The 276,280-nt window shown below is 39.6% G+C and overlaps 32 protein-coding genes, 1 long non-coding RNA gene and 3 other non-coding genes across 58 annotated transcripts; 20 read left to right on the top strand and 16 right to left on the bottom strand.

Annotated features, from left to right (window-relative positions):
• Window positions 1–11,521: 11,521 nt before the first annotated feature.
• LOC103993121 (RNA polymerase II C-terminal domain phosphatase-like 3) lies at window positions 11,522–14,034 on the top strand. The gene is made up of 9 exons (XM_009413074.2): window positions 11,522–11,545; window positions 11,627–11,974; window positions 12,170–12,547; window positions 12,670–12,816; window positions 12,900–13,177; window positions 13,283–13,394; window positions 13,482–13,739; window positions 13,814–13,860; window positions 13,941–14,034. Exons 1-9 carry the CDS (start codon window positions 11,522–11,524, stop codon window positions 14,032–14,034), a joined length of 1,686 nt encoding a protein of 561 aa, XP_009411349.2.
• A 2,958-nt stretch (window positions 14,035–16,992) lies between these two features.
• On the bottom strand, window positions 16,993–23,488 carry LOC103993073 (protein OBERON 2). Its single transcript, XM_009413009.3, has 5 exons — window positions 23,353–23,488; window positions 22,505–22,907; window positions 21,059–21,621; window positions 20,877–20,943; window positions 16,993–17,713 (listed from the first exon to the last, which is right to left on the bottom strand). Exons 2-5 carry the CDS (start codon window positions 22,866–22,868, stop codon window positions 17,211–17,213), a joined length of 1,497 nt encoding a protein of 498 aa, XP_009411284.2. The 5' UTR covers window positions 22,869–22,907; window positions 23,353–23,488; the 3' UTR covers window positions 16,993–17,210.
• A 15,371-nt stretch (window positions 23,489–38,859) lies between these two features.
• On the top strand, window positions 38,860–47,088 carry LOC135618000 (E3 ubiquitin ligase PQT3-like). 2 transcript variants are annotated; one of them, XM_065118892.1, is made up of 16 exons: window positions 38,860–39,806; window positions 40,089–40,188; window positions 40,394–40,475; window positions 40,618–40,784; window positions 40,964–41,043; window positions 41,295–41,360; window positions 41,457–41,613; window positions 41,698–41,846; window positions 42,045–42,209; window positions 42,289–42,402; window positions 42,499–42,585; window positions 42,948–42,989; window positions 43,137–43,389; window positions 43,662–43,790; window positions 45,533–45,614; window positions 46,331–47,088. In XM_065118892.1, the coding sequence occupies exons 1-16, from the start codon at window positions 39,641–39,643 to the stop codon at window positions 46,949–46,951; spliced, it is 2,460 nt and encodes an 819-aa protein (XP_064974964.1). In that variant the 5' UTR covers window positions 38,860–39,640; the 3' UTR covers window positions 46,952–47,088. The 2 variants fall into 2 exon arrangements, with proteins under 2 accessions (XP_064974964.1, XP_064974963.1); XM_065118891.1 differs by having other exon boundaries at window positions 42,289–42,585.
• Window positions 47,089–51,356: 4,268 nt separating this feature from the next.
• Window positions 51,357–52,683, top strand: LOC103993075 (late embryogenesis abundant protein D-34). Its single transcript, XM_009413013.3, has 3 exons — window positions 51,357–51,851; window positions 51,934–52,239; window positions 52,327–52,683. The coding sequence occupies exons 1-3, from the start codon at window positions 51,516–51,518 to the stop codon at window positions 52,483–52,485; spliced, it is 801 nt and encodes a 266-aa protein (XP_009411288.2). The 5' UTR covers window positions 51,357–51,515; the 3' UTR covers window positions 52,486–52,683.
• Window positions 52,684–54,830: 2,147 nt separating this feature from the next.
• On the bottom strand, window positions 54,831–57,766 carry LOC135617999 (probable serine/threonine-protein kinase PBL16). Its single transcript, XM_065118890.1, has 6 exons — window positions 57,421–57,766; window positions 56,664–56,965; window positions 56,430–56,565; window positions 55,763–55,899; window positions 55,427–55,550; window positions 54,831–55,275 (listed from the first exon to the last, which is right to left on the bottom strand). The coding sequence occupies exons 1-6, from the start codon at window positions 57,482–57,484 to the stop codon at window positions 54,965–54,967; spliced, it is 1,074 nt and encodes a 357-aa protein (XP_064974962.1). The 5' UTR covers window positions 57,485–57,766; the 3' UTR covers window positions 54,831–54,964.
• Window positions 57,767–59,327: 1,561 nt separating this feature from the next.
• Window positions 59,328–63,730, top strand: LOC103993077 (YTH domain-containing protein ECT2). 2 transcript variants are annotated; one of them, XM_009413017.3, is made up of 9 exons: window positions 59,328–59,503; window positions 59,980–60,056; window positions 60,163–60,316; window positions 60,560–60,633; window positions 61,112–61,651; window positions 61,891–62,433; window positions 62,521–62,733; window positions 62,813–62,956; window positions 63,051–63,730. In XM_009413017.3, the coding sequence occupies exons 1-9, from the start codon at window positions 59,476–59,478 to the stop codon at window positions 63,288–63,290; spliced, it is 2,013 nt and encodes a 670-aa protein (XP_009411292.2). In that variant the 5' UTR covers window positions 59,328–59,475; the 3' UTR covers window positions 63,291–63,730. The 2 variants fall into 2 exon arrangements, with proteins under 2 accessions (XP_009411292.2, XP_064974960.1); XM_065118888.1 differs by lacking the exon at window positions 61,112–61,651 and having other exon boundaries at window positions 59,329–59,503.
• Window positions 63,731–66,229: 2,499 nt separating this feature from the next.
• On the bottom strand, window positions 66,230–71,242 carry LOC103993078 (BTB/POZ and MATH domain-containing protein 4). 2 transcript variants are annotated; one of them, XM_018828835.2, is made up of 5 exons: window positions 70,679–71,242; window positions 69,439–69,784; window positions 69,041–69,317; window positions 66,465–66,631; window positions 66,230–66,312 (listed from the first exon to the last, which is right to left on the bottom strand). In XM_018828835.2, the coding sequence occupies exons 1-5, from the start codon at window positions 71,059–71,061 to the stop codon at window positions 66,304–66,306; spliced, it is 1,182 nt and encodes a 393-aa protein (XP_018684380.2). In that variant the 5' UTR covers window positions 71,062–71,242; the 3' UTR covers window positions 66,230–66,303. The 2 variants fall into 2 exon arrangements, with proteins under 2 accessions (XP_018684380.2, XP_009411294.2); XM_009413019.3 differs by having other exon boundaries at window positions 66,230–66,631.
• Window positions 71,243–72,309: 1,067 nt separating this feature from the next.
• On the bottom strand, window positions 72,310–82,449 carry LOC135617997 (protein RRP6-like 2). 2 transcript variants are annotated; one of them, XM_065118886.1, is made up of 14 exons: window positions 81,600–82,449; window positions 79,431–79,586; window positions 77,323–77,481; window positions 77,142–77,225; window positions 76,499–76,578; window positions 76,310–76,360; window positions 76,083–76,182; window positions 75,746–75,828; window positions 75,596–75,641; window positions 75,058–75,145; window positions 74,801–74,970; window positions 74,325–74,705; window positions 74,142–74,258; window positions 72,310–73,103 (listed from the first exon to the last, which is right to left on the bottom strand). In XM_065118886.1, the coding sequence occupies exons 1-14, from the start codon at window positions 82,284–82,286 to the stop codon at window positions 72,447–72,449; spliced, it is 2,859 nt and encodes a 952-aa protein (XP_064974958.1). In that variant the 5' UTR covers window positions 82,287–82,449; the 3' UTR covers window positions 72,310–72,446. The 2 variants fall into 2 exon arrangements, with proteins under 2 accessions (XP_064974958.1, XP_064974959.1); XM_065118887.1 differs by having other exon boundaries at window positions 74,142–74,231.
• Window positions 82,450–83,705: 1,256 nt separating this feature from the next.
• On the top strand, window positions 83,706–93,718 carry LOC103993080 (RNA polymerase II C-terminal domain phosphatase-like 4). Its single transcript, XM_009413025.3, has 9 exons — window positions 83,706–83,840; window positions 83,973–84,151; window positions 84,663–84,748; window positions 87,100–87,227; window positions 88,399–88,579; window positions 88,989–89,278; window positions 92,417–92,605; window positions 92,691–92,726; window positions 93,175–93,718. Exons 2-9 carry the CDS (start codon window positions 83,997–83,999, stop codon window positions 93,490–93,492), a joined length of 1,383 nt encoding a protein of 460 aa, XP_009411300.2. The 5' UTR covers window positions 83,706–83,840; window positions 83,973–83,996; the 3' UTR covers window positions 93,493–93,718.
• A 1,767-nt stretch (window positions 93,719–95,485) lies between these two features.
• LOC135617996 (uncharacterized) lies at window positions 95,486–105,517 on the bottom strand. Of its 2 annotated transcripts, none has more exons than XM_065118884.1 (14): window positions 105,105–105,517; window positions 104,799–104,977; window positions 104,591–104,682; window positions 103,658–104,498; window positions 103,479–103,546; window positions 103,326–103,396; window positions 100,545–100,644; window positions 99,224–99,309; window positions 98,598–98,680; window positions 98,310–98,440; window positions 98,123–98,224; window positions 97,277–97,570; window positions 97,051–97,173; window positions 95,486–96,111 (listed from the first exon to the last, which is right to left on the bottom strand). In XM_065118884.1, the coding sequence occupies exons 2-14, from the start codon at window positions 104,800–104,802 to the stop codon at window positions 95,722–95,724; spliced, it is 2,385 nt and encodes a 794-aa protein (XP_064974956.1). In that variant the 5' UTR covers window positions 104,803–104,977; window positions 105,105–105,517; the 3' UTR covers window positions 95,486–95,721. The 2 variants fall into 2 exon arrangements, with proteins under 2 accessions (XP_064974956.1, XP_064974957.1); XM_065118885.1 differs by having other exon boundaries at window positions 105,430–105,504.
• Window positions 105,518–105,826: 309 nt separating this feature from the next.
• Window positions 105,827–106,669, bottom strand: LOC103993082 (uncharacterized). The gene is made up of 2 exons (XR_010488319.1): window positions 106,529–106,669; window positions 105,827–106,281 (listed from the first exon to the last, which is right to left on the bottom strand). It is a non-coding gene; the product is annotated as an uncharacterized LOC103993082 (transcript).
• Window positions 106,670–107,705: 1,036 nt separating this feature from the next.
• On the bottom strand, window positions 107,706–108,962 carry LOC103993083 (inactive protein RESTRICTED TEV MOVEMENT 2). The gene is made up of 2 exons (XM_009413028.3): window positions 108,595–108,962; window positions 107,706–108,487 (listed from the first exon to the last, which is right to left on the bottom strand). The coding sequence occupies exons 1-2, from the start codon at window positions 108,704–108,706 to the stop codon at window positions 107,796–107,798; spliced, it is 804 nt and encodes a 267-aa protein (XP_009411303.2). The 5' UTR covers window positions 108,707–108,962; the 3' UTR covers window positions 107,706–107,795.
• A 2,992-nt stretch (window positions 108,963–111,954) lies between these two features.
• Window positions 111,955–122,500, top strand: LOC135617995 (helicase sen1-like). 4 transcript variants are annotated; one of them, XM_065118881.1, is made up of 8 exons: window positions 111,955–112,056; window positions 113,851–115,348; window positions 116,313–116,501; window positions 118,220–118,315; window positions 118,494–118,659; window positions 119,266–119,401; window positions 119,488–121,254; window positions 121,345–122,500. In XM_065118881.1, exons 2-8 carry the CDS (start codon window positions 113,965–113,967, stop codon window positions 121,756–121,758), a joined length of 4,152 nt encoding a protein of 1,383 aa, XP_064974953.1. In that variant the 5' UTR covers window positions 111,955–112,056; window positions 113,851–113,964; the 3' UTR covers window positions 121,759–122,500. The 4 variants fall into 4 exon arrangements, with proteins under 4 accessions (XP_064974953.1, XP_064974954.1, XP_064974951.1 ...); XM_065118882.1 differs by having other exon boundaries at window positions 116,310–116,501; window positions 119,269–119,401; XM_065118879.1 differs by having other exon boundaries at window positions 116,310–116,501.
• A 5,181-nt stretch (window positions 122,501–127,681) lies between these two features.
• Window positions 127,682–132,911, top strand: LOC103993085 (sucrose-phosphatase 1). Of its 2 annotated transcripts, none has more exons than XM_009413034.3 (9): window positions 127,682–127,868; window positions 128,766–128,830; window positions 128,917–129,216; window positions 129,348–129,449; window positions 129,572–129,766; window positions 129,866–130,153; window positions 130,334–130,520; window positions 132,421–132,467; window positions 132,554–132,911. In XM_009413034.3, exons 2-9 carry the CDS (start codon window positions 128,771–128,773, stop codon window positions 132,644–132,646), a joined length of 1,272 nt encoding a protein of 423 aa, XP_009411309.3. In that variant the 5' UTR covers window positions 127,682–127,868; window positions 128,766–128,770; the 3' UTR covers window positions 132,647–132,911. The 2 variants fall into 2 exon arrangements, with proteins under 2 accessions (XP_009411309.3, XP_009411308.3); XM_009413033.3 differs by having other exon boundaries at window positions 132,546–132,911.
• A 293-nt stretch (window positions 132,912–133,204) lies between these two features.
• LOC135618091 (U4 spliceosomal RNA) lies at window positions 133,205–133,361 on the top strand. The gene has a single exon (XR_010488915.1). It is a non-coding gene; the product is annotated as a U4 spliceosomal RNA (small nuclear RNA).
• A 4,132-nt stretch (window positions 133,362–137,493) lies between these two features.
• On the bottom strand, window positions 137,494–142,918 carry LOC103993086 (sialyltransferase-like protein 5). 2 transcript variants are annotated; one of them, XM_009413035.3, is made up of 11 exons: window positions 142,660–142,916; window positions 142,492–142,568; window positions 141,771–141,857; window positions 141,572–141,649; window positions 141,403–141,494; window positions 141,114–141,315; window positions 140,374–140,464; window positions 138,992–139,050; window positions 138,727–138,875; window positions 138,241–138,322; window positions 137,494–138,156 (listed from the first exon to the last, which is right to left on the bottom strand). In XM_009413035.3, exons 1-11 carry the CDS (start codon window positions 142,775–142,777, stop codon window positions 137,782–137,784), a joined length of 1,410 nt encoding a protein of 469 aa, XP_009411310.3. In that variant the 5' UTR covers window positions 142,778–142,916; the 3' UTR covers window positions 137,494–137,781. The 2 variants fall into 2 exon arrangements, with proteins under 2 accessions (XP_009411310.3, XP_064974950.1); XM_065118878.1 differs by lacking the exons at window positions 141,572–141,649; window positions 141,771–141,857 and having other exon boundaries at window positions 142,660–142,918.
• Window positions 142,919–143,706: 788 nt separating this feature from the next.
• LOC103993087 (uncharacterized) lies at window positions 143,707–151,401 on the bottom strand. Of its 6 annotated transcripts, XM_065118876.1 has the most exons (12): window positions 151,264–151,336; window positions 151,085–151,120; window positions 148,493–148,734; window positions 147,780–147,907; window positions 147,054–147,162; window positions 146,924–146,963; window positions 146,478–146,567; window positions 146,276–146,375; window positions 145,800–145,930; window positions 145,298–145,400; window positions 144,487–144,953; window positions 143,707–144,274 (listed from the first exon to the last, which is right to left on the bottom strand). In XM_065118876.1, exons 3-12 carry the CDS (start codon window positions 148,629–148,631, stop codon window positions 144,025–144,027), a joined length of 1,557 nt encoding a protein of 518 aa, XP_064974948.1. In that variant the 5' UTR covers window positions 148,632–148,734; window positions 151,085–151,120; window positions 151,264–151,336; the 3' UTR covers window positions 143,707–144,024. The 6 variants fall into 6 exon arrangements, with proteins under 6 accessions (XP_064974948.1, XP_009411311.2, XP_018684696.2 ...); XM_009413036.3 differs by lacking the exon at window positions 151,085–151,120 and having other exon boundaries at window positions 148,493–148,754; window positions 151,264–151,401; XM_018829151.2 differs by lacking the exon at window positions 151,085–151,120 and having other exon boundaries at window positions 151,264–151,401.
• A 2,516-nt stretch (window positions 151,402–153,917) lies between these two features.
• Window positions 153,918–157,788, top strand: LOC135617994 (lysine histidine transporter-like 8). The gene is made up of 5 exons (XM_065118873.1): window positions 153,918–154,423; window positions 155,290–155,423; window positions 156,274–156,701; window positions 156,873–157,004; window positions 157,159–157,788. The coding sequence occupies exons 1-5, from the start codon at window positions 153,960–153,962 to the stop codon at window positions 157,642–157,644; spliced, it is 1,644 nt and encodes a 547-aa protein (XP_064974945.1). The 5' UTR covers window positions 153,918–153,959; the 3' UTR covers window positions 157,645–157,788.
• Window positions 157,789–159,431: 1,643 nt separating this feature from the next.
• Window positions 159,432–165,681, top strand: LOC103993089 (serine hydroxymethyltransferase, mitochondrial). The gene is made up of 16 exons (XM_009413040.3): window positions 159,432–159,590; window positions 159,691–159,738; window positions 159,861–159,947; window positions 160,054–160,175; window positions 160,326–160,402; window positions 161,062–161,186; window positions 162,033–162,125; window positions 162,458–162,550; window positions 162,661–162,858; window positions 162,977–163,081; window positions 164,009–164,074; window positions 164,300–164,377; window positions 164,690–164,801; window positions 164,885–164,995; window positions 165,126–165,304; window positions 165,496–165,681. Exons 1-15 carry the CDS (start codon window positions 159,507–159,509, stop codon window positions 165,275–165,277), a joined length of 1,551 nt encoding a protein of 516 aa, XP_009411315.2. The 5' UTR covers window positions 159,432–159,506; the 3' UTR covers window positions 165,278–165,304; window positions 165,496–165,681.
• A 1,078-nt stretch (window positions 165,682–166,759) lies between these two features.
• LOC103993122 (uncharacterized) lies at window positions 166,760–168,341 on the top strand. The gene is made up of 5 exons (XM_018828556.2): window positions 166,760–167,197; window positions 167,258–167,335; window positions 167,431–167,521; window positions 167,614–167,747; window positions 167,837–168,341. Exons 1-5 carry the CDS (start codon window positions 166,847–166,849, stop codon window positions 168,110–168,112), a joined length of 930 nt encoding a protein of 309 aa, XP_018684101.2. The 5' UTR covers window positions 166,760–166,846; the 3' UTR covers window positions 168,113–168,341.
• LOC103993123 (probable CoA ligase CCL6) lies at window positions 168,248–174,652 on the bottom strand. The gene is made up of 19 exons (XM_018828557.2): window positions 174,376–174,652; window positions 174,056–174,119; window positions 173,777–173,866; window positions 173,594–173,650; window positions 172,905–172,953; window positions 172,424–172,500; window positions 171,469–171,505; window positions 171,288–171,382; window positions 170,587–170,751; window positions 170,352–170,462; window positions 170,183–170,270; window positions 170,030–170,096; window positions 169,864–169,939; window positions 169,663–169,780; window positions 169,291–169,536; window positions 169,074–169,213; window positions 168,801–168,983; window positions 168,598–168,717; window positions 168,248–168,506 (listed from the first exon to the last, which is right to left on the bottom strand). The coding sequence occupies exons 1-19, from the start codon at window positions 174,519–174,521 to the stop codon at window positions 168,465–168,467; spliced, it is 1,971 nt and encodes a 656-aa protein (XP_018684102.2). The 5' UTR covers window positions 174,522–174,652; the 3' UTR covers window positions 168,248–168,464.
• A 1,776-nt stretch (window positions 174,653–176,428) lies between these two features.
• On the bottom strand, window positions 176,429–180,041 carry LOC135617992 (APO protein 2, chloroplastic-like). Its single transcript, XM_065118872.1, has 4 exons — window positions 179,884–180,041; window positions 179,241–179,313; window positions 177,715–178,035; window positions 176,429–177,422 (listed from the first exon to the last, which is right to left on the bottom strand). The coding sequence occupies exons 1-4, from the start codon at window positions 180,014–180,016 to the stop codon at window positions 176,594–176,596; spliced, it is 1,356 nt and encodes a 451-aa protein (XP_064974944.1). The 5' UTR covers window positions 180,017–180,041; the 3' UTR covers window positions 176,429–176,593.
• Window positions 180,042–180,516: 475 nt separating this feature from the next.
• LOC135616432 (uncharacterized) lies at window positions 180,517–181,080 on the top strand. The gene is made up of 2 exons (XM_065115627.1): window positions 180,517–180,655; window positions 180,734–181,080. The coding sequence occupies exons 1-2, from the start codon at window positions 180,517–180,519 to the stop codon at window positions 181,078–181,080; spliced, it is 486 nt and encodes a 161-aa protein (XP_064971699.1).
• Window positions 181,081–181,959: 879 nt separating this feature from the next.
• LOC135616280 (pterocarpan synthase 1-like) lies at window positions 181,960–183,331 on the bottom strand. 2 transcript variants are annotated; one of them, XM_065115482.1, is made up of 2 exons: window positions 182,998–183,331; window positions 181,960–182,897 (listed from the first exon to the last, which is right to left on the bottom strand). In XM_065115482.1, the coding sequence occupies exon 2, from the start codon at window positions 182,776–182,778 to the stop codon at window positions 182,206–182,208; it is 573 nt and encodes a 190-aa protein (XP_064971554.1). In that variant the 5' UTR covers window positions 182,779–182,897; window positions 182,998–183,331; the 3' UTR covers window positions 181,960–182,205. The 2 variants fall into 2 exon arrangements, with proteins under 2 accessions (XP_064971554.1, XP_064971556.1); XM_065115484.1 differs by having other exon boundaries at window positions 183,074–183,331.
• A 513-nt stretch (window positions 183,332–183,844) lies between these two features.
• Window positions 183,845–184,773, top strand: LOC103993094 (uncharacterized). Its single transcript, XM_009413044.3, has one exon. It carries the CDS (start codon window positions 184,042–184,044, stop codon window positions 184,537–184,539), a length of 498 nt encoding a protein of 165 aa, XP_009411319.2. The 5' UTR covers window positions 183,845–184,041; the 3' UTR covers window positions 184,540–184,773.
• A 1,998-nt stretch (window positions 184,774–186,771) lies between these two features.
• On the bottom strand, window positions 186,772–192,936 carry LOC135581013 (uncharacterized). Of its 4 annotated transcripts, none has more exons than XM_065118869.1 (15): window positions 192,233–192,936; window positions 191,264–191,353; window positions 190,329–191,177; window positions 190,108–190,193; window positions 189,934–190,021; window positions 189,636–189,705; window positions 189,310–189,390; window positions 188,998–189,114; window positions 188,613–188,915; window positions 188,093–188,499; window positions 187,848–187,947; window positions 187,709–187,768; window positions 187,529–187,615; window positions 187,253–187,381; window positions 186,772–187,157 (listed from the first exon to the last, which is right to left on the bottom strand). In XM_065118869.1, exons 6-15 carry the CDS (start codon window positions 189,636–189,638, stop codon window positions 186,843–186,845), a joined length of 1,602 nt encoding a protein of 533 aa, XP_064974941.1. In that variant the 5' UTR covers window positions 189,639–189,705; window positions 189,934–190,021; window positions 190,108–190,193; window positions 190,329–191,177; window positions 191,264–191,353; window positions 192,233–192,936; the 3' UTR covers window positions 186,772–186,842. The 4 variants fall into 4 exon arrangements, with proteins under 4 accessions (XP_064974941.1, XP_064974940.1, XP_064974942.1 ...); XM_065118868.1 differs by having other exon boundaries at window positions 189,943–190,021; XM_065118870.1 differs by lacking the exons at window positions 190,108–190,193; window positions 190,329–191,177; window positions 191,264–191,353; window positions 192,233–192,936 and having other exon boundaries at window positions 189,636–189,739; window positions 189,934–189,963.
• A 141-nt stretch (window positions 192,937–193,077) lies between these two features.
• LOC135585665 (BEL1-like homeodomain protein 4) lies at window positions 193,078–197,409 on the bottom strand. Its single transcript, XM_065118866.1, has 5 exons — window positions 197,107–197,409; window positions 195,734–196,931; window positions 194,774–195,159; window positions 194,226–194,286; window positions 193,078–193,713 (listed from the first exon to the last, which is right to left on the bottom strand). The coding sequence occupies exons 2-5, from the start codon at window positions 196,871–196,873 to the stop codon at window positions 193,216–193,218; spliced, it is 2,085 nt and encodes a 694-aa protein (XP_064974938.1). The 5' UTR covers window positions 196,874–196,931; window positions 197,107–197,409; the 3' UTR covers window positions 193,078–193,215.
• Window positions 197,410–204,239: 6,830 nt separating this feature from the next.
• On the bottom strand, window positions 204,240–204,311 carry TRNAD-GUC (transfer RNA aspartic acid (anticodon GUC)). Its single transcript has one exon. It is a non-coding gene; the product is annotated as a tRNA-Asp (tRNA).
• Window positions 204,312–204,748: 437 nt separating this feature from the next.
• Window positions 204,749–205,630, top strand: LOC135616431 (pathogenesis-related protein 5-like). The gene is made up of 2 exons (XM_065115626.1): window positions 204,749–204,794; window positions 205,170–205,630. The coding sequence occupies exons 1-2, from the start codon at window positions 204,749–204,751 to the stop codon at window positions 205,628–205,630; spliced, it is 507 nt and encodes a 168-aa protein (XP_064971698.1).
• A 3,895-nt stretch (window positions 205,631–209,525) lies between these two features.
• Window positions 209,526–214,919, top strand: LOC103993097 (kinesin-like protein KIN-7L). Its single transcript, XM_009413049.3, has 15 exons — window positions 209,526–209,761; window positions 209,848–209,937; window positions 210,003–210,121; window positions 210,220–210,333; window positions 210,414–210,495; window positions 210,575–210,642; window positions 210,729–210,806; window positions 210,883–211,025; window positions 211,417–211,519; window positions 211,603–211,683; window positions 212,053–212,121; window positions 212,202–212,261; window positions 212,376–212,528; window positions 212,614–212,892; window positions 214,295–214,919. The coding sequence occupies exons 1-15, from the start codon at window positions 209,629–209,631 to the stop codon at window positions 214,688–214,690; spliced, it is 1,968 nt and encodes a 655-aa protein (XP_009411324.2). The 5' UTR covers window positions 209,526–209,628; the 3' UTR covers window positions 214,691–214,919.
• A 2,105-nt stretch (window positions 214,920–217,024) lies between these two features.
• Window positions 217,025–220,642, bottom strand: LOC103993098 (growth-regulating factor 6). 2 transcript variants are annotated; one of them, XM_009413050.3, is made up of 4 exons: window positions 220,091–220,642; window positions 219,201–219,425; window positions 218,401–218,737; window positions 217,025–218,113 (listed from the first exon to the last, which is right to left on the bottom strand). In XM_009413050.3, exons 1-4 carry the CDS (start codon window positions 220,503–220,505, stop codon window positions 217,267–217,269), a joined length of 1,824 nt encoding a protein of 607 aa, XP_009411325.2. In that variant the 5' UTR covers window positions 220,506–220,642; the 3' UTR covers window positions 217,025–217,266. The 2 variants fall into 2 exon arrangements, with proteins under 2 accessions (XP_009411325.2, XP_018685004.2); XM_018829459.2 differs by lacking the exon at window positions 220,091–220,642 and adding an exon at window positions 219,609–220,027.
• Window positions 220,643–228,969: 8,327 nt separating this feature from the next.
• Window positions 228,970–232,926, top strand: LOC108953385 (uncharacterized). The gene is made up of 5 exons (XR_001979049.2): window positions 228,970–229,124; window positions 229,234–229,993; window positions 230,127–230,315; window positions 231,647–231,884; window positions 231,955–232,926. It is a non-coding gene; the product is annotated as an uncharacterized LOC108953385 (long non-coding RNA).
• Window positions 232,927–239,047: 6,121 nt separating this feature from the next.
• Window positions 239,048–242,836, top strand: LOC135617990 (AP2-like ethylene-responsive transcription factor ANT). The gene is made up of 9 exons (XM_065118865.1): window positions 239,048–240,038; window positions 240,159–240,798; window positions 240,885–240,967; window positions 241,108–241,116; window positions 241,205–241,293; window positions 241,357–241,430; window positions 241,531–241,581; window positions 241,666–241,742; window positions 241,876–242,836. The coding sequence occupies exons 1-9, from the start codon at window positions 239,729–239,731 to the stop codon at window positions 242,520–242,522; spliced, it is 1,980 nt and encodes a 659-aa protein (XP_064974937.1). The 5' UTR covers window positions 239,048–239,728; the 3' UTR covers window positions 242,523–242,836.
• A 4,943-nt stretch (window positions 242,837–247,779) lies between these two features.
• Window positions 247,780–249,303, top strand: LOC103993100 (receptor-like protein 44). Its single transcript, XM_009413052.3, has one exon. It carries the CDS (start codon window positions 248,219–248,221, stop codon window positions 249,074–249,076), a length of 858 nt encoding a protein of 285 aa, XP_009411327.2. The 5' UTR covers window positions 247,780–248,218; the 3' UTR covers window positions 249,077–249,303.
• Window positions 249,304–250,461: 1,158 nt separating this feature from the next.
• Window positions 250,462–258,802, top strand: LOC103993101 (DEAD-box ATP-dependent RNA helicase 16). Of its 2 annotated transcripts, XM_065118864.1 has the most exons (16): window positions 250,462–250,696; window positions 250,813–250,968; window positions 251,039–251,128; window positions 251,235–251,363; window positions 251,762–251,862; window positions 252,681–252,795; window positions 253,106–253,237; window positions 253,890–253,955; window positions 254,770–254,949; window positions 255,999–256,094; window positions 256,372–256,512; window positions 257,399–257,481; window positions 257,703–257,740; window positions 257,826–258,040; window positions 258,460–258,596; window positions 258,688–258,802. In XM_065118864.1, the coding sequence occupies exons 1-15, from the start codon at window positions 250,541–250,543 to the stop codon at window positions 258,553–258,555; spliced, it is 1,794 nt and encodes a 597-aa protein (XP_064974936.1). In that variant the 5' UTR covers window positions 250,462–250,540; the 3' UTR covers window positions 258,556–258,596; window positions 258,688–258,802. The 2 variants fall into 2 exon arrangements, with proteins under 2 accessions (XP_064974936.1, XP_009411328.2); XM_009413053.3 differs by having other exon boundaries at window positions 250,463–250,696; window positions 258,460–258,802.
• A 5,799-nt stretch (window positions 258,803–264,601) lies between these two features.
• Window positions 264,602–266,191, top strand: LOC135617989 (homeobox-leucine zipper protein HAT22-like). 2 transcript variants are annotated; one of them, XM_065118862.1, is made up of 4 exons: window positions 264,602–264,658; window positions 264,757–265,201; window positions 265,315–265,394; window positions 265,753–266,191. In XM_065118862.1, the coding sequence occupies exons 2-4, from the start codon at window positions 264,809–264,811 to the stop codon at window positions 266,051–266,053; spliced, it is 774 nt and encodes a 257-aa protein (XP_064974934.1). In that variant the 5' UTR covers window positions 264,602–264,658; window positions 264,757–264,808; the 3' UTR covers window positions 266,054–266,191. The 2 variants fall into 2 exon arrangements, with proteins under 2 accessions (XP_064974934.1, XP_064974935.1); XM_065118863.1 differs by lacking the exon at window positions 264,602–264,658 and having other exon boundaries at window positions 264,779–264,971; window positions 265,056–265,201.
• The last annotated feature ends 10,089 nt before the right edge of the window (window positions 266,192–276,280 follow it).

Here is a 276,280-nt window from a genome sequence, read left to right as displayed (position 1 = left end):
GAGCTACCATTTCCTAACCTTCCTTCCGTTTCTCCTCGGTTCCAAATTCTTGCTGAGTTGAGGCCTAATTTGGTCCATATATAGGAACCAAGTATAACATAATTCTTGAAGCCGATGACTCATTTTGTGATTTGAATTCTTTGGTAGGAATCAACTTTATCTATAAGGACATTAATGAGAGACAAGTCTTATTATTATTATTATTATTTTTGAGAGAGACAACAGTCTAACGTTTATGACAAGCAACTCCTCAAGTTTAAAGCATAGCAATTCTTGGTACGACTAGTAGTCATCAATTCTCGCCAATATTTGCGCTCTCTTCACTTTTGGAATGGTAGACTTATTCTTCCATCGGTGCCTATGTAAACCAACAATAGGAAACAATGATCACGATATCCTACTAATTCTATCGCAATCGATGAACGATGCATTAACCATGCTCACAAAACATAAGAATTTATATTTTGTTTTTGTTATATTGGCCATGAACTTGGTGTTCTCAATGTAAGCGAAGCCTTTGTGATGGTGAAAGAGGTCAATGATCAATAACATACTACTCTAACGAATGATCGAAGGAGATGGAGGAGGATATCATCTTTTCATAAGTTAATAGTTTAGATGAAATAAAGGAATTCAGACAAAGCCTCGGAGATGTCACTAAATAAGTCTTATTTTTTAATCATGATTTATGATGATATATGTAACTTTTTTTTTACTATAATTTATTTATTTTTTTTTTTTATCATTTTATACTTCAAATATGACTTAATATTACCTAGCAAAAATATGTAAAGTTGATTTGTAACTAATAATATAATAAAAAATAATAAGAAATAGATATCTTTAACATAAATTTAACTTTTGCATTTAATGTTCTCGTATTTTCATGCCATCTTTTACTATTTTATGCTATTATTGTATTATCATAAACCATATCTTTTGTAAGATATGATTCCAAATAAATCTTATAGATTTTATAATTAGACTGATTAAGAAGTTCAATACCAAACCCACTAGCTCGACTATTATGATCCATAGTCGAAAAAGATTATTTTCCTCATCCCGTTCATAAATCACAACATATTGCTAATGTCATATTTGATACAAAATAGCTAGTTTAGGGAGTAATAATCGCTCGAGGGACTTTATAGTTATTTCATCGTGGTTAGTTTTGCTAAAACATCGAGTATTATTTAAACACGAAGAATCGTTCGAATGATCGAGTATTATTGTTAACATTATGTGTTGACACATGATTTAAACGTGGTTAGTTGAACTCTAGCAAGTTTAAACCACAATGCAGGGACAAATGACATGCGAAACATAAATAGTTGCACTAATTGAAGATACTACATCGACACACATGATATTACACTTAGATCATGTATAGCCAACCATTACACTTAGTCTTAGTCGAAGTGACTAAACTAAGACTGAACCCTTCAACGAGTTTTTCTTTTATCACAACGAGCGAAGACTATAATTTGACCGCCCACTATAATGTCCATAGGAATGGATCAGATACAAAATTCTTTTTCTTTTACTCCGATAAAGAAATCCTCTCTCGACCAAATCATCCACTTATTGTGATCTCCCCTCTTTTACGGGCAAAAAATGATCCAAGTCAAAACTTTCACCTCACCACATTTTGTTGACGATCTTAAGTCTATCAAGTAAATAAATAAATGAGACAAAACATTATAATTAGAAATAATCTAGCAATGAAAACAATGAGAAACCAATTGCATGGATCTTCCACCTCCGAGCCCTCCTTAGAAGGAGGGGTATGCTACTGCTTCTGACAAAAATGCATGGAAGCATCTGCTTACTTAGGCTTCTCGGGAACGGAAAATTTAGGGATCGGCAAAGAACTCGGAGCAGGAGAGTTCGAGAACGAAGGGCCTGCCCAAAACTCAGGGCGTGGGGGGTTATCGCCTGAGGTGGCTCCTTGAGGAGACGGCTGGAGGTTTACACCCTTGGTTTTGCCTCTTTGTGTCGTTGGCTTCGTGTAGGAGCCAGAGGAAGGTTTTGGTAGAATCCCAGCAGAAGAAGACTGAGAGGGACGACTGTTTGTCCCTTTAAAGCCGACGCCGTCATTCCGGGAAGCCTGTGACTTGCCTTTTTGCCATTGATTTCGATTTTGTCCCCCCATAACCGACGCCTCAAATGCCACACAGATCCAAAACTAGAGATGAGGTATCAAAACTAAAGCTCCTCCTCCTCTCCCGGCGGTCAACTGTTGGAAGCAAAATAAACCCCTACAACCAAACAGTGAGCTCAATTTTGGAACTTTCTGCCGCACACAACAACACAAGGAAGAAAGACGAGACGCAGGACTCGACTCACCGACTCTCCACAAGCAAGATGAAAAGGCCAAGAACACAGCGAAGGCCGCCAATCACACGGGATTTACTCTAGGAATGATCAAAGTTGATTAAACGAGGAGTAGAAGAGACTCGTGGTGGAGCTAAACTCTCGCTTGCTTGCTTCTCCCCCTCGAGAGGAGAAGAGGAGGAACTTGCTACTTGAACCCCGAAGGAACCGATGACGGACGTGAACTGAGACTCGAGGTGGGATTTAAAGCCTTCGACGCCAAAGAGAGAATGCATGCATTTTCGCTGTTTCAGACAGGAAAGCAGCACGAGTCATCGACGTCCGATGCGTGTGCATACTAATTTCCATGCGAGATTACGTTTCCACCGTCCACGTATACAACAAAGTTGATCATCTACCACACACGCGTAAATCAGTGGTTTTTTTCGACGCAGGATAAGAAAGCATTTTGCAGAAAGTTTATGTGAACAGGAAAATGAAATAAAAGCCATTTTCCGGGAGTAGCCAAGTTTTCTTTTTTTCCTAATATCTCGTCATTTTCAAAAGGGTCAAAGAGAATTCTTATTTTATATCCAACCTTTCATTACATACCTTTTATAAAAAAAATTTATTTTTAATTATATATATTTTTTTTTATCATAATATCGTTAGATCGAACCAATTAAATTAGTTCAGCATTAAACCAAATCAATATTTTTGATTCGGTTGAGCCAGTCGTAATCTTTTTAAATATGGTTAAGATATTTTTTATTATTGAACTACAAATACTGTAATCCTATTAAAAAAATTATCTCAATTTTAGTATATATATATATATATATTATCATGAAATATTGTATCTTTGAATTCTTCAGTAATTTTGAATAAAAATTAAGAATATTTTGGTATATTTTAAAATAAAAGATGACAAATAATTAATTATTTAACGTAAAAAAGAGGGATTCTTTTGGGAAAAAGCCAAAACTTTGGGATTTTCCCAAAAATATAGTCCAGGGAGAGTGTCTAAATTTATTGGAAGCATGAGAGCTGCTGCTTCATGATCGTAGTTATCTGTTGATCACAACTTTGGATCAGAATTTATATTTGCATTTGATGTTCTAAAACATATCCAAGACGAGCCACCATGCATTTGAGAAAGCACACTCGTTTATATCTAATGGATAGTTATTTCATTATTTAAACGTCATGTACTATGAAGGATCATCCGAACGATCGAGCATTATTGTTTGGTGTCATGTGTTGATCGAGCATCATACTAAATGCAAGGCTAACTAGGTTTCTAATCTAATGTTTAATATGTGTCGATGTGGCACTCATGTATGCATGCGCCATTTCCTCGTATCATAGGCTGGGCATCACATTTCCAAGCACATAGTGTATTGCGGCATAATATTTTTTTGATATGATTCAATGATATTGAATGGATATTTTGTGAGTAGACTTGACCACATATAATGGAGTTAAAGATACTTTTATAGATAGAGTTGGTGGTAAGATGCTTCATGGCTAATTTGGCTCAGCTGTGAAGTTGAGACACTTTATATCTAGATTTGAATAAAATTAATAAGCTTCATGAATGGAATCTGTAACGTTATGAAGTGTTAAAGTTTTATGGTCTGATTAGACCACAGCTGAGAACCCAGTGACATGGCCTGACTTCCTTAGCTCCTCCTTTTAGATGAACAATGCCCCGAAGATGTCATCCTGGTCGTCCTACACTGACACCATCCATTAAAGGATGTGCCCATCAGTCATCACCATTAATAATCTCCTAGACAAGATAAGGATCACCGTTTTACGCCACCAGCTCGTCAGAGTTAACCATCAACTGATCCTCCAACTATCTCCCCCTCTCCAAAGACATCTCGTAGCTGTTGTTTTAGTGCCTCCCGTCGATGTTCACCCTCTGTGACACTCTGAGCTACCTCTTGCTCAGTGTCATCTAACATTTGGCAAGCCTCCTCAAGCCTCTGCTCCACCTCACCAATCGCTGTCAAGCCAGCTCCAATTACAAGGCCAACATGGTGGCTCGAACCTTAGCAACTCTAGATCCCTGCTCTCGCTCTAGCTTCACAACCCGAGATAGAAGATCAACATTGGCCCGAGACAATCAACCAACCAAGGTCCCGACATCTCGCATCAAGTCAATCAGGGTCGTCACATAATGATAGTGTTACAAAAAATAAATGAGTTAGTAATGAGAATCCACAAATAGGAGGCATCGGACCTATCAAAACTTTGCTATGGGAACACAAGTCAACCAAGACCTCCGAAGGGGAGCGATACACCAGCCTAGCCAAAAGGGGGTTAAGGGACCCCCGACATTACTCCCCTGTGGCTAAGGCTTGCTCCCACAATTGTTTGTCCTCGACCAGGCCTTCCTAGTAAGTCTTCAAGGGAGCATTGAGGCTCGGGGTAAGTCGGTCAGCCATCGCATATATCATAAATGATTTTGACTAATAGGAGTACCAATCGATTAAGGAACATAGGGCAGATGATTATGATAGAGGAACTTGTGACACCTCGGTGGCAGAAGCAATTGCCCCTTCCTAGGTGGCCAAGGGGCCCTTACTCGCCTCCAGGGTATCCTCAGGGCCCCGCTCGATGGGGCCAAACCATTGGGAGAAGGGAACCTTCCTCACTACATGCTTATGCCTCACCTAAGGCCACGATAAGTCTAGAGAGAACTTTATGAGTGGCTTCGCGGTGTGCATAGCGGATGGATACAAGGAAGGCCCAATAGAAGACCTTGGGGAAAGAATGCTAGAGTATCACAGAGCAAGCTCCACCGATGGCTCTAAAATAGGCCCGAGGGATGATCCAAGAGTAGGTTTATTGGAAGGTCCCGAGAAAGGAACACCAGATCGTCCCAAAGTGACCTCTCCACTGGTGGCCCCAAGGAAGGCCCTAGAGATGATACAGGGGTAGTGGAAGGCCCCTAAGAGGGCACTCTAAGTGACTCAAGATGCATCTCCTAACGTCTCTTCCGAGGCTATAATAGTGCCAAGTCGAACTCGGACTCTGATACTACCCCCATGAAAGAAATTCACATGTCATTTGGAAGCACATGCATCTTAGGTCTGGCTCCATAAAAGCATAAGAGGGTGGCCCACTAGTCAGGCCTGTGCACAATCTTTTTTGGTTGATATTAATAATAATATTTTTTTACTTTATACTTTATGATGAATATATTATGATGTTCTTGGATATGTTTAATGGGAATTAGGTTATAATGAGATCATGATGATAAGACCAATTCATTTTTAAACACAGTTCCTAAATATTCTTAGTAATAAGTTATTCGAAAAGGACATCAAAGTAATCCGATAGATTGGTGTATTATATACCTGTCCCATATGATAGAGCCAATTGGTCTCATAATTACTCGTGTGGCGACATTAGAAATATAGTACTAACACAACCAATATGCCTTGGTCTCATCAAACAATGATTCTATAGTCCTAATTGTATATTTTGTTCTTAGACTTGGGACACTAAGCATGTCTTGTTCGGGTACTTCATTCTTTGATATCGGACTTATAGGTTTGGAAGTTTCAGATCTAACACAACTAGTTATTGGGAATGGTAGTCAACCTTAAAAAGGAAATTATGTATCAATAAAGGATCATCCACTTTTGGTATCATGAGAGAAATATCTCATGTGTTCTCACTCAAGCAAATCTCTAGTTAGGGTCAATCAAATTAAGAGAATCCAATAAAAGTAAAAGTCGGATTGAGAGAATGAGTTCTTTGGAAAAATCTGATAAGAGTGATACTCTGATGGATTTCATATAGGCCTAACAACCCCATGCCTAGTATATAATCTCTAGGATATTAGATAGATGAGGGACTATAACTACACGGTACCTAAGGGCAAATATATCCAATAAATTATATCCTTATGTACAGACTATAATATAGTGGCCTAATACGTGCTAGTCATAAGTGCCTTACAAGCCAATCACATGATTGATGATACGTGTGATATGATATACACTATTTTTGTTTATTATTATTATTATTATTATTATTATTATTATTATTATTATTATTATTATTATTATATTTTATCACTTTATATTGCTTATTGCACATATATATTGTGATACCCACGGATCTATGCAATGATAATCAGATCGTGATGAGATCACAATAATGAGACTGATTCGTATATTATATACCCATCCATATGATAGAGACAATTGATCTCATAGTTGCTCATTTGGGGACACTAGGGATATAGTGCAAGTATTGGAGAATGAGTTCACTTATTGATATGCTCACGAAATGCTAGATTATTGATTATACCTCATTGTCAAACAACGATTTCGTCGTTCTAGTGGTGTATCTGGTCCTTAGACTCGAGATATTAAGGATGTCCTATATGAGTACTTCACTCTTTGATACCAGACTTATAAGCTTGGAAGTTTCAGATCTAGTACAACTAGTCATTATGAGTGACATTCATCCTTATGAGAGCTATTGAGTATCGATAAAGAATCATATCCTCTTAGTGTCATAAGAGAAATATCTAAATGTATTCTGGCTCAAATAAATCCTTGGCCAGGGTTATTTGGATTGAGAGAGAAAGAGTTCTTCGGAAGAATCCGATTAGAGCGAGACTTGAGTAGAAATTATATGGGCCTGATAGCACCATGCTCGATATACGATCTTTGGGGTATTAGATTGATGAGGGATTATATATATACGATAACTAAGGACAAATAAGTCTAAAGGATTAGATTCCTCTGTATTATCTAGGGACTATAACATAGCGATGAGTCGAGTAAATTATTATGAAGATAATAATTCATTGAGTCAGAAGGAGTTCTGACAAATATGACTCACTACTAGCTTGATATTAAACCTAAAGGGTCATACACATATGGTAGGTTTTGCTCCTATCTTATTGGATATCCAATAATTCACGTCCAATAATCCCGTGAATTATTGGATCTTATGGATGAGATTCAATAAGAGCCGATGAGAGATTATTAGGTAAAGATTCACTAATCTAAGATGCTTGAATAGTTGGATGAAGATCCAATACCCAACAGGGCAGGATTTATTGAGGTTAATTTGACAAGGGGTCTATATAAATAGGAGAGAACCAAAAAGCCATAGGCTAGATTTTTTTGGCTACCACCACATATTCTCCTCTCCCCTTTTCCTCCTCAGCCATCAACTCCTATTTGGGGTATGTGGAGATTTGGGGAGTGATTTTAAGAAGCATCTTCATAACCCCTACCATGTGGATCACCGCTAGAGAGGAAGATAGTTGACCCCTTTCATCATTTCCCATAGATCTATAGGATATCAAGGATATACAATCTTCCTATGTAAAATACATCTCTCATACATACATGGTTTTTTATTTTACGATTTTTATACATCAATCTTCGCACAATGAAAAAATATTTTTATGAAAAATCTGAGATTTTTATTTCTGTTCTTCTTTGTCCTATATCATGTTAATGTTGAAGTAGATTAACTTTAAATTAGATTTGGGCCCTTACTAGTCCAAATTAGTGTATGGGCAATTGCATCTGTGAGAGGATGCGATGATATCTTCCAAAGTGAGTATTGGTATCACCTAAGATAATGGACACTGGATGGTGTCGTTTCAATGTTTCGACGATAGTACCGCATAAAATGATAGTGCTACTATCAAGATCCTTAATTTTGGATATTTTTTATGATTTGCTCCACATATTAGAGCACTTTGGGCTATATATATATATCCAACTTTAGGCATGGCTAATGAGCATCATTCTTGAGCTTTCAATGTCTGCGTTCTTAAATTTTTTACTGTGTTACTAAGCTCAGAATATATAAAGTTTTTTTTTTTTGAAGAATGTTGTAAAAGGTTATTGATCTTCATCTTCAAAACATGATTGATAGTAAAAGTTAATAGTCTCGGAGGAATTGAGAGTAGATATAAGTCAAGAAGACCAAACCACTATAAAATTGATCGGTCTCTATCTTTACTTATTCTCTTATTTGTGTTTATTATCTCTTTTCTTGATCGAAATTTTAAAATATCAAACACTCGGAACGAAAGACTTTTTATATTTTCGAGGAATAAGAGCCCTTCAAGATAATCGCCATGGCAACGTAGAATAATTAAAGTACAATTACTAAAATATCATCCTATTACTAATGGGGACCTACCTAACCCGAATAAACTTCAAACCCAAACACGATTAGTTAAGTCTAATCCAACTCATCCCAAACCTAAACTCATATTTAAACAAATCGATAGATTCAAGGTAGATATATCCAAAAAAAAAAAAATTGGATCCAATGTCATTATTATTTAATAATAACAATATGATCATCATTATTTAATAAAAATAATGAACTCTAACGGATACCTATTAAATATATCATTTTAAGTATCACACCTAAAAGGAATATTCTCTCATCGATGGATAAAACATCAATATTTTTTATCTGTGAATCTGAAAATCAAAACAAACTTACCAAATGCTTACCAAATCTTAGATTAAATTAAAGTAAAAATATATCAAGGACATGCAATAGGAGCCACCAAACCCAAAGTGTTCATTCATTCCTGTATGATTCGTCCACTCAAGATTAAGTAGCATATGAAACATTCGACATAATCTATCAAGCCTAAAGGTTTCCTCGTGTAATAATATATCTATCCAAGATTAAAAAAAATTTATCAGAAGTAGATTAATCAGAGCATCCCTTTTCACATGATATATCCACAAATAACAAAATAATAATAATAATTCAAACACAATGTGGTCCTCGAGCTCAAAGTGTCCCTTTGCATACTACGCGCTTAGAAGCATGAATAAGAAAAGCTCTAAGAGTCCATATTTATTTGAGAAAAATAAGTTGTTTCTAGATTCATCTTATTAAGAAATTATCCTTTTTTGGTACTTAATAATCTTTGAACGTTCTTCTTTATATTTTCTACAATTTATCCCTTTTTCTTACTTATAATATATCTGGAAACAAAATAAAAGTATTGTAGATGTTGCCAACTTGTAACTTATAAAATTTGTAAAAGATTTCTTAAAATAATAAAATTTTATTTAAATAAAAAATAAAATGGTCTAATATGATTTACTTCCTATAGGAGCTTGCCCCAAGTGTATATATATATATATATATATATATATATATATATATATATATATATATATATATATATATATATATATATATATATATATATATATATATATATATATATATATATGATTGACCTCGAAGATATAATATTTTTTTCTAGATCAAAATATTTGACACCAAAATGATGTAGAATGAGTTTAGAACATAAGAGAGAATTTTCCTTTAGAACAAAAAAGGAGAAAAAGATAACAATAAGAAGTTAGCAAGAAAAAAAACCTAAATAATTATTAGTCTCGCTCTAACTTAAGTAGATAATTCTGAAGATGAATGTCATACACCTCTATGTGTCGCATATGGATGATGCATTCAGTTATCAGAAAAATCTTATATCACTCACACATAAGATGGGAAAAAAATCAATTTATTCATATATTTTGTAATAATCTATTATCTTTCATTAGCCCCTTTCCATAGAATCAAGTTCAAGAAAAAAACAAAAAATAATAAGGAAAATGATACAAAAATATTTTGCCTTCCTTAGAAAAATAAAGTTTCCGAATACGATATAAAGAAATGGAGAGAAATAATCATGTGGCTACAAGAAAAAGGAAGTCTACCAAGTACTAAGAGGAAAATGATTTAGCAAGGGGAATATGTAAATTATCTTCTCCAAAATATAATTTATTTGATTAGCAGTTATAGATTCTTCCTTGTTAGTTTTTTTATCTATTATTTTTTCTTGTAGATGAGGCTATAAAAAGTTGTTTTAATGAAAATGTAATGGATTATCAGATAATAGATCAATAAATTGAACTCTTTTCTGATATTATATATTAAGTGGTGTATGATCATATTTATTTTTCTGGTGTTTTGAATCCAACATTCACATTCGAGACGTGCAGAAGAAAATTCCATTCAGCCAGAGTGAGTATGATAGTTATCTAATATTATTATTATTATTATTATTATTATTATTATCTTTTCTATCTCCTTTCATTGCTCTAAACTTCCTTCCTACCTGAGTCTATTGTGTGTCCTACATCAACAAGATACAAAGAGAGAGAATTTACAGGAGAGTGAGCTTAATACTACAAGAGTCGAGGTCATTAATTCATAAGTTTGAGCATATAAAGAATGTTTAGAGCAGAAGAAACAATACTACATCATTAGATCTTGCCATAAATAACTCCAAAATAGCTATAAAATAACATAATTTCTTATAGTGTCGATATCGATGACCTTGATCCGGGGTTGCTAACCATGATAAATATGCTTAGCTACGTATATGATATTGAAAATAGACTAATTTGATATCGATCCTCGATTCGAATTAGTAAAAATAATATCATGTATTTTAAATATTCATGTAAACGGGTTAAATTACTTATCCCTCGATCTATCAACCACACCACACGCGAAAGATGTTTTATTAAAAATATTATTATTTTATCTCGTATTCCCCGAAACAAAATATGAATTAGGTTTTAGTAGCTTTGAAAAAATTAAATGTATGCATTAAGATACCAAATACTTGAACCCAATGTTTACAAAGGCTTTCATGGTTTCCATTGGAACAACTTACTTATTCTCTAAGAACAACAAAACCTCGCTCTTGAGAAATTTAATGGCAAATGCTTTATTCAGATAATTCGCAAAGCAAACAGCAGTGGCAAATGCTTTTCTTTTTTTCTTTTTTTTGAAACAAAGGTGATTCTATTGATTTAACACTGTGTTACAAACTGTAAAGCAAAAGGATCTGAAGCAGTAAGCAAAAATAATAATAATAATAATAATTGAAGAGCTGAGATATCCTAAGATTAGCCAAAGAATGGCATACAGAATTTCTCACCCCATGCATATGATTGATTCTTAGGACCTTAAGAGACAGCTCCAAATAATCAAATTTTATGGCAATAGCAGCAGTTGCAAAAAGGGAGAAGCAAATGCAATTGCTTTTATCGTTTGTTCTCTTCGTATCTTCTTTCTGCTGTATGCAATTACCATATATTATGAACTAAATCCAATCCACTGTATCCGGTGCAGCTTGCTAATTCATATCGAGAAACCAGTATCCGCTCTTATGACAACCGATCGAGCAAAAGAGGTGCGTGAAATATTCCATGTATATTAGTTAAGCCATCACCGACCGAACTAGGGAAACTTGGATTCATTTTTCTTTTGGCAGATCGATGCTTTGGTTGACTCACCAGCTTCCGAGGATCACGATGAAGGGAAAGAGCAGCAGCATGTTGGAATCGTGAATGATGTTCTGACGAATTCGTCTACGGAGCCTAACATTTCTGCTGGCGATCAACTCTCTCCTGCAAAGCTTGAAGAATTAGAGAACGGAGGTATCGGATGCAATGCCTTGGATGAGGGGCCCGTGGAAGGAACCACAGCTGGTAGGAAGCGCAAGACAATGGATGAGTACGAATCTATGGACTATACCATGAGTTATACTCCCTTTAAGTCCGATGAATCTGAGCAAAATCAAGCAGGAACATCTCGGATTACTCCACAGTCAGTTTTCATGGTGAGGGTTGTAGGGAGATTCTTTATTTCTCCGAAAAGGCTGTATTTATTCGTTTTCGATGTGAGACTAAGCAATGACTCATCGAGTCGTAAACATAATCTAAAATCTATGATACCGAATTACGATTTCTACTCGAGTCATTTGTTTATCGTCGCAATCCGTATGATACACTCTTGTTTTATATATATTTTGCAGTGCTCTCGAGATGACAACGTGTGGATCGGCTTGAAACCTCGTGATCCCCGTCGTGTTCTGTTCAAGAATGTGATCGTTGCACCTGAACAAAACAAAGTAGATGGTGTCATCGCTGCAAGAGAACCACTTCTTCCCCTTGTCACTTGTAGCTCATCAATTCCTCACGGTAGCAGAATCCAAGCAAGTGGGGAAGGTGCTTCAGAATTACCCAAGCTTTGTGGTGGTATAGATCATCTACTCGTCGGGTGTAATGATCAACAGAGAGCAGCTATACATAGGGAGATAGCAAGAAGGATCATGGAACATATCAGACTGTTAGCCGCTAGGAAGCTCTCTCTCGTGCTTGATTTGGACCACACTCTCCTTAATTCAACGACGGTAAACTATAACTACTACAGAATTGGAGCTCAAAATCTTACGGTCTTTGCTAATTAGGTTAATTAATATTTATATATATAATAAGATTTCGAGCTGGTAATATTGGATATCTATCGCTTTAGTTTGTAGATGTCAATCCAGTTCACGAAAATACATTGAGGAGCAACGAAGAGCGAGACAGGAAGCTGCCGCAACGCCATCTTTTCCGCCTCCAACATCTGGGATTGTGGATTAAATTTAGACCGGGCATCTGGAATTTTCTGTGCAAGGTTTGGTTTTGATGAAACTGTCTTCTTCCCAAACTAGTAATGATTTCTGGATCGTTAATGTACTCCTTGATCTCCTCCTGTAGGCTAGCAAGCTTTACGAGTTGCATGTATGCACCAAGGGAAGCATGGCGTATGCTGCTGAGATGGCAAAGCTGCTTGACCCAACAGGATCTTTGTTCTCCGGGCGCGTCATCTCAAGGGGAGACGATGATGGTGATGCATCACCATCTGACGTTGTCGAAAGGGCTTCCAAACACAAAGATCTATCTGGGGTTTCAGGACTGGAATCCGCTGTTGTGATTATCGATGATACTCCGGGAATGTGGCCGCGTCACCAACCCAACTTGATTGTTGTAGAGAGGTATAATCGGATTTCAAATCTCGTCGTGTTGGAATCGGGATCGAATCAGTCCGGTGGTTTATGAGTTTTAAGCTTTAAAGCCTGACGATGGTCTTGCCATTGCAGATACCATTTCTTCCCCAGCAGTAAGCGCAGGTTTGGACTTCCCGGGCCTTCTCTTCTGGATATCCATCGTGACGAGAGTTCAAAAGATGGGACTCTTGCTAATGCATTGGCGGTATAAACTTGCTGGAACACCGAGTGTTGGAACTTAGGAATTCGTCTCGATTCTCCATTTTTGATGCCTTGTTCTTTCTTTGATCAGGTGATCGAACGAATTCACGACAGCTTCTTCTCGCATCACTCCATACAAGAGGCCGATGTTAGAATTCTGCTTGAAGCAGAGCAACGTAAGGTTCTAAGAGGTTGTCGCATAGTTTTCAGCCGGGTTTTCCCGGTGGGCGAAGCCAATCCGCAACAACACCCCCTCTGGAAGAAAGCACAACAGTTCGGTGCTGTCTGCACCGACCAGATCGATGAACACGTCACTCATGTCATCGCCACTGCTCTTGGGACAGTCAAGGTATGGAGACCAAATGCTCGATCGTTTAGATGTTTGCTCTGCTTCTCATATGCGAATGGATGGATCTCACGCAGGTGCAGCGGGCGCTATCTACCGGAAAATTCGTCGTTCATCCTGGCTGGTGAGAAACGAAATGCCACTTTTGGAATTTTCGTTGAACATATATATGCTTGCTTACGAATCTAATGTCTGTGTTGACAGGATAGAAGCTTCGACTCTTCTGTATCGGCGGGCCAACGAGCACAACTTTGCATTGGGAACAAAGACACCTTCAGCTCATCCTACCAAATCCTGAGACCTTTGCTAACGAACTAGAAGAACTCAGATCTGAATTGGACATCGGTTGCAAAAGAATAGAATAAGAAATGCCTTCAATCACTTCGGCTCTAAAAACCAAAAGATGCAAGTGGTAGTAAGCAGTAGATGGCCTACAAAGAAGACTCGAGACCATAAACAACTTATTTCATTTAATGGTGAGCATTGCTTGTCCGATGCAAACCAATAACATATTCCCAGGGAAGATTTGGTCCCCTTTTGTCCGATGTTCGTTATTGCTAAAAATATTCACACTATAATGCAAGAACTAAATTTATTATGTAAAAAATTAATTTTAGGATTGAGATTAAATATCGTAGATATCGATGAAAGGTGCATAGTTTTAAACATGATAATAATCAATAAGGTATCTCGGATATCGTAAAATAATACACTCATCGTTAATCTAGACTCTTCTTTTCTTTTCGTATCTTTAAGAGTCTCTCGGTCATCTCCTAAGTATAGACGGGCCTTTTTTTTTTTTGCTTAATGGATAATCTTAATCAGAATTTAATTAGAATCTTAGCATATTTTAACCATTTAATTAGGGTCATCAAATTTAATATATAATTAATTAGATAAGAAACATCTCAAGTGGTGAAGTAATAGGAAAATCAGTATTTACCTAATGTTTGATTTAGCTTCGAATAGTTTGTAAGCTACGAGTAAATGACACACTGAGGGAGATGCATTTTTATTTTATGAGAATTGATGTAAATAAAAAAAACATAAAAGAACTTGTGGATTGATCATTTTTAATAGTTGGTTGAATCCAAAAGTTCCAAATTCTACTGAATTATTTTTGTATAGTTTCACTTACCTTCGATCTTAGAAGACTCGCTGTGCGATGTCAAATGGATAAAGTGTCTTAAAAAGATTCAGATATATGCAAATATTTGGGATATTATTTTTAACCCGTTTCACACTGTTCTATGCTTTCGAGAATAATAATTATCCAAAAGATTGAATGACTAATTACATATTACCCCTCTAGTTAGTTAGCAATATAGTCCCTATAATTTAAAAAACTATATTTGTATCACTTTAGTTATCAAAGTGAAACATCTAAATCTATTTATCTTAACTACATCAGTTTTACAAATAAAAATATAAAAATAAAAGATAAAAAATAATTTTTAACATTCGATAGTAATGGACGACGACGCCACTAGCATTGATGCTGATGCAGTTGCCTAGTTATCCCCGATGATGATAAGGTATGCTCTTACTACGATGCCACCCGTCTCCACGAGGAGCGTGTTGCCGACCTCATCGCCACTCGTCTCATGCCGATCTACATTTGTATTGACGCTGATGCAATTGTCACTCGAAAACTGCATCAGCATCAACATAGATGGTGATGGCCACTCCTTATCCCCTCGCTCCTTTGCTATCACATTCTCCTAAATTCTCCGAATCTCTCTCCCATCTCGTTGTAGCTAAGGATGCCTCTGTTCACCCCCTCCCTCCCTTAGTCTGCTCTCATTTGGAACTCTCCACCACACACAAGAAGCACTCCGCCACCTACCCCAACCTATTCGAAGTCATGATCGTCGTCTACTCCAATAGCCTCCCACATGATAGCGACGATGTGGACGAGCTTTAATTAGTGCTCGACGCCGCACCATAGAGGGCGACCTCCATTACCATCCAGTTCGAGCTCTTCGACTTGTATGACTCCTACAAGGCAGCATGCCTTGCCTTGGACGCCACGGTCCACCTCCCTCAGATCGGGTCATTGTGTTTCCTCAATCGTCGGCTTGGACCAAACAATATCTAATGCATATGCGTCAACATAGTTGCAGTTCCCAAGCGATGCCACTCTGCATCTATGTTGATGCCGATGCAGATGAAGAGTGACAAAAGGGTCATTCGGTGAGAGGTAGTGTCGGAACTGATACGATAGCAATGAGAGCTCTAACAACCCCACCTTCATATCGAGGCTAAGATTTGCCCAATGGGTCAGTAGCGACGCGATCACCATCTTCACCATAGATGCCGCAACAACCACTACCATATTCACTATAGATGCAACAACAACCATCGTCATCTACGTCGATGTCGACACAATTACCGAGCGACAATTGCATCAGCATCAATGCAAATGCAAAGCGACACGGGCAGCGATGAAGTCGGTGACATGCTCCTCATAAAGATGAGTGGTGTTGCGATATGAGTGGACATTATCATCATCGAAAGCGACCAAGCAACTGTCTCGATATCGACACTAGCGACATCATCATCCACCACCAAACATTGAAATTATTTTTTTATCCTTTGTTTTTATGTTTTCATCGATACAACTAACGTAAATTGATCTAAATATTTTACTTTTATAATTATAGAAATGTTAGTGTAATTTTTTAGAATATAAAGATTGACACACTAAAGATAGCTAACTATAATTAACCCAAGATCTAATGATTTTATTATTTGCATAGATGAGTGGCAAATTGAGCCAGAAACATGCATAACACCAAATAACGAGCAGCTTCTACATAGATTAGCTTGGAAACAGACCATGAATTCACTCATATCAAGCCGGATAATAATAGGAAGCCAATGACTCGGCCAATTGGGATTTCCAACACCAGCTAGACCAGAAAATATGAAGCTGGTCTTTTAGAATAATTAGGTCTCTTACGAGCAGATTGATATGAAATTAATAGAGTATTAGTTTGGAGAGACGCAAAAATGAAGAATCTCAACCTTGTTGCACCAAAAGCATAGACAGCTCAATATCAAACATCAAGATGATGAATATAAATTTGCATGCGGCTCTTTCAAGGGACTCCTGTTACCATACCTCAGTTGTATCTAACAGTACAAAGATTTTGTAGATCATGGCAGAAGATTTATGAGACCACAGATTTTGCAATATCACATGGATCAAAAGGCAATGACATTTTGCTTGTAATGGAGTTGCAAGTCAAATTCATAGAACCAAAAGGAAAAAAGAAATCTATATTCTTTAGCATCTGAACTGGGGATCTGACAGTTTCATTGCACAAACTTTTGCATTTAACCAGGGGAAGCAAGGAACATTTACCTTTTCCAACAATGAATCTTGAATCCCCCTTGCCCCAGATAAGAAATACAAGGAAGCACAACACAAATTGATACAGTTTCCAATGAAAACATCTCCTTTACTTCAAGCTAATCATTGATGACTAGCCCATAGTGATCTCCAATAACACTTTTAGGTGTTTGCCCAAATCCACTGGCAATTTTCATCATTTCCCTCAGTTTTTCTTCCTCATGCTTTATTTGGTCCACTCGGTGCAGGACATTAGTTAGAAGAGCATCACAATCACCAGCAACGGGTGAAGGCGCAGGATTTTCAAGTTCAGCTCTTTCATAGTCAAGCTGTCGATACAAGCTGAGAAGATAATCCTTCTGAACATACAGTTTTTGTTCTGCAATCCTGTATTCCATTTCCTGCGATCTTTTCAGCTGTCGAAGAACCTGATCGATTTCACCTTCAAGCTTCACAGATACACTATTGTAGTCTGATGTTATATAGCTCTGAGCTCTGCAATCAGCTGCTTCTATTTTCTTCAAGAGTTCAACTTTGTGTCTGCAAACATCTCTAGTTTCTTCTGTTCTGGTGTCCATTGCCCCTAAAACTGCTATCTCATTTCCGTTATGATGCATATCTCCTGTGTCAAAGAAAATGATTCATCAAATTTAGGTAGATCACAGCCACAGTAAGAAGACGGGACCATATTCATTCACGCAGGCAAGATTTCCAAATCACTGTGTTCATGAGGCAGATAATGACCATAAAAAGACAAGTAATCTTTAGGGCATGATACATGTAGCAGAACATACAAGATACTGTAAGTGAAAGTTACATCCTTCCAGTAAAAACTTGAACATCTATAATCGCTATTAAAGTCTTTTTAGGTCTTACTCTACCTCTCTTCGTATCATTAAAACATAATCATTCCACCATTTAAAGTCCTCATAACCTTCACAACAATATCCATTTCTTGTTACTTATTGTATGTTTTCTTGTCCATCATGCCTATCTAGTGAGTTTAATTCAGATAATGAGCATCCATCGTCAAGTAAAAAGTATGGTGACTAAGGAAAGAAAACAATTTTCAAATTGCCAAATGTACAAGATATTAACCTTCCAAGGGATACTAATCTAGAGGATCGACGGTATCTTCGAGTGTCTAACAATTCTGTAGTTCTGGTCCTTTTTTTGCAAGATAACTAATTCATCCCGAGTCAATCCCATATAATTCAAGTTACAGTCTTTCATGGTTTACACCCAAAATCAACATGTAGGTAAACACATAAAATTTTGTTCTTTGACCAAAATGTCCATTTATATGTTTAATCTTGAACTGCATGATTATGATCAGTGATTTAAAAAGGCGCTCGGGCGCTCGCCTAGGCGCTCGGGCGAGGCGGGGCGAGGCCCGAGCACCTCACTAATCTCCCAGGCGGCGTGCTTCAAACAGGCGCTGCCTGAGCGCTCGCCCGAGCCCAGGCGCTGGGCGCTTCGGGCGAGCGCCTGGGTTAACCAAGGCGACCGAACCAGGATTTTAGGTCTGGTTCGGTCCTGGTTCGGTATCTGATGGTTAGTTGGTTTAATCGAACCAACTAAAATCAATATAAGTGAGAACCCAACCCTAACCCTCGCCGCTCCCGATCCCGATCTCGCTGCTCGCCGCTGTTGCTGCTCGCAAACGCTTCCGTTGTCGCCGCTCGCAAACGCCGCCTCTGTCGCCGCTCGCGCCTCCCGCTGCTCCTGCTCCTGTTGTCGTTGCTCACCGCTGTCGCTGCTCGCAAACGCTGCCGCTTGCACCTCCCGCTGCTCCTGCTCCCGCTACCGCTGTCGCCACTCGCAGTTGCCGCTTCCTCTTTTCTCAGTCAGCAGGCTCAGCACCCCTTTACACTTCATTTTAACAATATACATATATTGTATACTGTTAATATTATTAAGTTTATTTAAAATAATTAATTTTCAATACTATTAATAGATTAATAATATATTATTTTGATTTTAATACTGTTAATTTTTATTTATTTGAAATTATTGCTAGGTTTCTTAATATTGTTAATTTTATATCTTAGATTTTCTTAATTTAATAGCATATTTTTATTTAAAATTTTAAATAATTATATTTATTAATTATATTATATATTTTTATATTTTAGCGTCTCGCTTTGCTCGGGCGAGCGCCTCGGGCGTTTTTGGACCTTGGCGCCTTTTGACACCTAACACTTTTTAAATCATTGATTATGATGTTTATGTTAGGTTGTTATGACTTATGAGTGCTCCTTTGACAAATAGAGGCATACACTAAGGAACTGCATTAAGAAATTTATTTTAACAGCATCTAACTCAGTCTAATAATGAGACTAGCAACTAATCATGATTGATGCATTCGTGTTGCTTATCTTTACTATATCCCAACAAAAATAAGAAGTGTAATATTCCAAGAAGGTGCCAAAGAAAAAGGGTAAAGCTGCATTGTATGCTATTTACAATATAACAAAGAAGTTTCTTAAATGAATGAAATGGAGGTCATACTCAAAGAAACTTAGAACGAAACCTATAAAATGAATGTTATTCCACAGTCTACAATGCGTAAACAGCTTCATGTCTGAAAATTGAAATTAAACATCAGGCAATCCTATAGTAACAGGTTGAAACCAAACAGGCTATACAAAACATTTTTCTAAAATATCAAATCCAAATCCATAAATTAATTATGTTGCCTTCCTATGCTGCCTTTCCTGCCACTGAACTCTATTGATCGTAATATTCCTATCTCATTCTAGAATCAATTGTTTGTTTATATTGTACTCAATGTTTTCTTGTCTAGTATCAAAGATTAGAGGCTTTTTATGCTAAGAGCTGAGCCAAAAGTGGACCAATTATTCTTAATGATGGTCGAGATAACTGCTTGAATACTAGTAACTTATTTACAATCACTTAGTTTTCATACTTGAACAACAACATTTTCTACCACAATGATATGTGTTGTGCATGAACTAATGCACTAAGCATTAGAGGAAGACATTATTTTTTACAAAAAAAATGATGCAATATGCCAAACATGATCATGTCAATCCAAGTGCATATATACTGATAAAAACCATGATCTTGAATTGGACTTTCTATTTGAAGGACACTATTTCTAAGTACATAACCCTATGAAAACATATACGGGATGAAATTACTTTTTCTTCCACGCCTGGCTCCTACACACAAAATTTAAGCAAGGTGTTGGTCAATTCAATTATAAGGCTCTTTAACAGTCTGGTACAAGCAAGCATTCACATGATCATAGAACTTAAATACATCCTTATTTAGACACATCAGATTACCAAGAGGTAGATAATCTAACATCATTCCTAGCCTGCATACCTAAGCAAAGGTGATAACCTTCAAACTTCTTGAATGCTGAGTTTGACAAAAGCCGTATAGGAAATTCAATGTCAAGCTATTCTGGAGAGAATAAGCACCATAGTGCATAACTTGACTTTGTCTTTGGCAAGCTTATTAAGTTAAGAATTACCAAAAAATTCATACTTCATGAAGTGAAACAGAGCAGATGGCAGTAGGAAATAGACAAGCTATGACCTGAGCTAGCATCAATTCTTAGAAGCCAGCAATTCCGAAACTTGAGTTATGACTTCCAAGTGATTATGTTTGTTTTTTAGGTTCTGTTGATAACTCGCCATGGTATCAAGAATCACCAAAAAAGTTTAATAATAAAAATGTTAAGCTAAAATTATTATATGAGATAGCTCTAGCCATGTTAATCTAGGAAGATCAGAAAATATTGAGGAAAAACTCACCTGCAGGAAGTATTGTGATGCTATCTTCCACTTTCCAGATTTCATCAAGAGGAACTCCACGTTTAAGCTGGATTAAATATCACACGGTCATGCTGTTGCTTGAGAAGCCCTAAAACGAGAGGATGATAACTATGGAGAATACTCTTATAGTTACAAATTGATTACTAAAATATTAATAGTACCTTAGCAATGGCGAATCGAATATGATTCTGCAAATTCTTAGCTCTTTCCTGTTCAGAGCCACGCAAGATACAAAAACCCAAATTCAGAATTTTTTCCATGTCTTCCTTGGAATCAACAGATTCACAAACTTTTAAAAGCTTGGTCACATGAGGCATTAGGTCAGTTTTATTATCACATCGTCTACAGTAATATTCCACATCTAAACCAATGCTTCCTCCAACAGTCCCAGCCATGTAAGAACGAAGAGCACATTCCACATGTGCCACGTGCCCACATATGTATTGCTCATCCACGCTTGCTTCACATCTAATGAAACCATAACCTTCATATGCCCAATCAACAGTTTTGCAGCACAGGATACAACAACAGTCGTGACAGAAACCAACTTCACTGCAGCAGATATCACAATCCTTGGCTGATGAAGTGTTGGTTTTTACTTTGCCCTGTAAGCTGCACATCACATTTCCAGCTTTACAATCACCAGGCCCAATTGCCAATTCACATTTGGTTCGTTCATTGGTATCAAAACTTCTGGAATATGAGCAGGCATAGTTATCATTCTCTGTACAAAAAAAATGTAGAATAGGTTACAAGTTATTACAGATGAAACAAATGCACCAGACATATATATCTACTGAAAACGATTCTCTATGATGAGAAGAGAGAGGCATTTTAACAAACTAAATTATAATAGAAGAATCTAAGATTATATAAAACTTTTGAATCAGTTAATTGGCATTCATACTCACATTTCTTAAGCATTAGTAAGATAGTCAATGACTCTATTATCCACAACTTAATTCAATGAAGAGGCATGTACTGTTGTGCCATTTGAAGAGGTTAGCACAGACAACTGCAGATAGATAACATATTTGTTTGTTTATGTCTTGAAGATTTTCATATTTTAAAGTCCACATTTTGCTATGTTCATATTATTTTCTTGCATCAAGTTGTTACCTGTATTGACCTTGTCACCCTTAAGTTGACATTGACAAGAATAGCTTATTGGCTGGAAAAGAATGCACAAGTCCAATCTATGAGTCATATCAAGCAAAAGCTTCCTATTTTAATTTTCTTTCAAACAACAAAAATGTTTCCAGAAACATAAAGCAAAAGCAGCGTTACCAAGCATGCCCTGTGCCTTGGTTTTAAAGGCCTTGTTTATGAAAAGAAAAAACAATTGGAAAGAGGAAAACATGAAATAAACTATGTTCACAACTTGAAGAGGTTATTTACATCCATACAGCATGTGAGATAACAAAATATACTTGAAGAAATGCTTGTTAGCACATTATACAACCGAAACAAATTTAAAATTTTCATCAAGTAACAATCAGGACATATAACAGATCCAAGTTTAGTCCAGAAACAACTAAGCAAAAGTACAGGTCTCCATTCACAAAGGACAGCAAATGCATAAACTAGATGGTAAACAAAAAATAGACCTTTTTGGGGGGTGAAATCTGCACAAGGAACCCGCCAGATAAACGAAGAAAAGAATGCATTGACATCAGCGTCAGGAAATTCCTTCCGAATATATTCTTCGACTGATACCCTGCTAGGAAATCCGTTTCCATGTCTCCTACCACCAGATTTTGGACATGTGGGAGGAGCATAGAGATACCTATCGACCCAATGGCCAGAGCTAGACTTTCTGCTGCCTACCTTCCAGCGCCATCGATCTCCAGGACACGGCCAATCTTCAGGTGCATAAGGCAAACCTAAACCGGATGAACCAGCGACGACAGGCACTGCAACGAGGCGGTTTTCCTTTACAGGTGACGGATGACAATTGCTTCCATCGTCCATGAACTTTGAGTTCCCTGGTCAAACACTGAGGCCAATCACCTGCAAAGCATCGAAGGACTCATCAGATGGTCTGAGAGTGATCAAAATACATATACGTTTCTACTTCTAGAAATCTGGAACCAGGAGCTTCATTTTTATGAATTCTTTCAACATGACACCTCCATAACCCAGAGTCTAAGATAAAAGAAGGTTAAATCTTTGTCCAGTTCAGAGATAAATCTGGCTATCGGAAATCTCCGCTCATCATCGCCTCTAGGGCAAAATAAGCACCCAACCCCATGAAGTCGAAACGGTTCAAGATCCCGTCATTTGACGAAAAATCAACACGAAAGAAAACATGTTAGAAACCAAAACAAGAAATCTCACAAGATCACGGCCCCCAAGGAAGCCAACGACCAAACAAAATCAGTTCGATCTCTTTTTTTCTAAATGACAACCTAAAAATGATCAGAGAAACAGGGAGCAGGAGTATTGCCATTGATACCTTGCTAGGAAGCCGATTTCTCTTCCGGATCTACCTGAGATTGTTTCTCCTTCAGTCGAAAGAAACAGAGAGCGCGTCTTTGTGTCTCCAATCTAAAAACCGATAGTTGAATGCCCGAGAGTTTGTTCATGAGAAGGGATGCGAGCAACTTCGGCTTCCTGGAATTGGATCCTAAATTCCCAAAATACCCTCGGGACTAATGAATGGCCCACCAAAGAACGGTCGGTCGATCGCTGTTCTGAAACCCTAACCGGGTAGGATGTCCACTTACCGAGTAAAAAAATATTATATTTTTAGAAATAAAAATATGTTATATTATTGAAAAAATGTTAAATCAGATTATTTAACTAAATTCGCAACCGGATGGCACATGCCCTCACTTCGACACCCATATACATGTGATTCAAGTTAGTATATTTTGATGTCCTCATAAATCTACATCTAACACATGTAGATGGTTTACGTCTGCATACCCTAAATCCCTTGAATATCTCATGTGTCCAACACTCCTTACATGGTACGAATTAAGTTGAATATGTCTCGACACTCTCATGCATCTCCAATATCATGCACCCTCTATATGGGCGATTCACATCGATACTAATAGAAGATCATAATAGAGGTAAATACGAAATGATAATTATGTATTTCTTATATGTTCTAATCCTCGATCAATCTATAATTTAAGAATCAATCACAATAAATATATATGCATTATTTGAGCACATGATTGAGAAAACTTTTTCCCTCAAATCTATATAAATATCTATTATATCAGTAAATGAAATTATCCTCTTTCATAGTAATTTTTTCATGGTATAGAAGCTTCTCTTACCTCAAGCAATGTGTGCCCTTTCTCACTGTTCGACGATAGTAATCTGTCTCCATTAATCTGCCATAGTGATTACCTTACTAGTGGTATTCAACCGATTCTCCCAAATGCATTTTGCCAAGCAGTTTTCTTGGTGATATTCCTCACATGCCATATTACAAGAGGCAGCTATCACTATTAATCTCCTTGGTGCTAGCATATATATTTTCTTCTCCAACGTATGCGGATTCCACCCATGTATATGTGGTGTATACACTACAAAGTTAGTTATTTCACAATCCTATACTTGTGTTTCCACTTCTTCCTCGAGAGACCACCTTCCATCATCCTACTATAGGCGATTGCCCTTACTCCTGTTGTAAACAACTACTATTTCAAGAGACCACCTTCCATCAGCCACTTCCTTCTCCCACCATAGGCAACCTCTCGATTACTTCCTTCTTCCATAGGTTCCCTCCTTACATAACATCAATAAAAACGTTAATCTGGCAAGTCACTTCCTCATGTTGTAGGTAGATCTAATCCAGCCCTTACTCTACTTACAACCCTTGCTGTAGTCGATCTAGTCCTCACTTTAAGACGCCATCTGTTGGGAAATCATGGGGGGCGGCATCATATGCGCAGCGGAAGAACAAGAAAACAAAAATCCCCGATTCCCAAAAAGATGTTCGTCGTCGTGCGAAGATTGGTGTGCAAAAATCCACAAAACATAAAACTGCGTATAGAGATTATGTTACCTAGGGAGATCGTATATCCCTGTTTCCTTGCAGATCCTTAGGAGAGGGTGAAGGAGGTCAAGCGTCCTCCTCTCTAGCGGTGATCCACACAGCAGGGTTGCGACGACGCTCCTCAAAACTCCAGGCCTACTCTGAGGTGGAGAGGGAGAGGAGAATAGGAAAGGCAAGCAAAGACTAGCCTATGAGGCTGTGAATCCCTCCTATTTATAGAGATCTCGTGTCAAACCCTAATGGGTCCTTCCCTAGTGGGTATTGGATCTGCATCCAATAAGACAAGGGCTCCGTCGGATATCTCATATCCGAACCTCTACTCATCGCAATGCCTACCATATGTGTGTGACCCTCTAGGCCCAATATCGAGCTGGCCGTGAGTCATACCTGTCAAAACTCCTTCTGACTGAGTGAATTATTATCTCTATAATAATTCACTTGACTCATCGACTACGGACGTACTAGGCCACTACGCCGTAGTCCCTAGACGATACAGGGGAATCCAATCCATTGGACCTGTCTGTCCTCAGTTACCATGTACCTATAGTCCCTCATCCATCTAATATCCTAGAGACCGTATATCGAGCATGGTGCTATCAGACCCATACGGTTTCTACTCAAGTCTCGCTCTAATCGGATTCTCCCGGAGAACTCTTTCTCTCTCAACCCGAATGACCCTGGCTAGGGATTTGTCTAAGCAAGAACACATGGGATATTCCTCTCATGACGCCGAGAGTGGATGATCCTCTGTCGACACTCAATAGCCCTCGTAAGGTCGACTACCACTCCCAATGACCAGCTGTACTAGATCTGGAACAGCCAAACCTATAAGTCTGGTATCAAAGAGTGGAGCACTCATACAGGACATCCTTGGTGTCTCAAGTCTAAGGACCAGATACACCACTAGTACTACGGAATCGCTGTCTGACAATAAGGCATCATCAACCATCCAGCATTCCGTAAGCGGATCAATCAGTGAACTCATTCTCCAATGAGCACCTATACTGTATCCCTAGTGTCCCTACACGAGCAGCTATGAGACCAGCTGCATCCATCATATGGACGGGTATACAGCACACCAGTCTATCCGGTTATCACGATGTCCCTCTCGAGTAACCTATGACCGGGATTATTTAGGATATGTGTTTAAAGGTGAATCGATCTCATTATCGTGATCTCATCACGATCCGATTCCCATTGCACAAATCCAAGGACATCACAATATATATATGCATTTATGCAATAGTTATAAAGTGATATACGCCAAAATATAATAAGCAAAAAGATTCTGTATCAAGTCACACGTGCCATCACTCACGTGATTGGCTTGCTGGGCACCTATGACTAGCAATCTCCCACTTGACCTAAAGCCAATCACCTATGTGTCTGATCCCCATCAGACTCCTGTGACGCTTAAAGACAATCTGAGACAACGACTTTGTCAGTGGATCTGCAATGTTATCTTCGGATGGAACTCTTTCCACTGCTACATCTCCTCGGGTTACGATCTCTCTAATAAGCTGGAACCTCCTCAGAACACTTCTGATGAGACCCGGGTTCCTTTATTTGAGTAATCGCCCCATAGTTGTCGCAATATAAGGAAGTCGACTTCTCGCTATTCGGAACGACTCCCAAATCTGTGATGAACATCTTCACCCAGACTCCCTCCTTTGTTGCATCTGATGCAGCAATGTACTCCGCCTTTGTGGTCGAGTCAGCAGTGGTATCTTGCTTGGAACTCTTCCAGCACACTGCTCCTCCATTCAAGGTGTACGCATACCCTAAATTCGACTTGCTATCATCAACATCAGACTGAAAACTTGAGTCAGTGTAGCCTTCAACCTTAAGGCTATTACCTCCATATACTAGTAAAAGATCCTTAGTCCTTCTCAAGTACTTAAGGATACACTTTACTGCTTTCCAGTGCTCTAAGCCTGGATCCGCCTGATACCTGCTCGTGACACTCAGAGCATGCGCTATATCAGGCCTAGTACATAGCATGACATACATGATAGACCCTATTGCTGAGGCATAAGGTATCATATCCATGTTCGCCCTTTCTTCTGGAGTCTTTGGGGACATACTCGTAGAAAGCGATATCCCATGTCTCATCGGTATGAGACCTCTCTTGGAATTTTCCATGTCAAACCTTTTGACAATGGTTTCTATGTACCTGGACTGAGACAAGCCAAGCATCCTTTTGGATCTATATCTATAGATTCTAATCCCCAAGATATAGGATGCTTCCCCTAAGTCCTTCATGGAGAAGTGTCTAGATAACCAAGTCTTTACTGTGGATAGTATTCCTACGTCATTCCCAATGATGAGGATGTCATCCACATATAACACCAAAAAGGTAATAGCGCTCCCACTTACCTTCCTGTACACACAAGGCTCATCTTCGTTCTTAACGAAGTCATAAGATCTGATTGCCTCATCAAATCTTATGTTTCAACTTCGGGAAGCTTGCTTTAGTCCATAAATGGATCTAAGCAACCTACACACCTTATTTGGGCAGTTCTTGGATACGAATCCCTCAGGTTGCATCATATACACCTCCTCCTCGAGGTTCCCGTTGAGGAATGCGGTTTTCACATCCATCTGCTAGATCTCATAATCATAGTGTGCTGCAATAGCCAATAGAATTCTGATGGATTTTAGCATTGCTACGGGTGAGAAAGTTTCGTCGTAGTCAACACCTTGCCTTTGACGATACCCCTTAGCCACTAGCCTTGCTTTACAGGTCTCTACCTTTCCATCTACTCCGATCTTTTTCTTAAAGATCCACTTACAACCGATGGGTACAATACCTTCGGGCGCATCAACTAGGTTCCAAACCTTATTGGAGTACATAGAATCCATCTCAGAATTCATGGTCTTTCCACTTCCCGGAGTCTATACTCATAATAGCCTCTTCGTAGGTCTGAGAATCAATATCCTCTACATCCTCTGCTCTAATATGTCCCACATATCTCTTAGGAGGATGGGATACTCTATCAGACCTACGTAAAGTTGATACTTGTGTATTAGGTACCTGAACAGACTCGGGCTGTAGAGTGGTACTTGAGCTTGGTTCTCTAACCTCGCTCAATTCTATCATTCTCCCACTGTCTCCGTCAAGAATGTGTTCCTTCTCAAGGAACACTGCTCTCTTAGCTACAAAGACCTTTTGGTCCTCGAGATGATAGAAATAATACCCACAAGTTTCCTTGGGGTATCCCACAAATTTGCATCGCTCTGTCCTTGATTCTAACTTATCGGGGTTGTGTCTTCTAACATGGGCAGGGCAGCCCCAAATCTTAACAACCTTAAGATCATGCTTCTTCCCTTTCCATATCTCATATGGTGTAGACACTACCGACTTAGTTGGAACTCTGTTCAGAAGGTAAGCTGCGGTTTCTAGGGCATATCCCCAGAATGAGATGGGTAGGTTAGCGAAACTCATCATGGACCGTACCATATCTAATAATGTACGATTTCTCCTTTCAGAGACACCATTGAGCTGAGGTGTATAAGGAGGTGTCCATTGGGATAATATCCCATGGTCCTTGAGGAACTGAGTAAACTCTATACTTAAGTATTCACCTCTTCGATTTGATCGAAGAGTTTTGATACTCTTTCCAATCTGGTTCTCCACCTCATTCTTATACTCTCTGAATTTCTCAAAGGCCTCGGACTTGTACTTCATTAAGTACACATATCTATACCTTGAGAAATCATCAGTAAATGTAATGAAGTAGGAGTAACCTCCAATGGCATGAGTTGACATGGGTCCACATACATCACTATGTATGAGTTCCAACAACTCATTGGCTCTCTCTCCAGTTCTACTAAATGGAGATTTGGTCAGTTTTCCACGAATGCAAGGCTCACAAGTTGAATATGACACATAGTCGAATGGATCTAGATATCCATCATTTAGCAACTTTTGAATCCTTCTTTCATGGATGTGACCTAGCCTACAATGCCACAGGTATGCACTGTTCAACTCATCTCGTTTCCTTTTGGACACATTTACATTCATGATATGTGGAGTGGTGTCTAACATAAATAAACCATTATGCAATGTTCCTTTCGTGATGATCTTATCATCTATAATATCGAACAACCATTGTTCTCAAAAACAAATTTATATCCACTAACTGTTAAACATGAAATGGAGATAATATTTTTGATAATAGAAGGAACAAAATAACATGCATCTAATGCAATAAAAGCTCCACTAGGCAGATGTAGGGCGACCTCGCCAACAGCTAATACAGCAACTTTTGCTCCATTACCCATCTTGAGGCCCATCTCGCCTCTCTCTAGTCTCCTAGACCTTGTTAGAACCTGCAACGAATTGCATATATGATAAGCACTACCGGTATCCAATACCCATGTGTTATCATAAGAGTTTGACAAATGGAGACTGATCATGAATGTACCTGAAACTTCATCAAGCTTTTATTTCGCCCTTTCTGCAAGGTACTCTTTGCAGTTTCTCTTCCAATGCCCATCTTTACCACAGTGGAAGTACTGGCCTTTGTCCTTTGCTGGGTCTTTCTTAGCAACCTTTGCTTTACCTTGTTTGCCCTTGCCCTTTCCCTTCTTAAGGGACCTTTCTGCTTTCCTTTTCTTTCTGGTCTCACTAGTGTAGAGAACTGGCTTCTCTTTCTTAATAGTACTCTCTGCCTCCCTCAACATATTGAGGAGCTCTGGAAGAGTCACCTCAAGCTTGTTCATATTAAAATTCATTATGAACTGTGAAAAGGAATCTAGTAGGGACTGAAGCACAATGTCCACACACAAGTTATCCTCTAGGACCATTCCTAGACCTGTGAGTTCTCTATCCACTCAATCATCTTTAGGACATGGTTTTGAATCGGTGTCCCCTCAGTCATCCTAGCGCAAAAAAAGGCTCTTGGATATCTCATATAGTTGAGTCCTTCCCTGTTCCTCAAACAATTTGTGGACATGTAGGAGAATGGATTTGGCATCCATCTTTTCATGTTGTCTCTGTAACTCTGGAGTCATAGAGCCCAACATATAGCACTGAGCAAGAGTGGAGTCATCAATGTACTTCACGTAGCGAGCGATCTCATCCTCGCTTGCCCCTTCTTCGGGCGTAGGCATCACTGTATCAAGGACGTACACGATTTTCTCCGCTGTGAGAACAATTCTTATGGAGTCAATCCGTATAATTTGGACCAGTGAGGCGGTTGACATCAAGTATGCCACGTAAGGGATTTGAAAGCGACATTTTCTGAAAATAAAGATGTAACAGAAATGAATAACATGCAGATTTTGCAAGAAATAAACTATCAAGATATGGACTTCTATCTTAATATGCTCGCACTATTTTACTAACGAGTCACGCGACACCCTCAGCACGTGAAACGGAAGTCTCCGGTAGACTTCTAGTGGGGATCAGGATCCAATCAGCGTCTTAGTGTAACCTCGAGGGACTCGACCAATCACACTAAGCCTAAAAGGTATGCAACTCTTGTCGATCACAACTCCTTGTGATTCTCGTCCTGTTCGGCCTCCGAATCACCATGGCCTCGAGAGACTCGACCAACCATGATGCTCGGTTAAGTCAACACCTTCGTTACAAGATGAGTCTGATTTGATGATATACCCTCGAGGGACTCGACCAAGTATACCATGCCCTCAGGTCACCGGTGACATCTCTATGTCGTAAGCAAGATAGCGAATCGCGATATAGGTGAGTCTCGAGGGACTCGACCAACTCAACCTACACCGGGAATCGGTTCCTACTCATAACGATGGAAGGCCACGTGGGTCAATCTAATTGCCTCACGTTTACCGACTTAATATTATCGAGAGATGTTTCTATAATTTGGTCTCCTAATATGACATGTCACACATATACATATTTAATATATATCTACATCGCATGCAAATATATATATATATCTAGTATGTGTATAAGCAATCACATCAGATGATCATGGACCACAACCTAATATGATTAGGCCCGAGCCAATAAACCTAATCACTTACATCAAGATCTATATGTGCAACGGTGCATCTCCATGCCCTGTGATCGTCCATCTCGTCCTCGTCGGTTCCGTTGACATCTTGATGCATCTCCATGCATCACGATCGTCCGTCTCGTGGATCCCGCTATCGCATCCACGCTCTCGCTGCGCCTCCTCATGTGATTACAACTTAATCATAGGCACGCAGGCCCAACAATAAATGAGAAATATAATGGAGGTTCGTAGACCTCAATAATAATAATCACAAGTACACACATCACACGGTCCATGATCATCCGTCCACACATCATACATCACATGTATAAATAATCATCATCATGTAGGACTACTATATAATAATAAAAATAATAATCAACTAAACCTTTTAATTAATTAATATTTTTCTGAAATCAGGGACATGTAGGGAATTTCTCAATTCCTAAGGGTATTTTTGTAATTTGGAAAAAGATAGAAATTGGAATTTCTCAAATTCCGAGGGGCAAAACTGTCTTTTGCCCAGAAAACCCTAATACCCTTTCCCCTTTTCGCTATTGCCACCGCCGCCACCCTGCCGACAACGGCCTGTGCGGCGGGGCGAGGGCACTGCCCTCGCCTGCAGGTGGCACGCCCGCTGGCGGCGATGCCACTACGGGTGGGTGCCCCCTTCGGGCGCCGCTGCCTCCGTAGACGGTGCTGTACCGTCGGGCGGCCGCCCCTGTGGGGGGGTTTCGCCCGCGGGAGCAGCGGCGGCATGCGCCGCTGCCCTGCGGCGCCTCTGCCCGTGGGCTGCCAGCCCCGCCAGCAGCAAGCCTGTTACAAGCAGACCGCCGGCCGGCTGTTGCAGGCACAGCGCTTGCGAATGAGCCGGCGCTGTGCTGCCTGGCTGCGGCTGCCGCTGCAAGTGGCTGCAGGCATGCAGATCGAGGGCAGCAACTGTTGCTGCCCTTCCTCGCTTTTGCGTCAACGATTTTTACGTCAATATTCTTCCTAAACACACACACGCAGTTCAAAACTAATCATTCGCACGAACAACCTGGCTCTGATACCACTGTTGGGAAATCATGGGGGGGCGACATCATATGCGCAGCGGAAGAACAAGAAAACAAAAATCCCCGATTCCCAAAAAGATGTTCGTCGTCGTGCGAAGATTGGTGCGCAAAAATCCGCAAAACACAAAACTGCGCATAGAGATTGTGTTACCTAGGGAGATCGTATATCCCTGTTTCCTTGCAGATCCTTAGGAGAGGGTGAAGAAGGTCAAGCGTCCTCCTCTCTAGCGGTGATCCACACAGCAGGGTTACGACGACGCTCCTCAAAACTCCAGGCCTACTCTGAGGTGGAGAGGGAGAGGAGAATAGGAAAGGCAAGCAAAGACTCTAGCCTACGAGGCTGTGAATCCCTCCTATTTATAGAGATCCTATGTCAAACCCTAATGGGTCCTTCCCTAGTGGGTATTGAATCTGCATCCAATAAGACAAGGGCTCCGTCGGATATCTCATATCCGAACCTCTACTCATCGCAATGCCTACCATATGTGTGCGACCCTTTAGGCCCAATATCGAGCTGGTCGTGAGTCATACCTGTCAGAACTCCTTCTGACTGAGTGAATTATTATCTCTATAATAATTCACTTGACTCATCGACTACGGACGTACTAGGCCACTACGCCGTAGTCTCCAGACAATACAGGGGAATCCAATCCATTGGACCTGTCTGTCCTCAGTTACCATGTACCTATAGTCCTTCATCCATCTAATATCCCAGAGACTGTATATCGAGCATGGTGCTGTCAGACCCATACGGTTTCTACTCAAGTCTCGCTCTAATCGGATTCTCCCGGAGAACTCTTTCTCTCTCAACCCGAATGACCCTGGCTAGGGATTTGTCTGAGCAAGAACACATGAGATATTCCTCTCATGACGCGGAGAGTTGATGATCCTCTGTCGACACTCAATAGCCCTCGTAAGGTCGACTACCACTCCCAATGACCAGCTGCACTAGATCTGGGACAGCCAAACCTATAAGTCTGGTATCAAAGAGTGGAGCACTCATACAGAACATCCTTGGTGTCTCAAGTCTAAGGACCAGATACACCACTAAGACTACGGAATCACTGTCTGACAATAAGGCATCATCAACCATCCAGCATTCCGTAAGCGGATCAATCAGTGAACTCATTCTCAGCACCTGTACTGTATCCCTAGTGTCCCTACACGAGCAGCTATGAGACCAGCTGCATCCATCATATGGACGGGTATACAGCACACCAGTCTATCCGGTTATCACGATGTCCCTCTCGAGTAATCTATGACCGAGATTATTTAGGATATGTGTTTAAAGGTGAATCGATCTCATTATCGTGATCTCATCACAATCCGATTCCCATTGCATAAATCCAAGGACATCACAATATATATGTACATTTATGCAATAGTTATAAAGTGATATACGCCAAAATATAATAAGCAAAAAGATTCTGTATCAAGTCACATGTGTCATCACTCACGTGATTGACTTGCTGGGCACCTATGACTAGCACCATCTTCTCCCACCCTTCCCCGTACCATCTCTTCCAACCATCCAACAATCATATATTCTTCCTTCTTCACCACTAATGCTATAGTGATTATTACTTCAGGGAATAATAGTTTCTCTCATCCAATAGGACTCATCTTTATAAATGCAACAACTTTGAGCCTTTTCAAACTCTCCAAAGAAAGCAACTATGCATCTTGGATAGTTCAATTTACTAACCTTTTTTTCGGATATAATATACTAGGCTACATCGATGGATCTCTCAATTGTCCGTTCAAAAATATTTAAATACTAAAAGAGCCAACCTGAATGGTAAATCAAAATCATAAATTATGATTATGTCAAAACCGTCTTATTCTATAAATCATTCAAGCCTTAGTTATGGGCTCCATAGCACTGATAATTTTTTTATGCAATACTACAGTAGAAGCATTGTCTAAATTATAAATGCCCTTTGTCGATCGTTGTCACACTCATATATAAATCTTTTATCTACTCTAATGAAAATAACTAAAGCAAAGTCATATTATTGATTATATATATAATTTAAAAGTTATTATAGATGACTTAGCTTTATTGTGTTATACCCTAAGTAATAAAGAAGTCATTACTCATATTCTCAATGGTCTATGAAATGTATACAAGGAATTGACCATAGCAATTCGAGCATATGCCTTACTAATATTATTTGAAAAATTATATAACAAGTGGATTGGTTAAAAAATATTTCTGAAATGAAATAAGAGGAAGATTGGACCAACTATCACACCTTAATTCAATAAAAAAATATAAAAAAAGAGCAATCAAAACAACAAGAATCTCAATAAAGGACCAACAAGATGTCTCGTAGACATATGGGTAATACACAAAGTCATTATCCTCTATTACACTATTAACTCTTCAACTATGGTAGCAACTTCAATCCAAATAACTCAAGAAATAACTTTAACAATAATCACTACAACTATCATAATTCTGGCACCTTAATAATAGCAATCAACAAAAAGTCATCTATTGTGAGAAAATTAGGCATAACAAAATTTATTGATATCATCCCAAGCTTATAACTATACCCAACTAGCTTCAAACAAATATTATAACTACTTCAACCACTCATCTAAGCAATTGAATTGTTGACTTGGTGCTTCCCATTGTATCACTTCTGATTTGTAGAATTTATCTATTCACACTAACTATCGAGGTAATGAAGATATCATCATTAGTGATGGTAACAAAATCCCTATCACTCACACTTAATTACACATGAACACTTTTACACTTGATGATTTCTTGTGTGTACTTCATATCAAAAGTAATATTATTTCTGTCTCTTAATTTTATAAATAAAATAATACTTATATTGAGTTCTTCTTGACTCGTTTCTTTTAAAGGATCATAATATAAGGGCATCTTTAGTCTGAAGCCAAAATAAAGACAACATTTATAAGTGGTCATCAACTTCACAAATTACTTAGTCAATCACTCTCGCTTTAGTTGCTATGATAATCCATGTATGATATCATTATCTTAGTCATTTGTTATTCATCATTCAATAATAATTAATTTCTTATTACTTCTTTCCAACTTCCAAATCAAGTAGAATTGCTACTTAATGTGATGCCTACTTTAGTAATAGAAGTTATAAACTAACTTTTGGAATATCTTTTATATCCTATTCCAAGCCACTTAAAATTATTTATATTAATGTATGGAGTCTTACCCTAGCCACTTTCTTTAATAATTTTATATTATTTTTATAAATTATTTACTAAATATACATGGTTCTAGCCTTTTAAACATAAATATAAAGTTACCATAATCTTTACTCATTTAAGAAAAATAGTTACAAACTTCTTCTATTCTACCATTAAAATAGTTTACTCTAATAGAGGGGGGTGAATACTAAGCTCTTATTACATGGTACATAACATCTCAAGTCATCACCACAAATACCTAAACTAGATGGTTCTATTGAACGAAAGAACTAATACATAGTTGAATTAGTCTCACCCTCATACACTAAACCTCTATGTCACTAACTTTTTTAGTCATTAGCCTTTCAAACTGTGATATACTTCATTAACTATTTATTTAAATAACATAAATAATCAAATATCAGTCATCATTTAAAAGATTATTTATGTTATCTCTGATTATACTCCTACGCTTTACATAAACTAACATTAAGATTCAAGTTTTACATCTTCATTAAGTAGTCCCTTAAATATAATACTTTTCAATGTTATAATTCTCAAACTCAAAAGATCTTTTTAGTATGTTATATTGTTTTTGTTAAGTCTATCTTTCATTTCCAAAATATTATTCTATCACTAATATGAGTCACTATAACAATTATCAATCACTAGGTTTATAAAAGTACATCTCAAACCTCCTCAAGTGCACCTCTCTCCACATTAATCAGTAGTTGCCCACTAGACTTATCCTGGCTTATTACTCCAATTTAGCAACACCTCAACCCCTCTACAACTTCTCCGTCTACCTCTCCACCAACTTACTTTGCAATGTATAATGAAGCAACGCCTTCGATACCACAACTAATCTAGCCCATGTTTCCTATCCAAATTAAATTCTATAGATGACTGATCATAGTCTATAACTTGTTCAAGTTAAATTCTATAGATTGATCTAGTCCATTTTCTTATTCAGATTAAAATCCTTAATCTAGTCTAAGTTTCTTTCTATTTTATTTGATCTCTGTTATATGATGAGAAATATGTTTTGTTTAACATTAAGGAACTCATTGTGAAATATGGATCTGCTACCACATTAGTGATCCACATCACCTATCACATTGATTGTTGCCATATCAGCACTGACACTACCACATGATTGTTGCCATATCAGCCTCTCCTTATCAACCTACCATATCAACACATTCAAACTTCCATAAGAACCTTATGAACTAACTTCACTATTGAAGTGGTCGAGATAGGAATACTCTTAGTTCTAGTTTTGTAAGTGACTCTTATGACAAGAGAGACTCCTTCGAACCCTACATGAACAATTCATATTGGTATGCCTTGATGTCTTCTTATGTTTTCTACATCTAATAATTTTTATACAAGTTATTTAAGTCTGTACGCCCTAAGGCCCTCACAAATCACCTATATTTGATACCCCTATTTAGGTATTTCATGTATGTATGCCTCAATCCCCTCGTGTATTTTCTACGTCCAACATCCTATACGTGATTGATTTCTATAGGTATATCTCGATATCGTTGCTTCCTGAAGCCCTTAACACATCTCTCATGTTCAACACTCTCAATATAAGTGGTTTAAATAAACATGTCTTGATACTCTCATGTGTCTTCTATATCTGATACCCCTATAGCATCAAGTTAGCGTGTCTCAACGCACTTGTGCCTATCTTGTGTTTTGATACCCTTTACATGTCTTTCTGTTAGGATCAAGAACTCACTAAGAGGGGGGGGGGTTGAATTAGTGCAACGAAAAACTTTCGTCGGTTAAAACGACTTTCGTACGATGAAATCTGATTACGATGAAAACCATTTCAAAAAGATCTTTTAAGTTGAGAGCAAGCAGAAGTGTAGTTGATATAAAACAAAGACAGTTTGCAGTTAAGATAAAGAGCAGAAATTAAATGCAAACCAAGATTTAGAGTGGTTCGGCCAATCTTGACCTATATCCACTTTTGGCTTCCTCCTCCGACAAGATCACTGACGTCCATTAGAAACTTTACTTCAATAGACGAAGGTCAATCACCTTTTACACACCTCTTCTCCTTTTACCGGGTTTAGGAGACAACCCTTATAAGCACTCACACTCCTCTCTTACAGATTTCTAACACTTAGAGTAGAGGAGGGAAATCTAAGGAGATTGCAGCAGCGTTTCTCTACTTTTAAACTCTCTGTGCTTATGTGTTTTAACCAGAGATGAGAGGGATATTTATAGGCTTCAAGTTGATTCAAACTTGGAGCCTAAACTTTTCCATCCCAGATTCCCCGAGCTCGGGTGGTACCACCGTCTAGTGTCAATCTGAGGCTGACACTGCCCTGAGTAGTACCACTGCCTGGGGTCTAGTGCTGGGCGGTACTATCGCCCAGGCTGGCGATACCACTGCCTGGCACCCTGCTAGGGGTGGTACAACCGCCCAGACTGACGGTACCACCGCCTGACATAACCTCGAAGACTGTGCCACGACGGTGAAATTTCTTGGGGCACTGTTTGGGTGATATATACAATTAATACTATGCAATAATCAAGTTGTCCGGCATGTCATTGGTCCCTCGACGCTTCGTTCGATTCTTCGACGTATCGTCCTCTCTTGCGGCCTATTGTCCAATCAGCCAGTTGATTCCGCAACTCCGATATCCTTGACGCAATATCCGCTCTTCTTGGCCTGATGCCTGAATCCACAGCTCGAAGCCTTCTGTCGATACGTCGACTGATCCTTCGGCTCGATGTCCAATCTTTTGACATGTTTTCTCCCGACACAACATGATTCTTCCTACTTTAATTGTCTTATTCTGATCGAAGCATTCTACGTCACTCAAAACGTAGATTAAAACATAAACATAATTATCAATTGGTTTAATTATCAAAATACGAGATTCAACACTTTTAAGCTAATGCACATCAATATCGTGAAAACATAAGTCGCAAAAGGTTCAATTGATTCTTTAAATATATGTATTTTTATTATAAAAGATTAAAATATAGGAAAATAAATACTATTGCTACTCTAAAATATGTAAATAATTATATATATAAATAAAAGATGAAGTTGAATAAAAAAAAATCAAAGTACACAAAATTTGATCGTGCAGTTTGTAGTCGTGAATAAATCCAAATAGACGATTAGATATTATTTTCGTGCGTGCATGCATAAATATTGAATGAACCTATTTTAATTTTAACTATAAGATAAAATCATGGTGAAAGAAAACGAATTATGAAACTTGTGGTTTCATATTACAACAATTCGATTATTAACGTTTTAAGGTCAAGAAAAACATCGACAATCATAACATTAATCAGTATTTAAATAATACAATATTATTAATGATATAAACAAAATATTAATCATGAAAATGATAAAATTGATTACTAATTTGTATTCAACCAATCTAAAATTAAACTCGTTAATTAATAAGAAAATTTAATCGTATATTGTTAAAGAAAAAGTAAAAGAATTAATGTATGATCTCAAGGCTCACGTTGGTAGCATTTAAATGGTTTTCCTCGACCCAATTGTTCACCACCCCGATCGAGTAGATTAGCTGGGATCGTCGACGATTGGGTGGACGCGGCCCCTTGTGCGGGACCCGTCTCACGTGCCAGTTTCCACCTTTGGGGCCCCACATCAACCGGAGCACATAGAATGGTTGTCCGCCTCTCCATATAAACCCCCCAAATCCTAACGTTTAACGAGCAGTTTCCTTTTCGATCCCTTCGTAAAGAAGGAAAGGAGGAACTCTCCCTTCCCCTTTCTCCTCGCGGAGCCCCAAATTAGCCGTCCTTGAAACCCTAAATCCATCTGAAACCCTCTCGCCACCCTTATCCTACACCATATCGATCCGATTCCAGGCGTCGAAGGCACACGCCGCGATTTCTTGGCGGATTCGCCCTCATCCGTATCGACCTAGGGTTCCATCGCCGCTCGATTTGGAGGAATTCCAAATCCGGGGAGCTCGCAGCTTGGATCGTTCGGATCGGCCCTCGCTTCGTGGGGCTTTGACCTTATCGGTTCCAGGGAGCCTCCTGCCGTGGCGAGATTCTGGTGAGGCGGTAACTCCTTTGGGTGAAGAGGCTTTCGTTCATCGAGGCTTGTCCCGCTGCAGCGATCGGTGGAAATTGCGCCTCGGAGGACCCGATTTGGAGTTTTTCAAGCCGTCTTGCTGCGGATCGTTGGTTTTTGCTGCTTCAACCGATCTTTCGCCTGATCGTCCAAAGGAGTTCTTCTGCTGCTGTTTTTGATACTTTCTCGATCTCTCTTGGAGAATTGTGGTCTTGATCGAAGAACAGAGCGTGTCCCACAGCCTCAGGAAGGAATGAATCATCTGTATACAAGTTCATGATTTCTGTTGTTCTAGCTTAATACGAGGCCTGCTTTTATTCTTTTGGCCTTTAAGCAGTTTGCGACTTATTTTTAGGGCAACAGTTTTGTTGTTTGTGGTTTATCTTGCTTGAAATTGGGACAGAGAGAAGAAAAGAGAAAAAAAAATAATGGCTGTGTATTATAAGTTTAAAAGTGCCAAAGATTACGATTCTATTCCCATTGAGGGGCAATTTATATCTGTTGCCAATTTGAAAGAAAGAATTTTTGAAACCAAGCTATTTGGAAAAGGCACCGATTTCGACCTCATGATCTCTAATGCACAGACTAATGAAGGTTGGTTTTTTCTCTAGAGTAAATTATGCTGCAGTCTGGTTTACTAGCAAACCATTATTTTCATAATTGGCAATTAATAATTTACACTAGGACGAGTTATGCTTCCCTCAATTTAAGGAACATTAATGTCTAGGTGCTAAGTGTGAATGGTCTGAGGATCTATGCCCAGTTTTAGTTAATCATAAGGAATAAATTTCTCTTGGATTACTTTTCTGGGTGAATAAGGGTTGAACAAATTCTCTGGAATTTATAGACTCTCTGCTCTTCCCTTTTCGGTTTCAGAATATGTAGATGAAGGAGCTATGATACCCAAAAACACATCGGTTTTGATTCGTCGGGTTCCAGGACAGCCACGGAAGCCTATTGTCACTGAAAGAAATGAGTACTATCTCAGACCTTGAATCTTCAATATTTAATAGTCTTTTTTCTTAGTATTTACTCTGCAATGTAGCCAACAGATTGTGATTTTAGTGGCAATGTTGCAGTGACAGTAGAAACTTGCAGGTTTATCTGCATCAGACTTGACATGAAGTTTGAGTATTGCTTTGTATATAAATCTGAGATAGAAAGTATATGTTTGACTACAGGATGAAAATTGTAGAGGATAAAGTAGAGGATCTTCCACCATCTAGTAGCTTGTTGGTTGATGCTTCTTCTACTACCAAATATGTAAGCTTGACATCTGGCAGATCCATTAGGATACTTCTTTTTGACATAATACGACAACTAGTAGCTTTTATTCTGCATGGTTGATGGATTTAAAGTTTTGGCATGACAAAAATAGATAATAACACAATGTTAAATTTTGCAGCCCGAAGAATTTGAATGGGATGAATTTGGGAATGATCTATATGCCATTCCTGAAGTTAATCCTGCCCAATCGAGTAATCCTGTTATAGATACTTCTCCTGCCAACAAGGTTGATGAAGATAGCAAGATTAAGGCTTTGATCGACACGCCTGCTCTTGACTGGAATCGGTGAGGCATATTCACCAGATCTTCTATTATTATTATTATTTGCTTTTCGGTAGTTTTGTGAGAAATGAGCTGCATGCCATGGGACAGATGAGAATAAAGTTTCAGTTACATGATTACTGTCATTGAGCAATGAGTATACTATAAGTTGGTGTTTTAACTGAGTTGGATGAACTTTGCAGCCAAACACAAGATGCCTATGGTGCTGGAAGAGGTTTCGGGAGGGGGATTGGTGGCAGGATGATGGGTGGTCGTGGTTTTGGTAATTCTCTGATTATCATCTTTTTCTGCCATGAAAGAGAGTTTGGTTTGACCATTAGTTCAAGAATGCATGTATATTTGAATGAGGACGCAGACTGCCATGTACCGAACATGCTAAGAGTGTCTTTTATAACATACCGTGTTTGGTATAGAGAAGACAGTCAGTTACTCATGGCAGTTGCATCTTAAATTATAGTTTGCATAGTTAGATTATCTTGGACCTGAAATTTATTTGTTTCTGGCAAAATGCAGGGCGAGGTATGCTTGAACGTAAGACACCCCCAGCAGGCTATGTCTGTCATAGATGCAAAGTGCCTGGTACAACATATATTTGTTGTCTCGTAATTCCCTGTATTTTTCTCTTGCAATTTATTTAGGAAAAAACTAATATACCCGGTGAACGTTACTGTTTAGGCCACTTTATCCAGCATTGCCCCACAAATGGAGACCCTAACTATGACATCAAAAGGGTGAAACCTCCTACTGGAATTCCAAAATCAATGTTGATGGCGACTCCTGATGGCTCCTATGCATTGCCAAGTGGTGCAGTTGCTGTTTTGAAGCCAAACGAGTAGGTTTTTTTTTTTTTTTGTGCAGTAGTTGTTGAACAGATTATTTTGTACAACTTTCATATAATCTTTATTGTATCATATAGGGCTGCATTTGAGAAAGAAATTGAGGGGTTGCCAACCACTCGTTCCGTCAGTGATCTTCCACCAGAATTGCGTTGCCCTTTATGTAAAGAGGTGATGAAAGATGCTGTGCTAACTAGCAAGTGTTGTTTCAGGAGTTTTTGTGATAAATGTAAGTCTCACTGTTTGTGCATGTTGCTTTTTTGTGCTATAGTTATTGGTAGAGATATTACTTGGTAAATGTATTTGTTCAGTGTGTTCAATTTTTGAATTGCGGAAAACTATAAGTGATGATATAACATTGAGCTTTCATTTTTCTTTTCTTTTGCTCCTAATATGTCAGGAGTTGTTTCTTTGATTTTGCTATCAGGCATTAGAGACTACATAATTACAAAGCTGATGTGTGTGTGTGGGGCAACAAACATATTGGCGGATGACCTTCTTCCCAATAAAACACTCAGGGAAACAATAAGTCGGATTTTAGAATCAGCAACTAGTAGTACAGAAAATGCTGGAAGTATGGTACAGGTCCAAGGTATGAACACATTTTTTCCTTTGATTTATGCTCTGATTTTGTTCTTTCTATTAGTAGCTTTAACCATCATCCTTTTCAGATATGGAATCAGCTCGTCCTTTACAGCCAAAAATTCCATCTCCTACCCTTTCTGTTGCTTCCAGAGATGAACCTAAGCAGCCTACGATGGAGCAACCTTCTCATAAGAAAGAAGGTGAAGTTCCATGTGAAACCAAGGATTCAAACAATGAGATGAACTCTTTGGATAAGAAATCTGCCATAAATACTAATGTATCTGAAGCAACCCCAGAGCCTTTGAGTAAGGGACCAAAGTCACCTGAGAGTGCTCCAGTGCCTGAAGATGTCCAACAAGAAAAGCATCTTGCTGGAGACCTAGGTAAGATAGTGTGTGTTTGCAATGTCACATTCGTTTTACTGATCGGCCGTTGAGGTAGGTGGTAGAGCATCATTTTGAGAGAATAGATCAGATTTTGTGGTTTTTTTTTTCCAGTTCCAGAGGTTAATTTACTTGTGTGTGTGTGTGTGTGTGTGTTAGAAACAATATATAGGAATATGTGTTATTAGAAGATCTTCCTTTTCTTTTAAGTTATAGGTCCATAGTTCATGTATGAATACTATCTAGAGATAGGTTGGACAACAGGGGTTTGTATGAGAGAATGATATTATTTTGATTTATTGTTTTTATACTTAACCTTTTTTTCTTCTAGAATATTTTATATTAATAGTTCTTTTCTACAGGGAAGAAAAAGAAGAAGAAAAAGGCCCGTCTCCCTGGCACTGGTTTGTTCATCACCCTAGCAACTGTGGTTACTTGAGTCATAGCTTGAAATATAATGCAGTTTCAGATGATTACTTCCTGTACTAGTAGGTAAATCAAGCACCATGCTGAATTGTTTTGCCTTTCTCCTGCCTTTCTCTAAAATGCAGCTGGTGACATGCAATGGAGAGCCTACCAGGATCCTGGAGCTGAAAATTTTGGCATGCCTGTGGCTGCTTCAGGCTACAATCCATACTGGGCTGGCGGTATGCCATTGGGTGTTGATGGCTACATGGCACCTTTTGGTGGTCCAATGCCATTTATGGGATATGCACCAGGTCCTTTTGATGTTCCTTTTGGTGGGGGGATTTTTCCGCAGGATCCATTTGCTGCGCAAGGTTTTATGATGCCTGCAGTTCCAAGGTATGTCACTGATAGACAGTCAGATGCTTAACGAAACAATTACCAGCTGACTTTTGCTTTAGCTATTCTGATAAGGTTTTATGCTTTGAGTGGGTTAGACTAGGTATGATGCATGGTTTGATTTGTAAATCATTATCTGTCCATGTGCTTCTAGTTTGTTCATTTAATAGTTTATTTTCATATCTTGTTTGTTTCTACTATATCTGTTGTACTTTGCAGTTTGTTAGCAGCAGATATATATGGATTGTTGACAAAGTTAGTACCTTCTACAGGGACCTATCTGAGTTAGGGATGGGCAGTATGGGCATGAAGCAGGGGCCTCCAGGTATGAGCAGAGATGACTTCGATGCAAGAAAGGCTGATCTGAGGCGCAAGCGTGAAATGGAGCGATTTAGTCAAAGGTAATTGCATTGCCTAGTATCTGCTGTTCATTGATTGCTTACTTGTTTAACATCTGTCCACTGTGTTGTTGTGGTTAGAACCTGAGTAATTTGTGAAGGTCCTTATTTGATGAATCCATCTTGATTTTTTCCTTGATATGCTCTGATAGCTATGAATCTAGCAAAATTTTCATTTGGAACACGAATGTGCTTTTAATGTGTATGGCATATGCTCATTATTGTATGATTGTACTCATGATTTTTTATGATTTTTGTGTATTAAGTGTGAAGTCCGGAACTATAATAAAGAGGGGTTGAGTATCCTGATAGTCAAGATGAATATGGTTTATATTGGTGAGTTTTGCCAAGTAAATGACACATACACCAATACATGCAAAATATAGATTACAGCATGTAGTGGATTTCATAACAAAAATTTGGCCTTCAAGTGTAAGCAGAAGTTTATCACCATCATTAAGCATGAAGTATAGTTGATCGACTAATGTTGTTGGGTCTATGGTTCTATTCTATAGGTTGTTGGTTTATGTACAAGATGCTGATTTTGATTCATAGGTAGTGAATTTTATGATTATCTTGTTCTGTTGGTGAGGGGGCTTTTAGAGGTCTTTTTTGGGTGCTTTCCTTGGTCTGAAGTTGCCTTTTGTATATTAAGCCTGTAACGCTTAGAAATTGGTTAAATGAGTCTTAGCTTGCTTATTCCTAGCTTAAGCCTGTAACACAACTTAAATTGGTTAAATTCAACTAGGTTCCAGATATGCCTGTTCCTTAGGTATTTTGACCAACTCTTTACATTTAATAATGGAGAGAAAAGCCATTGCAATTCTGTTGCTGAGTTCTGGCCTGGGTTTATATCACTGTTGTATTTAATTAAAATTTTGTCTTTTAACCATATGATAAATCTGAGGACTGGAACATAGATGAACCAGTCAAAATGCTGATGACATGCATAATTTTGGATAGTCTTAAATTCTTTCCTATTTGCAATGAGAATCTTTTTTGTAGTTAAACTCATTCCAGTTCCTTGATAAACTTGGCATTGTCATTGGTCATCATATTGATCTTATGCTATGATACCTATAGGAGATATATTTTCTCCTTTTTGTCCTCTTGGTTCTGTTTGAGTTTCACCTATGTATTCCAATCAAGGCTGAAACTCAGGCTTGTTGGTGTCTGTTGAACTCTTGGCACATCCAAATCAACCTATTCTAATGATTGGGTGCCTTGCTTGGTGTTGAACTTGATGTTAATTGAATTCCTAATCTCATCATCCAAATCTGCTCCAATTTGTTTTACCTAATTTGGACTCTTGGCACCAAGTACCCTGTGCTCCTTTATACACATACGACTCTGGTACAAGCGTTTTGTTACTCCAATCTTTGATTCTGTCCCCAGAAAATGTCCTAATGAATGTGTCATGCCTGACATCTATTTTCAGATTAGCCAAATCTCTGTCATCTGTGCGTGCTTTGTTGTTGGGAACAAAAGTAATCATATAATGTTTAAGGTGCTGTTCTGTAAGATTCATGTTTTTAGTGTTACTGTTTTGATGTTGTGCTCCCTTTTGGCATCTTGAGCATTTTGTTATCGTGCAGTGCCCCATTATCTTTTCATGTTCCATGCGCCTGTTTTCCACGATGATGAAGATTTATCACTTTGAAATCCAGTTGCAAGATCCTGTTTGCCTATGGATCGGCTTTTGTTAGCTTTGATTGCTGAAGCTCCTGTTGAATGAACGAACGCAGGGATCGGGAGCATTCCAAGGATCGGGACTCAAGGAGGGAATCGAGCAGCGTTAATGATGCTTCTTCTATGAGACCAAAGCCCGTATGTCCTTTTTTGTTGATTCATTTGCTTGCTCGTACTTGTAGTTTCGGCTTTTATCAACGTAGCTGCATTAGATATAAAAAGATAGGCAAACAAAGAACGGCTGCACTTCATGTTGGCAAGTGGTTTTTCATGCACGTGGCCCTCTTGAAGCGAAATCTACCACGAGCGATCGGGGCTCATTTCATGGTCGATATGGTCAGGCCCATTGCCTCAGTGGTTGTATCTGCATCGTCGATCACCAGGCGGACGTAGCCCGGCCGCCCGTTAGTTATTTTCCTTGCCAGATAGCGGTATTTTTTTTTGTGATTCTTTTCATTGCCATTCAACACATTCTATGAGTTCGCCAGTAAGTCAACATCTCAGTTAATGGATAACCACAAGGGGCAACCACCGTAATGAGGATGGTGAGACTGTCATGGCCTCATTGTCGCACGCACATTGGTGGTCAAATCAGCATATGAGGGTGATGATTCTCGAGGGCCCACTTCGGTAAGGGACAAAATGGACAACTGTTCCCGATCACGTGGGACCACCCGTACATTTTGGGCAGTTGACTCGGCGATATTGATTTGACTATGTTTGATAATAATAGAGATTGTGAAGGGCCAAAGTGACTTTTGCCACGTTGGTGGCACATTTGTGATTCTTTTTGCTTGAAATGCAACCTTGTTTTCTTCTTTCTTGAAATGATTATTTTCTCCTCGTGATTGCAGAGGCCGATGTTCCAAGCGGACCGGTTGGATCGGGAACGGGACCGGTCCGAGAGGTCCGCAAGCGTGGGCCGCCATGGACCGGCCCGCGACTCCGCCCGGCACTCGCCACCACGGCCCAGAAAGAGGAAAGCCGCGGAGGACCACGACGAGGCGCCCTCCGACGCAGCCGCCGAGGCCGCCAAGGCGGAGCGGAAGCAGAAGGGCAGCGTCTTCTCCCGCATCAGCTTCCCGGACCCAGGGGAGGGGGCGAGTAAGAAGAGGAAGTCCTCGTCGTCTGAGCTCGCACCGAGGAACGGGCTGAAGGAGCCGGCGGGACGCAAGGTCGGGTCCGAGGGGCACCGCGACGAGCCCAAGGGCGGGAAGAGCTCGTCGGTGAGCGCGAGGAGGGGGAGCGGCGGGCACGATCTTGAGTCGAGCGAGGAGGAGTACCACTTCAAGCGGAGGCCTTCGTCGTCGTCGTCGAGAAGGGACGCGGCGGCGGACCGGGAGGAAGAGGCTCCCCGGACATCCAGGCGTTCTCGGGAGCGGGAGCGGGAGCGCGAGCGCGAGCGCGGGCCTCATGAACGTGGTGGTAGGGAACGTGAACGCGGCCACGAGCGTCCTCCGAGCAAGCGAAGATGAGAGAGAGACAGCAATTTCGTAGATGTTTATGTAATTAATTACCTGGGGCTTTTATATTTACAGATCTATTGTAATAAGAATTCAACTTGGAATTTGGTCTTTCCCTTTTTTTATAATTTCCACTGGTAATTATCTTATCCCTCTTTGCCACCTCCTGTTCTGATGGATGGCAGAAATTGTGGGAGGAGCTTGTCACGAAATCTATATTTCAGAAGATAAGATTTACAGGTAAATTAATTAATCTCATTTCTTTAAAAGATTCATATCAGGAAGGCAGATCATTTATTTTTAATAACAATAATAAGAAAATTATTTTTCTTCAATCAGAAGACTTTGATTAATATCTATCAAATATAGAATGATCAAAAAATATTTTCCTAGTTCGAATATTCCACCAATTGATAGTATGTACGAAGGATTGAATATAAAAGGTGAACCAAGTTATGATTATCCTATTATATTTAGGATTTCACTTGATCAACGTTCGAAAGGCTCATAACACAAGTCAATCATCAGCATCTTCCCCTAACGTCAATACCATCGATAGTTTAAACATTTTCGAGTGGAACATATCTTTCATTTGACAACATTCCGCTCAACATTAAAAAAAAGTACTTTAGTAATGAGAAAGAATTACTATATATTTATAAGAATAAATTTGTTAAGAATGTTAGTTTGGCAAGTCCCATAGTCCCACATCGGGAAAATCAGACTTGTTGTCTCGTCTTGGAACTATAAATAAGGGCCTGAGCTTTGATGTTAGACACACCACGAGAAGTACCACAGACACCACAAGAAGTACAGCAGGCATCACAAGAAAACCTGCTTATGGTTTGGAGTCTTCTTGTTTAGGAAGCTGAAGGTGTTTTATGGCCTAGGAACATTTCCTAAGGCATTTGTAAGTGTCCCTCTTTTATAGTAGTAATTTGCTCCTCTTTCTTCCGTGGATGTAGGTCAAAGTCAATTGACCGAACCACGTATATCTGGTGTTCTGGTGTTTTGTTTGTTCTTGTCGCTTTATTCTTTCCGCTTTATTATCTTGTTGTGTTGCCAAAATTATCCTTTGGTAAATATCCTGGGGCTAGCTCTAACAAACTGGTATTAGAGCCTGGTTCTGGGATCTTTTGGCAACAATGACAATATCAAAGATCGTTGTCGAGAAATTCGATAGAAATGTCAACTTCGGCATGTGGCAACTCAAGATGGAGGCCATTCTGGTTCAAGACGGAGTTGATTTGGCACTTCATGGTGCTGAGAACATTCCAGATGGTACGTCAAAAGAAGATCTTGCGGGTATGGATAAGAAGGCCCGATCCAGCATCATTCTAAATCTCTCTGATGAGGTTTTACGGGAGGTAGCTACGGAGACTACGGCTAAGAGCATGTGGGACAAACTTAAAGCCTTGTACATGAAGAGGACAGTGGAGAATCGTCTCTACTTGAAGCAGAGTCTGTATATGCTTCGGATGGTTGAAGGTACATCTATACTCTCGCATCTTGATAAGTTTGATTCTTTGGTTATGGATTTAGAGAATATAGATGCAAAAATTGATGATGAGGATAAGGCTTTGTTGCTCTTGTGTTCTCTTCCCCAATCTTTTAAGCATTTCCGTGATACTTTGATTTATGGAAAAGAAACAGTTTCGTATCAAGAAATTAAATCTGCACTGAAATCTAAGGAGCAGATAGACAAGAATATCACTGGGGAAAGTAGAGAGAATCAGGCTGAGGGTCTGGTTGTTAGGGGGAGAATGGATAAAAGAGAATTCGACAGTAGTAGATCTAAATCTAGATCTAAATCCAGACATAGAAATTTGGAATGCAGATATTGTCATAAAATGGGGCACATTAAATCTGATTGCTTTAAATTGAAAAATAAATTAAAGCAAAAGGAAAAATTTGTTGAGAAAACTATTAAATCCGCTGAAGCTAGTGTAGCATCTGATGAGAATTTTGGAAATATTTTCTTTGCTATTGATGACAGGACAAAGTCTAAAAATGAATGGATTTTAGATTCAGGTTGTTCTTATCACATGTGTCCCAATAGGGATTTGTTTTCCACATATGAATCTTGTAATGGTGGAATTGTTTTGATGGGCAATAATGCCGCATGTGATGTTGTTGGTAGAGGAACAATCCGAATTAAAATGCATGATGGTATTGTGAGGACGCTCACTAATGTTAGACATGTTCCTGATTTGAAAAAGAATCTCATCTCTTTAGGCACCCTAGAGGCCCTTGGGTGTAAATACACAGCTGAAGGTGGAGTTATGAAAGTTTCTAGAAGTGCCCTTATTGTTATGAAAGCTTGTAGGTCTGGTAGCTTGTATATTCTGCAGGGAACTACTGTCACAGGTTCAGTTGCAGTTTCGTCATCATCATTGTCTGATTCTGACATCACCAAATTATGGCATATGCGTTTGGGTCATATGAGCGAAAAAGGTTTGAGCATATTGAGCAAAAGAGGTCTACTTTGCGGACAGAGTACTGGGCCACTGGACTTTTGTGAACACTGCATTTTTGGAAAGCAGAAAAGAGTCAGCTTCAATTCACCGGCAGTTCACAAAACGAAAGGTACTCTTGACTATATTCATTCAGACCTTTGGGGTCCAGCTCAAGTTCAGTCTAAGGGTGGTGCCAGGTATATGTTGACTTTCATTGATGATTATTCCAGGAAAGTTTGGGTTTATTTTCTGAAGCATAAAAATGATGTTTTTCTAACCTTTAAACAATGGAAGGTTTTGATTGAGAAGCAAACATGTAAACAGATTAAGCGGCTTCGAACAGATAATGGCATGGAATTTTGTGAAGGTGACTTTGAAGAATTCTGCAAAAATGAAGGAATCGTTCGGCATCGCACTGTTAGGATGACACCTCAGCAAAATGGTGTGGCAGAACGTATGAATAGAACACTCTTGGAGAGAGCGAGGTGTATGATCTCAAATGCAGGGTTGACAAAAGACTTTTGGGCAGAGGCGATTAATATGGCCTGTTACGTTGTCAACCGCGTTCCTTCTGCAGCACTTAACTTTAAAACTCCAGAGGAAGTTTGGTCAGGTACTCCTGCTGATTATTCTGATTTTAAAATTTTTGGGTGCCCAGCATACATGCATGTAAATGAAGGAAAATTAGAGCCTCGGGCTAAAAAGTGTATTTTCCTTGGGTATGCTTCTGGGGTGAAAGGATACAGATTATGGTGTCCTGATCCCAAATCCCCAAAATTTATAATCAGTAGAGATGTTACTTTTGATGAATTATCTATGCTATCTTCTAAAGAGGAATCTACTAGTTGTACAAATGATAGTGCGCAGAAGCAGGTGGAGCTTGAGATTGGTAGTTCAGATTCCTTTAAGTCGAACTCTTCTACTCAAAGAATGCCAGTAGGTGGTCCCGAGCCTACTGATGCAGATGATCCAGAGGAAGAACAATATTCCATAGCCAAGGATAGACCACGGAGAGAAATTCGACCACCACAAAGATATGCAAATTTGGTTGCATATGCTTTGTCTGTTGCAGAAGAAACAAGTGAAGTTGGTGAGCCTACTTCCTATTCAGATGCAGTTTCTTGTGATAATTCCGCTAAGTGGTTGATTGCTGAGGGAAAAGTCCTTGTTCAGAAAATTCATACGAAGGACAATCCAGTTGATATGCTTATGAAGCCTCTTCCGGTTTACAAGTTCAAGCAGTGCTTGGACTTGGTTGGTGTTCATTGTTGGTGATTGCCCGTTGGGGCTTTTGTGAAGAAGGTGGAGCAAGTTTTGTTGGGACATGCCAAGGTGGAGATTTGTTAGTTTGGCAAGTCCCATAGTCCCACATCGGGAAAATCAGACTTGTTGTCTCGTCTTGGAACTATAAATAAGGGCCTGAGCTTTGATGTTAGACACACCACGAGAAGTACCACAGACACCACAAGAAGTACAGCAGGCATCACAAGAAAACCTGCTTATGGTTTGGAGTCTTCTTGTTTAGGAAGCTGAAGGTGTTTTATGACCTAGGAACATTTCCTAAGGCATTTGTAAGTGTCCCTCTTTTATAGTAGTAATTTGCTCCTCTTTCTTCCGTGGATGTAGGTCAAAGTCAATTGACCGAACCACGTATATCTGGTGTTCTGGTGTTTTGTTTGTTTTTGTCGCTTTATTCTTTCCGCTTTATTATCTTGTTGTGTTGCCAAAATTATCCTTTGGTAAATATCCTGGGGCTAGCTCTAACAAAGAATAGCAGCTCGTATCCAATCCAGCTTGTATCGGATTCGGGTTAACCCCATGTGCGATCCGACTAGGACCCGTTCGAACACCGCCGAGTTCCTGCTTCCTCGTTGATCGGCCACCGCTCGACGCGCCGAGGATGCATGCAAGGACAGGTTCGCCCACCGACATCCATTTTCCAAACCTTGCCACGTTTCATGTTACCACCATCCGTTGCCCTTCGTTCCGCCACGAGTGCGAACTCACCCGTAACGTGCCGATCTCCTGCGCTTCTCTATCTTCCTTGTCGTCCATATAATTGCGGTCGCAGCCGCCACAGGTTTCACTGATAGCGCGACCCTTCCGTACGGCAGGGAACCATGAGCCAGAACCAACCTACGAGGCCTGTTCGGGGACAGGAGCAGCCGATAAGGTACGGCGATGTGTTTGCGGTGTCGGGGAGCCTCGCCGGCGAGGCAATCTCCCCGAGGGACGCGGCCATGATGCAGTCGGCTGAGAACAGAGCGCTGGGCCAGACCCCCCAGGGCGGCGCGGCCTCTGTCATGGAATCGGCCGCCATGTGGAACGAGCAGTGTGGCCTCGTCGGCCATGAGCAGTTCAGCGATACCCCCGGCCGCCAGGGCGTGTCCGTCACCCAGACCGACGTCCCCGGCTGCCCGGGCCAACGCCTCGTGACCGAGTTCGTCGCCGGTCAGGTATGCACACAACCATACGTCACGGCTTTTGACGGATCCCTTCAGAAAATCATGCATTTTCTTCTAATCTTGGCGGCATCAGGCGGTGGGCCAGTACTTTTTCAACACGGCGGCGGGAGGTGGTGCTGACGAGGCAGGTGGCGTCGCCGTGGTAATGTGGACTGACAAGGTGTCGATCGGAGAGGCGCTAGAGGCGGCCGCAACGACGGCTGGTAACAAGCCGGTCGACGCAAGCGACGCTGCTGCGATCCAAGCTGCCGAGGCGACCGCAGCAGGCGCGAACGCCGTCACACCGGGCGGTGTTGCCGCCGCCGCGCAGGCGGCTGCTGCTGCCAACGCACTGAAGTATCGCGACGACGAGAAGACCAAGCTGGGGGACGTTGTGGCGGTAATATGATCTAACGAGACTCGGTGCGTGCACTTGGTCACCTTATCAAACTTGACGCATACGTGTTTCGCTGTGTTCTTGTGGCAGGATGCGTCGGTGTGGATGGCGATGGACAAAGAAGCAACGAGGGAGGACGCAGAGAGAGTGGTGGTGGCGGAGATGCGGAACAACCCTGAGATGCGAGCGCATCCGGGCGGGGTTGGTGCTTCGATGGTTGCAGCGGCAAGGCTCAATCAAGAACGTTGACATGCTTGCTTTCGATTGTGGCGGTGTACAAGTAGACAAGTTTCGGAAGTGCCTGTGTGATGTCTACTATCTACAGCAGCAAGTGGGCTTTGTTGGTCTGTGGTGCATCTACGAACTTTGTTTTGGTGATGTCGAATAGTTGGAAGTCTTCGACAAAGCCATTTTGCTGTTCTCTTCGATGTAATAATCCTTTTTGCTCGTGTGGTTCTTTTCTTCCTATGGCTCAAATGAAGAGCAAACAGTGTCTTCCCGTTCATGCTTGCATGCAGACGAAAATAACGGGGGAACTCTGCGTGGGCACTGTTGCGGTGTGAGACACAGCTGGGCCATGGCATTGTGGCCACCGTTGGAGACTTCGATGATCGGACGCTCTCTCTCGCTCGCTCGCTCGCGTCGTACGAAGCTCAATGTTCACTTCTCTCTCTCGCGTCGGACGAGTCTGTCGATTCTTACAACTACCGACATGTTTTGTGGTGCCTGAAGCTTAACGTAAGAATTAGACATACTCTTTAGGGTGCCCATCCAATTCATTGGTGTCATTGCATCCTTAAAGTTCAGAACTGGAGTCATGCATTCTGACGGATTTTGTATCATTTAATCTTTACTACAGCATACAAAATGTCTCTCTTGTTTTACTTTTTCACATGGTGTTGATCAGATCTCAAGTGATGAATCCATTGAAAAGGCAAAGCTTCTTGCATTAAAAGAGGGTTGCTGGAATCAGTTTTTGTGAGGCATCTGTTGTTCATCGTTTCAAGGTGTTTGTACCAACTTGACTCCATTTGACATCTGCATGAGACTTTGATGGCAAGTGGAAACATTGTTACAGGTAGAAACATCATCTGGAGCTGCTATTATTATTGTTGTAAGTTCATTTTCTTTATAATGTGTGCATAATTGAGATATAAAAGAAAAAATCACCACTTGGTAAGGGTAAAATTAATCCAAACGCATTTGCTCATCTTACAGTAGTGGATCCCTTCTAAGAGTCAGCATACTCGGTTGCTAACTGGTCTCCATCACCGTAATCAAACATATTTTTTTTTTTAGTATAAACAATGGAGATTTTTAATGAATGATGTGAGCTGTGGATCAAATTGTCAAATTCATACATCATACAGGAGATCTTTATCTGATCAATGACACACAAAATAATAATAATTCTTCTTGTACAAAGCAGAAAAGAGATGTATTTATGTATCTTCTGTCGAGCTCTTAGCTATGATCAGTCCAAGACAAGGGTCGATGGCAACCTCTATCGATCAGAACAAGACGATTTCTTCTTGCCTGCCGCGTGGTTGGAGACCCCACTCTCCGTTCCGTCAGCTATTCTTTCATCTTGTCATCTTTCTCAGGAGCAGCAGTGAAGCGATGAGATGAGACGCAACCGAGTGGCTCACAAGGAATGGCTACTTCCCACTCTCACCAGTCCATTCTTGCCTTTCGTATTAAATGAACCAAATCTTCTCACAGATTCTCGAGGTCACGGGGTGGGAGACCTCCATGGATGGTGATCCTCTGATCACAACGTGTCTCTGTGCTCCCTCTTATCTTCATCCTTCTGCCGTTCTCTTCCTGTTGTCTTGATAACAGTTATGATATGTATACGTTCACAAACTCTCTCGATAGATCGATCATCGATATATGGAATCGATCAACTCGTTCTTTCAACACGTAAAAAAATATAAGGCTAATTTTTAATTCCTTTTAAATTTCATCTTACACATGATTATTATTATTATTATTATTATTATTATTATTTATTTCTTCTTCTTTTTCTAAGAAAGGTTAAAGAAAACATTTAACATTATATTTCTCCTAATTTTCTAATAATTATCAGTCTACTTAGTTCTGTATAATTTACTAGGAATTATAATTTTATTAGAACTCTTAAAGCCAAGTGATCTAAAACATAAATCTTAATTCAACTCTTTGAACATTTTGTCCCAGAAACAACTTGAGAAAATATCATGGGAAGTGGCAAAAACTCAATACAGTCTAGAAAGTAGAAACCTTTGTATTCATCTAATAAAAAAGGACTTCATACTTTGATTACTCCCAAAGTTGTAAGCAGCTATGTCTGCTTTGTGGGTCCCGTATGGATCACAAGTTGTCTCTCGATGATTGGCCCATCTTTTTCAGCATGGAGAGAATGAATGCATCTGTATATTATTTAGTACATTAGTCTTATATTTGAGATGATTTATAAGATTAGATTAGTATACTATTAAGAATTTGAACTTAAAAAACATTTTATAACATGTGATTTTAATCTATCAAATTAATTAATTAATTATATATATATATATATATATATATATTGATATTATAATGCAACAAGCGAAGAAGAAATTGAAAGAGTTTACTGGAGGCAAACTACTACAGCCGTCAACGTAGCATCTTGTGGCCCTCCAAGAAAGAAAGCAAGCTATCATGTCTTCTTCCTAGCACTACGCACAGACCACCAATTGTGGTGGCCCTAAACAGCTCTCTGAAGAGATTCCAAGTAGTCGACGACGTCTCGCATGAATGGCCTTGCCTTGGGGTTTTGGTCGAGGCAATGGCAAGCCAGCCTCGCTACCTTCTGAACATCTCTCTGGGGGCAGTCCGCGTCCAGCTTGGGATCCACGATGTGGAGGACCTTCTTCTTATCGGCGAGCGAGGGGGTAGCCCAGTCGACCAGTGCCCGCTGCTTGACCGGGCGAGACTTGTCCAGCGATCTCTTCCCCGTGAGCAGCTCGAGCAGGACAACGCCAAAGCTGTAGACGTCACTGCTGGCCGTCAGATGACCTACACCGGAAGCAAATGTTTGGGTTAGCCTTTTTGACCATTCAAAGTCGACGCAGACTTGGCAAGTGGTTCCAAGGACTGATGCTCTCTCTCTCTCTCTCTCTCTTTCTTCTGAAACATGCAATGAAAGGCTATAAAGCTTTTCGTCTACCAGTCATCATGTACTCGGGTGCTGCGTATCCACGAGTTCCCACTATCCGTGTTGAAACGTGAGATATCTCACCCACTGGTCCATCCTTTGCAAGCCCGAAATCAGATAGCTTTGAGTTGTAGTCCTGAGCATGGTGCACGACAACTAGTTAATTATAGTAAGAAAGAAAGAGCTGTTTCTCTTTTAGAAGCAGCACAGCATCTCACGCTGCAATTACGCAGTGTCATGGACTTCAATTTAACCGAAGACGACTTCACACATGTTTGTCCATTGCTATAGTCGTCGAGAAGAGAAAGCAAAGCCATCACAAGATTTGGAGGAGTTTGATCGACTAACCTCGTCTAAGAGAATGTTTGATGTCTTGAAGTCGCGATATATGACTGGCTTTTCAGCTTCATGGAGAAAAGCAAGCCCTTTTGCTGCATCAAATGCAATCTTCATTCTGACACGCCAAGGAAGGGAGGGCACTTTTCCTGTCAAGCAGCAGCAAGCAGTACACAGCTACATCATAAGTGGAGGAACGAGCAACACGATCAGCATAACATAATCTTCTTAATGATGTTTTCCATCCATTTATTCATGAGCTATAGATTTGTTCAATCATCTTACTGAGTAATCAACACAAAGTAGACATTTCAATCAAAAGCTACATTTTGAGTATAGAGAGAGGCGTTGAGAGTATATGTCATGTCAACTTGATTTCTGAACCTGCTTTTACTTATCATTGTGACAGGCAGCTTCAAATACGAGCTTAAATGTGAGTGCATGACCAACTAAGAGTTACAGGAAAGGCATATTGGCAATACCATTTACCTACCAAGCCAAACATGCTGATCAAATCAGGAAGCAGTAAATGTGCACCGAAGAAAGAACATCATAACATTTGCAGATAATGACTCTTAGAATGATGACAATAATAATAATAAAAGGACAGATGGATCAATCAAGCAACAAATAAACCACTAGTACTGGATTAGTAGACTTCAGACAAGAAAAGAATTACTGGAGAAGAGATGGGATTCCACACTGCCCCCAGCCATGTACTCATATATCAGAACTCGGTGATCATCTTCACAGCAGTATCCAATTAATTTCACCAAATTTGGGTGAGAAAGTTGCCCGAGGAATACAACTTCAGCCTACAGGCATCATAAACTTCTCTTACAACTGGATGATGGTGTTGAACCAATCTTCAATATTACTAGCACTAGGGAGATGTATGTATAGAGTTCAGTACCAGCCATTCTCTGTGACCCTGGGAGCCGTTGGCAGCATCATGGACCTTCACAGCTACTTGAAGAGGTTGAAGCCCCTCCTCAGGATGTTCTGTGATGAATCCTCTGTACACACTGCCAAATCCCCCTACACCTAAGATATAGCTCTTTCTGAAATTTTCTGTAATGAGCTTGATTTCACTGAAAGAGAATGCCACAAGAGGATTTGCTGCTGAATCCCGTCGCAAGTCCTCGACTTCCTCTGGGTTTGATGGCAGGTTGCTGACCTCCTCCCTTTCCTCTGGACTCTGCACCTCCGGAGGGTCTAATGGAAGAACAAGTTTCAACAAGTCTTGAGCTTAGAAGAAACCGAGATTTGTAGAAACAGTTGACATGATGTTTCCTTGACAATTTCCCTTTCAAAAAGCTATATTTTAGCTAAAAAGATTGCCAAAGATCAACCCAAACACAAAGATGCAGCGATTGGAGAAGTAGAAAAGCAACACGGAACTCTGTGCTAATTCCTTTCTGACACTGAACAGTGGATAAATTGAAGTCAAGCAAGATTAAGCTTCAAAAAATACTACAACTCCTCAAGTTATGTCAGCAAGGAGCGATCCAGACTCAAAATCCTATCACTAGAAGTGCCTAATCATAAGAGGAAGAGCTTACACCGGACAGTCTTGCACGCTTCAGAGGAGGGACAAAGGAAGGAAAGAAGTGACAGAAGAATCAGAGATATCCAAGGATCATGCCTACAGAGAATCACGAAGTACTGACCTGACTTTGCGTTGGAAGACACTCTGTTGGTGGATGAGTTTCCCCGAAGAGCGCAATTTCCCATCAGTACCCGCACAACCCACAAACAACCACTCACCAAGACAGCATGCTCCCAGCAAAACGAGATATTCTTATCTGGCTAAGTACAGAGAAGAGAAGGTAAGATGAGTAATATATACCCAAAATCGATGAAGAGAGACTTAATCTACGCTTGGTTGTCATCTTGGAGCTTGGAATTAACATATTGAGGCAGGAAGACCAAGTCAAGGTAGCTTCAGCTCTATTTGTGGCTGTTCTTCGTCTCCTGAGGAAGAAAGTGATAGTATTCAAAGAATGTGTCCGATTCAAGAGAAGGAATGATATAATCCCAGTAAATTAATGATATTTCTAGTGTAACATTCTCACTGAAAGGAAAAGATAAAGAAAAGATGTAGCCCACCCACCGAAATGATAATGGTGGGACTGTGACCGCCATTTGGCTGTGTTATATTCTGCTGCCCTGCGGTGTTCATGCTGCAGAAGAGAGTCGAGCTGGCTTTTTGGCACCTTCCTCCGGGTCTCCTGCGGGACACAAGTTTCGGGATTGTGCTACAGAAACCCAGGAAAAGAAGTGTATGTCCACGGAGGTGAAACCAAGAATGGCATTGCTACTGGCACCGTGATGTAAATGATGCCTGACAAGACAAACTGGAGGTGGAATTAGATCAGTGTTCGACCACCTCAAAGCTCTGCGGCCATCTGTTTGTAACTTGAACCCCCCAAATCGGAGGAGGTGATCGATCTATCCTGTTTTTGTTCTTAAAGACAATTGACATGGGAATCCCATCCGTCACCACCTCACTCTAAAAAGGCAGTCAGTCCATCGATGAAACTAGACGACCGAAGGTTGAAGACATGTGAGGAGTGGTGAACGATCTCAATTCTAATTCAGAAGATCTTTCATGGCCTAAACCCATCTCGAAAGAGACTTGTATCAGCAATTAGCGTGAGAGTGTGTGAAACCTGGCACATCTCTCTTAGACGACGTCTTTGCCATAGGCACTTGAATGAACTCACAAAGATCATGTGAAGGAGTGAGATGGAGAATCCTTCAAACTGATTTCGCTGGCGCGTAAAAGGAAGAAAGAGCTTGAACTGGTCAGGTGATTTGGCGAGCAAGACGTGGCCAACAGACGAATGCATTGATGAGAAAGATCACAACGAGTGCCTGACCACGTCAACGAAACAGAAGCTATTGGATTCTCAGTCAAAGGCCACGATCCAATAATCATTGACTTTTATGATGAGGAATCAAACCAAAACTAGTCATTCGTTCTAGAAGAGCAGAACTAAATTGCTCTTGTCGTGTTCTCTGCAGCTTCGATGAGTAAATCGCTTCCTTGTTCTTCTGTAATCCAAATTATCTACCAGCTTAGGTCTCATCAGACGTGTCTTATTACACCCCCATTATTTGTTTTATTAAAGCGCATTTGGATTGCCATTTATGATCGATCGGTCACAAACCTGTTTAATTGGATCAGAGCAATTCAATTCGGGCTCGGCCCATTTTGGGATGATTTATTTGGGCCAACAAATCGAGCCCGGGTCAATAATTCTTCGCCCGTATTGCTAGATCGGGTCGGATCCGGACTCCGCGACACTCGACTCCTTTAATTGAATATATCTTAAATTAGATTATTAATTTTCGAAAAATAATCTCGTCAAATGCAGTCTATATATATATATATATGAATTTTTATTGCATATATTTATTTACCAGTACGTTTGCGTGACGGCACAAAAAAGCAAACCCGATATTTTTGTTTCTTTTTATAGAACAAAAAAGAAAAATAAAAAAGAACAAGAATGTCCGGTTGCTGAGGGCGAGCCGTGGAGCGATTTGAATCACCGCTTGACGATGCCCTAATTTAAACCCCCACTCCTCCTCGCCTCTTTCTCACTCCGCTTTTGGATTCCTACTGTGGCGGCTCGTCTGCTCCCCTTCTCTGCCAACCTCTCTCTCTAGATTTGGATCGAGTCCATCGAAACCTCGCTTGTAAATCGCGCTTACTATCCATGGCTGCCGTCGCCCTCGCAGCTGACCGTATCCTTCCCTGGGGGTTCGGGTTCTTGTCGCTCTTTCCGCGGCACCCCTTCGTTTTCTTGAGCTGCGATGCGTTCGAGTGCGTTCTAGTTCGCATTTGGCTGTTGGTTTTGGGGGTTCTTGGGAGCGTTTGTGCGGGGAGTGTGTGTCTGAGGCTTCTTCTTCACCTTTTTGGGTTATTGTCTCGCATATGAGCTCGTTTCTTAGTGAAATCAATAGCTGTCGTGTTCTTGCGTACTATTTTTCCTTCGAGAGAAGGCTTTGATTGTTTGATTTGTTTCTCTTCTTGTCTTCTTGTTCAAATTATTTAAATACTTTCTTTTGTGTGCTTTGTGCAGTAATCTTATTTGGGGATCAGTTCTTCGGTGATACTCAGTCATCCTGTATTTTAAGTTTTCGGTATTGTTGGAGTAATTTGTTAAGAAAGATGAGTTTTTTTTGTCGGATTAATGCTGTCCTTAATTTAGTTATGACAGAAGCTTCAGATTTATTGCAGAAGCTGTCTTTGGATTCTCCGCCAAAGACTGATAACGCTGTTGAGGTTGCCAAAGAGGTGATTTTTATTTTTCTTGCAGATGATGTTCCTTTTCTTATTGTTTTTATCTTTGTATTTTTAGGAGTAGTCACTGTTAATATTCTCACAATATCTGATTTGATAGCCTCGTGCCCTCCAAAATGGATCGAGCGATTGTGAAACGCCAAACATGCCAATTCAATCAGAGCGTTCGCTGACACCTCTTCTGCCTGACTTTGTGGATCCAAGCATGTGTTATGTACCCGGTGGTTATGCATCCCCAGCTTATTTCTATGGAGGTAGAGTGTTGTATTTAATTACTACACCATAAAAACGGTCGTATACCAGGATTTTCCACCAGTTAGCTGCTATCATTTATTTTTTGTGAGAGTTTCATCTATTGCTATTCACTTATTATCACAAAATATTATTTGATTTGTATTTTGGCTAAAATTAGTTAGATGATCTGTTTGTTTTGTATGTTAACTTGTTTTAGTAACCTTTGTTAGTATCTATCATGAGTCTGGTGTTACATTCTCCAGGTTATGATCGTGCTGTTAATAAGTGGGGTGATTACTCCAGATACACGAACAATGATGGAGTGGAGATTCTACCTGTAAGTCACACTGAAACAACACATTATTTTGATTTGTTGATGGCAATGAATAGCGTGTTAGAATGTTGCCGTTAAAGGATTGTTACTAAGATTAGGATTCAAAATTATTATTGGTCTGATCTTCCATGGATGAGCATTTTGGATCCTTGCTTTGCTAGTGTCAGGTGTTGGAATTCTTTTCTACTGACTTCCTTTTGGTACTACATAGTAGTAAATGAAGGAAAAAACGAGTACTCAGATATGCATATAACTCTTAGTACTATTACTCGAATAGAGCTTCACTAGTTAAAAGGAAGTGACTCGATTGAATGATTAATTTTTTTTCGTGCACGTATAACTCTTGATGCAATTTTTCTCTGTGTTTACCCAAATTGTTCTCGTAGTGAAATATTGTTGGTGATTAAAATTTATTGCTGTGAAATGTTTGGTTCTTCTCTATGTACATAACAATAACTAACTGCTTCATCATTCTTGGTAGGGAGTTTATGGGGACTTATATCAAGGATATGGATATGCTCCTTATAGTGCTTATCCTTCTAATGGGTCATCAGTTCCAACCATGGGGCATGATGGACAGCACTATGGCCCACAACCGTATCAGTACCCAGTTCCCTTTTTTGAGCAACCTACACCAACTAGTACAACTCAAACTCCAACTCCAACTCCACCAACTTCCCAAGGAGAAGTTTCAACCTCTGTTGCTGTTAATCAACCTTCAATTTCAATGGATACAGCTAGAGTAGACTCCAGCAAAGTTTCCAATGTCAATGCAAATAGGAATAATGGACCAGGAACTATGAGGTCAAGCCACCAGCCTTCATCACTAACCTCAGGTGATTCACATGGGAAGGGAGGTTTCCCAGGTGGTTTTCATTCTGCTGGTTATCAAGACTCTCGATTTGGTTTTGGTGGGCAACATAAACCAGCCACATCCAGCTCTCGCTCTTCCACTGTAACACATAAAGCTACTAATTTGTCTGAAAGAAATCAGAATCAACATTCCGTTCCCCACATTGTGGTATGTAATATTGTAATTGGCAGTTAATTATATCTATTTTCAAAAGTTGTCTGTTTTAGTAGCAACTGGTTGTTGGACATGTATGGTAGTGGTATTTTGGCTTTTGTATGCCTAGTATTCCTTTGGTTTTTGTTGACAGCATGTGTATCTTTTCTGGCTATCGGCAAAGATTTCTTACAGTTATTATTGTATATGTTTCCTCACATGGCATATTAACTGTTTACTTGTATGATTCTCAGGGTAAAAATGCTCCTGTTAGCAGGATGTATCCGATCAATCGATTCTATGGAGGGAATGGTCTGGGGAATGTATTTGGATATGGATTTAATGGCTATGATCATAGAATGAATGGACGGTGGGGTCCGCCTTTAGATAGTAAGTACAATCCTAGGGGCCGAGGAAATGGATTCTTTGGTTATGGCAATGAGATCCAGGACGGGTTCAGTGAGCTAAACAGAGGACCAAGAGCTGGGCGTTCTAAGAATCAGAAGGCAGCTGGCACTGCACCAGTCTTTGATTTGAAGGGTCAGAACCTTTCTTCCATTGGGAATGAGAATTCTAGTGTGACTTTGGACAGGGAACAATACAACGGAGATGACTTCCCTGATAAACACTCGGATGCAAGGTTCTTTGTCATCAAATCATACAGTGAGGATGATATTCACAAAAGTATCAAATACAATGTATGGACCAGCACCCCTAATGGAAACAAGAAGCTGGATGGTGGATATCAGGAAGCTCAAGAGAAAGATGGTGGATGTCCTGTCTTCTTGTTTTACTCTGTGAGTATGGTAGCATGCATTGGGAATCTGTTGTGCTTTACTTTTTACAAGAAAAGGAGCTTACCTAGCCTTGTTTTAAAACTTTAGGTAAACGCCAGCGGACAATTTGTTGGTGTTGCAGAAATGGTTGGTCCAGTTGATTTTAACAAAACTGTGGATTATTGGCAGCAAGACAAGTGGATTGGCTGCTTCCCTGTCAAGTGGCACATTATCAAGGATGTTCCAAATAGCCTTCTGAAGCACATCACGCTAGAGAACAATGACAACAAACCCGTAACTAACAGTCGAGATACTCAAGAGGTAAACATTAACGTTTAATTGCCTTGTAATCAGTACATCAAACAAATATGAATTCATATCTCAAATTTCGGCTATGCAGGTGAGGCTAGAGCAGGGCCTCCAAATGCTCAAGATTTTCAAGGAACATGTAAGCAAGACATCTGTTCTTGATGATTTTGACTTCTATGAGAACCGTCAGAATTTTATGCAGGAGAAACGGGTAAAACAGCAGCTTCAGAAACAGGTAAGTCGGAGTTCAGACCACTTGTTGAAGTGATTTTACGTTCAATTTCAGCCATTTTAATTTAGTCCATTGATGACAACCTCCTACGGTTCAGGTATGGACTGGAAAAGCTTCTCATGCTCCCAGGGAAGATGAACAAGACAGAACCAATGGGAAGCCTGGCTCGCAGCCTGTTTCTGTTTTGAACAAGGAATCAGCACAGGGCAGTCTTGGAGAAATAAATACGCCAGTGGAACTTGGTGTGGCTGCAGCGGCTGGTGCTCCTTTGAAGGTCTTAAAACCAGCAGTGGAGAAGCATGTTGTTGCAAATGGTGTTGCCAACGGTGTTGCTTGAGTTGATCCCATTGCTGTGGCAATCCTTATTTGTGTAGATGTGTCGGTTAGGAATAAGTCACTGATCACTCTTGGGCAACTAAATTCTGAGTTATAAGGAGGTTTGCAAAGGAATTGCAAGAGAGAGATGGAGTTTGGCAATAAGAATCCGGTGATGAACCCCCGGCGGGTGCAGTCTTGAGTTTGTTTTTTGCTCGACACAGTTAGGTTGACCCTTCGGCCTAGGTTTTAATGCTTTGGTGATATGAAGTGCTGCGGTTGGTGGTAGCATACTGCTAGTCTTCTATATCCTTAGTGGATTGGAGGTAGGATTAGGTCATCTTTCTACTTGTTTTTCCCCCCTTGTTTTTCCCCTTCAGTCGTCGTCTGTAGTATTTATGAACTTGGGTCAGCGTTGCAACAAAAATTGAATATAACAATAGTTTCTTGCCTGCTTTGCAATTTTCGTCTCTTACTTTCTTCTGCCTTCTCCAGCAATTAAATGTCTCAGCATATCCAAATATTCTTATCATTGACATGGTTTTATCTCTTCCTTGTGTCATGATATCCCAGTTATATGAAATTAATTATACATTGTAAAACTGGTGCGACATGACGTTTGGTATGACATCAGGTAATTCAATATATATATATATATATATATATATATATATATATATATATATATATATATATATAGTTTGGTATATTTCTTATTGAAATCAGGTCAGGATTCAGGATTCAATTCTCCGCCTATTTCTTCATCTGATTCTTGAGTGATAGGTAGAGCTAACATTGACGGACGCCTGAGAGGGATCTGCGATTCGGGAAACGTCTTTTGTGTTGTTGGCGATTGTAACGTGTTTCAGCTGCTCGAACTCATAAAAATCGTGTCCGTAAAATTTGAGATTTCTTGGTCGATAAGCTTCTCGACGGAACGGGGCACTCATAAGACCATACCTTGTTTTTGCCGTGAAGGAAAGGCTTTGTTGCTTGCCTTTGACGTACCCAAACAGCCAAGAAGTCACATCATCGAAGGCACCAAAACTGGACGACTGCATCATCACATATTCGTTGTCGCATTCCCCTTCTGGTCCTCGAAAGCGTGAGTTATTATTCAGCAACAGGCGAACATTGTCCCTGGACGCTTCCTCCTGCGTCACTTGTGCACTCACGATATGATACGTGTCGATCATTTAAAAGAAGGTTAAAATTGAGACTAATTATATACTATCATATTGTAATTAGATTTTTTTTTAGCATTTAAAAAAATATATTAAAATCTTTATAATTATAGAAATAAAAAATATTTATCATAACGTGTCGATTTTATGGACGGAAGATATAGCACGTGCATGAATGATACGAAAACGATAGACAAAAAGATAATTTTAATCGTGGTGATGGACGACAACGCTATAAGTGGCTGTTATGGTGGTAGTTGAGAAGAGCAACGTGATGGTATCTTGTCGGTCCCAACCCGAACATTAATGACAAGGAGGAAGAGGAGACAGTGGTGAGGCATCTAGGTCGACACCGAAGGAGGAAGAGGAGGCATGTGAGGCATCTACATTGGTGCCGAAGAAGGAAGACGAGAGTTGAGCATCACACCACTCTACCTCCTCTTCCTCCTTTGATGTCGCTCTACATCTGTGTCAGTGTCGGAGAAGGAAGAGAGGGGAGGTGAGGCATCTATGTTGACATCGCACCATTCTCCCTCCTCTTCAACCTTTAGCGTGGTTCTGCATCTACATCGACACCAAAAGAGGAAGAAAAGGCAAGTGAGACATTTGCGTTGGCCTTGCATCGCTCTGTGTTCTCTTCCTCCTTTGGCACCGCTCTACATCACTAGAGGAGGTAGCGGACGAAGGTGAACACCACACTGCTCTACCTCCTCTTTCTCCTCCAATGTCACTCTGCATCTGTGTCAGCATTGGAGGTGGAAGAAGGTGAGGCATCAACGTTGGTGCAACACTACTCTGCCTCCTCTTCCTCCTCCGGTGCCGCTTTGTATTTACGTCAGTGCTGAAGGATGAAGAGGAGACAGGTGAGGCATCTACATCATTGACGATTAGGAGGGATGAGAAAGAGGAGGCAAATCAGACATCTACGTCGATGCTGCACTATTTCTGCCTCCTCTTCCTCCCTCCTCATCATCAATCCTCCCTCCTCATCATCGACAACACATATACCTCACCTACCTCTTTTTCTTCCTCTAAGGCCAACATAGATGCAGAACGATGTCGGAGGAAGAAGAGGAGGTAGAGCTATGCGACGCTGATGCATATGCCTCGCCACTCAAGATATTTCGTAGTCCTGTGGTACGTTCCTTCTCTGCATTTGATCATTTTGAGTTGTCCTGTCGTCTCGTCGTGCTGTTCCGAACTTGTTCTCGACCACCGTCCCGAAGAAGATGCAGCTGTTGATATTATTCTCATCCTGTACTTTTCTGCGCCAAAAACGCTGCTATGTCGAAGAACTTGTCGTATTATTCTCATCCAGTTTAGCATCAATCGAACCGGAACAAGATTTGGTGATCCTCGATTTAGATCCTCAGATACTGTAACAGATGACAAAAAAATTGTACGAATCCCCTCTAGATTACGAAGCGGCAGTTTCCTGGATCCTGAGGGAGACATTCAACAACAGTAATAACAACAACCAAAAGAAGATCATTCTATAAAAAATTCTTTTGGTATCTTCTTATGCAACTAACTACATGATTCAACCATTGTCTGGTGCAGTGTACAAATGGCCTCATATTGAGGCCACTGTAGTCATGGCCTCATATTGCTGTTTCATGTGAACCTCGAAGCATCTTCGGGTCAGGATCAGCTAGTTTCAAACAGAGAGAGTCTGGTCACATAGAATTCCAAGTCATAGACATTCATGCCGGAAAAGAAAACATACAAAGAACATAGCTGCAATGTACGCTAAAGTCTATTTTAGTACCTTGAATCATGTCAGAAAAGAGAGGGAGCCTCCTTGTTCCATAATCCACTAGTGCAAGTTTCATCTTTACAACTCTCAAGCCTTTAATAGACCTACAATTCATGCAACTATACTATCACCGGTGAACAAACATCAGGTAAAGATACAGCAGGGATGTTTTTCCTGTTCTGTTTCCTAGACACATTTTATTGTCATTCGTACATATCAGAAGTTGGTTTTATCCAGTATCGGTCCGAGGTCTTACCCTACGGCCATTGGAATCCTCACCATCCGAAAGCTCGGCCCACACGCTCCTGTTATTCCCACCACTGCTGCAGTCCTCATCGCAGCCTGCAATTATTTTCAAAAGTTCTGACTGCAGTGACGGACAATGGTCCTTAAGGTACTCGAATCCACTCGAGCGCATCACAGCTGCATGTACGAATGAGAGTTACTCAATGAGGCTGCGGAATTCTTGGAAACCGAAACAAGAGAAATTATCCACGCAACTTTTGCACCGAAATGATTCCCGAATGAACTATCTAGAACAATCAATAAAATCATAGTAAAAGATGGACAACACAAATTGAAAGATCAAAAATTTTCAAGGTGCTTGGAAAGGATTTAATGAATACTTGGTTAACAATTTACTTTGATAACAAGCTAAGTACAGGAACATCTTAAACCAAACTGCAGAAGCAAGATCCAAGTAATAAGCAACAAACAGGGAGCTCATAGCCCAATGTTTCATTGCCAGTAGCTTGGTGCATATTACAACATAGAGTTCCATTTTTGGCTCTCGAGTTTCCTCTTTTTTTGGGGTGTACATCATGTAAACTTGTCTACACCAAGAACGAGAGCAACACTCGTATCTATCAAGATCATGCAACAAGAAGCTCCCAGATATTCTGAGACATCCAAAAACACTATACTAACAGCATAGCTCATTGCAACCATAAACTCTTTCATGGGTTATGATATCAATCTAAGGTCTGAGTACTTTTCTGCCTGGGTTTATTATCTTTAGTTCCTAAGCCATAAAAATCTTCTGGATGAGGTCCTGTTTTTAAGCAAAATACAATGGTCATGATGTTTGATTCCTTTCAACACTTGGGCCTGCTCCACACAAATTTATACTCCCGATTGGAATCTAAAAAACTACATTATTCATTTAAATACAATGGTCATCATTTCTTTCTCACTAGGACTTGCATGCAACTATAACTACATGTTTCTTTACACAGATTTTCCCATGAAGGAAACTAGATAAAAATGGTAAACATATTTCAAAATAAGAATATTTTAGTCTTAAAAGCAAATCCAAGCTTTTGAACTCGGCCAGGACTCCACACTCACTGTCGGGTTCTACAATTTTGTTCATCCAATCTGACATCAGCTAATCACCACAGAGATTTTCTTAACTCCTGATCCTTCAGGTCACAAGTGTAGAATAGAAAGTATAACTTTCAGATTAAGAAGCACACATGGGCCACCCTTGGAAGGACTCGAGGCAACTGGCATTTGTCTGACAATTACAATCCACATGCCAGAACTGATTCTGAGTCACTAGACACACACTTGTTAGATGGATTCCGATCTTACTCAACTCAATAATTGTCAGAGCACAAGGATGCTATATCAGAATTCTATTGCCAGTAGGAATAATTTAATTGGAAGTGCCACATTAGTGCCCAAGACATTTTGAACAACTACAGTTTATGGAAAAATAATGGGCTATAATTTGGATGCATACTTCCAGTAGGACACAACATTCCTTCTTAGAAAGTTTATATTACTTCATACTGAGAACCAAGGTTCATCTAAGTCGCTCACTTAAAGTGAATAAAAAACATTCATAATTGCAATTAATTGAAATGACAGTAAGATTCATTTACAGAATATTAATACTACTAATATTAAAATGAAGCAGCAATTTAATGACGATCAGAGTGCCGAACTTTAAGCAGGCTGCAACATTAGTTACTGGAAAAAGATTGTATATGGTGTTCATATTAGATAAATTCCAACCCAACTAATGTGAGCAAAGTATTCAGGAACTTCTAGCTATGAACAAAAGAAAATAAAACATGAAACTGTTCATAAACTTTAAGAATAATTTAATGTCACTTAAAGGCATCCAAAGCAAAGCAATTGAATACCAAAAGATATTAGTAGGAAAAAAATATCTCCAACTAGACCATATAAAAAGTTTAAGGCAAATAGTTTGACCAGTTTTATGATAATGCAAAATTGTCACTTACCTATGCTAAACCTAAAGTCTAAGATTTACCATGGATTTTGACATAAGAAAATGTGCAAAGTCACTTTATTCTCTCAGAACCTAGTCGGATAAGATTTTCATAGAGAACGCTTCATTAGCCGAGCGTTATTATGCACTCACAAATGGAAAGTCGAGACCAAAATCTTGTACATTAAACATTTAACTGTACAGATATGGATATCTGGACTTTCATATACAAAACTATTAAATATTTAAGCCTCTTGTTCTGCCAGGTGACTCAAAATAGGGATTTTTATACATGGTTGTTGATCCTCGAGATAAATTTGCAGATAATGACAAATCTAATTGTATCAAGTATTTACTGTCCTCACATACTGGTGCTTATCTCTTCCACAATAAAGTATCCGAATTAAAAATACCTCTAATTCTTCACTTCCCAAAAAAATTCATAACTATACATCACATTTCCAAAATTAAATGTACAACTTAAGCCTTCAACATAGAAATAATTGGGAATAATTCATAGGCAAGAAGGATTGCTGAAAAAAACATATGATAGCAGTATAGATAAAAGACATAACTTGTTGGAAGTAAAATACCTGAAAGATTTTCTGCAACAAATTTAAGACAAGCAGCTTTTAGTTCAATAGCATGACAACGATCAGCCAATGCAAGAGTGCTGGCAACTGAGTTCACAGATATTTCCCTGCATAAATGAGCCTCACAGAGAAGTCGAAGCCTTCCCAAACTATATCTGTCAGCTGCAGCTAACAGTTTTGCAACCAGTGTGTCTGAGATAGAAGATTCAGGAAGGTTTGGTGTAGCAAGCATATCATCGTCTACTAGAGTGTCTCTGTAGATGAAATGTAGGATTGCCTACTTGGGAGGAGATAAAAAAGTGATATGTGAACATAAATAGACCAACTCATAAGGATTTAGCTGCACTTAACAAAAAATACTAAAAATTAAACGAAGGGGAACAAAAATGTATCCACACCTTAAAAACTGCTGGTTCCATATCTGTAACAATGATCTCATTACTTTCACCATCTAAACCATCAAAAAACTGTGTGTGAAATATTGGGGATCGGGCAGCCAGCACCAACTTATGGGCATGAAATTTTTCTCCAGCAACATCAAAAACAACGTCTGAACCTTCCTGTTCATCCAGAATCACACCAAAATGCATTCCAAAATCAGACTCTGGAACTTGTATGTGATGTAATCTGGGTGAGTCGACAACAGACACAACAACCCCCACAGTACAATTAATCTTCAAGCAGTCATCCTTAAGGTAATCTGATGTTTCAAGAGCCGTTCGTCTGAAGAAGCGTTTATAACCCCTGATGAATTAAAAGATGCAAAACTATATCATGCATGCATTTAACAGGATATAATTATAAATACATGTAAAAACAACAATAAAAACCATCCCAAAACTAACTTTGAGACAGCCATGTTGCCACAACCTGACCAACTGAAAATAGTAAAATGAAGACAGCATCCATAATAGGTACAGGAAACCATATTCTTACTCTTTAATAAGATTTGAAAAACCAAATTCCACATGACAAGGCAAACAACATGGATAATCCTTCTTTGACCAGAGAAAGATATCAGAAGATAATAGGCAAAGTGACTCTCTCTTCTCTCCACAGACAAGGGCTTTATGCTCGTTAAGCTATCTTTAGGGCCAAAACTAAGCCCCACTAAAAAAATTCTTTTACATCCCCACATCTACATCATACTTGATCCAACTAAATTGAGTTAATCCTGAATACCCATCCAAAGCATAAGATGCAACCTAATCAAATTTTAGACTGTATAATAAAAAGGTCTCAATAATAAGCAATGCAATATGCCTCAAAATAAAACCTAAGAAGTTCAATCAGAGCTGATGGTCATGCAATCAAATTTATGTGAACACATAATAAATCCTGCAAGCTTACATGAAAGAGAGTATGCTGTTATCAATACATGAAAAAGTTCGATGCCAAAATAGTTTAGCAAGAACTAATAAACTCACACTCCAGGCAAATTTCAAAGAAAAAGATCTGAATGCAACTAACCACACCAAATTAAGAAGACAGCCTTGGAAAGTAGAAAGCTCACAAAATCTACTTATTTGTACATGTTCCTGGGACAGAACCAGCAGTCAAGATATCAATAAAACTTAGAAAGCCAACTGCTTCTGGTGAGGAAGACAAAGAACAGCGAAAACTAGGCGCAATCGTTACCACATGCTACCGCGGTACTTGAGGGTGTAAGGCCCGCTCTCAAGAGATCGATCGAAGTGGCTGTGAACCTTGTGTTTCCCCTTGCCACTCTGATCCACAAGTGTCAGCTCGAAGAGCGCCCTCACGTCCGTCCCCTCACTGGCGAGGGCGATGAACACGGACACGTAAGCGGAGTTGTCCTCGGGGTTCTTCCCGTCGGGATAGAAGTAGATCGCCCACTGGAACCCTCCGACGGTGAAGGTATCACTGGCGATGTGCTTCCCGACACCGATGCCCTTAGCGAGGGAGTACCCCTTGATCACGAACTTGTGAGACCCGTTCACGGTCTCCGTCACCGACCGGGAGATTGTCGGCGAGGCTGCCATTTGCTTCTCCGGAGTCATCGGCCACGGCAGCTCCTTCTCATCGAAAGGCTAGAGAGGGGTTCCGTGGCGGCGGTGAAGAACGGGGAGCGATAGCGGCGAAATCGATCGGGATTTGCGTCTCGGCGCAGATTGCCGACGAGGGAATCAATTGGTTGGGAAGAATTGGGGTTTAGGGCTGATCTCGGTTTTGAATCCGTCGAACCAAAGATATATATATATATATATATATATATATATATATATATATATATATATATATATATATATATATATATATATATATATATACATATACATATATACATATTATATATATGTATTTGTATACATATATATGTATATATATATACATATATATGAATTTATATATGTATATATATTCAAAAAAGGAAAATTAATTATTCATAAATATGATATTTATTTAACACTTACTTGTTCTTCCAAATAAGAAGATTAAATAAAAAAAAGCTATGATCATAATTTTAGTCATAAGAAACACTCAATGATTCATTCTTGAAAACTATTACAAAAACAGGCAAACAGGAGACTATTATTATTATTCTTATTATTATTAATTTTTTTAATTCAATTGGTCATAAGTTTATAATTATCTTCTCATACTATTTATTATGATGCCTATAAATTTTCATATTATATAATTTCACACATTTTCACTTTTTGCATAATTTTTATACTTTTTTATATTGAATATTTGATTGTGTTGTCTAATGCATAAGTTTTGTCCTCTTATTCGATTGATGATAGATTGTTTTATCGGTAAACGTACTAAATAAATTATAATCCTCATCATAAAATTTTTTTAGGGGCGTTGGATAACTCAAGTAAACTTTATAAACTAAATATTTCATTCACCACTTATTGTTTGGAAAAATTATAGAATAATTAAAAAATATACATATGGATGAACATCACAAGGTTTTTGAATCAAATTTCGTATTAATTACTTATTATTTGCTAAAAAAAGGTATTCATCGCTAGAAAGAGAGAAAGAAAGAGAGAGAGAGAGAGAGAGGGAGAGAGAATTTTGCCTGATACTCTTCTTTATCCTGATACTCTTCTTTATCGTTGATGGGGAAGTAAATCTTGGTAGGACTCCATTTATCTTGAAGCAAAAAATTACACAAACTTGTCTTTGCCGATACTACGACAAGATCTTATGATTAGATCTCGTTTTTTATCATTTTAATTGAAAAGCTAATGGCCTTTCATACATAAAACTGCTTCTGAAAGTTAAAACCAAGCCAGTGATTTAAATTCCCTTGGTTCCGAATTGATTTGAAAACGATTTTTCAGCCAGATCATAATCGCAGTTAATTGTTTCATTTTCTCAGCAGCACAGCAGTTTACAGGGAACAGAAAGCATAATAAGGTATATAAAAGCATCAATGGTAGGTCGTGCTTCTGTTGCCCGAAGGAGGAAAAGCTTGACGCCGTCGAGCTTGCTGAGACCCTCTCGATCTCTCATCACCTTGTGCCTGACCTGATGCTCTGTGCATCTGCCTGGAGTCTGGTGAAGTCTTAATGCGATCTTCAGTTTTGGTTTCATCATCCCCATCATCATCAAACTTAACATTTTTCCTGGCGGCAGCATAGTTAAATGGCTTCAAATTGAAGTTAATCTCCGGCTTCTGAAATGATTTCTGGTTCCGTTGGCAGTTCCTCCTCTCGTTAATCGATTGAAAGCACTTCTCAAAACTGGAGGTAAGGTCTGATGGTGACATTGGCTCATCACTTGCAAGAGATTCTGGCTGAAGATCAAGATCACTGCCAATTTCAGGATGATGGGAATTATCACTTTCCTTTGTCCCATCATCTGTCATTGGACTGTCACAGGGTGATTGCTCGTGGCTTCCTCTATCAAGTGGTATGACCTCCTCCAATTTGGCTAAATCAGCAGGATGTTGCTGCAAAGTTTCTGCTACGGGGCAAAAGATAACCTCCTTAACGTGCAGTTCTGAAGTCTTTTCTCCACCAGGAAAATGATAGAAAGGGAGAGCTACAGTGGATTTAATCTGCTCCACTTTGTTCACATTCTTATTCTGATAAAAAGAAAGTAAATCAAGGACCAGCAGTTTGTATGACATAACAGGTCAAAGTTACAAATAGCTTAACTGACAATCCTGAACAACGGAGGACCACAATAATGCAGTAGTGACAGTTACTTTCAGCCATCAGGCTGGAAAACGTTGAAGGATAATTTGCTCCAGTCATGCAAAATGTCAAAAGCATGTAGAACCCAAGAATGGAATCTACTTAATGCATAAGAGACACAGCAACAGCCTTTCCAAGACTTAACTATAAAAGAAAAATCTATATTACGAGAAAACGAGATTCCATATTATAGATACCAGGATTGACTAAAAGGACACAGCAGCAGCCAGGATAAATATTTCACTTTATCACTATAATTATTTTCTCAGTAACACAACTTGATGCGTATGAGAAGCATTTCTGACATGTAGAGTGCATAACTTCATGTGGTAATTCCATTATAAATTGGTCTGGACAAGTATCTCACAAGAACTCGAAAAGAGAAATTTATTTTCAAATTTGCTTTCTGGGAAATGCAAGGTTGACTGAAAATCAGGTTTCGTTTTCCTGATAACTATGGTTCAAAATCTGCAGGGGACAAAACGTTTAATCACATTATTTTTCCACTAGCCTGAACTTGCTATGTAAAAAATCTTCCAGATCTTATCGCATCAAACTCTTATTGAGTTAGTCAGATGGTTAGTCCTTGTAGATGTGATATACCCATAATGATTCAGTAGAATGATCTCCAACTAACTACAATTTTTCAACTGTGCAAATTGTAAGAAAAACCATAATGAACTGAGATGCTAAATTATTATGTATCTCACAAACTGATGTAAACAGTAAATAACACCTACTTCAGTTAAAGAACATAATAGAATTGTTATACAGGAGCTTAATTACCTGGTCAGGAAGACCCACTTTATCTAGGTAATGAACTGCATTGCTAAATTATTAGGCATCTCACAAACTAATGTGAACAGTAAATGACATCTACTTCAGGTAAAGAACATAATAGATTTGTTATACAGGAGCTTAATTACCTGGCCAGCAAGACCCACTTTATCCAGGGTGGGCTTTTTCCTAGAAGATGAATTTCCAAATAAAGCTCCAAAAGCACAACTGGATTTTTTCTGCAGTTGGACAGAGGCAATCCCACCCTACAAAGACGATCACTAATAAATCAATCAACTGACAAGGGGAAAAAACAGCAGAAGAATATACACCTCTCTTGATTGCAGGTAATTAGTGTTCCTGTTGTCCATCATTTCCTTCTCAACTCTTTTAGTTATGCCAGAATGCAAGAACGAGTGCCCAATTTCAGATGATGGCATCACTTTGAAGTTATTTTCTTGCTCGACTATGGCAGCTGAAGAGATGTTACTCAGGTTGTCTCTATATGCTTGTTTTAGACAGTCGTCTTGAGCAACCCGAACATGTCCAAAAGTTTTAACAGTTCCAACAGTGACAGTCATAGGATGGTTTCCAGCATTTTCAGAATTTTCAACAGTGGCAGTCATAGGATGGTTTCCAACATGTTCAACATGTCCCATGGGGTTGTCAGTAGCTGGAACTGATCCAGTGTTGCAATCACCTTCTTCTGAATTCTGCAGACACGAGCAACTGAGTCTATGCAAAATCATCCCAACATTCAATTATTGAAACTAAAGAATTCTACATCCATAGAATGTTCATGACTCACCGACTCCAGCCGCCCCTCCTTTAGTTGTTCTGTAATGCCTTCAAAAGCAGAAGAATTGGCAATCGAGCTCTTAATGATGCCAATGACAGAGTTGAGATGGCGCTCAACAAATGGGTGCTTTGATTTTACCAGCCGCTGCAACTTTCCAGAAGTAACAGGCATCTGCCTTGCTTTTCAATCAAAAAACATTAATTCAAGTTACATAAGCCGCCCACTGGAATATCTGATATTAACTAAAAAAAGGTGTGAAAAATTACCAATCTCAAGCAGAGTTTTGTTTGGTAATATGTACCCAGTACTCTCATCCTCTGCACGTGCAAGATTATCTCTCCATTGACAAAGACCCTGTCATAGATGCATGGCAGTCGCTAACTCATCCAAAAAGAATGGTCGAATGTACTATGAATGCTAGGATTTCCAAAAAAGCATCAACTTTAATTTCTTGCATAGGAATGGGTCTCATATCCAAAAAATCTTAGAATTAATGAGTCTATTTTTGTCAATGTCTCTCATACCAAAAGAACATTTACACTTTAGTTCAAGAATAGCTAGCTACAAGCATAGGGAAGCATTTAATTTCTGTGTCATTTCTCCGACAAAATATTGGATGACAAATATCAAGAACATAACATTCAGTCTCTGCAGGAAATGATGAGTTACTTGGACAAACAGTCCAACATTCCTGATGTTTTGTCGGTACGTAAAGCAGTCCATGCACTGCTCCATCCTCCAAAACTATGTCAATTGTCAATTTCAAGATAAGTGTTACGCAAATGTAGCAGGCAACATACTTACAGCAGCAACTGCAAGCTGCTTTGAATTTAAATCAGCATCTGATAACCTGTTAATTTAATTGTAAAGAACACAGTCAGAAGATAGAATTCTCAAGACTAAATGGTAGAAAAACTAAATAACAACAATAAATTTGGAAATTCTATTGTCAACCCGTAAATGTGGAGAAATGATGTATCTGTAAAGATCTCTTTCTCATAAAGTTGCATGCAGATTTCACTGCTGCGCTTGTAGACCTGCAAGGAATTACACATGCACACACATAAAGTTACTAAAAGAGCAATTAAAAACAAAAAGAATTTTTATGTAAACTCAGTAGAAAGTACAATAAATGGAATAGACAACAGCGAAGGTCATGTTATCATAAATGTAGTATAGGACAGGAAAGATAATGAAGTCCAGAAAGAAACAGAAACTTTTAGGTTCAGATTCATGACAAATCAAATAACTATCCACATGTACGAAAAACAACCAATCATAAAAGATTCACCTCCAACAGAAGATCATTTTCATTCGAGGATGCGGCTAGCAACATTGATTTCATTTGGTCATATATATAAAACAGGTAATGTGTATCTTCTCTGGCATACCTACAAGAAGCAACTACATTCAGAACATAATGGTGGTGCTGATGCCATCTCATGACACAAACAGAAATTTGGACTCAACCATAGACTATATCAAAGATTGTATAACAAGATAGACTTTGAACTCTACTTAAGCATTTCCACAGGAAGAGGGCGCAATCTCCAATCTGCATTCTGGTATCTGTAAAAGTCAAAATTATGAGCATCATCCAGATGATGGTGCATAAAATCTGGGACATGTGAAAGAAAATCACCCGATAGAAACTTGATAAGGTCAAAACATGTAAAACATGACAAGGTCAAAACATGTGAAACGTACTCTTTGTTTGCACTAACTTCACAAAAGTGATGCAGAAGATACTCCAGACTGTTTCTTTCCAGTTGCAATACCCTCGATGCCTGCACAAGCAAAAATAGAGCAACAGCAACTTACTGAGTGGAGAATTTTGAATGTAAAACATAAGCACTTCTAAACCATATGTGACGCAAGCATACAATTCAACAAAACAAGACATGCAAAGAGATTCAGAGTTTTATTGTCCTGCACGCACAAGTATATCACCCAAATCCAAAGTTTTTCAGTGTAAACAGAACTTTATACCACCACAATGACAAGCAGCCATAAACCTAAATTAATTTTTTTTTATTAGGATCTTCACGTGCAAGGGAGTTTAAACAGCACCACTTCAAATTTAAACAAAGAACTGTATATTTCTTGTGAAAAACTCCAAAGTTCTTAGCCACATAAACAGTTAGTACAATAAATGCTGGAAATTTCTTGTAGAAATATAGCCATGGTACTTTTATGTTATTAAATCTTGCAATCGAAAATCAATATCTCAATGGTGACAAAAGATCCATGTAGCTGACTTAAATAATTGGGACTTTACGTGCGACTTTATGGTTTTGTTGTTATTTTCGTTGCAAAGGAAGCCAAATAAGCAACTGGCAAAAGTCAATACCTGTCCAGTGTCAAAAAGGTTGCACACATATATGCCAAAATCCCGTTGTAACCAAATAATGTCACGATCAGCCCCATGCATTATCTATTGAAGTGAAAAAAAAAAAAAGAAAGTATAATAAGCAAGCAGATCAAGTTATAGAAGTGGTCAGTAAGTATAAAGGACAAAAAGTACAGATCACCTTCCTCTTTGAGGGATCCTTGAAAACTTCTCTCATGTGTGGACCAACATGAATCCGTAACTTGAGGGTGTCAATCACAAAGTCTTCTGTTCTGGTAGAGATTTGCATCAAACAAGTCAAACCCTGAAATGACCTATACTGATTGTGTTCTAAATCAACCTGGAAAAGAAAAGTTCTAATTGGTAAAAGCAGATAAGATTGTCAACTGCACAGCAATTTAAATCTCAATAGTCCTCTAAACAGCAAAACATTAAGCAAATAACTCAAGGTCAATGCTTCAGAAAATACAGCAAAGAGATACTAAAACATGAAACAGGATCAACAGATCTCTTAAACTTCAAACTTCAAGCAACAAATCAAGCAGACAGTGTGCTTTTGAAATAATATTCTTCAAATGAAAAAGGCAATTTACTCTTTAGAATAGGACATCACATATCTCCCTTCAAATAACAAAGAATCTGAATAAATATTGTTCCCAAATCAAATGCACCAGTAGATGACCGTACAACGTGAAATGAGCTACTAATATGTAGTGCGTGGTTTCATCAACAAAATTTGCATTGAAAGAACACGTAGCAAGCAGCCCTTGCATTAAATACAGTCATAACTACGGAAATAAAACCCATTTAGCATAATAAGAACAAAAGAACAAATGGATCCTGAACAATCTCTTGAAGGACTGGTAAAGTTAGTTCTCAACAAAATCACACCACAGAGAAAGCAGAACAGGTTTTTTTTAATGAAAAAAACCTGCCTTATGGCAGTTCTCCTTACCTCTTAGATAATTAGTCTTCCTTCAACTGCTTAAAGAATAATTAGCTAAGGAGAGTTTGTTTTGACTATTTTTTTAACATAATAAATGTCAGAGTATTTATAAGACTAAGATTGATAACCAAATCAGCAATATGGTCTAGTATAGCGCAAAACTCAAAGTTGCAAAGATCCACAAATTTTTATAACCAGCTGTCAACCTAACCAAGATTCAAAATGATAGCAGCAAATAAGAAACAATCAAAGACCATCTTCCTGAATACAAGATAAAGGCACAACAGAACCAGATCATGGACTTAGTGCCCAAAATAGAAGCACGATTAGGTTGACAGAAGGTCTCAAAGCTGTTGTTATTAATATTTTAATTAAGCATTGTAAGAGCCAGTTCACGTCAGATCTGTTTGAGTTATTTTTAGTCTTCAATTATTTGGACTAATTCTGGTAGGATTTCGTCAACAAGCATCTCTTTCCTTGTTTCTTCTCTATTATTCTCGGTCATAATTTTAAATTGCTCTTCATTTTTCTCATTTCTCTTATCCGGCTACTTGTTAGTAGTTTTCCACCATCATTGCATATAATAATCTTATAACATAATCTTCACAAATTTTTCCATATGATATTTTTTTATCATTTCTTTGCTCCTCCATTATAACAGAAGTACAGAATAAAAGGATACACAACATGAAAGTGCAATAGCAGCATTATGCATGTCATTTATTGTAAATACAAGAATTGTTCCACTGTTTGATACCAAATCCACATAATCCTTTAAGAAGGGTCAACAATGCACTTTTTTCAAAGTCATCCAAATTACTCCAATAAGATGAAGCTGAGGGAGCTATTGATGTTAAATTTTAAAATTCTGCTTAATGTTTTCACTTGAAGAATGATAGTTTTAAAGGCTGCCAATCCTTCTGTAGCAACCTGACAAAGTAAAACTATTAAATCACAAGCAATACAATGCTGCAATAAAGTAGACCTCCAACCGGTGACTGCATCTAACCACATTAAAAAGTTTCATTATTCAGTAGAATAATAAAACACTTACCTATGGTAACACAAACTACCTAGGCTCTACAAGTTTCAAATAAATCGATAGATAAATCAATTGCCACCTCAAAGTTAAATTTGTTTAAAAATCACAAGGTAAAGAAATACTGAAGTTCCTACAATAAAATCAAATAGAAGAACATTAGAGCTATCAAATGATGAAAACGAGAAAAGAAAAAACGCAAACCACCAAAAAATGCCAGAGAGATAAAAATGTGAACCATCTGAGAGTTAAACAGCAGATCATCACAATGCGCGAGAATCATAGATATATCGCCTATACTAACCGCAAATTCATCTACACCCCGCAACTTAGCAGCTACCATTTTTAACTCATTCACACTTTCAACCTGCTTAAATGGGGTACTTTCTAGAGGAAGTGGTTGAACTGGCTCGCCTTCTTCATGCTTTCTATCGATAAAATTTGGAACAGCAAGATTCTCCTGTTTATAAAAAAATCAATAAATTGATGATATAAAATAGAATAAAACTCACAAACAAAGAAATAATTGCAAATAACAAAGAAAAGCACAAATAACAGATCATATAATTTTCTGAATTGAGTCAAATGAATCATCAAGAAAATCACAGATACAAATGATCCTATAAGAACTCTACCAATAAAAGCCAAGATTTGACAAACCACATCTTATAATCAAGTGAAACTAATGCTTCAAAACAATTTTTTATCATATACACTACATATGATAAAAAAAATTGCACAGAGAAGTAAAATGCTCATGTTTGTTATTTCTAGATGCATGGTGGGCGACCAAGTATATAACAATGAGTCATAGTGTTTCAATTATTTGAGGTCATCTACATGGATCCTTTCTATCATTCAGCTCTAACTAGGGCAATATCACTTGTCATACTTAAAGCTAATGAAAATTCTTTTTATTGTCTCCAATAAAGTTTTCTAAAATCTCTCTCCCTCCATGTCTCCTCAAATCATTAACCTTAATTAATACACCTTGTCTAATCACGGCATCATAGAGTCCCTTTGGACATGTTTGAACCATTTTGAATGGTTTCCCGTAATCTTATCTATAATTAGCTATAGCGAGTTGTTCACGAATGTTAAACAGTTTTTGTTTCCTAGCAGCCTAACATTTTGACCCATAAACTATCACCAATCTTATAACTATTCATGGGGAATGCAACAGCCACATAAAATAGTGGGTTATCTTCATTTTAACCATCCAACTCTAACTTTATAAATAATGTCGATTGATCTTTTCATTCTACCAAATAATAAGTCCAAGATATCTACTATTACATCAAGGAATGTCCTAGTCTCTATTTTAATTATATTCTCAATTCTTCTCTTGCCATTGTTAATGTTACTTCATATATCCAGTTTGTTCCTACTTAGCTTGAAACCATTAGTTTTTAGCATTTTTCTTCGTTACTCGTGTTTATAATTATGCCATCTAAATTTTCTTCAATCTACATAGTATCATTAGCAGGTAACATACACCATTTTAACTTATCCTGAATATGCTTGGTAAGTTCATCCATAATCAAAGTGAAAGTATTTCGACTTAGCATAGGTCCTTGATAAATACACCTATAATTACAACAAACTCAGTAAAAACTTCTATGGTCCTAATCCTAGTGATTAGGATGCATAAGTTTTATCACACCAAAATAACTACTAGATGTCCTTTCTTTCTAAACCCACCATGATAAATCTTTAAGGGCTATCATAGACATTTTCTAGATCAACTAAAGACGTGCATGTCTTTCTTCTTCTTTCAGAAATTTTCAATTAAAAAGGTTTCTGTAGTTGATCTTCCAAGAAGAAAAAAAAAAACTAATATTCATATATACTCCTCTCATATCTAGGATTCTTCCCAATTATCCTATCCCAAAGTTCCATAGTAGAGTGTTTAGCTCAATTTATCTATAATTTGAGGAGCTACGAACACCTCTTATTCTCACACTTCCATTAAAGGCCATGGCAGTGATGGTTCTATCTTGACATCATAAATTAAACTGAATTAAAAAGCAATTGACCAATATGGAGATTACTATTTGCAATCACTCTTTACTACTTACAATCCCAGTTTAAAAAATTTTAATATCATAAATTAAACTGAATTAAAAATCAATTACCAATAATGGAGATTACTATTTGCAATCACTCTTTACTATTTACAATCCCATATTAAATTTTTTTAATTTTTCTAAACTATCCCTTTGCAGCGCAGGAGAGAAACAGCATAGGCATGGAGTGCGGGGTTGTGGGGAAGGAAAAAAAAAAGATAAAATCGATAATACTAGGACTGTAAATAATAAAATAATATTTAATATTTTTAAAGGTATTATCAATAACAAAGGGTTGTCCATAGTAAAAGGGGACTGTGAATAGTAAGCTTCGAGCAATAATATGTAAACCAGCAAACATACAAGAGAACCAAATATGGAAATTAAAAAATTCAAGAAAAACTAACCAGCGGATGAATGAACCTTCCATCCCTGCTCCTCTCCAACCATACATGTTCAAATGGTTGGTTATTGTTGTTCACGAGTATATTATACTGATCTTGTGGGCGTGGAATAGTGGGAATGTGAAAAGGCACCTTCGAACGTGCTGCTGTTGTTCTCTTGTCCTTCGTTGCCACATTAACCACAGTCGATGAGCTAGAACCAGAAAACCCCTCATCTTTCTCAGCGTCACGCATGGCCCCCTTCTTTTTCTTCCCATAAACCAACTGAAATCCACCTTCCAAGTCCATCGCCCCTATCTTCCCACCAGCCTCTTCTTCTTTCTCCCTCAAATTCTTGAATTCGTCCATAGAAACCGCGAGACGATCAAGAAACTCGTCGTTGAGGTTCACGACCCAATCGTAGGCGTCGTCGAGATCGTCAGGCAACTGCGGCGGCTTCTTGCTCCCCCACAGACTGCTCGACGCGGCGATGCTCCTCAAGGAGGACTCCGATTTATCCTTGATCTCCTTGACCGGGGCCTTGAACTCATCGAAGTTGTAAAAGAAATGGAAGTCCTTACCGGAGGGAATACCCCGGGAGCGACCGAATGCCTTGTCCACGGCCGCAGCGAGGGGACCGGACACCAGCGCGTGGAGGTCGTCCGCCTTCTGCTTCAGGGACGTCTCGGAGTCTGGGGCGTCCTCTTCCATGGATCGAAGGGGTTCGGTGGAGGGGCTCGCGTTCCTGCTCAGGGAACGGGGACAGCGACGAGAGACAGACGAATCTGAGCTTCTTGGTCCGGGATTAGGGTTTTGAGTCCGCCATGGACGACATAGCTCGACGAGGGGTTTCCTTCTTTTACGTTTCGCTTTCGGCGGACTGGGGTTGGGGTTTTTAAGCGCAGCCGACGTTTTATATACCCGATGTCTTTCTGTAGGGACCGTAACCGAGAACCAAATAAACCCGATCCGATATCCATTTAAAAGTCTCGTATAATGAATGAATCGGAGGACCCTATAGGATTGGGATTTACATTATTAACGGGTACGGCCTGAATCCGACTGGAAATCGACTCCGTTATTGGATAGCTGAATACGAATTCAATGCCAAGCGTAGAAATCTCACATGACATGGGGACACGCTAAGGGTGTTGATGTTCATATTAAGTGCATGCAATTTTCTTCAGCATGATTGCAGGAGAAAGGCATTAATTCGAATAATAATTCAATTACCAGTGGATGAGTTGTTCTCGCAAGGACGATGATGATGGAGACTAAAAGATTTGATCTTCCGGTAATGCTGACACGAAAGCAAAATGTCTTTGATTTCCAGCGGTACTCCAATTGGGCTTTCATCCCCCAATTCGCCGACTCAGCTAAATCCACCTTCCCTTCTTTTTTGTCCAAAAGTCAAAAAAGCAAAAGGAGATAATTGAGATGACTTTAAAGTAGCTAAATGGTGTCCAATGGGAATGAACCATGACGAAGCAAAATCCTAGCGTGTGTTAGATATAGATACAGAGTTTGGGAGATTGCAAGGCTTGGCTGTTTAAATTATATTATAATCTTTTTTTAATGTAAATATTATACAAAGAGAGAGAAGTGTCATTGTTTGTTATTTTATTTATTTATTATTTATTATTATAGATTGACGGTTGACGCATAAGTCGATATACAATGATGTTTAATTTGACTCATAAAGTTCATCGTTCAAAACGGATAATAACTCATTAATTAAATTTTTTTTATTTAATTATTATCCTTTAATGATGAACTCGATTCATGAATCGAATTCACCGAATGAGTCTATCAATTTTAAGCACAAAATTGAAGGTTAGAAGAACTCCGTGTGTTGGTAACGAGGCATTTCCATACATCTTTTTGAGGTAAGTCAGAACCTTATATGAATAGGGGGGATTACATAACTTGGTATCGTTCCTATTATTATTCACCCACGGTTAACTTACTTAAAAAGCCGACGATGTCATCGGAGATGTATAAACCACCCTTCGATGTTAGCGAAATCGACATCTGGACCGTTGGGTCGCAGGATCCTACGGTCCAGATCAATCCTAGCGAGTCACCGAACCGGATTCTATATGAACTGGGGCTCGGCGCGCGAGTCGACTCAAAAGACCTTGTTCGACGAAACAACGTTCCTAAGTCCAGACGCGCGACGAGCCCTAAGCCTCTTCGCCTTCCTCTCTGCCGCTGCTTCACCACTCCTCCGTGTCGGTGCCGTAGGCCGAGTACCTCCTCCCTCCGGTACTCTTCTTCTCTCCTCTCCTCTCCTCCCCGTCCTGATCTCCTCTCCCCCCTCCTGTCTCGCATCTCCTCCCCTCGCATTATATTTCTGTCACCAATGCTGACATGGACATAATCGTCCGTTTGTAAAAGGACCACACAATTCAATGCTCAAGAATGAGCCTTGCAGCAGAATCTCCATTGCAATCGTCAAGTAGCAGTGAAGATTTTGCTGCCTTACTCGATGCGGAGTTGGAATTAGCTTCTTCCGACACTTCTCCCAATGAAGAGGAAGCCGAAAACGATGATGAAAATGATTTGCAAGAGCCAAGGTATGCTTTGGGCTGCTAAATGGGTATGCAATCCCCCTGTCGTTTTAAATTGGCATCAAATTCCCTTAGTATTACAGCTTTTAGGGTTTATTTTTAGACCATGACAACATTGTCGATTTGTCCACGACATGGGCCATTATTCATGAAAGAAAGGGAAGATCGATGTTCTCATAGCTTACATCTGTCAGATACTTGTTCTATGTCTCTAGAGCATTATCTTAGTCTATTAAACAACACGGCAACCTAATAACTTAATTTCTATTAGCTCCACCCATATGTGATCGTTGTTGGTCCCTTGCATCTCTTTCTCGACTATTTTAGGAGTTTTATCTTCTTTTGGTTGTCATCCAACCAATGCTAGTATCTGCTTCTAAGTGGGATTTCAAATTACTCATTCTTCTCTACTCAAGAACTTCACACGTAATTTGGATGTGTACACTGTTATGTCTTTATATGTATTTATGTATTGCACATACACTAGTGACCCTTATCTTGTTACTTGCTTTTGCAGGACTAAGAGACGCAAAGTTGAGGCCTTTGAGAGTTTAGAAGATCTTGAAACACCAACGACGGTTGAGACAAATCAAGAACATATTGGTATCCCTAATTAGTTTGATGAGATAGATAATTTTATCATTCTCTTACAGATTTACCTGTATTCTAGTCTAAAAAAGAACATGACTGTCGATACCAAAATCTAGCAAACATTAGTTACATGAAAATCCATATTATTAAGATACATTAAATAAAACCTCAGAACATGATCCAGGAGGGCAGATTATTGTTAGTTCATGCAGTCGTTGGACCCTATATTGTTAACTAGATTCTGTATGCTACTGAGAAGTCTGACGAACATTGAGCTCGACGTATGTACATGTCAGAACTGCAAGAACGAAATAACATCATTTAGGTTTTTGCCCCACATATATGCATGCAATTCTGACATAGTATGTTTACTAGGGTGCATAATCGATAGTCGTAGGCTCCAGTATGTGATTAAATCTTTACCTTGTTTGTATATTTCCTGTAAAGGTAAACTTTGAGAAAGCATCTTGACCCAGGTAATTGGGGTAGATATTCTGAACAAGAAGTTGGCTGTGACAGAAAACTTGCTCTTGCCTAGAAAGTGGCATCGAAATATTAGAAAATCCTATAGTTGCATCTTTCAATTTGGGACAGGAGTTGCTGCTTGTGTTTGCGGTTATAGCATAATAGTAATTTAGTTGTACGTGAGGACTTGAGAAAGAAGAATCACCTCATGGATACGAGAAATCAGTTCAGGTTACATTAAAATAATGGACTTGAGGACCTACCAACTAATTTTGAGAATGTGAAAGGAGATTTTTCTTGAAATGTTTAGTGGTCTGAAATTAACACTCAGAACTCATATTCTAAGGAAACAATGATTGGATTTTCTTGGTATGAACATCTGGCTCTTGTGGTTCCTGGCTGGCAGGCTTCTAAATTAGTTTTTTTTTTCATAAAAAGTCGAGCAGTTCAGCTTATATAAAAATGATGGACTTGAGGACCTACCAACTAACATTGAGAATGTGAAAGGAGATTTTTCTTGAAAATTTTGGTGGTCTGTAATTATTGCTCGGAACTCATATTCAAAGGAAACAATGATTTGATTTTCTTGGTGTGGACATCTGGTTCTTATGATTTCTGGCTGGCAGACTTCTACATTAGTTTTTTTTAAAGAAAAATTAACATGGCCTACTGGTTGTCGTGAGACTATCCAAGTAGAAGAATCCAGTGGGTTTTGATAGAGCCATAGAGGTTGTCAACAAAAGAAATTGCAGCTTTGCCATTTTGTTTGGCGCTGATGAAACTTGAACTGGAGGCTAGAAAAAAAGAGTTTTTATCATGACATTGGAGGCGAAAGAACTTATGCAGCTGAAGATGCCTCTGCTTGGCAACCATATTTGGTGTGCGTATAAAATGATAGATAAGTTCTGATACACAGGAGTTGTGTGTGAGTATATATGTACGTGAGCCTTTTCAGAAGCAACTGTAAAAGAAAAATGAAGAAGTGAAGGAAGCCATAAGTTTTAATTAATATATCCATGCTAACATGTGGAAGCTTGTGTGGCAAAGTAAAAAAAATGTTATGTTTGACCAAGTTAACCTTCCTCTGATTATATAGAGATGCTAGATTTCAGTAAATGCTATTTGTCTTTTGTAACTTCCTATTAATATATGGGCTGCAGAAAATCCAATTGGTAATGGAAGTATAATGTTCTCTTACTGTAGCAAATGAGAACAAGAAACAATAGTGGTTGAGATTAGTGTAAACCATGTTTATTTCTGAAAAATACGAGATGCTTTCCACCTACGAGGAAATCACAAAGAGAACCTGTTTCAAGGTGTGTAGTAGTGAGCTTAAGGTTATTTAGTAGAATTAAGACTTTTGCACTTGGAAATGTTTCCCTGAGATGCTTCCGATGTTTCAATACTTTGGAGAATATAGGAGCAATTATATAGTAATTGGTCTGTTGTTTTCCTTTTAAATATGATATTGTTTGCCCTAGTTTTGTCCAGATCAGATGTGGATGCTGGTCTTCCAAAAGATATCTTAGCTTTTCAGAAGGAAGTTTTGTCTCGACAACCTTAAACTTACCTGACCTAATTTAATCATCTAGGGGAGACGTAAACACACCAAATTTGGCAAAAAAAAAAAAAGGTGTATCATGCATCAGATGGAACTCATTGTGTTTCACTGGTATGGAATATTAAAGAAAATGGTTGTGCGTTTAGATATTTCATATTTTCAAGTAGTTGAATGTGTACAATTCCATATATTGCAACCCCAGCTTACATCCTTTTAAAAGAGTTATACTTTTTACAGTTCACACAAAATTGTCCTTTATTTTGTCACATTCTGAGTTCTGACAAAATGATAGATAGCTAACTCAAGGTATTTGTTCATCTTGTGTAATTTGTTTCAGGTACATCCACTGTTGGAAAAAATGATATATGCCCTCCACATCCTGGATTCTTTAAAGGATTATGCATGAGATGTGGGCAGCTAGAAGAGGACGATGGATCAGGAGTTGCATTTGGTTACATTCATAAAGTACATATATATGCCCATCACAATGTGGAGAATTTTTTAACTAATTCATTTATTTTCTTCTTTTTGATTAATTACTTGTAGCAACTTAACTACAAGGAATGTGATAACTTCATGCTGCTTACCTGCTACTATCCTGATGTGTTTAGTTTCACAAAGAAAGTGTAGTGTTGCTACACGGTTCTGGTACACTAGGAACACAAGGAACAAAACTTTTAAGGCAAATGAAGTTTATAAACATTTCTATACATAGGTAATTCTGTAGAGGACTATAGAGGATGGTTAGCCATTTTTCAGTCATTTTCATGCGTTGGTCATATCAGTTCTTGAGAAAACAAATAGTGGTAATCGGCGCATATATGAGATCTTATTAGAAGTTCCTATGGGTGCACAAACATGATGATCTGCAACTGACATAATATCTATTATCATCTTTAATATTTTGATGGCGAAAGTAGACATAATGAAGAGGAAAAAGCTTGATTACAGCCACAAATTTAAAAGGATAAAAGAGTAATTAGAAAGAACATACAAGTAGATAGGGGAAGGATTAGCTGATAATCTGAACACCATACAGAAAGTTTGAAGAGAGGAAAATACTTTTTAAGACTGTATCTTGAGAGAAACTTGTGGTAGTTATGGTATACAAAGTTTAGTATTCTGTAGTATTCAGATTTTTAATCTGATTCATTGCTAGAACTAGAAGCATACTTTCTCTTGATCCTGCCTTTTGTTTTGAGAGAAGTCACATCACAAACTGTGTTGTCATCTGGTAAGTAGAATCTGAAGAAAGTAGAATAAAATTGTTCTTGTATTGATTAAGGTGGTGCCCTGGCATTCTAACCAGATGTTTGGAGGTGAAAACAAATCTGAATAAACATTTTTTAATTCATAACTATGTTTACGATGTTATAAATCTGAAGAAGAAAGAAGAATAACATTTTCTAATATAGTTTAGATTTATTCTTTATAAATTTTTTTGCCAAAAAAAGGTTTAGTTTGACATTTCTTTGAAACTGAAGAAAGAAAAAAAAAAAATTAGAGTGCATTGTGTGGGTTTTATTTTCTTTGACATTGAATTTATTTTCTAAACAACTTTGTTTTGTATGGTTACCTTTTATACTTAAAAAACTTGGAAGTTGTATTCAACAATATGACATGCTGTTATTTGCAGGATTTAAAGCTAGGTACGAGGGAAATTGAGAGGCTTCGTGGTGCAGATCATAAAAAATTATTGCGTGAGAAAAAGTTGGTATTGATCTTAGATTTGGACCATACTCTACTCAACTCAACACGCCTTGCTGACATCTCTTCCGAAGAAGAATATTTGTTAAGACAGGTTGATTCCATGAAAGGTACTATGCACCCTTCTTTGGTTCCTGAATCATGTTGGAATCTTTTTTTTTTGTCTCTCTACATATCGAGTTACAGGAGGTAGACAGGGAAAGAGTCGTGAACATATGGGTCGTCCAGGATATTATTCATGTATGTTGAGAGTTCAGACATTTGTGTCTACTTCTATAGTACAAGTTTCTATATTGAAATATTTGCCTGTGCTGGCTGGTTTCATAGTCTTTGGAATATAAACCATAGGAATCTTGAGATAAATACTTGGGTTCATCCCTTCCATTTTGGCTCTCCAAATTCTGGATGGTTTATTTGGATCATTATATGTCAAGCTTTTTTGCAGAAGTCTATGATCTTATTGAGACCTTAAATTTTATTTTCATGTGCTAATTGACTCACTTTTTACATGTCCTGTAGATGACCCAGACAGAAGCTTATTTAAGTTGGACTCTATGCATATGTTGACAAAATTGAGGCCCTTTGTTCATAACTTTCTGAAAGAAGCAAGTTCTTTCTTTGAGATGTATGTTTATACTATGGCAGAGCGTTCTTATGCAATGGAAATAGTCAAGCTTCTTGACCCTGGTAAAGTCTACTTTGATTCAAAGGTAATTACTCAAGCTGATTGCACCCAGCGACATCAGAAAGGCTTAGATGTGGTACTAGGTGCAGAAAGTATTGTGGTGATTCTTGATGACACCGAAGCTGTAAGTTTAGTTTTGATTCAAGTGTTCAACATTTTGTTTTGTCAGGCTCACATGTTTCTTTCTCAATCCTTTGCTTGGTCTTGTGGATTGATGATGTCATTTAAACCGTTTAGAAGATTTTGTGCCTTGTCTGCATAAATATCTTTTTTCTGTAGTTGCCATTGTTAACTCTACTTTCATCCAATAAATCTTTGTAAACATGAAGTGATTGTTGGCCCACACTGTTATTACAGCAAACTGTCACATTATAAAATTTGTGATGTCAGCCTTACCTTGAGAAAATCCACTTGGAGAAGAAATTTCTCTTAAATTTAGTTGGGAATTGATTGTTTTATGCAATATTGCAATGCATGAATAAGTTTCATGAATATACACAAATACAAGCTACTAAAATAATATGCTAGAAATATACCACATCATGTTGCTTTGAAGGTGGAAAACTTCATCTGTTTATTAAACTTGGCCTGCAAACAACCTTGGTGAATGTACTTTGTACTTGGACGGTTCTTAAAAGTTTTATCAAGTATTTGGACTTCTAACTGTATATGAAACTGAAGGAGCAGTGGAAGTTTTATAATACTGACTGCTGGAGTAGAAAAAGCAATGAAAGATATGTAAGTTGGAGTGGAAACTAAATATGATATATTTTGCCCTGTTGGTGCCAGACCATTGCCTTATGGTATTTCTATATTCTTCATGCTGTTAAAAGATATTATAAAATTATTTTTTGTAACTTATGAACCATTATTCCTTGTTTTTTGGGTAGCAATTTACAGTTCCATAAGCTATTTATCTTGTGCATTATAGTGTTGTAGGATTTTCATCAGATAGCCTTGAAAATTGCAATTTGATTTACTGAATTTCATACATAATCTAAGATTGGCCTATAATATATAAGTTCATGTATTATATTATAACTTAAAAATATGATTGTTTTGATAGTGAGCCATCATGTATACATATGGCAGTCTTTTACAAAGCTCTTCTATTAAATAATATTTTGTTCCTATGATTTTCCTACATCATGCCATGTTCCTCTGGAGCAACTTGTATTGTTGGTGTTCCCCATAGCTTTTTAAAACATCAGCTCTTGTAGCTTATATTCACGAGCACATGATAAGGTTAGTTCTTTCATATTGTTAGTTGCATGCAATCAAACCTTGGAGGTGGATTAACATATGCAAAAAAGATGCACTATCAAGGTATTTGGAGTCAAGGTTCGCCATTTTGGTTATTGGATCTGTCTTGGAGATTTGTCAAACCGGTTTGTATTGCTCTGTACCAGTGTTCTGAGACATGATACATCAGTAGGTATCGGTGTTTCAGGGAATAAGAAAAAGTGGGAGAAGAGGAAGGGAAGGTGGTGGAAGGAGGAAAAAGAGCGAAGAAGAGGAAACGGTGGAGGAAGTGGAAGAGGTGAAGAGACATACCTGAAAAGTGATCAGGGCAAATATCATGTGTGGCGGTGTGTAATGAGGTCGTGATAAGCGGAGGTCATCAGTAGCCGCCTGCGTGAGAGGTGGAGGCATCGATCGCGGTGAGAAGATAGAGGCGAGAAGTCACGGTGAGAAGTCGTAGCATCGATCACGGCTGCGTGAGAAGCGTAGGTGTCGATCACGATGAGAAGATAGAGGCGAGAAGTTGCAGCATCGATCGCGGCTGAATGAGAAGTGGAGGCCGCGCTATCACGGCCTTAGCTGGAATTGCCTAAGGCGTGAGGCACCTTTGTGGCCAAAGACGTGAACTTAGCTTGCGTTGCCTAAGTCGCGCTTCGCCCTTGCGATACAAGGATCGGCCAACTTGTAACCTCTCGCCGGTCCCGAAGGACCTGTAAAAAGAGAAAGTTGATTAGTTTGAAAGAACGAGCGGCGGACAAGTTCCGATGTCTCGCGAAAAGGGGAAGCTTTACAAGCAATTCAGCGAGCACCTTGCGTGCACAAGAAAAAAGGGGGAGAGGGGGAAAACAAGGGCTTTAGAAGGTTGAACGAACAGCTGCAAGCCCACAAACAGCCGCTCACCTGGTCCCGGGCGTGACAACATGTTCCCGTCAAGGCAACGTGCGAACTTGCGAAAGAGTGTTCAACGCCCGGTATATAACCGAAGCCCCATCCAGCCCTGTGCCACCCGGGGGGTTCAAGAGGGCTGAGATGGCTGACGTTTTGGTGAGCGAAGGCAGATTCCAGAAATCAGCCCGCGGCACGCGAAAATGGAGCTGTTTTGGGGCTGTTTTGCTCGGTTTGGTGAGCGGTCGCTTTGTAACGCTGCAGCTTGTTCGAACTTACATTTTTACAAGCAAAATGACTCAAACCCAAGAGAAAACATGCTATCAAGCAGCTGTACATGTAGGTGTGAGCGACGAACGGTTCGTTGAATGGAGTTGTTGCGAGTGCGCGACGACCGTTCGTGACAGCGCGGAAGTGGGATTTAGGGTTTCCCACTATCCCTTCTATAAGGCAGACCAGACTGGGGTGGGTCCACATATTGGTTAGCACTCGAACTGGTACGTGTTGCCTATTTCATATGGTTTTGGGCGAAATGGAAGTCCTTGTCTAAACTTGCAATGATCTGTGGCTACATGCCCTGCCTTCGAATTGGAAAGTTATTTAACCTTACCCATTACAAGATGCAAAACAGTAATTTCTACCTTTTGTGTCAGTTGAAAGTGCTTATTCTTGGTGAAGATTTTGGACCTCATTTAAGTTACAAACCTTCAGCCTATCGGAAAACTGGCATATATAAATATAAATATTATCTTGAAGTGAATACAGTCTTTTGCACTTCTTCACCATTTATTATTTTGAAGAGTAACAACATAAGTGTGCATAGCAGCAAATTTGGAAAGATGCTTGATTTGGTAATGAGCTGTTAGGTCTTTTACCCTGCCAAATAAAGAATTTGTAGCATATATGCTTATGCTAAATCATAGGTAGGTCATATATCATATAAAATGCAGAAAAGAGGTCTCAGTAGATGAGAAATATGTAGTGAAAAGAGGGGAAAAAATGCTTTCATATTTATTATATATTGATAAGGTGATCTTGATATATTATAATTTATTGCTATGTTTTTAACATAATCAGTTGTTCATTTTCTGTTTTCCTTGTAGCTTGGCTTATGCAGAAGTTGTCATTACTGCAGGTGTGGCATAGACACAAAGAGAATTTGATTCAAATGGAGAGATACCATTTCTTTGCTTCTAGTTGTCGGCAATTTGGTTTTGGTGCCAAATCTTTATCGGAGTTGATGAAAGATGAAAGAGAGTCTGATGGTGCACTTGCAACCGTCCTTAATGTTCTAAAGCGGGCTCACCAAATGTTTTTCGATCCTGTGAGTTTCATTGCCTCTCTTTCAAATCTAGTTGTGTTTGGACTTTCCTTTTTTTTCCTTGATACTTATTAGTAGCCTATTTCAGGTCGTTGGTCCTGATACGTCAAGAGATGTAAGGCAGGTAAATCAGTGTTATCGTACAACTCATCCTATACATATTTTTGTGTCTTGTCTTCAAACCTTTAAAAAAGGATGCACAATGGCTCCATTTTAGTTGATCTCTAACTTCTGTTAATCCAACTGCAGGTTTCTTTTTGTTTAAGGCTTTAACCCATTTTCCTGAACTGAGTTTGTTCTAAATTTTAGAAATTTTATATATTTTGTTTTGTGGCTTTACATTTAATCCATTTTATCTGTACCATCATGGATGGTACAGATATTGTGATCCTATAATTTTGCCATCATACACGGGATTTGATTTTGAATGTTCTTATAATATGCATTGATTGTTAGATTAAAAGAACTTCAAGCAAATCATGAGCCCTGCAGACTTGGTTAACGTCTCTGCCCAGCTAAGACTTCTAGGTGGGTCGTTACGATGCTTTTTATTACTTTTTGATTTTCTGTAGGTCCTCAAAGGCATCAGACATGAGATATTACAAGGGTGCAAAATAGTATTTAGTAGGGTCTTTCCATCCAAGTCACCAGCTCAAGATCAGCCAATCTGGAAGATGGCTGAACGATTAGGTGCAACATGCTGCGCAGAGGTGGACCCATCCGTAACGCATGTCGTTTCAATGGACACAGGCACACAGAAGTCGCGTTGGGCTTTGCAGAACGAGAAGTTTTTGGTCAGTCCATACTGGATCGAAGCAACAAACTTCTTATGGCAACGTCAAAAGGAGGATGATTTCCCTATTAGTAATCTACGAAATCGTAATGCTTGACTTCTCTTCAAATTCTGAAAAGCCTTACGATGGATCTTCTATCTGCCCATGTATTGATGACCCAGATACGCCTTGGACAGTCAATCACTATTCCTGTAACAATCTTATATGCCAGCTGGAATGCGAGGATTGTTGATTGTCATACAAACATGTAAATGTTTCTCTCTTGCTTTCTTTGTTAGTCTAAGAAAAGTTTAAATTTCTTAAAATGGCTTCTACTTTTTCACTTTATGCTCATTCTCTATCTTATTTCAGGCATATCTTTGCATGATATGTGGTCATTAGAAGTTTGGTTCTGGTTTTTCAGATCCTTGATGACCGGAGGCCGAGCAGCAATACTTTGTTTCACTCTAATTTGCATGTGTGTTTCGGATTAATATGTTGTTATGATCTATGACTTATAGACGTGATCGACGGTTCCAAATTTCATTGAAAATGGAATCGATGGTTTTGGTTCCATTTGTCATGGAATTGGAACTCCGTTGGTTTTAGTTAGTTTGGGTTCTGGAACTATTGGTTTTTGTTTCAATTCAAAACAATTTGTTTTGTTTTTAATTTTGATTTAAATGAACAGTTTAAATTGTTAAAAAAGAAAGTAAAAAAAAGGTTTCATAAGGTTTATTGTATCGTGACATATTGTTCGACACGGGCGATACGTATCAATCCAATGGATGATCGAGATATAATTGATACATCGGTTTGTTTTCATGTCGGTATGGTTAGACAGTTCAGTTCTAATAGCTAGCATTTCATATTTCATATTCTGTGGCATGATTTGTCCTTTGATCCGTACTATTAGAACTGAACTGTCAAACCTCAGTTCCGATTTGATTAGTAATCACCAACTCGTGATCAGGGCTAACTTGTTATAAACGAAGAGTATCGATACTTTGAATTTTTGTCTTTTAAAGCTAGATTAATCAAAATTTATTTATCAGAAATATGTAATGATAACTAGAGCACTTTGAATTTTTGTCTTTTAAAGCTAGACGAATCAAAATTATCGAGTCCCGATTCACCGAAAATAATGACCATTTCCAGATCGGTGTGCCATAAACATCTCATTCGATTGGAATCCCGAGCATGAATTTTGTTCACACAGAATGCTCGATTAGATACCACAAGACAGTGGACTTAGAGGTAACAATTAAGAAAAGAACAAAAATCATTGGGTAAACTTTACGAAGGAAATACTTCAAAATTTTTAAAGTCTAAGCGATGATACTCGTTAAAGTTCCTACAGACATCCACCTAATTTAAATGGCATGAAACATTTGGGGACTAGCATATAACAAGGAATGTTTTTTACTTTATTTAGATGATTCATATAAACCAATAAAAATCAACAATTGACCTCACACTAAAGACAAAGTCATCGACGAGTTAAAATAGCACAGCGGGGAGATGCAGCTTCCACAAAGGCTTCGATGTGGATGTCGAAGAAATAAGCGGAGAAGAATATCACAGACAAAGTTATAAGTAAGGTATTTGATGTAATGCTTGTGTATATCTGTGTTTTTGGTTTTATTCATTTTTTTTCACAACATGTAAAGTGTTTGCAGTAGGTTTGGTAGCCTCATTTTGATTGACTTTTATGATTATTTCATGCTTATCAACATAGGTTTTATGTAATTATTATATAAAGATAAAATTATCCAAAAATAAACTATCCGAATAGTCATTTTGATTATTTTCTAGCTTCGTAGAGTGACACGAAGGGACAACCAACAAAACACCTAGGAGCTACATGTTGGATCCTTGATCCCTTTTACGAATGAAGGAGGATACTATATGACAGATAAAACTAACTAAATTTATAACAAGGAAGCTCGCTCATAAAATGTCTAGACCCCACACAACATCAGGCTTGAAAAATCTGTAGGGTATGGTGTTGACCGGACGGTAAATACCGATCTGCAGAACAACTCAGTATTGTACATTATTCTGATTAATAAGATTAAATTTGCTTAGAAACATAAATGTCAAACATCCCTTAAAAAGAAACTCAGTAGTGCTTTTGAATGGTGATGTTTTACACTGTCTACGGACAGTCTCTCTAATACTTCCGTCAAGGCTTCTAAAGAATCCACAAGGATTGCATAATCTAGAGCCAAAATTAGACTTAATATAAAACCAAAAACGAAACCACAAAACGGACCCTAGCCATTGCACATTCAATAAGAAACTACGACGCCAGTTCGCCTGGGTACCCCAAAAGGTTAAACCATTTTACATCAGCACGCCAGCTACATTATTGAGTGCTTTCTTTGCCATCTTGAATTTTCCAGCAACAGATTTTTCACTGCTTACAGCGACGACATACTGCTTGATGAAGTAGACGAGGCTGTTCCTTAATTCCTCTAGCTCAGGAATGGCACCGATTCGGGTGAAGATATTCCATACCAAGGCGTCACTGTTGTTGAAAACAGCCTCGAAGAGCATTCTGAAATGCATGACCCTTTTCGGGGTTAGGTTCATGGGATTTGTCAGATCGACAGTCTTTAGGATAGCAAGGGAGAGAGAGAAGCTGGATAACATCTCGGCGATAAATCTTGCAAGGTTCATGGAGCGGTTTAAATCCATCGATTCCAGTTCTTTAAAATGGTCCCATAAGCAGTACTGCCAATACCAGAAAAATAAGAATAACATTAGAGAATCATGAGAAACAGAGAGAACATGAACCAACAAGCCATAGCTTTAACTTCCTCACATCTACAGAATTGGATATTCTTATGATAGGACAATTCCACATCATCTAACCAAAAAAAAGATGGAACCATGAGGAGCTCATTGACAGCTTTTCAAATATTATTTTGTACAATCAAAGTAAAGACAACCATGAGGAGCTCGCTCAAAAACTTTGGAAACATCAACACCTTTTGACTTTCTCCAGTGTACAGGCCTGAGCATTCTATTGTGATTGACTAGTACAGGATCCCCAAAAGACAACAGGCGTATACTGAATGCCTAATTGGAGAACTTATTCAACAATACATAAACATATCATATATCCAAATTAAATTTTCCCGCTAGTTGCCAAAAGCCATATGTCAATGTGATTTGTACATTTGCATTCTTACATTCTTCTTTGGTAAAAATCATGAGATCTTATCTGACAACTGCATTTATTTGTAGGGCTAGATATGACCGTAGCATATGACAGAAAATTTAGTACATTATGGCCTATGGAGAACTAAAAACTATGTTAATAGGAGTAAAGACAAATATCATGGCTCCATCAACAAGTAGAGACTCTTTTTAGCACATAAATCCAGTTGGGAAATGAATGCATGCACATCAGACAAATTTACACAAAATCTCATGAACCAAAAATTAACAATTAAAAAAAAAACAAATAAGAAGAGAAATAATTATGACGAGCTACAACAATGATGACTATTATCACCAATCACCATATTACATAACGATTATACTATTGATAATTAGTTAGTCTATTCCCATGATTAATATTTAAAAAGCTGCTTTAAGGTTAATCGGGAGCAAAAAATAAGCAGCAATAATGGAACAATTAGACAAACAGATGAATGAGCAGCATACCTGCAAGCTGAACTTGTTATTTTTATCATGGCTACATAACTTAGAAGCCAAGACTGTGTAATACTTATTGAAAACCTTTTCTTGCAGACAACAATCAACAAGGACCCTCATAATCTCCCGGTCCTGTGGATTGGTATTTTAAAAGACAAGAGTTTAATGAGGTTGAAACTGAACACTCCCCTCCCCTCAAAAATGACAAAGAAAAATACATGACAATAGAACAAACCTGCTTCCCAGTTAGATCGAGTCTCAAAAGTTTCTCAAATGCATCAAGGTAGTCTTCCCCACTCATGATAATGCAGAATATCGCTCTTCTAATATCAGTATTCATCCTTTGTGCAGCCGCAAGCTGAACTAATTTTTGAGCTTCTACAACCTCCTTGATTATTGTAGTCGGCATATCCTCGACATCATCAATACCAGAGGCAACTTCCCCTGAAATCCACCATTGGCCTTTCTTTTCAGTATCAAGCAGCTTGCTCCACTTGAGCCCTCGAAGGAGAATGTCCTCTCCTCTTAGCTGCAAAAGATTGATCCAACTTTTAGGAAATTTAAAGCATAGGAAGTATGGTGTCCACAAAAGTTGCTAGCTGAAGACAGAGAACAGAAAGGTATAGCTCGTAATTTGTATGCATGAAAGATGTCCTGATTCTTTTGGGTAAGAGATGCACCTAACTTGCGACAGAATGCAGAATATGCAAAAGCTACGACAACAATAACTATCTTTGGCACTACTCTCATTTTCTCCTACTCACAAACTTTGACTTTACTTTCTCTAACTACAATTTTTATACACATGACAAAAAAATCAAAAAATAGTTTGCAGTTATTTCATATACACATGTACCAACAGAGCTGTCCACCTGACTTAACTTTCTGCCCCTATGTGTAGATTTGTACACTAAAACTAAGGGTGAAATTTAAGAACCCAAAATTTAGGGAGCATGGATAAAGTTTCAGGCAAAAAGGGCTTCTGCTTACAACATGATTTGGCCTAGAAAAAAATTCCTACATGATTTAAAAGCAAATTGGCCAATCTACAAAGGTTATCAACAAAAGCATAATACAAGACCTTCTGCAGCCATTTTTTCAACCGTGTATGATGTGCAGGGACCTCTTTAAGCCTTATCTTATTGTTCTTAATGTCGCATATTCTCTCGAGCATGAAGTCCATCTGCAAAGAAAGAAAACCAGAAAAGAAAAATGCATGTTCAGATTGACATGGAGATGCTTAATCAACAAATATATGAGGAGCTTACTTTACTAATACTTTGTTTCCCATCTCGTGTGCCATCAGAATGAGATCTAAACTCATTTACTCTATTCTGAATATTGAAGATGAAATCTTTCATGGCAGCAGGATCATCACCCCTAAGTTTCATTCCACAATCTGTCCATTCATCATAAATAAAAATGTGAAATTGATATGGAGCTACTTTGGCTTTTGCAAATGATAGGTGAGAAGAACCAAGAATTTCAAAATTTTCAGAACATAACTTGTTGCCAACTAAATCACAAAGTTAAAATTGAGTTTCAAAAGAGCATACAATCTAGTATTGTATCTATAACGGACACATCCAACTCCGTCAAACGCTTGCTCAATACTGAAAGCAGGTCATATATGAGATCACTGCAGATAGAATCAGATGATCAAATATCAGCACTGATGACAATAATCACTGCAAACTCAGAAAAAAGCAATAATGAGTGGCAACTTCTTCAAGTTAGAATTCATAGGACAGTCAGATTATCCTATCTGAAAGGCATATAGAAGAAGGTATTTATAGCACAAACTATACAACAGCATAAAGGTTACCAAAATGGAAAAGAAAGAACCAAAAACCAAAGATAAAATGTGTAACCAGTAATGCTTCTACTAGAACTCTCTCAAATGCCATTTGTCACAAATGCATCCATGCTATTTGTACCAAGGACCTCATCATGGATGCTACTCAGCAATGATATCTTAATTCAAAGAAAAGAAATGACTAGAGACTCAAGGATAATTTCAAAAAGTATAAATTTCCTAAGTATCATGCATATGCACCTCCAAACAATAAATTTTCCTCCATAAACAGCTTTTACGCATAAAGAAAAACTTGAAATGAATAAAACAAACTACGAAAGGTAAATGCAGACTTAGGAACCGTGTCCAATACTGCAGTCTACAAACCTGGAACAGACACCAAAAATGCACATATCACAAAGAATCTTTGCATAATTCTTCAAAAACATGCAATTCTCCTTCGCGTACTCATCCTAAAATGAAAATGAAATGGTTAAGTATACAAATCCACCAACAACAAGCCTAGGAAAAGAAAAAACCAAAGCACAATATTTGGCAACGATGTAAAAAATAATTATTAAAAAGATCTAAATAATTAGTGGTTGAAATAATTCACTGAAGCAGCAATAGAGAAGAATGACCATTACAGAATGACTATTCAAAAAAATTAAGTCAAATATAAAGAAGTATAAGTAGTCTGATAAAACCCAGTATATATCTCGAAGATTGCACTAGTGATGTCAAGAGGCGTTTGGTTGGTCGTCTAGGTGCTTGGGCAAGGGGAGGCAAGGCTTAAGCACCTTGATGGGCCCTAGGCAAGGTGCTTTAACAAGGCATTGCCTAGGTGAATGCCTCGGTTGAGATGTTGAGCGTCCCAACCACTCACCTGGATGGCATAGGCAACCTAACTCCCCACCAACCTGGTACAAAGCCAATTGCATCCCCTCCAACACAGTCACCATCCTATCTTCTCTCTTCCCTGTTCTCTCTACTCTTGTTTGTGCATGACCAGCATCCACCATCCCGGGCCTCTCTTTCCTCGTCTCTCCCCTTTCCCTTCTTCTTCTCTTCTCCTCTCTCTACGGCCAGCACTGATTGTTGTCACCCTCTCTGCCCTCTTCTCCCCCCTCTTCTTTCTCCACTATCCACAATCAAAGCCAATCCTCAACTGCCTTCTCTCTCTCTCTCTCTCTCTCTCTCTCTCTCTCTCTCTCTCTCTCTCTCTCTTATGGTTTAATTAATCAATTTGACATGGCAATTCAAGTTACCTTGAAGGACAAGGACGACTGTATGCCAATAAGATAAAACATCAAGAAATATTAAAAGGGATTTTGGATGAAATTAAAAGATTCAAAAGACTATAATACTATCATTTAAAATGTTTAATGATAAAACTACTAAACATGGAATATTTCTGTTAGAACAACATGAAGTTCCTGTTTTGACATAATGATGATATAAACTCATGCCTTGATTGAAGTTTCTGTTTTAATCATTATATGTTTTTATAATTTTTGTAAGGTAAGTATCTTGTTTTCCTCAAGAGGCAAGCAACAAGCATCTCAAACAATAAGGCACATTGGTGCTTTTAGTGCCTAGCACTTTTGAGTTTTGACAATACTGGACTTTACATACACAACCACACATCACTTTCAAACTGATTGAAGTGATTGATAAATTGACACTTGGACTTGATTCTTAATCATACCTCAAATGACTGAGTGAGAGAAGCAATGAGCTTTGCGCTAAAATCAATTCCAACTGAACATGCCATGCCTGCAACAAAAGCTGCAAAAGCAGCAGAAAAACTGAAAAGGAACCAACATATGTTCAGAATTATGTTGCAGATTCTAGCAAATCACTTCACTAAACAAATTACAAGATCAATCATTTGATGGAAGAATAAAAAATGACTATAACAAATAAGAATCTGACGAGAATCCAATTGTAAGAAAAGAAAAGGCCAAACAGCAGACTCGTACTCTTTCTTCCTTCATCTTATAGATGCTAGCAGAAGTAAGAACTCAAACAAACAATAGAAGAAATAGAGAAAGAAATAAACAAAAATAAGAAAGAAGTCAAAATAGGTTGGCAAGCAATTAGATCTTTTGCCACTTCAAGGAGGTACCAAAAATTCCTCAATGTGTTTCCTAAATGCAAGAATCTAACCGTTTTGGAAGACTATGTGCATATTACTTGACCCATTAGGGAATGGACAAGTAATTTACAGTCTTTTATTCTCACAATCCTTAAAATACAGACTTCCCCAGTGGTTGCATATTGTCGAGCTGAACCGAAATATTTCCCTAGCCCATCTCTTTGGTTGTTAGTGAAGAAGTAAAATGTTACAAATTATCTCCAAACAACAACTATATATTTTCATTTTTGTGCCATTTCCAGTGAGCTTATCATTTTGTATGAATACTATGGATAAAATTGTAGTACAAGTTCTCCCGAACAGAAAAGATCAAATGTTTTTCTTATTTTCAATATACGTGACAAATAAGTAACTGTTGTATACTCAAGTCATAAGTGAACAAATAAATACATTGGTCAGCCCAGTAACCCAAGTAAATATCATGATGTCTTGGTTGTCACAATAAAAATTACTGACGATAGCTACAATTTTATACCACAAACACATATGAATAAACCACTTCATAGGTGTACAGAGATCCAAATTTGTCCTGTTGGTGGTCCTGAGTTTCAAGTTTCAACTACCACTTAAGACTCCCAAAACTTAATTACCTCAGCCTTAGGTCAAATGACAGCAACTGACAGCAGTGAACTCATACACATACTATTTCAGTTGGCACTTATGAAAATAACAACACAATCTCCACATTACAGTATCTTGCAACAGAAGACACAAAGCTATCACCACAAAAATCACTCTTCAGTATAAGCTCAGCATCTAAGTTCCTCTTCTTCGAGTTTTAATATCTTACTCTAAACATCTAAATATCTAAACACTCTAGCATCATTTGTAGCATTAATAGCAAACAAGAACTATCATATTTATATTTATAACAGCCTATTTGTACCTATTTTATTTAAAATACACAGAGAAATCAGCAATCCAATAAATCCAAATATGACAAGGTTTATCATAGCCCAAAATCAATCCACAAACAATTAGAACTTAGTAAAAGGCACCAACGCAAAACTAATGTAAGCCAAGGTGCAAGATTTTATGTTAGTATATACAAAGGATTGTAGTTAAATGTCAGACCCATGCCAGTCCATAGCGGGACTGATACTGGTTCAGTTCATGCCGATGTTTCAGTACACTGACGCATACCATGGTACCAAAAAGGGGGTAAGGGGGAGGAGAAAGAAAGAGGAAGAGGTGGAGACGAAGCAGAGGAGGAAAAGGGGAGCACTAGGATATTGAGCAGGTTGGCGGTCGATGGTTGAATGGGCTGGCGGTGGGATCAGTGATGGCAGGACCGACACTGGCACAGGGCGAGGGCCCTCGCATGTCTCTCAAGATGCAATTAGGGTCTTGTTGACTCTTGCTTCTTTTTTAAATCAAGAGCTTAAAAAGAACAAGCTGGACCAGACCGTCTGAAAAGGATCAATCCACAACCCAATTGATGATCAGATTGGTGAATATTATCCGGTACATACCGTTTCAGATGAAATCACATTCCATGGTTTAAGCACATCCGGAGAGCAACCTGAGTTAAATGATTTGGATCATTACATATATATAGTATTGAAGCATTAACTAATTTTGGTATGGACACCACTTGAAGCTCTAAATTGGTGAAGGTACGACACCAAGAATGTTGATTGCAACTTGGTAGGTTTACAACATCATGAGATCCCACATCACCAATGGGAATCAACTAGTTGAACAACGGAGCATGTGTATTCCTAGTGGCTACATGTGGGCCGCTATAAGAGGTTCTATACAGCCCCAAATATTTGAGTACTCTTTTGGAGCAAAACCAATATGGTTTAAGCTTAGCTTATCACAATTTCCCAAGGCTTTGCCATCAATCTAGCGTAGAAATTTATGTCCAACATATGGTTCAATCTAAGAAAAAACACCAAGTATCAAATCTTTTGTAAGAAAAAAGGTGCAGACTAATAAATGCCTAATTTCAATTCCGAGTCTGCGATGGGTAACACAGCAAAATACCTAGGAGTCAAAACTATTCCTCCATGTTTTGTGCGAACATTATGTCATGAAAAAGTTCAAATTGTGTTTGTATGTTGGAAAAATATTAAACACTTCAATTTAGCTTGCTATTGAGGTTGGAAAAGGTACTCTTGAATATAAAAAGAAGAAAAAACATTCTATCTTTCCACTGGTCTCATAAAATGTTTTCTGCACTTTAACTTCTAATTATGATGAGACATCAAAAACACTGTGCAATAAGATTGACATGTAGCACTTAAGAAATCTCAATTTAGTAGCTCAAAGAACTAGAATATGGCACTACTATGCTTGCATTCACTAATAGGAGGAAAGAGGCAAAACCTTTCATTTTTGGTAGACGATTCCAGAAATGCCTGACCAATTATCTGACAGCCATCACTGCGAGAGAGTGACTGTCGAAGTCTCAGCCATGATATTGTAAACATTACCATGAAACACAAAAGACAAATACACAATCTAATATTAGAGTAGTACTCGAAAGATTGTAGCCACTTCTTTGGTAATTGATTCCACATTGGAATCATTAAGCTGGTTCAGAAGTCCTGAAAAAGCAAGTGATCAACAACAAAAATTGTCAGTCTTACTGAAAATAAACTAGAGGCATATTTTTATATAACATAAAATTTGATCTTCAACCAGATAAGTGTTCATACTTTTCACCCTACGACGAATCTCAAGAAGCTCATCGAATTCGATACCCAGACGAGCTCGCACCTGAGGAGGCATATATTTCACACTTGGAACTGTTGCAGGTTCTACAGAATGAGTTTCTTCTGTGTCCAATACATCAAGCTTCTTTGCATCCCCGTCCACCACTGGATGCTCTTGTGAAGCAGCAAGTGAATTCTTTTTCTTACGCTTCTTCTGACCCACATCCACATGTGAGGTATTGACCTTCTCCGGAGTCCCCTTCTCAACGACAGCAACTTCACATTCTGATTGCTCCATTGAAGCATGAGACAACTTTTTCTTATTCTTGTGCTTCTTCTTCATCGATGAGACATTCTCCTCTATTACATCATCATCATCGAATTCATCCTCTCCACCAGCAACTTCATGTTCTGGTAGCTCTATTGAAGCATCAGATGACTTTTTCTTCTTCTTGTGCTTCTTCTTCATTGATGAGACATCCTCCTCTATTGCATCATCATCTACTTCATCCTCTCCACAAGTGTCATCATCGAACATGGAGTATGGTTCAGATGGGCTCTCACCAATTAGAAAATTTATCCCATCATCAGGGCCGCGCAGCTTCGTGTCCTTGACTTTGAGCTTCTTTGACAGCCTCTTCTCCATCTCGAGATCCTCCTCACCGCTTAAAACGCCCTTGCCCGTCTCCAATTCCAGAAATTCCTGAAACTTAGTTTTAGACTTCCCCTTCTTCAAAGAATCTGACATCTTCATCTTCTTAATTTTCCTCTCCGAAGCCACCATTTCAGACTGTGGTTCCGAATCCAATGATGACTTCTTCTTCTTCTTCTTGTTCTTACCACTCTTTGTTCAGAAGAATTTCAAAAAACAAAATCAGCAAAAAAAAAAAAAAAAGCTCCACAGATTAAAGCAAGAACAGTAGTGACTATATATACTTGATGCTGGATCCAGGAGACGAATCGGTTCTGTTGCTTTGCCAACCGGGCTTCTTTCCTCTTCTCTCGCCGAGATGTTTCTGCAGGTCTCTCTGTGAAGAACAACAATATAAGAGACACGATTAAAAAAAACGATTTTTGTTGGCAAATTTTTCAGTAAAATTTCAGCGTGAAGAATCGAGAAAACACATATAGTAATTCACTATACCCATAATCGAGTTCCTCAGCGGTATTCTTTCAAACAGGAGGTCGAGATCTCGGGCAATTCCGAACCCCAGAAAACCCTTCAATCAAAACCCTAAACACAGGAGAGACCGGTGTGGTTCGGTCCGCAAAATCCCATAACGGGTTTCAGACCGCGTGAAGGCCGGTCAAGCGGATCCAGACCTGCGTCGGATATTTAAAACCAAGAAAAGAATTGACGTCAACACTAAAGCAAACGGCTAACTCCGGGTCGGATCCGGATGATCGGGTATTCGATCCGCAACAAATCGATCATTGCCACATCCATTACCTTCCCTAATTCTCCTCGGTCGTCGCACTTGCTCGCGACGCCCACCGCCGGGGAAACGGTGCAGGGAACCCGTCGACGCCGCGTCTACTACCTCCTACTTCCCCTCCCTCCCATGGTCACCCACCTCGACAACGACCGCATCGTCCTCGAGGTCAAATCCCCCTTCGAGATGTACGCCGCGTCTCCGGCTGCGATGTCGACCGCCTCGACTACGTCACGCTCGGAGAGACCAAGGGAAGGGAGGCAGCTCTTGGAGGGAGAAACAAGAAGGGCGAGAGGGAGACAATGGGAGGGAATGAGAGAGAGAGGGAGGAAGAAGAATTACCGTAGGGGGGTCGCCGCGGAGGTGGAGGCAGCGCACGGCCGCGGGAAGGAGAGGATCGACCTGAAACGAAGGCGTAAGGCGGTGGGGGAGGAGAGCGCGACTCGTTCGGGTCAGTAACTTAGTGGATTTATATTTAGTGTAATTAAAATATATGGGGTCGGGTCAGTTCGACCTCGATCCATATCGGATCAAATCGCCATCGGGTTATTCGGATCGTATTGTATGATCCACGCCAATAAAAAAGGAAACGGATCTCGGATTCGGATCAGGACAGATCAGATGTTCGACATGCGAGAATGACGTACGTGATAACGTAGATCCATGTTGATATAATCCCTATTAAATCAAATTTGTCTTAAGATAATAGATACCGATGCAAGGTTGTTGTAACTCCACGTGAGATCAACTAGTAGACATTGATTTATTAGTCTTGTAATATGGAGTCAAAAGATAGATCTTCTTAGGGCATTCGGAACTGCAGCTAATGCAGACATATATGCATCAGAGATACAAGTATCCTTTATGAGCGGGTGAGCTTGTAAGCTGCAAAAGCTCCAAGTCCTGCTACAAGCACAATGGCTGCAACTCCAGTCAGAATCAGTCTGCGCTTACTTAGAGCCTTTAGAACACCTCCGGATTGCTTCATCTCATTTGTAGGTTTTGGCAGAATTACGTAGAGGATTTCTTGATCAAATTTGGCTCCGAGCTCTCCGATGTTGCAATGCTTTGGAAGCTGAAAGCTCCTGAGAAAGCGACGCCATTGACCGTCTCTTAGAGCTCGCTCTCCACTGATCGTTAGTTTCCTCGAAGTGTCGACTAAAACCTTTAGTTCTTCCTTCTTGAATCCTAATCCTGTATCAAAAAGCAGATGGAGGAGGAAAGATGTTTGGAGTTCATTGATCATGTCATCACAAGAAGCGTGCAAAGTGTTTTCGGTCTAATCAAGAAATTGTACCGTACAAATTGGACTACAGAATCATATGGATTCATTCTGATTCATATTTAATCATTCGGATTCATATAAGAGGTGTTTAAAGTCTCATAATTGCTCGGAAAAAAGAAGAATAAAAAAGAGGAAGACTAAATGGAGAAAGCCTGCCTGAGAGGTCAACTTTCAGTGCATCGAACTCGCCCACTTCTGTCCAGTCACATTTCGGGTTGCACTCCGAGTGAGTTCGCGATCCTGAAGCAGCTTCCATGAATGAACTTTCTTGTTCTTGGTGGTGCTTCTTTTTGGGCAACTTCAATCAGCGACAGAAGAGCCATGGATGGATGTTCCTTTATACGTGCAGCGAATGCATCAGGGGAGATAGATGCCTTGCCTTTAAGGCCTTTGCTTGGGAGAAGAAATGTTCCTTGCTGATTCCTGTGAGGTTGGGTTACTCCAAACCTTTTAGTTGGAACTCCCTTAACTAGTGTGTACTCTACTGTAGGAATGTGGTTACCCATTTGGCTTCTTCGATGAAGATGCTAAACATTAGCTTAGGAACCTAATTAGTTTCTCCATCGTCAATCAACTATGTGCCTTTATTCTAACTCTTGACTATCATTTGGACTATTGGAATCAGTGTTCATAATGAATGTACAACATACATTATCATGTAATTGCAATCCTTGAGGGAATTATTTGTTTTGTCAGGTCTTAAGAGATGGGCAGACTCATTATGAATGGCAAAGGATCATTACATCACACTGCAACAGGTATTAATTACTCTGTAAGCCTGTCATCTTTTCACATCTTTCTTCTCTTTGAATTGCTAAAAGACAATAATAATATATTGGGAGTTGTAAATAAAATGGACCAAAATAGGGAAAATAATAATATTATCTATGGAGCTAATGATAATCGAATAGAACTTCGTCAAAAAGGGAGATCACTTGCCCCGGAAACTGGTTATGATTAATGGAACACTTGTAATTGTGGTCATCACTTCAAAAGTAATGGAAGATTCAGATGTTAACACGTACCTGAAATGTATCAGCATTCTACCCTTCGGCAAGCATCGGAGATCCTTCCCAAGAGTGCAAGTCCTAAAAGAATATTATTTGAGGGAGGTGATGTTGTGTCAGGACTGCCACTGCAAGAACATTACTCGGATAAACGGATTGTTCTAGTAAATGATTCCTCTTGAATTTTCTAAATCTGTGCAGAAAACAATACTGTTCCAATGATCCAGTCTTGTGTATTACTCGTTTGTGCAGAAAACATTTTTCTGATAGTCTTGAAGATATAATTTACATACAATATAGCACCAAATGTCTCTTTCAAAGCAGTATTTCAACGTGAACGATTGACCTCCTTTTCCTTTATTTCCTTTATATATCATTTACATGTACTAGCACAAGTTCTTCAGCTCGAAATGGAACTACGGAGACTCGTAGTTATCCATCTGCATGGGCCTTTTCAGTGAATATGTTACATACAACACTACTCCCACTAAGACCACAATGGCTAAAGCTCCACTGACCATGACTCGCATGCGCCTATACAAGCCATATCCCAATAGTTGCACCTTCTTCGGATCCCCCAGCATGCGTCCATGCCCAGCTGCGGTTCCTTGCTCCTGCGTCATTGCCTTCTTCTTCTTCTTGGTTTCAGCACCCTCCTCATGTAGTTTCGCATCATCGTTGCCCATCTTTTTCTCTTCGACCTTGTGCACATCTTTGCTTGCATCGAGCGACTCCTTCTTCCTCTCGTCCTTCGGTTGCTTGTTGATGCTGTCGTCTGACTCTTGATCTGGTCTTGACTTGGTTTTCTGGGTCGTGTCACTTTTGCTGCCATCAGCTTTCGTCTCCGTCGTAGCTTTTGGATCCGGTGCAGCTTCTGGGGCCTTTGCGTTCTCATCTTTTGTGCCAGTTTGGGCGACAAACTTTGGAAGTATGATACGAAGAAGCCCATTCTCAAACTTAGCGCTGATGTCACTGACGTTGCAGTAATCCGGTACGTAGAACTCCTTGAGAAAGCGTTTCCACCGGTCGTTGATCAGGGGGCGTTCTCCGCTGATCTTTAGCTTGCCATAGTCGTCGATTTGGAGCTTGATTTGCTCCCTGTTGAAATCTACATGTATACAGAAACTGAACATGTTATAGCAGCAACAAGAACAAGAAGGCTCTCTCCTTCGTTGCCGACAACAAAATAGAAGGGCGTAGAGAGAGAATGCGAGCCTGGGAGCTGGAGAAGGAAAGTCTCTGCGTCTTTTCCTCTAATGACTTCGTGTGGAGGAACAAAATCATCGTAGATTTGTCGCCCGGGAGCAGCCGAAGGCCGTCTCTCCATGAAACCCTTTCAGTTTGCTTCCTTCCCCTTGAAACTCGAATCACATGCCTTCACGAACGAAGGCAATAAATAGGCGAGAGAGATCCCTTTGGGTGTTGCTCTGCTCATACCCACTGATGTTGTTCCTTGGGAGGTTATGCCTTCTTCATATGGTTCCTTGGGAGGTCGCTATACCTTTCATTCTGCTTCTGGTCGGGTCATCTCCGCGCAAAGCAAAGGAAAGAGAAGGTTCCTTGTCTCGCCTGCACTCTTCTCTTCCATGTTACTCCCACGATTATCGACGAAGCCAACCATAAGATTCCAGTCTCATCCCTCTCCGGGTTAAAATTAATATTGTCATGTTTACTAATTACAAAAAAATATAGTAATTTATTTGACAATATTAAATTCGTGTTTTAGTTTTTAATTATTATTATTTTTTATTAGACAGTAATCAGACGATATTTAGATGACCGATTCAAAGTCAAAAGTTCAATATCTGCATGAGTTTGAAATCACAACATAAACTACTCATGTAGAACGACTTTCTTCTCCTTTGGCATTTCTAACGGAGGAAACAGATCTCATGTGCTTGTTGACTTTTGGAATGCCCAATCCTCTTGAAAGGACTGAAAAATCAGATTACCATGAGTTTTGGGTGTAAACCTTTTGACTTTGATGAGAAAATTCCAAATGCTTTCCTCTTCTCCATCTGCAAAGGAATTTGGTATTTGCTCACGCATGGCGTTTGCAGCTCGAGGCTATTAAGATCCAACTATTCACTCTCAGTTCCTTTGACCAATGATGATCGATGTCAAATCCCTCGTAATCCCTGAACACAATTTTGCACGTCTGCAAATCTTTACTACTTTACAAGAGAAAGGTATATAGTTTATTTTCATTGAGAAATAAAATTGAAATACAACTGATTGAATCACAAGTTTGTTATTTTTAAAGATAAAATCTAATTATTTATAATATATAAAACATATAGATAATTTTATAAAGACAATTTGTGTAGGATAGAAAAGGATAATTAATGATAGGGATACTTAATAAGAGGGTAACCAACATATATTTCCTCTCCTTCGTTATTATAATAATAAAAACTTAAATACTTTTTAAAGATAAATATACTTAATGATAATAGATACGATATCAAAAATATTCCAATCCATTGTGATATTTGAATCTATTATAACTATTTTTCAACTTCCAACCCAAGTAAAATTTAGTTAGCAATAATTACAATTGGCAACCCTCATTGTTGTTGACACTCACTTACTCTATATAGTCATTAAAAAAATATATATTAAATATAATATCCTAATTACTAATTATATATATATATATATATATTTACAAACTTACAAAAATATTACTCACCTCTTTTCTTTGTTTTATTTAATTATGTAATATTTTTTTATCACCTCTTCTTATATTAATTTAATAAAAGGTCGTATAAAAGTGAAAGAGTTTATTAGAATTAAGTGATAAATTTAAAATATTTATATTTATTTATTATGGTCATTGAGAGTTTATAAAATCTATATTTATAATTTACATTGTTTATCAGATATGAATTATAAGTTAAATATAGGAATTTGATATATCTCATAAGAGGTTTCGAGGAGATTGATCTCTTGCGGATGGATACATAAGAGTATGACTTAGACAGATCAATTAAGTCCATAATATATAATATAATGATAAAACTTGCAGATGAATACGTAAGCGTACCGAACTATTCAAACAAGATCAATTAAACAACGAAACAATAAGTCTAGTTAATAGAGACTCTACTTAGCTGCATCCCAACATCTCACATCTCAAACGCTGTCAATTAGGTAGGTTGGGCTCTGTCGCTGCCAGCGTTACATGGTCAATCACAATCACGTCATCGCCAAAATTGGCAGCCATTTTATGTCCTGTTTATGTTGATTAAGTATTTAGGAGACAGTGCCTTCAATATTAGACATATCAGGACAGGGTTTGACATTCTGTATCATTAATCTAGAAGCTGATAGACTACGTAACCCCCTATCCAATAATTCCATAATATTAAGTGAAATCATAAAATTATAATATGAATGACTAGATGATCGGCTAATTATTGTTAATTTAGACTCGTCAAATTAATGAGTCGGCATGAAATTGAGCTTCACGTATTAAGCTAATAAAGCATAATTTCGGACTTTCGTTAATTTTGGACATTGACAAAGAAATTTAGCAACTTCTTTGAATATTCTAATCACGAAACAAAGTAACTTTGACGTATGACTTCCTAATCGAGGTTCTGACTATCCTACGATCAAGCTAGAAAAAATTATAATATAATGAATATGTCGCGTTAGCCACAATCGGAACGAAAAATATATTTGGTTTAGCGAACAAAAATATATTCATTTGGATGTTGGAGCGGTTTAATCTCGAATCCAATTCACTATGATATTATATAAAATTATACGAGAATGTCAACATTCAATCAAACTCGAAAATAGTTTTCTCATAAGATAGAGACTCAAAATATATATCCTTATTAATTGATTCCAACCTCAATTTTTCTTGTGAAATTATAACCACGAATCGTGATTAACCCGAATTTTTATTTTAAATTCTGATTGACATCGATCGAATCAAGTTCTTTTGATTGATTACTGTATTGGTTCGATCGAATCGGCCATTTAGTTTTGGTAGCGAGTAACCAAAACGTTAAGAGAGAGAACGAGGACTAGATTCACTAAATCGCCCTGGAAATTTGATTCGGGATTATATGCTCTCTCTCAAAGATGGCAATGTTCCCAAAACACATTCTATCTAAATGGTGCAATCCCGAATTATGTTTCGATCCCAATTATGTTGGATCCGAGTCGAGCCTAAATGCATATTGATCGAGTGCGAAATGACGTGATCGCCCACCTTATTTATCCGTGGCGTCCCTTCGGCTGATCTCGGCAGCGCGACGAACATGGCATCCTGCGATCTCGGTCAAATGCCTTCCCAACCCCAACCGCGACCGGATTTCCTCGGATCTACTCCCCGCCCCCTCTCTCATAGGGGGGTGGCACCGTCGAAAAATAGAGTAAGTATAACATTCCTAATCCGGCGTTGCGAAATTCGAATCACAGCCGTCCGACTCAGCGTCACGTGGTAGGGCACGTGTCCCGGAGGCTTGTGTTTGGTGACCGACGAGTCTATAAGTAGCGGCCGATGGCTCCCTCCACTCCTCACCTCTGCATCGCGACCGCGAGGCGATCATTCCCCCCACCCCCCCCCACCCCCCTCTCTCTCTCTCTCTCTCTCTCTTGGAAGCACTCGCAAGCGGCTGCCCTTTCTCCCGGCCCCCTTTGCTCCCCCGCGCGCGTTTCTGGGTGAGATCTCGCCTCCTTGGTTCCTTCCTCGTGCTTTTGATCGCTGCAAGATGCCCTAGGACAGCCGGTTGCCCGTGCCTGCGAAACCCTAGTTATCGCCCGAGCTAGGACTGTTCTCGCGGCCGGCTGCGAATTTACCGAGGATTCCGGGTGGAAATTTGTCCTTTTCTGGTGGATTGACTACCAGGGTTGGTGGAGCACGTGTTCTGATCTATGTGATCGGCACTATGAACTTGTGATCTCATAATTTAACAAGTAGGGCAAAATGGGTGCCCCCTCAGTGGGGGTTGATCCGATTATCATCTTCGAGAGGTCAATGATGGTTTTTTAGTGGACAATTGATTCCATTGAGCAACCATTTTTGTTTAGCTCAAGTATATGTGGTACCGAGTAGTTGTTCTGACGATTGATCCTTTGTTGATTAGGGTTAGTAATAGTAAATTAGCCTAACATTGCAAAAAAAAGGATTGTTAGATCTATGATTTTCTTTGATATGTAAAGCAATAGCCCCTAATGATCATGAACTGTTTGATCACTTTCTTATTCCTCTGTTTTTCAGCTGTCGTGATATACTTGAAAATTGCAACGCTTTACTGTTTAACACTCTGCATGTATGTTTAGGTACAATAATATTGTCGTACACAAGATTTGTGCTATGATGTTGTTACATATCACTTACGATGTTGTATTATGACTTCTATTTTCGTGATTTTAACAGTTTGATGGAAGTATAGTGTTGTTTACACCATGAACAAAATGTCAGACTTGTTTTTCACTATTGGTAAGTTATGTAGGTTAGTTCTGTAGGGTCTAAATGGTCTTATTTTGGTTGCGAGTTGACTTACCTATGCACAATGAACATACGATGATCAATAAAACAGTGAGGTAATATGTTATTATGTGTGATATGTCAAGTGTACATGAGGAGAATGCCATATTACTGGCTTTATGCGTGGGTTATATACAAAATTTTCTTGGTTTATAGACACAATAATGTTAAAGGTTGATCTTATGAATCCTGCAATAATGGAGCATCCAATAAATACATGTTTATGAATACAATTTCCTTCTGTAATTGGTCATTTATTGAGAATTTTAGTGCTGGAACTTGTTTCATGAAAACATTTAGAAGGTAATTTGCTTTTAGATCTTGATAATCACAAGTCAGCAACCTGATTATACAAGACCAACTGTAGAGGATTTCAACCTATGAATGTGGACTAGAATGTGAATGTCAAGTCACATTCATCTCATTGATGATTTCTAATTGTATCTACTCCTTCTGGAGAAGCCTGCCTACAAACGTATAATTCTGTTTGTCCAAATGAATACCTTAATCTATTTAGCAATCGGTGATACCCACTGATATAGGGTCATGTCAGGTTTGATTCTCTTCTTTTTTGATATGCTTGTTTTATATTAATGACTGTCAACTTTCATTCACATTTCACAATGCAGAGAATTATGTAATGTTTACTCTACATGCAACTTTGAATATCTGAACATGCATTCTATTGAAGTTGTGATAATCTGGATACTAGCATTTGGACATTTTCTTTCAGTCCAGGAAACTATCATGATCACTATTTTGACATTTTCAGCTAAACGAGCTAAATTTGCTTTTGTAGTACGTATGTAGACCACATCATTGGATATAGATAGACAATAATTTGAAATAACTAGGAATTTAGATTTTTTTCCCTTTCATCTCTGAAATGACAGCTGGCAATTTTCTTTGTTACTTCAGTTCAATGTTGTGGCCTCTTCAATACTTATTCTAAACTTGATTTGCAGAAAATTTGCTCAGGAGGTACGCTTTCCAAAAAAAATTAAAAAATGAAGAAGGTTCAGGAATGATGCTCTATATATAACGCAGATCGAATTACCTTTTATGTGTATACACATGAAATGGGGTGTCATCAAAGGCCATTTTTTGATCTTAATGAGCTACCGGTGGAAGAGGAAGATGAGAATGATGATCCTCTCATCTATCAGTCCCAAAAATCTCTTCCAGATGCCAATTTAAACAGCTCAAATCTGCTTTCACCATCAGAAGGATGTCAAGGAATGCTGAATAACCATACATTCTCACATGCATCAACAGGTTCAGGTTTTCAACCTTTTGTTAGAAAAAATGACTTGCAGAAATCGAAAGTGCTTAAGCTATCTGGTAGTGAATCAAATGCCAACCAAACTTTGACTTCTATAGCTGCAAGTTTTGAGGATGATAATAAAAACAGCAAGCTAGTGTCATCAGGTAGTCAGGATGTCCAAACGGTTGAAAGAGAAGATGGCGAATGGTCTGATATGGATGGCAACATAGATCAAAGTGTAGGCATTACAAGCAGTTTACACGAGTCCCTTGGTGCTGAATTTGCAGAGAAGCAGATTGTGGATGAAGAAAGTGAGCCTGATTTTGTTAAAGCTGATGAGAATAGTCAGAATGATTCTAATAGCTTTGTTGGAACTAGCGATAATGAAGTTGGTGAATCTTTAAAAAACCTGCAAGATAATGGCTCTATGGTGTTCGAGACCCACAGAAATACAGATTTTGACTCAAAGGTAGAGGTACCTGCTGATTGTGTGGAGGAATCTTCAGTTGCAAAAGTAAAAGAAGTTAGAGGAGTTGAAGCCAGTCATGCTCTGAGATTTGCAAATAATCCTGTGAAAAGGCCTAAACTTGATGAGCACAAGGAGGCAATGCTAGGGAAGAAAAGAGCCAGACAAACTGTCTTTATAAATGTGGAGGATGCTAAGCGAGCGAGTACTGTGAAAACAACAACACCTAGAAGGCAAACTTCTTTTCCGGCACCTATTGTTACACGTCCCTCTAAGGATTCATTTCGTGCTAACAATTCTGTTGTTGACCGGAGTCTTGAAAGACAGAATCAGCCAATAACCAAAGACCAGAATCAATCTGATATCCTGGGCATTGAGGGTAGTTCACTCATGGAAATTGACCAAAAAAATGAATTAAATGGGGATGTAGTCTCAGGAGGTCTAGTTCGCTCTAAGAAGCTAAACCACAATGATTGCTCTTCGGAAATATATGCACCACCAGGTCCAAGGCAAGGTCCATGGAAGCAATCTGTGGACAACAGACTGTTAAAAAATTCTGCAGTGTCATCTAGGAAGCCTCCTGTCTCTGGGCAAGGTAACACAGATAAAAAATTGGGAACAAAGAGGAATTCTTCTTCCAAGAGGCAGATTTCGACAAACCCACAGTACCAAGATACATCAGTAGAACGCCTATTGAGGGAGGTGACAAATGAGAAGTTTTGGCATCATCCAGGTTTGGCACGTGCTTTGCTTCTTCTCATTGCTCAGTCCCAAGAGACATCTTGCTTTTGTCCTTTGATCTTAGTTGTACTCCAGATTAATGACACTGAAATATGAGATGTTTTATGTTAGTTTTATTGGAAGAAAAGTGGAGGAAGGTCAGGTTTCTCTCAGGTTCCTTAGGACTCTATTTGCAGGATTTTTGGATGCTAGAATTGGTGTGAACACCTATACTTCTTTCTTTTTTACCAAGATAACAACTGAGGCATCAGTGAGAACTGAACCTTAGGGTTGACTACTTGATGCCTGGTGGTTGTAACTTTCATCGTAGCTTATTTTGCAGTCATTTGTGGGAATAAGAGAAAATTTGTGATAGTGCGCACTAAGGATGTTAAGTACATTTATTAGGTGAACTGGATTTCTAGCATTAAGTTGTTAGTGATAAGTACCGTGAACACAATGCATTTGATAACCATGTGGAGATGTTATTTTTAATGGAATTTACTTGGACTTCAATTTGTTAGGCTTGAGTTATTGAGATTATTAAGTTCTATTGGATCTAAACTTAGAACTTTTTTGTGTTTGCTATGAATTTTAGTTTACTTTTCTTTCATGTACATGGAAAACTTCTTGATTTGTAATGCTCTTCCTGTGATTTGTTGGTGATAGTGATACTACGGATGTACTTATCAAAATTATTTTGTTACAAAGTACATAGAATATCTTTTTCTCCAGTTGTATTACTGCTTATGTTGACTGGTCATCCTAGATGTATATTTGTTAGGATCACATATGTAGGATTTTTGTCAAGAATGTTTTGGCCTTTGTTATTGACTATAACCTTATAGTGACTCGTCTTATAATAGTTTATGTGAATTAGTTTTATTGTTTTATTTGAATGCTCTTGATTTAACTAGTGATATTACCCTACTTGTAGCTCATAGTGTTGAATATAACAAATATCTGGTTTTTAGCAGAGGAGACGGAGCTGCAGCGTGTGCCTGGGCATTTTGAGTCTGTTGAAGAGTATGTGAGAGTCCTTGAGCCTTTGCTTTTTGAGGAATGCCGAGCGCAATTGTACAGCACCTATGAGGAGCTTCAGGAGACTATAACAAGGGATGCACATATAATGGTCCGTGTAAAAAATGTTGAAAGACGAGAAAGAGGTGAGCACATTGCAGTCATAGATTATCCCTTTCTGACATATCATCATGAAGTTGTTTACTTTCATCTTCTATCTTCATTGGCAGACCTAGTATTGATCAAGTCAATACGGGCACAAATCTAACTATAATGTTGTACATGATGCTTTACATTGTGAGTTTACATAAGCAAAATTTTGTGTTTTTAATCCTTAATGAATATAAGCTGTTCATTGGTCTTTAGTCTATTATTTCTAAGTAGTCATTATATCTCTTCATGTAGTCTAGTCACAATGTTCTTAATTTTTTGATTTCCTTGGTAGTGTTCTGTCCTTTTGCCTCTATGCTTTATATGTTTGTCTTTATCAAGGATTGCTGTACCACTCAAAATGGTATGTACTAGTCCAGGTGTGAATCGATACGTGGACCACCCCGTTTCCGGTGGTCTGAATTAAAATAACAAAAAAAATCAAAAAGTGGTGGGTCTTAGTCCATGTCAGTGTTAAAAAAAAGACAGATTAGGGCTCTTCTTGTGTACGAAGCCGTGGCATTGCCTCTTCGCTGTTGTGGTGCTGCATCGGCGCTACCTCTTTGCTGCTTTGCCACTGCGATACTGCAGCAGCATTGCCGCTTTGATGCTGTGATGTTACAACTTCCGTTCGACACTGTTGCTACTGTTGTTGCTTCCCAGGTCGCTGCACTTCTCCTTTTCTTTTTCTTCTTTTTCTTCCTTCTTCCTGTCTTCTTCTTCCTCATTTGTTCCTCCACCGGACCTTCCTCTTCAACCTCTTTTTCTTCCTCGTCAAAACAGTAGTATGCATCAGCATATCGTACGTCGATACACTGATATGGGGCAGCACATGTCGTGTCATCGGTAGGTCAGAACATTGGCTCGGACCGGTAAGTCAAACCTTGGTCCTGATCTTTTAGCCTTAATTTTATTCAACAACATATAGATAGGTGATTGATAATGGTACCATCAATTAAGTAGACTAAAATGGTGAAACTCAATATTTTAGTAGTGAATTTAGCCTCTAGAAGAGTGTTAGGAAGTGTACCTGATTGTTTAATGTCTACAATAATTGTGTTGCCGATTTGACACAAATTGGAATCTTGATTCTCTGGTCATTTGATATGAGCTTAACTGAGGAATGGAATGCATGTTGCATAAGGTGATGCTAAATATATTTCCATCCTTCACCATAGAAGGTCAATGGCTCCTCAAAAGGTCAAAGTGGACATTGGAGGTCTTTTATGTTAGACTAAGAAATGTTATATGAAGGCTTCTAGTGACAACCTAAGGCATAGTTATTTTGTTTAAATTAAGCATTGACTTTCTGTAGGGTACAGAACTTGCTTAGAAGATAATATGCCTGTTTTATGCAGGTCAAGCTAGCCAGTGATCTGTGAAAGTATATGTTCTGCAAAGGAACAATACTTGCTGCTACAGTGGCTGGCTGAGTAGTTTTTCTTCCTTCAAGAGAGTATTGACTGGTACAAGTTAATGCTTAAATGTTCATTAACTTTTCTTCTTAATTCTTGCTGGGTGGGACTTTAGTTTATTTAGATTGTGCATCATTTACACTGTATTCACACTGATTGTTATTTTTTTTTTCAATGTGCAACTAATAAGTTATTTGCTCAGTTATGTGCACGCTGATTACTCCTGAATTAGCATAATATGGTTGCTGCATGCTCGTCTGAATGTCCTGTTAATGTCGTTTCATATTGTTAAAATTCAGGGTGGTATGATGCCATAGTTCTTCCAGTTCATGATTGCAAATGGAATTTTAAGGAAGGTGATGTTGCAGTTTTGGCATACCCAAGGGCTGGTGCAGGTATGACTTTGTCCTTTAACTCTTTTATGCTGGTTATAACATGATATTATGCATGAGCTTGTATATGCTTTATCATTTACTAGGATTTGACTTCTGAAAAATGTGATATACTCTGATATTTTTTGTTATGACATGTTTTTATATGTCTCACACTAATGCCTTGTCCTTCTGGAAGCAGCCAGATCTAGTAGGAGAAATAGTTTTGCTGCAAACGAAGATGATATTGAACATGAGGTTAATGGACGTGTTGTGGGTACGGTTAGACGTCATATCCCCATTGACACACGTGACCCCCTTGGAGCAATTCTTCATTTCTTTGTTGGGGATTTGTATGATTCTAGTAGGTAATATCCACCTTTGTGTTTTTAATTTTTACTTTTTCAATGAATACATAAGGGCTACCAGGAATTCTAGATTGGTTTTTTTACTAGTTAAGATTGCACTTGTAAAACAGTCAATTAGCAAAGATAATGCATTCACTCAATGGAATACAAATTTTCATCAGGTGACTTTTTTCTTACATGGAAATATAACATAAGTTAAACTCACATAGATTTATTATATGCTAAACTTGTTGGTGACATCTAGTGAGCTATACATGCCTAGACATCTAGTGAGCTAAACTCACATGGTGAGGTTAAATGGCTGATACCATTGTTGATGTATTCACCATATGTGCCTCAATAATATATGAATATATCTCATCCCTTTCCTGTTAAACGGCATATAGACATCTGTAGACATCTGTATGTGTCCGTGTGTAAATCTGGTTTGTTCTTCTGCGTTGAGTTTGATACGATATTTTGGCCTTGGGTAGTGTTTGCTGCTAACATTACAGAGGTTATATTTACTTTTAGATATGCCTGCAACTGTGTTTCAATATGTTGACAGACATTGACAGGATGACACTGCAAAACAATATTCTAACAGCAATAATATTTTGACCTCAGCAGCAGGATGAATGATGATCATATCCTTAGGAAGCTTCAACCCAAGAGTACTTGGTATCTATCTGTCCTTGGATCCCTTGCAACTACTCAGCGTGAATACATTGCACTGCATGCATTTCGCCGTCTTAATTTGCAGGTGACGTACCACACCTATCTTATGGCATAAAGTTCTTCAATTTACATTTCCATTTCCACTCATGCTGATGAAATCTACTTATATAGATGCAAGCTGCAATATTGAAGCCTAGTCCAGAACATTTCCCTAAGTATGAAGAGCAGACTCCTGCTATGCCTGATTGTTTTACTCAAAATTTTGTTGATCATCTGCATAGGACGTTTAATGGTCCACAGCTGGCTGCAATTCAGTGGGCTGCTATGCACACTGCTGCAGGTACAAACAGTGGAGCAACAAAGCGGCAAGATCCTTGGCCTTTTACGCTTGTTCAAGGCCCACCAGGCACTGGGAAAACACATACTGTTTGGGGAATGCTTAATGTCATTCATCTCGTCCAGTATCAGCATTACTACACTGCACTTCTCAAGAAACTTGCTCCAGAAAGTTATAAGCAAACAATTGAGAGCAATTCTGAGAGTGTTATTTCAGGATCAATAGATGAAGTCTTGCAGAATATGGACCAAAGTCTCTTACGCACTCTGCCAAAACTTTGTCCTAAACCAAGAATGCTTGTGTGTGCTCCTTCAAATGCTGCCACAGATGAGTTGGTAGCACGTGTTCTCGATCGTGGTTTCATTGATGGAGAAATGAAGGTCTATCGGCCTGATGTTGCTCGTGTTGGAGTAGATTCACAAACCAGGGCTGCACAGGCAGTTTCTGTTGAGCGAAGAACTGAACAGCTTTTGCTGAAGAGCCGTGAAGAAGTAGCTGGCTGGTTGCATCAGTTCAAAGTTCGTGAATCTGCTCTTGCGCAGGAAATACTTTCTCTGCAGCGAGATCTTAGTGTTGCAGCTGCTGCAAGTCGGTCACAAGGATCTGTTGGTGTGGATCCTGATGTCCTGGCTGCCCGTGACCAGAATCGTGATGTGCTACTTCAGAAGCTTGCTGCAGCTATAGAGAACAGAGACAAAGTTTTGGTTGAGTTGTCACGCCTCGCTATTTTAGAAAGTAAATTTCGTGCTGGAAGTAACTTTAATTTGGAAGATGCTCGGGCCAGCCTTGAAGCAAGTTTTGCCAATGAAGCTGAAATTGTTTTCACAACAGTGTCAAGCAGTGGCCGCAAGATATTCTCTCGCCTTACTCATGGATTTGATATGGTGGTTATTGATGAGGCTGCACAGGCCAGTGAGGTTGCAGTCCTTCCGCCACTCTCACTTGGTGCAGCAAGATGTGTTTTGGTCGGTGATCCGCAGCAACTTCCTGCAACTGTTATAAGTAAAGCTGCTGGAACTTTGCTTTATAGCAGAAGCCTTTTTGAGAGATTTCAACAGGCAGGATGCCCAACTCTGCTATTGTCTGTACAGTACAGGATGCATCCTCAGATCCGTGATTTCCCATCACGATACTTCTATCAAGGACGCTTGACAGACAGTGAGAGCATTGCCAATTTAGCTGATGAAGTTTACTATAAAGATCCTTTATTGCGGCCTTATGTCTTTTATGATATCATGCACGGACGGGAATCCCATAGGGGTGGATCTGTCTCCTACCAGAATGTTCATGAAGCACAATTTTCATTGCGGTTGTATGAACATCTTCAGAAGTTTGTGAAAGCAAGTAGTGGAAAAAAGGTCTCTGTTGGGATAATTACGCCATATAAACTTCAGTTGAAGTGTCTTCAACAAGAATTTGAGGAGGTTTTGAACTCAGAGGAGGGGAAGGATATCTATATCAACACTATCGATGCATTTCAGGGTCAAGAGCGTGATGTAATAATTATGTCATGTGTCCGGGCCTCAAACCATGGGGTAGGATTTGTTGCTGATATTCGACGCATGAATGTTGCTCTTACTCGTGCTAGGAGGGCGCTTTGGGTAACCTTTTTTACTCTCATACTATATTTGATACATCATGTTATCTTTGGAAACTTGTTGACTAATGTTGTATGATCAATTTGATTATAGGTGGTTGGCAATGCCAATGCTCTCATTCAGTCAGAGGACTGGGCTGCTCTGATTGCTGATGCTAAATCAAGAGAATGCTTTGTTGACATGGAAAACATCCCCAAGGAATTCTTGGTACTGAAGGGGTCCGCTGCATCTCCTGCAAAGGGTTCCTCGAACAACATGAGGAATTCAAGAACTGGTGGGCAAAGACAACGACATTTGGATATGCTCGCTGGACCCAAGTCTGGAGCACAGTCTGAAGATGAAGACAAGTCAAGCTCTTTTCTGCCAAGAAATGGTGGCTATAGGAATTTAAAATTCAACGCGATATCTTTGGATCTGGGGCATTCAAATGAAAGGTCTCGAGATGGTTCTCATTATGGCGTTACGAGGAGGCAAAATACTTCTGTTGCTTCACGAAAGGAGATATAATGTGGAGTTGAGACCTCCAGGCAGCTATCTGGTTCCTCAAGTAGAAACATCTGACCGGGCTATATCTGGGATCTCAGACACTCAAAACAGATTCATTTGAACTGGCAGGACAAGGAGCTTTCTCTGTAGGTTGTACATGTTCCTTCCTTTTTTTTGTCTCTTGCAGGAAAGCCCCTTTGTAATGCTGATATGCCTGGTCAGACGGTTGGAAGTGGTAGAAACATGTGCTAATCTAATCACAAGGGTAAGCGAAGGGATTTATTTTTTGGAGATAGATCGAGGAGGCTGAGTATAGGTTGTCTGCATGGTTGGAAGTTGGAAAGAAGCATGCGTCATGAGCCTAAGAGATCTAAAACTGCATCCGTCATGTAAAGAGTTTGTACCTCGATGTTAAATATGAAGCGTCAATATACATCACCTGTCAAGCAAGAATCATGTGCCTTCTGGTAGTTGAAGTGGGGCTCCAACAAGAAGAATCTGGAGGTTATGTGAATGAGAGTTGGCATACCATTGTTGGTGCAGGCTTAAGGTAAGGGTGCAGGACCGTGGGCATAAGTCCTTGAAAACTTTATGACATCGGCAGCTCGCAGCTCGAATGGGTTTAAATTTGAAGCAGAATTTAAACTTCATTATCACTGTGCAGTAGAATATGCTTTATATACTGGCCATGTTCTGTGTCCAAGTGTATTGTACAAAAGCAACTGACGTCAAATTTGTAGGGGAAACACGATATTATGTGAAGGGTGAACTTTGACTGGGAGTTGGCTTCTTCAGGGAACAAGCCAGCGTTTTTTTTTTTGTACTTGGAACACAGGCTATCTTTAGGCCACCCTTCTTTTGTATCTTACAAGTAAGATTGAATAGAAATTTTATTCTTTCATTGCTAAAACTTTTTTTTTGCTTTGTTACGTCTGATATAACATCAACAATTGCTCTGTATGCGTACGTATCCATATGTTTAATACCTCACTCTCGTCGCTCAAATTGCTATAGAACAGGTTTAGCTCTGGTTCTCTGCTGTCTGTCATGATGATCAGTCTAGTGTCTCTTATGGGGAACATTGAGGCCTTTGATATTCAACGGATCCTCGTCTGACCCTTGGAAACCTGATGCGATTTTGAACGTATAAACTGCTTCAGATAGATGGGCTACTGAAAGGGAACAACAACTAGCTGTAGGGCTCATCCTCACATCTTATATTTGTTTGACCTTCCCTAACCTCAAATGCTGCTTCGTTTCCGCACCCCCACCCCCCTCCACCCCGCCAATTTTGAGTAGGTGAGGGGGTGACTAATAGGGCACCTCTCTCTCTCTCTCTCTCTCTCTCTCTCTCTCTCTCTCTCTCTCGCAAATGTGTTTCTATTTCTTATATAATCTATCGTCTCACTCACGTGTGATTGTCCACAACTTCTTAATCGTCATATCATCCTCTTCCCTTCCATCGTCCTCGCCTACACCATTCTTGTCGCCCCACTATCGTCACTCTTTCTCCCTTTGTGTGTTCTTCTCCTTCGTCTGCTCAAGATTCGGTTCCTTCGTCAATAACACTAAGTTATCGAATCTCGACATCATAAACTCTTCGTTGAGTTAGTAATTGTGCCTCCACTATTGCAACAAGAGCCGTCTCGTCATCATTGACAAGTCTCATCGTAGGCTCTTTGATCATTAAGGTAACATCGAGGGACATAACACTGAGGGGGACAATGAGAAAGTGGATGGAGTTGGGAGAGAGGAAGAAGACATGAGCTTGCGGATGAAAAGGAGAGGAGACGCAAGGGTGGTTGTGATCGCGATGATGAAAAGAAAGAGATCTTACTTATGGAGAAGAAGCAAGGGTCAAGTCACAACGACAAAAGCCACTTATCACATTGGTGACGACATAAGTACTGATTCGATAGAAAACCATTGATGTCGATATCCAATAGAGAGGGAGGAATTATAAAGCGATTGAGGGTGGAGGCAATGGAGCGGAGGTGACAAGGGATAAATGACGGTAAAAACATTTATGAAATTTTAAGAAATAGAAATATTATCTCGGAAACATAAAAATAGAGATACCTTTCGAAAAAAAACCCAAGAAGTTAGATTTATTTAATAAAATTATCCTTCATAATATATACCAATTTTTATTATTTTTTAAAAATAAATATCATAATTCATAATATTATTTATAATTAAATTTTAAAAATTATGTATCTTAATTAAAAAAAAGATACAATATTTTTAAAATTACAAAGAGTGTTACAAGGTTGGGAAAAATGTACACCGTAGCTATATTAGAGAATCTCAAGGGTACACTATCTTATCTTTTGTTTGATATAATGAAAGTAGTAAATATAGATAGAATAGAAGAGACATAATAATGGATCTTTAGGTATCTCAAGCTCATACTTGGACTAGATAGATGGATGACCAAGAAAGTACTTAGGGAGGTGCATTGGCCTATCATCTCACTAAGTGGAGGAATGAATATCATATTTCTCAACTCAGATTATAATTATTTATTTTATTTGTGAAAATAAATTATTATTTATAATCTTTTTTTGACCGTTTAAAATATGAAATTAGCTGTTTTGATTATAAATGTAATGAAGGAAAATATCTAAAAGAATACTATTATACCCTAAATGGTTATAACAAGAGCACATTACCACGATCTAACGGTTGGAAATGATGCATACCACAGCAGTTCGTGCTGATCATGATCTAACGGTCGGGAATGATGGACACCGTAGCTATATTAAGGCCAGTTCTGGAATCAGGAAACATCGAAACCTCCCGCGCGGCTGTCCGTCACGCGGGGCAGCGGCGCACCGCAGTCTCCGTTTCCTCCACCATCATCACCACCTCCCAAATCTAATGCACTAAGATTAAACGATCCCTGTGCATCGACAACGCCAATCAACGGTTCGTTACCAATTTCAACCCCAACGATCTCGCTTTTCCTCGATGTAATGGTTCCATTCAGCTGTCTATAGAGCATCGAGTGCTGCTCGTGTTTGCAAACTTGCACCCGCGAAGAAGTCTCAAAGGGGTTTTCCTCCTCTGTGAGTTAGTTCTCTCTTCCTCCTTGTGGTCTTGAGAAGTGATGATTTCACACCTTTTGTATATTTTTGATAAAAAGATTGCATCTTTCTTGCGTTTAAAGTTGGATCAGTTAAAACTTTAAAATTATATCTAGGAAGCTTTTAAGATTTTTATCTTTTAGATAAATTGATTAGATAGAATTTTAGTCGATTTAAGATTTTTATCTTTTAGATAAGTTGATTATATAGAGTTTTAATTGATTAAAATGAGAGATCTAATAAAATTTTCTTGTTTTAAGCTATTATGCTACATCTATAAATATAAATGGTAGTAGATGTGTAGATCATCCAAAGTCTCAAGTATTCAAGCTATTTTTCTTTTTGAAAAATTAAATATAGTTTTTTTTTAAACTTTTGCCTCGGTTTCTTCTTCTTCTTCTTCTTCTACTTGACTAGATGGGTTAGTAGAACATTATTATTACTATTTCAAAAAGGATTGCACTTCGCATATGATCCTCCCTTTCTTCACACACGATCCATGCTTCTTTTCGTGCATCTCTTGAGGTTCTCTGTATTTTAATATTTCTTATGGTAATATTTGGGTTTTCATGGATTTTCTGGCACTCCCTAATGCTCTTTGGTTATTGAAGTTGTCCTATTCTCAGAAAAGCTTGAATTTTTATGTGATCCACAAAAGTTGTTTGATGCATTTCACCATAAAATGTTACTAAGAACAGATTTTCGAATTGGATACTGTGAATTTCTAAGCTGATTTAATTTTGTATAAACAGTATGCAAAGGTCTACAAGATAGTTTCTGCTGATTATATACTTCTATTTTGAACTATCTTCTTTCTCCCCAAAGGTTTCTTATGGAACTGAAAGCCAAATGTCGTGATATATTTGAACTCAGAACACTAGAATGAACAAGCTTTAGACTTTAGCTCTTTTTGAGGATTGTTAGTAGTTGCGATATGCCCTTGTCACATTGTCAAGAAAATAATTTGGGATTTGTGCATTTTTAGCCAACAGAAGAAGCCCTTAAAGGGTCACTTTTTTTGGCTAGTTCGTAATTGTGTCTTTTTTACTGAATCTTTCATCTTAGTTTCTCTATTATATTTGTTCTTATTGTATTACAATATATCAGAGCTGCTAGACACAAGTTGCTATTGTATTGCAACTTCATATGGTCTTATAATTATAAATACTCATTTACAAAAAGATTAATATTTGATTACTTATAAATTAATCGTAACTATAGTCAAATAGAGTTTTTTTCTCACTATAAAGATAAATAAAATTATTTGTAAGAATTGTAAAGTTATACTTGGCATGAGTCAACATAAGTTGATGGTATTAGATATTTATTGTAAAAAATAAAAAAAAAGATAGTAAAAAAATTTACTTAGACTAGATGATGAAATTTTAAAGATAATAATGTAAATACTTTTACGAATGTGATGAAAAGAGAGATGACTATGAATTTAGATGCGGATGATATTAATATTATTTGGATTATGATGACTAATAAGATTTGGAACTTAACAAAGGAGATTGGTGTAACTAAATCTAAGTTTTTCTAATCAATGGCGTTGTAGTCCATTCATTTCCTTCTTCTCTTGTATCTATGCTTCATTTTGAATCTGAGAGTGGGGCAAAGGTAGGAGACGAGGCGTACATGTAGTTTCTCCTCACAACTTTGACTGCATGCAGTTGCACAGAGAATTGGCAAGGGAGGAGCCTGTGTGGAAATCACTTGTGCTGCTGAAAATGGAAAGTCTAGTGATAAGCCACTGCTGCCCCTACCTAAGAAGGCCAAGAAGATCCTAGTTGCCGGAAGTCATGCTGATAACCGGGGTTAGCGATGTGGTGGGTGGACAATCGAGTGGCAAGGTGGTAGTGGAAATATCACTGGTGGTGTGTCTAAACACCTCTTTCTCCTCTCATTTCATGGATGCCATAGATAGATATTGCTTCTTGGACATTAATTAGGATTCTTGTACTCCTTCATCTTCCTGATTCATCCTCTGGAAACAGCAAGTTCTGCAATCTTTGCTAGCTAAGATCCTTATAAAAGTTTCTTTATGCACTTGATTGTTGTCTATTGTGTTAAAATCTTCATTATGGTACCTCATATTTGACTGCCCCCTCAACATCAGTTGTGCAGGTTTTATGATCATGTTCTTACATCATTCTTTACCTACAAGTTGTGTTTCAAGTGCCTGCAGCTCAAACAGCGAGCTACAGATTTAATAGCCACTAGTACATACATTCAACAACACTGTGAGCAAAGAGTTCATACTAGAGAAGAGAGTTTAGTGAATCCTAGCATATGATCTGAAGCACAACTAAAAGCTAATCTTCCTCTCTACAGGTACCACAATCCTGGATGCCATCAGATCCACAGTTGACCCAGCAACCGATGTCATCTTCTGAAAAGCAATGGCTTCTCTCACGCCATCGTCGTCGTTTGGGGAACCATTCCTGAACCGGGCCCCAGCACAATCAAAGACGGTCTGCGGTGGTCATCATCTCCGGCAGGGCCGTCGACATGTAGAATTTGAGCTCCAGAGAAGACCTCAGCATTGCTGGCTGATGCTTGAAGCAACATTTCTACTATATATTTACAGCAAAGATTTAGTTTGAAGTAATGAAGCCAAATTCACCTCCAATATCAGCAACGTTGCATCGGTTTTACTGTATATATTGACCCACATTTGACTTAATTATTGGATATACGAAGCAAATATATGAAGAATCTTCATATATATATATATATATATATATATATATATATATATATATATATATATAAAGAATGTAGAAGGGGTATAAATGTCAAATTATTTTTGGTATAAAAGAATATGCTATAACGAATAACTTCTGTGCTCTCTGCTCTCTCTCTCTCTCTCATTGTTGGTCGCTCCATAGCTTCATATTGCCGCAGGGGATTTAATTCCCGTCGCTTCTTTCCTTTCCCCTTCGTTCTCCAGTACGATATCCCCAAAATTTCTCTTCACGATTTCCCTTCGTCTTCCTCTCACGGAATAAGGCAATTGATACGACAGATTGCTGCTTTCTGCTGGTAACCGTTCCCAATGCCCTCTTCCTTACAATCTGCTGGCTCCCCTTTTTCGATCTAGTCTTTTCCCTTTGTTTACCTTTTTATGTATTAACCTTCTTTTGTTCCCTTTGCTTGTGTTCCTTTTGAATTATTCTTAGATTTTTTTATTTTTTGGTTGGGTGTTGAGAATGCCATTTTTTGATCCGATTGATATTCTTTTCGGTCTGGCAAGTTTAAAGGAGACATCGTGACATGAGGCATGATGGGAAAATTTGACATATAGCTCTTGATTTCGATGTTTGAACTAAAGGCATGCTGTTTCGATGTTTGCCACCTATTTGCCAATGAGTTTTGTTTAATGGGGGGGTGTTCTGCTTAACGAAATTGCCTTGCATTTTTTGCTGCTTGAGGGATTAGATATACTTCTGTGGTTGCGAATTCTGCTTGCAGTTGTATTTTGATCCCTTTTGTTCATTTCCACGAGGATGGAAATTGAATAGGTACCTGGTTAATATTTTGTATATGTGGCTATCAAGTTCTACTGGATGATAGACTAAATGAGTATCTATGCCATTTTTACGGCTTTTATCTAGCTTGAAATGGATTTTCCAGTGAAAATAGGATTTTCATGCATGTTTACATTTTTTTTTTGTTCTGCAGATGGATTCTATTCATTCGACATTCCATGAATGCTAATTTACTGTTTGTTTCTAGCTTTTGTATGGCATAAAAACCTTCAAGATGTTAACCACAATTTAGAATGCTTCATTGTTCAGCTACTAACACCTTATGAATTTGGCCTTTTCTCTTCTTGCACATATTTTATTTTATTAAAGCAAGACTACATAAATTATAATTAACATTTCACAGCTAGATGCCTAGCCGTTCCATTTGAATTAGCATATCCTTTTACTTCAGGTCAAATGGATCGTCTTGATGGCCACGCCCATCTCATGATTGTCTCTGATCTTGATTATACAATGGTGAGGTTCCTTCAGTTTTCTCTAGGTAGGAGTTCCTCTGCTTTATTGTTTTTATATGTTGTGATGTCAGTTGTCATACACTGCAGGTTGATCATGATGACCAGGAGAATCTTTCGCTGCTTAGATTCAATGCATTATGGGAATCAGACTATCGTCACAATTCATTGGTGGTTTTCTCAACTGGGAGATCACCTATGATGTACAAGCAGCTCAGAAAAGAAAAACCTTTATTGACTCCAGATATAACAATTATGTCTGTGGGTACAGAGATAACCTATGGTGAGTCCATGGTACCCGATGATGGTTGGGAGCAGTATTTGAATCATAAGTGGGATAGAGATGTTGTCCTCGAGGAAACAGCTAAGTTTCCTCAACTATCATTTCAAGTAATCTGATGTTCATCAGCTCTTTGGTCCTTCCTTATAACTTTTTAGCAAGTAACCATTATAAAATTTGGGAAAAAGCTTTCGTGTAAGATTTGTGTATGAGCTCAAATGTTTCCTTGATATGGATGCAGTCATCAACAGAGCAGAGACCACATAAGGTTAGCTTTTTCATACAGAAGGGTTATGCAGAGGAAGTGATGAAATCCCTTTCTGAACTCTTGGTAAATCGTGGGGTGAGAACACTTGAGGCTGAATAATTATATAATACTCTTCTTGCCTAGGAGATATTTGACATAAATCATTTGACGAATTGACTAATTTGTAAATTTCTGTTGGTTCTCCTGTTTGTGGTCAGTTAGATGTGAAAATTATTTATAGCGGTGGCATATGTCTTGATATATTGCCCCTGGGTGCTGGAAAAGGAGAAGCACTTGCATATTTGCACAAGAAGTTTAAGGCAGATGGAAAGCTACCAACCAATACTCTTGTTTGTGGTGACTCTGGAAATGATACCGAGTTGTTCAGTGTCCCAGACGTTTATGGTGTGGTGGTATGTAGCCTGAGATTTCTGTCTGCTCTCTTTTTTTGATGATGGTAATAAATACTTTTCTGCAAAGGTTTATATCATTTGCTGCCTGGCTCTTTTCAGGTAAGCAATGCCCATGAGGAACTACTGAAGTGGTATGCACAGAATTCTAAAGATAACCCTAAGATCATTCATGCGACTGAAAGGTGTGCTGCTGGTATTATTCAGGCTATAGGGCATTTTGGGATAGGCCCTAATATATCCCCCAGGGATGTCGTAAACTCTGGTTTCAAGATCAAGAGTTTCAACCCTGGACATGAAATTGTCATGTTTTACTTGCTGTATGAGAGATGGCGTCGAGCTGAAGTTGAAAACTCTGATTTGACCATACACAATATGATAAGTATCACTGTACGTTAGGGACTAGTTTGCTATTTACAATTTTAGATGGCTTTTATTTCTGTTCATAAAAATAGAAATTAATTGGAATGTTTCTTAATGCTTTTCAAACATCGTTAAATATAAAGAATATACTTTTAATTGATGTTGTCACTAGTTGCCAACTTTTGTCTTCCCAACTTATGATCACAGCATCCAAGCGGAATACTTGTTCATCCCTCTGGAGTTGAGCATTCAATTCTAGAGTGCATAGACACACTTGTGCCATGTTATGGTGATAAACGTGGAAAGCAGTTCAGAGTGTGGGTGGATAGAGTTTCTTCTTCTCAGATCAGTTCAGATTCCTGGCTTGTCAAATTTGATAAGTGGGAATTGTCTGGTAAGATCTTCTACCTTTAGTTTTCATCCATTGCCAAGTTCTTATAATATATTAGTTTTTAAGTCACGTCACATGCTTTGTATAGAATATTTTATAATGGCAACAACCATAAAAGAAACACAAGACTCCCTGAAGACATATCTGAGTGAACTAGAGTCTATATATGTAAGCATGAAGGCTGGAGCTTTTAAGTGTCATCTCATTGGATCAATTAATAAAGAAAGAACAAGAGGTTTGACTAGCATGATTTCTTTAATCAGATAATAGTTTCTGAAGTCTTCTTTTACCTTTTTTTTTTAACTATTTGTTATTTTCCTAGTATCTGTATTCTTTCTCGGGGTGATAGAGATAGGATCAAAGTTTTATACTTTTCTCTATTTGCTTGTACTATTCAGATCCTATAGAGGATTTTGCAGTGAATTATAATATATATAATTGTTTAAACATCGTCTTCCACAGTCCATGTAAATAATTTAATGTTTGACATTGTTTGAGAATACTGGACTGCTCATTTTATAATTTGTTTTTTCCAACCTGTATCATGCAAATATAAGCATTCCTTTTGTATGATGTAAAATCAGAGTACGTGAAGTCATAAACCTTTTATAGCATTTACTTCCTGTCTGACATGTCATAGTCTAATCTTTAATGCTTCTTTGATGTTAAGGTTTCCTAAATGCCCGAATCTGAAGCTTGAGCTAAATGCTCCACTAGATCAATTCCAGATTATGTCATGAGATAGTTTTGCTTTTTTGAACCAAAATATCATTTGAATCATGCCAAATTTTAGATTCACTGTGACTTTTATTTTCTGATTTTAGTAAATATTTTGTTTCTCAACCTCTATATGATTTATTCGTAAACTTTACAATCTGAACATGGCATTAATAATATAATCTTTCCTATTGCTCTCATGTATTATTGTATTTCTGTAGCTTTTCGGATTTTGTTCAATTTGGTGTTTTTTTTTAGACTATCCGTAAGTTGATTTTAGTAACTCTTGTGAACCATAAGCCTTGTTAGATTCAGTAGGTCTGTTATTTCTCTCATCTTAATAATAATTTTTTGTTTCAGTTGGGTTGAGTTTTTTCTTTTTTATACTCCACTTCAGTGCATGTTCTTCTTTGATTTAAGTTATGGCAATTATATGATCTTGCACAAGAAAACAAAAATATATGTTTTTGTTGCTTATAAAAATATAAGTGACATTTGGCCTAGTGGTTCCAGCACAAATTGCTCATGATGACCATAGTGAGGAGTCATCTTCTACAGACACAGGGATACTTATCTGTGATACTTAGTGGTCTTTATATTCCGGATGATAATTTTCTAAATGGAAAGTGGTGATTTGTTGATGCTGCTAGAGTAGAAAAAACATTCTCCAACCTTGGCAACATCTTATATATTGCTTTTTTTTTTTCTTTTTCTCTTCTCCCACTAGTAAGCAATCATTCATCAAGTCCTAGTATGAACATTGCAGAGTACATTTAGATATTAGGTTATTTAACGAAACTTGATCCCTCACATTTGTCAAGGCTAAACATCTAGATCATTGTTCAACAACCCAAAATATTTTGTTCTAATAAGTTGCTCCAGGTTATTCAAGAATGGGTGTTTAAGCTGCCGATTTGGACTAGGAAGAATATATGTGTAAAACTTGGTATGAGATACTTCCAGACATGTAGCAAAGATACATGATGGGGAGGAAGTGTTCATTAGTACTCATTTTCTCTAGATTTTCCCCTTAACACCAATTATTCTGGTTCTGGACCCAATGTCACAGGATAAGTGACATACAAAATCCACAAGGCATTATGACTGCTCTTGGAGTTAATCCTCTCATTTATTCTTTAGATACTCCTTTAACCAATACTGGTCCTGATGTTGAGTGGTATTGCAGACGAAGGGCGGCATTGTTGCCTGACAACGGTTTTGCTGAACTCTAAGGTAACAGACTGCGACAATTCTCTTTCTCGTAAAACTTGGTCTTGCATCTGATGTGCCGAGGGCAACTGATCAACATAGTTTTGCAGCCTGAGACTCCAAAAGGATTTGCTTTGGTGAATGTTCATCAGACTTGGCTGGATGGCTATGCTGCAGGAGATCATACAACATGGATCTTCTAAGGTCCAGTTTGGGTATTTATCAAAAGAGGGATTCTTTTGTCATTTCATGGATGTAAACGCCTTGTCGCAAGGGAATTGATTCCTATGGATCCATTCCAATTAATCAATCATCAGTATAGAGCGAAAACTAGTGATTGAAGTTTGTGCTTGATATGTAGTCAGTGTTGGGGGGTCTATGATACTACCAAGTCTACAATACAAGTATAATTTTATGTTTACTGAAGGAAAAAATAAATGTAACAAGCATGACTTCGTTTTTTCTTTAGTTCTCTTTTCCACACCACCGATCTATGGATGATTTATATAGTTTTATGTTTACTCAAGGATATTATAATGTTACCTATCATCTTGCTTGCGTTCGTGTACTACGACGTCAGTCATCAGCCTGGTCTCAGAGACTAGCATAGACCTGATGTGAAACGAGGAGATCAACTCTCCCATTTCTTAGGCAATCAATACTAATTTGGCGGTGCGTAACTTTAGTCCCACATCGCCAGTATCGACGGCTCGAGGGAGCAGGCGGTCTATAAAAGCAGATGGCTTGGTTACGATAAAATTATCTTTGCGCTTGGGGCAATGTCGCAGCTAGTGAGGTTATAACCGAGGCGCGACAATTGCTGGTTGAAAACTATTTCCAAACCCCCTCGTAGGCCTGGGTTCAGCCCAGCGCTTTCGAGAATTTCTGGAAGGGCTCCCTCTAACCAAGGGTAAAGCCCTGCAATACTTAATTGTCGTAAGCTTTAATTTTAATTCATTTGTATTTTGTACTGCGTATGTAATTTTAATCACCTTATCAATATTATTTTAATTAAGTTAATTTTAACCGGCCTGGTAATTGCTTCTCCCAATTAAAATGTTTAGAGACGCGTTGTTCCTCTCCAGAATTGGTGCTGAATAACCCCCGATTCAGCGCTTCCGGCTCTGTTATTTGGCGATTAGCCTCAGGTGTGGGTTCGATTTCCCCGTTGTATTTTGATGCATTTGCTTCTTCCCTGCCTCGGGAACCTTATTTGATTGGTGTCCCTCTGATGTCACCCTGTAGCTATTCATTCCGCTGCCGCATGATTCTTCTCCTTTTCCCCGTCGCTGCCCTCGGCTCTTCTTGTCCTTGATTGAGCCGTAGTGATTGCGGTTAAAGGTTCCGGGTCATAAAGAATCGGTGATTACGCCTTGCTTTCGGTTTGATTTCGGTTGGAATCGATGGGATTTTGCATGAAAGATTTCTGTTGATTAGTTGTTTCATTTTTTTCCTCTTTCGCAATCTTCATGAGATCCCGGTTTAGGGTTTGCAGATGGAGGAGACCGCAAAGATGGAGAGACATCTACCTATTCTGCTTATAGATCTGCTTGTACTGCACAAGGGGAAGAGCGTGAATTACTCCTGCTATGATTGCTGCAACCCATCACCTACTCTTACTGCCTCAGCAGAGGAATCTACAAAATCAAGAAGCACCCAAAACTCCGGGTCAATTTGACAGGACTGCTGTATAGCAACTCAAACTAGCAGGTCCAATTATTCCCCTGGCAGGCGCTCTTTGGAAAATATACTTCTCCATTTTTTCTTACCTTATAACATCTCTCTATCGTGGCCACTTTTTATACAAGATCTCTGCTATCCAACCGACTCGGGTTCGTCAAGACAGATCAGGGCCATCAGATCTCTGCTTTCTCAATGAGGTATGTCATAGTTTACTTGCTATTTTCAGTTGCCTAGGTGGTGGGATTGTACACTCAGTTTTGCTTCAAATTAGATACAAAAAGTCTGTCACAATGAATACTCGAGTAATGGAGGGAGAGGCTTTTTTCTCACAATAGTGCCGTGGCAGATCTTGGTTCTGAAATTAGGAGAAAAGTTAAACCTTGGATTTAATATGGTCTCTCATGTATCTGAGATCAGCTAGAGACTAAGAAAAGTAGAACCAATGCATTTGGGTCAACTGATGCTGAACTCTACTCAGCTGCAGAAACAATTAATGAGGGGGTTGGTTACCAGGAATCTTGTTGAAAGTTACCCAAACGATAGTACTACATCGGCTCCTTGTTATGCAACTTCTTGTCCTAACTGAGATACATTATATTGGGGAAAGTCTCAGACATGCTTCCAGTATTAAACATCAAAGGTAGTAGTACATTTTTGTTCCATCTCTATCTGGTTTAGCAAGTTATAATTAGTCAAACTTCACTTAAAATCAGATAATATTAGGAGTGTACTGTACTGGTTAATGCATTTATGCGTGTTCGGCATTAATTACTGGTTATGAATTAACGCTATTCATGGCTTGTTAAAATTTAATATAATAGAATAATTGGTGCCACCTTGGTGAGTATGAGAGTGAAAGTGGGAAATTGATTATCATGGGTATGCCAAATTACGAGTAACCTTTTCCGTGACTTGCAAAGTTTTTATGACATGAACACCATGTTTAGTTTGTGAATTGGTGAATAACTTGTGATGACTCTCATTTATGCTGTACAGTAATTCTTGAATAATGCAAGCATGGGTACTTGTGTGCATTCTGCGAGTATCTTAGCTGCCTAATGCCTAAGGAATCTTGGCTAGCCTTTCTTTTGCAAGCCTTTTGGAAACTAGATTTTGTCAGCATCATGGGACATTTCATTCACCGTCCAAACATGGTGCCAAATGCCTAGCCAAGGCTCATTTGTGAAGAGGAATTATGTTAAACCTTGAAGAGCTTTCAATGACATGACAAGCTCTGTTAGTAAACAAATGTTCGTCTAAACGAAAAATAATGAATTTTGACTAAACTTGTGTTATTGTACATTCAACGTATTTGCATTTTTCTTGATGAGGGGGATGAAGATGTTCTCCCTATCAGTTTGCTAGTGTATATTATGCATTATGGTGCTTCCATTATGTCTTCTGTGCAAGGTTTTGGATATTAACAATCGACGGCTAAGAGTTTACACCTTTTTTAATTTGGTTCGATAGCACTAATTAATGTTCTAGGAGCACATTCTTGTTGTCTTTGATTTACCAGGTTCAGTATTAAACTTGGTTCCATCATGAGGATCATTTTTATAATGCTGTAACTTAGGAATCCTTAAAAATGCTGTTTATATCCAACCTCGTCTCGTTTGTTGGGCGTTACAGTGAATGTACAATTTGTGTGTCTACTGGTGCAGGTTATAGATTAGCAATTAAAACCACAACAACGCCCATTTGTTTTTTGCATATACAACAACAATAATTGCAATTCCTATATGCATTGCTCTCAGTTAAGCTAGAATGTCTGTTGCATTTAGTTGCCAGCATCGAACGTCTTGGTTCTCTATTCTTCTGACACATTCTGTTTGATAAGAGAAGTATACTGCATCATTAGTTGTTAATTAACTTCGTTTGGTCTTTAATTTTTCCTTTTTCGTGTCATTCAGGAAAGGAAACCATGCTGTTCATAGAGTGATAACAATGGATAGACTTGACATTGATATGGGAGCTTTTATTTGGATCTGAAAAGATTGCCTTCTTTTTTTCTCTTCCTTTCCCTTTTTTTTTTTCAACTTTGTAACTGTTCATGAAGAAATTAATATCTAGAATAACAAATATTATACTTTCAAAGCAACGGTTGTTATGTCTTGATCTGTCTATATCTTTAATACAACTACATCGTAAGCATAAGAATTGTGTTGTTTCAGCTCCATAATATATTTTCTTCGGATGAAGATATATTATTCGCACGTCTTGTATTGATCACAGCTGATACTGCAGATAAGTTACGGCCTGTCAGGTCACAAAAATAATAAAATATCATGACATATATAAATATAAAATAATAATTTTATATATTTTAATTTTTAATCAATTTATAATTTAAAAATCACATATTTAAGTGTGATTTGAGCACATGATTTAAAAAAATCTTTCTATGTATTACTTTAATATATATATTTTTTTCATAACAAATTCTTCGTGATATAAGAGCCTTTCGAGCAATGACTTATATTTATCAATATAGTAATTCTAATCCTTTTTTAGTTTTCCAAAGATGATAATTATACATCTTAGCGAGCAGCATAATTTTTCTAAAACTGCATGAATAGCTCTCTTTGTTGTCTACTAGAAAAGATCTAAATATCAAGAGAACACATTCTAATAATAAATTTGGATGACAAGTTATGATTATAACAAAATCATCTTATTTTACCAGCTATTCAAGTTTTAGTTGTTAACTCCATAGTACCACAAATCTTTTCATTTTCATGTAGCACTTAACAAAAGCATGGTCTAAGTTACAAAATCACTCTCATCAATCACTCTCGCGTGCTAAGTTTTTATTTACTTTGATGAAAATAACATAAGAGAAAAATATTATTATTGATTATATATAGAATCTAAAAGTTATTATATATGATCTGACTTTAATGGATCGTGAGTGATAAATTAGTTATTGTTCATACTCTTAATGATCCAAGAGACGAATATAAAAAACTAACGATAACAATTAAAAACTTTCTAACAAGTTAATTGATCATGAAACATATTTAAAACGAAAAAAAAAGAATATATGACCAACTATCACAGTTGAATTTAATCAAAAATATAAAAGAAAAAATAATCAAAGTAACCATAACTTCAATAAAGGACCAAACAAGATGTCTCCTAAACATATAAGTAATACATGAAACCACATTATCCTCTATTACATTATCAACTCTCCAACCATGGTAATTTCAACCCAATCAACTCAAGAAATAACTTCAACTATAACTATCAATCGTTCCGGCATTCCAACGATAATAGTTAGTAAAAAGTTATCTTTTAGCTCTGTGACAAAATAAGACACCACAAAAGCTTACCGATCCCAACCCAAACCTACTACTACACTCAATTGGCCTCAAGCAAATATCATGATTACTTCGATTACTCAGTTAAACAGTTGGATTGTTGACTCTAATGTTTCTCATCATACCACTTTAGATTTACAGAATTTATCTATCCATACCGACTATGGAGGCAATGAAGATATTATCATTGGTGACAGTAATAAAATCCTAATCACTTACAACGATAAAGTGACATTCTTGAGGGCAAAAAATCATGGGGCAGCTTTTACTTGTTCTGTTTCTTCATCAGACAAATGGCTAAACCTGAACCCTTTTTATCTTTAGATTTCTGATCAAAGCGTGTGCTTCACACAGACAAGATCATCCAGTTTGTTCCCATCCATTTTGTAAAGAGAAACACCACCCATCTGAGCATAATGTTCTTGTGCTTCCTTCCTCAATCTCACGAACGGCACGAGCTCCCACTTATTGTAATTAGAATTCTTACGGGTATCGCTCATGTCCAGCGATCCAGACACTGGTCCATCTCCGTCCATCGTACCCCATACCTTGCAATTACCAAAGGGTCCTAAGTCGCCTTCTTGACCAGTTTGCTCTCTTTTTAAACGCAACGCGACAGTATGAGCGCTTCTTATGATTTCTTTACTTGGTACATCTGACCAATCCTGCTTCCTCTCAGCTCTCATAGGAGAATGAATCCTGATGACCTACATGGATAACAATTCGACAGGTTAGTGAGATCTATGACTTTGTTATGTGTGAGCCAACTCAATGTGTCAAAGAGGTCTTACACCGAGGCACTCCAGAAGTTGATAATAAGCTCTTCCTTGCAATGGATTGTGCCCTTTTCGGGGGGTTGAGAAGTACCGTGTCCTGGGAGAAACAAATATCAAGCAACAGTTTTCCAAAATCAGCAGGAAAGAAATCAATACATGTACTTTTTGCCCAAGAGCATTTCCGTGTGCAGTTGTTTTCTGGATTTGAACTATAACATAGAAATCAGGAACTTTCAGCAAACAGCAATATCTTTACTCTTCAGCAGACATAAAAAGCTAACATGCAAATTTCAAGACTTTCAATCTGTATGTATGTAATTATGGACTTCTTAAAATATAAAGCAAGATAAATAAAGATCAGCTCTGGATTATAAGAAGCCTAGTAGGACTATGATAGACATAATATATAACATGGTTGGTTGTCTATTGCCTTTCTTCAATTTTTTAGTTGATTTGCATTGTATGTTGTTTTAGGTCGAAAATGACTCAGAACATACTTACCATTCTGTATAACCAGGATCTACTGTAAATCCATATATGTCAACTGTGTCACACATGGAGAGTGCTAATTCTATAGACTTCATTCCGGTTCCCTTAGCACCCCTTCTTAGAACTATACCTTGGAAAAGGTAAACAGGATTAGGAAGTTCCTGCATTTAAAATGATATGACTCATTAGATTCTGCTATAAAAAAATATGATGCACAAATAAAATTTCTAAAGATATGCAACATAGTGCACAAAAACAACTAATGGTAAAGCATCACCTTAATCGCTGCATTGAAATCTCTGTGTATTACACTCTTGATTATAAGCACCTCATCAGCTGCAATTTTCAGACAGTCTTTTAAGTGTGATAATAATTGCTAGAGAAGAACAAAATCAAGTTAATTAAGGAGAATAATAATGACTACTCAGGATTGGTTGATCATGTGAAATGGAAAAAAAAAGATACCCATAAACACATGATGAGAGAACAGAAACAATACATCAAGGCTAACTGCTTATAACATTTATATGCCTTGTGCATACTCCATCAACAGCAAAGAAAAATCTTCTAATAGTGTATCTATAAGAACTTTATTTTCAAATCAAGATAAGAATCTATAAACTGAGAGGTGTGCGTGCCAATTGTACAGGAAACAAAAATATCTTAATATATTACAATATATGGTGATTGTATCTTAGTGACAAAATTCTCACAAAATATAAACTATTCACAATTTGACCACACGTTTTATTTTATCTAATGATTCCCTGAACAATTCTCCATAGCATAATTGGTTAAACTGATAATGATTTGTTCTCACATCAATCAGGAATCTTTGAGAAGTTCATCCTCCGTTTTTAAATTTTAGTTTTAAACTCATGCCTGTTCTTGACTAATGAACTTTGTCTATGGACTGTAGAAAACCATATTAATAATTATTTCCTTAGATTATATCTAATTTTGACCATGTACTTGACCCCCATAGAGTCTATTTATCTCTTATTTATCAACACATTCTTTTTCAGGAAGTTGATAATGTACCAAATGCATATCATGTGACAAAAAATCACTATATATAGTATGGACTGAATTTCTTCTGTGACAACTGTTCTTTAGCCCTGAAGAAGGGGGTCAACAGTAAAGAAGACAACTCTTTTCTTGTTATTAAATTGTCATATCATCAAAGAAATGTATTCATATAAGTTCTTTAGAAAATGTGTCTACTTTGTCTTAGCTTAAAAGTTTAGACCCACATATATTGTGATCATAAAGTGCAGTAATGCCACCTTAAATTACTTGCAAATGCCCTAAGATTTTGCAAAATTCACCAAGAATTGAGAGTTCCATGAAGAAAATGATCAGAATGATTAAGTTTGACCTTATGTCTAGAGCATGTATAGGCCCTTATATCCCTACACTGCAGACAGTCAGACATTGCCTATACAAATAATCACGGAGTTCAACTTGGGCATCTAGAACCAAAAAACAAAAAAATCTTAGCATTTGATTTTCATGGGGCACCAATCTTAACACTCTTGCAAAAAACATCATTTGTTTTGAACGTGTCAAGGCTCTATAAACAAGAACCACTAGCAGCATTAACAATGTTAGTATTGTCTGAAATTACAGAAATATCTACATATAAAGCCAGAATCTTACAGGATCCATTGAGAATAGCAGCCATGTTACGAGCAGCACCTCTTACAACTAGGCGAAAATCCCTTTTTAGTCCGACATGTTTAGCATATTTCTGTAGGACAAATCAAGATCAGTTGATAATTACAGAATGTTGATCCAAAATATTCACAAGCTTCTGTTTTCTGAAAGTCAGTAAAGGGCTAAAATTGGGCATATTAAGTCAGATGAATCTTCCTAAGAGGCTGATGAATACATCAGATGTGATACCGACAAGGTGAACAGGCTTGTTAAGAAAAGCTTGTTAAAGAATGATGCAGTTTAGCTAATAATAATTGGGTCATGCAGATCTAATTTAATCATATAGCAAGGTAGCTTAGGTATCAATAGAAAAGCATCTTCAGGTTTACCATATGATTTCTTTAGCAACAAGAAACACTAAGAAACAAAGCATCGACTTGGTAACAAGGAAGAAACATCTACTTAACATAATTAGATTGGACAACTATATGTATGAGTCTGCAGGCATGACCACGGCTTAAAATATCAAGTGCTGTTAGGTCTTTAAAGAAGCTATTGCTTGAACAAACCATAATTCAAGTGTCAGAACAAGAGCTTCAAGTGACCTTTTTTTCCTTGAAAATCTATAAGGAAATATAGAAACTCAGAAAGATGAAGATAAAATTGCTGATGCTGTGGCTCAAACATATATAGATAATTACAATCATGCACATACATCAAACAAAAAATAATCAACCCACTACCTCATTAACAGGAGCCTCATTATCTCGAAACACTGCAACATGTCCATCAATCTCCTCTCCAAATTCTGTCTTCAAGAGATCCCCAGAGTTCCCGACAACCGCACATGTCTTAAACTGGCGGGGGTGGAAGGGGGGCTTTGCAGGTAATATTAAGTTAAGATGTTCCTCACAAAGAGAACGATTATAGCATTTATCTGCACCCCTACAAACAAGACAATATAGAGAAGCTCCTGTTGAGTCATTTTCAGATTTAAATCACAAAAAAAACACTGCACATATGGTAACTTACAACTGAGCAATTCTTTTTGCAGCATACTCTAACCATCCATCAGGCCGTACATCTAAGTATTCCCTTGTCAAGACTGTAGTCATATTACGATACTGGAAAATTTTGGGGTTCCAAACTTTTAGTACATAATATAGCAAACAAATCAATGTTTTACCAAAAGGAATCTAACCTGTTCCCACAGAAGAATAGCTTCACAAACATCATATTTGTATTCTAATGGCTCAAAAATTTTAAACTGTGCATTATACTGCAATTAGAAAAACATGGGTTTTAACATCCGAGGAAGGAACATTTTGCAAGAAATTCTCATACAAGTGAGAGAAAATGAATTATTCAAATTCTGGAAAAAGTAGAGAGCAGAGGTTGACCCAGGTACTGTTTGTGCCTTCAGGAAATTTAAGCACCAATTTACAGTGATCAATAATATCTGCAGTAAGGCCAAGTCCTCTGCTTGCCTAGAGAAAGTTTCAAGGTCAGACTTAAAGAAAAGAAGGCTAATTTAGTTACTTAATGTGAAATAATAACAGATTCTAATTGTATAATTGAATGTAAAGGAGGGCAAAGGTGTCACCATGCAGATGACCAACACAAGCAAACTAAATTATCAATTCAACAATCAGTTTGATGATGCTATGTGGCAGAAAACATTGCATTTTGCAATAATCAGACTTTTCCATTCTTACACAGCCATATCCAATTCTCACCAAATTACGCAAGGGCTAATCTCCTTTGAGTCGAGTCACTGGACAGAAAGCAAGAGATGTATGGTTCCCATCATGGTTTACATGCATCAGTTTTACACTTAAACCAAGCAAATGCAATAATCAGATCCTGCTCAAAGACGTAAACACTATACTGAAATCCACAAAAAATTGCAAACAAAAGCTTAAGAGAACAACAATGTCATTCTTTTTTTCTTCAATTAAAACCGATGTTTTCCCAAACAAAGCACCCATTTCCCAAAACCTGAGAATTTCATCTTATTCTAAACCACCTGACAACATTGATGCAATTGGACGGAAGTATAGGCGATCTTTGTCAAATCCACCATCAAAGACACACAAGGAGAAGAGATCAAGAATCACGTACCACGCACTGCTGGAGGCGGGTCTGCAAATCCGACAGGACCCGGATCTCCTCTCTGCCGACAAGCGATCTCCGGCTTCCTGGAAACCAAGAAAGAGGGAAGAGATCAATAACCAGAAGGGATCAAGGAGTCAGAGTTCCACTTTACTTCTTCTCGATGCAGCGGCTGACCGGTGAAGAAAGAGGACTGAATCGAGACGACGAGGGCGGAGAAGACGAGGGAGGCGCCAAGGAGGAGGACCACGACGGCGGGCCGCCGGCTCGGGGCGGAGCCCTTCGCGGTTCTCATCTCTCGACGACGGCAGGATCGGATCGGACGAAACCCACCGCTATGCAATTGCAGAGCTTGCGAGTGAGGGAGTCGGTCCAGTGCTGGAGGGCAATCACTTGGAGGGTTTCATGTACGATATAAAAAGAACATGTTTTCTATTACAAACTTTATCATGACATGAACACAACTCTCCATATGTATGATCATCCATGTACGCATATGTGATTTAATTACATTCAAATATCCAAATTAATCACTTATAACTATGATTAATATTTTTTGTTTATAACATTAGTTAAAATTACGATTAATATTTTTTGTTTATAACATTAGTTAAAATTACGATTAATATTTAATTTTACAAGATTAGCTACAAATCTATAATTTTAAACTTACTTGTAGATAAATAAATAATAAAAATCACAAACAATAAAACATATATATATATCTATATATTGTCGTTGTGCATTTGTAAATATATTATTTTCAAACTTTGCTAGAATACATATAATATTTTTTTTGGAATTTTTTTTCAGATGCCCCATTTTTAGTTTTTATGTCTCAATTTTTCTTTAATACTTTATATATCTTTTGTCAATTATATATCTTTAATACTATATATTAGAGGACACCAAAGGACATGTAGCATATTAGAGGAAATGAGGGCACCTAATGGGAAAACTAAAAATGAGAATATCATCCATATATATATATATATATATATATATATATATATATATATATATATATATATATTCTGTATATTGAATATGCAGGAACCCTCTTGAGGCAAAAAAAAAAATCCTTAATATTAACAAAAGAATTTTAAGATAAAAAAAAGAAAAATTAGATAAGACTTCAAACCTTTTAAAAGAAATATCAGCAATGATCAAACCAAATATTATGTTTAACCAGTGAACAACTAAAACTCCATGACATAGGGATGCTATCATAAACTCTCATTTCATTCTTAGAAACACAGAATAAGCAATTTTGAAGCATTATAAATAAGTTTGCAGCTTTCATTAGCATCATATATCTACTACTGATACATTCGCATTTGTGAAAATAGACATTACCATCTTCGGGGCTCTCGGTGAGCCATGTAACAACAGAGCACAGTATCTTCTTTCATGTGCAAAATGGATCTGAAGTTATTCTCTGGAATTTTTCTTAACATTCATTGTGTTCTCTTTACCCCAAATGTGTCACGTGTATCAAAGAGCAAGAGCAACTCCACTAAAATTATATTGTTGAAGTATTCATTAGCGAATCGAGCAACAAAACCACTTATTCCTAGAGTGCTTTGACTTGCCACTTTTAAGGCTTTTGTCATGAAAACCATTGGCTTTGAGGGTCTCTTCATCGCAGACCTTGTTCATGCTCTCTAACAATGGAGGCTTTGTCATACTAATAGCACTTTGTGTCGGCTTAATATGGGAAGAACTTGAATCAGCTGTCTCTGGGCCCAAAACTGTGAGCTTATTTCCGAATGCAGATGTCTTTGTGTTATCACTGCAAGGAGTACACCACAGGTAAATATGATCTTATGTTTTGTCTGACTAATATAGCAGATTTAGATTAAAATTTGAAACTTGGAGGCCCCTCTAATACAGAGCTCTACCAACCCCAAATAGTTGGAATATTATGCCTTCTTATCGTTGTAAGGCCCTCTAATTGAAAGCCCATAAATTACACAAAGCAAAAATTGTTTCAAACAGAAATACCTGGAATTTCTAGTGGATGATTTGGTCTCAGAAGCCTCTAGAGCTGCTTCATAAGTGGGCAACCCTTCATCAACTGACAAGCAGTCCAATTGGTTGTTCGGTGAACCTTTCTTACGAAGTATAGAAATGGCATTGTCCAAGATGCCCAGAGCAACTTCCACCTCTGGGCTGATATAAACTCTTTTTGTGATGAGATCTTGCTGTTTAGTACTTGAGAGTGTGCTGTGTTCTGTCTCCTCTTCCACAATTTCACTGACATATCTGCTGTCTATAATTGATTGAACTTCAGTTGCAGTTTCACCGATGTGTTCCTTGGGGAGAGTACCTTCATATTTTTCCTCATCCAAGCCAACTACATCAGTTTTGGTCTTGTGTTTGGTATTCATTCCTTCACGAATTCTAGCATACATAGGCCCTTCTAAAGCTTGTCGGTAATCCTGGTCAGTGGTTGCCACTGTACCAACTGCCTGCAAGGCACCAATGCTTGTATTAGTTGAAGCAAGGACCTTATACAAAGAATGAGTAGCGAAGTATGACTACAAGATCAAAGTGTTAATTACACCTTATCTTGGCTAAAAGGCAAGAACTGGAAATTTGAACACAGATAAAATTCCAAAGATTGTACACAAATTATTAAGGTGTGCCAATCTTTTTTTGGTGGGCCACAACAATCTATTCTTTGATTATGTTAAGCTAAAAGTAATCCTACCTTCCATGTTTGACTGATAAGATATATAACCACTAAACCATGATGCATTCAATTACACATGGAAACCCATATGTGCAGTGCATAGTAAAAAGAAGGTATTACTTTTTGATATAGCTTATGCCCATTGCCGATTAGCTGCCTTGAAATGAAATTGATAAGGGATGGAGGCACGAAATCCAGCTTGATATCCATATTTGTTATTGCCCTGAAGATTACAAGATCCATCAGACAAGAAATGAATACTGATGAAGAGTTCACAAAGTTTAACGAGTACACAGTGTAAACATTGTATAATGTATATATTAGCATTAAAATTAAAAAATTATATGTGTCAGCTAATTTAATTGGTAAAGATATTGACTCTTGATGGCGAAGGTCCTGGGATCGAATATTATCTTTATTACTTACAGTTTGCACACAAAGTAAATAGTCATTAATAGTTTAATACTACACAATGCAGTTGTAATTGTCCAATAAGTGAGACAAAAAGATATGTAAAGAAAAATTCTCATTATACACAGAATTTATTTTAGCATTTCCTATTCATCAAATGGTTCTCTGATAATTCTAAGAATAATAAGATGTCTGATCCTGTTAGAAGTACCTGAAATAACATCTGCTATGATCAACTTTTTGCAAGACAAAACCACCGACCAAATCTATACGGATAGCTTTGGGAACTTCATTCCTGTTGAAGTCGTCAGTGCTAACCTCTATCTTCTCTGAGTCTGAAATCTACAGGAAAATGCAACATACCCATCAATTTTTGTTTTTTACAATCTCTGTCCAACACCCATGAGAAAATGTTCAGACAAAGTATGTTATTTCCTAGTTCCAGCTTGTTTTCAAATGATTACTAATTGGTTTATTCAGTAACAAATTCAGGAAATATGTACTCTTATAAATCTCCATGTTTATGTATTTGCTGCATCAAATGTAGGTGATCCCCTAAAGTCCATATAAGAGAACCTTGATATAATATGTAGACATATTGTTGAAAAAGGTACAAACAACAGTTCTATGGTTTTGCATGAATTATATGATCGATCAATTTCATAAGGGACAAAGGTCTGTCTTTACCGTGTTAATAAGTACAAGGATGAGATCCTCGTTTAGATATTCGATCTCAAAGTAATGTAGAAGTGCCTCCCTATCTGAAACTGGCCAAGGAACTTTCACCCTTTCTTCCAAACAGTGAAAGAATAAAGATAAGTACAAGAAGATACAGAAAGGAAAAATAAGGTAGATATCCAAAATCATTTGTTATAGAATAACAACTAACCTTACTAAAGAGATCTCTTCACCTGTTTGAACTTTCTGCAAGCAGGTGGACATAATAATCTTAAAAGTTGGCAGGTTGTATTGAGGCCACCTGGGACGAGAGCACAAAATAGGAGAAATGGCATCAAGTCCAGCAAACCATGCAAATTGAAGTGACATGGACATGTCCTTCCATAGCACCACTTTCATCACAGAAACGTACAATAACCAAAGCCATGCTGAGTGTCAGCATCCCAGTGTGTGCAGAATGCAAGAATGTATTATTATGGTGGTCTCCCAGCACAAGCCAGGAATTGACATTCAGAACTATGATCTTGCACATACTAAGAATAAAAGGAACTCACTCCTGAAGCTAAAGTCATCACAAGTGAATAGAAGAAGCATAAAACATCCTACATAATGCAGAACACATATTTGCTTACTATAACATCTAGCCCATGCACTCACCATTTACTATAGAGGGTTGTCTCCCATGAAACACATAAACCTGAAAGAAACAAATTTTTGGTAAGAAATTATTGCACTATCAACATGCTGGAGCAGAAGTGTCCCAAATATTAACAAATATTAAACTTACAGACATCAATAGGTCCATCAGCATATCCCTCGGCAAGTAGAGTATGAAATGGAGTTCCATGGGGGCCTTCCCGATACATGACCCGGAGCTGGTCTGTGTCTTGTTTTACCTGGAAAGCAACAATAATGATACTTATTGTCAAAAGCATTTGTCAAAAGCATGAAAACACCACAATAACTTAAAATTCATGCTAAAACTAGTGTACAACAGCTAAGGAGATAGGATAAAGCAGTGACTTGAAAACATGAAAGCTCATCCTCAAAATTCCTTAAAATTCATATAATGATTCAATCATAGATTTTGCAACAGATTCATAGCATATTTTGTTTCTATCCAAATGAAAAACGACATTGGTTTTTTATCATTAACATTTGAGTAGAATTAAGGTCTAGGAACCCAAGTCCACAAACATGTTTCTAGTCAAACAATAAGAACTTAATAACTGTTACTCCACAAAATAGTACCAAACAACACATTCAACATCCAATATTGATAACACGAGTCACGTCCATGCCACATCCAAGCCAATAGGATTATATAATAGTTAAAAAAGAATAATTGTAGAATATTTCAGAATTCTCGGACAACATCAAGATGAATAAACAGGAAGAGATCTGGCATACAAGAAGGATTTTGAACCTTGAAAGTGAAATTTGAATATCTAATGACATACAGAAATTCAGTACAAGCACATCCAAAAAAAGAAACTAAAGAAAGATTAGATACCTTCCAATCATTATGTGATGTCCCATGTGCTTTAGCCTTCCTTTCATCTTCAGAGGCACTCCGTAGCATCTCAACAAAATTAGAAACTTCCATTGTACGCTTTTCTATAATTTGTTCGATGTTTCCTGCTAATGAAAAAAAAACACATATTTGTAACAAACAATCTTGCAGCTTTACATGCACAGAGGAAAGCTAACACATCAGCTAATATCATGAAGTAGTAGCCCATTTAAAGATACATCAACTTGGCGAAAAACAATAAAATCTGAAAGCATATAATCGAAATGTATTTACAAAGACTTGAATCTAACTCTAAATGATATCTGTTGAGGCTTCCAGTTAAAAAGTTATAAGCCAGCGAGAGTGACTTTAATCTGGACAAAGTCTGGAATAAAATATGCATAATATGCACTCTTAGATGACATCTGCAAACTCCAGGTAGAAAAGATAAAAGCAAATTATGAGTTCTGCATTTAGATCTACAAATATTAAGCAACATACATATTGACAAAGGATTATCTATAAACCAGCAGTACAACCACGATAGTTTCCTTTAAATTTGCAAATGGAAGGGACTGTAAACTAAGGAACTATGCATGAGCAACCCAAACCAACATATGATCATTCTACAAGGAGATAAATGACATACTCATGCTACAATTTTAGCAATAAGAATAGTCAGCATCTATTGTTGCGTCAAATAATTAATCAACCTTCAAAGTGGGATGAGGATGACTGCAGAAGTTGATTCTTGACGAGCGACTTGATATACTCTTCATTTGCAAGGTCAGGCAAAGCTAGAGTTTCGTCCAGCCTCTCTCTCTGCTCCAAAATCTTCCTTTTCTTCTCCATTTTGCACTTGAAGAGTTATTAAATAAGTCTTTTTATTTCTCCTTTAACGTGGGTACCATATAACTTTTATCTTCAATGAATTGTATTTCAGTGTATACAAAACCTTGCAATGGAAAACTTGGTCTGTCAAATACATATAATAGATCATTAAAATAAAAGTAAAGCAGCAACCATGATAATAGGAACAAAAACTGTGTCATTATAATATGACTAAATATAAAAATTGCAAAACCACAGTAAATTCTTGTAATTTATGCTTCCACAAATAATAAGGTGAGCCTTGATAAGAAAAGTCATCTATCAGGATGGTATATAGCTCTAGGTCGTTGTTTTGCTTACTAGAAACAACAAGTTTGTAAACTTAAAGCTTGCACTGTCTGTGCCCTGATTTGCTCAAGATCACAAGCTAATTGATGTTGTCCCTAATAGCTTATCTTTCCCAAGAAGAGTACACCTTAACTTTCTCACTTGAAAAGGAAAAGCAATATAGTTTATCTCAAATGCATATGTTCCAAAATTGGCTGATGGAAGGTGGTAATAGACATAAGTGGTATAGAAAAGACAGCTGCCAAAATGAACCAACAAAAGTACCTGCCTGGACATGTCAGAGTCAAATGAGAACAATATTCTTATTGTTCCTCCTGAGAACATTTTCTATATGTGTATGCACCTCCAGGAAAAGGCAACCATAAAAAACAAATATCAACGAAGTAGATTCTACACAAATATACTAGCAAACTGGAGCTTGTATTAGTTAATAGAATGACAAGTTTATATCATTCTTGGAATTCTTTGAAACCACTTGATATGTTTTTATGGTTGTCCTGAGGTAATTTACAATCAACTACTTTGTTTACTGATCAAAAATACTAATCAGAGACAAAAGAAATCCATGAAATAACATTACAAATATAGTATCTGTTAAAGCAAGCTAGAATTCTCATGAGTAGAAAATACATGGAAACAACAAGTAAATGCAATTGTTTGTCCAAATAGAATCTAATTCTTGTTAGCAAAATGCTCTATTGAATGACCTTGTCCTGTTGAAGGAATAATGTAGGAGCATCGAGACCTGCCAGCTGCTTAAAGCTGGAATCTAATGGAAGTTAGAACAACAACTACATCTAGATAGTACTGGCTCCTTTCTCATGCATTATGACTAAGCGGAGCAGAAGTTTTAGTTCAGGTGATGCCAAATTAGGAAGCAGCATCAACACCATCTGTGAATAAACAAGTCCATGGTGGCTAAAAAAAATTTTTGTTTCCTCCTTTTCCAAGGGGAAAAAACTTTGATGTCATCTTTTATTTTTCATCCATTTGAACTAGAAAAAAGAATATATTATTGACTTTATGCTTCCCCCTTCAAGCAACAAATGCAGGAAAAAAGTCAAAGTAACTATTCTAGATCTTTAGTTTCTACAAATTATTTTCACCAGGCAAAGCAGAGGGTTTTTGTCCAATTTCATCAATTAAGATAAGAATTGTAAACCCTTTAAGATAATTCTACAAACACTAAGAAAAGACCTACAAAAAAAAGGTTCTCTATAGTGGAATTGCCTCCCCCAAGCCTATAGAAACTCAAAGACATGACACAGTAGATTTCAGAAAAGTTGCCAATACAAATACATGAGCAATGTTACTTCTTCCAAGAGAAGCTATATTTACAATTTCACACCTGATTGTATCTAAAAACAAGGATTAATCGACTCAAACCTCACCATGAACATAGAAAACTATAAACTCTAATCCTAGAAGGCATTCCAAATACAACCACGCTTTTCCTGAATACCTTCACTAAGCTTGACCCAAGATCTTGACATCTCAACAAAAAAAATTACCCACAAAGACTCTTTTAGATCATCAATCCCCCTTGTTACACCGAAAACTAACAAAAACCTTTCGTGGTGTCAAAATATAAATATCTAGCAACTAGTGAACAGTCAACCGTTCCCATCACATAAACATGCAAACCCTCTGACGACTCTCACCATGTCAATCGAATTAACGCACAGACTTCATGGATCAACGACAAAAATCAATTTCAAAGAAATTTACAACTTTTTTCTTGAAAAAAGATGTGAAGTTTTCAGCTAAATACTTCATAAGTCAACGGAAAACAGAAGTTCTAATAAAAGAAGAGAAGAAGAAAATTTTAGCCCAGATTTGTTCCTTTCTGACTCGAAAAAGGAACATACAGGTGGAAGAACTCCCCAGATAATTCAGTATCTGTCACAAATGCCCCATACAATCGAATCCAAACGCCACCGCATAACCTTTTCCGTTGACTATATATAACAAGAACTGCCGACAAAAACTAAACTAAGGACCTAGATCCAAAGCTTCAAGCTTGAACTCAAATCCAGCGACGAGAACTAATCTTAAAGCTGGAACTGACTCTCCGTGATGAGTTAAAACAGTCCAAAGAAACACCGAATCGACGGAATTACACATACCAAGGGATCTCGGGCAATAGTTGCGGATTTCGACGACTACATCCAACAAAACGCGGTGCAGAATCGAACAAGAAATCGGAAAGGGGGGGGGGGAGCACACAAAGAAGAGTCGGTGATTAAATTACGATGATGACCATGATCACAGAACACGAAAGGAAGGGCGAACTAGATCATCTCACCGATTACTGCTTGCGATCTTGGTAATTGGATTCAAGACGTGGATTGGAAAAAGAGAGGGTGGGAAGAATGCCGAATCGCATACAGTTGAGGCACGGCTGCATCGAGCTGTTCGGTGGTTGGGAGGTAATAACGCACTCGTCAAGGGGTATTCTACACAATGGCCTTTCTAAAACTATATATATATATACACACGTATATATATACAAACATATATATATATACATATATATATATATCATCCTATTTATTCATTTTAATTAAAGTCTAAATTTTATGTAAATATATACTTCTAAAATAAATCTAAAAATTAGAAATATATCATTGCAATTAATCTCCAGTAACCAATTATCATTTGATCTATGGTTATTTTTAATTATAAACAATAATTTCTTATATGATTATGAGAATAGTAAATATATTTCAGTTACTTTTATATTATTTTTTTTTTTTCAACTCAAATTAAATATTAGCAGCCCCAGCTAAGCATAATTGACCGAAGATATCAATAATTTGGATGGATAAATAAATATGCTATTTTTAAACTTTGAAAGGGTAGTTTACCTCAAATTTGAATATCAATAAAGTGTATAAAATAAGATATAGTGTACAAATTCGAAATTCCATTTGATTTCCAAATAATTATCAAGTTTAGATTTTTTTTTTTTTAAATCTTGGCTGGATTCGACCTGATTGGAATAGCATAAAAATGACATTATATGCAATGATATAGTTGATAGGTGTGGTGGATGAATCACAATCACACGATAGATTTGCATAAGACATTAATTATTGATTAATATTTTTGTTGAATGCTCTTTTTTTATGATCATTTAATATTATCCCCATTCTAAGATGGATGGATGTGTTGTTTTATTTTTCTCATAATCCTTTTTTTTTTCTTTTCTTTTGTTAGGAATGGATGTCCTACGAATAATTATCAATTGATTTTGATATGACGAATAATCAATTTTTATTGGTTTGGTTGTTCGACAACTATCATAATAGATTTCACATCGAAAGATCGGTGCCATTAGTTTCAATGTAGTTGGGCGTTCAACAACCATCATAATAATACTCATTATTCATTAAACGTCCTTCCTACGTTCGTGGACATGGCTTCTTTAAAGACACCTGTGGATGTCATTTTAGGATCTAAATGATGCAGTAAATTGGAAATTTGAATGAACAAAACATCATCGGTCGACTCAAAACCTGTGGCAGATAAAGTACGCTTACATATTTAGGATAAAGCAATTGCTATGTCTTGTTAAATGGAAAATAGAACCAAATTGTTGATCCTAACACTATGATACTTTCTTAGTTTTTTGCGAGGATATGTATGATATCATCATGATTCGATCCGATAAAATAAAGTGATTCAGTAACCTATTGAGTTTGGACATATCCTTGTAAGTTTATTCAAGTCATTTTCTATTTCTCAAGTTAGTCATTTATTGATAGAAACTTGTGTATAATACTTGCCATGGAAAAGACACTCTATCACAAGAAGTATACCGAGCAGATATCAGAACCAACAAAAGTTGTACTGGAACTCTTGAACACCAAGTTTAAAGCTGGAGGTGGGAGATGAAAGATCATGGGTTTTGTTGATGCAAAAGGTAGCAATTTGCTAAAGACCTCTTTGTCTAATGCTCTTTTCTTTGGTGAGAGAACATATTTTGTGTGTTTCTTGCTACGTACTCTCATGCATACTGTGGTTTCATTCACTGTTCCAGGCTTTTGATTTATGGGTCTCCACCTTTGCTTCTGAAGAATAATAAAACCTGTCATGATCAAAAACAGCTTTATCCATTTAATTACAGTTCCATGCATCCCACAGCATTGGTCGTGAACTCAACAAAACTGAGGTGATGATTGATCAGACTACATGCACCGAAAGAAGAGGAGGAGAGAGGAAGGAAGGGTTTCAGCAATAGACAACCATAGTGCAGGAAAAGAAGAGAGAAGGGGGAATAAGGGGAAAAGGAAGAAGACGGCCAGGTGCTGCTTTCGACGAGGCTTTGGATATCTTCTCCTTTTTCTCGGCTGTCCCCTCCACGCTTCAACACGCTTTTGCAAAAGCGAGCTATTCAACGCGACCAAAATGACCGAGACATCCTTCGCCTTTGAGACTTTCTGCAACTTTATTGAGGGTGTTTTGGTCATTAACGACACAACCCCCTTCAAGTGGTAGCGAAGCCACTGGGCCCCGCCGTCTTGCCCTGCTACTTTCGTTGTAACATCAAATAATTGTCACTTGAAATTACGTCTTACCCCTCGGCCCTAACACCCGATTTTGGGTTCACCCGAACCCGGTCGAACTCCGCACGTCGAGGTTTAACGTGCCAAATTGAGGTCGTCGTTGAAATTGGCCATTTGCAGGTGAACGGATGTATAATGTATTCGGCCGATGTCCAACATGTCACGTTGATTCTAATGGTTGCCCTGATGTGAATTCGATCCGACCCGCTACTATCCATTTCTTTTCGATGATGTCACGTAAAGTAACGAGGAAAACGAATCCAAAGCGGTCCTGGGGAGATTAGATAAACCCATATGGACATCGGAGGGACAATTTAGTCATTTTATAGTACGGTGAAAACACCAATAAATATGGACTGCTTCCTCGTTCATTTCTTCGTTACTCGACGCACTCCTCGGCTCACTTCTCACAGCTCACACAGGGGGAGCGAGCATGAGAGAGCAGATGGAGGAAAGGGGAATGGGGGTGGCGCCAGGGCTGGAGTCGGAGCTGGTCTCGATCCCGGCGACCCCGCGGGGAGTCTCGACGCCGGAGACTGTGACACCGACGGGCCTGCGGTCGCCGCGACCGCCGGGTGGCGCGTCAGTAGCCGGGGCCGGGGCCGCCGGCTCCAACTCGGCCAAGTCGTGGACGCCGACGCCGGCGATGATATCGCCGCGGTTTCTGAGCCCGTCCATCTCGTCGGCGGTGGGGACGCCCATGAAGCGCGTGCTGGTGAACCTGAGGGGATACCTGGAGGAGGTAGGCCACCTGACGAAGCTTAACCCCCAGGATGCCTGGCTCCCCATCACCGAGTCCCGCAACGGCAACGCCCACTACGCTGCCTTCCACAATCTCAACGCCGGCATCGGTTTCCAGGCCCTCCTCCTTCCCGTCGCCTTCGCCTTCCTCGGATGGTCACCTTCTTCCTCCTCTTTCCTTCTCTCTACCTGCTTAATACTGTATTATCTCTTTTGGTTCTCCTTTACTGGTTGCTTAGAGTACAACATCATAGCATATTATCGGCCACAATGGTCGAAGCCTGCTTCGAAAACCCACGGTGATAATACTCTTCAGCATCATGCTCATGTACATGGCAATTGGTAAACGGCAAAAAGTTACTACATATACTGTGGGATGGATGTGATGGTTCTGAATCTGATTGCGCTTTGTCACCAGCTTAGATTTGTCACGAGTCGAATGAGATCGATGGATCGATGGAATGCACCAGAATCGGATATCATGATGTTTTGGTTGTTTTGATGTCACATTCCTTTGAGTTAGCTTTATGTCACCCTCAAATCACCTTGTGCAGTTGCTTACACAGCCCAAGCTTTTAACTGAAGTTATCTGATTTATCATCAGTCTAGAGCTTTAGCAAGGAGTTCTATAGAGCAGAGTTATTATGCTGCTAAGTAATTTCCTTGGCAAATGGAGACACAAGGTTGTCTAAATAGCTTTGCCTTATCAGAGGAATGAGAAATGTGAATGTCTGCAGATGTTTCAAGTTTACAGATCCTCTGTTTGTGTCTTTCTGCAACTCCTGATAGATTTTGGTTGAGAAGAATGACCTTCTTAAAGTTGGTAGTAACTTAGTTGTACAGCAATTCATAACACCATGAATTACATTACTAAAATAATTGCAGAGTTAGCAATCCATTTTCTGGTAAGCTTGCAGCCTTACACCTGCTATTCACCAGAAGAGGTTATGATGAAAAGAATAAACTTGGTTGTCACATTTTTCTTTGTATGCTATTGTAAAGCTTCATTTCTTGGACTTCAGGAGCTGGGGCATTGTAGCTCTGACCATTGCTTACATCTGGCAACTTTACACACTCTGGATTCTCGTCAAGCTACATGAAGCCATGCCCGGAAGAAGATACAACAGATATGTGGAGCTTGCGCAGGCTGCATTTGGTAAGATTGCTCTTCTCCTTCATTCTTGGTTCAGTCTGTGATTCTTAGACATGCCAACCTTGTTATTAGGTTACCATTTGCCTCCATGATTGTGATCAGCTAAGATTGCACACTAGTGTAGGAAATTTCTGGCTGTCCTTTTAGCATGCCGATTTCTTGCTACACCCAAATTTCTGTTCATTTCTCTATAAAACTGAAAATAAAACTTGTTCTTTTCTTATCGAGAATTGTACTTTTAGATATCCTAAATTGGATAAAATAATTGTCTTGAAGTATTTCATTCATCAAAGTGGAGGAAATACTTTTGTATTGATCTAATAATAAATATTTGTGCAGTTCTCAAACTGCATTTTATCAATGATCAAAATAATGTAACTTTGCTTAGCTACTCATTTAAGAGCCACCTTTGAAAAAGTAATTTTGTGATGATGCAATTCTTTTGTATATATTTCAAGCATTGAGTTAATATGATGAAGAGTGGTTAATAATATTAATATCTTTTTCATTGTGTGGTAGCAATGATGTTTGGAATTACGAATTATGCTGTTATAAGCAGCACATTCCTTTCTGTCTCTTGGAGCTCTTTTTGCCAAGCAATGAACTTTCTCTTCCATTGCTATCACATTGTGCCTTGTCGAAAAGTACCTAAACCACATTGAGGAAGAGATGGCAGTGTGTCCTGCAAAAATGTAAATTTTTGAAATCCAACTAAGGATGGAGATGTTTATCAATATCGATATCGCAAGCCACAAATAGAATCCATGAAAAATTGAGCATGTATATACCAGAACTTCCTAGAGAACCTGGTTTTTCCACTTGTAATGAGCGCATTATCTTTGTCTTCTTCCAGGAGAAAGGTTAGGTGTCTGGCTCGCTTTATTCCCAACAGTTTACTTATCGGCAGGGACTGCAACGGCATTGATTCTGATCGGAGGGGAAACCATGAAGATGTTTTTCCAGATAGTCTGCGGACCCCTTTGTTCATCAAACCCACTTTCAACTGTCGAGTGGTATCTCGTGTTTACAATCTTGTGCATTGTCCTGTCTCAGCTCCCAAACCTCAATTCCATTGCTGGGCTCTCACTTATTGGAGCAGTAACAGCAATCACTTATGCTACTATGGCTTGGCTTCTCTCTGTCAGCCAAGAAAGACCATCTTCCATCTCTTATCAGCCAATGGCATCACCTTCTTTCGGTGCAGCAGCTTTTTCAATCTTAAATGCCCTTGGCATTATAGCATTTGCGTTCAGAGGACACAATCTCGCATTAGAAATTCAGGTATTCATTTCCTGATCTCAAATAGTTATCTTCCTGAACTCAGCTTCAACTGCTGAATGAGATAGCTACAGGCATTTTCATGATAACAGTATGAGACCGAAAAAGGTTCAGATTGTTTATGTTCACCTCTTTTGATTTGATAATGAACTGTTGCTGCTTTTTGATCTCCAGGCAACGATGCCATCGACCTTTAAACATCCAGCACATGTTCCAATGTGGAGGGGAGCTAAGGTTGCTTATCTTCTGATAGCCATGTGCTTATTTCCTATTGCCATTGGAGGCTTCTGGGCGTATGGTGACCTTGTAAGTATAGCAGCAGTCCATGATACCTTGACAAGTATATGTGATGCCTATCACCACCTGTTCCTCGAAGGATCTTATGGATTATGCTTATAGTTAGCTCTCTCGCGGACTCATCCATGTGTATGCATCTCACATGTTGATTATATCTTTGCAGATGCCAGCAGGAGGAATGCTGAATGCTCTTTACGCATTTCACAGCCATGACATCCCCAGGGGGCTTCTGGCAACAACTTTTCTCCTGGTTGTGTTCAATTGCCTCAGTAGCTTCCAGATATACTCCATGCCTGTGTTTGACAGCTTCGAAGCAGGTTATACCAGCAGAACAAATCGACCCTGCTCGGTTTGGGTCCGATCCGGCTTCCGAGTCTTCTATGGCTTTATCTCATTCTTCATTGGAGTAGCACTTCCTTTCCTCTCCAGCCTTGCAGGCCTCTTGGGTGGTCTCACTCTCCCTGTCACCTTTGCTTACCCTTGTTTCATGTGGATTCGCATCAAGAAGCCTGAAAGATTTAGCTTCAACTGGTATCTTAACTGGAGCCTTGGCATCATGGGCATAGCTTTCAGCTTAGCCTTCTCCATGGGAGGTGTTTGGAGCATGGTGAACAGCGGGCTCAAGCTCAAGTTCTTTAAGCCTAACTAAGCTCCTAAAGATTTCCATATATGACACAGTTCTACGAGCATCACAAGAAACCTCAAGTTTGCTGTCCTCCACAAGGTTTTCAAGGACATAATGTTGTGCATGTATCTTGTAATCTATTACTAAGTTGTGATGGATATTTCTTTATGAGGCCATTGCTTGATGAATCTCATTTGCCTTGTGTCTGCTTTGCATAAACACAGAACATGACACTTCTCAGAATGAGGAGGAAGAGCTTAAGATTAGAGATCTGTAACTTTAAATGGATCATATTGAGCATGACAGTCATCATTGGGCTTATTTCTCAGTTTTATATGTTAATTTCAAAGAAATAATAAAAAATTATCTTTATCACTCCAAATCAGTGAATTAATCCCTCTAGATCTAAATTTATAGGAGATCTTGGAGCCATGGCAAGAACTGTTTTTTTTTTTTTTTTTGTGTTACGATAATCCGATTTTAGTTAAAAAAGAAATATTTACTTCGAAAGAAAAAACTTTGTCTATCAGAAATATTATTATTTTTCGATTAGTTAAGTTTTATTTTTTTACCGAAAGGTAAGTGACAAAAAAATAATATTATCCTTGAAAAAAATATTATAACATTGATAACATTAAAATTATTTTTGTTATACAAATATATATCAATCTGACGTTTTCTCATAATTAAAAATGATTAATGTAAATTATCGAGATGGAGATTAACAAGAGGGATACATCGAAATATTTAATGGAACATAAATGCTATATTAGAATTTATAAGGGTAAATGCACAAACTTCGAACTAAATATATAAAAGTCTCAAAAAAGAAAAAGAAAATAAAACAGTAATATCACTACGAAGCACTCGATTCGGTTTCCTAGCCATGCATCTGAGTTAGATAAGATGGAAACCGAGGATTGGCTACTGCACACTTCTCGTCTGGTTTGTGGTCAGGGACAAGATAGGGCACGAGTGGAGCAGCACCGGTTTGGATCAAGTCACCAATCCAGACACAACCCTCACCTTAATAATCCCCTCAATTATAGTTCTTTTTCTTTTCTAACATGAATGGTTAATGTGAAACATTCGTGTCGCGTGCTCTTACTTTGACAATGATGGGCGGCTACTCCTCAACGTTGGATTAAATGGTCTTTTCAGTACTCTCAGGGAGTGAAGGGCTCATAATCAAGGTACACGGTTCGAGAGTGAGTTTGTTCGATCGAGATGCAAGCCTCAGGCCCTCCTTCTAGTACTAATGTGATAAGGGACCATTTGATCGACTAATCATTGGTATGACCCGTAGGCTCGTAGAAAATTATTTGTTTTGGACGATGAGCGTATTCACACGGTTTTATCCTTTCGGAGCATGTGAGCTCCAAAAGACGCCTAAGGAGACATGACAGACTCATGAGTCCTTAGTTCCCATACTCAACCAATGTGAGACTAAATTACCTTATCAGGAGTCCCTCTCGTAGGGGATCCAAGAGCTCATAACCAAGATGCTTGACTTAGAAGCGAGTTTGCTTAGCCGAGGTGCAGGCCTCGAACCCTCCTTCTAGCGTTAATCTAATAAAAGACCATTTGATCGATCGATCATTGGTCTGACCGTAGACACATATGAAATCCATTAATTAATTATATATATATATATATATATATATATATATATATATATATATATATATATATATATATATATATATATATATCAGATTAAACATGTAATTAAGTCCTCGGTGGGTTTATTATGTAATTTTAAAGATATATTGGGTTTATATGAAAATTCGTATTCTATGGTAACAATATCTTTGGTTCCTCGGCCTCCCCTCCCTCCAACCCAGTCGCTTCTCCCCCGCGAATTCCTCCATTCCCGAGCGAGCGAGATGGCAATGGCGTCGGCGCTCCGTAGGCTCTCTTCCTCCGCCGCAAAGACGCAGCCTTTCCTGCGGACCTCTCTCTGCTATATGGTCCTTTCTCCAACTAATCCTTCCGAAAGAATTAGTGGGACTGATTCTTGAGTCGTTTTGAATCGTGACTCGTCGTTATTGTTTGTTCTTTTGGTTTCAGTCTTCCTTACCGAGTGAAGCCGTCTACGAGAAGGAGGTTCGCGTTTCGGTGCGTAACTGATGCTGTAGTTTAGTGAAGACCACATGTATCATTTCTTGATTCCGGAGCCTCATGGGCTATCGAAAACTCTGTTTTTGAGCCCTTATCTGATGCATATTCATGAATCGCAGTGGCCAAAGCAGCTGAACGCCCCGTTGGAGGTCGTCGACCCGGAAATTGCGGATATCATTGAGCTCGAAAAGGCGAGGCAATGCAAGGTACTACCTTTCGGCACTCATTCACTCCTAGGGCGTCCTCCTTTTGCTGAGTCATCTGAGATGAAATTGAATCCTACCGGGAAATATTTTCTGAATGTGATGGAAGGGGCTTGAGCTCATACCTTCGGAGAATTTCACGTCTGTGTCGGTGATGCAAGCGGTTGGATCCGTCATGACTAACAAATACAGTGAGGGGTATCCCGGTGCAAGATACTATGGTGGAAACGAGTAAGATTAGGTCACTTGTCTTTGTGAAGAACGTTCTGTTGCAATCAATGGATGTGTCTATTAAAGCAAAATACCAAATTTTTTGTGATTGTTTTTCTTTCGAGTGTGTGGTCACTTGTGGCCGAGACTCATCTTCCTTTCTGGCTGCAGATATATCGACATGGCAGAATCATTGTGTCAGAAGCGTGCGCTTGAAGCTTTTCATTTGGATCCTGCAAAATGGGGAGGTAACATGGACATCACTCTTGTGCTATTTTGGTAAAGAATAAAAGAATACCAACCTCTGGTTTCTGTTCATTCTTGGGTGGTTGGTGGCAACTGGTATTTAAATCTATTTCCCTCCGACACCTACAGGTGTTGTGTTCAGAACTTGACAGCTTTTGGGATGATCATCAATTATTATAAATCGATGCCTTTGCTGTACTTATATGAACATGCTGTTTCAATGTAATGAATGCTTGAATTTAGTCATGATTCAATGTTGTTCTATATTCTCATGTGGTTAAATCACATATCTCATAATCGTGTGGGCTATGTTGTCTTTGAAGTAAATCAAGCATTATAAAATAGTAAAATAAAATATGGGCATCATGGTGAAATGAGCTTTGTTGTCTCTTTTTCTTTGATGATTGAAGGCTAACTCAGCTTTTATAAAGCTAATCTTTTTACCAAAGAAAAATAATAATTTGGAGGAACGGTGGATTTACAGCCATGTCTAGAGCCCGTACTTTTCTTATCTTGATTCTGATATAAAGATGCCTAACATCTCAATTGCATATTAGGTTGTATATATTGCCTTTACAAGAGCTTCTTGTATTAAAGTTTTAAGTAAGGTCCTTCCGTCTTTGTCTTGTTCTGTCCATCTAAATTGCGCCAATGCTTACAGTGAATGTGCAGTCTTTGTCTGGATCACCTGCTAATTTTCAAGTATATACTGCACTCCTGAAGCCACATGAGAGGATAATGGCTCTTGATCTGCCTCATGGTGGACATCTTTCTCATGGCTACCAGGTGAGCAGGATATTCAAGTTCTCTTGTTGTTTTAGTGTCTAGTATTGCATTGTATGAATTTGCTTTCATTTTTTGTATTTTCATGTTGTTGTAGGATTTATTTGACTTTGTTAAATTGAAAATGAAGGTTCAATAAATTCTTACTTTTCTATTATGTCAATGAATTCATAGTGACGTTCTTGCTAAGGGAAAGAATGCCAGATTTTAAGACTGTCACAAATGAAGTGTCTGAACCATGATTATGAGCTGTTTCCCAATGTCTTGTATTTTTTATGTTGTAGTTGAACAAGTCTCTAGTATGTACCTGAATTTATCCCAAAAAATAAATATGATTGCTAAGAATATTGTCACCGATAATAAAAGTTTTAATGTTATCACTTACACTAATCCAACACATACACACCCTGTTAACTCTTAGCTAACCAAAGAACAAGGAAGAATGGCCCTGGACCTAGGTTGTGTTCTCCTATTATCCTAGACACTAAACCTTCATGAGATATATGTACTGAGTCTTGTTTTGTACTTAATAACCATGACACCTATTAGTTGATGGCATAGAGATCAGAGCTTACGGTCGATCTAATATGCAACTGGACACAATATCTAGGTGCACCATTACATCAGTTTAATATTTTTAATTGTTGGGTTTTGTTTAAAGTCTTTCTTGTTAGTTTCTTTTCAACCATAGGTTCAGTGCTGCTTGTTGGCTTCTAAAATTGAAGTTTTTGACTCTATATACTATGTTTTTTCTTTTCGTTGAAGTTGTGTGTGCTAGCGTTTTATTTACTATGATGTTATTGTTTAAACTCAAAACTAATGGTTCTATTATCTGTATGATTTTTGCAGACTGATACCAAGAAAATCTCTGCAGTATCCATATTCTTTGAGACAATGCCATATAGGTTGAATGAGAGTACTGGATACATTGATTACGACCAGGTGGCTACTATATCTAATTATGTGAATTTTCTACTTTCTGGTCTCCCATTTTGCTTTGCAACATGCTTATGTCACTGCAAATTGATCAGATTTTAGTGCATTTGATATACAACATTATGTAAGTCAAGAGCTTAAAAAACGACATCATTTGCAGATATATTGTGACATTTCCAAGATCCAAAATTTTACTTTGTGAATTGGATTAACATTAGGAAAAGGACTTTGATCCTAAAGTTAACTTGTTCATGTAAATCTAAGTCTTGGTTTCTTTTTTGTTATATGCTGCAAGAAAAAATCATCCATACTTGAGTTAATCAGATATTTCTCTGCAGCTCGAGAAAAGTGCTACATTATTCAGGCCAAAATTAATAGTCGCTGGAGCAAGTGCATATGCTCGTCTTTATGACTATGCACGGATTAGGAAGGTAGACTCTTATCCAGTCTATTTAACCAACAAAATTTGATATCTTCATCATGAGTTTTAGCTTCTGTATGGAATATTGCTTTTGGTTTCTCACTTTTTGGGCATTAACAGGTATGTGACAAGCAGAAAGCTATCCTTCTGGCAGACATGGCACACATAAGTGGACTTGTCGCCGGTGGTGTTATTCCATCTCCATTTGATTATGCGGATGTTGTCACAACAACAACTCACAAGTCACTCCGTGGGCCACGTGGAGCCATGATATTTTTCAGGAAAGGAGTGAAGGAGATCAACAAACAAGGGAAAGAGGTGAGTTGTGGAAAGTTGTTCCTTCACAACTATTGATTGTTATAGGTAACAAATTTAAAAAGGGTCTACTTTTAATATAGGATTAAAATAACTAGTGTTGTATTTATAAAATTGTTAGGTTATGTATGACTTTGAAGAGAAAATCAATGCAGCAGTCTTCCCTGGACTTCAAGGTGGTCCACACAACCATACCATTGCTGGCTTGGCTGTTGCACTCAAACAGGTATGCATTCTCCAAAACCATTCTCTCTCCCTTCTTTTAATTTGATTTGTGAAAATTCAGGGAAGCATTTTGTAGACTTAAGGCTCTGTACGGATAATAACTTATGGAGGGAAGAGGAAAGAAGACTTAGGAGAGAAGAGAACAGAATCCTACTTTCTCCTACTCTGCTTGGAATTAGAGTTGAGAAAAGAGAGGAAATGTACTTATTTAGTTTGGTAAACCAAGAGAATGGAAGGGATGTTTTACTAATTATCTTGTAATTTTGTCTATGCTTGTTTCAGAATCTTTTCAAAATCTTTCAGTTGAATTAAGGGCAACCAAGGAAAAATCATATTTGAATCCTCGCTTTCTTCCTCTCGCCAAATCTCTCCAATTTCAGAGACACACAAAAAGGCTCTTAGGGGTGAATTTGATTGACTCTTTTGACAAAGGCACATGGATTCAGTTGGGTTCTCTCCAATTTTCTTCTCTTCACCCAAAACATGCCCTAAAAGAGTAAAGTGGAATCAGAAACATTAATTTAGTTAGGAAAATCATGTGATCTGTTCATAGGTTTAGCAATCAGCAAACTAGTTGCTACAAGAAGGATATGTTTTGACATTTTTCCCTTCACAAGGTGTCATATGTACAACTAGTTATGTTGATCCATGTGCATGGTCACACTAGGTCTATATGTCAAATTTTGGTCAAGATCACTTATGAAAAGTTTGGGCTTCTTATCATACATAGACGACCAATTGGGAGCTGGTAACTATGCAAATTAAGCTCCTTTATTGGGGAGCAAGCATTCAGGATTTCCACAACAGAATACTTAAAACAACATGAGTTATTGTATTCTGCTGTTCTATATGTTGTTGGTTGGTCAGCCTTTTACAATTTATTATGGCATTTCATTGTCATAGACTTATTTCAATCATGCAACTGCAGGCCACCACCCCAGAGTACAAGGCCTATCAAGAGCAAGTACTCAGTAATTGTGCAAGATTTGCTCAGGTATGGTTTTCGTGATGCTTTATTTCATTCCCGGGGATCCATCTGTATCAACTGATTAACCTTCTCTTTTGAGCTTGACTAGTAATATTTTTGTTGTTGCTTAATCTGTCGATTCATTTACCAGTTCACAATTAAACTTAATTCGCTTTAACCTTACCTACCAGTCAAGCTTATCTTCTATGTCGGTTTAAATCAACTACTGCTAAATGGTGACATGTTTTGCAGTGCTTGATTGAGAAAGGCTATGAGCTTGTTTCAGGCGGAACAGAGAACCATTTAGTCTTGGTAAATCTCAAGAACAAGGTAAGATGGACATGAATATGTCTATTTAGTGCAACATTTTCAGCATTTATAGAAATTACCATCAAGTATGTTAGCAAGGGCCAGAATACTTTTATATCTTTGTATAAATTTTTAATAGCAAACAATATAGATGGACTAATCCTTGAATCATGGTTTATTTAGTCTTGTTCAGGCTTGGTCACTAATTCTGTTCAAAACGAGGGACATAATAGCTTCCAACAGTTTTAGATAATTTTCCACCCTAGATGTTGGCTAGTACCAACTATTTTACATGAACGGATTGTCATCTTAAGTTTCTGAATCCATGTACAGGGAATTGACGGGTCTAGAGTTGAAAAGGTGCTGGAATTAGTTCACATTGCAGCTAACAAGAATACTGTACCTGGTGATGTGTCTGCCATGGTTCCTGGAGGCATCAGGATGGGTACCTGCTTATTACGATATCAATTAAACTACAGTGACACTTGGTAGATTGTTTTCCTTACATGCCCTTTTCTGCTAATTCAGGAACCCCAGCCCTTACATCAAGAGGATTTGTTGAAGAAGATTTCGCTAAAGTTGCTCACTTTTTTGACACTGCTGTTAAATTGGCATTGAAGACCAAGGCTGAAACCAAAGGTTCGTACATGTTCATCTTGTTTTCTTCTGTATCTCGGGTTTATGCTTTATTTCAGAACTGATATACCCACAAATCAAATAAGCTCTCTATTGATTACTTTTTTCCTTTCTTTTCTAAAATGAAATTTAGGTGGATCAAAGCTGAAGGACTTCCTAGCCACCATTCAAACGGATGCTAATATTCAATCTGAGATCGCAAAGCTCCGTCATGAGGTGGAGGAGTATGCAAAGCAGTTCCCAACAATTGGATTTGAGAAGGAAACGATGAAATACAAAAACTGAAGCTGAACCAGTGGCTGTAAAAGCAAGGTACGATTGTGTGAGAGATGGTTAAATGGGAGCCCAACTGTATTCCTCATATTTGATGATGGTGATGCCCCTTTCATTTTCTCTCATATCTGTGATTGTAAGGCTTCATCAAAGACCTAATGCATGTTCAACAATGCGAAATAAGAAGAAAACAAGAGTCTAATATTGAAGCTGATTATGTTTTGGTGCAGAAAACAGAAGCTGTGTTGCATAGGGGCCTCCCAGCAAATGGTTATTTATGATGTCAAATCTGTATCAAAACTATGAGAAAAGCATAATTACATCCTATGAGAAGGTGAATCCTTAAACAGTGTCTATTACTTTTGAGATGTACATATAACTCATGCAATAATCATCAGGACAAGTGCATTGCAGCCTCCCATGAGTAACATGAGGTCCCAGTTCTGTGTTATGTATTTACTGCCATGTTAATGCAGTATAATACCAGTAGAATTTCCAGTTTGATCAACTGCGACAACCCTGAGTCCAGTTTGGATCCGGCAGAACCGGTGAGGTAACTCTTTTTTGTTTAATTGTCGTTGCACGAATCTAAAAGCATGCTCTTCCTGCCTTAAGAATCATGCTGATCGCTTGATCGTTCGAAGAACGGTTTTGGTGTCGTCTGTCGCGGACTCATTTATATACATATGTTTTCATAACAAAGATTTATCATTATTATTATTATTATTATTATTTGTAAAGCTAAAGTGACAGAGATAAAATTGAAGTTCAAGATATTTTTGATAAATAATCAAGATTTTTCAATAATGTGACACCTCCTTATTACCGCCATAGAAGTCAAATTGAATGGCTTCCATCCGCGTGAAAATACGTATAGCATACGAAAGAGTGACACAATTCTGGAGCAGCCTTCCCTTCCCGGACCCACTTTTCAAAGCACGCGTTGATTCTTCTCCGGATGCAATGAACGAGGCCGGCAACTCCGATCTCCTCGAATCGCACCCCCCCGAGTCACGACACAAACAAGGTAGTGAAGTTTCATGTGCAGCGACGGCCTGCGTTTACTGCTCGAGCCAGCACACATGCACGTTCTTGTGGCGCAGGAGAGAGCCACCCGAAGACGCTGCTGCCACGGTTTCCACACCGTCCGTGGATTGCCGAGGCTTACGCCACCGCTTCCTCACGCAGAGCCCGCAGGTTTGCGACCCAAGGTAGCGAGACCGAACGAGCGGCCCCTGTTGCCCTACGCGAAGCCTCGAAGTCGCGGGCGCGGACGTCGCAGGAAAAGATCCTCTGAACCAAACGCCCGGCTCCGAGCGCTCTCGGTCCCACGAGCGGTACGAACGGCATATACCGAGTTTGAATTGCCTTCCTTGTCGCAATGCCGATTCCAATATTCCATGAATCTTCCTCTGAAAGAAATCTCTTCGTGTGTGTATGTCTATATATATATATATATATATATATATATAGAGAGAGAGAGAGAGAGAGAGAGAGAGAGAGAGATTAGTGTGGAGAGTTGTAAGCCTTCGTACCGAGAAGAATCGAGGTAGGGAAGGTCGAGAGAGAGAAGAGAGAAGGATGTCTGGAGCAAGCAGATTGCTGAGAACCACTAGAGCTCTTCGGTCGGATCGTCTTCCTTCTTCCAGCTCTTGCTCTCGTCTTCCGCCTCCGAGATTTGCATGGAGGGGAGGAGAGAAGCAGCGCTTGGCAGGCTGCCAAGGGAGGAAGAAGGTGGCGGCGGCGTCCGACGCCACCGTCGTCTTGCCCGACACAAAGCAGAAGCCTTCGTCTGCAGAAGGAATGGAGATCGTACATCTCTCCACCCTGATAACCGAACTGGCCGACGCGGCCCGCCGACTCCTGGACCCATCGAAACGGGCAGTCTGGGTGAAGAACTGGAGAACTGTTGCGGAGATCCTAATCGAAAAGGTACACCTCACGCATCCTCTTCCATTCCTCCGCCACCAAACTCATGCTTGCTTACCGCAGGGAGTCACCGGTTGCCGATCCTTCACACTGATCGCGGTTGCAGGATCTCTCATAGGCTCAATCTTGTGCTTCGTCGAGGTGATCATTTAAGCCTGTGTGTTCCGAATCACGAGTGACAGAGAATCTATGAGGTTTCTGATATAGAATGTTGCTGTTACTACGGTGCCTTGCAGGGTTGCTTCTTTGTTCTGGAATCATATTGCCAATATTTCCAGCCAGGCATGGATCAAGGTGGAATCATACGGTCACTTGTGGAAGCCATAGGTAACAGTTTCTTCCTCCTTGCCGTGTCCCCGATAACCTGCCGCTGATCATTTGGGACGTTCATCCCAGCATAACATGAATTCTATGCACAGATATGTTCCTCGTGGGGACTGCTCTGCTTACTTTCGGAATAAGCTTGTACGTCATGTTTGCAAGCTCGGAAGAGATGAAGCAGAAAAGAGGGTGGCAAACAGCTAAATCCTGCTTTGGATCATTCAATCTCAAGGTCAGGTTTAGTAGAACCAGAAGTCGTTCTTGCTCTTGTGCATGTACTCAGAACCCTAACTAACAATCACTGCGGAAAAACCATTTCAGAAGCTTGCTGATAGCATGGAGATGCAGTCGATGTCGCATGCGAAATCCAGACTCGGGCATGCAGTTCTCCTGATTCTTCAAACAGGAGTGGTGGACAAGTTCAAGAACGTTCGACTGGCGAGTGGGATGGACTTGGCTTGTTTTGCCGCAGCGGTGTTTGTGTCCTCAGCTTGCGTTTTCCTCCTCTCCAAGCTCTCGATGCAGCACAGCAAAAATGAACAAGATATAAGCTGCCATGTCTCTGATAAAGGCAAAGGAATGATCCGAAGAACATGATTTCAGCAACAATTTGTTGGAGCAAATTTTCCAGCCTGATTCTTTTTCGAGTCTCTCTTCTTATTCAAGAAAAAGATGGACTTGGTAGTTCATCATTCATTTCTGTTGTAGGAGGAAACAAAGAACATATTCGTAGAAACTTGCTGATGATAAAGCAATTTCTTGTAAGAGTATCAAGGCAACAATTACAAAGGAATACCCAAAAAACATACTTATTTTGTTCTTTTAATTATATTCCTCCACTTCATGATTGCTTCTAAACATGGTAGGAAGAGAGATCCTACCATGACTGATTATTGAACTTGCAAGCATTTCAAGTTGAGCGTCGCATACGAGTGCCTACTTGTCCAATTTAGAGAACTTTAGCTTCTCGGTAAAGCCCATCAATGCATTCCTGAAATTATCAGTCAAATTCATTGAGAAAAACTGGACTTGTAGGAAAGGGAGATCGGCATAAACTCGGACTGATAAATGTGTCTGCTTACCTTGAAATGTTTGAGCAATTGCGGCCGCTTCAGTTTGAAGGTCGGAGTGATGAGGTCCCTCTCCATGTCAAATGGTCTTGGCTCAAGATGAACTGCTTTCAACATCTCGAATCCCTTTAGCTGAAGCAAAGTGATGCCAAACAAATCAGATTAGCATGTTCGTCGAATGAATTGGTTGGAAATTTCATAGACTGTTGACGTACTTGGTGTTTGCGAGCAGTGTAATTGAGCTCCTCGAGAACGTGCTTCCTTGCTTCAGGATGCTTGCACAACAGTTCAAAGCTACCTTTCGCCTTATTGGCTGCTGCCCATTCCTCTAATGAGTTCTTCTCAGGAACAACGACGCTCACAAGAAAGGACTCGAAGCTGTTTCCGTAGACCCAAACCTACAGGACAAAGATATCATCATCACACAAGAATGATCAACTGCCATCTAATTTTAGCTACAGATGGAAGGAAGAGCTTCTGTACGATACCGAGGCGACGAGAGGACACTGCATGTATGTGTTTTCGAGGACTTCCACAGCAACATATTCTCCTTGGGACAATTTAAAGATGTTCTTCTTTCTGTCTATGATCTTCATTGCACCATTGGGTTGCCATTCTCCGATATCACCTACACAATTCAAATACTTAATCAAGCAAAATGTCAAGACCATGTTTCCGAACTACATGGCCATGTAGAACCTTTACCTGTATGAAACCAACCATCCACAAGAACTTCATCTAAGAGGTCTGCGCGCTTGTGGTAGCCAGAGAACAATGTGTTCCCCCTCAAGCAAATCTCTCCTCGGGGTACATCTGAGAGTGCATCATACCCCAGTTCCAACACTGACTCAAGTCTTGCCTCTATAGTTGCAGCAGGAACCCCAACCGTTCCCATCATGGAGAATACATTTGCTATGGAAGTGAAGCACCCAGAACAGCTTTCCGTAAGACCTGAATATGAGCCATGAGTTCGTATCACCATCACTTTTTGTTGGTCTTTTACTTGTTGAACATGGAAATTTCTGAAGCTTATGAGCATATCATTCATTTGCTGAGAAAGCACAACAGATGGATTACCATATCCTTGTATGACTACACTGCATGTGGTTACTCTAAGAAACTCTTCCACATGCCTCGGCAATGGTGCAGCTCCAGATATCATTATGCGCACACGGCCTCCTGTGACTTGTCTGATCTATAATCACGATTGAGCAAGTATGATCGAGGCATGGTTGGAAAAACAAATAATTAAACGGGGAGATTGAAGTAGATGCCAACTTTGTTGAAGATTAGACGGTCGATGGACGGCGATGCTTCATCTTGTTTGAACCCTCTCCTCAGTTTCTGCAACTTGCTGACAAAAAGGCACAATGTAACTTACAAATGTGCTTTAGGCAAAGCAACTAGATCCTAAACAATAGATAGGAATGAGCACTATACGTACTAGACATAAGCAAACTGGAACGACATCCTTGCTAACAGTCCTCCAGATGAGATCTTCTGATTGATGCCTTTCGTCCACAAAATTCTTTAGGAACAAAGAAATTGTATGTATGTTCAAAGACTGACCGAATAGGAAATCAGAAGAGGATCATACCTGTATATATACGGTCATAAACTCGAGGAACACCACAAAATATTGTAGGCTTTAGTTCCTGGATGTCCTCCATCAAATACCTAACATCCTTCAATTATGAGGAGGTATTTAAGTAGGAATTGGACGCAGGTATAGCTTTCATAGGAAGAGACTGTAACATAGGCCCTACCCCTTGCCAAAATCCAATGGAGGCACCCTTATAGATGCAGTAGATTTCCATTATCTGATCAAAGACATGTGCTAATGGAAGGAACGACAAGTATGAATCTTCCTCTGTAAACTAAGAAAGGAATATAAAATGTACCACCAATTAATAATATGAAACATGTAAATCATAGAGCCATGTCTTAGTGGCAGGTAATTCACAAAAAAAGAGAACAGAAAGATGATAACCGAGGTCTTACCACTTTATCAGTCTCACGAAGCAGATGTTCATTATTGATGACCTCAGCTATGATCGCTTTGTTTGTCAATATCACACCTTTTGGCTCACCAGTTGTCCCACTGGTGTACATTATTGTGCAAATGTCATCCTTTCTCTTAGGTGGAAGTTTGCAGTTCACAGTTGCCTATAAGAACAAGATATTAGTTTTCATCAAACTGGTGTAAATGAGGCTTCTACATTTGCAATATGTCTTGTATAATTGGCTTCCCTGCTTGCATTACCCTGTAAGTAGCTTTTCTTTTCTGAGGAGAAACACAAACATATCACCAAACAAGATAAAAAAAAATCAAAATATTTTCCTATAACTTTTAATAGTTGGAAAGAATGTAAGTAGTTTTCTAAGGATAAACACAAACATATAACCAAGCAAGATAAAAAATCAGAATATTTTCCTATAAAGTATAGAAGTTGGGAACCTCTTGAAGTAGGGGCATATGAAGAACATTTTTTTAAGTTGGGAAGCAGATCCACAGTTTCTACAGGCTTTACTGTAAAATAGTTTCGAGTAATCAAGATTAGGTAGAAAAGTAACTCATAATTTCAGCTTGAAGAAAGTGCAAACTGCTCCTTGCACAACAACAAGCACTGACAAGGTCTGAAATATAAGAAACAGACTGTAACTTCAGCAGGAATATTAACTCAAAAAAAGGTAACAATTACCATGAAAACGAATTCCTGCCATGAAAAGCAAGATACTCCAACATTTTCAGCTTCCTTTTTCTGTTCACCAGTTACCATTCCGAAGCTAACAATGGCTGGAGTCAGTATCAATTCGAAACATGTGAGTATTACAAAACTGAGCTGGAAGTTTATAAATACATAGAATAAGACTTCTACATACTCTTAAGACGTGCACACCTTGGAAGACACATCAATATCTGAAAGAGAAAGAGAGTTATTACTAAAAAAATAGTGTCAACAACACAAATATTGTTCAGTTCTGCAACGTTACAGGAATATAAATTGTCATCTTCTGAAAAGAAAAAAAGAATTGTAGAGGAATCTATCAACTAATGCTTGTTTACAGAAGGAATGCATTCACTACCTAGGTGGATAGACAACTAATTTTAAGCTTCCTTCAAACATATGGAAAATTAAGAAGCAAATATACCAGACAGGTGACTTGGTGGACCTGAAAAACGTTACCCATAGTTGCTTTTTATCAATCAAAAGTAGTGGTGTCACATGATGAAGGCCATTTGAACCAGATCCCAAATTTGTAATTCTCCAATAAATCAGATGAGTTTAAAAATGCATAGGAAGGAATCTCATAACTTCGGATATTAGTTGCACACTGATGGTTCCTTCTCGAGTCTCGAACAACAACGAGAGCTCTAACATATGAATATTCTTTGTAAGCATAAAGAGTTTACAAGGGTCAGATCGAACTTAAAAAAAAGTTACCAAAGGAATTCCACTGAAAACATCCACATATTGAGTAAAAAGCTTATGGTAGTTAACAACTAGCACGTTCAATTCATTTGTCATCTTGCAAATTGTATAATATTACAAGAGTCAAACCTGTGATGTGGTGTCTGAGAAGGATTGAAGTAGAGGATAAAAAACAGTGAAATGACAACCCATCAAGTATTCATCAAACCATACTGTGGGACATTTACTAAGTTTTATGTTAATTTGGCCATGTCCATTCGTATCTAACTTTTAAAACCGAAGGCAACATTGACGTTTAAATAAAGAGGTGTGTGATTTTAATTACAAAGAATGTATTCATTTAGAGTTAGTTGGCTAAAATAACTTGACGTAACTTCAAAAGGACAATGAAAAGTTCAACTTACAGAATGCATCTTGTTTTCCTGGACAAATGCTATTGAGACTTCTGCATGGTTGATAATAAATTCTACAGCATTTGGACCTTCAATACATGGAAAAAACAAACAAACAAACAATTAGAGCTGCTAAGTAGCAAATGATGTTATATAATTTAAACTATGTTTCCAGGAATAACAAACTTAATCGCAAAGCAAAGTGACACTTGAAATTGCAGGCAAATTAATCAAAGAACATACAATTCATCTGTTTAGAGTATCCATTTTGAGGAACATGAGATAATACATTGTTTAGAACAACAGTAACTTAAAAGTGCTCTCTGTTTGGTCTGATAAGGGAGAAGTAGTCTAAATTGTTGAAGTTTCAGGATTTATCAATACAGGAAAGTTGATGATTTGCCACAATGTAACTTTGTCTGCAAGACATGTTGAATTCATATTACTGAGTACAAAATGGATGTGACTTGGAAGGCTAACATAAGGAACATACCAAGGCTGTCATATAGTGGCACGTAACAGATTCCTTGGCTATTGCAGGCCTGCAAAAATTATCAAATGATTTCTCCAATCCAGAAACAGAGATGCAGTTCATACAGAGGATCAAACCGTAATTGGTTGTTCTGATACATGATCAGAAACTTCAGATGAATATCTAGTGTATTAATTTCTCAAGCTTATGCATGGTACTACAGCAAAAGTTTCTAATTGGTTGTTCTGATACATGATCAGAAACTTCAGATGAATATCTAGTGTATTAATTTCTCAAGCTTATGCATGGTACTACAGCAAAAGTTTCTAATTGGTTGTTCTGATACATGATCAGAAACTTCAGATGAATATCTAGTGTATTAATTTCTCAAGCTTATGCATGGTACTACAGCAAAAGTTTCTAATTGGTTGTTCTGATACATGATCAGAAACTTCAGATGAATATCTAGTGTATTAATTTCTCAAGCTTATGCATGGTACTACAGCAAAAGTTTCTAATTGGTTGTTCTGATACATGATCAGAAACTTCAGATGAATATCTAGTGTATTAATTTCTCAAGCTTATGCATGGTACTACAGCAAAAGTTTCTCATGAATATTTAATCAAACAATTTATGTCCTCAACAAGTGGTGATTAAAAAATGGTTCCTACATAAGCAATATGAGCGTACAAGATGAGAAAGACAATACCTCCATGGCAATCAACCATTCAGGACAGTTAGATCCATATATCCCACAGCAGTCTCCCTAAAATAAAGGCAGGACATTGTAAAATACCCTTTACTTTGCCTGATGTAGTAGGACCTATTACTTGAGTAAAAAGGATAACACAGCCATGCTTTCAAGAGTGCATAAGCATCTAGATCAGCTCACCAGATTAACACCAGTCTGCCTTATGGCTGATCCAATCTTTAGAGCTACTTCATAAGCCTCCTCATATGTTTGCCATACATAATTTCCTGCCTGTAAATTAAAATCTTTAGTTATCTCTCAAGAAGCTCAAACTTTTTGCTTAGTCATAACATTAAATAAGCAGTAAAAGTAGTCCAGAACAAGTGATCAAAACAATAATAAAAACAACTAAATATTTTTGCATGTTGGCTGGAAGATGGCTCTTGGCATCACAGTGAGGCTGCTTCTGCAATGTAATACCTTTCCATCAATCACTTGACGACGACCAAGCATTTGGTTCTTAGGGTATCTCTTAACCGACTCGCTGAAAGAAAACCCAAGGTTACAATCAAACCATACAGGAAAATATGCAATAACAGGAAAAAATATCATCTTTTGCGTCAAAATTCGATCTTTTAGTACGTTTTTACCGAGTGTAGTAGATAAATAGCTATATTGAACTCTAAAAGAGACTGGAAAATAGTAAGACTTGAAAATCGATGGACATATAAACGATTCAAGCAAACATTCAAAATCAAGAACACCATAACGAAGACACAACGGTGTACATCGAAGCAGACCTAAAGAAATCCCAGGGGGAATCGATTCCAACAGGTGATTCGAGGAGACCATCCTTCGCATAGATACATCGATAAACAGGACCGCAGGAGGGCTTGTTTCCCACTGTCGGCTTCTCTTCCTCAACCTGAATAGTATAGACTTCCATGCTTCCCTTGCTCTGCCGCTGCTTGCTTGTCCAATGTGGTTATCCAGGAGCACAGAATTGCCGATGAGGAAGATCGAGCATTCGAGGAGAGGAGGAAGTGTAGTGAAGGGTTGGCGTAATTAAAGAAGTTGGTTGCGGGAGGAAATTGAATTGAATGAGAGACAGAGCGGGGTCATGTGATCGCTGCCAAGAGATAGGATCGTAGGCAAGAAACGTCAAGCTGGGCATTATGGAGCTGCAGATGCGTCAACTACATTTGGCGGTCTTTACGCCCAGATTTAATATAAATATTTAAAACAGAAAAATATTTTTATCTGTAATTTTCTTTAAAAAAAATCCCCCTTTTATGCAATTATTTTTATTTTTATTTTTCCTAGAGAACATCTTTTTTTTCTATAATTTCGAAAATACTCTTTTCTTTTCCCTGTTGCAATGCCACCTGTTGCATTCGCTTTATCGGCATTGTTCGTTCGTTGTCTCAAGGTTCATTTTTTCTCATTACACCCCTTATTCCTCACCTCCACATATATCTTTTCTCGGGTCCTAGCTCGTCATCGTCACCTTTAATTTGTGGGCAATGTAAACACATATAATATATTATTTTACCGTAGGTAACGATACAAAGGATAATAATCACTCGAACGTCATGAGAGAGTTACAACGAGAAGAAAATATATTTTCAGGATTATAAAAAACAAGAGCACTATATAAGAAAAAAATTAAAAAATCTAAAAATATATAATCATCAAAATATTTTTCGAACTAGTAATTTCCCTGAACGTAGGACAATAGGATAAAAGTAAAAGGCTATTGGTTTGAAGAAATCTCATTTTTGATATTTGTACAGTAGAATGTTTAATTTTTCATATATTACCCTAAAAAACAATCGATCCAACTTTACTGACATATTGATTTGATCCTAACTGTTAGTCAAAATTGAAAGAAAAAAAAATTAAGATTTATCTATAATGTGCTATGTGAAACGAACGGTACTTATCAATCTAATAAAAAATCAATACGGATAATATATATCAATTTATTAATATATACCACCGTATCATACGTTAATATATCAATATAATTTGATATATATCGTGATCGATATATTTGTACGAAAGATGAGATAAATCATAAAAAATAATTATAAAATTAAATGCAACTATTACGATCCTTCTTCATTAGGAGGCATGCAGCATTCGTCTTGTCGTTGTCACGCAAGCTGCTGGTGGACAGCTTGCACGCATTTGAGTTCAAGGAGGAGAAGAGTTGAGGCATAGGAACCATTTGAAGCTGCAGAGGGTCAGGGTCGTCTTCTTCCTTGATCTTAAGATTTCAAGTGTTGATGCATATAGCAGAAAGCGTCTGATGCAGTGGTGCCATTCTGACATCTGCCAACGACTGCCACTACATGAGTTTTGTTGCCTTTTGATGGCCAGAAGGGTCAACACTTACCTGGACTAACAGTGATCAAAACCCCTTCATATTGGGTGATGGCATTCAATTCTTGAAACAAAAATGTCAGCTCATGAGGACCAACTATGAACTCACTCGGGGCCACACCCGTAAACGAGATGCAGAAAGTTGGTCGGCCGATAAAACATTAAGCTGATAAGTAAAATCCAAATCTTGACATGAACTTGATTTCAACATGCAAAATGGTAAACCAAAGAGAAGAATGTGGAGGTCCCTGCAATGCCCTGAGCTCCACTGAGCATGGATCCCCATGAGAATTCTTAACCGTGCAAGAATTGCCCCAAGTCATGCACCATTCAACACCACTATGCATCTTACCCTGGAAATGCTCAAGAGCAAGTTGCAGTATACATCATCTCAAAATTTAGCATCACGAGACTTGTGGAGTGCCACAATTGCCGAGAAGCTAGCTAGGTAGAGGTTGAAACAAGATATTACAGAATTCCAATTGCTTGCCCATTCCTGAGTTGTTGAAATTTCAGTTCATTTTGCATCTACAGTACAAACTACATTATACCACCATCTCAGGATTCCAATTGCTTGCCCATTACTGGGTTGTTGAAATTTCAGCTCATTTTGCATCTACAATACAAACTACATTATACCACCATCTCAGCTTCTCTCAAGTTGGTAGGTATGCCAATATCTAGTCTCATGGTAGGTTTATAGCATTCGGGCACTGCCGCACCACCCTGAACACACAGCTCGACAACAGCTGGTGCTTGCCCATAGAAATTCCTCAGATCCCGTTGCAGCTCCAGGACCGTCTCAGGGACATGCCAAACATACCTGGGTGGTATCAAGTCATCAAGCGTTGCTGATTGCCATCCGTGCTGCCCATTGCGTTGCTGGTGCTTGTGTGCCCCGCAATTCTGAGCCTTATGCCCGCTAGGTCCAACATGCACCTCTGGGCAGTATCCACAGACTCTTACTGGATATTTCCTCATAAGCTTTGCAGCACCCTGCCGCAAGGTCTCCCATGCTTCAAGTGTTGCCTCGGATAGGGAAGCAGTCTCCTCAGCATTCGCCGGTGGCACAATCTCACAGTCAGGTACTTCATCCAGAATGGGCTTCTTAAATTTACAGGGTCTGGGGTCAGGCAAGTCATCCTCATCAGCATCAATGATCTCACTCCTTCCCAGGCGAATGACCGGCTTCCTTCGTCTTTTGATGGGAAAGTCTGGCAGATCAACACCAGCCTGGACACAGAGCTCTACTACAGCTGGGATACGAGGAATGGAGAACCTCTCCTCATGAGATATGCGCTTCCCAAGGCGATCTGAGAGATGAAAGGTCTCAATGGGTGTGAGTACATCTTCTACTGTTGCAGTTATCCACTCATGAAGGCCCTTGCGGTGATCAGCTCGCAAGCCTCGACATGTTTTGAAGGGATGCCCAGTTGCTCCCACATGTATCTCATTGCAATACCTGCAACAATTTTCGTGAGTGATCTCCAGCCCCATAAAAATATGTTTTAGGTGATTAACAAGATACATAACTAAACAATGGTGCTAATTTAACATTGTTCATTCATGATCTATAAATGCCTGCTCACTGCAGATCAAGTGAATCTTAAGATTCATGTGGAACAAGAAATTCATAATCCTTGCAGAACAGTAAACCAAACATCAGGCAAAATGTCCAGTCCAAGTAACAATGCAATACTGCAATTTAAATGGACATCAGATAAGAATAAAGAAAAAGCTCTAAAGAAACTTACTTGCATGCTAGAACCGGTATTACTTTCATAAGCCTTTTCAGATTATTTGTCAGCAAGATCCTTGCATTCATCACTTCATATGCAACTGGTATTAAGCTTTGAACCAGCATTCCATTTCTAGGTGGCGGTGTTGGCTTCCTAGGCAATTTCTTGGCATTCTTAAGCCTCTCTCTTGCCGTACGCCTTAATTCCAGTATGGGGATTGGAAATGGTTTCTTCTCCCTTTTTGAGTAGTAGCGAGGAAGATCAGCATTTTGAGGATGATTGCTTCTGACAACCATGGCACAGTGATGCACTTGACAAAAGTTCTGCGTTCCAATTCTGAACAAGTTTCATATTGCTAAGTATTACAACCACAACATCAGCTAATATGAGAGTGATAACCTATGAATTTATTAATCATGACAATAAGAACAATTACAGAAAAACTACATAATTTAAAGCAAAGTTGATAGTTTTTTTGGAATAATTTACAGATCTCAATTGTCATATGGATGAAAGACAATAATAATCAAAGTGTTTAATATGAATTAAAATAGAATGGAAATGAAAGAAACATCTATGGAGTGTTTGGTAAATTTATCTTCACTTGCTACAACAATATAACTAGGGATCGACATGCTTTACCCAAAATTGTTCTGCTCTCCCTGGCCATTGACTGATATTTGAATCAAGGAGTGCAATTTCAGGTACCCGACTCATATCAGTTTGGTCAGACTGATATTCAAATCATGAAATGCAATTTTAGGTACCGGATCCATAAGGATCTATGGTCAGAACAGTATGGTTCCAGTCCATACCTGTGTATGGACACACAATAGTCTAGCATATACTGTGGTACCATTCTGCTGGGGGAGGAAGCAAGGGGATACGGTGGAGGAATAGGAGGCAGAGGAGGAAGATAAGGAGAAGAAGAGAAGTCTCTGAAATGAGACGAGAGGAACAGAGAGAGCGATGGAAAGCATAACAGAGAGGGTGACGAAGGCCAGAGTGGGGCTAGGGTCACCTGTGAGCCATAAAAGGCAGCAATGATGTCTTTAATATATGAACAAATAAAAGAATGGGCTGCCACCTAAAAAAGAAAAACAGGACTGGACCACCCAAAATGGGGAGATCGCTAGATACTAGTCGGCATGGTCTGGTCTGAGCGAAACTAAGTTCCTTGATTTGAGTAATTTTTGCCCTCGCTAACCGAAAATGATCACAAACAACCGCATTAGGGTCCATAACATCACTAAAACATAAAAACCATCACAACTATTCTTGTGAGGATGTTCATTTCAGGCAAAAAAAAATAATCTTTCCAAATACCTGACTCATGGAAAAATAAATGCAAAAAGAGGTAGAAAATTTAGGAAAAGCATGTAAAATATGAGTTATTAGGTAATTTAGATCATGCAAAGTATGATATGTTGGGCAATTTAGAATGTGAAGCCATGTAGGAAACAGTAAAAAGTATGTGGTGCTCAAAGTATCATATCTCTAGAAACATACAGATCAAACTTATTAATGATAAGTAGACCTACATTTTCAGTTGCCCAGATTTGATTGAATACCAAAAGCTAGCCCCCAAAGGAAGAACCTCCCCCATCCCTTTTGCTGCAAAATGAATATAAGCATTATTGGTTTCAAGCACAAAAAAGGAGAATAGATGATGATTTTCATTACCAGATTGACATTATGACAAAGATAATCGAACGATAAAGAAATTATAACACAAGAACATGTCATGCACGCATAAATTGGATGGTTCTTACTGTTCCTAAGGCCAAAATCATTTAATGTTCAGGCATTCAAAAAACAGAAAACACTAAAAAGAACTTATTTATGCAGAGAACAGAAGTTTTCTAAGCTTGTGAATCAAAACACAATGCAACTGAAGGAAGGCTTCATGGTTCCGCGAGATTGGAACATTTGAATGCAGAGGAGAATTGTCTAAGTTCATCATGTATAATTATAATTTTTTTCTCGGCAAATAAATATGGATACATGAGAAATAAGAGAAGGGAGGAGAGGTCAAAACAGAACAGAGGAAGAGAGAAGATCACATGAGAGGGAACGAGCGGATAAAGCAGGACAGCGGAAGAGTGAAGAGCACAGGAGAGGGAGGCGAGAGGAGGAGAAGAGACGAGAGAGTGAAGGAGACGGGAGGAGAAGAGAGAACAATACCAACAAGAGGAGGCGGCATGGCTTGCGACAACGGCAGGGAAAGGTAGTCCGGCCGGCGATGCGGGCAGCGACGACAGCCAAAAAAATTTAGGGCTCGCGCTCGTCGCTCGTCCCCTAAGCTTCGTGTGCACATCGCCTCCACTTATCTTTCTCGTGTCCTTGTCGATCAACCCATTGAGTCGATTCGGTAAACTCGAGTAGCCTCGGACGAGTTGATCCAGTGTGCCGAGCCAACTCACGACTCAATCCTTCTTTCATTATATATATATTTGCGACGAATTATAGACTAGCTCCGTAGTTAGCTACCCTCGCTATCTTTACACTTTAAAAAGTTATATTTGTATTCTTATTATTACTAAATTGAAACATTTAGGTCGATATTAGTTTTATTAATAGAAACACGAAAATAAATGGTAAAAAAATAATTTTAATATTTCAGTTGACAATGACGGATAGTGACGCTATTGGCATTGACACCGATGAAGTTGCCGAGCAACCCTTTTGCTTCTCTACATATGTGTTGGTGCTTCGCCACCACGAAATCGAAGTTGGCTATCGATGTTATCGTGGAGATCCATCGTTTATCAAAGCAAGACCCAAAGATGCGTGCCCCCCTCACCAACGCTGACGCTGATGCCATGCCCCTCCTTGCCGCTCGTCTCTGCAACCATCACTGCCACCACTCGTACGCGATCGAGCCCTAGGAGAACACCGTCGTTGCCCTCCTCAACCTCTCTATCTCCACACCACGAGGCGCTCGTGTGCACCCCAGGTATCATCGATGCCCTTGCCATTGCCTTCGCCTCCTCTCCCATAATGCTGCTCAGTATGCTATCATAACCTTTTATAGCCTCCTCTCATATCAAAGTGTATCGCTCTATCATCAGGTCAAAGAAGTCCCTCATCGTCACCCTTGTGGACCTCCTCGGCATCCCCAATGCATCGACTAGGTTCATCAAGGATGCATTCGAGTCCCTCTTCAGCTTGGCCCTCTACTCGCTCAACCGCACCGCCCTCATCGAGTTGGGCATCATGTTGCCCCTCTTTGCACTAGTGGTGAAGGATGGGGGGAGGGAGGTGGTGGAAGACGCGACGATGATGATCGTCCAACTAGTAGAATGCAACAAGAGTGTGGAGGTGTTATGGAGGATGGACGACATCAACATTATTGTGGATCTAGTAATTGGGGGGAGCTAGAGGGCGAGAAAAAATATTACAACTGCATTGCTAAACTTGGTAAAAAGCGATAGAGACAAGGAGACGGGGGACGTTAGGGAGGTGGATGGAGCGAAGGCAACCATGAGTGCTCTAACCAACGGTGAGCACGGGGGAAAAGCAAGGCGGAGGCACTATTGAGGGTTCTGGAGAGCGGGTGCGGGAGCCAACTACAAGGTCTTGATGATTCCAAGACCGACACCAATGACTTCATGTCGTAAACGTCGCTATGTGACAGAGCCGTAGAGCACTCCATCGTCGCATCCGATAATACGTAATTAGCCTTGTCTTTTTGGATCAACCTATTGATTCCACTAGGTAAACTCGAGTAGAGTCAGAACGAATCGATTCATTGTGCGAGTCAATTGGTGAGTCAACCCTTCTTTTCATTATATATATTTGCTTCCAGTAATATGTAATTAGCCTTGTCATTTTAGATCAACTCATTGGTTCTATTAGGTAAACTCGAGTAGACTCAAAACCAGTCAATTCATTGTGCCGAGCCAACTGATGAGTTAACCCTTTTTTTCATTACATATATTTACTTTCATTAATATGTAATTAGCCTTGTCTTTTTGGATCAACCCATCGATTCTATCAGGTAAACTCGGGTAGACTCGAATGAGTCGATTCATTGTATGAGTCAACTCATGAGTCAACCCTTCTTTTCATTACATATATTTGCTTAGTACATATTGGACGGACTTAGAGAGTTGATAATGGCATATGTCCAAGAAATCAAAGATGTACACATAATTCCAAGATTCTCCAAAAGGGAATATGTGAAAGTTTCCTTGTATTTACTAAATTGCAAAAGATTTAGCATCTATGCATAATTCCATATAAATTCTAATAAATAGCTGTATGAAATTGATCGATATGTCACGAAGGAAGAAACATATCGATCCTCAGTTATTATATCATAGAGGACGTACATCTCAACTTTGAGATCACCTCCCTTTGATTCCAGAATACAAATCTTATCGTAGTATGTTCTATTGCAGGAACAATTAGCGAGCCTACAAAACTGATGCAGAAGGAGAATTAGAGTCCGTCTCTGTAAACAAGCAAACTCTGATGAACATGGCCGCTTCATCATCCCTTTCGTCATCCAGGAATGGTGGGAGACTCCTCAGGGAGCATCAGCCGCAGATCCAAGCGGTAGATGGCGTCGGCATCCGATCGCCGCCTCTCCCTGGTCACGGTAAATGCCGCATGGCCTCGGGCAAAGGCGAAGGACCCGGTTCCTCCCACCACCGCGAGCTCCTCCCTCCCCCTGCGCCCCACCCGCCTCGCCTCCACGCTGAGGCTCCCCGAATACGCCGCCGTGTCGAGGGCGAGGTGCACGATATTGAACGCGGATAGCTCAAGCTGTCGACCGGGAAGTAGCACGATGCCCCGCGCCCCGCCGATGACCCGGGACGTGTTCTCTGGTCCCTCCCTGAGGTCGTGACGGAAGACGAAAGCGCTGTGCCCATGCAGGCCTGCCCGCTGATGGGAACGGCCGGGGCTGGGGGGATGAACGTAGAGGGAGAGGGCCAGCCATGGCCCTGTTTGCCTCTTCTCTGATTTCCTCGGCACAGGCGAGAGCAATGGCAGGAGGATAACAGCTAAGGTCGCTGCTGAGACCGCTGCAAAGAAGATGATCCTGGCCAACATTATCAGAGTCTGGTGCCGCATCTGTTTCCTAATCGGTGGATTTATAGCTCGAACAATTTAATCTGCTACACTAGGCATGGATCGACTCATCAAAACCTAAACCATTATACATGTCTCTGACATCGCTGACCAGAACCATTCTGTGGATTAAAGAACTCTGTATTAGGTGGAAGGAGGAAAATGGTAGTCTTGATTACCATTGGTCCATTCAAACTGGGATTAGAGACATGGATGCTTCACCTAACTTGCTGAGCGAGTGCATCCGAATCTGGCAGGAGACCTCCAATAATTTACAGTTGACACGTGAATCCCATACCTGATCTGCATCTGTTGGAGGTGCATGTCCTGGAGGAAGCTTCGAGGGATGGCTCCGGCGGAAAACCATACCGCAATGATCGCGAGAAGAAGGCAGGGAAGAACAGGGGATGGATATATAATGCTTCAACGCATCGGTCTTCACGGCTCCAACCCCACATTCCAGATAAGCGAATGAGCTGCTGTCCGATCCAATCGCTGCATCGCTCGGCCATGTGTGGGATTCCGAGCTTGCCCCTCCATCTCCACCTTGTGAGGGACTTGGTAGCTGTAGGGTTGCTCTCGGATAAGATTGAACTTGAAGGTTTCTCAGTCCTCTGCAAGAGTGACGTGAAAGTCCACCTGCAGTTTGTCCGATACTGTTGAGGTTGGATATGGCTGGAGGGACGCCATGGCTTTCATGCAACATTCCCGGCCAATTATTGGGGCCTGGAATCTACGTGGGTAGCTTCCCGACAGCTTTTTTTGGGATCTAAAGAGTTGTGTTTAGCTACGCTGATTTGATTAGATTTAGTTCATCACCTGCACATAATCTTCTGCCATCAGTTTACCTTACAGACTTCATCTCCTCGTGGACTCGCAATTAACTGAGGCTTGAATTAGAACATGTTTACCCCATAAATGAGACTAATCTGAGGTCAAATCTGTCGGTCTATCCAACCAAACTACAGCCATGCATGCATGGATCATTGTCGTGCATCGTGATCTCTGCTCCCTTAATTACTATGATATCTAATACTTAAATCCCCCCTTCATCTTCTTCTCTCTGTCCCACACACAGCCTGTTCTTCACGTTATCCTGGTTGGCATCCTCCTCGCTTAAGACGAAAAGTTGATGGAAGCGTTGCGTGCATCTCCCTATCTCTATATATGATGGCCTTCCTCCTCCTCCTCCTCCCTCACAAAGCCTGACACCATAAAAAGGCTCTGGCCCGCTTATTGCACTGTGGACACTCGCAAGCCACTGCCATGGGGATCTGCAGCTCGTGCGACGCCACGACGGTGGTGGCGGCCACCGCGACCGCCAAGCTGGTGTTGCAGGACGGGAAGCTGCAGGAGTTCGCGCGGCCCGTGAAGGCGTCCCACGTGCTCCAGAAGGACCCGAACTGCTTCGTCTGCAGCGCCGACGACATGGGGTTCGACGACTTCGTCTCGCCCGTCAATGCCGACGACGAGCTGCAGCCCGGGCAGCTCTACTTCCTCCTCCCCGTCTCCATGCTGCGGCGGCCGCTCCACGCGGAGGAGATGGCCGCGCTCGCCGTGAAGGCCAGCGCGGCTCTCATGGACTCCGATGGCTACCACTGCCGCGGAGGACCTGTCGGACGCCTAGTCTTCCCCGAAGCTTCCGCCGACGGTATAAGGTCGGCGGTGGCGCCGGCACAGCGCAGGAGGAGAGGGCCCAGCTCCAAGAGACGAGGTGGCAAGGGACGGGATTTCAAGTCCGAGTTGGGTGGCATTCCGGAGTAGAGAAGAGTGTGGTGCCGCTTCTTGACTCGGCATTGATCATAAGCTCGTCAACCGTGAGCCACGAAGGGAAGGGCACCGAGCAGAGTCGAAGACACCGGTCGACGCCATGTTCAATCTGTAAATCGCAACAGGAGATACACAGCCATTACATGTCCTTTTCGGCTACTACTCTTCATGTACATAAGGTTAGAATTGGATGAAATAGACGCAACAAAGGCTGAGTCTACGACAGAATATTTCGCTCTCTTGCCTCGCTGTACATTCAATGTCAATGTGGGGTCCGCATCGAATACTTGTCGGGCTCGTTCATTCACCGAAGAAGAAGTCTGGGTTTGTCATCGGCTCCGAAATGGCTGGCAATCAATTGCAGGGCTCATCTCCCGTGCTAATGGAATTAATTAAGACCAACCTCATGCGCATATGGGAAATGATTGACTTTAATTCGGTGACCACAAATCCAATTAGATGTGGTCTGACAAGGGAAATTACCGAGAACCCAACAAATTGCGTGGTCTAATCAAATCCATGAGTGATTGATGCTCGATGATTGAGATGAAAACACTGATATCTGTTAATCATGCAGAATGAGGAGACAGAATCCAACACAAGATACCATATATGATTTAGCAAGTCAACAAAATCTTATGTGCATGAGAGAATCGATTTTATCGGTAATGCGTATTGGTCGCATGTGGAATACGATTACAATGTCATCCGATTACTTGACAAGCACCGAAGTCGCAACATTTCGTGGTGGGAAACTTTATATGATTGATTATTTGCCTCTTAATGTTGGATGTTGGTCGTGAGAAAAATGTTATACATGCCTTTGGCAATAGTTTCAATCCACCGCAGTAGTGATGGAATGCACATGGAAGATTAGCGAGGTCACATTATATATGTCGAACACTTGGGGAACAACTTAGAACCAAAATATATTAATTGCACTAAAAAGGGATAAATTAATATAATAGTTTTTTTAATTAATTTTATAATTTGATCGATAAATTAATATATTTTAAAAACTCAATTAATTAAGTTAAAATTAGAATAAAACAAAGCCATAAATAAATAACAAATAAATATTGGCAAATCAATTCACAGTCATTTGTTCATTTTCTTTCGGTTATTAATTTTTACTATCAATCTTCTTTTTTAAGATCAATTACTATTATTATAATTTTTTTTATTTTTTACGTACTCTCATTTTACAAGAGTTCTCTCACCTTCTACAACCTAGAATTTCAACCCAACTCAAGAATAGAATGAGACTCAAACTATGTTCAAAATAAGAGCTTATAATACTTTACTATCTCAGAAATGGATGCTGCGTTAATCAAACTTGAGTAGGATATTTATAGGCAAGGTTTGCAATATCGTATCGTACCAATATTTCGACCTAGGCTTGGTACCGATACGATACAGTATACCGAGTGATACACCCAGATGTACCGAGCGATATATTCAGATGTGCCGAGTACTGTAGCTATGTTACAATGCTACAGTGCACAGCTGTAGTGCTACAGTACACTTGGATCGGTAACAGGCGATCTGCGTACAGATAACCTATCGGACCGGTACGTATCGCCCGTACCGAGCGGTACAATTCGGTACTGCAGACCATGTTTATAGGCCCCAAAAATCTTCAAGAATAAAATAAAAAATTCAAATCCCTAAAATTTTATAATAAGGGTGATACTATTATTGGCATTAAACAATACTATTGCTGCAACTACACTATAAATCTAGACTCTAGCAGTACTACCATCTACCTACGTGGTACTATCATCGGCATAAACAATACCATTGCCAAAAAGATTGATAAATCACGAACAATATTTGTCGACTGACTCGGTACTACCACTTGCCTAGTAGTACCATCACCCAAACCTAATTTAGGTTACCAATTTACCTTCTAATGGGTCTAACTCAGCTTCAGTTCAAACTCAATGACTTTTTTGACAAATTGGCATGGTTTCGACCCCAATATCAACTCAAATTAACCCATAACGATCTTGATCAAGACTTTGACAAATCAACCACCCATACGGCATATTTATGAAGCTTTCGACATATTATATGCTATTCTAGTATGTTATACGTGGGCATTTATGAGGATTTTTTATTGTGACGGACTATCTTGGATTCTAGTATGTTTATAATTATATTGTCTAACAAGTATTTTATTGAAATAACTATATATAGGATCCCTATGACTTAAACAAAATTAACTAATTCCGTGATAATCAGATACCAATATATTGATCATTTGGTGTCGATATATTGATCAATGCTACATGGGATCAGTTTAATCTTGGATTTCCGAGTTCTCTTGATAACAAGTATCTGAAAGTGAAGTTGTGAGGCACCCACTCGATCATCTTTCGAGAGCTACTCCCACGGCATCCATCGACCATCAACCTCAAACTCTCAGGAACACAGCACTCGATCATGTCCACTAATTCTCGGTCAGAAAACTTGGAGTCCTTTGCAAAGGAATCCACAATCTTTGGCAGAAGAATCTTCTGTCCCCTCCTAATAGTCACAGCAGCATGGATGTACTCCATCTTTGCAGCTTCCAGCAGTTGGGACAATCTCTTGGGACTGTACACTCGAACCTGAAGCAGAAAAGAAGCAGCAGATATGATATCAAAAGACGAATTTTACTTCAAGACTTCAGATCTTTGCAGAGGTAGGATGCGCTGAAGCTTACGGCAGGATCTGAATGGCTTCCTGCACAAAGTGCGAAACGTAGTAGAGGTTGAGGGTTCTCAATGGCGTAGCCTTTCCACTCATCACCATCCTTGACCTTCACCTTTGAGGAGATTATTAGCCGTAGCCACTACAACTCCATGAACAGGAAAGCTTCAGCTTGTTGATTCATATATTGCATTTGATACGCCTTTAAGCTTGCTTTGTCTACTGTTAGGATCAGTAGAGAGACGAGTGTCTTGAGAAGACTATCCAGTATTAAGCACATAGAACGTACCTGTCCTGGAGGATGCATACGACAGCCAAGTATCGAGCTTTGTATTATGTACGCATTCACCATACGACCACCTATATTGTACATGTTCTGAAAGGAATAAAGAACATCACGATCAGAACAACTACTAAGGATCTCTACTTCCATAAAACCATCTTTTAGATTCATTATGAAGGAGATTACCTTGATGAGAAATGATACCTTCTTTATGTTGCTTCCTGGAATCCCATATTCTAGATGTGCCTGTACAAATCAATAAAGGAGATAATACGAACAAGAAAAGGAAGAAGGTTATGAAGAAAACAGAGGAAAAATAGCTTACATGCATTAATATAGCATTGTGTATGTTAATCCAGAAAGCAATCTTTTCCTCGTTGCTCATCATCCTTGGATCAACTGTTTCAAGTCGATGGACAAGCGTTCTGAAAGAGAACTAACCGATTCAGCAATATAATTTGAGAGTAAATGCATGTATGTTCTTCACAGTTAACTTGCTAATCGACAGAGTAGAGAGAGTTCCAAGTGTTAGAATTGGAAATGATTTCTTGTAGCTATGCAGTGACTCACTTGTAGTTATGTAGCATCTCTTCAACAACGGTAGACGTTTGACTGGATTTGCAGATAGAAGACACTTCCACCATCACACTGTAAGGTCCACTGAACTCCCGGAATCTTTTGGTACAGCAAGAATTTTCTATCCATGTATCAACCATGGATTCCCTTTTGCGGCAAGGACTCTGCAGTTCTCCGGTATAACGGGGAGAAAATGTATTCCTAGATGAGAAGGATGAAGTCGGAGAGGATGCAACACCACAATGGCCAACGTAGTGGTCTGTCAGTTTGCGGTAGATGGCACACATGGACCTGATCATGTCTTCGGAGAGTCTGTTCGGTGTCTCAGGAACATGATCAGCGACAGTGGTTCCAAGATGATCTGCCAAGCTAATGACCCCCGAATTGAACTGCTGTTCATGCTGAGAAGAAACCTCAAAATTATCAAGACAAGTAAAAGCTTCTCTTTCAAGGAAAAGGAAAGAAATATGTAGGATTAGATGCATGCTTCAAGGAAAGATAAAGCATGGCATGCCTTGAGAGCTCGAGTTGGATACTTTGATGAAGGTGGCATTAGCGAGGAATGGCTGCGGTGAAGAAGACAACCACGCTTCTCTCGACAATTTGCCATCTTTTGTGGAAGCAAGATGTGATTCGACCGAACTGCTGATCTGAACTTTTGGAATGAGGCAGCATGTGTTGCACCTTCAACTGCAGTATGTGATGCACCGGACATTTGTTGCTCGAAAGCTCTCCTGTAGAGGGATAGAAGGTATTGTTCCAAATGCACAACCTCTAACTCCAACATCGCAATCTCCCTTATTACTCCCTTGGTTGACTGATATCACAACAAGTACAACCAGTTAATTCAAATCCAAGCCAGGTAAAAGAATATGAGATTGATGTGTTGAAGAACTTACTTTGGGAATAAAAGTATCAGCTGATGTATCAATGGCAGAGCTCTTGTGCTGCAATGCCTGTTCTAGTGCACGACGTACAACAAACTGATCCTCGAGGCATTTCTCAAGTTGTTGAATCTGCATCGAGCAGATGAGAAGACATTACATGTGCAAAGAACCTGTGCATATAGAAAATGGCAAGAAAACACATCCATAACCGGGTTGTGCCACTACAGAATTGGGGGTGAATATTTTTCATGTAGTTTCTGCTACTTATTTCAATCAAGATCACTCACACAGTTGCATATCTACCTAATTTTAAGGTAATATTACCTCTTTCTTTAAAGAGCTTTCCATGACATTGTTAGGTGATGGCCTCTTCTTGACTTCAGCTTGGCCGACTTCTTCCATGTCCTTGCAACCATATCAAATCTAGAATTAGTACTTCACATTTTTGGCTCTGTCAAAACAAAAGAAAAGGAATAATTTCCAAGAAAGGCATTTTATTGACTACAAACTAAACTTTTCCTGTATAACATGAAAAATTGAAGAAATCGATTCGACTGAAAATTCACATATTGGTGGCCAATAATGAATAAGACTACTGGTATGCAGTTTGGATTTATGATCAGAAACAAAGAAAGGAAAAGAAGGCTTACCATCCTAACATGATGAAATGATATTACTGATGTATCCAGCTTACCAGTCTTGATTCTCTTATCAGAGTCACTGTCATTACAGAGGAATGATGTCAACGAAAATTCTGCAGTGCAAAAAAGATCTTACGTAGGTTGTAATAATATTGAGTTCACACGTTTATAAGATACTACAAGTTTTCTCTTCTTTATACTGAAGGAAAAATAGGATTCTGTAAGCTGAGGAGACTCCAAATTACATTCACAAACAATTCTATCAAAGAGGAAGAGAAGCAAGAAATAGGGGAAGTTGGAATAATACATCAGCTACCTCTTAGACCGCTTATGCCTTGTAGAGACTTCTCGAGTGGTGTCCATTTCTTCCACAGGAAACTTTGGCATTCCACTTCCTGCATTCGGAGTTATATCTCAGCAAGCAGCTAAATGAGTTCATTGGAGGAACAGAGGAGTGGCAAGCTCCATAAGAAGAGATTACCCATTTGAGCTACGAAACAATTCGATCAGACTTCTCACTCCATGGAATCCTCCGAGCTTAGAGACCTCTTATTCCCTGTGCAAAGCCTGCATCCAGCAGATTTGAACTGTAAGCTGAAATGTAGACCACTAGCACTAGAAGCCAGAAATGAGCATTTGACCATGAGATCTTCTAACAAGTCAATAGTAACTTGCTAATTTCTAAGGTGTAAGAAAACATACCCAGTATCTTCTTCCCAGAAACATATGCTCGAGTTGTTAACGTGGCATTGCAGTATGTCAGTCTGGGAAAGCTCAGTTGCTAAATGCAGCCAAGGCCTAATGCCACAGCCAATAATTTAGTACGTCTCTTCCCAAACTCGCGAAACAAAGTTCAGCTTCTCATGGGAATAGGTGTTTGATGCTGTAGAAGCTCACCAAGTCATGTGATTCTCTGAGTGGCAGACACTGTTTCTGCGTCTTAACACCTTCTGTTCCGATACAGATGAAACTTCTATTGGGTAATTGTAGCATCACATTCATGGATTGACATCGAGAGATTTAATGGCTTTGCCAAAGAATCCTTGAAAGCGAACAAAGGCTGCCTCAATGAAGCTTCTTAGCGTCGACATTTGGGCACTCGGCCTTTACAAACTAGAAAGCCAGCAAAGTTGAAGCGTAAAGTGGCTTGACATGCTTCAGTGAAGCTTCTTCATGCTGCTGAGGATCTTTCCCACCAAAAAGGAGCAAAGATGCCCTGTTGGCCTCCACGCTGATTGGATGTATCATTTGTCACAGAATCCATTGCTTAAAGAAATCTATGATGGTCCTGGCATCTTCACAAGCACTTGCGGAGGGGAATAGGAGACTAAGTTGGCACGACACGCCCACTCTTCCCCCATCGAGAGGGACGCTCCCACTATGACCTCTGCTTTTGGAAGCCCCACTTGTGTATGGCACAGCAGAAGAAACTTGGACTCTTCATATGACAACCATTGCAAGTTGGAATCATTTGACAAGTTGTTCTTCTACTACACGTTGAGTAAGTGCATCTCTTGTTCATTGCTTGTGACTGCAAGTTCAAACAGATATCTGCATCCCATCAAGTATATGAGAGAGTAGCAGATGCCAGCAAAATGAGAGATTCAAAAGAAGGTAATAATGGTTGAGCTCATTACCTGTGCCAAAGAAATGGAAATAAAGGTGGCTTCTGGTTTCAGAACCTTATGAACTCCTTTGTTTACAAGCAATTGATGCTTTGCAGGAGTCTGAAATAGTGGGCAAGTGAAGATACAGATCTTATATGATTGAGGTACAAAGGGAGTCAATTTAGTACACAAAGTCATACTGTTGGCACCACAGTGAATCGAAAAATGAGTTGTCTAACTAGAAAAATCGTAAATCCAAGCAACTTGAAAGATATAGGTGTCCTAAATTTGTCAAACACACTTGGACTTACAAGTAGTCTACTAGATAAAATGGTGTCCAAAGAGCAAATAATTCATATCATGCACCCTAATGTGTTAAGATTGAATGACATGTTTCAACTTTGGCAGTCATGGACTTTCCTTAAGCTCAAACAACACTAACAAAATCATAAAATCTTTAATTATTTTGGGCCAATTTATATAGATCTCTTGCTGTTATTTAGATATATAGGGAGAGCTTTTTAGATCTCCCTATTACAATGTTTGTATCATCTCAAATGATTATTTTTTATTTTAATCTCAAGCATAATGATACCTAATTGCCCACAAACGAAAATATGTTTTTCTCTATTTTTTCTGATAACCTCACACATTCATCTTTGTATTTAATTTTCCTTGATTAGAGAAAAGACTAACATGTCTTTGTGTCATTAGAACAAATCAATTATACCCAGGAAATGTCGATTTTCTTCTTCTAAAATGCAAACATCATAGAAAAGGACAATCATCTTGTAGTTGTTATAAGAGGACCCAAGTTTTCAATGGAGGACCCATGGCGTTCTCCTGATATGTTTTGCATGCTCGAAGGTGTGTGTTACAGACCATAACCAGTTCCAACAAAGGTTGGTAGAACTGGCCATCCTAGTGGTCCAATGTTTCCAGTGCTACGCTATTAATTAGAGTCAGATATGGATATTGATCACAAGTTTTGGGCCTTACCAAATTAGAACCGAGCTCTCGAAGAAGCCATCGGACCGCCTTGATTAGGCCGGGAGAACAGGAAACCCCGCTGCTTGATTAGGCCGTCGACATCGACATTTCTACAAACACCACACGGTCAGGTGAATCTCCTACTCCAAAGTCAGCACCCCTTCGACCCCCATCTCCTGCAAGTGGTTCCGCATCCTCCGAACCAGCGATAGGGCTGCAACTCCTCGCTGAGCCGCAGTCACGTGGAAAGAGTACATAGGGTCTATGGCCATGATGTAATATCGTATCTATAAATGAGCCGCACAATGATACGACACCATAGAAGACGAGCAATCATCATCGGGTTGGGCCTCACGTACGTCAGAGTTCCGCGTCGGCTTAGGACTACGATCATCACAAACAAAAAAGCACCGAAAACAAAATCATTAGTTAACAACGCTAAATTGCACCGTATGACTTGTTATTCCATTAGTCATGAATGATTTCGTGGATACTTCGCTACAAGAATAGTTCTTGATCAGCATATAGCTCATTGGATGAAGTATTGTGCTTTGTTCAAGGTTTTTTTTGGGTCCAGGAGATAAGCCATGGATGGCCCCAAAAGAGGTGCAATATGCCATCTAACACACGCAGTCACTCCCCTTTGTCATCTTCCCCACGTCAATCAACCACCATTGCTGGCATTAATGACTCAGTCACTCCCTTTGGTCGCTCCAACAACTGCTTCGTTAGGAACGAAGCATGTAGACGAGGAAAAGAAAGCGATGGAAACAGGAGGCAGAGCAATGCAGCTAATATGCATTCCTGTGGTTGTCTACCTAACATCGATATGTGTTCTAAGTTATGCAAAGAGAGAACGAAAGAGGAACCTGCAATCCATTCTGTGTCATACATTTCTATGTTCTTGCTATATATTTGTCTCAGCAATGCCCAATCAAAGAAGGCTGCAGTGGTTTAATTGAGACCTTCTTCCCTAAGCTTCTGTTTCCTGTTCATCTTGCAGGTTTTTGTTCGTCTCGACAGCCGCCAAAGTTCCTCAGTGAGAACCGGTTCTTCTCGGACGTGCTGCCACCGGCATGCCGTAGGCCGAGCGTGAGAGACACGTCTCCGGCCGTGCCGTGCCGATACATGTCGCCAACATGCGCTGCGTTCAGCGCGGCAAATGCGTTTACACCGACGAGGACGCTGTCGTCGTCCCCGCCGCTCGGCTGGTGGGCCGCGACCAAGCCCGGCGGTGGGTTCTCTGATGCGGCTGCGAGACGATGATGACGCCGGCTAACGGACGATGTGCTGGGAGAGGCGTCGCTCTCGGATGGCGCGTTGGTTTCCGTCCTCTGTCCTTGCTGCTGCTGCGTTGGTGACTGTGCTCTTTGATGGTCCGACTCACTCCTCTCTCTTTCCACTTCTTCCTCTTTGGACTCTTGCAGGTACATGTCCTCCACCATGGGTTTCCATAGCCTCACCCTTGCATTAATGAACCAGTTGGAGACCTGAAACATATGTAAGATCGTTAGTCATTCAGCTGGTATTATTGCGTTGACAGCACGAAGGAAAAGGATCACTGTGTTCCCCTGCTAAGACGAACAGGTTTGACCTGTCCCAAGAGATCAGAGAACGTATCTAGAAAGAAACGACCATGATTGAACTGACTACAGAAACACTGCAACCCGTAATAATCTGGCACAAGAAAGAGCACAATCCTTATCACATTCCTCAGCTGTCCTTTATTCTCAAACTAATGGTACTAAAAGAAGTGCAAAGGCGGAATGGTGTCGATGATGAGATGCAGATCTCAAGAAGAATTCAAATTGTAGTGCCATCGAACTGGCTGCGTGTACTGCGAGGAGTACGTACGTCTCGTTATAGTAATTCCTATTGGATTCCCTCTGACAGTTCTATCTGTGACTGGACACAATTCCAAGGTAAATCTAAAGAGAGATAATAATTTCGTGGATTCCAAAAGCTGATGCGTCTTTTATCATTGGGGGAGAAAAGGACAAACCTGATTTCGAGACAAACCGGTCTGCCTCGCCAACAAATGCTTATCTGCATCACTGGGGTACCTGAAAACAAAAGGAAGGCAGTGGAAAATGACATCAGCACCTCTCGCGGAACCCACAGTGGTCACCCCTGTTCTTCAATCAATCATAATACACAACGTCAACAAGCTAGGCATTTCAAAGCCTGTTGCGGGAATTTTGATGAGCCACCGAGCTTTACCAAGATTGCTATTGTTCTGTTGTCCCAATAAATAAAAGACGGGGGAGCAAAAGGAGAAGCTTTTGTGCAGCTTTTCTGGTGGAAGCAGTGCACAGAAGGGCAATGCAGGGCTGAGTGAGTTCTTGATACGAGTAAACCCAGGTTATGATACTGAGTTCCTCGTGAAGATAAGCTCATGTTGTGTAAAGGACGATGGTTTGTCCCTATGATTAATGATCCTAAAGTCTCCCCCACTCACACGGTAGGAAGAAGGAGAGGTTTCAACGACATGGCAACTCACGGAATGGAAGATCAGCGTGATAAAAGAAGAGTGAGACAAGGTAGACGTACGGGTGAAGGAAGTGCTCGAACAGCCATCCCCTCAAGATATGCACCGAGCGGTCCGGTAATCCACGCTGCGGCCTCCACGCTTCCTGCTCCATCATCCCCATCTGATTGAAGGCCCGTTGCTGCCGCAAGGTCTGGTCGAGCAACCGGAGCCTCGGGGTGTCCCCCTTGGTGATGCCGGAGCCGGTGGCGCTTTCTTTCTCTCCCAGCAGCTCGCATGTTTGCTTCAGCTGTGCAGCGATTGCATCCTTGAGGCACCGGAAATGCCGCGACATGGCCTTCTGAGCGAGCGATGTGTATGGCGTTGCGGCTCCGAAGCCCATAACGGAGTCGAATGAGTTCACCACCATCTGCATCTGGTCGCAGTAGTGGTTGTATCTTCTGTCCACCTGCGAAGATTACATGACAGAGAGTACAATGTCATTGGATCCTTCATGGTTATTGCCTTCTTCATTCACATATATATGATCTAAGGCAGCTACTATTACAGTGAGGACTATGGCAAACAACCAAATCGAGTTATTCTCTTCTTGTATCGTACGGCTGCCACAATGATGTAATCAAAGAGAACGCAAGAATGGCAAATAGATGTGCCGCTGAGGCCACAAGCATTCTCTTGGTGCGAGCATCGAGCAAACGATCTGTGAGAGCCCCAAGGTGAGGAAACAAAGAAGAGGAGTAAAGCCATGTAGAGACAACTATTTCACCAAATCAAATGCTGTGGCTTCTTCTTGAAAGAATGCCTATAATGGTTATCTACCCCACCTTTGTGTATAGATATATGCAAAGTACAACCACCACTAGGAGAAATAAATCTTGTCAAAATTGACCTGAGAATCATCTCGGCCACTTTAGTGGGCTGCTAAGGACCGAAAGAAATGTATATGTAAAGGAGGAGACATGAGTGATTCCTGTAATTAAGTGAAGTAAAGAAAGCACGGAAATATATAGACTAATACATGCCTCGTCGAGCATGGAGATGAGCTTGGCCTTCTTTCTCTGGTGCTCAAATCTGTCAGCAGGAGCCAAGGGAGGAACATCTTTGGAGGATGAAGATGCAGCGGCCGAACTGGAAGCGCCTCCGCTGCCACCGCCACCGGTAGGGTTGCAGTTAGGGTTGGATGAGCCACCACGGTGCCTCCCTGCTTTACTTCCTTTTAGCTGTCCCTTCCCCACGCTGCAGAACTCCTCCAGGAGCTCCTGCCCCGGCTTTGCGTACTTGGAGTTCCTCAACACGTTCACCAGTCCCATGCTGCCGTAGCCCATGTGCGATTGCTGACCGTGTCCAGGAACCTGGCCTTGCAAATGTAACGTGGAGTGCTGTTGCTGCTGGTTATTGAAGTACAGCACCCCTTCTCTAAACCTTAGCTCGTCCGCTTTGGCCATCTCCAACTGTTGCAGGGATGAAGAGAGCGACAACGAGAGTCCTTGGCCTTCTGCCACTCTTCCGCCAAAGGGAGCGTCTCCAAAGGATTGGAAGGCTTGTTGGTGAGCTGGTGGAGGCGGAGACGGAGAATTCTGCCGCTGCTGCTGTGGCGGCGGCGGCTGCAACAGAGGGTTCATGAGAAAAAGCTGCATCGCGGCAGCAGAGTCGGCGTTCAAAGCTGTCACCGAATGCTGCTGCTGGTTGCCTTGTCGGGTTGGACCGTACCAGTCCCCGGTGAAGCCTCCTGCCGTGGCCGCTGGCCTCGGCGGTAGATGAAAGCCACCTGAGATCTGGTTAGCGTGCAGGTCGACCGCCGTCAGTCCGGCCGCCGGGAAACTGAACATATCCGACAACATGTTGCCGGCACCGACAGCGGTGGACCCGTATATGCTTGCCTCCTCGCCGTGCTCGTCGATCGGGACTAGCGGGTGTCCGGCGGCATCAAAGCCTTGCACCCGTAGCTTGTCCCTCCTACTTTGCTGCGCGACGTGGTGGTTCTGCTGCTGTTCTCGGTTCGCGGAGCGGTCGAAGCCCTCGGGGAAGCTGAAGATGCCTTGGTGGAACCCCTGGGACATAGACGCCGGAGAACTAGGCCCGGCTTGCGTTCCCCCGAGGGTCTTGGATGGTGGACTGAGGTAGGCGAAGGTGAGCTGAGAGGGCTGCGTCGCTATTCCCATGCTGGCCTCTCTTTCCTCATCATCATCATGGCGGTCCAATTGATTCACGTCAAGCTACCTGCACGTAGGGAGGCCATGGAGCGATCAAAACAAGAAATCCAAGAACACGAAAGAAAAGACGGAATAACTTAGGCAATAATAATCTTTAATATCATTTTATTTTCTTCTTTCGTGCTTCCTCATTTTTTTCTCTGTGTTCGCGTAATGGTTGCTGGGGATGTGTAGATTCTTACTACAGATGGTCTCGAAGGGTGGATGAGCTTTAGGGCATGAAGACATCGTTATCTTCCAGCTGAGTTGAAAACCTCTTCCAAGGCGCTTCCATCCTTGTCTCTCCCTGTCTCCCTCCTCTCTATCTCTTCCCCCCTCCCCGCTCTCCTCCCCCTACAATCGCCTTCCGAAAGGAAAGAGGAGTATTATAATGCAAGAAAGAAAGAAAATAATGGAGGTCGCTGTTCCTCTTTCTCCTCTCCTTATACTAGTATGCTCCAAATCGACTCCCAACCTAAATGGCCAATGACCAACGGAGCCCCATGTTCATACTCTAATGATAAGACCCAGCCTTGACACTCCATTAGAATTGCTATGGTGGCTGCCTACTCCTTTCTTTTATGGAATCTGCACACCAGCTCTCTATACAACCACCAAAACACTGCCAATAAGTCTCCTTTGCTGCATTGGTTTGTAGGTTGACTCGGTCGGGGTGGGGGTGAGGGTGAGGGTTGGGGGGGGGGGGGGGGGGGGGTGCGTTTAAACTAAAGCTCAATGCCACCATTGGCATTCATGTCATTCCACTTCTGGCATTCGAGGCCCAGCATAAAGCAGAAGATCCTCCCAATTTAGATCGTTCGATTTTGATCCAACGGTGGATAGAGGTGGTCCCAAATATGTGGTTGATGGTGGACATGTATTTTGTCGGTCACGCGTAGCGGGTGCGGCTACGGTTTCGATAGGATCCGATATATAGCATCCGACTCTAGTCCCAGCACAAGATTGCGGATGCGGGTTTTGGATCCATAAGCCCTTGGTGGTGCACTTTTAGGGGGCTGATGTCACGTGAGCCTCACCAGTTGGTGTTCTAATTTAGAGCCAACCAGCTAAGGGAGGGCCATAATTGCACTAGCAAACCACCCACTACCTTAACATCATCATCACCATCTCTTTCATCCCCTTAATCTCGTGCAACATGCATGATTCCCCGTACCTGTCAAGATGTGGATGATGTCTCATGCCCACTTCGACTCATGGCCAGCCACAAGGCCTTCGATTGCCCATAACCATCATATTTCAATTTCTTTTCCATGCTTCAATGTATTCGACTTTCACTTTTCAATCATCAAAATTCGTGAGCGGTGATCGATGATGTGTGGAGTACTACACATATTCATGTATAATTGACATGCTACAATAATTAAGGTCAACGAGTAAGCTGTCTCAAATCCACCTCCTACGTGTGCGATCTCCTGCATCACATTTGCATCAAAGATGACCGACAACTTTCTTAGATTTCGAAGCGCAAATCTATGATTTGAACCTTACATGTAAGCAATTTTAGATCAATTAAGATGAACGGCTGCGGATAGAGGGTCGCACGTGACGGGAGGAGGACAGTCTCCCCGTGATTGGGGGGGAGCCCCCTCGTGCGACCGCCGACGCGACACGTGTCGACGGGATGGCGACCAACTGCCGCCTAACGTCGGGTGGCCTTTTTTATTTTTGGCACTTTTCGTCTATTTCGCCTCGTCCGGAAAACGGGGAGATGACGGCGGTCGAGGACGCGACATAACGGCGCAGTGTGGGCCCGGACTCGGATAGCTACATTGGAGAAACGGGACGGGCGTGGCAGCGGGGCCCACGGGGATTACGACGCCATTTGCCGGCTTCGTCACGGAAGGAAAGTGTTGGTCCCCACGCTTCCCTGGCTCACACGAGCCAATCACGCCCCTTGTGGACCCCAATGTCGACACCTCCATTATTTGCGTATATTTGTTTTCCTCCAAAGATATATATACATAATTTTGCCGATGATCGTCGATTAAGCTTCTTCGTGAAATTGATTCTATTTCATCCATTTTTCGAGTACTATCGTACTAGAGAGATTTTTTTGAGTACGCATGATCTTTGTATTCATTCATCTTCCTATTGTAAAACTTACATCGGAGCATTATTGTCTAGCAATCAGATAATGTTTATTTAATGGTTTGGAATGACAACTGATAGGAAGGAGAAGAAGCAATCGATGGAATATATATATCTCTTTGCTATGCCGTCATATCTACATGATATTGATCGGATTTGATATATCAAATGTTGATTATTCAAATAATAATAATAATAGTCAAATCATGCTTATATTAAATAATTCATATGAAAACGTATGGATGATGACCATTTCTTCGGTTGTGTCGGATATTTAAGTCGAACGAGCCATCCATGACCTGATCGTGGGACCTTCACAAATAGGTTCGTAAACAAGCATCGTTACCCTCAAGAAATCTTCTTCACCATGATCCTCGTGATGGAGACGACAACTTGTCACCATCACCACGCTCGGTGCTGCTGCTACTAGCGCCGTTGGAAATGTCATGAGTTCCTAAGACGGAGAGATTCCCGAGCAAGGCTTGAACGATGATGTATCCCACCGTGTCAGCACTTGTCACCTTGACCTCTTTGGCGCTTCGAACTCTCTCCCGAGGAGAAGTGATAGAAAAGAGAGAAGCATTCACGTCTTTGGCCTTGGACGTAATTATATGATTCACCGATCGAGTTGCTTAGCGCACGAGTTAACTCGTGATGTGTTAGAAGACAGAAGAAAGAGAAGCGTCAGATTCATCTTTCATCTGTCGCTGTCGTCGGGTGAAGCGTCCAACTCGGGTAGTAACATCCTATCACCTGTGTGTCCCTAACACCGTGCTTCCAAGAGATCATGTTCTTGTCATTTACAAACATGTATCGATTCAAAGGATGCGAAAAATGGTGCGTGTGCGAGTGTGCGGAAGCAAGCCATGGCGAAAGATGTTGTAGGAGCTGCAACAGCATCATCACCTGAGAGAGAGAGAGAGAGAGAGAGAGAGAGAGATGAGGGGGAGGAGGAGGAGGAGGAGGAGGGGAAGAAAAGGGAAGCAGACAGCAGAGAGACAAGTGGAGGGAGGGTCTTCCTTGGTGCAGTGGGAAGAGAGCTGCTATGGTTTCATGCCATTGGTCTCACATCTGCGATCGGATGCAGCAGACTTTTCGCAGGCTGTCTCTTCTGCTGCGTGCCTCCCTCACTGTTCAACTCCAGTCTTCTCGGATCCTATGCTTCTTTGCCGTTAAAAGCTGGAAACAAAACTAAGTTGCTGTATGTAAAACATATGCTCATGTGTTTAATTCTTTTTTATTACTTAAAGTTCAATCAAATTAATATATACCTATAAATTTTTATACCAAAAAATATTATTATGTGTCCAAAAGGTTAAGATTTTAAGACCATCTATAATATATATACTTTTATATCTAAAATATTGATCTTTTCGTGATAGATATATAACATCTGAGGACATAAAATCGTATTGAATAAATTGACACATAAATTAAGAGTTAAGGGTTTAAAATTTTATTCAATAATTTTACACCTAAAAGAATTATTTGAGCAACAAATTTAAACATAAATAAATTGATGAACTGATAGTGTATTACATTTGCTTGATAAGGGTTGAGAGTTTAGATCTTCATTCGATAACTAGTTTAATCGGTAAATACTTTAAAACAATATCGAGAAGGTTTTGGGATCAAATCTTATATTTCATCGTTTATACTTTAAAAAATTAACATACATAAATCAATTTTATTTCTATTTATTGCCCAATAATTTTAAGATATTTAAAGATACACTGAACATCAATCAAAATTCACTTTACTACCTTATAATGTAGCAAATGGAAGAGATGACATTTTGTAAGAGTAAGTAAGTGGATAACAAGGGAGAATCAAAATGTCAGAGTATATATAGTTCAAGGAAACATCAATTTCAAACATGAAAGGAAGAGGAGGCACCAAATTCCACTTGTGTCTCAATGCAAAGTAAAAGCTTAGGACAATTGGCTTGTCACAACCATTGACTTAGTGACTCCTTCCCCCATTCTTGAAGCTAGAATTGGGTGGAAGGTACTCATCTAGAACCTTGGACAATTCTCCTTACCCATTCTATCATGCTATTTGATTAATATTCTCTTTCTCTCTATCTCTCTCTTGTGATGATAACTTGGAATCAAGAATCATATCCTAAAAGCTTGTTTGCTTGTGAATAAAAAGTGGTCTCACCATCTCACCTACTGCCTTTTTGTCCTCAACAACTTTGTGGCTTCATGCTGTGTCCAACCCTAGCATCCATGAAGACATATGCCAACACACCTCAATATTTTACATGGTTCCCACTTCTTTACTTAGTTTCCAAGGCTCCTTCTCACCAACCCCTTTGGCTCCATGATTCAACCTCCTCTCCCATTGATGGAGAAAGTTGAAGCTGACTTTGTCCCTCCTTTTTCTAATACTCATTCATGGAATAATCTGTGTGGAGGATCTTTTCTTTCCTTCTTCTTTTTTTTTGGTCTCCCCTGATATCCAATATGTCAATCATGTCATGTCAATGGCTTGTGTTTCTAGTCTTGTCCCCTCATCATATTTTAAGGGCAGAATTATTTCTGGAGTTTGGATTGATCCATCAAGGTGCACGAGATCCACCTGGTCTCAGAGGGGAGAAGGTAGGTGTTTCTCAATGGTCTCAAAAGCTATTTCCAACTCACAAGTACGATTCATCAGATATGATGTTGATCTCATGGACTCATTTGTGCATCCCTTAGTTTGGGGCTAAGAAGGAGTTTATTGTGGATCAAAGTGTTAACCTTATTTCCTAATTAAATAGTTCGGATAACCCAAATGAGAACAATATATATAATAAAAATTGTTGTAAATAACCTTCCTTCATTAATATTCTTGAAAGATCCAAACTTATACTTCGAGTGCTTCCTGAAACTCTGTCTCTAAAAGTTTATCAGATGTTATTTCAAAAATATTCAACGATGGACAATCCACTAAATAACACAGTCCCAAAAAGGATGATTGTGCATGGATCACATTCACTGTGTCACTAAACCTATCGGATGAAGTCGACAATGGCATTTATGAAGCCCTATGAATCATTGAGCTGAACCTAAGCGGGGATGCTTAAGTGATTTAACCATAATTATGCGGCAATCCTATTGATCTCACCCTTCTCGACATGGTATCATTGTGATCGTGATATGCACTCGATCAAACGTGCCGAGACCCCTTTAGCAAGAAAGGCTAGGTCGTGGCAGGTCCAACAACATGATAAGCACACCCATCAACCATTAGATGGTAAGATTATGTTGTTTTTGTATATCATCTGCATGTTGGGATATTAAATTATAAATTTTGATTGTACATTAATTTAATAAAATTTTGAGTTCAAAATCTTCTTTTCACCTTGTGAGCTAAATGCAATGCATTGATATTTCAAGAAAAGAGAAATGAGACCCAAAAAAAAAAAAAAATATATATATATATATATATATATATATATATATATATATATATATATATATATATATATATATATATATATATATATATATATATATATATATATATATCGAGTGCTTTAGTTATTATTATCTCGTATCTTCTCCCATATCATCCACGATCTATGATTTATTGATGTCCATCATCTTTTCGAAAAAAATTTCAAAATCTTCGGACAACAACGAAACAAATAGTTATGACCTTATATTTTGTTATTGTTTTTATAACATTACTAATCTCTAATTGTCTTATGTGAATGTCTCTTATTGCTTTGGGTTCAAATTCACCGACGATAGTGATAGATCGGTGAGACAAAGCTGACCTACCATAGATGACAATTGACCATTGGAATGCCTGTGGATATTGAGATGCAATTTATGAGATGTAAAGAACAACTTACTTCGATAAAGGCTTACTACTATTGTGTTCTTCTTAATCATATTTTCGAGAGATTTCAGCATCTAATAAATTATGTGAGAACGAGCTTCATCTTTTATAACCAAAGAAATAATTAGATTGCTTCCTTAATGTGATTGCCAATCAACATCAGCCGACGTACACTTTTGTATATGATTGTGCCAAGCAATCAGATGATTCACATCTTTTCATGCTCTTCCTTCTTTCTTCCTCCCTTCTCTTTTTCCTATTCTTAGTGCTTTCGAGCCAACATCGTCCCTAGTCAGTCCCTTTCCACTCAGTGTATCTTAAATAGCAGCAACATTCTCCTGCTGCATGGCCCCAAGCCACCACTTGGAGAAGCTCGTCTCTCTCTTCTTCATGCTGTCATGGCATAAAGGCAAACAGAAAGAAATATTAGAGAGAGAGAGAGAGAGAGAGAGAGAGAGCACAAAGAGAACTTTTGAGGTCGATAAAAGGCATTGGTGGCACCACTAAAGCTGACGAGGGTGGGAGATATCGATGCGCGCAGCCGACGTGGACCACTCAGAGGTGGCCCAGGCCACGTGGGCTCGACGTCCATGGTCCATGTTACGACCGCGAAGATACTTGACCGAGTCTGTGACTCGGTGAGTTCCCGAGATCCCATGCACGCTCCTTTTGCAGCTGTGGTGCCATGGAGTTATTAGGGGATGGGGTCTCTGTCCTTCGTCCGTAGGGCACACTGGCCAACCTGCCTCTCGTGCTGTCACAGCACCTCTAATGGCTCCCTCTCCTTAACTCGGGCTCTGACAACAGGCTAAACGAATTACCACTGTTCAATCGTTCGATGATTCGACGAGCCTCGGATTTGGTAGCGCATCAGAGTCGTGAGGGCTGAGATGCTGCGGTTGTCCGATTCTGGATCGTCTCCTTGCCGATGAGCCGTCCTTGTTACGTGCTGTCCCACTTCGGCCGAGTGCATGAATCGGAGATCATGTAGGTATCTGCGTTTTACCAGCAAGGAATCTTAGCCTGCACGAGGCTGCGAGTCTGAGGAAGAGCTCAGAGCAGTGAAGTCGATGTTTGTCGCTGTCGTGCATTTTGTTGGAGGAAGAGGGAAGTGTATCAGGAGGAGGGTTGGTCCCTGAGAAATATGTGAACAAGAGGAGGAAGGCGACGGGGCCACGACGGGCCGGCGACCCCACGGAGGTGGGAAGTGGCAGCGACGGCCGCTGACATGACAGCAATTCCACTGTCATTTTGGTGGTGGATGAACTTGGAAAGCGTTTGATGGTCCACAAGTCAACTGACTGCAAGTTTTCTTGGGTCGTCAATTGTTACTTCTTGTTGTTGGGCCACACTGGGCCTTCGAAATTGGAGCCACTGACAAAAAAAAAACAATAGACGCCGTTGCCGGGGATCGAACCCGGGTCACCCGCGTGACAGGCGGGAATACTCACCACTATACTACAACGACATTGTTGTGGATATGTCGCTATCATAAAAATATAAATACTAATAAATTTCAAGATAACCGTCCTCGAAATATCTTCACGAGGCGGATGTCACCGAAAGCTTCCGAGGCCATTCCGCCTCAGACATATGCAGCCTTTGCTGGTTAGGGTTAGCTGCCGACGTATTTGTTGGAAATGTACATCTCAACATGAAGACTGATCGGAGCAGATGAAGTTCTAACAGGGAACTACCAGGATGAACCAACTTATGGTTCACCTAACAGAGCAATTGCGACATAACTTCGTAGGATTCTTGCTTCTTCCATAAATAAAGTTGTTCTGTGGGCAAAGCCTTGGCATGAGTTACCTGATGGTGTCACCTTCGTCCCCATAGAGACCCCTCTCGACCTCCAATGCTCGTGACAGTCTAAGTCCCTCGCACAAAAGAAGACGACATCACATGGAGGTTCTTCATCCTCTTTGGATGAAGTCCCTCTTCCTCTTCGGTAAGTTTCATCCTTCACCGCCCAGAATGTCAGCATTGAGTTTTATTATTCTTGATGAAAATAATAGAATATAAGAATAATTATTGAAAAATCTTTATCGAAGATAAGAAGTTTTAGGTTGAATATATTATCATATCCTCTCCTATTTATATAGATTAGGAGAAAGAATTTCCCTCATGCCTTCGCGTAGAGCAAGAGCAGATCATTGCTGCTGTTGCGATTGCTGTTACTGTGAGGACACAGGTGTTCCTTTCGTTCCCCTTAAGTCTGTCCTTTTGTTCTCCTTAAGTCCGTCGATTGTTGGTAGATCAATAAAAAGGATTGATCACGGAACCTCTTAAGAATTTGACTACAGTAAAATTTTATTTTTCTCAGCGGCGTTAGTCGCTAGCCGAAGGCAAGAGCGAAGCTTCGCTTTTCTTACCGCCTCCTTCTCGGCACCGCCTGGCTGGTCCGGTCCGGACGCTTCTGGCCCCGCACCGGCTGCGCCTTCGCCCCCTTCTCCGCCTCCGGCACCTGTGACACTGGCGACTGCGGCGGCGCCCTCCGCTGCACCACCGCCCGTCACCCTGGCCGAGTTCACCCTCGCTGGATCCTCATCCGGCGACCAGGACTTCTACGACGTGAGCCTCGTCGACGGGTACAACGTCGGCGTTGGGGTGCGCCCATCGTCGGCGGCGGCAACTGCCGGTACACGGGGTGCGCGGCGGATGGCGGGTGCGACGGCGGCCTACAGCTACGCCTACGACGACGTGACGAGCACGATCACCTGCGCCGCCGGCACGGCCGTCTACGTCGTCACCTTCTGTCCCTCCTACGCCGACTTCAAGAGTTGAATATGTTCATGAAATAAATACTGTCTTCTTTGGTCTCTTAATTCTTGTTGACTAAAATCTTCCATTAACACAATTAAAGATTGCTCATCTGTATGTTCAAACCGTAAGGTTGACATGCAGACGATTTTAGCTCATCGAATGTTTTGACCTTCAGAAAAGCAAGTTTGACTCCCACGATTGAACGGTGATAGTATATGTACTCAGTTGACATCGCGCGCTGGCTCGCGGAAGGATCCTCCTCTTGACTTGGAACATGAATCAATTCGATCCAGACAAACGGCAGGTGCATCTCATGAGGTGTTCTTATCATTTGCGAAGAAGTCAACCGCAGGACTCGTAACGAAACTTCATACTTTGACTAAGTGACTCTGGTAACTTAGCCGCCATGCTTACATCAAACAAAACGACGGTCTCTCCACCACCATATAATACAATACCCAACGCCCGACGGTTTTACCAGCCAACCAACAGATGGAGAGCACTTCGTCTCCTTCCCACTTACCATCCCACCGTGAACATGCAGGCGCACGATCAGCACCGCCACTGCCTCAACACTCGGTGCGGAAGCCTGCAAGGAAGCCACGTAGGAGGGCAGGGCCTCTCCCGCCGAGGGTGTACCTCGCGGACCCCCGGAGCTTCCGCCAGTTAGTCCAGAGTCTCACCGGCGTACCGACGTCGCAGCCCCTTGATTTGGCCCCAGCCTCGGCGCAGCCGCCCACGGCTCCTCATCTGGCGACGATGGCTGCGAGCAGGAGTGGCGTGGCTGGCCATGGATTAACAGCGGAGCTCTTACCGCCTTCTTCCTATCCGGCTTGGACTTGATGAACTCCGCGGAGTCGTAGGACTGTGGCATCAGTGGAGGATTCCATTGGCAGTTCTCTCTGGGCACTATACAAGTCCGATATCTTCATTTATTGTTGCTTCATCACATAATATATAGCATGTTAGAGCTAGCCCCAGGATATTTACCAAAGGATAATTTTGGCAACACAACAAGATAATAAAGCGGAAAGAATAAAGCGACAAGAACAAACAAAACACCAGAACACCAGATATACGTGGTTCGGTCAATTGACTTTGACCTACATCCACGGAAGAAAGAGGAGCAAATTACTACTATAAAAGAGGGACACTTACAAATGCCTTAGGAAATGTTCCTAGGCCATAAAACACCTTCAGCTTCCTAAACAAGAAGACTTCAAACCATAAGCAGGTTTTCTTGTGATGCCTGCTGTACTTCTTGTGGTGTCTGTGGTACTTCTCGTGGTGTGTCTAACATCAAAGCTCAGGCCCTTATTTATAGTTCCAAGACGAGACAACAAGTCTGATTTTCCCGATGTGGGACTATGGGACTTGCCAAACTAACAAATCTCCACCTTGGCATGTCCCAACAAAACTTGCTCCACCTTCTTCACAAAAGCCCCAATGGGCAATCACCAACAATGAACACCAACCAAGTCCAAGCACTGCTTGAACTTGTAAACCGGAAGAGGCTTCATAAGCATATCAACTGGATTGTCCTTCGTATGAATTTTCTGAACAAGGACTTTTCCCTCAGCAATCAACCACTTAGCGGAATTATCACAAGAAACTGCATCTGAATAGGAAGTAGGCTCACCAACTTCACTCGTCTCTTCTGCAACAGACAAAGCATATGCAACCAAATTTGCATATCTTTGTGGTGGTCGAATATTTCTCATATGACGTATATGCCATAATTTGGTGATGTCAGAATCAGACAATGATGATGACGAAACTGCAACTGAACCTGTGACAGTAGTTCCCTGCAGAATATACAAGCTACCAGACCTACAAGCTTTCATAACAATAAGAGCACTTCTAGAAACTTTCATAACTCCACCTTCAGCTGTGTATTTACACCCAAGGGCCTCTAGGGTGCCTAAAGAGATGAGATTCTTTTTCAAATCAGGAACATGTCTAACATTAGTGAGCGTCCTCACAATACCATCATGCATTTTAATTCGGATTGTTCCTCTACCAACAACATCACATGCGGCATTATTGCCCATCAAAACAATTCCACCATTACAAGATTCATATGTGGAAAACAAATCCCTATTGGGACACATGTGATAAGAACAACCTGAATCTAAAATCCATTCATTTTTAGACTTTGTCCTGTCATCAGTAGCAAAGAAAATATTTCCAAAATTCTCATCAGAAGCTACACTAGCTTCAGCGGATTCAATAGTTTTCTCAACAAATTTTTCCTTTTGCTTTAATTTATTTTTCAATTTAAAGCAATCAGATTTAATGTGCCCCATTTTATGACAATATCTGCATTCCAAATTTCTATGTCTGGATTTAGATCTAGATTTAGATCTACTACTGTCAAATTCTCTTTTATCCATTTTATCCCTGACAACCAGACCCTCAGCCTGATTTCCTTTACTTTCCCCAGTGATATCTCTGTCTATTTGCTCCTTAGATTTTAGTGCAGATTTAATTTCCTGATACGAAACGGTTTCTTTTCCATAAATCAAAATATCACGGAAATGCTTAAAAGATTGGGGAAGAGAACACAAGAGCAACAAAGCCTTATCCTCATCATCAATTTTTGCATCTATATTCTCCAAATCCATAACCAAAGAATCAAACTTATCAAGATGCGAGAGTATAGATGTACCTTCAACCATCCGAAGCATATACAGTCTCTGCTTCAAGTAGAGACGATTCTCCACTGTCCTCTTCATGTACAAAGCTTTAAGTTTGTCCCACATGCTCTTAGCCGTAGTCTCCGTAGCTACCTCCCGTAAAACCTCATCAGAGAGATTTAGAATGATGCTGGATCGGGCCTTCTTATCCATACCCGCAAGATCTTCTTTTGACGTACCATCTGGAATGTTCTCAGCACCCTGAAGTGCCAAATCAACTCCGTCTTGAACCAGAATGGCCTCCATCTTGAGTTGCCACATGCCGAAGTTGACATTTCTATCGAATTTCTCGACAACGATCTTTGATATTGTCATTGTTGCCAAAAGATCCCAGAACCAGGCTCTGATACCAGTTTGTTAGAGCTAGCCCCAGGATATTTACCAAAGGATAATTTTGGCAACACAACAAGATAATAAAGCGGAAAGAATAAAGCGACAAGAACAAACAAAACACCAGAACACCAGATATACGTGGTTCGGTCAATTGACTTTGACCTACATCCACGGAAGAAAGAGGAGCAAATTACTACTATAAAAGAGGGACACTTACAAATGCCTTAGGAAATGTTCCTAGGCCATAAAACACCTTCAGCTTCCTAAACAAGAAGACTTCAAACCATAAGCAGGTTTTCTTGTGATGCCTGCTGTACTTCTTGTGGTGTCTGTGGTACTTCTCGTGGTGTGTCTAACATCAAAGCTCAGGCCCTTATTTATAGTTCCAAGACGAGACAACAAGTCTGATTTTCCCGATGTGGGACTATGGGACTTGCCAAACTAACATAGCATACCCACCCACATAATTCTATTATTCCGAAACTTGCTTCCCTTGCATACTATAACAAGTATAATTTGTCATATATGTTATATCTTTCACTATCAAATATGAGAAATATGCTTATATGTTCAATCGAAATGTCGGAAGATGGGCCATTAAGCCCATATAAATCCATTCACACTGGGCTCTAAGAACATGTGCGTATCACGTGTTCTCTCGTCATATCGGAAGATGGGCCATTAGGCTCGAATGACACGTGCGTAGCAGGTGTTCGCTCGTAGTATCGGTAGATGGGCCATTAAGCCCATATAAAGCCATTCACTCTTTGGGCTCAAAGGACTCGTGCGTAGTACGTGTTCGCTCTTAATATCGGAAGATGGGCCATGAAGCCCATATAAATGCATTCACACGTTCGAACGGTGACCCGAGCCCACATAATTCAAACTCTTTTCCCTCTTCGTGCCCGGTTATGATACCGCCCGAGCTCTCTCCCCACTCTTCTAACAAAAGAGGTTGCCTCTCTCTCTCTCTCACATTACTCGCAGCCCATGGAGAAGATCTCCGTCGCCGTCCGCTTCCGCCCCTCCGCCGCTGGAGATCCGCCTGCCGACCGTCACTGGAGGGTACAGGACGAAAGCATCTCCCTCGTAGCCCCAGGCTCCGGCGTCTCCTTCGCCTTCGGTGACACCCTCTCTTCTCCACGGCTGCGCCCGCCTCCGATGCCTCTTACCCTGATCTTTGCTGCTTCTTCTTCTTGTTTGCCTCAGATCATGTCTTCGATCCAAGCTATAACAACGCAATGGTGTACGATCTCCTCATCAAATCCATAATTCAAGCCGCCGTCGATGGGTTCAACGGTGAGTTCGGATTTCTCCCTTGTTCCGCGTAGAGATGGGGGTTCATCACTTTTACCTCCCGCCAGGAACTGCTTTCGCGTATGGCCAGACGAGCAGCGGCAAGACTTTCACCATGAGTGGATCTGAGGGGGAACCCGGAATCATCCCTCTCGCTGTCGAGGACGTATTCCGCACCACCAAAATGGTATGTGATTCGACTTGCTTCCTGGGTTCGGTTTTGAGTGTTTCTTCTGGAAATAAAAAGGTTAAATAGAGACTTCTTTGGGGTGCCGATGGGAGCAGACTACGGATCGCGAGTTCTTGATTAGGGTGTCCTATATGGAGATCTACAATGAGGAGATTAACGACCTGCTGACATTGGGGAACCAGAAGCTCCCGATTCACGAGAGCTTGGAGGTGAGACTTGATACTAAAGACAACAGTCGGGAAATATCGGTGGTTATTTTGTCTGATAAAACCTACCATTTCGAATTCAGCGAGGATTTTTTGTGGCGGGGCTCAGGGAGGAGATCGTGAACAGTGCCGAACAAGTGTTTGAGCTCCTCAAACATGGAGAAGGTATATAACAACTCATTGCCCTCAAAATGGCACCTTTAAATTACTGCCTCTTTGAGTGCAAGTGAAATGTTGGTTGCAGCAAATCGACATTTTGGTGAAACAAACATGAACGCTCGGAGCAGCAGATCACATACTATCTTTAGGATGGTATATTTCTCTGTCTGTTCTTGTAATATGATATCTGTGATGCTATTACTCACTATCCTTTTATTCGAAATCTGCTATTTGTTTAGGTCATTGAAAGCAGCAAGAGGAATCCCATGAACTTAGGGGATGTATCGAACACGGATGCAATCCGTGTTTCTGTTCTTGTGTGTTTCCACTTTCCTCTCAACTCCAACTGTATTTATCTTTTTTGAAAACAAAACTTACTATTTGGTCTTACAGAACTTGGTAGATTTAGCTGGTTCAGAGCGGATTGCTAAAACAGGGGCTGGAGGAGTCCGTCTGAAGGAGGGGAAGCACATTAACAAGAGCTTGATGATTCTTGGCAATGTGATCAACAAGCTTAGTGAGAGTGGAAGGCAAAGGTACTTCAACTTCCATGTATTTAATTATCCTTTATATTTTATTACCTAAAATTTGTAATCTTGACATGAGAATTCTGATTTTTCTCTTGATTGAGAACTTTTTTCTTTCTATATTCATTTTTTGCTATGGTGCTGTGACTGCGCTAATGGTGTTTTTATATTATACATACCAACTGTTCTTATTTTCACATGTTTTGCTATCGAGCTGTAATTTCCAATTATAAGCACCACTTAACTCAATCATGTATACGGACATTCTTGAATCTCAAGCAAGTAGCTAACCATTGCTGAGTCCAATCTCGTAATATATGTTAAATAATTCTGGAATTTAATTGAATAGCAATTATGATTGAAATTTCTTGTTGGTTAAAATGAGGGTATGATCATGCAGGGGGCACATTCCATATCGTGATAGTAAACTGACTCGCATACTCCAACCTGCTCTTGGAGGCAATTCAAAAACGTCAATAATCTGTACAGTTGCACCTGAAGAGGTAGGGCTTAAGCCCATGTAGACTCTTCTTAAATTATATTATTATTTTCTTTCATATTTATTTTATATCCCTGATATTTGTAGGTTCACATAGAAGAAACAAGGGGAACACTTCAATTTGCAAGCAGAGCCAAGCGAATTACAAACTGTGCCCAAGTAAATGAGGTTGGTTCTGATGTTTGATTATATAGTTAACAACTGGACAATGTTGCTAGTCCAAAACTGAAGCCTCATCTAGTTGCTATAAGTTCTAGTTCTATGAATTTTGTCCCGCACAGTTTCTTTGGCACACACCCAAATTAACTGAACTTGTCAAAAGTGTATAGGCTTACAAAGAAGGATCCGTCATGTCCTAATTCTTGAGCAGTCTTCTCCCTTTCAATTAGTCATGTTTTTACAGAACCAGGTTATAGTTGTAGGCTAATCACTTTTAATTAACCTTTTCTTTTTGGAATCAGATCATAATTGATTTTATAAATTGTCGGTATATATATGAGTTACTTTTGTTCTAATTACTTTTCCATGATATTATAGATATTAACTGATGCAGCTTTGCTGAAGCGGCAAAAACTAGAGATTGAGGAACTCCGCAGAAAATTACAGGTCATTTCTTATTTATTTTTGTTCTCATGTAAGTGGCTTCAAGTTCATTATGAATTATGATTTTATATTCTGATTTTCAGGGTTCTCATTCTGAAATACTGGAACAAGTTATTTTGAAACAACGGAATGACATGCACAAGGTAAAATCGTGTTCAGTTAGTGAATCTAAAGTTTGTTCCACATGATTTGTATTTATGGGAAGCGCACATTTCCATTTAATTGCTGTAACAAATATCTTGTTTTGTTTTTATCAGTCTGAACTAGAACGTGAAAGGCTTGCAATGGAACTTGAGGAAGAAAGAAAAGCCCGTGAAACTTTAGAGCTTCGCATAAAGGAACAGCAGAAGAAGATAGAAAATCTTAGTAGTCTCTCTATTTCTTCATATAATACTTCAATTTCAACTCAGGTAACTTAACCAAATAGAACTCAACCAATGCTCATTTATCCTGCTCACATAGTGGGGCTGATTCACATCACATCTACATTTGCAGCAAAAAGTTAATTCAACTATCATGTTTGATGAATTAAGTGTATCAAGAAGTGATCTGTTCAGAACTCCCAATTTCAAAGCAATGGCTGATGATTTTGTTGTGAAACGACCAAGTAGCTTCAGGACAGTTGATTCGAACCCCATCCTTGAAAATTTTGACAACACAGCCGATGAAGACCTGTGGATGCAATTGAACAAAGGTTGCATCACTGATCTTGATACGCTTCAAATGACACCAAATATGAAACATCAGTCATTTCCATCACTTGAAATGTCGCTCGTAAGTGAACTATTCCTTTTCATTCTAATGTTTCACATTTAGACCTCTCTGATTTATGTTTATCATTCATGACTATTGTAGTTGAATGTTAAAAACTTTTAGGTAATATAGTTATCATTTTGTCCTAATGATCCATATTTTGTGGTTGATATATCTTAAAACCATCCTTTGTGAATTACTTGAATTAAGGGAGAATTCACGCATGATAGTATGGGAAGGTTAGCAGCTCTGTTGCGGCTGATGGTTGGCAACAGAGATGCACTACTGGAGAACCACAATTTTGTGCAGCTCTGCGGACGAACCAAATAACCAACATGTTAAAGCTCAAGCTCAGGTTGCCATACAAGGCCAAGGTTGATGTTGCTCAAAGCATTGCTAATGAAAAGCTAAGCTCAAGCACAAATTCTAGAGAACCCTGCTAGTTGAGAAGGCTAATGAGCCAAGGCTGAACATACTAGTCGAAGCTCAGTTCTAGCAAACTTGAGAATCTCTGCATGTGCTAAACCTGGGCCACTTAATATTTTTATCAGCTCAGGTTATTTGCAGCCCTCGATTTTATAATGAGTAGCAGGATCTCTATTCAAATGGTGGCATTCTGATTTATTATACACTGAAGAAGTTGTTGCACTATCATTTTAAGCAATGCTTTGTTTAAGAAACACAAAAAAAAACAGAAAACAAAGAAGAGATATATCTCATATATCGTTGTGCCTATAGAGTATACTTCAGACTTCAGAGTATGCAGCATTGGAGGAAAATGGTTGGACAAGTCATGGAAATTCTATGAGCAGTGAAAAGCTGATTTGAGGCCTTGAGTTATTGGATATAGGGTTCTAGTTATAGGCAATAAAAGGAAAAATAACTCAGTATGTTTAGAGATGTGTGGTTTAGTGTAGCAAGAAAACCAGCATTTTCACTGGGACAAATCAATAGCATTGATCATAGGTGAAAGACACAAAGCACTGAGATGAAAAGAACCTAGTTAGTGATGGAACCAAAGTAAGTGTAGCCACAACAAAACCTTTGTGATGTTTGTTTATTGCATGCATGAGTTTTCATCCACCACAACACTCATATACTTTGGATGGATTCTGTTTGATTGTTGTTGTTGCTGTTACTATGATCATGGATTAATTTTGATCGTCTGGAAAGTACCCTTTATTTCTGGGCCTTTAAAATTTCATTTCTAGCCCAATTATTTCCAATCCATTCTTGGATAATATAGCCAGTTTTGACCACAGAATTGTTTTTGTTTTCATCTCTTAGCTATTTCAGATGCAATTGTCATCATGATAATATTTTAACATGTTGATATGGAACAGTTGCTGTATTCAAAAGTGTTAGCGCACTTATTATATTTTTCATGAATTTTATTTGCTGAAAAAACTGAATTTGGCTGAAGGAACCAAGTGTTGATGAAGAAATTAGTTCTGAGAGACAACATAGCTTGGAAAGTGATTGTGGCTTCAACAGAGAACAGCTTGACGCTTTAAGGGAAAAATGTACCATCATGGAAAGGACATGCAGCCTGTTAAGAGAGGAGAAGGCTTCTCTAGTGGAAACTCTCTCCCTGTCTAAACAAGATAATGAGCACCTCAGAGCCCAAAAAGAAGAGTTGTTGAAGGAGTTGAACACCGAAAAGCAAAAGATGAAGGAACTTAAGGAGGAGATCCGGCAGTTTAGTTTGGCATTCCACCAAAGGGAGGGCTTACTTACATCTATCTACACCAAATCAAAGGCCATGATGGAAAACCTCAATGCGTCAAAAGTTTCAATATCTGAAGTATGTGATAGTTAAAGTAGAAGAAGGCCTCTTTATTCAAAGTCAAATGGTTTTGCAACAAGCAAGGTGTCTCTCGACTGAGTGCCCTCCTCGTCTGTACAATGTTATTCTTTTCGTGGTATGTTCTTCCTTCCACACTGATATTCTTACATGTATTCTCTATATTTGGACATCGGATTGAATTACTTTCATCAATTGGCCATTGGTGTGTTTTAATTGAAATGCAACACTATTTGCTTGTGTATTTATTACTGTTGAAGTGCATTCAGCATCATAATATGTATATCTATGATTAATCCAGTGGTTTCTGAAAAGATGATGAGTTTTGGAGCCCTCCTGAATTGTGTATCCTGGACTTATGATTATTCTGACATCTTAGTTCAGCCAATCAAATTTCATTTTTACCGTACTGAAAAATATGTGCAGAATCCTGATATTTTTGACTTGTTGAGTTTTACATTTTGGAGTCCATCAATCCAAAAATCCGGACAGCATATTTGGATGATCCAAATGGCATGGGGAGAGAGAGAGAGAGAGAGAGAGGAACCGTTCTGAATCGTTCTTGTTCTTGGAATATATCGAAGTTAAATGAGTGTTTGGTATTAGTGTTGCTCAGAAGTCAGTACACTGTTCTTTTGCTGGATTTGGACTTCATAAGAAGAAACCCCAAGGTTTTGGGAGTTGCAGTGCTCGGAAATCTAGAATGTGTTTCTTGTGTTATTGCACCGATGAGAGAAACGGAGATACAAGGCAGTGGGTAAACAATTACTGCACAAGCCACAATGCAAAAAAAAAAAAAAGACTAGAAGAGAGACCAAAGACACAAGCAGATCAATTCTTCCACCAATGCTTTGCCAATCATCGTGGTTGGACTAATTATATCTTATCCTAGTTAGATATATTTAGTATCTCAATCTTTAAACTTAAAATTTTTATATTAGAATATCAAAAGTGAAACATCTAATTTCATTTCCTTTAACGTCGTTGGTTAAAGAGAAAAAACGACAACGAAAGTTAAGGCAAAAGGAGAGGATGATGCAAATGTGGACGCTTTGCATCTACATCAGTGTCGCTCGACAACTACATTGATGACTCGGGTTTCACGCTTGGTGACCTAGGCAATCCACAATGCGATGGTGGCGAGTAGCATCATAAGCACTCTAGAGCACACCTCTAGTCATTGAAGCATCACCTAACTGCCCCTTTCTACTGTCGCATCCTACTCTCGAAGCTTGATGGCAAACCACAACATAGTCGCTAGGGCCATCAGCAATGGTAGGGCCATAGTCATTTCCTAGTGTAGGCCAACCACATGGGTCGTCACTTCTACGCATTGTCGTTCGCTCAACAACCCCATCCTCTATCTCCATCCTAGCAAGATGGCCTCCACCCGCTCCTCAACCACCTCGCATCATCATTTTGTGGCCATCCATTGAGGATCTAGAGCTTCTTCGCCTAAAGTACCATTGTTGACTTTGAGGTAGAAAGACAAGAGCTAAAGGATAAGAAAGCCACAAAGTGCGAAGGAGAGGTAGTAGGATCGAGATAATAAGAAGCATAGAGGGGGTGAACTCGTCGTGGACTTGTGCCGGAGACGTGATAGCCAACGTCGAGAGAGTACAAGTAGCTTAGTAGACGTGGCGAGCCACGAGGAAGTTGACACCATGGACAAATGTATCACAAGCCCAACAAACGAAGGTCGCATCAAACTCGTAGTAAATCATCACCTTTTGGTCGCTCTGTATCGATGCCGAAATAGTTGCCATGATTCTTATAGGGTAATATCTAATACGATAGCAAAAATAGTAAATGGAGGGAGGAATCGACCCACACAAAAGTCATCTATATAATTATTTCCCAACCGGTTGTAATGTGAATTTATTATAAAAATAAATAAATATATTATATATGATTTTTATTATATTTATAATATGTAAATATAATAATTTTTATTAAGATATACGGATTGATTAATACATAACTGTATAAATCTCAGGTTCGAATCCAACATTATCTATGTCATTTAATGTAATGAAAATATATTTTAATTTTTTTAAAAAAAATATTTATAATATAAAAATAAATTACATAGATTTATTGGATATAGCATTTTGGGGCTGTCTCATGTGTTGCATGGATTCTACTCCTCTCCTCAACAGTTGAGATGCATGATATGCTTCTCCTATTGCAGCTCAACAAATCCATGGCATCATCTCAAAATCAAGCATAGTTTGTCCCCATCAAGAAGGATGAAGACGCACTGAATTCCAATCAGATGACCAACAATGATACACATAGCATTCTGAAGAAGAACCCAGACAAAGGCACATCCACAAATTGTTGTTGGAAAGACGAACAATATAGCACAGAGAAGCAATTGGTACTTAAATATCATCTCCTCATCATCTTTTCAGTCGAGTAAAAGTTGGTGGAGTGCCATATTCTTCACAACAAGGTCTCACTAACAATCCACACAACACAGAACGCCATCCAAAGAGTTCACAGAGAGCAAACATAATAGAAAGACAAATAAAGACCAATCAAGAAACATAACTTGACATCATCAGTGATGCAGTCCTCATTCCAAAAGCTCAAAGCGAGGGGATGGTTGGAGGACCTACAAGGGTCGGGCCAAGGAGGTCATCGGACAAGCTTGCGGTGCTCTCATGAGCCTTCCTGTTCTCTGCCCTCGGGTTACTCCCGGTGCTGCTCGTAAGAGAACCAAATGAAGTCTTCTGCAGAACACCCGTCGGAGAGGACTCCATCCGAGGGCTTGAATCCCAGCCGTCGGTCAAGAGGTTTAGAGATGACGACGATGAGCAGTTTTTGCTTTGATCCTTGGGCATGCTACTGGTGTTGGCAAGGGCCTCTCCCAGAGGACCAGCCATGGAAGTCTCCCAGGATATCGGTATCCAGCTTATCTGTCTTTGGTTCACCTCACTCAGCACATTTATCCTCGAATCCATGTGAGGGAGACTGTATTCCCGTGACAGCTTAAGGGGTGAAAGCGTAAGGTTTTCATGGTGAGGAGAAGAGGAGGACGAGAACTCTGAGGAAGCCACTGGTATCGACATAGAGAGTTGAGTTCTTTCAAACTGCATTTCTTCTATCTCAGGCCAAGTAATGGTAGAACGATCCGATTGGGTTTTTGACCAATCATCGATGAAGTGGTGAAGGGGATGGGACTGCGGTCGTGGGACTTGGAGCTTCGGAGAAGCGATACAGCTTTTATCTGAGAAAGACCTAGTTGCAGGGTTCAAATGGGAATCGGTAGCAACAAGTTGAAGATCCGCTCGGGATGAGGTGGTTTCAAAGGCATTGTGATGTTCTGGGATTGAAAATAAGGAACTAGTGGGTTTTGGGTTCATAGAAGTCAACATGGAGAGGCTCACAGGATCTTGTCTTTGGTCATTGGCATTTTCCTTGTTCATCACCATCCTGCACACAACAGTTAAGTTAGCAATCGATTGAAAAAGGAGGATGTTGTTACCGATAACTCAAATATTCTGCATATTTTCAGCATAAAATTGTGACAATATTATAACTTACAAATAAAATTCCATTAGAACATTGAAATATAGCAATCGATGCACCGGACAAACTATGCTTAAACAAATGACCAAGAATATGACTAATATGTGGAGATATAAATATCGTATTTTTAATGATTGGAAACAAAAGATATCAATCGAAAACAAAAGTAACGCGTTACTAGTTCTCTTTACATGTTGAATGGTGCAGTGCAAACTTCACGAACATTTGGCTGCAAGGTTTTAGTTTGCGGCTGCGCACTACCAAGGCTGCTGGATGACCCAGCACCAGAAACTGCTGTAGCTGACTGTGAAGCGGCGATAACAGGCATCGCTTTCGCGGCATGGCCAGATTGGCCTTCCACATGCTTTCTTGAACGATGGCGGCCCCGGTTCATGTGACGCTCACAGTACTTCTGGTCGGCGACTGCATCCCTCGAGCACCGCCATTTCTTTCCGTCAGTCCGACGACACCTACCGGGTTCTGGATCAGCATTTCCAGAATATCCCAGATAGAAAGGTCCCCAGCCCACTACAAAAATGAACAGGTTATGCTAAAAAGATTGCTAACTCTACCAGTGACATATAAAAAGTATAGCTGAAATCACATAGTCCCAATAATTGAAATCAACAGGGTATCACAAAAAACAGACTTGTATACATTTGCTTTTTATAAAAAAATTACATACATCTTTAAAAAAATGATAATTATAAATGAAAAAAAAGGAGAAAAAGGTTCAGCAGAAGCTCAATACAGTATTTGAAAGAAAGGTAGAAAGTAACTCTTCAAGAACCACTGTTTAAAAGGAATGTGTTCATCTCTAACAAGCTTAAAGAGGATCTGCCATTAATTCTGTGCCGAGCTGAGATCTTAGGAAATGAACAAGATTTGACTGATTCCTAGAAGATATACTTTTCATACAAGAACAGAAACCAACAAGTTATTATGTGTAAACACTTGTCCCTGTTATTTTCGGAAGAGTAGATAGGCTTACATGAATTTGAACCAAAAGGTCCAGCCGATAAGGGATGGAACCCAGAAGAACTGAGGCTTCTCCTGATAGGGGTGAGCAGATTGGGTGGGATAGCAACTTTGGCAACGATGTACTTGTAAATCAAGGCCTGGTGTTCCAGCTCCAGCCACTGAGATGGGGTGAAGGGCCCTCTCACCCTTGCCAAAACCCCATTAATGTTCACATCAGAGCTCCCAGAATACAACCCTGTACACCAGAAACAAGGAAAGAGTGATAACCTTCTCAGAAGAGGTGACAGAGAGGGGAAGGAAGACGGAGAGCAGATCCTGCACAAACAAAATGTCGACCCCAAATAACAAGAATATGCCTCAAGGGGGGGGGGGGGGAGGGGGAGGAGAGGAGGGGGGCGTGGCTGATGTGTCACAGTACCCATGACTTGCGTGCAACCACCAAAGGAAGAAGCACAACAAGCTGTAGAAACCATCACATCGGATGTTCATATTCCTTTCTCTTCTCTTTTGTTTTGGCATCTTGCAGTCATTTTCCTTCAGAGAAGCAGCAAGGAGTACCCCCAAAGGAAGACGTAATGCAGTAAGCCATTTCCTCTTCCTAGTGGTCTTTATCCCACTTTGCTCTTTCTTACATGAGAAGGAAGAGAGCAGATAACCTCCCAAATGAAAACCAGCGAAGACAAGACCCAACCAGGAAGCACAAAAACCCAGCTTTTTCGCTTGACAAGACTCAGAAAAAAATATATATATATATAAAACAATGGAAGAAAATGCCATGAAAAGACCCTCTACTGATAAATACTGGGATCAAGCAGATCACCACACGCTACAACCAAGCTCCTTCTTGCGCCAAAATCCCAGCTTCGACAACACAGAGATCTAACAGTTGGTGCCGGTTACCTGCACTCCTAAGGTAAGAGGAAGGTGTGGGAGAAGATGCTGATGGTGAGCAGTAGTAAGGCAGGGGCCCTTCACAGCTGAGCATCAAAGCATCTTGCTTGGAGGTCGATGAGAAGCTGAGCATTTGCTCCCCATAAGGGAAGAGAGAGTGGGGGGTGGTGGTGGATCCCGGCAGGAAAGGAGGTGCCTCGTTGGGTGCTGTCACCATTGCCTCGGTTCTGGCCATCTTGAGGGATCTCCAATCACAGTCATCAGGTTCAGCAGACCTCCCAAGCTTCTGAAAGCCACAGCCGGGGAGCCCCTTTGGCCTGCAGACTTGGGCGTTTGAGGTGGTCAGGGAGCAAGACAGAAGGCTGCCACCCCCTGAGGAAGCACCTACAAACCCGTCCATGCTCACCACACCACCGAAGTCCATCTCCAATGTATGACCAAAGTGGCAATGAGTGGAGAGGAGGGCTCATGAGATGGAAGCTTTGGGAGGGGGGAGAGTGGGACCAGCAGAGGCAGCATTCTTATGGTGGTGGGAGGTGCAGGGAGGAGTGAAGTGAAGGCATTTTTGGTTTGGGCTTCAGCTCACAGAAACCAGCCTGGTTTTCCTTTTAGGGTGTGGGGGTGGTGACAGTAAATTATTGGATTTGGACATGCCAACAACAGATTTGGTGGTCTGCTCACAGGTTTTTGACCCTTTACATACTTACATGACCATAAATCTCTATCCACACACAAATCTCATTTCTCATAATATTTCTAGGCAAAGATATATATATATATATATATATATATATATATATATATATATATAAGCAAGTTCTTCTATTCAATTAGGAGCACTAAATACAAAATCTAAAGATGATGGTATGATTTTCTAATACCCAAAATATTATTAACCTGACAATTATGTACATGATTTAAAGTTTGAAGATGCTGATTAGTTGCAATGTTCTGATACCAAAAATTTTGTAATCATAAAAAATATTTTCATATCAGTATATTAAGTGTCAAATGTAATACAATGAGGTGATAACAAAAATTAACCAAAGTAGAACAATAATTGTTTGTGGTCAACTGTATGAATGTTGTATCAGCATTGAGATCTACAAACAAAGTCATAATGAAGATTAGGACAGTGTAGCTCAATATTATTATTCAACATCTTATTAGCTTTGCCATTAAAAACAAGTAAATAGTAAGTATCATTGTTATGGTCTTGAAGTATCAAATGGCTGTGGGATGGATGAGATTATCTCTGATTAATTATGTTCTTCTACGTATCGAAGTGCAGTTTAGATGAGAGATTGATTGATGACCTCTCTCTCACAAAGCCAATTTAGACTTCTCCATGGCCGCCAACGTGTGGTGTTGATATGGTAAGAGAGGATGAGGCTGCCACTTTCTCCTTTCGTAGCGAACTCCGGTGGAAGTGTTCATTGCTCCCTCCACGCTAACCTCATAAATCTATTGCGTGAAAAGGTGAGTGGGTGTGCATTCGCAAAGATGCAATCGCACGTGATTCCACCACCCAATTCTTAGACCTATTGAACCTTTACCCAACCCCTCTCTCTCTCTCTCTCTCTCTAGTATTTAAAGTATTTGATAAGTCTCTCTCTTTCTCTCTCTCTAGTATTTATAGTTTCAAGTATTTGGACATCTTAAATGTTAACATAATAGTTTAAAAAATAATTTATTTGAGGATATATTGCAATGAATGAGATATGTATATAATCAAAATAAAAGATTTAAGTTTTGCATCATCATTTTTTGTGTTGGATGCCAATGTTTTTTTTGTTAATAACATGATTATTAAGTTCATCATTGAGCTCAATATATTAAAATATTCAACAGTAAAAGTACGAAGACTAATTTTTGATGAATATATATATATATATATATATATTGGTTATCGGTGTCTCTTTTCTTCGCCTATAGATCGATAAATTTTCTAACTCAATAAAAATTAACTGTGATAAGGGAAAAAAACTTATGCAACACATGTAAAAACATATATGTTGATATATGATAATAAAAAAAATTATATTTATTTATTTTTTTTATCTTAAAATAGATGTTGATAGATAACTTATTACATATACCGTTTCTTCTGAAAGGATGAGCCCTTTATTACTAATAAGAAGAGGTGGGGTGACGATGATGCTAGAAGGTAAAGGGAAGACATAGAAACAGTGACGAGAATAAGGATAAGACCTTATTACTAACGAGGAGAGATAAGATGACGATTACATTAGAAGGTAAAAAGAACGATAATACTGGTGGTGATAGTGGTAAGGAGGGGTGGTACCGCTCGTAATGAGAGCAGGAAGTAGAGGCGATGGGCAATGCGAGTGAGTGACTGGTAGAAGATAAAAAGATATTTTTTATCTAATTAATAAAAAAAGGACCCTCTAAGATAAATCAATTAAAGAATGTCATTAGATAAAAGCCCAATATGTGATATTTTCTATGTAAAATGCTCGATTTCCTTGTATAAGTCTCCCTATTTTATTTATATTTATAGTTTAAAGCTTCTAGACAAAAAAAATTTGATTCAAATGAACTAGTTTTCAATTAAAAAAAAAAGTTGACTGTATAAGTTACTCTTTGCTTAATTCATGTATCATATTTTCTTTTAGTATTTGGACATCTTAAATCTTAACTTAATAGATAAAAAAAATAAAGTATTTAAGGAGATATTTCATTGATTATGATACATACCGAATCAAAATAATAAAACATTAAACTTTGTGTCATCGTTTTGTGTTGAATACCAATGTTTTTTTGGTTAATAACATAATCATTAAGTTCATCATCAAACTCGATATATTAATATATTAAATGGATCGCATAGTTTTTAAGTAAAATGCAGGAATCCTATTTATAGCATACTAATTGTAAATGGAGAGAGATGAGATCAACAGTAATAGCATGAAGAAACTACAAGCGATTATGATGATTCTAATTGTTTGTTTTTGTTTTGTGTGTGTTATCAGTGTCTCAATTCTTCACCTATCGACCCATAAATTTTCTAACACAATTAACTGTGATACGGTCAAAAAGCTTATGCAACACATTTGCAAACGTAGGTGTTGACATATGATAATTAATAATCAACAATTAATAGATATTGACATTTGATAACTTTCTACGTATGAAAAATATTTTAAAATTAATTTAAATTATTTAAATAAAAAATAGGGAGTAAATTGATTCTGCATCCACAAATATAGATCGAGAAAAAACTCACAATCTTTATGCTTAATAACACAACCTCATGCATGCTTACTCAAACACAGATCTCCATAAAGCTTTTGTTGGTGCCTTAATAATCTCATCTTGCAAAGCTAATGGTGGCATTTTACTGTCACCAACTTAACTCGAGAGTACCCCTCGCGTGACCTCCAATCCTGCCAAACTAGTGAGAGATTATTCCATGCATCGATAGAGATTAGGAAGAAGGCACAGCTGTTCCTCGGAAAAGAAGTCTTGTCTCGAACACAAACCTATCTATGTGCTTAAGCTTTTGGTTCCATGGAAGCCATCGGCCATGACATGTCCTCGTTAATCTATCAGTAGCTTTTGTCCTCCTTCGCATCTGATCTATAATGGAAGGCTTAAGCACAATAAACAAATGGTTCACCACAATTCACACGAGCACCCATGCACATGTACAAGTACATGCTCGTGGATAGGCACAAACAAAGGCTTTGAAAGGTGGTGGTCTCATCTCGTGTTCTTCCCCCTCCCCCACCCCCTTCTTTTTGTTGATAGATTAATCGATGTTTAGTACTATAATCACAATATATAACCTTTAAAAAGACACTCTCATCACATGCAAAACAAGTCCATGAGAGTATTACTATTTGATCGATCAGTACGAACTTAATTCAAAAACTCTTATGTACTTGTTCATTTTGGATCTGATGAATTTATTGGATTTGGTTTGACTCCCGTATCTATACTGGATTATATTATATTATATTTATATTTATATATATATATAATATAATTCATGTTGATCCTAAATTTGGAATGTGAATCCATGTTTTTATCTATTCAAATTTGAATCTTATATAGATAACACCCTAAAGTCTCGAGTCCCAAATATAAGTTGCTCATTTGAAGTTGTTGGTTATTAACCTACGTTAAAACTATATAGGATGGATTTGTGTAAATGACAAGTATTAATTGTAATAGTTTAATTTAGTTTCCTAAGTGGATGAAGATTTCAACCGTCTTCCAAAAGTAAACTTCAATATTTTTTAATTAATTATTTTATATTTAATAAATTAATGAGTTAGTTATCTCATCAAATCAGAATAATAAGATATTTGTAGTTTAGAGAGAGAATGGATGAGGTAGATAATGTAAGAGAAATTTTTTTATCATTATTTATCGGAAAAAATCATTATCAATATGTGAATCAACTAGACATGGTTCAAACCCAATGACATAAGAGTACCGAATATGATGACTAAGATGGCTCCTAGGTGTAAGCATCGAGTTCCTAGGACGCTACCTGCACTAAAACTGATGTCAAGAAAAAATTTTCAACTCAATCTTTTTAACACTTAAGTTAATGATCGAAGGTCCCTAAGCGGGTATGATTTTTTTTTGGAAAAATGCTCCTCCTGACATAGCTTCAAAGATTAATTTTTATACTAGACTTCGGAGTGGACAATCTGAAACCACGTTGGCAACAAGGGAGAGAGTTTCGAATGGCAAATCTTAGACTTTTATCTATATGGGTAGATGGGCGAAGGGTAACATGTACCGTTTCTTTTTACGATAGTTTTTACGTGATCGTTAATATATTTCTTATCAATTATATAGTGAAATAGATCAATTATATAGTGGTGTACTAGAATAAAACAAAATTTGGGAGAGACACCCTTGGGATAAAACATCATTAAAGTTTAGAGGACCATCAAATGTCCAAAGTAGGTAGATCTATAACCAAGAAATCACACACATATATAGGTAAAAGAATAAAATGCAAAAGGTTACAGTACAGATAAAGATTTGCAAATATCCACTTTCCAGCCTTTCATCATTGGATATGAAATGTAGAGCAGCTACAGTACTATGTTTGTCCAAGTTGGAATATGTGTTGCATTGTCTTACATGTCCTCCTCATCCATTATTGTCTCCTTTGCTACGATAATGGAATATCATGCTGTAAAGTCTAAAAATATATAAAACTATTGCAATCATAATATGAAAAATATAAAGTGAGCCGATAAAATTTTAGGGGATAAGAAACAATGGAACTCTTCTTACTCGGAGAGAAGATGAGGATTGGTATGATCAATATTTCGGGTCAATCAAGAGTTAGCGTACGAGAGCTCGATTAACTACATTTTTCATATCAGTATGAATAAGGTAAAATTGATTTTACTCAAAATAACTATTATGATATTAGAGACTCACTTGAATTATTAGTAATCATCATCTTATCTATCATAATATAAGTTAATTAGGAGGCAAACTATTAATATTCAACTTTGACACTGATTAACAAGTGCAATAATCATAAATTCATATCGGTGGATTAATAATCATCTTATCTTATCATGAGATTTGATAATCTTGATCCATGAGATGAATTAATATTTAATTTTAATTTAATTAATAAGCATAATAATGAATTTTTTTATAAAATATATATTAGATATTTTTATCTAAAAGAGTATAGTATTAGTTTTTTACCCAAATGTGATGGGTGATTGATGGAGAAATATTTTCGTTAATTCGATACAAAACAAAGTGATCACAAGGGGTAAAAATCTAATACTAAAACTTTTTTGGTAAAATATCTATCTAAATAGGTTAAAATTATTATTATTATTATTATTATTATTATTATTTAAGGATGCAAGTAAAAAAAGCACTACCCACCAAAGCAAAAGCGTGGTGTATAAAATCGACCCAAATCAGGGCCATCAATCATGTGGCTATCCATGCCCCACGCTACGGCGGACCCCACAGATATCAAGATAGTGATAGTGACGAGAAAATAAAGAGAGAGAGAGAGAGAGAGAGAGAGAGAGAGATGGATAGAAAGAAGACAAAGTCATCGTCGTCCTCGTCTTGCCATCTCGCTTCTCTAGTCTCCCCTGGAATCCAACACCGAGGCGTGACAACGATGTGTCAACTACTGATGGTCCACATTGGTCACCCCAAAGACAAAAAGTAAAGGTCCCTCCCTCCCCTTTACCTACAAGTCCTACTTGTATGAATCTTTGTTGGTCATTGAGCTTTCAATGTCTGATGTTTTTTACATCTTTTTTCTCTCTTTCCATCTATACATCATCTTAGCTTTGAGCGTTGTTATTCGTCAAATCGGTGAAGCATTTTAACATGACTTAATTCTTACCATCACAATGTAACCCTGATCTAAGTAGAGAGAGAGAGAGAGAGAGAGAGAGAGAGGACGTAGCTAGTCTCCTTATGGCCGACACAGTTGAGGGGCTCATGTTTCTCAATAATCCTCCATCCCCACCACCTTCTTTTTCTTATCTGTCTTAAATGGTAGCTTGTGGGAGCAGAAGGTCCGATACCCACTTTGTTAAAGTCTGACATTTCTTTTCACGTTCAAAGTCACATCATTTTTATTACTTGTATCGATGATAATCGATCAAGTTAGTATGACATGATCGAAAGAGAGGTTCGAATGTTCGCTCGATAGTTATAAGGTGTTTGAACGCTTGTTTTGTGACATCGAATCGAATGATTGTTTCTACGATCGATTTTATAAAAATCAAAATCGAATGATTTTTATGATGTTTTTGACTGAGGTTTAAGTCGATAACATAATAAAAAATAAGAAATATCGATTATCATAACTTGATAATTTTTAATTTTTTTATTTATTTTAGACTAATGTTCACACGGGGTTAATTATTGATCCAAGTTATGATTAAAATAAATATTTTTTCTATCATTTAGACACAAACAAACATGAAGAAAATATACCCTTATCGATATTATTAACTGAGAAGTAACTATGTTTACGTCCAATGATTCAGTGAACATTGTACCTTTCTTCATTATTGCGTGCGTGAAGGACATGTGTTAGATCTGAAACTTTCGATAGACAAGCTTTTATCTTCTTCTTTGGTGGGTCAGATAAGCTCCATCGCCACATATTTCTCCCGACTCTCAACTTACTACTAGACAAAGTTTGCATGGAAAAGAAGACGGACGGGAGGATATGATGACGGCCTCTACAGGTCTTCCCTGTGGGAACTCCATGATACTACTATTCCGGGTCAGCCGAGTTGGACAACTGTGGAGAGGAAGCAGCACGCTGGCTTCCAATAAGCCCCACCTTTGGTGCCTCGGGAAGTGCATGGCTTTGGAAACCGACCTTTGTAGGCGGGTCGATTGTGGACAGAACCGCCTCCTTTGGCCATCTTAGGGTTGTTCATGCCCCTCCGTGGTTGGCTTGCGGCTCAATGATTAAAGAAAGAAAGCGGAGGACGAAGGAGGGGGGAGAGAGAGAACACAGGAAGGAAGGTAGCATGGGAAGGTGCGCCCGAATGGAGGGGAAGAAGCGACAGGAAACCCTGCATCATGTGCTGCTTTTCTAGGGTTCTTCGTGCACGCAGCCACAGGAGCTCCATTTAGGCTCGGTATCCCAATGTGATGATGCCATCAATGTTGTCTCTCTCCGGCCTCTTTCCTTGGCCATCTATTCTATTCTATCACACAAACAAGAGTTTTGAGAGGCCAAAGTAGCAGTGCATACCGTGACCAGGTGAGCAAGAGCCTTAGCATGCATGTTTTGCTTCAGAAACAGGAGTTAGGACCAGATTACAGCTTCCAAGGCTTTGAAACGAAGGCACATGGATCCGTATCCTGTCCTGAAATAGAACAAGGCAGTTCCTCTCTTCTCTCTGTCCATCCGTCCTGGTCCACAGACCTACTATCTACACCAGTGTTTCATGCATGTGGATGGAGGCCACAAAACATTGTTTTTATAGGCTGATGATACACAGCTCAGCTGCTGCTTCAGCTCAAATGTTGGCTAATGCTTTTGATACCAACATCAAGCGAGACAAGGAAGCAAATAGAGCATGAGAATAAAGTCAACACCTTGCACATATATACATTGATGGAGTCTCTTTCGGAAAACTCGTTGCTAGGAAGCTAATAAGTGTTTAGGATACTATCCTATCATCAATGTCGACGCTTCCTCTCCAAGTTGGAGAACCTTAAAATAATGGAGAGGAATCAGTGGGTTAAACAAAGGAGAGATTCACATGTAGGGTGCATTTATACACCCATCATGTTGTGTGATTGGCACCCGAGAAGACAACAAAAGAGAAGTCTTTCAAGTGAGATTGGGTGAAACCCAACGGATGTGCAGTTCCCTACTTCACACATTCCTAGGAAGACATCAAGATGAGACCCACCCTCCTCCCATTGCCTTGAATAAAACCAAGGGGGATGGATAATCTACAATATCCTATATCTTATGAATCCTTAACTACTATTATGAGGGACCGTTTCTCGTTAACCAAGGTCATGCATGCCTAAGCTCACATGCTCAAGACAACACTAGGCGCATTTATATTATTAGGATAGGGAAGCATTGGTACTTGGTGTTGTACTTGGAGATTGTGCATTAAATGACAAGCTTTATATTAAGATAATCTTCATGTCTTATCAATCAAAACATAATGTAAGATTGTGGTGTGTTTGTTTGTTGTCAAGGAGTATGTGAATTGGTAGTAAGTATATTTAGTAGTACACGAAGTGATTGATGTATTCGAGGGTTATTGGGCTTTTATGGGCCGGAGCCCAATTTGAATTATTAAGCCCAAGTGCGATATGACGGCGCTGTCGCTCCTCTTCTGCGCTGACCTTCGACCCGCGGGGCGACGTTGACCGTCTCCGTCGGCGAGAATTCTCAGAGCACGTGATTCGTGCGTAAGTTCTCCAATTCCGTTTCCCATTCAGCGTCGACGATGCCGTGCCTTTCGGCCGTGGGGAGGTTCGGCCGTGGATCGCTAGGTCCAGATTTGGAGATGATACGGAGGTTGTCCCTTTTGTGTTGGCAAGTCGTCGTCTTTGCTTGTCCTTTCCGATGGATTTGAGTTTGAGAGGGAGGGGTGGGTCTGATGGTCTTCGAAATGTTGCTTCGGCAGGGTGGGTTTTGAGCGCCGCGCCCGCTTTCTTCCAAGTGAATGGTTTCTCGAAAGGTTTTCTGTCAAAGGTTGGGCGGTTGGCACTCCGGTCAGTATCAATTCCTTAATTTGATCGAGTAGCAAATAGTTCGTAGAGTGGATTGTGTTGTTCTTCGTGGATTAGGTGCTATCTCTGAACAGTCATGACGACGGGGATTCATCGACGAAATAGTTAATCTTCGCATATTTTGGAACATTGCCCTACGATCATCGAGCTGGTCTTCTTACGGGACGAAGTGGCTGTGAGGCTGTTGGAGTGATGGTGTGGGTAAAAGACCGGTTGCAGTCTTCAAATTTACAGTAGTAATCTAATCTATAGGATTCCATGTTCTAAAACTTGTATTTTTTTCTTTGTAGCTTGCTTGTGCCTTTAGTGTGAATCGGATATAATTGCTGATAGAGTAATTTTTGCCTTCCCCTGTTTTTGGTTACTCGGGAATCTTTCTCTAAATCAACAAGAATTTGGAGGTTTCTCCATTGAACTGGCCTTTGCGATTTAATGCAGCTTCATTTCGTTCCTAGGTCCTAAGTTTCCATTAACAAGGATATGCAATATCAACTCTCATTGTAAAAGTTTTGATAGATGGCTTCAGAGTTGATTGCAATCACAATGAAGATTGATGAATTGATGGCAGAATTAATATAACATCATGGTAATGGAAAAATCAAGTTATGAAGAAGGCAAACTCCTTTCAAACATATCTCTGACCTTCCAGGCAATGTAATAATCAATCTATTTCATGTTTTCCTTCAATTTTCTTCAGTATTTTTGTCCTATATTTATTCGCGTTGTAACTTTTCTTTTAAATATTACGGATCTGTAGTTTTACTGATGTGTTATAGTTGTATTGTAGGACTTGTTGTCAAGGTTGCAAAATCGGGTCATATTCCGCCAATTTACATTCACGTTGATAACTATGTGAAATAGTAGGATCTTGCTGATTGCTGGGAGGCCTACAGTTTGCAATCTCTTTCCAAGTAAAGAAATAAAAAAAAAGCAAGATGATTTTTACAAACGAGGAAGCCATCTTGAAAAGTTTGAGGTAATTAATTTGTTTTTGTAAGTTTGTTTAGAAAACCTTCTATCAATAATACCTTATCTTTATTTTATTTTTTTGCTTCTCAGTGCAATCAAGTTTCGTCGGTGATTGGTATATATATGTCTTGTCATTGGTGTTTTGCATTTTGTGCTTTGATCTCTGGTAACTTGCATATAAAATAGCTATTCTTAGAGTAATTTTCACAATAAGCTTTTAAGGATTGAGTAATGCTGTGAGCAAGCTATACTCTTGCAACAATTCATCAGTCATTTTGTTTTTAATAGAGATCTCATTTTCCGCATTTGATTTGTTGCTCTGTCACGTTGCATGCTGGTTAATCTACTGATCGTTTTTCATCTATTCTCTTTTGTCGGAAAGGGGCGAGAACAGGGTGTTGTGAGCTACTTACTTTCCCATGAACTGAAATATTCACAAGGGTTGTTATATGTATCTTTGTTTTATATTCAAAGCCTACTTTTATTGATCAAATAATAGAATTATATATATAACACTGGCTTAGGTCAAGTAATCAACATGCTATATCTTTTCATAAGTGCTAACTTGCATAGATGTTTGTAAATATGGTGGTTCATATGTAGAGTATAGTCTTCGAAAGGCTGGCTATCGAGGGCTGGTGCAAGCGGTCACCAGTGACAACAATGCTTACTTTTATTCAACATATCATATGCATCGTCTTGAAACTGTTGTAGATAAATATCAGGTGTAGCATCACCTACTGCCTGTAACAACAATGCATGCATTTGTTAACCTTCGTATCTGCTTTTAGATGAGACTGCTGGCACATGTAAACGTAGCAAGTTTAGTATCACATTTTCTGGGCAGCTGTTAATTACTTCTTTCAGTAGGTATTTTCATTTAAATGTTACATGGGGAAGATGGGGATACTCTGCACTGTTTATTTGTTGAATGTCTCTCTTTAGATTTCTTCTTTGCGGGTATGACAAGTTTTCTTTTCGTTGTGGTTCACGACATCCTTGGATCATAGATGGTAAATTAAGCTTGGCTTTTTAACTCAGAACTACTGTCTCATTCCTTTGCTTTTGCTTTCCTGTGAGCAATTGTGTTAAAATTGTATATTATGTGGTAGCATAATGTGCTGATTGTAAGGTATCAAAACTTTTCTTCAACTAAATGCCAATGTAATGTCTTTGGCATTTAGAGGCATTTTGACTGCCCTCAGTTTATAATTCACATATTTAGGTTCTCGCTATAGCTAGTGTACTTAAGCTACTTTTCTCTAGTGAGAAGTTCATTTATTGGAGTACATCAGACCGTCTGAGCTGGTCATCGATTAAGCTTTTCGACGATTGCAGAAGCTGAGAGTCGGAATTGCATGTACATCTTTCGAGCTTGCGATGCCCCGACTGAAATGGATTTGTTCAGGTTAATTATTTTTCATGGTGTGTGACTGCCGTCATCAAATTGTTCAACGCCGACCTGCACGCAATTGCTGATTTCGAGTCATTTTCTGCACGAACAATCTGTGGTCTGCACCAAATGTCTCTTACGATCATGTGCATGAAGTCTCTGCTTCTGCGTGATTCAGTTAAGGTATCTGGGTGAATCTGATTCCTTTGTTTCTCTCTTCCTTTCTTCATTTGGATGATCTAATTCTTAGCAGTCTGCAGGCAGAACAATCTCAAGCATGCAGGCCTTCAAGAATATACTTAGTTCACCTTTCTTCTGTGAATTGGAGCTGTCAAGAAACAAAAGTATTAGGGTGTCGTAGTGATACCAGAATGCATGCTCTCTGATCAATGATCTCATTGCATCTGGTTGAAGAATGTTGACTTTGACTTCGACTCATAGGTAGAGATTGGAGATGGAAATAATCTGGAGGTGCTTTGTATTTTATACAGTGGAAAACTGAGAGGCTCGATAAAGGGAGAAAAAACAGAGAGCAATCGGCAAATAAGAGTATAGCTTTTAATCTGTTAATAAGAATGTTACAACAGATAAAGAGATGTCATGGAATTAGAAAATATGCTTAAATTTTCATGGGAATTATCTTTATTATTATTATTATTATTATTATTTGTCTTTATTAATCAAAGAAGCATCCGAGCTGGTGATCCATTGCTGGTTTCAAACTTGTACAAGGATAGTGTATGTGGCCATTACAAGTTTCATTCATACCTCTCTTGTTTTAACATTCATATTCATTTGAAAGAAAAGAAGAGTTCAGAATGATCAGTTTAGTTGATATTAATCATTTGTAAATGTCAGTCACTACTGAATTGATTGGTAGTTTGAAAGTGTTGATAGGATTGGCAATCCTATGAGGTTAGATTAAGGTATAGAGAATTTATACATATGGCTTATGACTTTATAGTGGCTGAGATTTAAAGATTAAGAGAGAGAAATGAGTTTTGAGAGTGGTGAACTTTTTTCATAAATCATTGAAATCCTTTGAGCTTTCCAAAGTCTTTAACTGCTGCTAATCCATATTACTTGGTCATAGAGCTAACCCCTGAATACTCATGAATAGTGTTTTTGATTCAAATCTTAAATTAATATTTAATTATAATCATAATCAAACTCAAACTCCTATAGCAACATTATCTCACATCTGAGATTATAATCTACATTTGCATGCGAACAGGTCATAGTAAACAAAGGAGGTGTGTGTATACCTTTCGACTTCAATGAGGACTTCCCAAGCAGAGGACTGGTGTTTACCTGAGGCCCCTCAGATGTCACTACTCTACGAGGGGCAGCTAGCTCATCAAAGCAGATACTATGAAGAATCTGCAGTTGGGTTCCCATCAGCACACCATGCAGTCAATTGTCAAGTCGCTGTGGACGACAACAGCAGCTCTCCCCGTACGTGACATCCAAGAAGCTGCAGGCAGTAGGGTTTATAGGCACCTCTCTCTCTCTCTCTCTCTCTCTCTCTGGTCACCAAGATTTGGTGAGATCGAGCCCTCACACCAAAGGTAAAAGCTGGGAGGTGTATTGTAGCCTTGAGTAGGCCGCCAACAGATTCTCTCCACACCCGGCCGGAGATTGAGACGACTGCTGGGCAGCTACAGCCGGTGGCTGTCACTCTGTCAATCTGGTGCATGTCGATAAGTCACCCTTTGATATCCTCTTAGCTTCTCAAGTGCAACAACTGCACCATCATGAGCGGATTATTTACATGATGAAATATTAGTGAAGCGTCGATCAAGTTCTCGACGAGTGTTTTTGAATTATGCAGCAGATATTATTTTGCTTCTACGTTGCCTGCTGTCTCACTTGCATCAAATCATGCCATGGCATCTTCTTCTTTTTTTTCTGCTTAGCTACTCTTGTTCTTAGAGTAGGTGTCGTTGGCACTGCTTTCCACGACGCATGGGGTCCATTTATGATCTTCCAGGACCCTACAGTGCCACCCGAAGTGACCTCGAGTCATTTCCACGCTAATTGAAGTTGTCGTCTCATGCACACAAAAGGAAGCCCTGCATGTCTCTTCATGCATGGCAACTCATCCCTGTCCTACAGGTTTCTGCTGCTTCACTTTGCATCACATCTAGAACAGGAATGACAACACACAACACTACACTCTGAGAGAGAGAGAGAGAGAGAGAGAGAGAGTACAAAGGTAGTATTGTATCATATGTAGGAGTATGACTCATGTAGGAGTATGACAACACACAAAACTGAGAGAGAGAGAGAGAGAGAGCTGTGGCCAATTCGTGGTGCCTCTTCACGTAACAAGAACGGGTATACGAGCAAGCTTGCAGTTAATGATATGCTTATTGAATCGGGTTCAACAAGATTCCTAATCCAAATCAGACCAATTGGGCCGAGAACGAAGAGGCCCAATTTGAGAGATCCAAAGACCTGGGCCAAGCCTTAGGATGCAGGTGGGTGGCCAAGGAGATATACGTCATGCATGACATAAGAGATTCAGTCTAATATTGTGACTGCTACAGCACATCATTTCTGCAGTCAGATGGACTATCTTATAAGCGTAAATATTCGCATCGAAGAACAAATGAAAAAGAGATGGTGGCAAAGTAAATTTCTTTGCAGCTTTGGCAGCAGTGAGACCCTAAAGACACCAACTGCTGGCTGCTGCATTGAAGGCTTTGTCCTCAGCCTGAGTCTTCTTCTTTAATCACCCTCAGAAAATAAGAGAGATGGAAATGTGGAAGCATGCTCACATCCATTTGAACTTTAAGGAGGACCCCATCAATGAGGACTGATGTGAGGAGGTCCACAGGCGGCAGCAGCAGCAGCAGCAGCAGCCCTGACACTGTAGAGATAGCCCTTGAGGCAGATTATTATTTTTATTTTTTTGGTTGATTTTTCTTAATATCTCCTCTCCTCTCTCCTGTGCTATGCCTTGTCTTTATCACCCCTCCCCTGTTCTTTTACCATCCAGTCCAGCTAATTGCCACTGTTGGGTGGTGAGGTCAGCAGCACATCCTTGAGGCCCCCACAGTGTCTCCTCTTTCCCATCACATCTCTACAGTGAAAGCAGATGCCTAAACCGGGGAGCAAGTAGCTAAAGATGATGAATTGACTATAATATCTTTGCTTTTATAGGCAAATGGGATGGAAGAAACCACGGAGGTGCTTCTAAGGTCATCAGGACATGTGACACTTGCCCTTGGACATTGACATCTCACGCCTAGTTTCATCTCTATTCATTTATATTTAGAGCGAGAGAGAGAGAGAGAGGACGAATGAAACATGGGGCCAGGGCAGCAAAGATGGCATGCTGCAGAGGGTTAGTAGGAGGCTTTAATGAGAACTTTAATTGGGAGTAGGAGCTTACTGGAAAGTGGAATGTCATGTGAGCTTGCAGCCTCTCTCTCTCTCTCTCTCTCTCTCTCTCTCTCAGCCTCATTGACTTTGGATGTGCACACAGTGCTGTTGTCGCTTTCATTCGGTTGCTATCCAAATAGGCCTCCTCGCTCTTTACCTTTAGCCTACCTGCTATTCTTGTAGGAAATCTTGCTTGGATTTCGTTCAGATTTCCTGTTTCCCATGTGAAAGGTAAGCACCACATTAAATAGCACCATATTTTGTGTACCGTAGCAGCAGCAGCAGCAGCAGCTTGCATGAAACCGGCTTTTTGCTTTCTTTCTTTCTTTCTTTTTTACCTAATGTTTTCTTTACTTAGTTTGCTCAATAAGATGTCAAAAAATGCTGCAAAAAGTTCTGCAGCACACTATTTCTGTTTGCTCCAAACCAGCCATTTTGACTGCCCTTTTTGTCATACACTGTTATCATTTCCCATGCTCTCTATCTTAGACTGTTTCAGAGCTGAAAGGGTGCTTCTGATTAATAGTTCTTTGGCAAGCATTATTGAATGAGATCACTGTTGATGCTTTGCTAATCGAATAATACATTTGTAGATGACTCTCATGGATTTTGGTTGCTCATTTATCTCCGACTAAAATATAATTCAGAAGCACCAGAAGGTGCCCTATGAATTGTCAAGTCATTGGTTTGGACTGTAGTCTCTGTGTCATGTGTGCCAAAAACCATCTTGGTACTAAATTCCACTTTATCATTTCACAGCAAAGGGGGGACAGATGGGCTTGTCTTTTTCGGCTGATGGCCGGAATTCCCACATAGCCTCTCCTTTTATGGTTTTATACCTCACCACTGACCTTTGTCTCTTGAGCTTTAACAGGCATTGCTTACTGCGTGTTCTTTTCCTCTGAAACCACTGTTTCAAGTGAGGCTGCGTTCCTTTCCTTGAGGCTGATGTACCCACCTCTCCTCCTCAGCAGTGTCCGGACCTTGACGTCCAGGCCTAAGCCTTCCATTCAAAGAAGAAAAGCACCTCTCTCTCTCTCTCTCTCTCTCTCTCTCGGGCATGACAAGAGAATGGGAGACAATCTCTTTTGTGCTGTGAAAGCCAAGTATTGCTTTGGAATGATCAAGCTTGCGCATGCAACAGGTACAGTGCAAAAGGAGGGGAGAGACCACACCTAACTGCTTTGGCAAAGTAGCATACAGATAGATCTGTTGGAGTAAATGACTTTTTGGTAGGTTGAATGAAAAGATTGAGGTGTTAGTGTTAGATTGATCACGAAGTTATATATATAAAGATACTAAGATTATGTTGGAAGGAAGGGGATCGAAGAGAAGACTTGGGGGATCCAACCATCGGCTTCTCTCGACTCTCTTTGCTCCTCTAATGATCTGTCTCACCTGTGGACAAGTAAAGACCATAACCATGGCATCACCCATTGCCGGTGCCATGAATTTTGTCTCCGCTCCTCGCACGTGTGTATACACATACCAACGGAGACCATTTGTACGCACAGCTGAGGCCATTTTCCTACTTCACATGCAACATGAGGTCCCCCTGTGGAAAGGCATGGCAGAGGCCTCAGCAGTGAACTGAACTGTGCGTGTGTCATCGGCTTTATCGGTTTGTATGGTTCTTTGAAACCCTAACTTTCTTGAACTTTCCATGCCTGTCATTAGCCAGTGTAAGTCTCCCATCGAGTCCAAAGTTCTTATCCTAACAGTAATCCCACCTTTTTCGAGCATGGCAGCTTCCAAAACATTCTTTATTGGGAGGCTTATCTTCCACAGTCCAAACGAACAGTACATATGTTGGTGGATTAGAGAGCTCATCTTGATCTACGTGAAAACCTCATGTCAGGGAACATTGATAGCCTCGTGGCTTTGTCGCATCAAACAGGCAAGGGAACAACTACATGTTCGATTCAGGACGCATCTGCTTAGATGTTTATCCTTGTTAATTCATCCAGAAGCCCTGCAACTATTGATTCCCGAGAAGTGGCCAACGGAGATCATGTTAGAGAACAAGGGTTAAAGAGTCAAGGAAGGCATAGTCAGTCCGGAATGGATTTCTCAGACATGTATGTAGCAGGGCCTGTTTGGGCTTTGTTTACTTGTGATGACTCAAGAAGAAGTGGTATATATGCTATCAATCAGTTGTCACTCTCTGCAAGTTTGCAGCTTATCAAGTCTAGTCTTAGAACAACATGTTGATACCTGCGGAATCTTGCACCCTGTGAACCAAGAGATCCTGTATCAGAAAGCAACATCCACTGGCTAAGGCATGGCATGTTCATGGAATTCCTCTGTTTATGCAGTAGAATTTGGAAACGACTATGTCCTGTTGTTTTATGCTTCCCTAAAAAAATGAATCAAAATATCTGTTCCTATCTTTGTTCCTTTGTGGAACCAAGAAGACCAAACCTCACAGGTTAGCGGTTGCAGTCATTGATGCAATCTGTCCCTCTTTTCCTCTTCTTTTTGTAATCTTTTTTATTTATAGATACTCCATAGCCATTTCAAATTTAAATTCTGGAAGAGCAAGTCTTCGTTTCTACAAGTTTCAGATACAAAAAAAGAAACATGGCACAGAAACATCCTTACCAATGGCGTCCAACATTGGTACACACTCACACACTGCTGCTGATCACAGCCTGCTGCTTTATGTTAGCAGCTAATGTCAACCAACACTGAGATGCGCCATGTAGCACAATTTATTTCGGTCTAGCTGTGGATGTCCGATCCTTATCCTGCCTCTCTCTTTTCTTTCTCACAGCTTTTGCCTTGTTTTCATATGGTATGACAAGTTTGACTTGCATCCTCAGAAGGGAAGAGAAATTTGGACCCAAAAGAGGAGCATGGGTGAAAAAAAAAAAAGGACCTCGCCATCTCTCTCTCTCTCTCTGCCAATAGAAGGACGGGTGAGAACGAGAGGAAGGGGACATTAGCTCCAAGATCGGAGGCAGCATGGTTGGTGGATGCACTCATCATTACAGTAATCAGAAAAGAGAGAGGAAGGAGGATCATGGCTGTTGATTTCTGTATGCTGGAGAACTCCCCCCACCCCCTTCCTCTTCCCCTCAGTCCTCCCCCATTATATTCTCATTCCACATACTTTTCAGATACCAAATCATTCTCGCTAGAAGATCTGTCTCCATGGAGGCCATGCACATCTGCATGCATCACCCGAAAAAGCCTTGATAGAAGCCCTATGGAACCTCCTCAGCCTGCATGATGACATCACCATCCAACACATGGTCTGGGGTCCGAGAGATCGATCAGGAAGCAAAGGAGATGAGAACAATGCTCATTGCTCCTCGTTAACAAGTATATTAGAAGATCGATGGGCCCTGTCAACTTGCATTATGTTTAGGTCCCCCGAATGACAACTAATGAACTGCTACTGTTTGGTATCTGTAAAGCATGCAGGGACCCAAGAAATCCCCAAAAGAACAAGGCATCTTTGTTCACTGGGCTAATGAAGATCAAACTAAGCATCCAGAGGAAAAGAAATGGTTATGATGGCCTAATTATGTCACGTTACGAGTCCTACCGAATTACAATAACATCTGTCAGCAGCCTTTATACCACTGCAGGGTTTAACCTCATATCTTGTGTCTTAAAGATTACTATATTATATAGAGATTGAGTTCATTGATGCTCTTTATGCTGCTGGAGAAGCTCTTCTTTCGTGCTTTTGGGCCCTTTTCCCATCATTCCCGGAATATATCAAGCTTGTGAGGAAGACCCACATCCCACTTTGTCTGGAAGCAGCTGTTGACTACATGTACTGCAAAAAAAATATATACGGTATGTATGAGGAGGTGGTATGACTTGTTAGTGTAAAGATCCGTATCTGCTCTGCTCGATCCACGTCTCGGGACTGTTTCCATTCCTCAAGTTTCGCTCACAGTCTTTTCCTTTTTCTTTGTGTGATTTGAATGAGCAAGGCATTTGGATAGGAACAGGAGCATAACAGGAGATTTGATCAGCAGCCTTGGATTGCACTGCAGACTAATGTAGAGCTGGTACTGTTCCAAAGTGACTGGTTGGACAGTTGTCCTCCCTGTCAATCTATCTCATATACACGAGACAGTGTAAGTAGCCAAACTAGTTTTGGCTTCCACGGCAATATCCTCCTTGATAACTCTCGCACAAGGCATGGGGAAGGAAAGGCCCTCTTCGCCATTAATTCTGTTGCTTTCAAGCTTTCCTTCTTAGTGGTCGCTGCGCGGGCCAACGTTGCCAGTGTAATGCTACCTTATTTCTGTCTCCCTTAACGAAGGTTTTTAGCAGGGTTTAAGGATCTTAACATACAAAAGGGAGGATGGTTGGGAAGGGAAGGGAAGCTACAAGCATGGCCTGTGGATCGATATAAGGTTGTATTGATCCAGCTTTTTGGTTTGAAGGGACTTGTAGTCTTCTCCTCCAGTGCCTCTCTCTCTCTCTCTCTCTCTCTCCTTCTTGGTAATGGCCGAGCGATCCTTGTGTCATTGTTGAGAGGTTCTCACTTCTCGGCATTGGAAATTTCGGATTGCTTTTTCTTCTTTCATAACGATAGAAAGGAAATGGGTGGGTGTGATTAGAATATGTCCAATGATTTATCGTCCTCTTCCTAGAGCAGCCAGCAGTGCGAGGAGAAGATGAAATCCATGAATAGCAGCTGGTTGGGGTTCTCTCTCTCCACTCACATGAACATGGAGGTGTCTTCGGAGCCACATCATCATCAAAATCATGAGAGCCATCATCACCAAACTCAACCACCCACGGCTGGTGTTTCCTCTGCAGCCCCATGCAGCCTCTTTCTATCTCCTCAGCTGAGCAGCACTGGGATCTGCTATGGAGGGGAAGGAGAGAACGGCGGAGGACTGTATTCTCAGTTGTCGGTCATGCCACTGAAATCTGATGGGTCTCTATGTATCATGGAAGCCCTCAGCAGATCGCAGCAGCAAGGTCTGTCTCCGAGATTTAATATTTTCTTTGTTAAGCACTGCTTCGATCTTCCAAACAAACAAACACGGTTTCTAGAAATGCATGACATGATTCCTTTCCATTTTCTTCGATGTGGTGAAGGAATAGTGGCATCTCCGCCCCCGAAACTGGAAGATTTCTTAGGTGGCGGACCAAATATGGGGTCCCATGGCCACTGTGGGAACTATGACAGGGAAGCAATGGCGTTGAGCTTGGACAGCATGTACTACTACCAGAACTCGGAGACTGAAGGCGATGCAACCCATTCCCTCGACGCTCTCCATGGACAGCAGATGCAAGTGCAACGGCAACATCAGCACCAACTGTTCTTGCATCCATTGCAGGAAGGTATGTGCTCTGGCCTAGCAGCAAGCCATGAAATGTATCAGGTACCAATGGAGGTGGGAGCGATGGTGGAAGATGGCATTCCAAGTCTGAAAAATTGGGTGGCCAGGAACTATACTGCTTGCAACATCGGATTGGGTGAGGAAGGGGGCATCGGCCCCGGCTCCATTGAGGCTGTTGGGTTTGGGGAGTTGCGATCCTTGAGCTTGTCCATGAGCCCTGGGTCTCAGTCAAGTTGTGTCACAGCTCCTGCACAGATTTCTTCCACCACCGAACGCATGGCCTTCGATACAACGAAAAAGATGCGGTCCGGGAAAGAATGCCAGAAGCAGCCAGTTCACAGGAAGTCCATTGATACATTTGGACAGCGAACATCTCAGTATAGAGGTGTTACTAGGTCAGCATTCGATGGTCTAATTTCATCCATGTTCTTGCTGTTTGATTTGTGTAGTTACAAGTTTGATGTTGCGAAATATGCATCAGGCATAGGTGGACTGGTAGATATGAAGCACATCTTTGGGACAACAGCTGCAAGAAAGAAGGCCAGACGAGAAAAGGAAGGCAAGGTTAGTAGAACCATACACAGTACACACCACTCTCTTGCACTGCCAATGCTCGAGTTTTAAGTGAACTTGACTGACGATTATATGAATCCTGGCTTGTCATGTTACACCGTGGGGGATGCCATGGCGATGCTCTGCTACAGTCTATCTAGGTTGGCATCTTACCCTTGCAGCTTTGGTTTCTATTGGCTTCCTCCAAAATATGCCTGTAACTAAGCACCCAAACGTGGCTTCTCTCAGGGGGGTATGATACGGAGGAGAAAGCTGCAAGAGCCTATGACTTGGCTGCGTTGAAGTACTGGGGACCATCGACACATATTAACTTCCCGGTATGATCCATCGACTCGGACCTGTTCTATACTCGGATCACTAGTGCTGTTGGTCTCATGCAGTTGGAGAGTTATCAAGACGAGGTCGAAGAGATGAAGAACATGAGCAGGCAGGAGTATGTTGCCCACTTGAGAAGGTATGCCTCCTCTGGTTTGTGCTCTGCATCGTCAGTATATGTACATTTCTTTCTATATCGTTGGGGAATCCGACTCTCTTGCCAATCTTACTGCTTGCAGAAAAAGCAGTGGGTTTTCACGAGGGGCGTCGATATACCGAGGGGTAACAAGGTACAATTCCGACTCTTACAGAAACCATCCATGTCTTTACACTCTCAGAATCTTTAATCGTTTGTAATTACTATGTTTCTACAGGCATCACCAACACGGAAGATGGCAAGCTCGAATTGGCAGGGTTGCAGGAAACAAAGATCTTTATCTCGGAACCTTCAGTAAGTTTCTGTAGCTCTGAGTTGAGTAAGATGGACTTGGAGTTGCTTCAGAGCTCTATGTTTGCTCAGAGCCAGAAGCCCCTGTTGTTTCGTGGAACACTCCCAGGTTCTCACGGTGCCAGTGAACTTTCAGGTACTCAGGAGGAGGCAGCTGAAGCCTATGACATTGCGGCGATCAAATTTCGCGGGGTGAATGCTGTCACTAACTTCGATATAACAAGATACGACGTGGAGAAGATCATAGCGAGTAGTACATTGCTCCCAGGAGAACTCGCCAGGAAGAACAAGGCGATCGAAGCAGGGAAAGATGCCTCATCAGGGAGAAACCCCGGTAGAGACCCAGTCGAAGAGAACAACGGTGCTGGTGCTGGTGCTGGATGGAAGATAGTCCTCTATCAATCCACGCAGCAGCACACACCGCCATCCTCTGAGCCTCGTAATCATGAGCCGATGATGATCGGTGGTGATTACCGGAGCCCCATGACGTACTCGGCAGCACATCATGGCCTGATGGGAGTAGAAGCAGGGAGCTCGGCGCACGGCGTTGATGATTCTGAGAAGCTGAGCAATGCCCATCTATCGAACCAATCGTCGCTGGTGACGAGCTTGGGCAGTTCCAGAGAAGGGAGTCCCGACCGGACTGGTCTCTCCATGATGTATGTCAATGCCTCGCCCAAGTTCAATCCGACACCGTTGGTCTCATCGATTCCAAACATGCAGCTGAGGGCAAGTGCTTCCATAACTCAAATGCCTGTTTTTGATGCATGGAATGATGTTTAAGACTGCCATGGCGACAAAGCACGCCAGTCACAGCAGAGAGAAGAAAGCAAAGTTGTTGTGGTCGTGGCTAAAGTGAGGAGATTCTCTTTTCTTCTTTCAGATGTTTGGGAGGGAGATTGGCGATTCATGATCTATGTGGGATCAATCTCGCCTCACATGTCGTTGGTTTCTTTTGTGTTCTGTTCTAACTTTGGGGTCAGCTGGGTGGAGGATTTTGCAGGGAAAAGAGGGGGGAGGTTTTCAAGGACAAACATGTCACTGTGTGAGATGATGTTTTGTTACTCTATTTTTGGTCTTGCCAAGTACATCATGAAAAGCAGTTCCCAATGAAGGTTAATCTTTTGACCACCATATCACCCTGTGGCCTCTGCCAAACACCTATTGATTACAATCACTAACATTCTCCTTTTGCTCTTCCAACATTCTTCATAATTTTTTTCTAAAGGCTGTGTGGATTGGATTCTCAAATCATGTTCTCAAGTACTCAGCTGTGGTGGGTCTTTGTATGGCATAGGATTCTGTCGAAATGACACTAACCTTTACATGATTGACATGGCCAGAAGTAGTGTGTTTCATGGTGGATTTATGCACAACTTGAAATTTCTTGACACTGTACTGTACTTAAACCACTGAGCTACGCTGCATGATCTTAGTACTAATAGCTGATAAGTAAAAAGTTTCAGCGAGGACAGAAGCTGCAGAACTGGAGACCACTTCCCTAATGCCGTAATATACTGTCAGGTTGACAGAATTACTGGGATCAGATGTGGATCGATTTGAGCACCGAGGAAGACCAATGGGTACTTCGGTTTAGGTAATCGGAGATGATGATGAACGATGCTCTTGTTCCGAGCAGAGAAGCACAACAATAATGTTTTCGTGCCTCGGTTTGATTTCTGCGTGTAGTTTGGCATTTTATGGTTGGTGCTGTTCTCGTGTACTTGTCTGTTTGAACTCTTGCCTGGTTCTTCTGGCTTTGCTGTTCTTTTAGTTTTGCGTTGGCAATCTGCATCGCCGAATTGATGAATCATCGTGAACAGGAAATGTTGAACCACCAGCAGCTTAATAAGCTCATTAACGTGCTATGTCTGGGAGAGGAAGAAGGAAGAAACGCTCATGAACAGAGCGAAAAGGATGAGGGCATTAATGAGATGCTGGAGCAGAACTGAGGGAGCCACTGATTTGGGAAGGGTTCCACATTCTCCTCATGAGGCATCTTGGAGGAAGTACCGAGCAAACATCATCTTCATTTATTGATCATTGCAGGCGGCCATGTGAGCAAACAGCTCCGCCCCCTGTGGCCAAGCATATGAAGCCAGTCGCATGGGGGTGGGGGGTCCCCAAATTAAAGCTTCATTGAAGTGGATCTCCCCACGACTGTGGAACTTGCAGACCTCTCGTACCTCCCCAGTGCACAACTTCCGTACGCAACATACTCGCTCTTGTGTCTGGTTGCCTCACATCCAACACCCATCGTCTTCTTCCTTCCTCTCGGCTTCTGTTGATGAACAGTTCCACGCTGTGCGCGCGCCTATATGCGTATCTCATGGAAGCATGCACGCATGAAGCTTTAGGTCTATGATTGCACCTCCATAAGCAAGATGTTATGATCTCTCTACTGATGGCATATACTCGAACCTCATTCCCAGCGGCTGCGAGAGAAAGTGCAGTGAGAGATCAACCAAAACCTCATTCTCAGGTTGAATATGAATGCTTGTATCAAGTAGAGGATCAATGGGCAAACGAAATGTGGAAATTATAGGCTTGCAATTCTCCGCGTAAATCTCTGTGTATCATTTATTGAACCTAAGCAATAAGGAAGAGAAATCGTAGGATATCTTGAAGTATTGATGGCATCAAATTACTACTGCTTTGATGATGATACCAGTGACCATATATGACTGCAGAAGGCTTTAGTAATTACAAGGCAGGCAGAATCTTTTCGGAAGAACCACTAAGCTATCTTCAATGAGCATCATTTGCTTTTAAGAACTGATGGCTTCCATGGATGGGGGTACTATGCTTAATGCAACTGAGATGGCATTTATGATTCGGCGCGACGCCAAGAAAAGCATAGTCAACTTTATTTCTTCATCCATCATTTTCTAGTAGCAAGCAATGCCACACCATGTCTGTGGTTCATAGATTGAATTTGAGACCTGATTGTTAGTCTGAGAGGAACTGATAGTATTAGCATGGCAATAAGATATTTGAAGGGAAAAAGTGTTTGCTTGATACAGTAGCTAGAGCTGTAGTAGATTTAGCTGGAGGATACATAATCTCACTTGTCTCATGAAGAAAAGAGATGGGGTGGCTCCTGGGAGTTGCAAGATCTCAAAGTCCTATTACAACAACACGATTTCAGTATATTTCCTCCATCATATCTCCAATAAATATAAACTTCGATGGGGCGTTTAGTCTTCAAATGGATGTGCAGGAGCTGACTTTTTCTTGTGAGGGATGAAGGTGGTCAGCTTTTATACGCAGGTTTCTCGACAGAGCTCAAAGTCTCAGTTGAATCGATTTAGAATTGGCCTCAAAACTGATTCACTATCTTACAATCAGGAGTTCGACTAGGAGATTATGGTTTCAAGTGCCCAATAATCATAGATTTTGTCGAGGAATTGCAGAGCCGTGGAAATCTCATGTGTTGAGGATATATAGATATATATATATATATATATATCTATATATATATATTCATAAAATGTTTTAAATTTGAAACATTTTTAGATAACGTGCCAAGCTTATAAAATTCTTGCAGAGTGCCTAAGATCACGTAAAAAGATTACCCCTAGTAAATTTTAAAAATTATTTTTTTCTTAAACCTATCATGCAACCCTCGTACAAGAGCTCGTCGTGGATTTCTACAACTCTTGTGAGAGAAAGAGCCATTATCACCCGCAACCTTAGTCATCTCTCAATCCTCACACAAGGGTTTTCTATTACATTTTTGTCGTTGGCCACGAAGAGGTCATGCAGCCTCCTTGTACTCTTACTTTACCAACATGGTCTCCTCGTGTCTCTTCATTACTATTGATCACGAGCGAGGAAAGTGGGAGGCGATTTGCCCTCGCCTATACCCTTCATCATTAACCACAAAGATTGTGCCTTCGTCTCAAGAGTTACTGTACATTATATTGTTGGATAGGTCGGATGATCATTTGAACTAAGGCACGATGAGGAATTGATCAAAGGATAGAAGGTGATGGTCAATAGGGACATGATGATCATTTTTAAAAATACTATGCTACCGAAGAAATTTTCAAACTCTAGTGTTATAAAAAATTCTCAAAATTTTTTGAGACAATTCACAAACTTTGGTCATTTTTAAAAAATTCAAAAATTCTCAAACTTTTTTTAGAAAAATCACACACACATATAAAGCGTCGCTCTCAGCCTTATAAATACTCGCGCCGGCGTCGTGCTTCCCGTCGACGTCGTCCGTTTTCTTCTACTCTGCCTTTGATCCACAAACCTATAACCTATTCCCCATACTCGACGCTCAAAACCAAGGAAACTGCGGAAAGATCGAATCTTGGGCCGATTCTATCGCTGCAAGTTCCTGATACGATCTTTGAAGCCCACGAAATCCTGAATTCGTTGACATAAATCCGATATTTTTATTGACATTGGCTATGGATTCGTTGAGAGAAAGAAGGAGAAAGAGCTTATGATTTGATCTTGGTATACATACTAATATCGTTTCAACCAAAACAGTAAGGCATTTAGTGTTGTTCACATCTTGACTCTCTGGGAATGCATGCATGCTCGTGGTTTCGCACCAAAGAGTTGAAGGAATCTTCTCCATCTCCGGCCTTCATGGCTTTGATTCCCCGCCATGATCTTCTGCAACATGTAGCAGATGTCAGGGTCAGATGCAAGTCATGGATGCGAGAGAGCTTTTACGCTAAGCTGAACTGTTGAAGCTTCTACATGCTTTTACTGTGATGAAACAGTCGAAGCTTCTCATGGTTTTTGGTACGTATGGGACAGATGCTGCGAGTGGGGCAGGGCACAGATACATCGACTTTGTTGGCTTTTCTTTTCCGAAGAGGATTGGTGTTGTCGTTGATCATGTAGATCCAGAAGAGTATATTTTGGTAACAGATGAAGCATCATCATTTGCGTCATGTTCGTCCCTACCAACTGTTCCTCCAGAAGGGGTTCATAAATGGAGCAAAGATGTCAGTAGAACTGTACGCGAGTGTCGTCTGCGATCGCCGAGCAGGTGGAACACTTTTCCGCATTGTAGCTCTAACCCAACCTTAAATCTATCTTATTCCAATCTGGGGTTGGGACTATGGATAATATACGTAATAATTGTATGTGTATATATATAGTTTCAAGACTGTAATATTCTTGTTTTTGTTAGCAGCATTTCTCTATTGTTTCACATCAGCTATCTCGAGTGTATGGGATGACACATGAAGCGCGCACATACTGCAGTGGTTCATAGCAGAATGGTTAGCAGTCAGGCCATTCTGAACATTATTATACTTGGGTTCATGAGAACTTTGGTCTCATGGCTCGATGAAGATGACATATATAGAGCCATCTGCAGACTTGTATGGTGAAACGTGGATCGAGATTCACATACAAAACGGACGCATATGATATCCAGCCCGCTTTAAGCTAATAAGTCTCATTGGCATGTCAAACGCATCCTTTCTTTGCTTCTAAAGCTTCATGGAAGAAGATGTAATCGGGAACAGCAGTAAGTAGTCTCACGTTATTTGTGTACATGTCCACCAATTGTTTCCCTTCTTTAATTTCTGACTGTTTAAACTGTGTTAGACTTCTAAGTCTTCTCTCAATTGCAGGCATCTCTCTCTGGCAGTGCAGCAAGTAGAAACGAGGAAGACCGTAAGCAGAGAGGCGGAGAAGTATTGGGCACTATGGTAGTTTGTTAGGTGGGACCCACCAAGCATATCAATTTTTCTTTTACTGAAATTATTATATTAAATAATAAATAAGAATAGAACTTAAGATATATCATTTATGTAATAATATATAATAATCCGAGCCGACAAAAAATCTAGTATTAGTTGACGCGAAAATTCTTTGATCGGATTTAAGGGACGTGACCTGGGGCTGGTCGGCACCCAATCTGGTGTCAAATCACCCAGGATTTGCGTGGGAATCTCCCGTCTCCGTCACACCCTACAAAGCTTCTTCCATCTTCCTTAATAAACCACGACCTCAATCAATAGTGACAGATACAGGAGGGGGAGAGAGAGAGAGAGAGAGAGAGAGCGAGAGAGGAGAAGGTCCTCCAGGAAACGTGAGTCACCTAAACGACTGAGAACGCTGTAATCCATCTGTGACCATACCGGAGGATATGCAGCGCGAGTGACGGTCGTGAGTGGAGTGATTGATCGAGAGCTATTGGTCTCGGAATCTGGTACGATCATCTCAGTCCTGTGTACGCCCATCTGCGGGTGAATCAGGCTTTTTATCGTCCTCCCTGCCTCTTGTTCCTTCCGATGATTAATGCTCCATCTTATTTCTTGCTTCACTCACGTGGATAAGTTATTGTCTATCATTGAGAGATTTCTATGGGAAAGTTATTTGGGATCCAAAGCTTTTACTTGGATTAACAGTAAACATACTTATCAGTGACGAGTCGAACGCGGAGAAGAGAGAGAAAAATATAGCATCTTTATCCCCGTTTGCTTTGCTTCCCCCGCTGTCTTATGGCGACGCGACCACCTCGGCCGGCGGAACTCCTGTTGTTACTGCCATTACTTCTCCTCCTGCCGTCGGCACTCTCTGATCCGGACGACGAGGCGTGCCTCTCCAACCTGCGTAGCTCCCTGACGGACCCGACCGGCAGCCTCCGGAACTGGACGGCCGCCACCTTCGCTGCCCCCTGCAACGGCTTCACCTCCTACCTCGAGGGGGTTACCTGCAACAACGGCCGCGTCTACAAGCTCTCCCTGACGGGCCTCTCCCTCGGCGGCGCCCTCTCCCCGTCCCTCGCCAACTGCACCAACCTTCAGTCCCTCGACCTCTCCTCCAACGCCCTCTCAGGTCCCATCCCCTCGGAGCTCTCCTCCCTCCTCAACCTCGCCGTCCTCAACCTCTCCTCCAACCGCCTCTCCGGCCCCATCCCCCCCGAGCTCGCGCTCTGCGCCTACCTCAACGTCCTCGACCTCCACGCCAACATCCTCACGGGGCTCATACCCGACCAGCTCGGCCTCCTCGGCCGCCTCTCCGCCTTCGACGTCTCCTACAACCGCCTCGAGGGTCCCATACCTGCGCTGCTAGCCAACCGAACGGCGGTGGCGGGAGCCGCCGCCGCCGCCGCCGCGCTGCCCAGGTTCAACGCCAGTTCCTTCGCCGGGAACAGGGACCTGTACGGGTACCCCCTGCCGCCGAAGCGCGGGGCTGGCCTGTCGGTGCTCGCCATCGTCGGGATTGGCCTCGGCAGTGGGCTTCTCAGCTTGGTGCTCAGTTTTACCGCTGTCTGTATCTGGCTTCGGGTCACGGAGCAGACCGCACTGATGTCCGGCGAGGAGGGGAAGATCTCTCACCTCATGCCCGACTACTGATCGCTTCTCCCTTCTTCGATCCATCGTCTCCCCATTGTTCTCTCCTTTCCCTGAGAGTAAATACTGTTCCTTTCCGTTCTTGTTTCCTTTTGCCTTTGACCCTGCTATGAATCACGGTAGCAATCTGTGTCGTTCAAGAAACGGATTAGGATTTGATATATCCAGATGTATAATCACAGCTGATGAGAGAAAAAGGAACAAATCTAATCGAGTCGGTTTGATTCTAACAGAGGGCTCTCCCTGTTTGCATCCTTGTTTGTAGCTGTGTCACAGCTTCGCTGTGGGGCTCGTTTGCACATGCAGGGTTCTTAGATGGCGTGATCCTCTGTTTCTTCCCGTTATAAACCTTGGTTTCGACCTCCGCTCTTTCGTTGTATATAGTTTGATCTCAATCTTCGAAAGCTGAGAAGCTGGCTTTAGCTGTGGATCTGAGGCATCTGAATGTTCTACTTTAATCGAAGACAAGATTCTGTCACTATTTCCTCGGGTTAGACAGCTACCAACTCCATCTTTGCTTTTACGTCGTGATGAAAAATTAGGAGCTGTAATCCTGCCATCTTCATTCCTATGTCCTCTTCTTTTGTCTGCGAAGCGAAGGAACAGCCATGGATCTGAGCACGTCGACATGTTTCCTAGTAGACTTATTCTACACAATTAAAAACGATCACCATGTTACTGTGCTTGAGAATGCTCAGATCTTCTCTCTGCAAAATGCTTTGCGATGCCCCCTGACACGTCGCAGACGAGCAGCATGAAACGAACGTGAGAGTGCCGGCCGAATCCTGACACGGTTGCAGCGAGCACAGTGACAACACCGGCCTGCCATTGGAGCCGGTCTCTGCGGGGCTCTTGTGATTGTGATGATGAAGCTCTGCTGCTCTGAGGACGACTGTATAGAGGAAACAGTAAGAGAACTGATAGTAGCGTAAAATTGCATGAACGACGAATCCTTTTATCTTCTTGCAATCCGTTGAATCTTGAGGAGCCTCGTGAGGTGGTGGAGATCTTTGTGTTTTGTCCTGTCACTTGTTCCGTGGACAGGGGAGCCCATGAACCCAAATCCCAAACATCACATCCCCTTCGAGTTTGATGCACAAGGTTTAGTTTTTTCTTGTAGTAATTGAATTATATTTTATTTTAAATTAGTAGGAAAAGTTTTAATGTATTATATTTAATATTACCCAAAAAAAAAAAAAACAACTACGATTAGCTGCCACATACATAGGCTCGCTGAATCGAACCATTTGACGAGCATCGAGTCCAAACCGGACACGTCGTTCGGATCCCTGATGAGACTCGACTTGGCCGCGGTCTATTAATGAACCGGTCCGGGTCGTACTTATACTCAAATAAATCACCGGCCATGTGGTCGAACCGGCTCGGTCCGTCCTCGGTTTCTTATCTCGCTCCCGCTCCCTTTTGCATTTGCGACGGCTTCTGTAAAACCCTAAGAGCGGCAGGACGATGGCGCGCGAAAACCCATCGGACGGGAAGGAGGAGGAAGAAGAGGACGTTGGCTTCGAAGAACTGGGTCTCGACCCTCGTTTGACGCGAGCTTTGTCGAAGAAGGGCATCGCCAAAGCCACGCCTATCCAGCGCGAGGCTATCCCTTTGATCCTGGTGAGCGTCACCCCTATTCAGGCTATTCGGCAAGATCGGTTTTTAAAGCTGTTCTTTGAAGGAGCAAATTTAGTATTGATGATGTAAAAATTGGGATTCCTCTCCTTTGCTTGTAGGAAGGCAAGGATGTCGTTGCGCGGGCAAAGACGGGCTCCGGGAAGACATTTGCTTACCTTCTTCCCGTTCTCCAGAAGCTCTTCTCCGAGAGTGGTTTGGGAAAGTCGGCGCCAAGTGTTTTCGTTCTTGTTCCGACACGGGAACTGTGCCAACAGGTTTATCCCTCATTGCTTATGCACTGTTGAAATTTGTATCTTATGTATGTGATGAATTTCTTCTTTTCAGGTCTATTTGGAGGCGTCATCTCTCCTTGAATTTTGTAGAGTTCAGTTAAGAGTTGTGCAATTGACAGCCAGCATGGCCATCATGGATATGGTTGGTTTATTCCCATTTAAGAAAAGTGTCTTTGTGTCGGGATTCTAATGATTGGTTCAGTTTTCAGTGTCTTGGGCTTATTGATCTTCTATTTGACATTTTGCAGAGAACTGCATTGTCTGGTTCACCTGATATTGTGGTCTCAACTCCAGCTTCCATTTCAACATGCATAGCGAAAGGTGCCCTTCAGACATCTTCTATTAAGGATTCACTTTCAATGCTGGTCCTTGATGAGGTGTGAACTTTGTTATATCACCCTTGATAGTTTTTTTATATATTAATTTGCTCTAATTGGTTTTTGAAATTTTCTGTAGTTAATATATTGTCCTTGTGTTTTAAAATAAACATCAAAGATATCTTTGTCTGTATTGCATACAAAATATGACTGAAATAAACAACCGAAACAAGGATGCAAAATCCTGTATCAGTAAAAGACAAATGTTTTGCTGGTCATTTCCACAGTTGTGCAGGAAGGTTTCTATCACAAAGAAGGTGAAAAAAAGAAATCGGATAACAATTGTATGGATTAGATCTGCAGATTTCATATTTATTCATTTGTACTGTTTTACAATTACAACTTTGATGTTGATAGTATCTTGCAAAGTGATAGGATCTAATTCCTGCTTTTCTTAGGCTGACCTTCTACTATCATATGGCTATGAGCATGACTTGAAATCTATTGTCGCTCATGTCCCAAGACGTTGTCAGTGCCTTTTAATGTCTGCAACTTCAAGGTCTAATCACTTCTCTTTTCTTTCTCATATCTATTGTTTGCTACTATGTAATTGATTATTTCATTTTTTATCTTCATCTGGAAATCTTTTCTGACTTTTAAGGGTATCTATATTTACTGCTCATTTATTGTGTTGGTTTCTATGTTTGTTTTATAGAAGTATGTAATTTATTTGAAAAAGGTGTGTGCCTAAAAGTTGCATGTTCCAGAAGCTGAATTTCCTTTGTCTTAATAGTGATAAAAATCAATTATCTTGAGTTGAATGTGAAAAAATGAACTTGATGCAAAGTTGCTTCCCTAACCTCTATTGACACGGAGTAGGTTTACGATTTAGTTAGACAACATGATTTGTTTGTTGATTAAAATGGGAAAGGTTTCTGCTGAATATAGAAGATGTTTTATTTCATACATAAGAAATTGAATTTAATAATGTCATCAAGCGATGTGGTTCTCTATGTGCATGCCCTGTTGGACGATGTAATGCTTCAAACGTTGTGAGTAAGCATTGGAGATGGGTATGTTCTGTCGTAATTTGGACTTTAATATCTGAGTTATGTTAATCACATTTTCATGGAAGAAGTTTTTCTATTTTATCTTTTTTATGCTCATATTGTTATTGTGTATTCCTCTTCTTTGCTGGTTCCACTTATTCATAACTTTGGCACCTTGTTGACAATCTAGTTACTGTTTATAATAAATGGTTTGGATTGTGCCGTGTTGTTAATTGACCATGAATATTCAATGAAATCATAGTGCATCATTTTTAATAATTTTTTTGTCTAAACTGACTTCTACCCATATATATATACACTCTTGCAGTTCTGATGTGGAGAAATTGAAGAAACTTGTGCTGCATAATCCTGTAATCCTGACATTATCTGAAGTAGGTCAATCAAAGGATGATATTATTCCAAAGAATGTCCAACAATTCGTGGTAAGACTCAACTATTAGATACATCATTGTTGGATGAAGAAATGTCCTGCTTTATGCATCACTGTTTAAACTTGTAGCATAAATTTAATTTTCTTCTTCTTGATTGGTTATTCCCCTGATTCAACTTCAGCTTGAGCAATATGGAAAAAAATATTTTGGTTTATGAAAATTTGATGCTTTCTCTTTTTAGCAAAATGGCCAATAATTAGGTTTTATCTTTGGAAAATTTGCTGAAATGCTTATTTTAATTGATCTAGTTGCATGAGACATGAAGCCTTTTTTCCTTCTAATTGTATATTTCCTTTTCCAGATTTCATGCAGTGATCGTGATAAACTATTACACCTTCTTGCTCTGTTAAAGTTGGAACTTGTTCAGAAAAAAGTGTTAATATTTGTCAATTCAATTGACAATGGATTCAGAATAAGGTTATTTCTGGAGCAGGTATGGACAAATAGATAACACAAGCATCAATATAATATATATGCTTACTAAAACTAAGTTTAATTTCTTTTTTAAAATGCTTTAGTTCTATTTTTATTGTTTCATAGTGCAACACCAGATGTGAACATAGTTGTTTGACTTATGCTGAAATGAACATCTTTGTGCTGTCGTTTGCCTGGTTTGCTAACAAAAATATTATAGGTCATCAAGTAATGTTGCAAACATTTTATTGCCTCTAATGGCCTATGTTAGTCTATTTGATGAATTTCTGGACACTAACCATAGCTTCTGGCCATCAAAGAAATGAAAGAAGATACTCTACTGCCTTTGCTGGAATTCTTGTGTTCTCAACACTGCAGTTTATTTGATAAATATCTAGATACTAGTGAACCTCAGGTCTCTGTTGGAAAAACGAGTTGGTTAAGTCTTTAAAACATTGTGGACAGGAATATGCAGGCTTCCATAGGGTATTCTGGAACAATGCACTGTGCATTATCCATCTGATGTTCTCTTTATGAGCTACTCTTTTGCTGAATAATATGCAAATATAACCCTTTTGACAAACCATGTTTTTGCTTGTGTGTTAAGATCAACATTCTTTGGGTTTACACAATATTACCAATATGCTAATCATATTCTGTGCACATGACAGTTTGGCATAAGATCTTCTGTTTTAAATGCTGAATTGCCACAAAATTCACGGCTCCATATCCTTGAGGTATGCTTTTTAACCTTGTGCATTCTTACAATTTGCAATAATTAACCTTCTTGAGTATTTGAAACATTGGGTTGCAATCATATCCATTACATTTCTTCCCATAACTTTGCATAGACCAAGACACTATTCAGTGTAAAATTTTCCCTATCTATAAGCAATCAGACAGTTGAAAATTAATTAAAAATCCAATTGACTTCTTAAAGCAAAAAATATTACACAAATGAAAAACATAATTTGACTTAACCTGAACCGTAATCCTTTATGTTAGACCATAATGAACTAATAGTAGACTACTAGTTTGAGTCATGCTTTGTAACGTACAGTCCCTTTTTTCTGTTATTTGTGACCCCTTTAAATGAAGGTTGAAGGGCATAATTGCAGTAACGCATAGTCAATACAATGACAAGAAAATAGATTAAGTACACTATTCTTATCTGCTGTTGCCCCTTGCAAATAGTGCATTGATGTAAATATCGGTGTTAAGGCATGTTCGGAAAGAATATAACTTCAAACTATTTCCCAATGTTCCTGTTGCTGCTATATCAGTGTCATTCAGTTTGCTGAAAATATCTTTAGTTACTGGTTGGACATGGAAATATCTTGTTAATGAAGAGCTCATATCGAGTAATCATCTTGTTAGGTTTCTTGTTTTCTTATCCAATTCTTTTATTTTTACCATTCTAATAATTTTGCTTTAATCTAATCACTCCTACATTCTTCCAATCTGCGATTGGACTTGTTTAATTATGTACAATTGTCTTAGTTGTGATCATTCACTGCCCTTATCTTTATTTACTACTGCTGGTCTTGTTAGGAATTCAATGCAGGGCTGTTTGATTACTTAATAGCAACAGATGACAGCCAGAGAAAGGGGAAGGAACAGACACTAACGGAAAACAAGATGTCATCGAAAAAATCAAAAAAACAATTAAGGCAAAAAATAGATGCAGAATTTGGGGTTGTGAGAGGAATTGACTTCAAGAATGTATTTACGGTATGCTGCTGGTCATATACAGACAATATACTGTTCCACGTTCTTTGATTATCTGCCATCTATTTTCTTGTTAAAGTTAAGCATGTTTAAGCACATATAGTAAATGAATTTGAAGTGAAAAATGGTTTATATATATTGTGTAAACTAAATACTTTGGCAATAGTTTTTTTAAAAGCAAGTATTCAGTAATTGTCAAAATCATCATAAGTTCCAATGTTCGATTATGACAGCTTTTGGTGCTCGTTACTTGATCATTTACTATAGGATGCCAGCTTAAGCATGTATAGTCTTTGTATATGCCGGCTTAATCAAATGAGCTTAAGAACACGTTACATGGATCATACATGGATCGCCATTAAACAATGGCATGTGGAATGAGGGTACTAGGACCTTTATGATCTGGGTTATTTGTCCCACTTTGTGATACTTCTGTTTGAGGATTGTAGCAGTACCTGATCGAGATAGGGAAGTCTGTCCAATAATTGACAATTCAAATGCACATATCACTTAACTCACATAAATGAAATTCAATATCATACATTTCTACTTTTTTAGGAAAGCTCAATACAACAAAAAAAACACCAAATAATTAAAAGTATGTCACGGAGTTCAAAGTTTTCAAGTTATCTACTTTGATTGTTTCTATCCTATTAAACACATCAGCAATAATAATTCGTAATGTCCTTATTATTCAAGGTAGGTTGCATGGAAGCAATATCCTTAGTTAAATTAAGAAAATTAAACCTTATTCATAGAAGCGATATTCATGGAAGCAATATCCTTATAGATAAATTTAACTCACTCAACTGCCTACTTTAACAAACCGTTGGTGTGCCATCATCTCACACCTGCACCTTCAAAGCAACCTTGAACATTTTAGTTTCTGTGAAGTTATATTCTGGACTAAGATCATGCTAAAATGCTCTATAAGATGCACTTATTATCAATCTAAATGCTTCATTGACACTAGTGTTTTTTCATTAGTACAGTTTTTCAATATAATATTTTGTTACTTGCTATTAACAAGTTACATGTATGTATGCCGATAGGTAATCAATTTTGACATGCCTCGAGGCCCTGCTGGATATGTTCACAGGATTGGAAGAACAGGAAGAGCATTCAACACTGGTGTAGCTGTGTCGCTTGTAAGTATGTTGAACTTTTAAATTGTTACCTTAAGTTAGGAACTAAAAGGACGCACATGTTCTTTTGCTTTTCATCTTGGACAAACAAATGAGAACTAATACACTTGTTTAGGAACACATTAAATCGGTTGGTTCTGATTTCTCAGACAATGCTAATGGAAATCTAAGATTCTTCATATGTATGACTTTTTTTTGCCTGGTACTACATGGTGATGTATCTGAAAGGCATATTTCCAATGTTTGACATATTTTCTAATACGTCTTTCCGTGTTAACAGGTATCCCTGGCAGAAGAGGGAATTCTTGAGGAAGTTAAAAGCATGTTTGGAGATGGAGACAACGAAGAATTGTCCAATTGTATTGTACCTTTCCCTTTACTTACTAAGAATGCAGTGGAGTCGTTGCGATACAGAGCTGAGGTAATACATATAGTGGCCTTTACTAATTACACTTGTTCATGAGTTATATTTATAATACAACTAAACCTTTGTCATTCTTTGTTGATATTCATATTAATTTCAATTTCAACATCGGAATGCCCTGGATCCTACACTATCATTGGTTTTTTGGTCAATGAGTCGAAAGGTTTAGAGCATATTTTATGCTTATTTCCTGTTGCTTTAGCTTTGTCTTAAGAAGTCCATGTGTGCAAAAAGAGTACCTTCCCTTCTCTTGACAATTGACCATCGAGTTTGACTCTTTCTCTGCATGTAATGTTTCTTCTACATGAGCGTAAAAATATTTCTGTTGCAAGTCTTTGAGTGTTTCCTCGTATATAACTTCATGGAAGGTGTCTAGTCATCAACTTTGACTTAGTGTGTCTTAAATCTGATTTCCAATGCCTTTCAAAACCGTCACATTATATCTGATGCTTTCTCTCCCTTATTATATAAATTTTAATTTCAATGGTTGTCTGTGAAAATGTCATTGCTCAGTGATTCTACCTAACAGGTTATTGTCATATATGCCAATGATAGAAGTATAAAGGCAATGGAAGGACAGTCGGCATGAATTTTTCTTGCCAACTGTAACATGTTTTTCCATTGAGAATCCTAATATTCTCCAAATTACTTGTATCACTTTTTTCTCTTTATCTTTTCTTTTTGTTGGTGGATGAGAAAGGAGGTTTTATTCTGGTTGGATGTTTCTTTTTCTGGGTGGGGGCGACGGTGTACTCTATCTGAAAGCTGACTTCATTGTTCAATACATTGTGTTTCTAATAGCAAAACTTTTCAGGATATAGTCAATTATAGTACCATCTAATCAGTATTTAACTAAATATGAATGATCATTGCTGCTTTTCAGGATGTCGCCAAAGGTGTAACAAAAATTGCAGTTAGAGAATCACGTGCTCAAGATCTTAGAAATGAAATTCTCAACTCTGAAAAGTAAGTTCTATCTTTTCATGTTAGTGCACATATGCCCTAAGCAGGTAGCTGAAATAAGAGTGGACACCGCATAGAGAAGTTTTCAAACTGTTCAGCTTCATGAGGAAGCTGTTTGGTGATGGTTTCTTCTTGAATACTAGGGAACAAATTTTTACCTTAATGTCCCTTTTGTTTTGCACTTCATTTATGCCTAATGTTGGCTTATTCTCTTTCTTCTTTAGGTTGAAGGCTCACTTTGAAGATAATCCAAAAGACTTAGGTAAGATGGAAGATTTACATGTGTCTTTTGCATCTACAATTGATTGTCATTCACAATAATTCTCTTGTGATGTTTATATGGTTAGATTTATTAAAGCATGACAAGTTGCTGAGCAAGAAGGCTCCTCCATCTCATTTACGTGAAGTTCCTGAATATCTTGTTGATCTGACAACAAAGGAAGCCAGCAAGATTCTAAAACTTACGAGGGCTGCAATGGGGATAAAGACCTCAAAGAAGCGGCCTGGGTTCAGGAGAGGGTTAGGTAGAAGCAGAGATCCCCTCAAGACTTTCTCTGCTGAGGTAACTTGAGCTTGATCATAATATAGAATTTCATTAGCTTGATGTCTTTAAAAGGCTCATGAGCCTCTAATATGTTTCAGGTTATCTCCCATCTTGAGAGCCACTAATCTTTCTCTCTTTCAGCTTGTAATAGCTTTCGTCTAAAGTTTTTAGAACTCCTGCACCCGCAGTTTTTGAAATTTCCATGAGTTGGGCAGGTCAACTCGTTACTTAGTAGAATTCCAGTGTTGGTGGATGGTGCAAGAATTTGATCCTTGGGTCAAAGATCTGCTATAGTTATTTTCTCAAGAGGGTTCATAGCTTCTCTGATATAAACCTGTTCTAATGCTTGACACTTGCTTAAGAATATCGGCTCTGTAATTGTTTTCTTTTCTACTGAATATATCAATGAATTTAATTTTGTTTCTTGATAAATTCAGCCACGGAGAAAAGGAAGAAAAGGTGGCAATAAAAGGAAGGAGAGTAACAATGAAGCTTCTAACCAAGGAAGGAAAAAGGCCAGACATGCTGCATGAGATCACATGAAGACCGATTACTGGAATTCGTGTTCAGCAAGGTTTATGGAATAACCTATTCAATTTTGTACCTCTAGCCATCGAGAGCGATGTCAATAGTTGCTTACTTGTTGTCGCTAAAATATTTTTCAGTATAAATATGTCTTCAGTGAATGGCATTCGCCCACCTGAGCGAGCTATCATGAACAACAAACGTATCCTCTCTGATATTCATTCAAGATCAAATCCTGGAACTCTGCATTATATAGTTTGTGATAAAGCAACTATGCGATTTTTTTTTGGTACATTGATTGGATCATGATCACGTGGTTTTCAGATGTTATGTGCTAATGCGTTGTTTTGATGTTGGCTGTTAATGTAGAATGAAGACAGTGGTCTTGCGACTTTTGTGGTCGGATGACGCCGGTCTTTTACTGCTATCTGTTATCTTATACTGTGTTGGATGACACCGTTTTCCCGCCACCTCAACGCATCAGGGACACAAACAAGAATAGCGAATATAGAGGTGTATTATGAAGGGTTAAATTGAACTACAATATATATTTTTTTATATATAAAATATTCAATGTCAAGGATATATATATGATATATAGTTGTAAAACAAGGGTTAAAGTGTTTTTTTGGATTCTGATATATGTGTTATTTATGTCATCGGATTGAATAATTGGAGGATTAAATTAATTTAAATAATAAAAAAGAATTTGATATTCATGCTTATTTTTTTGAAGGCAAATATTTAAGTAATATTTATTTATAATAAAAAATCTTGTTAGCATGTGAGTGATAATCATTATTGAGCTTTTGTGAAATTGAGAAGTAGATTTTTTTTTAATTGATTTTTGTACCACTAACTATATAGAACTGTCTTTGTTCAGGCTTTAATTGCGATACTAGATAGATATGATTTGATTTGATATTATTGCTGTGATGTCGAATGTTTTGTGCCCAATTGGTGATCTCCTCCTCCACATGATGAGTTCACTAAAATCGATGGGAAAGAAAGCCAAAGGGCTCAAGTCTTTTTTTTTTTTTTTTACATGACGTTTGAGACTTTTTAATTTTTCATCAAACCTTTTACTTTCAGCTAAAGGTCTTAAAAATATTTTCTTTTTTTTTCTCTTTTGGGGGGGGGGGGGGGTTATAAGTTTAGCTATGCAATCTTCATTCCTCTCCCCCGGTTCGGTTTTGTCAGGTTGGTTAGCCTCACTTTCTCTCCTTTTGGGAAGAGGTTGGGGGGGTTGCAACGCATTAGTAAATGTTGCTCTCGAACTTCGAGGGTGACTCTTTCCGAATGGTGAAGAAGCATTGCAAATCTCGACACAATCCCTTTTTAACTCTGATTGACTCTATGGTTAATTCCAAAAAAAAAAAAAAACAATCCTTTTTAACTCTGACTCTAGGATTAATTCCAAACAAAAACTTGAGATCTAATGCTTTTTAACTCTGTTCCTTCCACTCAAGTTTGTTTAAATCGGAGATGAATTTCGATAATCACATCGGAGTGCAATATTTCTAATGCTTAAAAAGTATGCGCAAAAAAAGTAGATGAAAGCTACTAACTTAAATGTACGAGCTACATTCGTCAAGGAGATAAAAGTGAAGTTGATTATCCTTGATCTCTTCGACTTTTTTTTTTTTTTTTTTTTTTGAGAGAATGAGATAGCCAAATGAAAGCACAAATATTATGAAGAAAAAAAATCTTAAAATTTTAAATTTTATAAGATGGTGTTCGTTAAAGTTCTAACAAGTATTCATCCATCCATTCGGTTTAGTTGACACAATGCAACCGAGAGATTAACATGCTAAAGTAAAAAATCCTTTTCCTCCGTTGTATCAATCTACTAGCAAAAAATATCAACATAATTCGATTCGATTTGAGATAACATCTAATTCATCGAGTTGAGATAACATTTATAGATCAAAATTCAACTACTTGACAATAATATCGAGGGACCACGTGAGTGTTGAGAGGTGCATTACAATCAAAAAAAGGATCGAAGATGTGATAGAGGATTTGCATCATGTAAAAAAGATTCAACAAGGATATTGAAGAAATAAGTAACGAAGAATATCATCCGAGTGATGCATTCAAATCCTCATTTTGCTAATCATAGTATTTTATCTTATGTTTTTTGTTTTGTAAAATATGCAGCTCTATTTTGATTTGCCACATGTTGAATTCTAGTTGATATCCTCATAACACACGGGTGGCATCAAACTCGAAGAAGCTTCAATTATACGTCTAAGGATGCATCATCGCTCGATCTTGCAATCGGTGTCATATTGGCATTCGTGCACAATATATATTTGTGCATGATAGATTATTTTGGATCCCAACTATTTAGTGCTTGTTAGTTCATATTTATGTTTTACCATACTCTTAAAGCATTTGTATTAATGTTTGTGCATATTTCAGATCCGATCCGATGATGATGTACTTACAAATAAGATAAAAGCTCTTCGAATGATATTGAAAAAGTACAAATCATATATTTGATATATTGTTACTTGATTTTAGTTTCTAAACTTCAAATTTTTTACATAATAAATAGTAGCATAATCATCATTTTTATACTTACAAAATAAGCTAAGTCCATGCCAATACTTGGAGGAGTTATTTTGCTAGAGCAATTTTATAGTCGGATATGCCTTTAACATAGGAAGTCATCCGTGTGGACGTATAAGAAGTATAGAGCGTTGTGGTATTATTATTGTGCCATCCACTTTGACTCACTCGACTAGCATATTGAGTTGACAGAGCATCTCAATGGGTGTCGATAGTGTTCGTGTGTGAGATTTTGGAGATCATCAATAAACTTGGAAAGAACGAAAGGGATTACAAACACGCATATCTCATTGTTCCTCGAAGAATCCAACTATTCAAAATCATTCTTTCCATACTGTAATCACTTCGTATGAATCATAACATTAGACATGATGTTTTCTCAGCCATGAGACATGAGAGTTCTCTCGATGGCTACGGAAATCGATTCCCATGCCATAGGAAGCTTCAAGGAAACTTCGGTGAGTATAAGAATATTCCTAACTATTGGTCCTACCACTTATGTTGAGAATTCGAGTTATATTATCATGCAAATAAGAGAATTACCAACACAAAATTAGATTCTTAAAATCTTATGAGCTCACCTTGAATATTCATCTTTGAGCTATTATAGGAGTAGTTTTTTTTATTTAATTACTTATTCATCGATTATAAATTTACTATAATGCTCATTGACTATCAAATTAGGCTACATCTTCTAAAAAATTCTATTATCTCGAGATAGGACTGGCCTCTAAAGTTATAGTCTATTTTGTGCTTCGATAAACATGAAATTTTTTTGTAAGAGACTTTTAAAATAATATATTTTTTATTTTAAAAAAAATAAACTTGTGAGCTCACCTCTGTCGTAAACATCCATTAAATAAATGGTGCACTGAGATTTGAATATTCCTAGCTTGCCTAACCAAATAATCAAATTCGAGTCAATTACCCACTAAATATTCCTTTAATATTGACCATGAAAAGAATAATATTATAGAAAAAAAAAGGAAAAAGGAAGCATCATGATGTGTCAGCTTTGGGATGGAACCGCAATTAGCTTTGAATCCTTTTGAGCTTTTGGAACGTTCTGAGAACAAAAAGCTTAGGAGAACAAAAAACATTGGAAATTACAAGGTCTATGATGCTGTGGGTACAATGGATGTGGGAGGGAGATTCCATGTGTTCGATCGACCAATTGCTTTCCTCTCATCTAATTTGGTATCTGTCATCCAACAATTCGAAGATGCGGGTGGATTGAAAGGGATTAGACGTAAAAGCAATTGGAGAGGGCATTCCATTTGCCCCTCGTGTGGAATTCATGCACTGAAATGTCCACATTTCTTTTGTGGACCTCCGTATCATCAAAAGAGAAAGGGATACCGGAAAGCTTGTAAAGATCGGATAAGGCGGCGCGGTGTCCTCAAATGGATCTGAATCGAACATCGATACCGCCACGAGGCGGGTTATTAGTTTATTGGTTTGATTATAGATCAAATGGTCCTCCAATTATAAGTTTGATTTTTGGATATTTTACCTAAAAAAAAAAGTATATTTTTACTCCCTTCATTAGTTTTTACCTAAGTTTCATGATCTTAGTTCGGATTGCCTAAAACGTGTCGTACCGAAACGATAGTACTCGTTCACTACGGTAACATAGATCTTAATATTGTGTAATCTACAAAGTATTTATATAATAAAATAAACATACAATTAATTTGTCGTTATCATGCACGAAAATGATAAGATCACCGATCATAAGCAACATAAAGCAACTTGCTTTTACTAGGCATAAAAGGGTCTAAAAAATAGGCTGAACAAAAGGAGTCTCATAATGTTTGTTGATAAAGGTCCACAAACAAAAGTGAACACATTAAAGAATGTTGCATGACCCCTCAAATATAAACCCAAAACTCCATCCGTCTTAGTGCCACCTAAAGAATTTCGAGGTGCTAAGATGATTGATATTTGATATTGTTAGGTTGTTAGTTCAAAATTAGCTCGTGACACATAAGAATAGTATAAATATTTTCAATGTTATATGACATAAACAAAAACAAAAACATTAATAACAACAAAAATAGAACTGATGATAGTATTTTCGGTCACAAACATGCTACATATAAAAAAACACTCAAAAAAATCAAAAAATAATAACCGAAAAGAATAAGTGTTAAACATCATCTTGACTTTATTGCTCCCATGACACAAGGATGCCCTTTTTTTTTCCACTTGGATGAAAATATTCTTTTCTTAGCTTTGCCACCACCACAACCCTTCTTGATCGTCGGTACATCACCATATTTTCTCAAAACACTCATTATATTGACTTTACCTCCAATATTCTTCTCGGCACACCAAAGTCAATTACTATGACTTTACCTTTTTTTTGCCTGCCTCCGTCCTAACTTGAGAACAACCTAATCTAACATTAGTCTTCTCTTTTGATGAACATCCGAGTCACCCTCTCGGCCACCTCAACTCAACGACGGATCAGTGTAACATCCATTAAACCTTTTATTCTCATCGGTAACCTTCAGTCAAAGCTTTTTTGACCATCTTTCGGTTCGGAGGATATGGGAGGGAGGAACCTCTATCGTAGAGATAGAACAATATGTATGCTTGCCCTTCTTCTCCTGCACTATCTGTCTGCATCTTCTGGTGCGTGAAAGTGAGGTATTTTCACTCGAATAATGAAATGCATCCATCTACATCTTATCATCATCAGCATCACCACCACCACCACCACCACCACCACCACCGCCCTCCTCCCTTTTATTCTTGCATATATGCGATTGCCTCCTCCTTTGCTGCTTATTCTTCTCACGGCCTTTCTTCTTTTTCTCGTTGTTCACATTGCCTCGAAATGACATCAACTTCAGCGCACGATTTGTGTGCACAGTATCAGCGGACGCAGTCCTGCAACCAACCAAAAACCCATGTCCATCTATACGACACATTCCGATGCAGGCATAAGCAGTGACGAGTAACATTCAATCCAAAGAGACTTTGAGGAGTAACGTTCAATCCACAAACGCTAACTTTATTCTCGACAGTCACAAGCATCCTCCCTGTAAGTCTACGACCACAGCTCAGAGCGCAAGATGGTCCCAGAATTTGGATGCATGAACCTGCCTGTCATCATGGATCCTGTGCTCATCGATTAACCTGGAGAGAGAAAGAAACCATTCGAGTAGTGTCCGGTGTTCTTGAAACACCTATAAGGCTGGCAAAGTCAATTGCGGCACGTCATCAAGAAGACTTTCCAAACTGGATCCTACGTGTAAAGCCAAAGAAAAGAAAGAGCGGCTGAGAAGAACAAGAGAGGGCAGCACCGCAGTGACGGCTGATGAGCCGAAAGCAGAGGAGGCATACTCTCAGCGTTGATGTGTTCGACTGTGTCATTTAGCCACCGATGAATGCCCTTTCCTGCGTGGACCATCTTAGTTCATCTCCCCCCACCATCCATTCCCAAGAGGTGGTCCTTCACCTCCTCGTTCCTTCGTACTAGGGAGTTGAGCTGCCACTTGCGAAATCCGCCGCCCATTGCAGTGTGCCCATGTAAGCATCCACTTGAGATCATCACCCTCAATTATTCTTTCCTTTCCTTTACTGACAATCCTAGTCCCTCACCTCTCTTTTCTCTCTCTTACGAGTAGTATATATTAGGTAGGAACTAGTCGAAGGGGTAACAGAGGTAAGCATGAAAGCATGGACATGACCCAAGAGGGTGACCGTGACATTAACCTTGCTCTAGAGTTGTGCATTGGCAAGAGGAGCGACAAGTCGAGAGATCATGGCGAGGAAGCCTGCTCGAATTCTCGCAACCTTTATCTACCATTAGGCCTCTTTCATGGTGTGGAAGCTGAGGAAGGTAGCGCGGCAGGGGCGTCCTCGCATCATAGCACTGTTTCCTCGTTCTCATGTCTTCCGAGCGTAAAGAAGGAGAACCATGCAGGAGACGAGGAAGAAGAGGCAGAGCGGCTGTCATCTCGAGGCAGTGATGAGGAAGACGAGGGTGGTGTGAGGAAGAAGCTGAGGCTTACAAAGGAGCAGTCTGCTCTGTTGGAGGACAGATTCAAGGAGCACAGCACCATCAACCCGGTAAACACATACCTTGAGCGTGTTGTTGGTTACCTCTATCCTGTTTGATTCATCGCTTTTACAGTTCCCGACTGGTCTCTTGATGCTCATGGTTTCTCTCCACTAATGATCAGAAACAAAAGCAAACCCTGGCAGGGCAACTAAATCTCCGGCCGCGGCAAATCGAAGTATGGTTTCAGAACAGGAGGGCGAGGTTTGTCTCATAACTCCATGCAACTTCAATCAGATTTGCTTCAAGTTACACGCACCCATACGATCCTCTTCACCCTCAATTGTTTTATTCTTCAACCTCATGAGCTTAATAAGTTCTCCATCATGGTTTTATTGTTTTCTTGGGTATAAAATTTAATCTAACGAATATAGATATTATGATCCTATGATAAAAGTATTAGCATCTCCTCGTCGAATCTTTTGGGATATATAATATGTCTATCCCTAGCAAAACTCCATTATTCGCAAATATACATGTGAGTGCGGGCTTTTCTTCCTCGTTTGGTTCCAACAATATCAATAGATGGAAAACCAAGATTACATGTATGCTCTGATTGCAGGACGAAGCTCAAGAAGATGGAAGTCGACTGCACCCTCCTAAAGAGGTACTGTGAGAAGCTGAGCGACGAGAACCAGAGACTGCAGAAGGAGCTGCAGCAGCTGAAGGCGCTCACGTCTGCACCACCGCTCTACATGCACTTCCCTGCTGCGGCCAGCCTCACCATGTGCCCTACCTGCGGGAGAAGAACTGAGCGTGCCGGCGACGGCCCCAGAGGTCATGAGTGTTACGCCGGACCCCTCCTGGTGGCACCAAAGCCCTACTTCTTGAATCCTTCGTTCATCCAGCAGCATGTCAGCTAGGGAAGACACTCACCATCTCAAACTGGGAACAGTTTCATTGGCGAAATCGGATATATATATATATAAGAAATTTTTACTATATTAAAATAATATACATTATGAACTCATTTGATCCAAACATGGAGAGATTTATCTATCTGTCTCAAGAACAACACTTGTGTTTAGTATACATTATCTGTGCATCTATAAAAAAATAAAAATATTATATTATATTAAAATAATACATTAATCGATCGGAATAGAAATAACTTATTTTCTTATTGATGAAACAAAAAAAAAAGGAGATAAATATAGAATAAGGAGATTGTCACAAAACTTGCAGTCGCAAAGTAGATTATTTCTATATATTTCTCCATGAGAGGTGTAATAAGATGACGTGTCTTTGGAGCGATATCTTTGGATAAGAAGGAACCGCGGATAAGACGATGACAGTTCGGCCGCCCAAGCCTAGAGATAGGGTTCAGGCTTTCGAGCACAGTTGGCGAATTCACATTGATCAGTAACGCGGGGCACGTGTGCGAGACGGCTGAGTTGGTGGCATGTGATTCGTCAGGTCTCTCTTCGAGTCTTTATTAGGATCCGGCTGCTGCATCTCCTTCCCACGGCTGCTGTGATAAGCAATGAGAGAGACTCCATCAGAGAAGGGATTCAGCGGAATTCTCGGAGAAGAACATGTTCTGTTCTCCACTTTCATGTGTACACATCAATTAGGGGGGTGAATTAAAATAATTATTATCAGCATCTTTTTGCAGTGATTTATGAGAGCATCTGTGATGTGTTCCGAATGCCACAATGTGCGGTTTATAATAAGGATGAATGAATGCAATATTCCGCACGTCACAATGCATGATTTGATACTAAAAATTGGACGGTGCCAACATAATGTTGATTAGTGTGAAACGATTACTTGCCTCTCTTTTCTTTTTATTTGCGTACAGAATATGAATTAAATTCTTTGATTTAGGAGTTTTTATCCGAGCGAAAGTTAAATTCTTGAGTTTACAAGTACTAATCGAATGTTTTAGATATACAACAATTAAAAGAAAAAAAGATGAATTAAAGTCAAAAGAGATTCGATTGATATTAGTTTTAAGGTATCTCCTCTACTATTATTTTATCTTTTCTTGGGATGTTTTCAAACGTATAATAATATTGTGATATTGAGAAAACGCAAAACACAATCTATCTTACACCACTCAAATGCAAAAGATTCACTATTATATCTGAAAAATGAACACATGATCTAAGATTCTTGACATGCTTGTGTGGATAAAGCAACTAAAATGACAGCGGTTCTTTTTTGCCAGCCCAAGCACAAACCCAAACCCCATTAGACCCAAACATGAGAACTAAGAACCGACCTCAGGCTTTTCTCTCGACCCGAGCCAACGAAACAGTGACACCTGCGAGGCTCGAGCATGGGAAAAAAAGCTCGAAAGCTGTCTCTTCTTTGCTATGTGTCGTGGGGAAACCACAGACGTGAAGTGACGGCCACCCAACTCCTGCCGTGCCTACGAGGAGACGAAGGCAACAGCCGCAGGCGTAGAGCGGCTCCCACCTCACATGGATGCATGCACTGCACTCGGTCGGCGACAGGAGGCGCTGGCTGAGTCCTATTTGCTGCCTGCATGACCCTTTCTGTTTTTTGTGGCTGCTGTTGCCGGAGTGCTTAGAATTGGAGCTCATTCCAACCCCACAACGCCAGCCAGCAACTGTGGTGTCGAGTAGTAATCCGCTGCTATACTTATAGTGACTTTAAGTCCAGTTGAGTAAGTTGTTCCAGTCTCGTCAACCCGATAATAATGTCCGACTTTTTTTTTGTTGTGCTATTGAAACCAAAAATATATAAACCAAATAAATATTTTTTTTTAAAAAAAACTTATTAACGAAGAAAGATTTTCGTATCCATACATATATACATACATACATACACAAATATTTCGAGCTATTTTGTAGTACGAGGTCAGTAACTTATAATCTCTTCAAACTATTGTGCACTAGTTGCCTTGATGCTATCAATTTATGTTTGCTAGAGGGGGATTGATACATGATAAAGTTTATATAAGTAATCATTGTTGTGAAATCTCCATGAGCAGAATTTTTTTTGAAAATAAAAAGATGAAAGAGAAAAGAAAGAAAGATAATAACTTAAATGTAATAATAATAAAACCAAATAAACATCATCGAAATAAATAAATATGATCTTACTCTACTTCTCACATATAAGATGACAAAAAAACTTAAATTTATTGATTCATTACGATGTTCTTTCCCGATCTCAAGTACAAGAATTAAAAAATATATATATCAAATTAAATATATGATGTGATTTAAAGATAATATTCTTGTGTTGAATATATATATCAGGATCTTGTATTGACCCATGAATCTCTCACTTCAAAAAATAAGATCAATCAAACTTTTTTTTTTCTATTTTTTTAGATTTTATAAATATTGATTGATTGTGTATTTCATTATAGTTATATGATTTAAACGATCTATTTCCTAATTCATCCCTTTGAATTTTATATTCAAAAATAAAGATTAAATATATTTCTTATGTATCCATAAATGCGATATTTTGTATTTAAATCAGCTTTTGGATATTACTTATATTATGTTATTGCTAGCAAATCCTATTATTTTTATTTTTAACTTTTTAATACTTTGATAGAAATATTTATTTTCTTAATAAAAATGAGAAGATAAAACTAATAAAATTTTCTTTTAAGATTCATCTAGTTAAATATATTTATTTATTGATAGATTTGAAATATTTAAAATCTATATTCAATATTTATAATCTTTATAAAAAATACTATATAATATAAAAAATATTTTTATAAATATATTAAAATTAAAATATAAATTAAAATTCTATAAACAAACAAAGTAAATTACTTAGGTTCAGCGGACAAGGCAACAATATATGTTGGAACAATTCCGAATGTGAACCGAAGTAAAAGATGTATGCTTTTATTTTAACGTTATTGTTTAGAAAAAGAATTAAAATATGTTTTGGTAAAAGAAATATGCAACGACATGTCAAAAAACTACTCCGTTTGCATTAATATTTTTAAGATGAGAAGCTTTGAGATTTCCCTCTTCTTCGGTCTATTTTTCTCTATCAGGGAAACACCAGATGATACAGGGAAGAATATTCTCTCTCGGAGCAAGTCGAAGCGGCAGGTGCAGCATGGGGAAATGGCGAGCCAGCGCGGGGCGACACGACGGGAGCCTGCTTGCTCCACCATGCAGCGTCCTGTCACTTCCACAGACTCGGGCGGGTCGCGGAGCTGGCGAGGAGGGAACGCGGGACTCCCGGGCGACTCTCCTGCCTCGGCGCGGGCGGCCTTCCCATGCATGCTTTTCCCTCTCCCGACGGCGTCGACGGCCCCGCTCCTGCAGTCTTTTCTTTCCCTATCTCTCTCTCTCTCTCTCTCTCTCTCTCTCTATCTATCTATCTATCTATCTATCTATCTATCTATATCTGCAGTTGCAGTGACGTGAAGAGAGGGGCTGTTCTTTTCCTCAGGATGTAGTGCCAGTTTCAGCAGAAGCCCCACTTATCATCGTTTACCGTTTAAGATTCAAACCCATTCATCTAGACGTGCATGGCTTCTCGATCCAGTCCGCTGTGGATTCTATTTGATATGGGGATGAGAGATCTTGAAATCTTCATTAATGCTTCGGGTGGGGACTCAAATTAGCACACAAACTCTACATCTATGTTCACTACGTGGTTTCTGTTAAAATAAAGAGATAAATGAGTTGTAGAAGAAGAAGTTGAATGTTATTGACATATCCTCCGTCTTTATATACATGTTAAAAGGAGAAGTTTCCTCAACGGGTTAGAGGATTTCCCTCAACAGAGTAGAGAGATTTCCTCAACAGTTAGGGAAATCTCATCTACTTATCATGCCCCCGCAAGATGGTGCTCCTATCAAGGAGGCCAATCTTGGACTGATGTAATGCAAACAGCTTACGAGCTATAGGCTTCGTAAGTGAGTCGGCCAATTGATCAGCTGTATGAACATGAGAAACACGGAGTTGACGGCGGACAACTTGATCACGTACAAAGTGGAAGTCAATAGCAATATGTTTCATGCGGGAGTGGAATACCGGATTAGCGCACAGATAGGTAGCTCCAATATTATCACAATATATTGTAGGAGTGGAATCGATGTTGAGTTCCTTGAGAAGATTCGTGATCCAATTGAGTTCTGCAGTGGTAGCGGCAATGGCACGGTATTCAGCTTCAGTTGTAGACCGGGCGACTGTCTTTTGCTTCTTAGAACTCCAACTGATTGGATGAGCACCAAGGAAGATAATATACCCCGATGTGGATGTTCTATCATCAAGGTTGCCCGCCCAATCAGCATCGGCAAATGCATGAAGACGAAGTGGAGAGTGTTTACGAAAAAAGAGTCCATGATTTAGAGTCCCTTTAAGATATCATAGAAGTCTCTTGACGCGTGACCAGTGTAGAGTAGATGGTTGCTGCATAAACTGTGATAATTTGTTCACAGCAAATGAGATGTCTGGACGCGTGAGAGCTAAGTATTGTAAAGAGCCAACAACTTGGCGATATTGAGTGGGTTCCGTAGCAGGACTTCCATCTGATAATTTGAGAGAACCGCTAGTAGAGATGGGGGTTGTAACTGCATTTGCATCCTGCATGTTTGTCTTTAATAACAAATCTTGAATGTACTTGCGTTGTGATAAAAAGAGACCGGAAGATGTGAAGGTAGCTTCGACGCCCAAAAAGTAGCTCAAGGGACCGAGATCCTTAAGCGAGAATCGAGCTGCCAGCTGTTTGACGAACGCTTGGATGCTGGCGGGATTGTTGCCTGTGACAATAATATCATCCACATATACCAGAATATACATTGTGTTTCCATGATGATGTCGCAGAAACAACGAAGTGTCAGATTTGGAGTTAAGAAAGCCGACAGAAGTCAAAAATGAGCTAAGTTGAGTGTACCAAGCTCTCGGAGCCTGACGAAGTCCATAAATGGCTTTCCGAAGTTTGCAAACATGCTGTGGATACTGAGGATGAGTAAAACCGGGGGGTTGTTGCATAAAAACATCTTCAGATAGAGATCCCTGTAGAAAGGCATTATTAACATCCAATTGTCGTAATTGCCAGCCTTTAGTGGTAGCCAGACTCAAGATAAGCCGGATTGTAGTGGGTTTAACAACAGGACTAAACGTCTCAGTGAAATCAACTCCAGGTCGTTGATGGAATCCTTTGGCGACCAGGCGTGCCTTATATCGAGCAACTGAGCCATCTGGGTTCCGCTTAATTCTAAAGACCCACTTACACCCGATGATGTTTTGTGAAGGATGAAAAGGAATTAGATCCCATGTTGAATTATGGAGGAGGGCATTATATTCCTCGCTCATGGCAATACGCCAATGCGGAGATTTGTGGGCTTGAGTGAAGGTGGTGGGTTCAATGTTGGGGGATGAGGAATTCATGACAGCTTGTAGGTTAAGTACTTGACGAGGTTTAAAAATACCATGCTTAGAGCGAGTGGTCATAGGATGATTGGAGATGACAGGATTAGGAGGTAATGTTGGGTGAGGATCAGTGGCACAAGCCGGGTCAAGTGGAGACACGTCAGGGGCACTTGGGCGAGAAGGAGGTAAAGAGGATGGTTGTGTTTCAGAACATATTGCCCCATCAATTGGAGAAGAGTGGAGTGGAGTAGGAACAGAGGAAACGGGCAAGTGTTGAACTGGAGTGATATAGTGCGGATCAGGAGGGGAGGAAGTAGACGAAGACATGGGAGGCTCGTCCGATTGATCCGAAGGTATACTCCAGTGAGATAGTGAAGTGGTCCGTATGGCAGGATATGGAAGAGTTTGGAAAGGAAAGTTAGACTCAACAAAGATAACGTGACGTGATACAAAGATTTTGTGAGTGTGGAGATTATAGCAGCGGAAAGCATTATGGTCAAGTGAGTAACCAATAAAGACGCAAGGAGAAGATCGGGATGTTAACTTATGAGAGGCATAGGGACGTAACCAAGGATAACATAAACAACCGAACACGCGGAGTTTACGAAGGTTAGGGGGTTTGTGGAACAGTGTGTCAAAGGGGGACTGGTGTTGTAGAACTGGTGTAGGCATCCGATTAATTAGGTAGACAGCAGTTTGAAAGGCTGCTGTCCAGAAAGTTGAAGGCATGGAAGCCTGATGTAAAAGTGTGAGTCCAGTTTCTACGATATGCCGATGTTTGTGTTCGGCAGGACCAACTAGTTGAGGAGTATGTGGAGGAGACTTGAGGTGTTGAATGCCACAAGCTGAGAGATGAGACGCCAGGGCTTGATATTCACCGCCACCATCAGAGTAGACTGTTTTAATGGTAGACTGAAAATAGTTTTCGACCAACTTCTGAAAAGTGGAAAAAACGCGAGAAACGTCAGATTTATAAGAAAGAGGATATATCCATGTGTACTTGGAGAAGTGATCTACAAAAATAACATAAAATCGAAACTTATCAAAAGATAAAATTGGAGCAGGACCCCAAACATCAGTATATATAATTTCAAAAGGTTTAGAGGAGGAAATTGAAGATGAACCAAAAGGCTGCCGATGACTCTTATTACTAAGACAAGCATCACAATGCATCATAGAATTAGGGGACTTAAAAAGAGGAAGAGAGTGACAAGATAATAATTTCTGCTGAATAAAGGGTGAGGGATGGCCAAGCCGACGATGCCACACATCAACTGGAGCCGCAACAGAAGAATGAACAGTGGGCTGGGTCATTCGAGAGGCTGACGGCCATTCATAAATGTTGTCTTTATTCGGGCCTTGGACCAATGATGCCCCCGTGCTCAAATCCTTAACAAGAAATGAATCAGGAAAGAATTCAATGGAAGTATTGTTATCTTTGCAAAATTGAGAAACAGAAATGAGGTTGCGTTTAATATGAGGGGCGCATAAAACATCATCGAGAGTAAATGTATTAGAGTCAGAATTAAGCGTTGTGGAACCAGTATGAGTTATAGAAAGTCCTTTACCATCACCGATGATGATATCTTCATTGCCGCCATAGGGATTGTGAAGAGACAAATTCTGAAGATCAGCGGTGATGTGATGAGAGGCACCAGAGTCAACAATCCAGTTGGACTGGCTAGGTGTCGGAGTAGTTAGGAGATTTGCCTGTGGCCAGTGTGACGGAGTAGGGAGGCGGAGACGAGACCGGCAAACTTTAGCGGAATGGCCGACTTTGTCACACAGTTGGCAAACGACCCGTCTCTGATGGCTCGGTAGGGCAGGACGCCAAGACGGATGATGGCTGGAGTCGCCACTTTGCGAGAAGGGATGACTAGGAGGATAGGAGGGGTGTTGCATGGAACTCACAGAATCAAGAGGCGTAGTGGCCAAACCTTGGGTGATGTTCGGTGAGTACCAAGTGTTCTTCCGTTTAGACTTGTGACTGACTTGAGCTGTGACAGTTGATCCAGGCAGTTTGTCCGCACGCTTCAAAGACATCTCGTAGTCAGTCAACTTATCATAGAGATCTTCAAAAGAGATTGGCGAGTCGCGTGCCCGAATTGCAGCAGCCAATTCTTTGTAGTCGGTGTCGAGACCATTGAGGGTATGAATGACAACCTCTTCATCACATAGAAAATGACATATCAAGGCCAAGTCATCGATGATAACCTTGATAAGTTGTAAATAATCAGAGATAGTACTTCCCTCTTGTTTTGTCTCCATAAGCTTGGATAGAAGACTGAGCTTGCGAGTACGCGAATGATTTGCCAGGGTGGTTTGCAGTTTAGACCATGCATCGGCAGCTGTCACACATGAAGATATCAAGGGAGCAATGGATCCAGCAACTGAAGCTTGAATGGCTTGGAGAATGAGACGATCTTGACGTAGCCACAGTTTGTGAGCTGGATTGGGTACTGGATTAGGATCACCGGGGATGTTGAGCATGGCCGGAGGACAATTGAAAGAACCATCAATGTAACCTAACAAATCATATCCAAATAAAAGATTAGAGAATTGAGCTCGCCAGGACGCATAGTTGCCACCCTTTGATAACTTAAAGGGGATTAGCGTGGCAGCATTGATGGAGATAAGCCCTGTAGAAGAACAAGAAGTGGGAGTCCCTACAGGAACTGAAACATCAGAAGAAGTGAACGAAGACATTTTCCTTCTTTTTTTTTTTCCTTTTTTTTTTTTTTTTTTTTTTTTTTGGAAGAAGGCAGCGAACCTTGTGTGATACTCAGGTCACACAAGGTGGAGAATGAGGGAGGGGGCTGCTGCTATGGATTGCTTGCTGTAGCAGATTGAGCAATCTACAACAGTGCCAAAAGCTGCCGGCAGCTGCTGTGGATTGCTGCTTGCTGCTGCAGATTGTAGGGACTGCAGTTCGCCGGGAGATGGCTGCAAAAACTGCAGCGGTACTCGAGACTACAGTTCGCTGCTGTGGATTGCTGCTTGCTGCAGCAGATTGTAGAGGCTGCAGTTCGCCGGAAGATGGCTGCGAAAACTACAGCCGTACTCAAGACTGCGGTTCGCCGGAAAATGACCGCAAAAATCTGCAGCAGTACTCAAGGAAACTGCAGTGAGAGAAATCTGTAGCAATTAGGTGTATAGAAAAAAAGCGGCAATGAAAGCTGCTGCGATAGAGGAAGGAAGATGCAGCGGTTGCGGCTGCTGCTGGCCGGGAAGTGGCTGCGACAGCGAAGGAGGAAGACGCGAGAAAGACACCGTCGTTCGCCGTTCGTTGCTATTGAGGAGGAAGACACCGCCGTTGAGGAGGCGCCGTTGTGTAGAGGGAAACGGCAGCGAAAGCTGCTGCGGTAGAGGAAGATGCAGCAGTTGCGACAGCTACTGGCCGGAGAAGTGCAGGAGGCGGCTTATGTCTTCTCTGGTGCTGCCCAACGTGGGGCTGAAGGACCACGTTGTCCTTCCGACGAAGAAGAAGGAAGAGGGAGCAAGGCCGGCGAAGAAAAGCAAGACCGGTTAGCACTGGCTCTGAATCCGTGTCTTGGTGCTTCTTCAATGACTCCGCTTGATGCAGCGTGCTACTGTGGCCGCTTGGCTAACACATGGCGATGCTGCTGTCGCCAAGAGGAGCCTGCTCTGATACCATGTTAAAATAAAGAGATAAATGAGTTGTAGAAGAAGAAGTTGAATGTTATTGACATATCCTCCGTCTTTATATACAGGTTAAAAGGAGAAGTTTCCTCAACGGGTTAGAGGATTTCCCTCAACAGAGTAGAGAGATTTCCTCAACAGTTAGGGAAATCTCATCTACTTATCAGTTTCCACATGCAGCGATGGTACAAAAACCTTAGGAAATGTTCATGCTGAAGCCTTAGCTCCACGTAGCATAATGGTACGTAGAGGCCAAATATCTAATTCCCCATGGTCCAATCCAACTGGATTTGTGATGATGTGAAGAAAGTGGAATGATTGATGTGAACCATATTGCCATGACTGCAGCTAATCTATTATGATGAATGAGTTATTGGATTAAAGAACGGGTCACATCGTGCATCTTCTTTACAGAGTGCACCGTGCATCATGCTAAGTGGACGAAATGTCATGTCAAACATTTGCCAGATCAGTGACCTTTCAAGTTACGTAGCATCAACTTTCCAGTCTGAGTCTCTTTGTCTTCAATCCTTGCATGAGAGCCAACCTTCCTGTGTTTAATTTGGTTTCTCTAAACGATGTTATGGATAATTTGCTCAACCATGTATATGGACACTGCCACTTCGGGACTACTCCCATCGACATGATTTGACGTGGGACGAAGAAGAGAATCTCTCTCTCTCTCTCTCTCTCTCTCTCTGTTAGCAAAGAAACCTCCGTACTCTATAGTCTTCTTTAATCACACCCTTAGATGCATGTGTTGGGAATCAATTACCGGAGGGCTGCTGGCTTTATCCAAACATCCTCTTCATCAGCCACTGCTTCTCCTACAGCACAAGCAGTTGCAGCTGCTTCTCCTACTGGTTCAATAGGAAAGGCAGCTGCTGGCTAAACCTCTTCTTCGTTATCCCATTATGCATCTCTAGATAACAATGGAACTAATAGCTCAAATGAACAATGTGGGCGACAGAATTAGTCTATTATATGGTAAAAAGACAAGGCAAAACCTTATTTTTATTAGACGTATAAATCAATACGTTGCGGCTTGTAATTAATACTAATTAAACTAATGTAGAAGGGAGAAGATGTGGCAGATCCCGACTT

Source organism: Musa acuminata, chromosome BXJ2-7 (assembly GCF_036884655.1).
Source record: "Musa acuminata AAA Group cultivar baxijiao chromosome BXJ2-7, Cavendish_Baxijiao_AAA, whole genome shotgun sequence".
In the NCBI taxonomy this organism is placed as follows: Eukaryota; Viridiplantae; Streptophyta; class Magnoliopsida; order Zingiberales; family Musaceae; genus Musa; species Musa acuminata.
This window is presented reverse-complemented; position numbering and strand designations above follow the sequence as displayed.

What these genes read in the sequence shown, in the direction of transcription:
- LOC103993122 (XM_018828556.2), top strand. Translation starts at nt 166,847, where the DNA reads ATGTCTGGAGCAAGCAGATTGCTGAGAACCACTAGAGCTCTTCGGTCG. An exon ending in CAATCTTGTGCTTCGTCGAG is followed by an intron (nt 167,336 to 167,430) that starts GTGATCATTTAA and finishes GGTGCCTTGCAG; the next exon opens with GGTTGCTTCTTTGTTCTGGA. An exon ending in TTGGATCATTCAATCTCAAG is followed by an intron (nt 167,748 to 167,836) that starts GTCAGGTTTAGT and finishes AAACCATTTCAG; the next exon opens with AAGCTTGCTGATAGCATGGA.
- LOC135618000 (XM_065118891.1), top strand. Translation starts at nt 39,641, where the DNA reads ATGGCTGTGTATTATAAGTTTAAAAGTGCCAAAGATTACGATTCTATT. An exon ending in GCTGTTTTGAAGCCAAACGA is followed by an intron (nt 41,614 to 41,697) that starts GTAGGTTTTTTT and finishes TGTATCATATAG; the next exon opens with GGCTGCATTTGAGAAAGAAA. An exon ending in AAGTATGGTACAGGTCCAAG is followed by an intron (nt 42,210 to 42,288) that starts GTATGAACACAT and finishes CATCCTTTTCAG; the next exon opens with ATATGGAATCAGCTCGTCCT.
- LOC135617999 (XM_065118890.1), bottom strand. Translation starts at nt 57,484, where the DNA reads ATGGGAAATTGCGCTCTTCGGGGAAACTCATCCACCAACAGAGTGTCT. An exon ending in AGGGTCACAGAGAATGGCTG is followed by an intron (nt 56,566 to 56,663) that starts GTACTGAACTCT and finishes TGATGCCTGTAG; the next exon opens with GCTGAAGTTGTATTCCTCGG. An exon ending in ACCCGAGTACATGATGACTG is followed by an intron (nt 55,276 to 55,426) that starts GTAGACGAAAAG and finishes CTTCCGGTGTAG; the next exon opens with GTCATCTGACGGCCAGCAGT.
- LOC135617994 (XM_065118873.1), top strand. Translation starts at nt 153,960, where the DNA reads ATGAGAGAGCAGATGGAGGAAAGGGGAATGGGGGTGGCGCCAGGGCTG. An exon ending in GCCTTCGCCTTCCTCGGATG is followed by an intron (nt 154,424 to 155,289) that starts GTCACCTTCTTC and finishes CTTGGACTTCAG; the next exon opens with GAGCTGGGGCATTGTAGCTC. An exon ending in GCTTGCGCAGGCTGCATTTG is followed by an intron (nt 155,424 to 156,273) that starts GTAAGATTGCTC and finishes GTCTTCTTCCAG; the next exon opens with GAGAAAGGTTAGGTGTCTGG.
- LOC135617996 (XM_065118884.1), bottom strand. An exon ending in ATTTTTGGTGTCTGTTCCAG is followed by an intron (nt 98,681 to 99,223) that starts GTTTGTAGACTG and finishes TTCTATCTGCAG; the next exon opens with TGATCTCATATATGACCTGC. An exon ending in TCGATCTAACTGGGAAGCAG is followed by an intron (nt 97,174 to 97,276) that starts GTTTGTTCTATT and finishes ACCAATCCACAG; the next exon opens with GACCGGGAGATTATGAGGGT.
- LOC103993097 (XM_009413049.3), top strand. Translation starts at nt 209,629, where the DNA reads ATGGAGAAGATCTCCGTCGCCGTCCGCTTCCGCCCCTCCGCCGCTGGA. An exon ending in CGATTCACGAGAGCTTGGAG is followed by an intron (nt 210,334 to 210,413) that starts GTGAGACTTGAT and finishes TTTCGAATTCAG; the next exon opens with CGAGGATTTTTTGTGGCGGG. An exon ending in GCTCCTCAAACATGGAGAAG is followed by an intron (nt 210,496 to 210,574) that starts GTATATAACAAC and finishes TGTTGGTTGCAG; the next exon opens with CAAATCGACATTTTGGTGAA.
- LOC103993098 (XM_009413050.3), bottom strand. Translation starts at nt 220,505, where the DNA reads ATGGACTTCGGTGGTGTGGTGAGCATGGACGGGTTTGTAGGTGCTTCC. An exon ending in ACCTTTTGGTTCAAATTCAT is followed by an intron (nt 218,738 to 219,200) that starts GTAAGCCTATCT and finishes TCATTTTTGTAG; the next exon opens with TGGGCTGGGGACCTTTCTAT. An exon ending in TGCACTGCACCATTCAACAT is followed by an intron (nt 218,114 to 218,400) that starts GTAAAGAGAACT and finishes TGTTGTGTGCAG; the next exon opens with GATGGTGATGAACAAGGAAA.
- LOC135581013 (XM_065118868.1), bottom strand. An exon ending in AGGTATCATTTCTCATCAAG is followed by an intron (nt 187,616 to 187,708) that starts GTAATCTCCTTC and finishes TATTCCTTTCAG; the next exon opens with AACATGTACAATATAGGTGG. An exon ending in GTATGCATCCTCCAGGACAG is followed by an intron (nt 187,382 to 187,528) that starts GTACGTTCTATG and finishes ATGGAGTTGTAG; the next exon opens with TGGCTACGGCTAATAATCTC.
- LOC135617997 (XM_065118886.1), bottom strand. Translation starts at nt 82,286, where the DNA reads ATGGAAGAGGACGCCCCAGACTCCGAGACGTCCCTGAAGCAGAAGGCG. An exon ending in GAAGGTTCATTCATCCGCTG is followed by an intron (nt 79,587 to 81,599) that starts GTTAGTTTTTCT and finishes TTTTATAAACAG; the next exon opens with GAGAATCTTGCTGTTCCAAA. An exon ending in AGGATCCCTCAAAGAGGAAG is followed by an intron (nt 77,226 to 77,322) that starts GTGATCTGTACT and finishes TCACTTCAATAG; the next exon opens with ATAATGCATGGGGCTGATCG.
- LOC103993085 (XM_009413034.3), top strand. Translation starts at nt 128,771, where the DNA reads ATGGATCGTCTTGATGGCCACGCCCATCTCATGATTGTCTCTGATCTT. An exon ending in AACTCTTGGTAAATCGTGGG is followed by an intron (nt 129,450 to 129,571) that starts GTGAGAACACTT and finishes GTTTGTGGTCAG; the next exon opens with TTAGATGTGAAAATTATTTA. An exon ending in CGGTTTTGCTGAACTCTAAG is followed by an intron (nt 132,468 to 132,553) that starts GTAACAGACTGC and finishes ATAGTTTTGCAG; the next exon opens with CCTGAGACTCCAAAAGGATT.
- LOC135617990 (XM_065118865.1), top strand. Translation starts at nt 239,729, where the DNA reads ATGAAATCCATGAATAGCAGCTGGTTGGGGTTCTCTCTCTCCACTCAC. An exon ending in CAGTATAGAGGTGTTACTAG is followed by an intron (nt 240,799 to 240,884) that starts GTCAGCATTCGA and finishes AATATGCATCAG; the next exon opens with GCATAGGTGGACTGGTAGAT. An exon ending in ATATACCGAGGGGTAACAAG is followed by an intron (nt 241,582 to 241,665) that starts GTACAATTCCGA and finishes ATGTTTCTACAG; the next exon opens with GCATCACCAACACGGAAGAT.
- LOC103993073 (XM_009413009.3), bottom strand. Translation starts at nt 22,868, where the DNA reads ATGGACGATGGAAGCAATTGTCATCCGTCACCTGTAAAGGAAAACCGC. An exon ending in AGATTTCACCCCCCAAAAAG is followed by an intron (nt 21,622 to 22,504) that starts GTCTATTTTTTG and finishes TTTTTTGTACAG; the next exon opens with AGAATGATAACTATGCCTGC. An exon ending in CATCACAATACTTCCTGCAG is followed by an intron (nt 17,714 to 20,876) that starts GTGAGTTTTTCC and finishes TCTTTGACACAG; the next exon opens with GAGATATGCATCATAACGGA.
- LOC103993123 (XM_018828557.2), bottom strand. Translation starts at nt 174,521, where the DNA reads ATGGAAGTCTATACTATTCAGGTTGAGGAAGAGAAGCCGACAGTGGGA. An exon ending in AATGGTTGATTGCCATGGAG is followed by an intron (nt 172,954 to 173,593) that starts GTATTGTCTTTC and finishes TAATTTTTGCAG; the next exon opens with GCCTGCAATAGCCAAGGAAT. An exon ending in TTCCAGTTTGCTTATGTCTA is followed by an intron (nt 169,940 to 170,029) that starts GTACGTATAGTG and finishes CCTTTTTGTCAG; the next exon opens with CAAGTTGCAGAAACTGAGGA.
- LOC103993089 (XM_009413040.3), top strand. Translation starts at nt 159,507, where the DNA reads ATGGCAATGGCGTCGGCGCTCCGTAGGCTCTCTTCCTCCGCCGCAAAG. An exon ending in AAAAGGCGAGGCAATGCAAG is followed by an intron (nt 159,948 to 160,053) that starts GTACTACCTTTC and finishes ATGTGATGGAAG; the next exon opens with GGGCTTGAGCTCATACCTTC. An exon ending in AGATACTATGGTGGAAACGA is followed by an intron (nt 160,176 to 160,325) that starts GTAAGATTAGGT and finishes TTCTGGCTGCAG; the next exon opens with ATATATCGACATGGCAGAAT.
- LOC135617992 (XM_065118872.1), bottom strand. Translation starts at nt 180,016, where the DNA reads ATGTGCACACGAAGCTTAGGGGACGAGCGACGAGCGCGAGCCCTAAAT. An exon ending in CATGCCGCCTCCTCTTGTTG is followed by an intron (nt 179,314 to 179,883) that starts GTATTGTTCTCT and finishes TTCATTTTGCAG; the next exon opens with CAAAAGGGATGGGGGAGGTT. An exon ending in AAATCTGGGCAACTGAAAAT is followed by an intron (nt 178,036 to 179,240) that starts GTAGGTCTACTT and finishes AAACTTGTTCAG; the next exon opens with AATTGGAACGCAGAACTTTT.
- LOC103993083 (XM_009413028.3), bottom strand. Translation starts at nt 108,706, where the DNA reads ATGGAGAGACGGCCTTCGGCTGCTCCCGGGCGACAAATCTACGATGAT. An exon ending in TTTCCTTCTCCAGCTCCCAG is followed by an intron (nt 108,488 to 108,594) that starts GCTCGCATTCTC and finishes GTATACATGTAG; the next exon opens with ATTTCAACAGGGAGCAAATC.
- LOC135616431 (XM_065115626.1), top strand. Translation starts at nt 204,749, where the DNA reads ATGGAGGTTCTTCATCCTCTTTGGATGAAGTCCCTCTTCCTCTTCG. An exon ending in GAAGTCCCTCTTCCTCTTCG is followed by an intron (nt 204,795 to 205,169) that starts GTAAGTTTCATC and finishes TATTTTTCTCAG; the next exon opens with CGGCGTTAGTCGCTAGCCGA.
- LOC135616432 (XM_065115627.1), top strand. Translation starts at nt 180,517, where the DNA reads ATGCCATGCCCCTCCTTGCCGCTCGTCTCTGCAACCATCACTGCCACC. An exon ending in GGCGCTCGTGTGCACCCCAG is followed by an intron (nt 180,656 to 180,733) that starts GTATCATCGATG and finishes AACCTTTTATAG; the next exon opens with CCTCCTCTCATATCAAAGTG.
- LOC103993086 (XM_009413035.3), bottom strand. Translation starts at nt 142,777, where the DNA reads ATGAGAACCGCGAAGGGCTCCGCCCCGAGCCGGCGGCCCGCCGTCGTG. An exon ending in CTATTCTTCTGTGGGAACAG is followed by an intron (nt 141,495 to 141,571) that starts GTTAGATTCCTT and finishes AAAATTTTCCAG; the next exon opens with TATCGTAATATGACTACAGT. An exon ending in GATCCTGGTTATACAGAATG is followed by an intron (nt 138,323 to 138,726) that starts GTAAGTATGTTC and finishes TGTTTCTCCCAG; the next exon opens with GACACGGTACTTCTCAACCC.
- LOC135585665 (XM_065118866.1), bottom strand. Translation starts at nt 196,873, where the DNA reads ATGGGAATAGCGACGCAGCCCTCTCAGCTCACCTTCGCCTACCTCAGT. An exon ending in TCATCTCCATGCTCGACGAG is followed by an intron (nt 195,160 to 195,733) that starts GCATGTATTAGT and finishes TAATCTTCGCAG; the next exon opens with GTGGACAGAAGATACAACCA. An exon ending in TTCGAGCACTTCCTTCACCC is followed by an intron (nt 194,287 to 194,773) that starts GTACGTCTACCT and finishes TTTTGTTTTCAG; the next exon opens with GTACCCCAGTGATGCAGATA.
- LOC135617995 (XM_065118879.1), top strand. Translation starts at nt 113,965, where the DNA reads ATGGGGTGTCATCAAAGGCCATTTTTTGATCTTAATGAGCTACCGGTG. An exon ending in GAAGTTTTGGCATCATCCAG is followed by an intron (nt 115,349 to 116,309) that starts GTTTGGCACGTG and finishes TCTGGTTTTTAG; the next exon opens with CAGAGGAGACGGAGCTGCAG. An exon ending in GATTTGTATGATTCTAGTAG is followed by an intron (nt 118,660 to 119,265) that starts GTAATATCCACC and finishes TTTTGACCTCAG; the next exon opens with CAGCAGGATGAATGATGATC.
- LOC103993087 (XM_009413036.3), bottom strand. Translation starts at nt 148,631, where the DNA reads ATGGAGAAGAAAAGGAAGATTTTGGAGCAGAGAGAGAGGCTGGACGAA. An exon ending in TGATGGACCTATTGATGTCT is followed by an intron (nt 146,964 to 147,053) that starts GTAAGTTTAATA and finishes TGTTTCTTTCAG; the next exon opens with GTTTATGTGTTTCATGGGAG. An exon ending in TCCTTGTACTTATTAACACG is followed by an intron (nt 145,931 to 146,275) that starts GTAAAGACAGAC and finishes ATTTTCCTGTAG; the next exon opens with ATTTCAGACTCAGAGAAGAT.
- LOC135617989 (XM_065118862.1), top strand. Translation starts at nt 264,809, where the DNA reads ATGGACATGACCCAAGAGGGTGACCGTGACATTAACCTTGCTCTAGAG. An exon ending in AGCACAGCACCATCAACCCG is followed by an intron (nt 265,202 to 265,314) that starts GTAAACACATAC and finishes ACTAATGATCAG; the next exon opens with AAACAAAAGCAAACCCTGGC. An exon ending in TTTCAGAACAGGAGGGCGAG is followed by an intron (nt 265,395 to 265,752) that starts GTTTGTCTCATA and finishes CTCTGATTGCAG; the next exon opens with GACGAAGCTCAAGAAGATGG.
- LOC103993100 (XM_009413052.3), top strand. Translation starts at nt 248,219, where the DNA reads ATGGCGACGCGACCACCTCGGCCGGCGGAACTCCTGTTGTTACTGCCA.
- LOC103993121 (XM_009413074.2), top strand. Translation starts at nt 11,522, where the DNA reads ATGACAACCGATCGAGCAAAAGAG. An exon ending in CTCTCCTTAATTCAACGACG is followed by an intron (nt 12,548 to 12,669) that starts GTAAACTATAAC and finishes CTATCGCTTTAG; the next exon opens with TTTGTAGATGTCAATCCAGT. An exon ending in TCTGGAATTTTCTGTGCAAG is followed by an intron (nt 12,817 to 12,899) that starts GTTTGGTTTTGA and finishes CTCCTCCTGTAG; the next exon opens with GCTAGCAAGCTTTACGAGTT.
- LOC103993080 (XM_009413025.3), top strand. Translation starts at nt 83,997, where the DNA reads ATGAGCCTTGCAGCAGAATCTCCATTGCAATCGTCAAGTAGCAGTGAA. An exon ending in CATTTGGTTACATTCATAAA is followed by an intron (nt 87,228 to 88,398) that starts GTACATATATAT and finishes TGTTATTTGCAG; the next exon opens with GATTTAAAGCTAGGTACGAG. An exon ending in ACAGGTTGATTCCATGAAAG is followed by an intron (nt 88,580 to 88,988) that starts GTACTATGCACC and finishes CATGTCCTGTAG; the next exon opens with ATGACCCAGACAGAAGCTTA.
- LOC103993078 (XM_009413019.3), bottom strand. Translation starts at nt 71,061, where the DNA reads ATGACTCCGGAGAAGCAAATGGCAGCCTCGCCGACAATCTCCCGGTCG. An exon ending in AAGTACCGCGGTAGCATGTG is followed by an intron (nt 69,785 to 70,678) that starts GTAACGATTGCG and finishes TTAATTCATCAG; the next exon opens with GGGTTATAAACGCTTCTTCA. An exon ending in TGTTGCAGAAAATCTTTCAG is followed by an intron (nt 66,632 to 69,040) that starts GTATTTTACTTC and finishes TCGTACATGCAG; the next exon opens with CTGTGATGCGCTCGAGTGGA.
- LOC103993101 (XM_065118864.1), top strand. Translation starts at nt 250,541, where the DNA reads ATGGCGCGCGAAAACCCATCGGACGGGAAGGAGGAGGAAGAAGAGGAC. An exon ending in TTAATGTCTGCAACTTCAAG is followed by an intron (nt 251,863 to 252,680) that starts GTCTAATCACTT and finishes ACACTCTTGCAG; the next exon opens with TTCTGATGTGGAGAAATTGA. An exon ending in AGAATGTCCAACAATTCGTG is followed by an intron (nt 252,796 to 253,105) that starts GTAAGACTCAAC and finishes TTCCTTTTCCAG; the next exon opens with ATTTCATGCAGTGATCGTGA.
- LOC103993077 (XM_009413017.3), top strand. Translation starts at nt 59,476, where the DNA reads ATGGCTGCCGTCGCCCTCGCAGCTGACC. An exon ending in ATTCCGTTCCCCACATTGTG is followed by an intron (nt 61,652 to 61,890) that starts GTATGTAATATT and finishes TATGATTCTCAG; the next exon opens with GGTAAAAATGCTCCTGTTAG. An exon ending in ACAGTCGAGATACTCAAGAG is followed by an intron (nt 62,734 to 62,812) that starts GTAAACATTAAC and finishes TCGGCTATGCAG; the next exon opens with GTGAGGCTAGAGCAGGGCCT.
- LOC103993094 (XM_009413044.3), top strand. Translation starts at nt 184,042, where the DNA reads ATGGGGATCTGCAGCTCGTGCGACGCCACGACGGTGGTGGCGGCCACC.
- LOC135616280 (XM_065115482.1), bottom strand. Translation starts at nt 182,778, where the DNA reads ATGCGGCACCAGACTCTGATAATGTTGGCCAGGATCATCTTCTTTGCA.
- LOC103993075 (XM_009413013.3), top strand. Translation starts at nt 51,516, where the DNA reads ATGAGCCAGAACCAACCTACGAGGCCTGTTCGGGGACAGGAGCAGCCG. An exon ending in CCGAGTTCGTCGCCGGTCAG is followed by an intron (nt 51,852 to 51,933) that starts GTATGCACACAA and finishes TGGCGGCATCAG; the next exon opens with GCGGTGGGCCAGTACTTTTT. An exon ending in AGCTGGGGGACGTTGTGGCG is followed by an intron (nt 52,240 to 52,326) that starts GTAATATGATCT and finishes TTCTTGTGGCAG; the next exon opens with GATGCGTCGGTGTGGATGGC.